The 225,205-nt window shown below is 35.1% G+C and overlaps 1 protein-coding gene across 2 annotated transcripts; it reads left to right on the top strand.

The window, feature by feature from the left end:
* The first annotated feature begins 17,426 nt into the window (after nucleotides 1-17,426).
* DIP2B (disco interacting protein 2 homolog B) lies at nucleotides 17,427-213,715 on the top strand. 2 transcript variants are annotated; one of them, XM_031937900.1, is made up of 38 exons: nucleotides 17,565-17,884; nucleotides 93,015-93,086; nucleotides 116,159-116,284; nucleotides 124,157-124,282; nucleotides 139,523-139,735; nucleotides 141,190-141,345; nucleotides 142,750-142,869; nucleotides 145,173-145,370; nucleotides 147,006-147,097; nucleotides 148,212-148,322; nucleotides 149,444-149,567; nucleotides 152,026-152,135; nucleotides 153,459-153,561; nucleotides 154,540-154,604; nucleotides 155,041-155,134; nucleotides 155,661-155,780; nucleotides 159,711-159,825; nucleotides 161,033-161,172; nucleotides 167,577-167,713; nucleotides 168,176-168,256; nucleotides 169,610-169,737; nucleotides 173,880-173,994; nucleotides 175,978-176,179; nucleotides 179,231-179,340; nucleotides 179,467-179,547; nucleotides 180,245-180,368; nucleotides 181,742-181,863; nucleotides 183,355-183,466; nucleotides 186,243-186,352; nucleotides 188,642-188,772; nucleotides 189,339-189,507; nucleotides 190,171-190,341; nucleotides 191,899-191,960; nucleotides 193,473-193,530; nucleotides 198,765-198,839; nucleotides 199,275-199,452; nucleotides 202,049-202,172; nucleotides 208,972-213,715. In XM_031937900.1, the coding sequence occupies exons 1-38, from the start codon at nucleotides 17,785-17,787 to the stop codon at nucleotides 209,222-209,224; spliced, it is 4,728 nt and encodes a 1,575-aa protein (XP_031793760.1). In that variant the 5' UTR covers nucleotides 17,565-17,784; the 3' UTR covers nucleotides 209,225-213,715. The 2 variants fall into 2 exon arrangements, with proteins under 2 accessions (XP_031793761.1, XP_031793760.1); XM_031937901.1 differs by lacking the exon at nucleotides 93,015-93,086 and having other exon boundaries at nucleotides 17,427-17,884; nucleotides 208,972-209,224.
* Nucleotides 213,716-225,205: the final 11,490 nt, after the last annotated feature.

Here is a 225,205-nt window from a genome sequence, read left to right as displayed (position 1 = left end):
ATCAGCATTTGGGTAACCAAGAGAACAAACCACGTATATAAGACGTAATAACAAGTAAATCCATGAAAATCATTATGACCATTTTTCTAATCTGCAAAAGGTGAATTTAGAGAATTTAATGCCAGGCTAATTAATGTCAAGGGAGTGTGGCATAATAGAGATGGGAATTGGAGTCACGACATGGATTTGAACAAATGAATTCGAAATTATAGAGTAAGGAATGCTGGTGGTACTATGTTAAATGTAATGGAATTTGAATCCCTTGAAGCCATTTAACACTTATGACCTTGGTGAAACTTGGCTTCGCTTTACATCATCTAAGGAAAATCAGAAAATAGGTGGAGTGAGACAGGTTACTTAACCTTCAATTCTAAATTTCCTCTGAGCCTCCCCAAATACGAGATTTTTCGATATGGAAATAGTTAATTTCAGGTGCATTTCTTTGGATAACTTGAACTAAATGCTATCAATATAGTGTGAAGTCACATAATGGCCAAGCTGAAATTTTGCCTATCTATAAAGTCCATTACTATTTCCTTTTAGTCTTTGTAAAGATTATGAGAACCTTCAAAAGAAAAGGGGGTGGGGGGAGGGCTTAGAGAGACTATTTTAATGACATCCACTGGATTTACTTTGCATTTGTGAACTTTAGGTTTCTTATGCAGCCACCAAAAGGGAACAACATTCTCTCCAGCTGGACACTACCCATTAGCACTTTGTTCATAAGATACCATTCAGACTTGTGTTTAGGATATTTACCTTGAAATTTTCTGGACAACTCAAATGTTGAGAGATAAAGGGAAAACCTCTAAGCAGTCATGGAACGAAGTGCTGGTGATAGAAAACAAAAATGGATCCTGACAAGAAAGGCACTTAAACACTAAATGGCAGGGAGAAGAGACCACATAAAGCATGTATGTAGGAATAATACAGCATAAATCACAACCCCAAATGCGAACATCTCATGCAGAATGTGCCATTCAAGCTGGATCTAAAGAGAAGAGGCCGCCAGTTAAAAAGTACAGTTATCTCATCCACATCTCTGGAACTAGGGGCAGTCTGGAAAAAACTTTGGCCCTCCATACCAGAGAAGTTGGAATTTTTTTAAATGAAATGTTTACAGGACCTTGTAAAATTTGGGTTAAGTATTTTTTTGTCATCAGCGTCTACAAAACTTCCCCCAAAAATTCCCATTTAATTTTTTTACGCCAATCCCACAATACATAAAAACTGATGGGGAAAATCATTGTGAAAAGGGATAACTGCTACTAAATATATAGAGTCCCTATAATTAGTGCTTGGAGTAAAGGATAGGTTTAGTAATATTTGGCAAAGTATGATTTTTTTTCTCCCATGTAGCACCAGAGTATCATTTTAAGGGTACCCATAAATAACATATCCCTTTCCTATCTTTTCATTTGCTTTTCTCTTGAACTTATCTCCTCTAGTATGCCCTAGGATTTATTAAATTTATGTTACAAATCTGTTATGACTCCTGTTTATAAAAACAAGCTTGCATTGGGAAAAAATCTGAATTTTGACTTCCAAATGGAATCAGTCTGCTCTTTTTGCTTCTTCCCACCTCATTAAAGCTATTGACCCCCCCCAAAAAAAAAAAACCAAAACTTTCTCAGAATCTACTGATGCCAGCAATCATACAAGTAAAAGCAGTTGCCAAAGGTGGAGAGTGAAGCAAGGCACAAGCAATGAGGAACAATTCATTTGGAAGGGAAAAAGCCAAGGCATATGCTACCAAATAGAAGAGCAGAAGAAACTACTTGAGCTCAAATTCTTGAAAGGAAAAAGAAATTGTCAGTTTTGGAGTCAATCCCTTTAAAAGGCAAATGTGAAGTGTAGGAATCAGTATGGTAAGCCCCTCACCATAAAACTCCAAACAGCTAAAAATTTCACTAAACATCCTATGGGGGAAAAAGTATCATTTGTCCTTTCTTGCTAAGTATAGAGAGAGGTCTGTGGCCTTTTAAGAACAGGTTCAGGACAGAAAAGTGTTGCAGGTGAAATATGAGGACTGCATTTGGACAACAGATCCTTGATAGCAAAAGATCCAGCTTCAAGTCCCAGGCTGATTACTCCAAAGTGACAATCTTGGGTAGGGAGATACAGAACCTGAAGGAGGTCAGAAGCCAGCAGCCTTCTAGCCCCAGAGCATCTGGTGCAACCTGCAGTGAAATAATGTGAGCCTAAAAGTTGGGTCACACTGAATCAAAATTACAAGTTTGCTGATGGGGGCTGAATCCAGCACTTGATCAAACCCAAAACCTGGTCAGGATTTTGCACAGCTCAGGTCAGAGGAACACTGTGGTCTTCAATTCACCTCTGCGATTTTGGAGACCCAAATTCAATAACCCCAAGAAAGAAACAAAACCTTCCCTCCAGAACTGTAGAGCGAAGCCATAATATCAATTCCTAAATAAAGAAGTAGGCTGGAAGAATAGGCAAATACCCTTATCATAAGCTACTGTGGAATCATGGAGCATGTATGCTCAAGACACAAGAGAATGACTCCAAATCTAATCATTCCAAGCAATACCTTAGGAAAGAAAAACTAGGTTGGAAAGAAACAACTAGAATTCCTGGAAGAGGTGAAGCAAGAATTTTTTTTTTAATTAATATTTTTACAAAAGTACTTGAAAATATAGGAAAAGAACAACGGAAGAAAGAATTAGGAAATTAAAAGTTCGATACAAGAGATACAAAACCTTGTCCATGCAACAAATGAAATTCAAAATTACACAGTAAGGGACTACAGATAAGGAAATGAATGCTGATACTACTATGTTAAATGTAATGTGTAATTACATATTACAAAAAATACAAAAGTATGTAATGGAGTCACCTTTTCCTAAACAAGCCTCATTTTCTGACTTGTTTTGAACATGGTAATGTTCATGTTGGTTGTTGACATTAATTTTTGTAAATAGCATATCCCTTTGAGTTTCCAGGTATTAGACGATACTATCCCTAATATTATAGAACTTAGAATTTTAAGAAGCCACAAACATCATTATTCCAACCACCTCTTTCTTCTATGACCCTATTTCAGGGGAGAAAAGGAGGGGATGTGCTGGGGGAATAATATAGAAAATATATTGTTCAATCCTAACTTACTACAAGTATAATGGATTATGTCATTCAACATCTCACTGCTACTTGAGTTTATTATGGAGTAATTTCCCATGGCACCATTCAGTACTTTTTTAATAGGAGGAAAATCATGCATGGGATCATTTTCAGGCTCTGTAGATTAGTAAAATCTTCCCAAAATTTATAGGCTCAGAGGACAAGGGAACTAACTCCTGGAAATTTAATGCTCTGCCCTGAAATTCTCTAGTCAGAAAGGGTTTGGAGAGGTGAGGAAGCTGCTTTATATTGTAGTCTGCATAGCTTTATTACCTTTTTGCCTCTCGTATCATTTGAAGATCATTCAAGGCATGGTAGTGTGATACTCTTTCATTGTAAATGTCATTTGTATCTTCACCCGCTGTAATTTTCAGAAGAAATCAAAGAAAATGACAAAATGCTTGGAGGGAATATGAAAAAATAGATAACTCTAATGCACTATTGGTGGAGTTATGAAAAGATATAAACATTCTGGAGAACAGTATGGAACTATGTCCAAAGGACTTTGCATACCTTTTAACCCAACAATACTTCTACTAAGTCAATATCTCAAAAGAAATCCAAGAAAGAGGAAGAAGACCCCCAAAACAACTAAAACTAAAAAAACTAAAGCTCCCTCCAGAAAACCTCCCCAAGAAACCTGCTTTCTCCCAGAGAGAACCATTATTATTTTAAAGAAGAGAAAAACACCAACACTAAATGATTTCTACAAACGAGTTTCAAAGCTTGGATTCTAATCTCAAAGCTATTGCTCTTTTCTAGGCATCATAGTTTAGCCTAGTTTTTTAAAAAGTAAGAAAGAAAAAGAAAACCTAATTTACAAGAGCATTGGACTGTTATAAACAGCAAGGTGTCATAGTGGAAAGGGTCCCCAACTCAGGAACACGAGTTTGAATCCAGCCTCAAATACTTTGTGTAACCTGGGCAAGTCACCTAATCTCTCAGGTGGTTTTCTCATTTATAAGATGGAGATAATACAGTGTGTATATGTATGTACATATATATAGCATATATGAATAGCTATTTGTGGATATATGATGTATAATGCATGTATATAGCTTTACCTATAGCTACACACATGCAATATATATACATTGAATGTACATGTATATATAGACAATGTAACAGCAAATAATTGAAAACTGAGGGGATACCCACCAATTGGGAAATGGCTAAACAAGTTGCAGTATATAATTGTGATGGAATCCTACTGCATTGTGTGAAATAACAAATAGAATGGTTTCAGAAAAGCAGATTGATTTATATGAAGTGATACAAAAAAAACAAAAACTAAGGGAATATTGCACACAGTAACAGCAATGTTGTAGTGATGATCAACTGAAAGACAGCTACTCTGATCAATAAATTATTCATGGCAATTTCAAAGAACTCATAATGAAAAATTTTACCCACCTTCAGAAAACTGATGGAATTTCAATGTAGAGTGAATTATGTGTATTTGTGTGTGTGTGTGTCACACACACACATAAAACTTTATTCTTGCTTTTTAAACAACATGGCTAATATAGAAATATATTTTATATGACTTCATATGTATAATGGGCGTCACATTTCTTGCCTTCTCAATATGTGAGGGAAAGGAATGGAGAAAGGGAGAGAATTTATAATTGAAAACAAAACAAAAAATTTAGAAAAACAAACCATCTCATGCTTTTCACTTGGCATGCAAAAGGGCTGCTCACACAGATATGAGAGTTTCTGACATCCTTTCCACAGAAGATGTCCATTTTTTACTCCTTAATTGAATGAAGGTTAGAGAATTCCATTTACTTTTTCCTTATTTTGAGGATACACCCAGAGCTCTCCTCACATTTCCTTTCCCGCTGCCAAAAGGATCAACACCTGATAAGTTTCTCTGAGCAGTTGAAACTAGCAATTTTTGCACCTAAGGCAAGAGACAGGAAAATCATCCTTAATAAAAGCATGAGAGGAGAGGGTGCAGAAGATAATTTCACCTCCCTGTTGCTTTGGGGAATCAGGGGTTTGAGTCCAGGAAGACTGAGGGAACCAGAATCATTGATAAGGAGCACCAGGCCCAGCTGTGCTGCTGAATCGTGCCCTGGATGAGAACCAGGCACACCTGGTGAAAGCAGAAGCAGTGGGGCAGGGATGCTCCTGACTAGGGGCACTTGCAGGAGAATGGAGCTCTTGGTTTGAGGTTCTGGGTCAAAGGGGAGAGCTAAAAGCCAGAGGAACCACCACAAATGCCACCACCATCATCCCAGAACTAGAAATGATTACAATACATTATTATTTAAAAAAAAAAAAAAAAAAAAAAAAGGAAAAAGAACCCACCAATAGAAAGTTACTTTGGGAATAGGGTAGATTGGGGTTCATTTTCAAAGGAGGATACTGAAATAAAAGGAGCATCTCTTATCCCAAAGAGTAATGGCAAATGGTTACTTATCCAAAAAGGATTTATAGAACTCAAAAAAGACTTTAAAAATAAAATGGGAGAGATTGAAAAGAAAGTCAAACCACCTCTATACAAAAAGATTCCAAATCTTAAAAGAGGAAAATGGCTCTGAAAATTAGAACTGGGCAAGGGCAAGGCAGTGAAGCTATAGGAGACCAAGAAATAAAAGAAAATGAAAAAATACAAGAGAATATGAGGTATCTCCCAAGAAAAACAAATCAGAAGAACAGATAAAGAAGAGAAAACAAGTATAATTGGTCTACCAAAAATTTATGACCAAAACAAAAAAAAAAACAACCCAACAACTTTGACACAATAATGCAGGAAATCATTAAAGAAAATTATCCCAAAGAGGAGAAAGTAGAAATAGAAAAAAATCTCTCAATTACCACCTCAAAGAGATCTTACAAGGAAAATGTATAGGAATATCATTACTAAATTTCTAAAACCCCAGATAAAAGAAAAAATTTTACAAGCAAGGATAATGCAACAAGAAAAAATAGCAATTCAAATATGCTGGAACTACAATTAGAATTGCGTAGGACCTATCAGTGGCTATAGTAAAAGACTCCAGGTTCTGGAATACTATACACTGACAATCAAAAGAACTAGAGTTGTGCATAGCATTTACACTCCTTCTGTTATTGTTTGCTTGCATTTTTGTTTTTCTTCCCAGGTTATTTTTACCTTCTTTCTAAATCTGATTTTTCTTTGCAGCAAGATAACTATATAAATAAATATGTATGCATATATTGTATTTAACATATACTTTAACATATTTAACATGTATGGGAGTATCTGCCATCTAGGGGAGGGAGTGGCGGGAAGGAGGGAAAAAGTTGGAACATAAGTTTTTGCAAGGATCAATGTTGAAAAATTACCCGTGCATGTCTTGTCAATAAAAAGCTATAAAAAAAAATTTTTCCCCAGAAAAATAAATAAATAAATGCAAAAGGAAAAAAAAGAAAAAGAAAAAGAACTGGAGTTGTGGCCAAAAATATCATATCTAGAAAGATTAATTATAATATTAAATTTTAAAAGTGGACATTTAATGAACTCAGATTTTCACAATTTTGTCTCAAACTTGAACTCAAGAGAAAATTTACTATATGAGCCAATCTGAAAGACTAATTTCAAGAAACTCAATTAGGACAACTGTTTTATATGTGAAAAGTAAACCATATGTCTAAGATTATCATTTAGTTATAGGGTAGTACAAAAGAAATATTGGGATAAAGCTAAGTATGATGTGATTCTAAAAAGCAAAACCATGTAAAAAAGGTAAAAACAGTAAGTATGCTATATGAATGAAATGCCAGAGGAATTAGATGGGGAAGAGAGCTGATAGTTCTGAAATCCTACTCTGATATGAGTTAAAGAAAGGAAAATACATATGTATCAGGATGTTATATATCCTGAGATATATATAGTTGAGTTAAAGAAGGGAAAATACATATGTATTAGGATCCCGATACATATGTATTTTCCCTTCTTTAATTCCATATATCCTCCAAAATCTACTAAGAGGTAATAGTGGGAGAAAATATCTGGGGTATAGACAAGTATGTAGATTAATAGGAATAAAATAAAGAGGGAGGAAAAGGGTTTCCAGGGTGGAGGGAAGCAGTGGGGAGGTCAAGTAATAGCAAGGCAAGTTTAGGAGTAGAACTAAAAAAGAGTTGGCAGAGGGATAGCTAGTTGGTGCAGTGGATAGAGCACTAGCTCTAAAGTCAGGAGGACCTGAATTCAAATGTGATCTCAGACATTTAATACTTCCTAGCTGTCTGACTCTGGGCAAGTCACTTAACCCCAATTTCCTCAGCCAAAAAAAAAAAAAAAAAAAAAGAAGAAGAAGAAGAAGAAGAAAAAAAAGAGTTGGCAGGGATAGTAAAGGAGATATATCTAAATACAATAACAATGATCAAGAATGTAATTTGTTAAGAAAAACAGATGGGAGTAGTTAATCATTGATCTTAAACTCAAACTTTAAAAAAAGATTCAATCAAGAAAGAAATCTACGTTATATGTCAGTCATTAATTTTTAGATGTATGTATATATACACATGTACATATATACACATATATATGTGAATGTGTGTTTGTGGGTATGTTATGTGAATATATGTATGTCTGTATGTATAAATATATCCATGTTTAACTGTAGCCTGTTTTGTGGGAGGTGGAGGGTAGGAAAGGGAGAAAAAAGAGTAAAATAAAAAGTGTATGGAAGAGAAGGAAAAAATCCTTCAAGGAAGCAAAGAAATGATGCGCAGTTATGAATACAAAGTTTTCTATTATATGTGCTTTCTTGAAATGGAAATTTACTGTTAGATATTTTGAATCTTCCATTATATTCTGCTGGACATATAACAGTTTTTTTTCTTTCTATGTTTCTTTCATTTTCTATTTTTTGTTTTTTTCTTATTTTGCATTTAAGGCTTAAATAAATTCTTTAAAACTGGGGAGGAGCCCATCAATTGGAGAATGGCTAAATAGGTTATGGTATATGAATGTTATGATATATCATTATTCTATAAGAAATGATCAGCAGGACGATTTCAGAGAGGCCTGGAAGCTTACATGAACTGATGCTAAGTGAAGTGAATAGAACCAGGAAATCATTGTACATGGCAATAAAAGATTATACAATGATCAATTCTGATGGACCTGGCTTTTTTCAACAAAGAGATAATTGAGGTCAGTTCCAATGATCTTGTGATAAATAAAGCCATCTACACCTAGAGAGAACTGTGGGAAATGAGTGTGGATCACAACAGAGCATTTTCACTCTTTTTTATTTTCTTTCTCATTTTTTTCCTTTTTGATCTGATTTTTCTTATTCAGCATGATAATTGTATAAATATGTATACATATATTAGACTTAATTATATTTTAACATGTTTAACATAAAAAAGGGGGGAGAATTATTCCTGCTATTTAGGCCTGTGCATAGTCATTTCAGGCATCAAAGGATATTAGGTATTAGTGATGATAGGAGATGTGATAGCCTTTACTATATAGTAAAGGACTATAACTCCCCTTTTCTCCCATCTTGCTATATCCACAATCAGATGAGACCCAGATCACCCATATTTCCTGTGTGTGTGTGTGTATTGTAGTATTAGTAATAGCACTAGTAGTAATTGTAGTTGTAGTTGTGAATGCAAGAAAAATCTGATCATTACTGAGCTGGTAAGGTAAGGGGTGGTGCACTGATACTTATCTGTCCCCTGGTGTTCATTATTTACCAAAAGCATGCATGTCCTCTTTTCTCTTTGGGGAGTCCTGAAAATCTTCTCCCCAGAAACAAAAGGTATAAACAACTTAGGGTTCACATATACCCTGTGCTTCTTCCCATCCTGTCCCATGATTAAGCACCAAGGTATCATTGTTTTGAGGTCCTCTGGTTCTATCCCACCACTTTCCCACTTATGCTGACTCTGAGCCTTCCTTGTATTGCAAGGTGAGAGGCTAGGCCATGATATAAAGGATGATGGACAGCTAAGGCCACCCAATCTCAAACCCAGTGCTTGTTGGTGGAACAATCAGTCAATCTACTGTCAATCAATAATTAGTGATATGCCTACTATGTGTCAGGTATTAGGGATACTAAGACAATAGGTACATAATGTAGATATGTTCTGTATACAAAAGATAAGTTGGTGGGAAACTAGGTGGGCTAGTGGAAACAGCACCAAACCTGTCATCAGAAGATCTGAAATCAAATATGACCTTAGATGATTACCAGCTGTGTGACCCTTGGCAAGTCACTTAATCCTGTTGGCCTCAGTTTCCTCATCTGTAAAATGAGGTGGAGAAGAAAAGTATGGTATTTTTGCCAAACCCCAAATAGGGTAACAAAGAGTCAAATATGACTGAAGTAACTAAGCAACAATAAACTTGGTGAGGAAGGTATTAGAAATGAATTGATCATGAAAATCTCATTTAGGATGTGGCATTTGGACTGAGTTCTGAAGGAAACCAAGTACTCTGAGAACAAGATGTGAGAAGGGAAGGTATTCCAGGTATGGGAAATAACCTATACAAATACAGAGATGGGAAATGGGATTGTGTGTGTGTGTGTGTGTGCATGTGTGTGAAACAGCATGGTTATACTGAAGAAGGATAGTGGTGTATAAGACTAAAAATCTAACAAAGATGATTTGTATTTGATCCTACAGATAATAGGGAACTAGTAGAGTTGATTGAACAGGGTAGTGACACTCACAGTTCTCCTTTAAAAACATCAGCTGTGTGGAAAAAAGGATTAGAGTGGGGAGAAAGATTAGAGGCAAGGAGATGAATTAAGACATTAAAAAAAAAAACAGAATATTAACAATTATACATCCAAATAGAATTAAGAACTCTTACTATTGTAAATGAAATTATTAGACCACTAACAAGCCACTAGCTATTAATTACAAGGTTAATGAATGATATGCCATTGGCTGGAATAGATTAGAATATGTAGAGCATGGGCTGAAGGACTTCAGGATGAGCTAGAGTCAAGACAAATTAAAGTCCTTGATCTTTAAGGGGAGAAGTGAAGGAGGCAGGCAAGCTGCCATGTGGCTTGTCAAAGATCTCTGATTCTTGAGTCCTGAGTCACCAGCCTCTCTCCTCTTCCTCCTGCTGCCAAGTGACTCTGGCCCCTCTTCTCTCCACCCTCCAATCCTTGCCCCTCATTATCTTAACACCAAACATTCAGCAAGCACCAGTGGTGAGAAGAGCCATTTATCCAAATATATGGTAATAAAGTCATTGTCTTGAATTGAATAGGTAATTAGCCTCAAGTTCTCAGTTGTCTGATTCAAGCATACCTTTTTGGAGTTTCAGCCCTCTATAAGAATACTACAATGAAACAGAAGATACAAAGGCTTCTTGTTCTAATAATACAATTTTTTGGTTCTCTGTAACTTACGATAACATTTATCATATTTTTGAGTCCTCGAGACTATGTTGTTACTTATTTAATATAATTTAATGCCACAAATGTATTTTCAACTTGTTTTTCTTTTCTGTTGGATAAACACTCTGTTCTGGATTTGTTATCTCAATGCAAGTTTTGTAATGAATTAAATTCATTAGAAGCTCCTTAGAAAGATATATACATCCCCCAGATTTTGCCTGTAAGTAGATATTCTCAACTAGTAAAGGAGATTCCAAATTGGTCAACAATCCTTCAGATAATTACTTGATAAATAATTAATAAGGGTTTCTAATAAATCTGATTCCCAAATGTAATTCAGTGCCTCTCTTTTACTTGCTTTCACAGAGGCCTTTACAAAAGTCCAGGGAAGAGTGAATTAGGATGGTTGTTACATGAGTAAAGGGGATAGATTTGAGAGATGTTTCAAAAGTAGACTTAACAAGACTTGATTGAGAATTGAATATATGGGTGAGAAAAAGTGAGCAGTCAAGGATTTAAGTTGTAAATCTGAGTAACTACAGTGATTGGTTATGTGGAATGAAGGAAAATGAGGAATTGAAAAGACTTTCGGGTATGAACTTTTCAAAAGAAAAAAGGGAAGTTTGCTTTTGGGGGGGTTTTCCCCACTTAATAGTATTTTATTTTTCCCAATTACATGTAAAGATAGTTTTCTACATTCATGTTTATAAGATTTCGAGTTCTAATTTTTTTTCTCCCTTCTCTCTCCTCTCTGCAAGACATCAATCTGATAAAGGTTACACGTGTACAGTCACATTAAACACATGTCCACTTTAGTCAAGTGAAAGAAGAATCAGAATAGAAGGAGAAAATCAAAAGAAAGGGGGGAAATGGGGAAAATATTAGGCTTCACATTTTCTAATTGATAAATGGTCAAAGGATATGAACAGACAATTTTCAGATGAAGAAACTAAAACCATTTCTAGTCATATGAAAATGTGCTCTAAATCACTAGAAATACAAATTAAAACAACTCTGAGGTTCCACTACACATCTTTCAGATGGGCTAAGATGACAGTAAAAGATAATGATTAATGTTGGAGGAGATGTGGGAAAACTGGGACACTAATACATTGTTGGCAGAGCTGTGAACTGATCCTATCATTCTGCAAAGCAATTTGGAGCTCTACCCAAAGTGCTATCAAACTGTACAAACCCTTTGATCCAGCAGGCTCTACTGGGTCTGTATCCCAAAGAGACATAAAAAAGGAAAAAGAATCTACATGTGTAAAAATATTTATGGCAGCTCTTTTTGTAGTGGCAAGGAACTGGAAACTGAGTGGATGCCCATCATTTGGAAAATGGCTGAATAAGCTATGGTATATGAATATTATGGAATATTATTGTTCTTTAAGAAATGATCAGTAGGATGATTTCATATTGTAAAATTCTGCTATTCACTTAAATTTTATGAGAGTTTATCCCATTCACATTCAGAATTATGATGACCAACTCTGTATTTCCCTCCCATCCTATTTTCTTCCTTGTATATACTTTTGTTCTCTCTTTCCACCCTATCCTTACTAGTGTTTTTCTTACCACCCCAACCGCTATTTTATCTTCTATCACCTTTCCCTCTTTTACCTTTTTCCCTAGTGTTTCTGCCCTCCCTTTTATCCTGTCTCTCCCTTTCCTTTCCCCTTTCTCCTTCTTTATAGAGATAGATAAATTTCTATACCCAACTGAATAATTAAGTTATTCTCTCTGGAGCCAAAACTGATGAGATCAAGCTTCAGCAATGCTTACCCCTTCCCTTCTTTCACTTGATTGTAATAAATCTTTTGCACCTCTTCATATGATCTCATTTATCCCATTATACATCCCCTTTCATCTTCTCCTGGTACAGACTTTTTCTACTTCTTAATGGCTTTTTCTTTGATAACATCACATCAGAGTCCATTTACAATTACACCCTTTGTCCATATGATACCCCCCTCTGTCTGCCTCAATGACAGAAATAATATGTATTTTCCCACCGTTTACCTTTCTGTGTTTTTATTTTTTTATTTGTAGATTAAATTTTTTTAATTTATAGATTAAATTTTTTGTTTAGTTCTGTTTTTTCAATAGAAATGATTGAAAGTCTCTTATTTCACTGAAGATCCATTGCCTTCCCTCAAAGATGATGCTGAATCTTGCTGGGTAGTTAAATCTTGGTTGTAATCGTAGATCCTTTGCCTTCCAGAAGATGGTATTTCAATCGCTCCAATCCTTTATTATAGAAGCTGCCAGATCCTGAGTAATCCTGCTCCTTGATATTTGAATTGTTTTTGTCTGGCAGTTTGCAGTATTTTTTCCTTGAAATTGTAGATCTGAGTTTTGCAACAATGTTCTTTGGGATTTTCCTTGTGGGATCTCTTTCTGAATGTGATAGATGGAGTCTTTCAATGAGTATTTTCCCCTGTGTTTTAGAATATCTGGACCATTTTCCTTTATGATCTCTTGAAGAATGCTAATCCAGGTTCTTTTTTGGTCATGGTCTTCAGGTAGTCCAATAATTTTTAAGTTTTCTCCTCTAGATCTATTTTCTAGGTCAGCTGTTTTCCCAATGAGATATTTCACATATTCTTCCATTTTTCATTCTTTTTAGTTTGTTTGATTGATTCCTGCTGGCTTATAGAGTTATTAGCTTTCATTTGTCCTGTTATAGTTTCTAATGTGTGATTTTCTTCAATTATTTTTTGTATCTCTTTTTTCCATTTAGTTAATTCTATTTTTGAAGGTGGGTGTTTTCTTCAGTATATATATATTTGACCTCAGACTTGTAATAGTTGTATGACCCTGGACAAGTCATCTAACCCTAATTGCCTAAAAAAGAATTGCTGTCATCTCAGCATCAGTTCATTTCAGTTCAGTTTATTGAACTAAAATATGTCAGCTCTTGGCCAGATGCTCTTTATATCCTCCACATAAGTGATTTTATACTTAAGGCTCCTATTATCTCCAAGATCCAAACTCCAAACTCTTATGTGTGTCATATAAAGTCCACTTCCATATTTTCAACTGTCTTTAGACATTTTAACTCATCTTTACCTCAACAGATCAAAAATTGACTGATCTTTGCTGATAAATACTTCCTTCTTCCAAATTTTCCTGTTACTCTAGAAAATATTACCATCCCAGTCTCCTAGGGATCATCCTTAACTCTTCTCTCTCTCTTCCTTCTTCCTTAACTCATCCAGTATTTTGGCAAAGCCTGTTGATTTATCCCCTGTAACATATCTTATATAGCTCTCCTCCTCTCTGAAATTGCCATCACTTTAGTGCAGGCCCTAACCATCTCACACTTGTACTACTCAATAGCAAGCTGGTGGATCTGCTCCCTTTATTCTTTTGTTGTTGTTGTTTTAAGTTTTTAACTTTTAAAATATATACATAGTTTTCAACATTTACCCTTGAAAAATCTTTTATTCCAAATTTTTTTCTCCCTCCCTTCCTTCCAACCCCTAGATAGCAAGTAATTCCATATATATTAAACATGTGCAGTTCTTCTATATACATTTCCACAATTATCATGCTATACAGAAAAAAATTAGATCAAAAAGGAAAAAATAAGAAAGAAACAAAATGCAAGCAAACAACAATGAAAAGAGTGAAAATACTATGTTATGATCCACATTCTATTCCCACAGTCCTGTGGGATGGCTCTCTTCATCATAAGACCATTGGAACTGGCCTGAATCACTAAACTGTTGGAAAGAATCATATTAATCAGAATTGGTTATCATGTAATATTGATGTTGCTGTGTACAATGATCTTCTGGTTCTGCTCATTTCACTCAGCATCAGTTCATGTAAGTCTCTCCAGGCCTCTCTGAAATCATCCTGCTGATCATGTCTTATAGAACAATAATATTCCATAACATTTGTATACCATAACTTATTCAGCCAGTCTCCAACTGATGGGCATCCATTTAATTTCCAGTTCCTTGCCACTACAAAAAGGGCTGCCACAAACATTTTTGCACATATGGATGAATCCTTTTCCCTTTTTTGTAATCTCTGGGATACAGGACCAGTTACTCTGGGATACAGATACAGTGCTCCCTTTATTCTTTCCCCATATCAGTCCATCCTCCATTCAGTGACCAGAGTGATTTTCCCAAAGAGCGGGTCTGAGTTACCCCCCATATTCAGTAAACTCCAGTAACTCCCTATAATCTCCTATCACCCAAACTCTTCATAACCTACAATCCCCCATCTTTCCAGTCTTCTTATACTTTATTTTCCTTTACATCTTTGCATTCAGTACACTGGAAAAGCTTCATCTTTTAACTCTGGGCATTTTGCTCTGACTGTTTAATGTGCTTAAAATGATTTCCTTCTTCATCTTTGCCTCCTGACTGCCTTTGTGTCCCACTTAAAATTTCAAATTTCTACAAAAAGCCTTGACCAACCCCCTCTTCATTCTAGTATCTCCCTTTTATTGATTTCTTTTTTATCCTATATGTAGATTATCTGTATGATTTGCTTTTTGTTTCCCTCACCAGATTATGAGCTCTTTGAGAACAGGTACAATCTTTTTTGCCTCTTTTTGTATCCCTCCAGTTTAGTACAGTGCCTTGACACATGGCAAGTAGTGAGTGGTTATTGTCCTAGGTAACTGGAGGGTAGTGTATTAATTGAAATGGTATTTTGGAAGAGGGTAGGTTTAGGGAAGAGGATGGATTTCTATTTTAATTACATTGAATTTGAGGGTCTGATGATTAGGACATCCAGGAGGAAATGTCTGGAAAGCAGTTAGAATCTAGCTCCTGGATTTCAGGGGAAAGATTAGAGGTAGATATGGTTAATTGTTGTCTTTTGTGCTTGAAGAGGACATGATTAAGTTGGAATCGAGGTTCAGTGTGTCCATCTGTGGCTGATCAGACCAATATGAGCTCAGAAGGCTCTACCATAGGGTTGAGCACAGATAGTCCAAATGAACCTTTAGAACAGAGGTGTTTCATATTTTGTGCACTTTGTGTACACATGAGTGATTACAATTCTGCTTTGCTCATAGAGTACAACGTCTTTCTTTAATACAGGCATCCATGATGGGCAGTCCTAAGCCAATGTCTTCCATGTCTCATTTCAGAGAAACATGTGAGTGCTTGCCCCATAGTAGGTCCTTAATAAGTGAGTATTGACTAACTACCAGCTTGTTCCAATCTACATTTCAAGCCTTATTATGTATAATTCTCCATTGTTCACTCTGCAGTTCAATTAGAATCTTTTTTTTTTTTTTTTTTTTTTTTTTTAAGCATCGTACATCATAACAGGTAAACTGGCCTATAGGGGACAGTTATTAAAACATTCAATGATTTAGCCTGACCGGTTCTGGTAATCTGAAGGAAAGCTTGGCTGAGCCTGGCTTTCTGCCATGTATGACTCACTGATGAGTCACATATTGCAGTATATAATGACAAAGAGTCTTCTCACTGGCTGCTGAGTGGGAAGAGCTGATGACTCGAGATGTACAAAAGGAAGCTATTGGGCTCTTCCAGACTCTCTCCTTTTCTGGCAATGAAGCATGTTTCATCTATATACCAAGAATTGGGTGGGGGAAGAGGTAATTGTTCTTTCTTCCTTCTGGGCTCTATATAGCAATAAACACATGGCTTTCTCTGTCTTTTGTGTTCCCAGTCTTAGGGGGAGTGAGTGTATCATGATAAATGTGTGTATAACCTTATTGAGACCTAAAGGTCCTAGGAGACTTGTAAATAAAGAGAGTGACTACCATCAGGAGAAGAGCCATGTTTGGAATTGATCAGATTGATCAGTAAAATGTAAAATGTCTGATGAACATGTTCTGATGGATTCTACTAGACTCTGAGAGGATTTTTAACAGTATTTATAAGCTGTTACTGTATCTTGTTCAGTTCATTCTATCATTACTTTTATGTTTAGCATTTGTTTCTGGGTGGGTATAATCTATTTGTTCCATATTTGATTTATGTTGGGAAACATGGGATGTTGGGATGTGAATTTTTTGAGGAGCTAAAGAATGTGAAAAAGAGGTGCCTAATTCTCCTAATTGGGAATGGCTTCCTAACCACTTGAACCTAATTAAAAGGTACGTTTGTATTCAGAAACAGGAGGGATGGATACCTTAAACCTGTCCAACTGATAAGAATAGATGGGAAAGTGTTCCTACTCCACCTTCTTTGTGCTGTCAGTGACTATCATGAAACCTAGTAACTAGCAATCAGGCTGGTAGATCATGCAGATTGCCCCAGAAAATAGGAAACAAAAGCTAATAGATACTACATGTACTCCTTATCAAATGAAATAACATGTAAAAGAGCCATGAAATATAAAAGTGATATATAAATGCTGTCTATTTATCCATTTAGCTATCTTAAAAAAATGAATGTTAAAAATTATTTTTATATGTAATTGGGAAAAAGTTATGTAATAAGCTTATTATTGTTATTTTAAATTAATTAACATTTTAAAATGAACTTGCTTTAATTTCTCTTTCTGGATCCAGTTGGAAGTGGGTAAAAAGAGACAATTGTTAAATTTTCAGGGTGATTTTTGGAAATTGTCAAACACTAGGAACTCGATTTATTATTTTTATTGGTTGCCTAGGCTTAAGAAAGTAAGGAAGAAAATGTTAGTGATGGAGATTAACCAATTGTAAAATATTTACCATTAAAACCCACCTAAAAGCCACCTAAACACATGTATAATGGGTATCCTATTGCTCGTCTTCTCAATAGTTGGAGCTCAAGAGAATGAGAGAATTTGGAACTCAGAATTTTTAAATGAATGTTTAAAATGTCTGAAGGGATGGAGAGAATTTAGAACTCAAAATTTAAAAATGAATGTTCAAAAAAACCAGAAGGAAACGCATCTAAAAACACGCCTGTATCTGTTTGTGTTTCAGAAGGTGAAAGCTTCAGAATTCCTGGATTAGATGGATAGGAACCCAACCTCATTCCCTTAAACGCTTCGTTCTAATAGCGGGAGGGAACATGGCTCCAAGAGGCGCCAGCAGGAGGCGCGGCGCTCTCGCAGCAGCTCTCCCCGCTCTGGGCGGGGCCTGAGCGCCCTTCTCTCCCCGTCGGGCTCACTCCGTCTCTCCCTTCCCACCCCTCCCTTCGCCGTCGCCGCCGCGGCCGGGTCACGTGACTTTCCGCGCATGGCGGCAGCGGTCGGAAGCTGCCTCGGGAGCTTGTAGCCCGGGGTGTGGGGTCTGGTGTGTCCCTGCGTCCCCCCTCACCCCTCGCCCGCCCCTTCTCTGTCCTCTCGCAGCCCGGCCGGCGGAGCGGGGATGGCGGAGCGAGGCCTGGAGCCGTCGCCGGCCGCCGTGGCGGCCTTGCCAGCCGAGGTGCGGGCGCAGCTGGCCGAGCTGGAGCTGGAGCTCTCCGAGGGTAAGAGTCCGGGGCCGGGCCGGGGGGGAGAGGAGGAGGAGGAGGAGGAGGGAGGAAGGAAGCCAGCCGGCCGGCCGCGGGAGGATGGGCTTTGGAGGAGGAAGGCACCTGTCTCAGCTCCCCCTTCAGCACCGGGAGCAAATTCGTCGCCCGGGCTGCCCCGGGAGGACTTCCTCCCGGGGATGATGCATTTTTGCTGTCGTTTCATTGTCTCCCCGAAGTGGCAGCAGGAGGAGGGCGAGGAGGAGGGCGAGGGGGAGAGGTTTCCTTCGGGCCGGGGCTTCCCCTTTTCTGCCCCCCACCTCCGGTTCGAGACAAAGCTGCTGCCCCCCCCCTCCCCTCCCGCTAGGGGCGAGGTAGGTAGGGCTGCTGGCAGCTTTCCCCGAACTCTTTGGAGTGAACCCCCGCCCTCTCCTCCCCGTTCTGAAATAGAATAATAACGAGCAAAAAAAGCCCCAGCCCGCGGCCAGCTGAGTAGTCCGCGGCCGTTCTCCTTGCTCTCTCCTCCGGACGCGTACAGGGTGCTGTCCGTCAGTCCGTCCCGTGACAGGACCGCGACAGGACGGGCTCCCTCCCTCCGGGTCCCTTCCTTTCCGGGGGGGGGGGGGGGGGTCCGGCCCCCCGGGGGGGGGGGGGGGGGGATTCAGTCTCCACTTGTGATGCTCCGAAAGACGGAGCCGCTGCTCAGGACACTTGAGCTTGTCACTCTTTCTGTGGACCCCTGCAGTAGGAGAGAAGCCTTGTGTCTAATTTGAGGGTAGAGAGGAGGCTGCGAAAAATCAACCACTGTTGTCCCCAAAATAAGTGCCTTGGATAACAATGAGAGAACACCGTGCTGTGTTGTCTGCATGTGATGCGGTTGTGATCATTTCCCTATAAAGTTCCTGTTTGTATCAGAGGCTGTCTCTGTAGGGACAAAACTCGCATTTTTTTTATTTACTGTGCACTTCATCGCTTCAGTGCTCCCATTTTGCTCTCTTTTGATGGACAGTCCTTAGAATCTGCATCTTTCAGGAACAAAAATGATGGACAATTGGAATTGATGAAGGTGGCAGATTCCCAAGTGAAGAGAGTCCAGGTTTTGGTTACTTTTGAAAGAATTGGATATAATGGAAAGCAGGAAAGGTAATATTGGTATCGAAGTCTACTTAAACATGGGGGGAGGGGGAAATCACCTATTATCTTTTAGTCTGCCCAGAAGAAAATGTCCCTTAGATATTTTTTAAAGCCCTGTGAAAAGTGTGACATTTGAATGAATTGAAAAAAATTAAACACAACAAAAACATTTAAGTACCTCTTCTCATAAGAGCTCTTGGCAAGGTACTTAAAGGGAGACACAAAGTGCCTTCCTCCTCTTATTCCTAGTTTATTCAATATACATCTTGTTTCTACATAGTTGTCTGCATTTCCTTCTCTCCCCCCCCCCCCATTTAGATTGTGAGTTCCTCCAGAACAGGATTTTTTTTTTTGGGGGGGGCTTCCTTTGTATCCCCAACACAACGTATTTCCTGGCACATAATAGCTGTTTAATAAATGCTTTTTTATTAAAATCCTGGAGAGGAATTTTGTTCACTTAATTTTAAAGTTATTCTTCTACATGTTTCACTGAAATTAATAGGGTATTTCTATGGAAAGCTTCATGTTTATGTTCTGACCTTGTCAGAAGCCCCCCAAATTTTTTGTACTCTTCTATGAGAATACTGAAAGCAGAATTTAATGTCCAAAGATAGTTTCTTTGACATAAATTTTCTCTGTGAAACATTATAAAAACAAATGGATTTATTTGGCTATCCATTCCGCACATGGAAAGTGTCGTTTTTCCCTACACAGTTTTGTTATAGAACCAAATAAGGTCTTACTACTTAAGGGCTATATATTTTGTTGGAGGGAGGGGGTTGCCTGACATCAAATGTGAAGATTACAACCCTTTATACCAAAGTATTTGTTTTCATGATTCACTGTGATTGAACAAGTTGAACGAGCCCTTTTGCTTCCCTTCTTTGTTTCGTAGAACCTTAAAATCTTCTGGTAAGACCTGCCAGAGATTGCATTAGGCCAATAGAGTCTTGGATATGTGTCATTTTCACTTTACAGTGAAGCATTGAAGCAGGGTTTAAGGATTTCAGCAATAACTGATTTCAGAGTTTGTGAAATTGACTTCATTTTTATAATATCTTAAAATAGAAAATCTTAGAGAATATGTATTCCAGCCCTCTTTACTTTTATAAACAAGACATTGAGTATTTTGAATCATTGAAATAGAAGGGTTCAAAAAACCTACATATGTTTTTGTACAGAAGGGAAATTCAAGATTCCTTTTATTGTATATCTACTTTGTGCTTTGTCTCATTCTCTGATTACTTGTTTACATTGGGTTTCTAGAGATAATTTTGAATAACTTCTTAGAAAACTCTCAAGTGATTATGCTCATGCCTCTCTTTTTCAAAAAGTGTTAATAGCTTACAAACTGTGAATTGTTAGGCTAAAGTATTTTTAATGACTTTAGCTACACAGTTTGCTTTCTTATGAGGCATGTTATGGGAGTAAGAAATGGTTAACTAGGTACTTTGACCTTTTTTTAAGCTTATTTCAGGCGAATAAATATTGTTTCTTTCTTTGTGTTTATATTCCTTATAGCAGTGGTTCTCAAACCTTTGTTCTCAGTATCTTCATGTTAAAAAACTATCAAGGATCTGTTCAAAAAGTTTTTGTTCACATGGGTTATTTTTAGAGCTATTTACTATATTAGAAATAAAAAATAATTTTGAATTTGTAGCCCCCAACAATTATTTGGACTACACTTTGAGGACCACTGCTTTATAGTATAGTGCCTGTCTGGCCCATAGTGGACTGTTAATAAATAGTTGCTGACTTATTGATTATTCCCTTAGGTAGCATTATGCCACAGTTATTCCAAATAGCATATCTTTTGGCTGGGGGGAACTATTCAGAAGATTTGTATTTTCTACAAATTCTAATAATTCTGTATTTTCTACAAATGTAAGTGTCAGTCACAGAAATTGAAGAAAAGGTAGTGTAGAAATGTGATTAAAAGAGCTCATCTCTAGTTTATCTTGCTTAAAATACCACTCATAGCGTGGAGATGGGGTTTGTTTCTGAGGAATGTGAATAGTTTAAAAAAAAACAAAAACCAAAAACACCACCCCAGTTAAATGTTGGTAGCATAATATTCTTGCTATTTTAATCATACTGTGGAGGACGAATTTTATTCCAATAAAATTTTCTCTAATGTGTTTTTCCAAATATCTTTTGATTATCAGAGGAGAGAAGGGGGACAGATAGAGCATTGGGCCAAGAGTCCAGAAGACTTGGTTCAAAACTGCTTCAGGAACTTAGTTATGTGACCCTGGGCAAGTCATTCAGCCTCTTTTTGTCTCAGTTTCCGAAACTGTAAAATGGGGATAGTGATACTATCTACCTTCTAGGATTGTTAAGAGGATGAAATAGAATAATAATTGTAAAGAATTTAGCCTGGCATGTTTTAGAATTGTTTATTACTTTCCCTTCCCTCTCAGTAATATTTCTTTGACATCATTACCCCACTGACTTCTCCAAGGCTAACCCCTATACAAGTACCCTTGATTTCTCCTCATTTCCCAGTTGAACTATTTGAATAACCTTTTAATTAGTTTTTCTTTCTAATGTTTTTCTTTTATCCCAACTTTCACACAGTCACAAAGTGACTTCGGTGTCTGATCACGTCTCTCTGCCTTTAAAATTCTTCAAAACATGGTCCCACCCCACCTTTGCAATCATATAAAATATAATACTACCCTTCATATGGTCTAAACAAATTGTTATTCTTCCTGTTTCTTCAATACAATACTTTGTCACTTGTTTTCATACTTTTTGTTGTGCTCTCTATCCAGAATCCCTCCTTAGAATTCATTGTGTCCTTCCAAACTCTGCTAGGATGAAACCTTTTATTGAAGCCTTGTACATAAGGAATATGTACCTGGCTGTCCTTCCTCATAAAAATTAACTTGGGCTTTTTTTGTATATATTTATTCCTGCCCATGGATATTGTTTCCCTGGCAGAGTTTATGCTTCTGGAGGCCAGAGAATATATATATATATAATTTTTTTTTTAAATTTTATCTCTAGCACCTAATACTGTGCCTGCCCTTTGTAGATACTTAATTGTTTCTTGATTAATTGTATCCTTTTTTTAGGATGTGCTATAGCCTATCTGAATTTCTTGTTGAATGGTATATACCATTACATTTTTCTGTAACTGATTTTTAATTTAGACTTTGGTCATAGCTTAAATCAACAGAATAGTTAAATATCAAGCATATGTCTCATTATTTGCTGCAAAGTGTGTAATCTGGTCATATGATATTTAGTTTGTTTTAAACAGCTGACTAACTAGATTTGATGATAGAAGTTTGACTTGCTTTCACACCAAAAGCAAAAGCTACTGTTGTGAAGCAGAGAGTTTAGAAATTGATGAGCTTTTCTTAGATGAAATAGCAAAAGGTGGAAATGAGATGAATACAAATGTTATCATTGGAAATCAGTTGAGAAATATGACATTGTTCTCTAGTTTTTGTGGCTCACTATAAGTGCCACTGTGGCATGAATTTTGGTTTGATTTTAGGTCTGACTTTTTATTTGGTTGTTTTCTCGGCCTTTTTTTTGGTCTGTTTTCACAGTCTATAGTAATAGTGTTCACATTATGTAGTACTCAGGATAAAATTGAATTTTCATTTGGTGTCAAAGTACTTCTTTATGAAGTACCTTCCAAATTAGTTGTTGACCATACATCAGGGGAGTTTACATTTTTATTTCTGATAAGATGTGAACTTAAGCTATTCACATACATGTCATTCCTAGTCTCTGAAAAGCCTATGTAACAAAATACTTTGGATCCAGGAGATAAATAAATAAACAATTTTTTGGGGGAAAAATACTTACATACTTTAATGGGTCTGTCATCTTCTTGATATGGATCTTTTCTCTACAAAGCTAGATGGCAAATCATTTATGCCTTCCTAGCCTATGGGATTTATAGCCATGTCTCCAAAATTCTTCCATAGAGGATTTTCTAAGTGCTTTGGATACTTCTTAATATTACACAAAATCCACAAACTACCAGGGACATTCATCTTTTCTTTCTTGCTCTTGTTATCTAAGAAGTTAATTTCCTTCTCCACTCGTATATCCTCTTTATATGTTTTTTATACTTAACTGAAAATTCTGTTGGTATTTTTTTGCCTTATTCTTCTTTGCACTACCCTTTGGGTTACCTGCAGTTCTGATTTTTTTGTGATTGTGTGTTCTGTGATGGGTGAGAAGTAAATGTGGAATTTAGATGTTTAAAAGATGTTCTTTGGAAGTAGGAAGCAGTATCTTGAGATCATTGAATAAAATATAAGTATATAGGGTGTCTACTTAATTACTGGTAGTTTTCTTAATAATAATAACTTACATTTATATAGTACTTTAAAAATTTTGAAGCACTATATGCGTCATTTGGATCTCACAACATCCTTGTAATGTAGATTCTCCAGGCTTGTCCCCATTTTACAGATGAAGGGAGACAAAGGTGAGTGACTTGTCAATACTCGCATATCTATTGAGTGTCTAAGGTAGCTTTTAAACCTCAATCTTCTAAAGTCCAAGTTTAAGATTGTGCCAAGCTTGCTTCACAACGAGTTTACTATTTTTTTATATTATGTCAATACCATTGTGATGTTTAAGCTATTTATATGTTTTCTCTTTAATACTGATCCATTTCCTTTTCTAATTATACTTCTGTACCCTTCTTTTGGGAAAATTATTATAGGTAATTTCCTGCAGTCTGCTTATAGTTTCTGAGGTGTGATATAAGGTAGGTAGTGATTTACTCATTGAGAAATTGAGAACATTGAGGTAGGAATATCATCCATAGTTTTCTAACAAGTAATTTGAAAGCAGAGTCTGATTCCCTGGTTCCCTTTTACAATACTCTATATAATTGTGATCAGGTTGGTTCTCTTTGTTGTTTTTTAGATTGGAGAGATCTAAATAGTTATTAATCTATCTTTGATAAACCATACTTTTTTGGAAGAACATCTTTAATGTAAGATTGAGTTAGATTTCCTTTGGTTAAGACTATGTCATTGACCTAATATCTAAAGGAAAACCATCGGATTATATTGTGTAATAGAAAGAAATGGAGCTCTATGATGAATTAAAATTGACCTAGTCTATAAGAACTGTGAAAATAAGGAAGTCAAGTTTATAGTAAGATGAGGAAATGGTTTGGAAGGAATCAGACCATGAGCAAGAGAAAAAAAAGATGTTAATTGAAAATGCCACATAGCCCTATCATGGCTATCAGATATATTCTCTTTTTTTTAGCTTTTTATTTTCAAAATATATGCATAAATAGTTGTCAGTATTCACCCTTGCAGAACCTTGTGTTTCAAATCTTTTCTCTCCTCTTTATCCCACTCCTTAGACAGCAAGTAATCCAATATATGTTAAAGATGTACAATTATTTTATACATATTTCCACAGTTGTCATGCTGCATAAGAAAAATTAGATCAAAAAGGAAAAAAAATGAATAAAAAAAGCAAACAAACAACAAAAAAGGTGAAAATACTATGCTGTGATCCACATTCATTTCCCACAGTCTTCTCTCTGGATGCAAATGGCTACCTCCATCACAAGTCTATTGGAATTGGCTCAGATATATTCTTATTATGTGACTATAATTGTGGGCAGGGTAATTGACAATTTTGTGGGCTGATTAGTGTATTGATTTTGTTGTGACATTTTCTTAAGACTGCTGGAAGACTTTTTTTTTTTTTTTTTTTTTTTTTTTAGAAAAGTTTTCCTTTTTATTTATTTATTTTTTTTTAGCTTGCCTTATTGTAATCTGTGGTGAGTGTTATGATATATAAACTACCTATGTAAAGTATAGAACATGTATACTCTTGCATTGATGTGGGTGTGTCCTTAAAATATATATATTTTTCTGATTATAGATGAAATATTGCATGGGTTCATTATCTTGCTGGGTATAATAATCATAATTTATTATAAAAAGTAAGACCTCATTTTGCCTTCATTTGCTCCTACTGGTTTTTAGTAACCTTGATACTTTTCCCATTTACACAATTACAGAAAGTTTGTGAATCTAAGCACAGTTGCATAATGGTCCAGAGCAAGAAAGTGTACCTGAATATATTTTTTGTAACATCTGGATATTCCTGATCCTGTAGATAAAGAATGAGAGTCTGAGTTAAGTATTATCACTTTGGGCCAGGAACAGTTTAGTTTAATTTTACAAAGATAATGGCTGGTAGACTTGGAACATATTAGAAAAAACACAACTATTCTGATGGGAGAAAAACAGTCCAAAGATGACAATGGGTAGGACACTAAAATGATAGAATCTTTCACAGAAAGGGATTCTCCCTTTTCGTGTTTGAATAGTCTTTTAGGACTTATATAGCAACATCCTTCCTTTTTCCTTTCTACTATACCATATTTCTATGATCTCTTCAATAACAGCTCAGAATTTATCTGGAGTAAATGCTTGGCCAGTGCCTAACTACTTGCCTAGTGTGAGGAATGTGGGATAAAGAAAAGTGAAAGGTGATAAAGTATAGGAAATCATCTGGTTTGTGGAAAAGTGCTGTAGAATGTTTTTCATAAATTCTGAAGAAATCATCATTACTCCTACTACTGTAATAAGATTTGCTATATAGTGGGGTAAGAGGGCCTACTTATGAGAACATATATTGTTGTCATTGACTACAGAAAAACATCTAGGTACATATTACATATTAAATTCAAATTTCAGGCTATAAATTGTAAGGTCCAATTTTCTTTTAAACAAATGTATCAGATTTTATGTTTCCAAATGTGTATTGCCCCCTTCAAATTAGCCATTTAGGCAAGTGAAGTACATTATCTCAATAATGATGCAGTTTGTCAAAACGTTTTTGAAACTCTTTCAGAGGTTCTTTAAGAATCTGCACTGTCTTTGTGAATATTTCAACATGCCAAATCTTTCTCCTTTGAAGGTGGATTTGATTTTTGAAAATGACTCAAAGTCATTCAGTGTCAAGTCTAGTGAAACAAGATAATAAAGGTGGATAATACTGGTTTTTCCTCAAAATGAAGTGTGACTAAAAAAAGAAGATTGAATATCTTTTATGACTCATATGCTAACTTCCAAGTCAGTTGCAAAAGAGGAATTCCAAAAATGTTCTGACTATTGAAAGATAATTCATTACATGACATGTAAAGCTCCCAGAATAATTATTTTGAAGTATAATATTGCTTTGAATATGTTTTAATTCTCAATATTTTATAGAAATGTCTGGTCCAGAATTTCCTTGAAATATTTGAGAAAAATAATTAGCTGATTACATGGTTGAAGGATTTACTCACTCCTTTGCTTTTATTGCATTCTCTTGCATTGCTCTTCTAAGTTGTAGTCTTCATTTGTTGAAGGTAGAGGTTGCCTATAACTAGTTTTTGGATCTTGTGAAATTTAATTACTTATACTTTTTTTGTCTCATTAACATGATTCCTAAAATGCTTCCTTTCCCTCATATAATCATAGCTATCTAAAACAAAGCTGACCTTTCCTGATTCAATATTGAATCTCCAATAAGCATTCAGTGAGTCACTAAACGTTTTAAAAATATATTCTATGATGGGTTGTGCCAAACACTAGGGATACAAAAAGAAGCAAAAGATAGTCCCTACCCTCAGGGAGTTTGCAATCCAATACAGGAGACTATATGGAAACATTTATATACAAAGTAAATTATATGTAGGACAAGTAAGAAATAACACTAGGTACCAGGATTAAGAAAGCTTCCAGTAGTAAAAGATGTGATTTTTGTTGTAGTCTCATGCAAAATCATAGGTTTTGATATATCTTGGGGGGAGCATAAAAAAGTAAATGGGAATTTGGGAGGAGTTTGGTAGAAGCCTACATTTAGGGCTTCAGAAGCCTAGCAGATAACACAGAAAAATATTTTATTCAGATTTTACAATTAGGTACTGTAAACACCCTAAAAAAGAAAAAGAAAAAATTAAGACTTTTCTATAGTACAAAGGAAGGGCCAAAAAAATTTATGTGGATTTTCCAAATCTCAGGGTCCTGCACTTCTAACTTCCCTCTCACATGTGGAAGGGATAACTGTTAACTCTACTATTTGTTTTGTCACTTAGTCATGGGCTGTTTCTTCTCTACCAACATGTACATAATTAATGAAGGAGGTAGAACAAATACTCATTCTCTTTGATAGTTAAGGAAATTGAAACCTTGAAAACAGTAAATATGTGGGTTTTGAGTGCAGGTCTTTTGACTTCAAATCTTTTGACTTTTTAGGCCATCATTCCATCTCTCTCCTCAGTATAAACTTTAACTGAGATTGGGACTTGTACTTGCAAAGAAATTAGCATAATGCTGAATATGTATTAGGTACTCTTTAAATAACTCTTGAATAGTAAGGGTCAGGTTGAGACTTTCATTTATAGTAACAACAATAATAAAAACATAAAAATATTGAAGCAAAAATGTGATTAGACACCTTACTTATTGTTTACTTCTATTACTTGATGGACATTAAGTGAAAGATATGACCCTTGTTGCAACATTTGATCTTTTATTTCCATCCCTTCAATGGGTTAATAATCTTATATTTAGGGAAAACATAGTTTAAAATGAAATCCTTGCTTTCAAGGAGGCCTTTAAGTGATACAGTAGATAGAGCATCAGATCTGGAATTAAGTGCTTGAGTTCAAATTTTACCTCAGATAAATTACAAACTATATGAAACTGGGGAAGTCACTTAACCTCATAGGGATAGGGATATATAATAGGGATAATAATAACACCTACTTCTTAAGATTGTTTTGAGAATCAAATGAAATAATAGTTGTAAAACACTTAGCAAAGTTCCTGGCTCACTGCAAGTGCTTATATATAGTCAGTTCTCATCATTCTTGGTTCTATAAAGTACTGTAACCACTGAATTAGCAAGCATTGAACCATTGCTGTTAGGAGAAATACAGGTTATGTTCCTGTGAGCCTACTTTTTAACACTTTCCTGAATAGCCTCATCTATAGATTGGAGAATTTCTTCCTCCTTTTTCTACATGTATCTTGTTTATTCATTATCTTTGAATTCATTATAACTCATGTCTGAAAGAATCTTATCAAACTTACCTATTTTTCCCATGAGTCAAACCTCAGTCTTCTTGAGCTGGGGAAAGCTAGCCAGTGCTTTAGCACTGACAAAATGTTTTGTTTTGTTTTGTTTTGTTTTTTGGTAGGTAAATGAATTTTATTAGGTCATATAGCCAGTAAGTTTCTGAGGTAAGAATTGAACCTGGACCTTTTAAATCATGAAACACTTTCATCACAATGCCATAGTGTTATTTGGGCTTCTCTTATATGATTGACTTTTGACAGGTTCAGCATCTCTTCTTCTTCTTTTTTTTTTTTAAATTATAACTTTTTATTGACAGAACCATGCCTGGGGAATTTTTTACAACATTATCCCTTGCACTCACTTCTGTTCAGACTTTTCCCCTCCCTCCCTCCACCCCATCCCCCAGATGGCAAGCAGTCCTATACATGTTAAATATATCACAGTATATCCTAGGTACAATATATGTGTGCAGAACCGGACAGTTCTCTTGTTTCACAGGAAGAATTGAATTCAGAAGGTAAAAATAACCTGGGAAGAAAAACAAAAATGCAAACAGTTTACACTCATTTCCCAGTGTTCTTTCTTTGGGTGTAGCTGCTTCTGTCCATCATTGATTAATTGAAACTGAGTTAGATCTTCTCTTTCTCGAAGATATCCACTTCTATCAGAATACATCCTCATACAGTATCGTTGTTGAAGTATATAATGATCTCCTGGTTCTGCTTATTTCACTCAGCATCAATTCATGTCAATCTCTCCAAGCCTCTCTGTATTCATCCTGCTGGTCATTTCTTACAGAACAATAATATTCCATAACATTCATATACCACAATTTATTCAGTTGTTCTCCAATTAATGGGCATCCATTCATTTTCCAGTTTCTAGCAGTGGCTGCTACAAACATTTTGGCATATACAGGTCCCTTTCCCTTCTTTAGTATCTCTTTGGAATATAAACCCAAAACTGTTGTTATTTTTGACAGGGAAATCACTCCCCCAAAACCAAAAAACCCCACAAAAATGCAATAAATGTGGCTTTGATAAATAGTCCACCAGAAAGACACTCACTCACTGTAGGAGGGATGAAAATTATAAGGTACCTCATAGGAATCAATGAAGAGGCTCAGAAGGAGGTGAAGCATCGTTTATGAGGGACAGGAAGGTCAATTTGACTGGACTGAAATATATGTAAAAGAGTGTATTATATAATGAGACTGGAAATGTTATTTGGAATCAGACTGGAAATGACTTTAAATACCATATAGAACAATTTGCATTTTATCTGTGAGATTACAGGCAACCATTGGTATTTATTTATTTATCAGAGGAGGATCTATGGTTTAGTGCTTTTGGATATACAAAAGGATGGCAGACCAGTTAAAAGGCTATTTGTACCTGCTCAGGTGAAAGGTTGAATGAACTAAAGTAAGATAACCAATGTGAGACATGTTTGTAAACAACAGTCTTTGGCTACTGAGTTGACATTTGGATGTAGGGAATGTTAGCAGTCAACTGTGACTCTGAAGTTATGAATTTTGGTGACTAGAAGGTTCTGGCCAGAAATACAGAATTTTAAAGGATGGTGAGTGTTTGGGAAAATAAAATTATTTCTTTTTCAGACATGTTAAGTTTCAGATGCCTATAGGACATTTGCCATTCAGTTATCATTTATTAATTCATTGGACATGTGCTAAACTCTGGGGATACAAAGAAAAGCAAGAGACAGCCTCTGCCCTTGAGGAGGACACAATCTAACACAGGAGACAAGCAAACAAATAAGTACAGACAGACAAGATCCACACTGGATAAATAGGAGGAGGGCACGACAATTGGGGGGATTGGGTAAGATTTCCTTAGGTAGGATTTGGAGGAAGCCAGACCACCCGGAAATGGAGATGAGGAAGGAGAAGTCTTCCAGACATATGGAAAAAGCCTTGAACTGAGAGATTAAATATGTTGTTTTAGAAATAGCTGGAGGCCAATGTCATTGGATGGAAGACTATGTAGTGGGGAATATGCTGAATGGGCTATGGACTTGACAGACTTGTGACAGGCTGATGCAGTGATCTAGGCCTGAAGTTGGTGGCAGTCTGAAGTTGGGAGAAAAAGAGTCTTGTGTGAGAGGTATTATGCTAATAAAATCCATAGGCCTTGGCAACAGATTGTATATAGGGGGTAAAAGAGAGTGAGGAGTGAAAGATGACCCCCAGGAATTAAGGGGAAAAAAAAATCAAATGAAGGTGGCCTAGCTGTACCTGATCTAAAACTATATCATAAAGCAGCAATCACCAAAACCATTTGGTATTGGCTAAGAAATAGATTAGTTGATCAGTGGAACAGGTTAGGTTCACAAGACAAAATAAGACAATAACTATAGCAATCTAGTGTTTGACAAACCCAAAGAGCCCAACTTTTAGAATAAGAATTTATTATTTGGCAAAAACTTCTGGCAAAACTGGAAATTAGTATGGCAGAAATTAGGTATGGACCCACACTTAACACCGTATACCAAGATAAGATCAAAATGGGTCCATGGTTTAGGCATAAAGAACGAGATTATAAATAAATTAGAGGAACATAGGATAGTTTACCTCTCAGACTTGTGGAAGAGGAAGGAATTTGTGACCAAAGATGAACTGGAGATCATTATTGATCACAAAATGGAAAATTTTGATTATATCAAATCAAAAAGCCTTTGTACAAACAAAATTAATGCAAACAAGATTAGAAGGGAAGCAAAAAACTGGGAAAACATTTTCACAGTTAAAGGTTCTAATAAAGCCCTCATTTCCAAAATATATAGAGAATTGACTCTAATTTATAAGAAATCAAGCCATTCTTCAATTGATAAATGGTCAAAAGATATGAACAATCAATTTTCAGATGATGAAATTGAAACTATTTCTACCCATATGAAAGGGTATTCCAAATCACTATTGATCAGAGAAATGCAAATTAAGACAACTCTGAGATACCACTACATACCTTTCAGTTGGCTAAGATGACAGGAAAAAATAATGATGAATGTTGAGAAAACTGGGACACTGATGCATTGTTGGTGGAGTTGTGAACGAATCCAACCATTCTGGAGAGCAATCTGGAATTATGCCCCAAAAGTTATCCAACTGTGTATACCCTTTGCTCCAGCAGTGCTACTACTGGGCTTATATGCCAAAGAGATACTAAAGAAGGAAAAGGGAAGGGACCTGTATGTGCCAAAATGTTTGTGGCAGCTTTGTTTGTAGTGACTAGAAACTGGAAAATGAATGGATGCCCATCAATTGGAGAATGGTTGGGTAAATTGTGGTATATGAATGTTATGGAATATTATTGTTCTGTAATAAATGACCAATAGGATGAATACAGAGAGGCCTGGAGAGACTTACATGAACTGATGCTAAGTGAAATGAGCCGAACTAGGAGATCTTTATATACTTCAACAATAATACTGTATGAGGATATATTCTGATGGAAGTGGATTTCTTCAACAAAGAGAAGATCTAACTCAGTTTCAATTGATCAATGATGGACAGAAGCAGCTACACCCAAAGAAAGAACACTGGGAAATGAGTGTAAACTGCATTTTTGTTTTTCTTCTCAGGTTATTTTTACCTTCTGAATCCAACTTTTCCTGTGAAACAAGAGAACTGTTCGGTTCTGCACACATATATTGTATTAATTTAATATGTATAGGACTGCTTGCCATCTGGGGGAAGGGGTGGAGAGAGGGAGGGGAAAAGTCAAAACAGAAGTGAGTGTAAGGGATGTTGGGTTTTTTTTGTTTGTTTGTTTTTTTAATTTAATAGCCTTTTATTTACAGGATATATACATGGGTAACTCTACAGCATTAACAATTGCCAAACCTCTTGTTCCAATTTTTCACCTCTTACCCTCCCACCCCCTCCCCTAGATGGCAGGATGACCAGTAGATGTTAAATATATTAAAATATAAATTAGATACACAATAAGTATACCTGACCAAAACGTTATTTTGCTGTACAAAAAGAATCAGACTCTGAAATATTGTACAATTAGCTTGTGAAGGAAATCAAAAATGCAGGTGTTCATAAATATAGGGATTGGGAATTCAGTGTAATGGTTTTTAGTCATCTCCCAGAGTTCTTTTTCTGGGCATAGCTAGTTCAGTTCATTACTGCTCCATTAGAAATGATTTGGTTGATCTCGTTGCTGAGGATGGCCTGGTCCATCAGAACTGGTCATCATATAGTATTGTTGTTGAAGTATATAATGATCTCCTGGTCCTGCTCATTTCACTCAGCATCAGTTCGTGTAAGTCTGTCCAGGCCTTTCTGAAATTATCCTGTTGGTCATTTCTTACAGAACAGTAATATTCCATAATATTCATATACCACAATTTATTCAGCCATTCTCCAACTGGTGGACATCCATTCAGTTTCCAGTTTTTAGCCACTACAAAAAGGGCTGCCACAAACATTCGTGCACATACAGGTCCCTTTCCCTTCTTTATAATCTCTTTGGGATATAATCCCAGTAGTAACACTGCTGGATCAAAGGGTATGCACAGTTTGATAACTTTTGGAGCATAACTCCAGATTGCTCTCCAGAATGGTTGGATTTGTTCACAACGCCACCAGCAATGCATCAGTGTCCCAGTTTTCCCGCATCCTTCCAACATTTGTCACTATCTTTTCCTGCCATCTTAGCCAATCTCACAGGTATCTGGTGGTATCTCAGAGTTGTCTTAATTTGCATTTCTCTGATCAATAGTGATTTGAAACACTCTTTCATATAAGTAGAAATAGTTTCAATTTCATCATCTGAAAATTGTCTGTTCATATCCTTTGACCATGTATCAATTGGAGAATGGCTCGATATCTTATAAATTAGAGTCAATTTTCTATATAGTTTGGAAATGAGGCCTTTATCAGAACCTTTAATTGTAAAAATGTTTTCCCAGTTTATTGCTTCTCTTCTAATCTTGGCAAAGATAGTTTTTAACAAAATTCACCTTTCCAAAACCTCATATTCCATATTTTGCTCCCTCCTTCCCACTCTCCCTTTCCCTAGACAGCAAACAGTCTATATAGGTTAAACATGTTTAATTCCTCTAAACATATTTCTACATTCATTTTACTGTGTGAAAATAATGAGATCAAAAGGGGACAAAAACATGAGAAAGAAAAATAAATCATGCAAATAAACATTAATAACAGCACCAAAATGTGAAAATACTGTGCTTTTAGGATGAATACACTGCAGTCACAAACCTTTTGTCAGCCATCCCCTACATCGACACCATCCTGGCAGAATGAATTTGAGGAGGTTTTTCAGTAGACAAAGCCACCCACATTCCACTTCATCCTCCCATTCATCATTATATTATCCATGCATATGTTCTGTCAATAAAAAGTTATAATTTAAAAAAAGAAAAGAAAATACTATGCTTTTTTCCACATTCAGCCTCCGTTCTCTCTCTGGTTACAGATGGCTCTTGTCATCACAAGTCTATTGGAATTGCCTTTAATCACTTTGTTATTGAGGAGCCAAGTCCATCACAGTTGTTCATCACATAATCTTCTTGTTACTGTGTACAATGTTCTTTTGGGTCTACTCACTTCACCTAGCATCAGTTCATGTACGTCTTTCCAGGCTTTTCTGAAATCATCCTGTTCACCCTTTCTTATTAAACAAGAATATTTCATTATATTCATATATCATAACTTATTTAGCCATTCCCCAATGGATGGGCATCTACTCAGTTTCCAATTCTTTGCTATTATAAAAGGGGCTGCTCCAAGCATTTTTGCACATGTGGGGCCTTTTCCCTTTTTTATGATCTCTTTGTGATATAGACTCAGTAGAGACAATGCTGGGTCAAAGAGTGCAGCACAGTTATATAACCCTTTGGGCCTAGTTCCAGATGATTGGATCAATTTACAACTCTACCAATCTAAGTATTGGTTTTTCCACATCCTTACTATTATCTATCCTTATCTTTTGCTGTTATCTTAGCTACTCTGAGAGGTGTGAAATGGTACCTCAGAGTTGTCTTTCTTTGCAAGTAGAGATTTACAATATTTTTCCTATGACTAGAAACGTTTTTAATTTATAGAAGCATTTTTTGAAGCAACAAAGGTAAGAGCTCTTTCATTAGGAAATGCCCAAGTGAATTGTGGTATTGGAAAGTCATAGAATATTATTGTCTTTTTAAGAAATACAAAATATAATCACTTAATATCGTGGAAAATTATATACTTATCCAAACTTTGAACTGATCAGACTAACTAGAATAATGTAAATGGAAGAAAATAACATATGTTATTTAGAGTTATCAATAGGTTGTGCTTTGACTAGAATCTAGAAGAGAGTAGAAGCAATAAATGAAAACCTTTTATTTTAGCCTAGTAGAGATGTTTGCTGAAACTTATATTATTGCTTTTTAAGAATTCTTATCTAATTAGCGAAAACTCACTTTGTTGTATGGATGTACTTAAGAAATGGAATGATGTAATGAAAAGAAACATAAATGAATGTTTTTAATTTAATATGGCTCTGACATCTAAAAGGTAGAATAAAACATGAATTTCTTACCATAGTTTTGTGATACATTTAATTTTAGAATTTAAGAATTTCATTTAAATAGGAAAATCTCCTACTTCTGAAATTTCATAAGTAGCTGTCATAATATGATGAAGACAAAAGTTACAATTTGTACTTTTGTTACATTGATTGAGCCTCAAAATACCTCATGATTCCTTCTGTTCTTTTATCCATTGGTGAATTCTTCCAGAACTTCATTAGTGTAAAAGGAAAATCTCCATTTTTTTCCTGAGGCAATTGAGTTTAAGTGATGTCAAGATTCACACAGCCTAGGAAGTGTTAGTGGCTTTTAGTCAAATTATGAACCCTCAGGTCCTCTAGTTCCTTAGATGTCTTGGTGAATCTTATCCAGACATCCATTAGCTGCCAAAGAGGGAATATCAGTCTTTTTTTTTTGAGGAATTTCATCTTAAGTGATACCCTCCATTCACTGAGTCCTTGAAGATGAAGGGATTCTCCACTTCCCTCTTCTCTCCTCCCTCCTTCTTTCCTCTCCTATTCCTTCCTAGCCTCCCAAAAATCCTCCTCTTCTTTCTTCCTCCTTCCTTCACTTCTTACTCACTTTCCTTCCTTCCTTTCTCCTCCCTCTCCCTCTCCCTTCTTCCCTCCCTTTCTCCCTCCTCCCTCATTCCTTCTCTCCCCTTCTCCCTCCCCCCTCTTTCCCTTCCTACCCTCCACTCCTCCCTTTCTCCCCTCCTCCCTTTTTCCCCTCCTTCCTCCCTTCCTACCTCCTTACCTTCCTCTCCCCCTCTCTCCCTCCCTCCCTCCCTCCCTTCTTCCCTATTGTATATTGTATCCTATTGTATCTAGAATATACTATAACATATTTAACAGGTATAAGACTGCTTGCCATCTAGGGGAGGGGATGGAGGGAGGGAAGGGAAAAGTCAGAACAGAAGTGAGTGCAAAGGATAATGTAAAAAATTACCCATGAATTTTAAATATTAAATTAATTTAAATTTAATTAAGTTGATTAAATATTAATAAATAAATAAGTAAATAAGAATTGGTCCTGTAACCAGGAGATCATTACTACCCCAACAACAATACTATATGATGATCAATTCTGCTGGACATGGCTCTCTTCAGCAATAAGATGAACCAAATCAGTTCCATTTGTTCAATAATGAATAGAACCAGCTATACCCAGTGAAAGAACTCTGGGAAATGAATGTGAACCACTACATAGCATTTTCAATCCCTCTGTTTTTGTCCGCTTGCATTTTTCGATTTCCTTCATGTAGTGTTTTTCTTTTTCTAAAATATGATCGGTCTCTGGGAGCAGGTTTCTTGGGGAGGTTTTCTGGAGGCAGCCTTAGTTTCAATTCAGAGTAATAATCACCTCATATACAGCCAGGAGTAAAAATCCAAACTTTTATTGTCTCTTCCAAAATAGCCCAGGGTTAGTTTTCTTAGAGGCCTATCTCCTTCCTTGGTTCCAAGAGCTCTTGCAACTTGTCTGCCAGCTTCAGCCTCCAGCTCTCTCTGAATCTTGGTTCTAATCCTTCGAATCCTTCATTCTGCCCGACTGCAGTCTCTAGCTTGTCAATCTCCTGAACTGACTGACTGACTGACTGAAGCTCTAAGAGCTTCTTATATATGATCTCTTAAAGGTGTGAACCCAAAGGTTGACTCCTGCTCTGAGAGAGTGGGATTGTCGGTTTCTGACTTGTGAATCTCCTGAACTTGTGAACTCCAGTGTGTGAGGTAATGTGAACTCTCAAAGGTGTGAGCTATAATGTGTGAATTCTCCCAAAGGTGTAAATCCTAAGCAGACAAGCATTGTTTCCATCAACTCTAATGAGTTAACAGCTTGTTTCCAAGTTCTGGCCCATAACACCTTCACAGGTTAATTGTACATTATTTCAAAGTCTGATTCTTCTTGTGCAGCAAAATAACTGTATGACTATACATATATTGTATTTAACATATATTTTAACATATTTAACATATTTTGGTCTATCTGCCATCTGGGGGAGGGGGTGGGGGAAGGAGGGGAAAAATTGGAACAAAAGGTTTTGCAATTGTCAGTGCTGAAAAATTATGCATGCATATATCTTGTAAATAAAAAGCTATTAAAAAAAAGACCAGGGAAGTTGTCAAAAAAAAAAAAATAAGAATTAGTTCTGTAATGTTGCCTTAAATTTCAGAGAATCTTAAAATAAGTTTTTATTACTGTCTTTTGTTTTTATATTACTATCACTTATGACAGTAATATCATAGATAAATTCTACTTTCGTTAAAAAAAAAAAGAAAATTTTCAGTAAAAACAACTGTTATAATGTTTGATTTCTATTCACCTGCTTCTGCATTTCTTTGCTGAAAGGAAGATCATAGGAAGCTCATAGGATCATAGACCTAGAATACAGAACTAAATCTAGGCTATCCTGTCTAATTCTTTTGTTTTGCAGATGTTCAGATTTGGAAATAAGGTTAAATTGTACAAAGTCATAGAGGGTGGATTTGAATGCTTGCAGTCTGACCCCAGAACCAGTTTTTTTATAGACAATATATACTGCCTCTCAAACAATATGCTTCATTATCTGGAGAATTATGATTTTTTTGAGGGCCAATTCATTATGTTCTCATTTAGATCTGGTGATTTGTTGCAATGAGCTAAAATACCACTCATGTGATACAGTTGAAGAAGGCATCAAGGATACATGATGATCAAATTAAACATCTCATGCCTGCTGTATTCTCATAATAAAGCTGCATTATGACTGGTGGGGTGGCAGTAGGCCAAATTATGCTATTCAGCCAGATCAAGGAAGCCACTGCCCTAGAATGCCTGTGATGTTGCTTTTCACTAACTGGGTATTCTTCCTATTTGTGCCTGCCTTCTACAAGCCTAGCTTAATTAACATATTTGCACTACAGTTCTTGCAGGGTGCCAGGATTGCACAGTGACAAGGACTTTTTAGAACCTTGAAAACAATTGTCACGATTCAGATGTGTGGGTTTTGGTTTAGTTAATATGAGGAATGATTGAAGCCCTTCCTGGTCCTTCTTTTTAAAAAATGAATCCATAAATAATTTAAAGCACCTAAGGGCCTCTGTGTTGATATATTTTAAGAGTTCATTATTAGGGGCTTGAAAAAGAACTGTGATAGTTTGAAATACTTGAGTCTTATTTTATATCTACATAATCTGAACTTTCATGGTTTGGAGGCATTTTCAATTTTAATTTGAACTTTATAAAAGAAGAAAAGCTTGAATTTCCCTTCTATTTATAGTCCCTTGCTAGTTGTTTTTCCTCCTGGAGGACTGGTATGTTCTCACAGAAATTTGAGGGAAATGAACAGAAAAGTATCTTCCTCTCAACTCTAATTCAGAGAGTTGTTGTTTAGCTATATCCAACTCTTAATGACCCCTTGTTTCACAGGGGGTTTTTTGGCAGAGGTTCAGGAGTGGATTGTCATTTCCTTCTCCAGTGATCACTAATCCATGTGCAAACAGAACTCTATTAAATGACTTGGCCAAGGTCACAGAACTGGGAAGTTTTTGAGGCTGGATATCAGCTCTGGTTCTCCTGACTTTGAATAGACTCAGAGTGGTACTCTATCCCTTGTTAAAGATTAAAATAAAAAGAAGAGGAAACAATTAAGGAAAACTTAGCCACATATCTGCCATATCTGTCATTTTATTTCACTTCCCACAACTATAGGTCTCCATCTCTGAAAAGAGTAGGGAAAGGGAGTGGACTGAAAATGTATTTTCAGCAGGAAGTATAGTCTTTCCCTTTTTGTTATTTTCTTTAATCCAGAACTATAATGGAATTAATATGAGGTAGGAATACTTAAGATAATTGAAGCCTAAAACAAATAAATACTTAATTTTATATATAAAGACATTACCCAGGGTGGATGACTGGATGGGATTGGAAAGCATGATATCTGTCTGGTCAGAAGTTCCGAGGCTGACTTGGACTAGTCCTTTAGTCTTTTAGTCCATATACCATCTTGCATTACTTGAAGTATACAGCATTTTAGAGTAAATCAGTAGAATAACCTACTAATATATATATGGGTCCTAGGTTTGCTAGAAAGCATATTTTTAGTGCCTATTAGCAATCAAAAATAAACAGGTTTTTAAAGCATTTATGTTCCTTTGTAATGTATTACACTATCAAAATTACTGTCCTTTTATATGGGGGGAGATATATAACTAAATCTAGTATAGATGTAGAAAGTGTGATGTAAATAAAAGTCAGATACGCTCTTATAAAGTCTTTATTTTTCAGTCTGATGATACATATTTTTGTGGATTTTATAAATACTGTCCAGATTTTAAAAATAAAGACTTTATAGAAAAAAAGTAGGGGACAAAACCTAACCTGTAATGGCTTTGCATCCCTTTATCTATCTTCTTAGCAAGTTGCTTCTAGGCTTGGAGAGGTTTAAGTGACTTGTCTGAAGTCACCTAGCCAGGTGTATTAGAAAGTAGAACTTGAACCCAGGGCTTCCTGGCTTCAAGTACATCTCTCTGTCATGTCATGCTGCCTTCACTCTGTGAAGATTTATATAGTAACTGTTCTTATTGTTGTCGTTCAGTCCAGTTGTTTTTGACTTTTTGTATCCCCATGGACCATTGCATGCCATACTATTCTTTCTATTTATGTCTTTGAAGTCTATCCAAGTTCATGTTTCTATGATGCTATCAATTCATCTCATCCTGTCATTCCCTTTTCCTTTTGCCTTCAGTCTTTCCCAACATTAGGGTTTTTTCGAATGAGTCCCATATTCTCATTACATGGTCAGAGTATTTAAGCTTCAACTTTAGTATTTGACCTTCCAGTGAATAGACTGAATTAATTTCTAAGTATTGACAGATATGACTTTTTTTTCCCTAACAAATTTATTTATTTTTAATACACATTGCTTTATAGAATCATGTTGGGAGAGAAAAATCTGAGCAAAAGGAAAAAAATCATGGGAGAGAAAAAACAACAGAAAAAAGAAGTGAACATAGCACGTGTTGATTTACATTCAGTCTCTTTAGTTCTTTTTCTGGATGCATATGGCATTTTCTGTCCAAAGTCTATTGAGATTACTTTGGATCAGTGAACCGCTGAGAAGAACCAAGCTTTTCATAGTTGATCATCACACATTCTTTGCTGTTATTGTGTACAATGTATTCCTGATTCTGCTTGTTTTGCTCAGCATCAGTTCATGTAAATCTTTCCAGGCCTTTCTAAAATCAGCTTGTTCTTCATTTTTTATAGAACAATAATATTCCATTACCTTCCTATATCACAACTTGTTCAGCCATTCCCCAATTGATGGGCATCTACTCATTCTCCAATTCTTTGCTACCACAAAAAGAGCTGCTGCAAACATTTTTGCACATGTGGGCCCTTTCTCCTCCTTTATGATTTCCTTGAGATACAGACCCAGAAATGGCACTGCTGGATCAAAGGGTATGCACATTTTGATAACCCTTTGGGTATAGTTCCAAATTGCTCTCTAGGATGGTTGGATCATTTCACAATTCCACCAACAATGCATTAGTGTCCCATTTTTCCCACATCCCCTCCAACATTTATCATTATCTTTTCCTGTCATCTTAGCCAAGACTTTCTTGCTTTCAGATGGACTTTCAAAAATCTTCTACAGCGCCATAATTCATAAGTCTCTAATTCTGTGGCACTCAGCTTTCCTTATAGTTCAACTCCCATAACCAATTACTGAAAAAACATAGTTTTGACTATATGGATATTCGTTGGCTCTTCCTTTTAATATGCTGTGCAGATTTGTCATAGCTTTCCTTCCAAGGAACAAGTAGTTTTTACTTTTATGATTTTAGTTGCCATTTGCAGTGATCTTTGAGTCTAAGAATATAAAATCTGCCACTGTTTCCATTTCTTCTCCCTCTCTTTGTCAGGAAATGATGGGACCAGTTGCCAAAATCTTAGTTTTTATTTTTTTTTCAATGTTAAGCTTGAAAGCTTCAAATAAGCTTTTAAAACATTTTTTTTATTATAGCTTTTTATTTACAAGATATATGCATGGGTAATTTTTCAGCACTGACAATTGCAAAACCTTTTGTTCCAACTTTTCTCCTCCTTCCCCCCACCCCTTCCCCCAGATGGCAGGTTGATCAATACATGTTAAATATGTTAAAGCATAAGTTAAATACAATATATGTATACATGTCCAAACAGTTATTTTGCTGTATAAAAAGAGTCGGACTTTGAAGTAGTGTACAATTAGCCTCTGAAGGAAATCAAAAATGCAGGTGGACAAAAATAAGAGGGATTGGGAATTCTATGTAATGGTTCATAGTCATCTCCCAGAGTTCTTTTGCTGGATGTAGCTGGTTCAATTCATTACTTCTCTATTGCAACTGATTTGGTTCATCTCATTGTTGAAGAGGGCTACATCCATCAGAATTGATCATCATATAGTATTGTTGTTGAAGTGTGTAATGATCTTCTGGTCCTGCTCATTTCACTCAGCATCAGTTCATGTAAGTCTTTCCAGGCCTTTCTGAATTCATCCTGCTGGTCATTTCTTACAGTATATTCCATAGTATTCATATACCACAATTAATTCAGCCATTCTCTAATTGATGGGCATCCACTCAGTTTCCAGTTTCTGGCCACTACAAAAAGGGCTGTCACAAACATTCATGCACATACAGGTCCCTTTCCCTTCTTTAAGATCTCTTTGGGATATAATCCCAGTAGAAATACTGCAGGGTCAAAGGGTATGCACAGTTGGATAACTTTTTGAGCATAGTTCCAAATTGCTCTCCAGAATGGCTGGATGTATTCACAATTCCACCAACAATGTATCAGTGTCCCAGTTTTCCCATATCCCCTCCAACATTCATCATTATCTTTCCCTGTCATTCTAGCCAATCTGACAGGTGTGTAGTGGTATCTCAGAGTTGTCTTAATTTGCATTTCTTTGATTAATAATGACTTGGAGCATCTTTTCATATGGCTAGAAATAGTTTCAATTTCTTGTCTGAGAATTGTCTGTTCATATCCTTTGACCATTTATCAATTAGAGAATGGCTTGATTTCTTATAAATTAGAGTCATTTCTTTATATATTTTGGAAATGAGGCCTTTATCAGAACTTTTGACTGTAAAAATGTTTTCCTAGTTTATTGCTTCTCTTCTAATCTTCTAATCTTGTCTGTATTGGTTTTATTTATACAAAACCTTTTCAGTTTGATGTAATCAAAATTTTCTGTGATCAGTAATGACCTCTAGTTCTTCTTTGGTCATAAATTCCTTCCTCTTCCACAGGTCTGAGAGGTAAGCTATCCTATGTTCTTCTAATTTATTTTATAATCTCATTCTTTATGCCTAGGTCATGAACCCATTTTGACCTTATCTTGGTATATGGTATTAAGTGTAGGTCAATGCCTAGTTTTTGCCATACTAATTTCTAATTCAAATAAGCTTTTATACTCTTTTCTTTCAACCTCATCAAGATGCCTCTTAATTTCTCTTTACTTTCTGCTGTCAGTGTGGTTTCATTGTATATCTGACATTGTTCATATTTATCCTGCCAACCTTAATTCTATTCTTTGAATTGTCCAGACTAGCGTTTTGCATGATTTATTCTGTATATATATTAACTAAATAAGATGATAATATATACCTATGTTGTACTCCTTTTCCAATTTTAAACCAGTTGTTCCATGTTCCACTTGAACTGTTGATTCTTAGCCTGAATACAGGATCCTTAGGGGAGAATTCTGTAGTTTCACCCAGAAACTACCATTACCAGTCACGCCTAATTCCCAGGCCTTCAAACTATCTGTGGCCACTGTCTCGCACAGTGGTTCTTTACTAATCTTACCTCAGTCAGTGGTCTTCAGAGATCTCTGGCCACCACCTCATTGAGCGGTGGTTCTCACGTTTAACAGGACAACTGCATGCAAGTTCAAGGTCTTTATTCCACGCATTCACATCCTGCCCTAGCTGACCTCCTGCTCACTCCTAGTGAATTCCTGATGAACTCCTATTAAACTCCACCTACTTCCTGGTCCCCACAGCTTAAATAGGGGTCTATTAGGTCACAAGCACAACCAATTAGAGAAGGAGATGCCTCCCATTGATGACGAGGCTCTCAGTGCAACCACAACTTCCACTCATGAGGTAGTCCGAGCTGGTCACAGAAAACCACATTCGGGGATCCCTGGCTTCAAGGCCTTTGCACTTCCTTTTGCGATGCGAGGCTCCTCCCCTGACCCTTACACAAGTAAGATGATCTAGTACGCCTATCTCTTTAAGAACTTGCTGCATTTTGTTGTCATCCACACGGTCAAAAGCTTTAGTATAATAAGTGAAGCAAAAGTATTTTTCTGAAACTCCTTTGTTTTCTCCATTATTATACAAATATAAAATCACTAACATTTGGGGTTGTGGTGTGTAACACATGGGGAAGATGAGGTAAAGAAATGAAAGATGGAATGGGGAAATAGGTAAGACAAGAGTTAGGTAAAAAGAATTAGAGAAGGGACAAGTCAGGAATGATGATAATGGCAGTGGAGAACTGGTTAAAACACTTAAAGCTGTAGCTGTTAACTTTAGCTTTTTACTTATTTCCCACTGAGGAAACTCCTAAGAGAAGGAGACCACACAGATCATATCTGCAGTCTCATAGGAGAGGAGATAAGAGAGAAATCTCTAATGAGAAGTACAGCTACTACTACTACCATCAGACAGACACATTGTAAACAGTGGTAGAAACAGGGAGGTAAGAAATCAACCAAAAGAATAATCTTTGCCTCTGACCACTTCCCTTATTCCCTCTTCACCTCTTCTCAACTTGTTTCTCTTCAGTGCTCTTTCCATTATCTGCTCATGGTAGCCCACTATCCCATTCCCCCTTTTCCCTCATTCCCTCTGAATAAAGAAAAAATGCACTGGTGTTACACAAATTTGAAGCAGAAACTAGAATTTGATAGAATAAAATGATAGTTGTCTTTTGTAGTTGACCTATAAATGTGTGAAGTTCATAGACATAAAAATACAAAGTTGTATCACATTAATTAGAATGTTGAATAAGGTTATATTATCTTCATAGTTGTCTTAATGTTTTCAGATAAGATATTTTCCTTCCATTTGTCTTGGTCCATTATTGCCATTTTTTGCTATTTGGTATTAAATAAATGCAACATAATTTGTAACCTTTTATAAATTTCCTCTAGCATCTATTTATACAACTAAATCTCCAACTTTCTTTTACCATGTATTGTTAGTAGAGCAGTGAAGTGGTCCAAGTGTCCTGATAACTCTTTGTTTACATACCTTGATTTGTCTTCCATATCAAGGCTAAACTATGAACTTTCTTGTTAGGCATTTAGAACCTTTCACAATTTGACTTTAGTCTTTTTTCAAAGTAATTTCATATTACTCTCCTTCATGAATTCTTCATTCTGTTTGCTCAAGCTTAAAGGGAATGGACCTTTTAGCCACTTTATTTAAATCCAAATTGCTTTCCAGGACGCATGTACCAATTCTTAACTCCAGCCACAAGGCATTAATTAGTGTACCTTTTATCTTTGAACACCCCCAACAGTGACTATTGTCTTTATATATACAAAGATTATATTTTCTCAATTAGCAATACAGCCAAATACTAATGATAAAATTACTGCCATGCTGGATTCTGTAAGTGCTTTAACATGAAAAAAAAAAATCCTCATACTTGAAAAAAGATATCTAGCATGTTGAATGGAGTCTTTGGGAAATGTAGGGAAGGATATAGATAGAAATTTCACAGGTTGAGAATTGGTTTAATACATGGAAGATATATAATATAAAACAGGAAAATTAAGGCAGTAGTAAGTCGTGAAAGACCTTGAATAGGAATTTTAAACTTTATTAATAATAATAGCTAGCATTTATGTAGGGCAGGTAGGCCATGCAGTGGATAAGATGCTGGACCTGAAATCTGGAAGAACTGAGGTCAAATTTGTTTTCCCACACTTAAGGAGCTACACGAGCTTGGGCAAATAAGTTAATTCTCTTTACCTCAGTTTCTTCATGTGTAAAAATGAGCCGAGAAGGAAATGTCAAAGCACTTCAGTATCTTTGTCAAGAAAAACTCAAAAGGATCACAAAAAGTCAGACAGGAATGAAATGCCTGAACAATAAAAACAAAAACTCTTTAAGTTTGGCTCTTTAAGGTTTGTTAAGTATTTTATAATTATGGTCTCATTTGATCCTTACAATAGTCCTAGGAAGTAAGTGATATGCAAAAGTTAGCTTTCCATAAAACTCCAGTTTTATAGATGAATAGAGACTGATTTGCCTGGGATCACACAGCCAGTACTTACTTGTCTGCAGCGTGATTAGAATTCACATCTTTCTTACTGTATATCCAACACACTAGAACTTAGCTACCTGGCTTCCAAAGGAATAGTGCACAGAAAAGTACATAACCAAGTCTGTAGATAAGGAAGATTTCAACATAGATGTGATTGAACGAGAAGGGACAGTAGGGGTAAAGATCTGTTGATGAGGTGGTAGCCTTGAGAATAAAGTTTCTCTTTATGGATGAATAAGCACTTTGGGGGAGTGGAATTGATAAAACTTGAAGCAATGTTAGTATTTAGTTGTGATTAGTATCTTTATAATCAGCCTAAAACAGGACATAAATTTTCATTACATAAAAATTGTGGGTGATGTTTTTGTTTTTTGTTTCTGAGCTACTTACAGACTGTACATGTTTGTGTTCTTTGTAGTAGTGTGTCTTGACTTCCTAGACTAATTGTAAATCACTACAATACTGGCAGATGAATTGAGATTTTTCTCGAAAAGTCTGAACCCTCAGACAAAAAACTTCTATTGGAATAGAACCCCATGCAATAAAAATAGCCAAAGGAATTGTATCTTGACTGGATAAGTCAAGAATCCCTTTTCTTTTCATAAATTGCCAGATTACTGAATATCTGTATATTGTTGATGGGAAAGAGAGATTTTTAAAATTGTTTTTGTTGTTTTGTTTTTGCATTGACAACAGTAATGACAATTGTTTTATGAGTTGAATGTCTTCATGATTTTAGAATTTAATTAAGGTAAGTTCTTAGTATAATAGTAATGTTGTTTTCATGATTCTACTTGAAAACAGTAAATTCTACCTGGGAAAGGCACTGGAGTACCTTGTTTCTCATTTAGTTATTAAAAGAAACTTCTTTTCCAACTTTTATAACCTCTCATCTGAAGAAACCTATCTGATTTATATATATATATATATATATATATATATATATATTTATCTTGAAGTTAATACTACTCATTCTATCCAAGAATATGTAACTATAGTAAGATTCTGCCTCTACCTTTCTATAATTGTTCTTAACAAGCCAAGGAGAGGGTGAAGAGGAACTTGCTGGGCCTCCAAACTGGAGCTGAGACTGTACTTTTTCTACTTTTACTAGCCTTGAAGATCCTATTGTTATAGCCTGGTTGATGACACTTACGATGTGTGAAGCAGGATAGACTTGGCCTTGATTTCTCATGGCATCTCTCTTGGCTTACATTGCTATCGAGTTCAGACATGTTATTTTCAGTCAAGTCAGCAGAAGATAATCAACATAGGGAGCCAAGTACAAAGAGTAGGAAGAAGCTGTTTTTAGCACTACTTTTATTTTCTACCTTCTTTGAGAAAGAAGATAACTTTAAATGTTAAAAGTATATATTCCTTTTTTGGAAATAGGAGAAAAATAACTTTTATATCTCTGACAGACTATAGTTGTCAGCTAAGGTGTCATTTCTAACTATGTGGTGACTAAATTCTTTTTCAAATATTTTATTCTTTTTCAGTCAGCATAATTCTGACTCCTTTCTCCATTTAAGAATGAAAGAAAAACAAATGTGTCACAAACATGTATAGTCAAGCAAAACAAATTTCTGTATTGACCATGTCCAGAAAGATAAAGGTAGGTGGTGTGTGTGTTAGGAGGTGGATGGCATGTTTCATCATGAGTTTTCTGAAATTTTGCCGATTATTACACTGATTGTCATATTTTCAAAGTTGTCTTTACAATATTGTTGTCACTTTAGAAATTATTCATCTGGTTCTTTTCACTTCACTTGAACAATCTTTCCTAGTGGTATATCTACCAACTGAAGAAGCTTGAGAGATCAAAGAATAGATTTGTAATTTTTTTGAGGGCAAAGAGAAGCATGTTTTTATCCCCTCTCCCCACTCCAGACAAGGAGAAATAAAGTTACATTTTATTCATTATCTTTCTTAGATCTTCTTATATTTTTCTTGACGTCTTCTAGAAAAATGAGTGGAGTATGAGCTGATTGAGTTTTTCTGGTTTTCTTAGGTTTTACAAAGTGGATTTGTGGTTCTTTTTCGTTTAATATTTCCTTTTTATTATATTGATAAAAATAAACGTTAATATTTCTTTATATAAAGGAGAACAGAAAAAGAATGTGTATTTTTAAATAATTTATGTTCTTTTCTTCCTTTTTTTTTGTACGTGTATATTGCTTTCATTCTCAATACAAGCACCCTTGCTCCAAATAAAGTCTCTCCCTTGTAACAGACATGTGTAGTCATGTAAAACAATTTTGTAATGTATAGGTCACATCTGGAAAGTTATGTCTCATTCTGAACACACAGTTCATTACCTTAACAGGTGGGGGAGCATGATTCATTATCAGTTTTTTAGAATTATAATTGGTCATTGCACTGATTAGAATTCTTAAGTCTTATGGGTGCTTTCCTATATAGTATGTGTATGTGTATATATATATATGTGTGTGTGTGTGTGTGTGTGTGTGTGTGTGTCATTCTTTGGGCTCTACTCATATTGCTCTTCATCAATTCATATAGGCTCTCCCCAGGAGTCTTTAAATTTGCTCCTCTTTTTTAAAAGCAAAATAATATTCTTATTATTTCAGTATACCATGATTTCATCGGCTATTTCCCAAAGTTATGATTATGCTTATGTGTCTTTTTCTCATTTTAAAAATAATTCCTTAGGGTAAAGCCTAGTGTTATTGTTGAATCAAAGTATACATGGTTTAATGATTCCAAATTACTTTTCCAGAATCATTTGACCAGCAGTATATTAAGTTGCCTGTCCTCTCACAACACCCAACTATTATCAGATATACTGATTTTGGTGGAAGCATAGAGTTATTTAATTTCTATTTTTATTAATTATTAGTGATTTGGAACATTTTTCATGTACTTGTTAACAGCTTTCTTTTCTTCTTTTAAGAATTGCCTGTTCAAATCTTTTGAAAATCTATCTATAAAGGATTGTTATTAGATCTTGAGACAAGAAGACAAGTTCAAATGTGACTTTAGATACTTATTAGCTGTGTAACCCTAGCAAGTCAATTAATCTTTCAGCCTCAGTTTTCTCTCATCTGTAAAATGGGAATAATATCATCTTCAAAATCACTCTCCCCCATCATGAAATCATATTTGTAAAGCACTTTAAAGAGCTATATAAATTCTAGCTGTGATCATTAGAGATGTTACACTCATTGCATACCTCCCAAATCAGAATAAAATGTAATTGGGACATGCTTAATAAAATAGATAAAAATACAAAGTAATTAATAATGTTAACTTATTGTTTTCTAAAGCAATATGCAACCAGCTTCCTTTTTATTTGAGTTTGACTCTTATGATGAGGATCATCATCATTATCTATATTTTTTTCCCCTTCTCCCAAGCAATTGAGTTTGTGGTTCACCCAGGTTCACACAGCTAAGAAGTATTAAATGTCTCCGCGTTTCCGCTGGCAGCCGGCATCTTCTCCGTACGCCTGATCCAGGACTGGTGTCCTATCCACAGCACCATGTAGCTCGCTCTATCATCTATATTTGAATCAATTCCTTATGTTTCTTGGATATCAAATCTTTATTAAAGAAACTTACTAAGATTTTCTCCATTTGTTTTCTGATTCAAACTGCATTATTTTGCACAATTTGCCAGTTTTAGGTAATCAGCTTTTCATTTTGTCTCGTGATTTTTTTTTTTCTGTCCTTTGTTTAGTCTATACTTGTAAAAGCTCATTTCTTTCTCTTCTCTAGTTTGGATGTGATGTGATCTCTTATAGATTATGTGTCCTTTTAGAACTTTTTGTACTATGGGATGAGACATTGTCATAAGCTCAATTTCTGCCAGGTTGTTTTCCTGTTTTCCTTGTACTAAGTATTTACCACATAGTTGGTGTCTTTGGGTTTTTTAAATAGTATCTATTTTGTTCAGTTGTTTATTGGTTTTGAGGACCTAATTAAAGGCAATTGGTAGTGTTGGGGATAGAGCATAGAGCTCTCAGTTTTTACCTTAGACATTTACTGTCTTTTCCTGGGCAAGTAACTCATCCTGTTTGCCTCAGTCTTCTAATCTGTAAAATGGAAATAACAATAGTACCTACCTTTCAGGAATGTTGTAAGGATTAAATGAGATAATATTTGTAAAAAAAATGCTTAGCACAATGCTTGGAAAATGGTAGGTGCCAAATAAATCTTTCTCCACTTTTAAAGTATCATTAGTACCCATGGTTTTGGTGATTACTACATGTAAAATAGATTGAAGTTTTATACTGCTAGACCCTCTTCTTACTCACTTTTAAAAAAATTTCCCACAAGATTCTTGACCTTTTGTTTTTCCAAATGGTTTTTATGAGTTTGGTTCTGTAAAGTAACTCTTTGGTAGTTTGATTGGTGTTACACTAAATGTATAGATTTTGGTTTAGGTTGAATTATTATTTTCATTGTTATGTTTGCCTAACTGTGAGAAATGAATCTTTCTCCAGTCATATATCTGATTTGATTTTTATAAAGAGGAGTTTTGTGTTGTTCTTTGTATTATGTATTCAGATAATTCCTGTATGTGGCTTTGGTAGGTAGACTCCCAGACATTTTATACATTCTGGGGTTATTTTCAATAGGATTTTTTCCCCCTTTCTTTTCCTGGTGTGTTTGCTGATAATATACAGAAAAGGTTATGATTTGTTTGGGCTTATTTTATATCCTAATTTGCTGATTTTAAAATTTATACTAGTTTACTTAAATTTTTTTTTTTATTTGAACCTTTAGGGTTTTCTAACTTCTTGTGACATTTGATCATTTTAGTTTTACTTTCCTTGGTCCCTTAATTTAATTCTTTTGTTTTATTATTATAGCTATGATTATAACTATCAAATAGTAGTAGTGTCATTGAATATCTTTCCTTTACCATTAATCTTATTGGAAAGACTTCTAGTTATAGATGCCACTTTTAGGAACTAATTGTATATTTCTGTGCCTTTAAATTTTTTTTAAAAAATAAAAGGGTATTTTATGTATATAAAAGGATTTTTCAGCATGTAATTATCTATAATCATGTGATCTTTATTGTTCTGGTTTTAATATTCTTTTTATACTTTTCTAATTACTGAAACGATTTTGCATTCTGATATAAATTCAAACTTCATAATGTATAAAATCTTTTATGTCTATAGCTTCTTTGCTAATATTTTTGCATTAATATTCATTAAAGATATTGGTGTGTAGTCTTCTTTCTTTTCATTATCTGCCCTTGGTTTAGGTATTAGTGATTTATGTCTCACAGAAAGATTTTGTTAGTATCCTATCTTTCCATATTTTTGAAATAATTTTTATAGTAATTTGTTTGATATGATATGATTCATTTGTAAATCCTTCTGGTTCTGGGATTTGGGAGGGAGGATTCCAATATGGCCATTCAATTTTCTTCTTTTGAGATTTGTTAATATTTAAATTATTTGTTTTATGTTTCAAGTGTTTTGCTTGTAAGCAATTTATTGAATCTGATTTCCCATGCATTCTGTTATGCTCCATGTTGTGGGTGAGTTCATATTTATGTTTATGACTATGATTATTGTATATTTTCCTCCATTATATCCTCTTAAGCTATTTTGTCTTTTTTTTTTTCTTTACAAGTAAGGTCAAAAAGAGAAGACATATGATCAGAATTACTAATCTATAAAGGATTTGATCTTCTCTCATTTTTTTGTCTTACCTTTCTTCAGCTATTCTAGAACCCAGTCATAGGTTCTTATACTTACTTTCACTATTTTTAATACTATGTTAAATCCACCATTTAGAAACTGAAGTTTATTTGGACTTCCACTAATACTCCTTTACTTTAATTTACCTTTTAAACTTCCCCTTTCCATGTCCCTGCCTGTTTCTATGCCTGATTTAATGCATTTCTACACTAAATGATGTGCACACTTTCAGTCTTTTCTTTTTCTGTTCAGATAAAATGCTTGTGAGATACTTATTTTACTCACCCTCTTTTCTACTTTTATATATTCCTTTTTGGGATACACCTCAGTTATGAGAAATAAATTCCTCATCCTTCTTAATTTCTTTTCTGATGTATTCTTTTTTATTCTTTTAAAACAAGCCATTCAAAACTACTTGCATTGCCTGTTTGATACATAAGGAGATACAAATACATACCTCCAAGACCATGTTGGTACTATGAGTCAGTACTGTCCCTGGAGTCAGAGGCCTGTGTTCATCTCACCTCTAATGCTTACATCCCATGTGTCCCTCATTAGACAGAAAACTTGTCCTCCTTGGGTCTCCATACTTATCTGTAAAACTAAGGGGATTGGACTAAATGATTCCTAAGGGCTTTTGTAGCTCTAGTTCCAGGATCCAGTGCCATTATTCTAAAATCCTTATTGCTCTGCATAAATGTGTGACTCGCTTAATTTTATACATTTTGGATTGTAGTGTGGTGGCAAAGAAAAGAAATTCCTCAAAAAATTTTGAGGTACGACAGTTGTTACCATTGACTTGCCAAGATTTCTGTCCCTGCTGCTTACTACCTGTTTGACCTTGGACAATTCTTATTAAAGGATCCAGGCCTCAGTTTTCTCATTTATAAAATCAAGAGGTTGAACCAGATCATCTCTAATTGGAATCAAATTTGTTTTGAGCTGGGGACTGTCATCAAGAAAGCCAGACTAGTTGCTATGTATGTGCAGTGCTAATGTTGGGTTGCAGGGCCAGACTCCCATTCTACTTTCCTTTTTGTCCAACCTTCCCCAGCTCCCCCTGCCCTTTCTTCCTGTTTTCCTTTGTTTGTTTGTAGAAATATTGTCCTACTTAGCATTCTATTTGTACACCCTTCCCAAACCCTCATGTACTCTGCCATTCAGTGACTCAGTCTTCCCTTCTCCTTGCCCTTTCTGTATTCTGTCTCCCAGTCCCAGGCATTTTTATTGCCTTTCTCCCTCCTGACTTTATTGGCTTTCTTCAATTCTTAACTAAATTGCCATCTTCTCCCAGAATCTTTCCTGGTCTCCCATAATGATAGTGCCATCTCTCTCTGTTATTTCAAATTTATCTCATCTATATCTTGATTATGCTTAGTTGTTTGCATGCAGTCTTCCCTATTAGGTGGCAAGCTGCCTATTCTCAGCCTGGAACACAGTAGGCACTTAGTAAATGCTAGTTGACTGACTGTTGAACTTAACATCAAATAGAAGTCATTGGGGTTTTCTGTTTCTGGGTTATTCTTGCCCAGCTGATGGGTTGTTCTCTTCTAATTCTCTGTTAATAATGTTGGATTTTGATTAGATTTTATGATCCTTAAGTGCTGATTGCAATTTTTAAAACAATTATTTGTTTACTTATCTGTTTGTTTATTTAATTATTTGTTTAGTTGTTTTTGCTGTGGCCGTTGGGGTTAAGTGACTTACCCAGGGTTATACAGATAGAAAGTATTAAGTGTCTGGGGGTCAGATTTGAACTCAGGTCCTCCTGACTTCAGGGATAGTGCTCTATCTACTTCATCACCTAGCTGCCCCTGCTGATTGCATTTTAATCTTCATTTAGGAGGTCCTGTGATTAATCTCCAAGTACCTGCCTACTGTGACCTTCTAGAATGTTCTCTGTCTTGTTCATGAGTATGTGCTATGCATAGCAATTGCTGTATTTCATGGCCAAATTTTGATCAGGAAGGAGGGAAGTTGACTCAAAGAGTAGGTGACTGACTCAGAGAGATGTAAATGATCTTGTTATAGTTGATGTGTAGCCACACCTAGAAACCTTAGCAAAACAGTACTTGTGTTTAATATGCTTCACTTGTCAAGTCCTGTTAAGATTTCACTCAGCCTTACTAGCTTTCCGGTTTGTTAGTAAAGTTAGTTCAATTAATGTAACCAGTATTTTTCAAGTACCTATGGACTGTGAAGCACTTTTCTAGGGGTGGCAATACAAAGATGAAAAAAAGTCACAGCTCTCAAGAACTTATTCTGCATCTAGTATGGGTATGATAGAAATTCTACAATTCAGTTTAGAAAATGATTCTTTTTGTGTGTGGTCTTGCCCCATTCCATTATAAATTTCTTGAGGGGAGGAACTATGTTTGTTTGATATTGGTGTCTTAATAAATGTTTATTGACTTTTGATTGTCTACAAGAAAATTCTAGAAAGTATCTTGAGAGATTGAAGAAGTAGAGGCATCTTGGCTATCTGGGAAGATAACTGAAGGCATTATCCAAGGATGACAGTGGGGAATAGTACCTGAGCTGGATCTTAAAAGAAGGAAAAGGGTTCAGGCAGTGGGATTTGGCTTAAATTTGTTCTTGGGAACATATACTTGGACAGTTAAAAGCTGTATTTAAGTATGTGATTACTGGATCACAGAAGTATACATCCCATTAGAATGGAAGCTCCCTTTGAGAAGGGATTGTTGCACTCTGTACAGTAGTCTAGCACAGTGCCTGGCACATACTAAGGGGCTTAATAAATACTTTTTGATTCATTATAGTAGACTCACTGACCAAGAGTGGAGACTATCAAGTCCAACCCCTGTCCCACAGCTGAGTAAGTGTAGAACAAGGGAAATCAAGTGACTGACCAGAGGGTACACTGGGAATAAGCATTAGAAAAAACAGGGTTTGGACCTGGTTTCTCTGACTGCACACCTGGTGTCCTTCCCATTGTACACTCATGCTCTCCCAACAGCCGCATTGCCCTCCTCTCTCCCTATTCTGCCATGAGTAGCTCATACAGAAAATGAGGCATGTTTGGGGTCTGAAAAAAGGATAGAATAACTGTTAGTTTTCTTTTTTGTTTATGTGTCCTATTTCCATCTCCACATTTCGACAGCAATTTAGTGTAGAGCTGTAGCATGGACCTTTGACTTAAGTGGTAGAGAGAACTCCCAGTTGAGGAAACTTCACTATGCAAGTCAGCACCTTCTCTGCAACTGACAGTCTTCAAGAGGCACTTGGAGTACTGAGAGGTCAAGTGACTTGTGTTTGTGGCTTAGTAATCATTTCTTGGAGAATTAGAATAAAAGTTCTAGAACATGTAAACTGTTTTAAGTTTCTCTGCAAAAGCAGAGGAAAGTAAAGTAGAAAACTAAGGTAGTAAAAATATGATATTTTGGAGAAGTTTGAAAGAAAAGGCTTTTGTTTGTAATAATAAAAACTATTTGTGATTTGCATTGAACTGAAAACAATCTAAATGCCCCAATGTTAATAAGTGGCAGAATTAAGTAATGTACAACAATGTAATGAAAAATTACATCATTAAAACTGATAAATATTTGTAATATAAAGAAATTTGGGGATTTACACAAAGGCCATAGGAAGCAAAGAAAGCAGAAGCCAAAGAATGAAATATATGCTCACTTTGAATTTATAAGTGAGAAGTGATATGAAGGGAATGGTAATTTATGAGCTGTTAGGGACATATAGTTAGAAAATAATTTTTTAAAAGTAACAATTATTTAATTTTATATTAAAATTAAAATTATTTTCAAAATTAAAAAATAAATAGCTTTCTATAATCTCTGGGAAGCTTAGGACCATTTCCTAGTTTTTATTGAAACTTTGTATGTAAAAATAGCTATTAGCTCATTACTGGTTTCAAAGGGTTAAAAAATGATGTACACAAGAATTGTATCATTTCACCTTTCTACTTTTTCTTAAAGTACTTAGGATTGGTTTATTTTTCTTATCTTATTTTATAGTTCTTGTTCCTTGCTACTCAGTCTCCTGTCAGAATTCAGCAGTTGTGTCTAGGTATTCTTTGTTCTGTCTAACCAGTTAGGCTGGTTTTTAAAAGGTGACCCCTTCCACCCCCTGAAAAGCAAGCTTCTCTGTTCTTCAAGTGTTTTGTATAGCTATAATTTTCTATATGAAAATGTAGTTGATAATTCATTGGAGATTATATAATGGAACAAGGTGGGTCCTTGAATACGATAGTTTTTGTGTTCTCTGTTGTTCTTCTTTCTTTTTTCCTAGAAATTTCCTTGTATATATTTTATATTTTTGTGTGTACATATTGTTTCCCCTCTCTTCTGTCCTCTTCTAACCCCAAAGTAAATGAAACCTTCTTAAAGTCAGTGTTTTCCACTATCTGGCGCACGTGATAGATGATTAATAACTATAATATAAATTCGTATTTTGGAATGCAATTTCTTTATCTCCTGCTAAGTTTTGTTGGTGATATACCAAAAGTTTAATCAAATTTGTGGATTTGTTTTATATCTTGCTGCTTAACTATAGTTGTTGTATTTGCCAAGTTTTGGTTGAATCTAAAGCGTTTTCTAAGTAAACCATCATATCATCTCTAAAAACCCCAATACTTTTGTTTCTTCGTGGTCTATGCTGGCATATAATTGAGTAGAATGGTTTCTAATAATCCCTTTCTTTTTCTTTTTCATTTTTTCCTTTATTGGCTACTTAGTTTTCTGTTTTTTATCTTCAGTTTAGCTAATACTTTGTCTATTTTGTAAAAAAATTTTAATGCCAACTACACAACTCTTAATTTTATTTATTGTTGCATTAGGGGTTTTTTTCCTTCAATTTTATCTTGAGTTTCAAACTTTCAACTTCTGTGACTTTTAAATTAGTGGGGGAGTTTTTTATAGTTGCATGAGCAGTTCATTTGTCTGTTCTTTCTCCTCTTCCTCAGATGATCATGTGGATTGTTTGGTTTTGGTTTTGGACATTTTGGTTTTTAATATGATTCTGTTGATTGTTTTCCTAATGTTGAAACATCCTGGCATCTCTAAACTCATAATGAATGATTCTTGGATAAATTATTGTAGTGTTTTTGTTAGGTTGTGGTTTAAAATTTTTGAGTCATTGTTCATTAATTATATTGGCCTGTATTTTGTTTTCCATGTTTTATCTTTCCCTACTTTAGGTATTAGGACTATTATTTGTCCCATAAAAGAATTGTGGTAGGATTTTTTCTCAGTTTTTGAAAATAATATATGAAATATGGATACTAACAATTCTTTAAAAGTTTAATTAAATATGTGCCTATATTGGATTTTACATATATTTTTTACCATGTTTAACATATATTTGATTACTTGTCATCTATGGGAGGGATTAGAGGGAAGGGGGAGGAATTGGAACACAAAGTTTTGCAAGGGTCAATGTTAAAAAATTATCCTTGCATATGTTTTGAAAATAAAAAGCTTCATGGCAGCTAGGTGGCACAGTGGATAGAGCACCAACCTTGAAGTCAGGAGGACCTGCGTTCAAATGTGGCCTCAGACCCGTAACGCTTCCTAGCTGTGTGACCCTGGGTAAGTCACTTAACCCCAATTGCCTCAGCAAAAAAAAAAGGGGGGGGGGGCGAAGAAAAGGAAAAAAGAAAAAGTTTCAACAAAAAATAAAACTGAATCCAAAAATTAAAAAAAAAAAATTGATAAATTCTTCTGTGGATCTATCAGAACTAGGCACTTAAAAAAAAAAAGATTAGGCTCTTGTGTGGTAAATTCTGGGAATACAAATATGTAAAAAAGACAATTTCTGCTCTCAGGGAATTTAAATTCTAATGGAAAAGACTTAACATAAAAGCTAAAAGGATTGGGAGATTGGGGGAAGAAGTTAACTTGTGTTTTGGCAAGAGGGAAAACCAAAGGAGTGTAGCTGATCTGGGAGCCCTTTTAAAATGGAGGTTCTAGGAGGAACTCTCTACCCTCCAGGAGAATTCCAGGTCTGAAATTCTCTCTTAGACTAAGAAGTTTCTGGGACATAATGGAGAAGTCCAGAGGAGGGCAACTCAGTGGGAACTGAAGAGGGTATATACCATTTCACCATTCCAGGTCTCCTGCCTGTTTTCCTTTCTCTTCAGGGTAAAGGAGAAATGCCATTCCATTACTCATGAGACTCCTGCATTTATGGTGAGGGGAGAATTTCTATCCAACTTCAAACACTTCTTTTCATCTATACCATGACCTCAGATCTTTCAGTTTTTCAGTTCTTTCTCAGGCAGTATCCTCTATACTAGCCACTCTCTCTCCTCTTTCCTCCATTTTGACCCCTTGGTGAACCAATTAAATTCTGTACTCTTCTTTTCTCTTGATTTCCTGGTCCCTTTTGGTAATTATATACTTTCAAGCCTAAACCTTGTTTACTCCTTTCCTATCACTTCCTTTTCTATCACTTTCTTTTTAAATCTGTATAGTCTGATTCTAACATCATCATTGAAATAAAACTTCAGAATTATCATTGATTCCTCCTGTGCCAATTTAATGACCTTTTCCTAATGGGTATTTTTTGACCTTTCTGCAACCTTTGACACTATCAGTCACCCTCCTTTTCCCTAGATTTTTGTGACTACTCTCTCTTGGTTTTCCTACTTTGAGAGCTCCTTAATTCAGGTATTCTACAAGGCCCTCTATCTACACTGTTTTACTTGAGATCAGTCCATCCAGCATCACCTCCAATGAATTCAGTGTTCTCTTCTCAAATCTTTTTATCTAGCCTTACCTCTTTGCTGATTTCCAGACTTGGATCAACAGCTGCCTATTTAAACATCTCTAAATAGATGTCCCATAGAGATCTTAAATCCAACATATCCCAAACTGAACTCATCATCTTTCCTCCCCAAATTTCCCCTCTTCCTATCCATTCTCTTAGTCACCTGGGCTCACAACCTACATGTTGTCCTTGACTACTCACTCTCATTCCCTGTATTGAATAAGTTATTAAGCCCTGTGATTTCTACCTTTGTTAACATCTTTCCTATATATCCCCTACTCTACTCTATCACTCCCACCATCCATGTGCAGGTTCTCATTAATGTCATTCCTGGACTATTAAAGTAACTTTCTGATTCATGTCCTTGCTTAATTAGACTATCTAAAAATGGAAAAGTCTTAAGAGAATAATAAATTCTGTCAGCAGTTTGTCACAGGTCTTTATTATAGGCCATATTCTTATCAAGATAATCTGAGGTCCCTTCTAGATCTAATAACATATGATTCAGTGAAACTTTTAAGTTTTCATTTTTGCAAAGAGGAGGGGGGGTTTCCTTGGCCAGTGACATTGTTTTCTAGACTCTGTAGATAGGAAGTGACCTAAGTTCTTTGTCTTTTATCTTAAGCATTGCTTTACCAGTTTTTAAGAGCTCTCGGCCTATATTACTTGAAGAAATGTGAAAGTACATTTCACTTGTTGCTTTCCTCATATTCACTTTTAGGTCTTTTTTCTAATTGTTAAGAAAACAGGTAAATAGTGGCAGTGTAGAGTAGACTTTATTTTAGACATATGTGGGATTTTCATGAAGTTTGAGGAAAAGACATCAAAACTGACTCAGTACAATCGCTGGTAAATTTGAAGAGTAGGATTTCTTTTAATCAGCCTTTTTTTTTCCTGATAGGTACTAGCAAGGTTCAAAGATCTGAACATAATTAGCTGCTCAAGAAAGAGTGCATTTAGTTGACCTTTGTGAGGCAGATTATAAGAACATTACTTTGCTTCCTTTAAATTTAGCCAAAGCTTATATGGCTTATGTTGTATCACATTATTTTTATTCTTTGTATTCCCTACTCTTCATACACATATACACACACAGTGTGTGTGTGGGGGAATCAACCTAAAATCCTCTCAATGAACAAATAGTGAGCCCACCTGTTTTCCTCCCTGCCTTGGAATAGATAATGAGTTGCTAGCAAAAGTTTATCTAAGCAGTGGGCCTTGTTTATTTTTAGTAGAAAAGATGGAGCCTGCGAGTAAGGGCTCTTTTCTCTTTGAATAATAATAGTTCTTGTCTCTGCTTACTTGCCTCCAGATTGGAGATGTAGGTTTGTCATTACCTTCAGTTCACTTTCAACCTTTTTAAGACATTTTTTTAACTGTGAGGTGGAGTCTTCAAATGAGGTTCTGCTTAAGCTTCAAATTGCAGATATGTATGGAATTAAATGAATTAAAACCACCATAAAATGTTGTAAATTTTTGTTTATCTTCTATCACTGTCTCCTTTACTTCATTTCTAATGAAAGAGGGCTCCTTTCCCTTTACTAAAGCCATTCTCTCTGCAGGTATCTTTAATTTCTCTCATCTTCAGATTGGACAATTGAAATAGTCTCCTAATTAATTAGTCTCTTCCTAGTCCAATTCATCCTTTCCTTGGTAGCCAAGAGATTTTCTTAAAATACCAGTCTGATTATTATTTATTATTAACTTTATTTAATAAACCTCAGTAGCTCCCTGTTACTTCTAGTATCAAATATAAACTCTTCGTTTTGCCTTTAGATTCTAAACAAACTTGACTCCATCCAACTTTCCTCTTAATTTTACTTGACCCTAAAGGTAAAAGTAGCATAGCTAGGATTTGAACCCAGGTTCTCTTGAGTACAAATCCAATATGCTTTCTATCAGAGCACAGCTCTTCCAAGCTTAACCCTTTCTTACCTTTCCACATTTCCGATCTTTGTTCCAGAGCTGCCACCTTTTTCTGACCTTCCAGCTACCCACTAGTCCCAACCTCCCCTCTCCCCAAAATTACCATATATGTTTTGCATATACTTATTTTATTTACTTATTATTTTTTATTTTTATTTACTTATTTTATATTTGCAAAATATTGTATTTTTTCAGGGATAATACTTTAATTCCTTGCAAAGCTACTTTGTTCCTCCCTTCTATTTTTTTCTTGATTTTTATTTTTTAAATTTTAATTTATTTTTTATTTTTCCAAATACACAAAAAGATAGTTTACAGTATTAATGTTTGCAAAAGCTTGTGTTCCAAAATTTTCTCCCTTTCTTCCCTTCTCCTCCCTCCCTAAGATAGTAGGCAATCCGAGATAGGCTAAATATGTGCAGCTTTTTAAAATGTATTTCCTAATAAGGAATGCCATGCTACATACACATACAAAATCAGATCAAAAGGGGGGGTCGGGGAAGAACATGAGAAAGGGGGGAAAAACAAGCAGATAAACAACAACAACAAAGGTGAAAATACAATTTTTTTGATCCAATTCAATCTCCTTGGTTCTCTCTCTGGATGCTGATGGTACTTTCCATTACAAGTATATTGGAATTGCCTTGAATAATCTCTTTGTTGAAAAGAGACACATCCATCACAGTTAATCATCACATAATCTTATTGTTACTGTATATAGTCACTGTTGGGTATTGTTCAAAATTGCTTCCTATAATGGCTATACCAATTCACAGCTCTACCAACACTTTACCAGCACCTTAATGTGAAAAGGGATTGTTTTTGACTTTGCGTCCCTAGAATTGAGTAGTGTGCTTGGCATACTATGTGTAGGCACTTAATAAATCCTTGTTGGTTAGTTGATTGACCAGTTCCCCCATTCCTCTCTCTTTTTTTATTTTGGATCTGTGATTTCACTGTTGGGATCTTCACAACTTGCAGTTTTAGAAAGTTACCTAAGGGTACTTTGATTTTAATAAGAACATTTTTCTTGTATTGCTATGTATGTATGTATGTATCCGAGTAGGTAAAAATAGCACACATTAATGAAGTTTGGAAGTATCAATTTCTTCCTGACTTTCTCTTTATGTCTGCAAGACCTACTTTAAATATTACACTCCCCATGAATCTTTCTCTGATTTCCACCTCCCTAAGCCCTGACATAATCATAGCACTTTGTTTATACCTCTCTAATTACTGGTCATGTTTTATAATTATCTCTCTTTTGGGAAGTAATTTATTTTGCTTCATATTTCCCAAATTTTAAGGATGGGTAAGGATAAGTAATAGATTACATACATATGGAAAAGTATTAAAAATAGTATGATGCAGCAGAAAAACCCTCCTTATATTTGATATCAGGAAACTTGGATTAAGTTCTGGGTTCTGATTCTTAATACCAATGTGGCCATAGACAGACAATTTAATGTTTCTCAAACTATTTCCTTATCTATTAAAAAAAAAAGGAATAATATACTATTTCATTAAGTTGTTTTAAGGGAAGTGCTTTATAAAGTGTTACATAAATACAAATTGTGGCCATTAGGTGAGTACTGACTAATAAATAAAAGGCAGGAAATTCAGATATTAATTTCCTTTTCAGACTTACCTTTTACTCTCCAAAGTTTTTGATTAACTCTCACAGTTTGCAAAGTTTTAGAATTTCTCCAATTATCTTGAATCTAGGAGCCCAGATGTTAATTTTTTTTTAAGCAAGCTAATTTTAATACTTATGAGTTTGAAAAATGTTATAGAGCATTTTGAGGAAAAGAAGAAAAAGTCACATGAAATTATATCATGTTACAATGAAACAATTATTTTGCTTCAGGTGATATATAACTTAATGGTTACTTAATCCTTTTCTCAAGTGGCAGAATTAGAGAAACTACAGAAATTTTCAGTATGAGAATGCAGCATACTGCATTCTGTCTCTTTTCTAGTAACAGAATCTTTCTCTGTCCTTTCCAGTGACTGAGTCTTGGCTTATTTCAAAAATAGCTTGGAACATGAAGGAGGATGTATGCCCTGGAACTGAAAGTACACATCCTTGTGTTTCTAGGAGGACATTAAAGCATTTAAAATGTTACTTAATTCTGTGCTGATGGAAACAAGAAGCTAGTTAAATGTATTTTTCTTAATTATTATCAAAAGGGTAGGTTGAGAACATTTTAATTTTTTATTGTATGCTAGAATAATTTTTCACCACAAAGCATCATTTAGAGCTGTGTGGATCGTATCTATGGGGGCATTATTTACTAAGATATAAAAAATAATTCTAAAACAGTTCTTCAATATGATGTTCTGTAGATAGAGAATATTGTCATTTTGAGTAGTCTGTAAAATGGGACAAGCATATATTTGCATTTGTGCATGTGTGTGTATGTATATGTAAAGACATATATTTACTTAAACAACTTATTCCTTTTTTAGAACACAATGTCCCTTCTTTGGCCTTGCATGTTCACTGGAAGAAAAAAGATTTTTGTAGTAAGTTGGTAGTGTTGGCAGGAGGAAGAGAATCTTATCTTTTATAATGGAGACAGACTATTGTTAAAGATTGTTCAATATGGCTATTTGATGCCATAACTCTTGTCTGAGATAACAAGGTATTTGCTTTTATTAAATCATGCTAGATGATTACAATTTTACTTTGTGAAAACACATAGCTTTTTACAAATAATTTTTAATTATTTTCCTACAAGTTACAATAACAGCTAACTTTATTAAAACTGTTGATCCATTTTAAATAATTGGTATTTTTCTTGGTGTAATAGTGATCCTGTGAAAGATACAGAGCTGTTATCCATAGGATATTTCTGTCATTTAATTTTGCTTTAGTTTTTATACTTTGAAATTTAAAAAAAGTTTCAAAAGCCTTTAACCAAATCATAGAAGTATGGTACTTTAAAACAGATTAATTATTGAAAATTTGTTTTGGGTAGTCTGACTCTTGCTACTAGTTATTAATTCAGAGATTCTTTTCAGTTAAGTTGAATGTAGGAAATCCTTACAGCTCTATAGATGTCATTAATTATTTTTTCTCCAATTGATAAACGTAAGATCCTTACTCAAACTGCTGGGCATTTTCAAGGAAGTATCAGAAAGCATTGAATATATTACAATCAGCATACATTTTCTTCAGTGCTGATTAAAAAGGAAAGCTTGTTTCTAGTTGTAGATGATAATTCTTTGGAAACAGATTCTTTACTTTAAAATATGTACTTTAAAAAATAATATCAAGAAATAATAATATCAATAATAATATCAGAAAATAATATCAAGTATTTTAGATATGGACTAGGCCATTAGAATTTACCTATCTCACTTCTTTGAGGATATTTTTTTCAGAATTAGTTTGTAAATTATAGAAAAAAATGTCAAGAAAATGTTTTTAAAATATTTCTTGACTTGAACACATACAGTCAAACACAGGCAGCCAGCATGCATCATTTATTTATTTATTTGTTTATGTATTCATTCATTCATTCATTTATTTATTTTAAAGATTTTTATTACAAAGTATATGCATGGGTAATTTTTCCAACATTGACCCTTGCCTTTTGTTCCAAAGTTTCCCCTCCTTCCCACCACTCCCTCCCTTATCTGGTGGGTAGTCCAATACATGTTAAATATGTTAAAAAACATGTTAGATCCAATATATGTATACATATTTATACAGTTATCTCGTTGCCCGAAAAATCAGATCAAGAAGGAAGAAAAAAAACTGAGAAAGAAAACAAAATATGCAAGCAAATAACAGAGAGTGAGAATGCTGTGCTGTGTTCCACACTTTGTTCCCATAGTTCTTTCTCTGGGTGTGGATGGCTCTTTTCACAACGGCACAAGTGGAACTGGTTTGAATCATCTCAATGTTAAAGAGAGCCACATCCATCAGAATTGATTGTCATATAGTCTTGTTGCCGTATATAATAATCTCCTGGTTCTGCTCATTTTACTTAGCATCAGTTCATGTAGGTCTCTCTCTAAGCCTCTCTGAAATCATCCTGCTGTTCATTTCTTACAGAACAGTAGCATTCCATAGCATTCATATACCATAATTTATTCAGAGATTCTCCAAGTAATGGGCATCCACTCAGTTTCCACTTTCTTGCCAGTACAAAGAGGGCTACCACAAACATTTTTGCACATGTCGGACCCTTTCCCTCCTTTAAGATCTCTTTGGGATGTAATCCCAGTAGAAATACTGCTGCATCAAAGAATATGCAGAGTTTGATAACTTTTTGAGCATAGTTCTAAACTGTTCTCCAGAATGTTTGGATTTGTTCACAGTTCCACCAACAACATACCAATGTCCCAGTTTTCCCACATCCCCTCCAACATTCGTCATTATCTTTTCCTGTCATCTTAGCCAATCAGACAGGTATGTAGTGGTATTTCAAGTTGTCTTAATTTGCATTTCTCTGATCAATAGTGATTTGGAACACCTTTTAATGTGGCAACAAATAGTTTTAATTTTTTCATCTGAAAATTGTCTGTTCATATCCTTTGACCAAATCAATTGGAGAATGGCTTGAACTATTATAAATTTGAGTCAATTCTCTATATATTTTTAGAAAGGAGGCCTTTATTAGATCTTTTGGATGTATTTAAAAAGCATCTTATCTCTTAGTTTTATTTATTAATTCAATATTTTTTTTAGTTTCAGTTTTATTGATCTCCTTTTATTTTTAGAATTTCAAGTTTGGTATTTGATTGGGAGTTTTTCATTTGTTCTTTTTTCTAGCTTTTTTAGTTGTAAGTCCAATTTATTGATCTTCTCTTTCTTTATTTTATGCAAGTAAACATCTAGCAACATAATATTTCCCCTTATTACCACTTTGGCTGCAGCCCACAAATTTTGGTATGTTGTTTCATTATTATCATTGTTTTGGATGAAATCATTGATTGTGTCTGATTTGCTGTTTCACCCATTCATTCTTTAGGATGAGACTATTTAGTTTCCCATTTCTTTTTGGTCTATTTTCCCCTGGCCCTTTATTGAATGTAATTTTTATTGCATCGTGATCTGAAAAAAAAAATGCATTTATTATATCTGTCTTTCTGTATTTGATTTTGAGGTTTTTATATCCTAATATATGGTCAATTTTTGTATAAGTTCCATGAACTGCTGAGAAAACAGTGTACTCCTTTCTGTCGCCATTTGATTTTCTCCAAAGGTCTATCCTATCTAATTTTTTTTTAGTATTCTACTTACCTCTTTAACTTCTTTCTTATTTATTTTGTGGTTTGATTTATCTAGTTTTGAGAGAGCAAGGTTGAGATCTCTTCCACTATTATAGTTTAATTAGAACAATTTTTGCTTTTGCTTGATCTGAGATCAGGATGGCTATCCCTGCTACTTTTACTTCACCTGAAGCATAATTGATTCTGCTCCATCCTTTTACATTTACTCTGTATGTATTGATCTACTTTAAATGTATTTCTTGTAAACAACATATTGTAGGATTCTGACTTTTAATCCAGTCTGCTATCTGCTTACATTTTATAGGAGAGTTCACCCCATTGACATTTACAGTTAAAACTGTTCTGTATTTCCTGCCATCTTTTTTACCCCAAATTATGCTTTTCTCTTTCCTTTTCTCCTTTCCCTCCTCCCCAGTATTTTACTTATGAGCACTACTTGCCTCAAGTAGTCCTCCTCCTTTAGAGACCCTCCCCCTTTCTTATACCTTTAGCAATGCCTTCTTATACCTTCTTACACCTTTCGCCAATGCTGCTGGAGATTCCTGTAGATTCCCTGCCACACGGAATCAGCACTCTGCACTGTTTGCTAGGCTTGTGCATGGTTGTCTCCCTCCTGTTTCTGATTGAAACAAACCTTTTCTGGCGATCTTTGAAATTATCTTCTGCTGATAATTTGTTGCACTCCCAATATTTGTGGGTTCTGCCTGTCAAGAACTAATTCAGAGGCTGAATTTTGTAATTAGTGTGAGGATTGTAGAGAAGATCAAAAAGAAATATGTCCTCTCTGCCATCTTGTCTCCTGGTCTCAGCTTGCATTTATTAAGCACTAGAGTCTATTCTGTACCAAATAATGAATTGTTCTAAGCATATTAGCATATGAAGAAAGTAAAAACCAGTCTCTTCCCAAACATGACAAATGTAGGCTATTATAGTCATAACCAGAGGAGATGTTTTTCTTTCATTCTCAAAGAGGACTAGGACTGCAGGAAGGTGATGCCATAATTTCCAGGTGAATTGAATATAAGTGAGGGAAGACTGTGCAAGGTCACTAACCTCACTTTCTTCTCTAGAGTCATCTGCATCCAGTGGCAAGATATAGATCAGGATGAGATGCAGGCCCCAGATTCAGTGGATTTTGCCTAAATATAAACACAATAGGTTTAAACTATCACCATAGTAGATGTCAAATTTTTATATCAATTATTCCTGCTGTTATTTTTTGGTGGTATATTTTGAATACATAAGTTTAGAACAGTTTTCTTGTGAACATCTCAAATAACTTTGCATTCTCACTAGATTTAGTTCTGTTTCTATTTGCAATATATATGACTTAAGTTAGGATACAGAATTGAGCAAAAAGATTTTGTGATATTGAATGTAGATAGTATAAATCAGTGATGTCAAACTTAATAGAAATGGGTCTCTGTGGGCTTCATGTACTTTTAATACCACGAATTAGCATTATCTGCATTGTATTTTTTTTTTAATTTATTTTGTCAAACTTTTCCCAGTTATGTTTTAAGTTGGTTTGGTTCTAAAGAGTTTAGCTAAGATATCTTGAGTGTAAATGCTACAGTGCTTTCATGTGGGTTGTTCAAATGAATTTCGGAGAAGAATCTTTTGATTTCATTTCTTGGATTTTAGTGGTTTCATAAGTTCTATCCAGAGGTAAATACTTTTAATTATGTTCAACATATCTAACACTATGTTTTTGTTTTTGTTACTATTATGTTTTTTACAGTCCAAAAATGTTTTTGTAAGTTCTTTACTTGTTATCAGTTTTAGCGAGAAAGTGCTATTTCCAGAATGCTTTGGATTGATGAGTCATGTGTTTTATTAATATGATTCCATTTTTGTTTGTTTGGGTTTGCTCTATTTTGTTTGAACTGGAAATGCAGCAGCCACTCATGTCTTGATCCCATAAATCTGCACAGAAGTTCTCACCTCTGTTTTTCTTATTTGGGTCTATTCACTCCTATTTGGGTCTATTCACTCCTATTTGGGCAGCCTTATCTTTTTCTTCTCCTCCACCTTCTTTACTAAGAGCTCACTATATTGGGAAAGGATTGAGTGTAGATGGTTAATCATCTTTTATCCTACTACAGATCAGAACTCTCAAATTCAAGGAAGCACTTGGACATCAACCTCCCCAAAAGCAAGAACTATTTATGATGGGCCACCATTCCCATCTTTTTCAGGTTTTTATATGGCTATTTTCTAAATTAGTTATGGTCTATTTTTGCATTTCCAGAAGCACACATTAAGACTAGTGTTGCATAAATACTAATTGTTACGTACCACTTTCAGGTAGCTTTCCCTGATCTTATCCCATCCCAATTTGATAATGACCTTTCCTGAAACCCTTGTATTTTCATATAGTGGCTTGTACCTGTCATATACTTTTCTGTATTTGTTGTATTATTGTTTTTCTCCCTTCATTTTAATATTAACATTTCTTTTTGTGGTTGGGAGATATTTGCTGTAGATGGGAATTGACTATTATAAAATCATGCGTGGATTGTACTTTTTCATTTATTTTGTGCTGAAAAGTTCTACTAAATCTATGGCAGTCTTAGATAACATATTCTTCATTTTTCTTTAAAAGCCAGTTTGGTGATGTGCATTGAAAAAAAAAAATCTGTTCTCTCTGAAAATAAAATCTCCCTGACTCATCCTATTTGTCTTCCCTAAATTCTTAGTGTATGTCATTTTTGATGAAATGGATTGTGTTGGTGACATGGTCTGTTTCCTATTACCATTACTGGTGAGATCACCATCCTTGAGTGACACACTCATTGTTGGCTGCTGGGAACAACCTTGGACATGAAGGAGAATAGTTAGAGCCTCACCTAAGCCTAGAGAGAAAAATCAAATAGGGGAAGTATTTTGTAAACTTGTTAACCCTGTTGGTTGTCTTTGTACATTCAAAGCTTCATCATAATCACATGGATCTGATCTATGAGGAGATAGAATGTATGAGTAAAGTTCTTTTCTAGTGAATGACTTAAGGCTGCTAAGTATCATAGAATCTCAAGGATAAAGAAAGGCATTTCAAGTCTTGTTCAGAATTGTGTATACTTTAGTTGTCCCAGACAGATATTCATTGTGTTACCTCCATGAAAAGAGATTGTCTAGTTTTTTTGTTTTTGTTTTTTTAATTTTAATAGCTTTTTATTTACAAATTATATGCATGGGTAATTTTACAGCATTGACAATTGCCAAACCTCTTGTTCCAATTTTTCCCCTCCTTCCCCCCACCCCCTCCCCTACATGGCAGGATGACCAACCAATACATGGTAAATATATTAAAGTATAAATTAAATAAAAAATAAATATACATGACTAAACCATTATTTTGCTGTACAAAAAGAATCGGACTTTGAAATAGTATACAATTAGCCTGTGAAGGAAATTAAAAATGCAGGAAGGCAAAAATATAGGGATTGGGAATTCAATGTAATGGTTCTTAGTCATCTTTCATAGTTCTTTCGCTGGGTGTAGCTGGTTCAGTTCATTACTGCTCCATTGGAACTGATTTAGTTCATCTCATTGCTGAAGATGGCCAGCTCCATCAGAATTGATCATTATATAGTATTGTTGTTGAAGTGTATAATGGTCTCCTGGCCCTGCTCATTTCACTCAGCATCAGTTTGTGTAAGTCTCTCCAGGCCTTTCTGAAATCATCCTGTTGGTCATTTCTTACAGAACAATAATATTCCATAATATTCATATACCACAATTTATTCAGCCATTCTCCAATTGATGGGCATCCATTCAGTTTCCAGTTTCTGGCCACTACAAAGAGGGCTGCCACAAACATTCGTGCACATACAGGTCCCTTTCCCTTCTTTATAATCTCTTTGGGATATAAGCCCAGTAGTAACACTGCTGGATCAAAGGGTATGCACAGTTTGATAACTTTTTGAGCATAGTTCCAAATTGCTCTCCAGAATGGTTGGATGTATTCACAATTCCGCCAACAATGTATTAATGTCCCTGTTTTCCCACATCCCCTCCAATATTCTGCATTATCTTTCCCTGTCATTCTAGCCAGTCTGATAGGTGTGTAGTAGTATCTCAGAGTTATCTTAATTTGCATTTCTCTGATTAATAATGACTTGGAGCATCTTTTCATGTCTAGAAATAATTTCAATTTCTTTGTCTGAGAATTGTCTGTTCATATCCTTCGACCATTTATCAATTAGAGAATGGCTTGATTTCTTATAAATTTCTTATTTTAATATATTAAACTGATTTCTTATAAATTAGAGTCAATTCTCTATATATTTTAGAAATGAGGCCTTTATCAGAACCTTTGACTGTAAAAATGTTTTCCCAGTTTATTGCTTCTCTTCTAATCTTGTCTGCATTAGTTTTGTTTGTACAAAAACTTTTCAATTTGATATAATCAAAATTTTCTATTTTGTGATCAGTAATGATCTCTAGTTCTTCTTTGGTCATAAATTCCATCCTCTTCCACAGGTCTGAGAAGTAAACTATCCTGTGTTCCTCTAATTTATTTATAGAGATTGTCTATTTTGACCTAGCAAAGTATTCCCATTTCTTTTAATTTTGTCTTCAATGGAATTAATGATCCCAAACTTCTTAATAAACCTTTGAATTTTTTTAATATTATCTTTGTCCTTCAGTTTCAAGCCATTTCTTATCTTGGTTAATTTATTCTAGTTCCCTTAATCTTTTCCTTAGAATAATTTTTCAGCCTTTTACCAATTTCTCCCTCTTTGTTAAATATTCTGTTTTCTTTTCTTTGACATTTGAGTGTGTCACAGAATTATTATGTATAGTATGTAATTCAGTTGTATGTCTTATGATTTGTGATATATTCCATGATTTATTTTCATAGACTGTAAGAGACAACATTTTTTGGCTAAGTTATTAATGACCTCTTAATTGCCACATCTGATGGCCTTTTCTTAATCCTCATTCATTAACCTTGTTAGTCACTTTCTCTTTGATACTCTCTCATTCTTAGGTTTTTGCAACACTACTTTCTCCTGGTTTTCCTTCTACTTATCTAAACATTTCTCCATCTCCTTTGTTAGATGTTTCTGGTGGTCTCTTCTTTTTCTAATATATGATGAAGAGAAACCGACACTTTTCAGATGAAGAAATCAAATCTATCCATAGTCATTTTAAAAAGTGCTCTAAATCCCTATTGGTTAGAAAAATGAAGATTAAAATAACTATGAGTCATAACCTCATATCTGTCAGATTCACCAAAAAGGCAGAAAAGGAAAAGAACACATGTTTAAGAGGAAATGGGGAAATGGAGACACTAGAGTTTGTGGAATTAAGAGTTAATTCTGGAGAGCAGTCTGGAGCTATTGGCCAAAGCCTATAAAACCTTGCATACCCTTTGTCCCAGCAATAACACTACTAATTCTGTTTAAGAGAGGGAGTTAGGGGACTATATGTACAAAAAATATTCATAGTAGCTTTTTTGGGGAGGTAGTGAAGAGTTGAAGTTCATCAAATGGGGAATGACTGAACAAGTATGATGTATGATTGTGATGGAATACTGTTATTCTGTAAGAAATGATAAACAGGATGCTTTCAGAAAAAACTTGGAAAGATTTACATGAACTAATGCAAAATGTAGTCAGTAAAAACTAGAACATTATACACAGTAACAGCAATATTCTATGCTGATCATTTGTGAGTGACTTAGCTAGCTATTTTTATCAATACAGGATCCCTAACAGTACCAAAGGAATTGTGATGAAAAATAATATCCATGTTATAGAGAAAAAATTGATGGAGTTTGACTGCAGATCAGAACATCCCTTTTAAAAAAATACAACTTTATTTTTATGGTTTTTTGGTCTCCCCCCCCCCCCACTACATTGACTTATATGAAAATATATTTTGTATGACTGCACATGTATAATTTCTTGCCTTCTCTTCTCAGGGAGAGAGAAAGAGAATTTGGAACTCGAAATTTTATTTTATTTTATTTTTTATTATTATAGCCTTTTATTTACAAAACATGCATGGATAATTTTTCAACATTGACTCTTGTAAAACCTGCTGTTCCAACTTTTTTCCTCCTCCCCTCCCCCTCATAGCAGGTAGTCCAATACATGTTAAATATGTTAAAGGATATGTTAAATACAGTATATGTATACATGTTTATACAGTTATCTTGCTGCACAAGAAAAATCAGGTCCAGAAAGAAAGTAAAAAAGCCTGAGAAGGGAAACAAAAATGCAAGCAAACAACAACAGAAAGAGAGGAAATGTTATGTTGTGGTCCACTTTCCCATAGTTCTCTTTGTGGGTGTAGCTGATTCTCTTAATTACTGAACGATTGGAACTGGTTTGAATCATCTCATTGTTGAAGAGAGCCATGTCCATCAGAATTGATCATCATATAATATTGTTGTTGAAGTGTATAATGATCTCCTGGTTCTACTCATTTTACTTAGCATCAGTTCATGTAAGTCTCTCCAGGCCTCTCTGAAATCATCCTGCTGGTCATTTCTTACACTATAACATTCATATACCATAATTTATTTAGCTATTCTCCAATTGATGGGCATCCATTCAATTTTCAGTTTCTAGCCGCTACAAATAGGGCTGCCATGTACATTTTTGCACATGTGGGTCCCTTTCCTTTCTTTAAGATCTCCTTGGGATATTAGCCCAGTAGTAACACTGCTGGATCAAAGGGTATGTAACAGTTTGACAACTTTTTGAGCATAGTTCTAAATTGTTCTCCAGAATGGTTGGATCTGGAACTCAGAATTTTAAAGAAATGAATATAAAAAAAATTTTTTATGTGTAATTGGAAAACGTTTTTGTTTTTTTGTTTTTCCCAGTTGGGAGCAGCCTAGCTAAAGGAGAATTCTTGTGAAAAGGAGCTGTGGCTTTCTGGAAGTCTAAAAATTCTGTATAACTCAGCAGTACCAAATGACATTTAAAAACTTGGGCTCCATTAATAGAATAATTGGCCATCAGATCATATCTGTAGTATTTTTCCATTTCTGAGTAACATATTTTGGGAAGTCATTTAGAAAGTATGAATTAATACACACACAAACTTTAAAGGTTTTCTTTAAGTCAGAACCTAATTGGAAATTTAGCTCATGCTTACATTTATATGTATTGTAGATCTATTTTGAGCTTTGAATATAATCATTTGAATTTTTTTGTTTTGTTTTATTTTACTGAGGTAATTGGGGTTAAGCAACTTGCCCAACGTCACAGCAGCCAGGAAATGTAGTGTCTGAGGTCAAATTCGAATTCAGGTCTGCCTTACTTCAAGACTGGTGCTCTATCCACTACACCAACTAGCTGCCCCTGTCATTTGCATTTTAACAAATGTTTCTCACAACAAGGAAATCATATAATGATTTCTTGAAAAATTTTAAATGATTCTTGTTTCCTTACTTTGGGTATGATGGTGCTTTTAAACAAAAAGCTCCTTATAAGCTTCAGCTATTTTCCTGAGACACTTAAAGGAAGTTTTTCTATTTGACAACAGTAGTTGTTACTGCTTTCCCTAAGAATTCTTCATTTATTCATTCAGCAAATGTTTGCTGAATATCTACTTTTTGCTAAATTACTTTTTCTTTGAAACTTAACTAGAAAATTTTCTTGATTGAAATGAGTGTCCTGCTTTTTTTTTTTTTTAAATCCCATCCTTTTCAGTTGTAGTTCATTGTGAGAACTGGATCTTTGAACTCAACTAAAAGTGTGGCTAATATAAAGAAAGCTTAAGATATGAAATTCCAAATTTCATTATAGACTGATATATTTAAAGATTGATTATGTATACTACAAAAGGATTAAGATTGTCCCTTGTATAGTATGTTGAAATGAAAGTTATTGAGTTCATTAATTAATGAACAAACTTGCAAAACTCCCCTGAAGTATTTGAAGATAAGAATGGCAACAGGAACAAATTCATTGCATAAAAGATACACGTGTACTTTGTTGCTTTTAATTTAGCATTCATTATGCTTGGTATATATGCAGACATTATACTTTGACAATAAGATGACCTTCAGTTAGCATTTATTATCAGATATCATCAAAAGCAGAAACAGATATGGATCTCGGTGTCAATCATCATTTCATATAAATAGGTTTTCTAATAGCAGGTATCTAAATGATTCCTAAACAGTTTTGAAGAAAGATGACGTATTCCTTTAGCCATACTGACAATTTTGAATAATTTTTACTTGGGTTCTTAGATCTAAGGTAACAGTAAAGTAAAAATTAAAAAATGTTAAATTTTCACTGTGAAAAGCTTCCATAGTAGTTATTCATTTGGCTGTCTCATTGGTAACTGAAATTTTTTATATGTAAAGTCAATCTGACTTTTAAGAAAGTATCTAAAGTGAATTGGGATCCTTGTTAATAAATATTTCTCAATTTTTGGAGTGGTTTGAGTTTTTGCTCTGAATTAGAGATTTTTCATTTAAAAGAGGATCTTAAAAGTCAACGTCTAATTTTCATTTTGGGGAGCTTAGAGAAGTTGAATTGCCAATGTTATACTATTTGTAACTGGTAGGATTAACCTAAGTCTTATGATTCCAAACCCAGCGCCATTTTTACCATATGGTGTTCTATAATTTCTTCCTCATTCTAGTTCTGTATTCCTTATTTCTCAATTTTCCTACAGATGATAATGGGAGGATAGATGTGAGAGGTCATTTAAGGTTATCTTAAACACTAGCCCCACTAGTAATTGCCCATTCTTAATTGCATTAAGAAAGTCATTCCTACTCTTTACTTAGGGTGCTTGGTGTTGGTCAAGTCTCTTACCTCTAAGTATTCTCTAGAGTAGTTGTTGTATTCGTTGATCTTACAGTCTAGAGACCATGACTTCCAATGTATAGTGAAATCTGCTTAGAGTTTACTCATTCTATTATTATGCCCCAGCAAGGGCATAAATTAGGAATAGCTGTTACTCTTTTAGCCAAAATCAGCAAATGAGTATGTACCTGTGTAACCTTATTAACTAGTGAAAAACCTTACCAACACTGAATTCACTATGTGCTAAGACAGTTAAATCACTAGTCTTGGCAATGAATCATTAGCCTTGGAGGTGAGTAGAGTTCTCTAGTGGTCTGCCCACTCCCCACTGCCCAAATCATGGAACTCTACTGAGATGCCCCACTTGGATCTTTTTTCTTTTCCCCTGTTAAAATAATATTCCTTTCCCCCCTCTCTTATTCATCATTCTTCCTCATGCCATTTGAATGAGACTCTTTACCTTGCAAGGTAGCAATTAACCAATATGATGAATTCATTTGATTACTATGTTAATTGCAAAAAACTATATAAAATACCTCAGGAACTTACTTCTAGTTCCTAAGTCACATATGTATGTTTTAGAAGTACCTTTTAGATAAAATGGTTTTGTTTTGTTTTTTTTCCTGTTTTTCCTCTTGTGTTATAATAACATCTGTAAATTATAATAGTGATTTGACCAGTACACATGATTATGGCATAACATATATCTGACATCAATCAGAGAATATATCCAGTCACACACACACACACACACACATATACATATACTCACTTATGCATACAACTATATATCAGCTTTTCTCAAAAGTTACACCTTAAAAATATTACATGACATGATTCTTCTCCTTTAAAGACAGCTAATCCTTTAAGCCAGTATCATTTTCTTTGTTTCCCTTGATTTAGTAGTCTTTGGATATAGCGGACTATCATCAGTTCTGGGTACAGCAGTTTAGGAAGGGATTGATAAGCTTGAGGTTATTCACAGAAGGGCAGCTCAGTTTAGGAAAGCTCTTGATTCTGTCTAAAGAGTACATTGAAAGAACTGGGAATATTTAGTTTAAAGAAGACATTATAACCGTTTCTAAAAACTTGAAAAGCTGTCATTTGGAAACTAAGCTAATCCTACAAAATTCAATCAACCTTGTTCCTGACACTTCATTAGTATCCTCTGCTTCTCTGAAAAGCAAAGCTAAATGTTCATTTAAGGGGGAGGCAATAGACAGATTTCCCATTTCCCATTCAGCTGAACTCATTTTAGACTTATTAGACTTTTCCACCATGTTTCTGCCCTTACTCTATTTTGCTTTTCAGCTTTCTTTACTGTGGTGTATTTCCCCATTGAGGGCAAGGACTATCTGGGTTTTTGTTGTTGTTGTTTGTTTGTTTTTATATTTCAGTATCCAGTCATTATTAGCACAGTGATTAGAGCAATGATTGCTTGGTTGATTATGTTGTACTTTGTTCCCTAAAAGAACCAAAATGGCATTGCAGAACAGTGTGCCTACTATTCTTTTTTTTTTCTTTTATTATTTTTTTAATAGCCTTTTATTTACAGGTTATATGCATGGGTAACTTTACAGCACTGACAATTGCTAAACCTCTTGTTCCAATTTTTCACCCCTTACCCCCCCACCCCCTCCCCTAGATGGCAGGATGACTAGTAGATGTTAAATACATTAAAATATAAATTAGATACACAATAAGTATACATGACCAAAACGTTATTTTGCTGTACAAAAAGAATCAGACTTTGAAATATTGTACAATTAGCTTGTGAAGGAAATAAAAAATGCAGGTGGGCATAAATATAGGGATTGGGAATTCAATGTAATGGTGTTTAGTCATCTCCCAGAGTTCTTTCTCTGGGCATAGCTGGTTCAGTTCATTACTGCTCCATTAGAAATGATTTGGTTGATCTCGTTGCTGAGGATGGCCTGATCCATCAGAACTGGTCATCATCTAGTATTGTTGTTGAAGTATATAATGATCTCCTGGTCCTGCTCATTTCACTCAGCATCAGTTCGTGTAAGTCTCTCCAGGCCTTTCTGAAATCATCCTGTTGGTCATTTCTTACAGAACAGTAATATTCCATAATTTTCATATACCACAATTTATTCAGCCATTCTCCAACTGATGGACATCCATTCAGTTTCCAGTTTCTAGCAACTACAAAAAGGGCTGCCACAAACATTCGTGCACATACAGGTCCCTTTCCCTTCTTTATAATCTCTTTGGGATATAATCCCAGTAGTAACTCTGCTGGATCAAAGGGTGCACAGTTTGATAACTTTTTGAGCATAGTTCCAAACTACTCTCCAAAATGGTTGGATTCGTTCACAACTCCACCAACAATGCATCAATGTCCCAGTTTTCCCACATCCCCTCCAACAATCATCATTATTTTTTCCTGTCATCTTAGCCAATCTGACAGGTGTGTAGTGGTATCTTAGAGTTGTCTTAATTTGCATTTCTCTGATTAATAATGACTTGGAGCATCTTTTCATATGACTAGAAATAGTTTCAATTTCTTCATCTGAGAATTGTCTGTTCATATCCTTTGACCATTTTTCAATTGGAGAATGGCTTGATTTTTTATAAATTAGGGTTAATTCTCTATATATTTTGGAAATGAGTGCCTACTATTCTTGATCAGAGCAATATGAGCTTGGAGTGCTTTGCCACAGTTTGGACACAAATAATCCATATGAACATTTGGGGTAGCTTTTCTAATTTTACACGTCTTACATTTCTTTTGGGTTTTTCTGTTTTGCTCATAGGGCATAGCACCTTCTCTGATGAAGGCACAGGACCAGCATCTCCCATGTCATATAATCAATTCTGAAAGTTCTTTAGAGAGAGCTTGAAAGTGTCTTTTTATTGCTTTTCCTGACTACCTTGTGAGTGTTTGCTCTGTGTGAGTTCTTCATAAAATTAATCTTTTTGGCAAATGTACATTTGGCACTCAAACAATATGCCCAATCCAATAGAGTTGTGCTCTCTGCAGTAGTTGTTCTATCCTCTATACCACCTAGCTGCCTTGTAAGTTAGTGAGAAGAACTGTATAGGTAACAGGCCATAATACTAGGGTTCTTCTTTTGGATCATTTTAATGGAGTTGAACTCACAGCCACAAGTCACCTTTCCTGTAACAGTCTCCTAGCCTGGACTCAATAACGGTAGATGCTAGTATCTGGTGCCTATTAGGAATGTGAATAATAATCATGACAAGAATCTGAAGTGAGGGACATCTAAATCAACTTGCCTTATCTGAAAGAATAAATGGGGATCATGATGATGTTAATTAAACCTATTTTATTCACATGTGATGGTCAGTGAAATAATGTATACTAAGTATTAGGTTATCTTTAGATAATAATAAAAAGGCATCAGCCTCCTACTAATTGGTCTCTCTATTTCCAGACTTCTTTTCTCCAATTCATACTCTATATGGCTATAAGACTTGCATTCTTATACACAAGTTCAATTGTGTCACTTTTTTCTATAAGGGACTCCTTATAGCTTACAAGATAAAAATATGAACTTTTCCTGGTATTTAAATATCTGCTTCTTTAAAATTAGGAAGGGAAGACTGATGGAAGAGGTCATTTTTCCTCCCTCTTATTTATATGTTCCAGATACATTTCTTACATTTTACATAGAACATCTTTGAAAGCACTAAAAATGACATTCAATTTGTTTGATTTTTAATACAATTTGATATGGTTTAAATTTGCATTCAAATATTATCAAGAAATAGGGCTTAGAAGGACTTGCCCTCAGTTTTGCTACACAGTTATAATATACCAAATATTTCTGCATAATTAACCATTCAGCTAATAAGCATTTATTAAAGGCATTATGCTAAACATTTGATTAGTAGCCGTCCCTACCTTCAGGGGATGCACAGCGTGATGGGAGACAATAGGCAAACAAATATGTACATATAAGCTATATATATCATAAATATGAAATAATAGAGAAAAGGCACTAGAATTAAGAGGGGTCAGGAAAGCCTCCTCATTTTTCTCTCTCAATGGTATAATAGTATCAGAAAGATAGTTTTTTCATTCATTTTTGTAAGATTTCGTGTTCTAAATTTTTTTCCCTCCCTTCCTTACCTTCCCCCTTCCTAAGACAGCAAGCAGTCTGATATAGGTTTTATATATATATATATAGTCCTTATAAACTTACTTCCAAATTTGTCATGTGCAAGAAAAATCAGACCCAAAGTGAAAAAACCACAAGAAAATAAAACCAAAAAGGTGAAAATACTAAGCTTTGATCCACATATGATCTCCATAGATTTCTGGATGCAGATGCCATTTCCATCCCAAGTCTATTGGAATTGCTTTGAATTGCATTGTTGAAAACAGCCAAGTTCATCAAAGCTGTTCATCACATAATCTTGTTCTTATTGTATACAACGTTCTTCTGGTTCTGCTTGCTTCACTCAGCATCAGTTCATGTATATCTGGAAAAGACTTTTTTTTTTTTTTTTTAATTAAAGCTCTCCACCTTTAAAACATAGGCATGGATAATTTTTCAACATTGATCCTTGCAAAACCTTGTGTTCCAAATTTTCTCCCCCTGTTCCCTTCCCCTAGATGGCAAGCAATCCAATATATGTTAAACATGTTAAAAATTATATATTAAATCCAATATATGCATATATATATTTATACAATTATCTTGCACAAAAAGAACAGATCAAAAAAGGAAAAAAATGAGAAAGAAAACAAAATGCAAGCAAACAACAACAAAAAGAGTAAAAATGCTGTGTTGTGATGCACACTCAACTCCCACAGTCCTCTCTCTGGGTATAGATGACTCTCTTCATCACAAGATTGTTAAAACTGGCCTCAATCATCTGATTGTTGAATGATCTGCTGTTCTGCTCACTTCACTTAGCTTCAGGTCATGTCAGTCTTTCCAGGCCTCTCTAAAATCATCCTGATGATCGTTTCTTACAGAACAACAATATTCCATAACACTAATATACCATAACTTATTCAGCCAATCTCAACTGATGGGCATCCAGTAAGTTGGAAAATACTTCTTATAGAAAATGAGATTTTCATTGGGACTATAAGAAAACCAAGAGGTAGAGATGAGGAAGGAAAACATTTTAGTCCTGGGATAGCCAGAGAAAAAACATTGAATGTCTTCATGGAACAATGAGACCATTATCACTGAATTAAATATAAATTGTAAGCAGACTAGAAAAGTGGTAGTAGTGAGATTATGACCTAAGTCATGAAGGCTTTGAATGCCAAACAGAAGATTTTATATTTAATTCTAGAAATCACAGGGAGCTGGTAGAGTTTGTTTGGATATGACATGGTTAGAACTGTTTTAAGGAAATCACTTTAATGGCTGAATTGGAGTTGGGAGAGATTTGAGGTAATCCGCCAACAGATTATTTAAGTATGGGATGATGAAGACTGGTATTGAAGTGGTAGGAGAACAGAGAAGAGGGCATATTTGAGAGATGTTGCAAAAGTGAAATCAATAGAGCTTGGCAACAGATTGGATACAGGATTGTGTACCATAAAATCTGCATCCTCCTTACATATATGATTGGAAACCATCTCTTTATTCAGGCCAGGGTTATACAGTCACTTCCTATTGCTCCTTTCAGTTCTGTAATCTACAAGGTACTTAAATTTAGCAAACACTTACTAAGTGCCTCTTTAATACAGAACACTGTGCTAAGCTTTAAGGAGATAGAAAATTTAGATAACATATAATTCCTGCTCTCATGGAGCTTACCTTCCAATAGGTGGTTACCATTGCTGTGGTTATAGTTGCCATGATTTAATTGAATAGTTTCATGGACCCAATTCATAACAATTTAATGCTGATTGGAGAAAAGTTTCTAGTGGAATACTCCAGAGAGCTGTGATTCACTCTCTGCAGAATGAACTTTTTATCAATGGCTTGTCTTTGATTGAATGCTTATCAAATTTGCAGGTGACATAAAGTTGAGGATAAATAATACTCTAATGTATTGGATTATGGTTAAAATTGAGCATTAGACAGAATCAAAAAAGATGACATTTAAGAACAGACATAAAATTCTTCATTTGAATTCAAAGAATCAACTTTACAATATAGAAGAGGCATGCTAGTTAGGCAATACATGAAAAAGGTTGGAGAATTTTAGTAAGTTTAAGTTCAGTGTTAGTCATTTAATATCAATGTGGCATGTAATGTCTAGAACAATAAAAAAAATTCCACTGAACTCTGTCCTTATTAGACCACATATAGAGCATTGTGTTTAATTCTAGAAGCCAAGGACATTAGAAAAACATCCTGAGAAGGATGGTAGAGGACATTGAAATAATTCCATATGAGGTTTGATGAAAGAACAGAAGAATTTTTGGTGGTGGTGGTGGTGGTGATGATGACCAGGGTGAACATCATGGTAGCTATCATATATGAAAAAGTGTTAAGTGTCTGAGGCCATATTTGAATTCAGGTCTTCCTGACTTAAGGGCTGGTGCTCTATCCATTATGCCACCTAGCTGCCCCTTTTAAACATATTTTTATATTAGTGCCAAAAAAAATATGATCAAAAGGGAGAAAAAAAAAACATGAGAAAGGAAAAAGGAAAAAAAAAAAAAAAAGCAAACACCAGAAAGGTGAAAATACTACACTTTGATCCACATTTAGTTTCCATGATTCTCTCTCTGCATGCAGAAGTCATCTTCCATCACGTCTATTGGAGTTGCCAATGGTCCTTTATTAAGTACATGTAGGAAGATACTGTGCACACAGTTGGGAATAAAAAGACAAATGTAATAGTCCTTGCCCTAAAAGAGCCTATGTTCTAATTAGTAAGATGACACCTAAAAGAGAGCTGAAAAGGAGGAGCAGTGTGGAAAAGAAAAAAGGTGGAATATAGTCTGGGGATTGTGAAATAGTTGTGGGCTAATCATAATTTGAAGGGCGCTTCCTCAAGTCGAGGTTCAGGGAGGAACTCATCAATTGGGAGAAGAAGCCAAAGTATTAGTATTAGTGCTTTCTGAGAATAAGACTACTTGAGTGAAGGTAAAGAGGTAATTTAGGAAGTCTTGGGCTATATGAGACAAAACACTAATACTCCTCAGATTTTGGTTCTCAGTTTCCCAATCTCACTCATAACAGTCAGGTAGCTTACTTGGCATAGATTGGAATAGCCATCTAGATTTTAATATATAGAAATACCTATTTTGAGAACATATTTGAAAGTAGAAAACTGTCTTTTTTTAGAGTGACTATGGCATCTTGCTACAGGCAGGTGAAGGGGAGTCAAAACATCATGGTGACCTCCCCATCCAACTGGTTTTCCATTAGGAACAGAAATAAAGGAATAATTGAGTCACTGTGAGGATCCCTGCCCAAGGGATAGTTAATGCAGAGAATTTCACCACCAGTGTTCTGTGTCTTGAATGACCCTCTTAAAGTCTGTCAGGATGGGTTCTCAGGCTCAGCTTGGATGGATAGAATTCAGCAACAAAATTCCATCAGGGATGCTGTTCCTCTTTTCTTCTGTTTATGCTTCTTCTGTCTGTCATTTGCTTGCCTGTTTTTTTTTTCTTTTCCTTTTCTCAAGTGGAATTTGTCAGAGACAAATAGTAGCACTGAAGTATCTCACCCTCAAGTGAAGTCTAAAACTTGGTAGCTCTTTCTCCTTTTTTGATGATCTCCAGAAAGATTGGGTACATTCATAATTTCAGTGCTTTAGTAAAATTTTAGTAAAAAGCATAATTAATGTGCTTTTTAAATGGTGTTTTAAATATTTGTGGAGCTTTTATCTAATTATTTCATTTTTGTCCATCTGACTAGGAATCCTCAGTTTAAATCATATCAAATAACATCCAGCATATCATGTATAAAGTTATGTTAACAGGTACTTTTTTTTGATAGTTTCATGTTTAATCACAGAATCTTCTAAATTACCCATCTAAAGGAAACTTTATTTAAATATTACTGATTTTTTTTTTTACTGCTTCAAATAGAACATGATTCTGTTTGTGTATGTAATTGAATTGCTGATTTGATTTTTTACTAGATGGATAAATACTTTTTCATATGAATCGGATTTTTAAAGATTTGTACTGAGTGGCATCTAATTTCTTTAAGAAGTTGTCTTTCTAGCTCTGGATTTGTTTAAACTTGTTTGGCCCAGAGTGAAATACTAAATTATCCACTGAACTAAGTAAATTTTTAGCTGTAACCATCACTGGAAATCATTCCAAGTCTAAGATTTAAGGGGGGAGGGGAATATTTTAAATGTCTGCTAAGTTCAAAACACTGTACTGTGATACAGATATGGGAAGTTAATATTTGACTATACCATCAGCCAGAAAGTCCTGAATACTAATCACAGAATGTTAATGAAGTATTAAGGAGGTAGCCACACCCATCGATCCCTTTCTGACTTTTTTTTTTTTTTTTTTTTTTTTTTTTTTTTTTTTTTGGTGAAATTAAAAGGAATAAATTTATGGGCACCATAAAGAGTAGATGAAGGGGGAGGGAAACTGTTCCCTTTACTGAAGTTGTGCTCCCTTTAAGAAACTATATTTCCTTTTGATCTGTAATCCCTTTGGAGTCTCAGCCCCTCCTGAGGAAGGCATATCCTCCCAGATAAGTTATCTTTCCGGGATGCCTGAGTCTTTGATTCAATTAGAAATCCTGGTCAAAAAGCACCCCTTTGAAATGTTGTTAATTTAAGATCTGGGCTGAAAACTGATAAGAATTTAAGCCTGAGAACCTTGGCTCCTGAAGTTCCAAGATTCCTTAAAGGGGGCAGTATCTGGACTTACTTGCAAAAAAAGCCCAAGTAATTTGTAGGACGCTTTTTGCCTGCTGAGAAAGCAGAAACCCTTCTCAGCACCAAATTCCACTTCCCCAATAGGACTCTGCCACTATAGAAGTTAGTTTCTTAGCAAACTGGTTTCTATCCAGCTGTAAACTTTCATTTTGCAACTAATAATTCGGGAATAAGTGAATTCTTTCACTTTAAAACTGTGGCCAATTAAAAGGGGATTTTTAACAACTGTTTTATTGCCACTAATCTCGCTACCACCAGCAATTGAGGACATTCAAACCTCATCATAGGAATTTAAGGAGTAGATCTGAACTAAGCAAGTCTGAGTTCAAATGCAGTCTCGGATACTTACTAGCATTGTGACCCTTGGCAAGTCACATAAATTCTCTCTGCCTCGGTTTCCTCAGTTATAAACTGGAAATAATACTTCTTAATCTAGCAAGATTATCATGAGGTTTAAATGAAGTAACATTTGTAAAACATTTAGCAAAGTATCTGACCACATTATCATGCTTCTTTAAATGTCTAACCTCTAAGGACAGATATCAGTTCTAAGCTAGGAGCCAGAAGTCTAACTAGAAGCAGATCCTTAAGAGAGAATTATCTCCTGTTCCTTCCCTTCCCCCAGCTATTTATCTCATAGAAAACACTGCATTTAGTACAGAGCAAAGACCATAGGCCGTATACAGACTCTGATAGAAGACATTTGAGAGCTTTAATAAAATTAAAAAAAAAAAAAAAAAAAAAAAGATGAAGATACTTGAAGTTAAACACAGCTTCAAGAAATGAAACCCCTAGTAGCTTTGAAGATAGTTGGTTATAGAAAGGAACAGACCTGTGTAACTGCAGAACAGAAAAGCTGCAGCTTCAGGAAGTTTGGTCACACTACCAAGAGAGCATGGATTTCCAGGCCTTACAGTACAGTATTGGAGTTGTGTGTTGTACCTTAACCACCATTGTACTCTGAACATTCTTATTATGGACACATTGTATATTGATGAGAGACTGTGCTCCAACTTACATAAGGACTATTTTGTACTTACTGTTTTTACTAAGACTCTTAGCAAAATCATTTACTTAGAATGACAAATTGTCGCTGTTAATGGAACTCCACCACCAAGGGCTAATGCTCTATAATATTAGAAGTGGGTACCCACCGTAAAACTCAAGAATACATAATTGCTGTCTGGAATCCCCAACTCATGAGTACAAGTTGGAGAATATATCTCAAAGAGGGTATTATGCAGCATCAAGTAAGAACTGATCCTTCCCCTTAAGGAACTTATATTTTATTAAAGGCAGTAAAACAAATACATAAATAATTATAATACTTAAAAGAATATATATATATATATATATATATATATATATATATATATATATATATATATAAAATACACACACATATATACACATACACACACACACACACAGACATATATATATATATATATATATATATATATATATATATACACACACTATAGAGAGAGCATCATAAATGGACCTTTGTTAGGAAGATCACTTTGTAAGCTGAGTGGAGATTAGATTTGGATGGGAAGACATTTGAGCAGGGAAATCAACCAGCTAGCTAATTATTATAAAAATCATCAAAAAACAAAAACAAAAACAAAAACCCCAAACTCAGATCTTTTCCTTGTCCCTTCCACATCCCCAACTCTATCACATGATAAACATTACCTGTCCACCACTAAAAGATTAAAGTAATACTTTACACAATCCATATGTATTCATTACAATTGGTTTATTGAAGAATAGGAATTAACAGAGAAGATGAATTACAGGAAACCAAATCTGAAGAGTGAGCACAAGAATACTACCAACACCACTTTGATAAATGTTTCCTTTTTGAGGAGCATGCTCCTTTGATTCTGTATAGTTTCTGTTTCTTCAGAACAGCTCTGTTCAGCAGAGATACAATTTGAGATTAGATTGCTCTTGCTTATTTGGAACTAGGCTCAAAAAGTTATCAAACTGTGCATATCCTTTGATCCAGCAGTGTTACTACTGGGCTTATATCCCAAAGAGATCATGTTTGTGGCAGCCCTCTTTGTAGTGGCCAGAAACTGGAAATTGAGTGGATGCCCATCAATTGGAGAATGGCTGAATAAATTGTGGCATATGAATATTATGGAATATTATTGTTCGGTAAGAAATGACCAACAGGATGATTTCAGAAAGGCCTGGAGAGACTTACACAAACTGATGCTGAGTGAAGCGATCAGGGCCAAGAGATCATTATATACTTCAACAACAACACTATATGATGACCAATTCTGATGGACCTGGACACCTTCAGCAACGAGATGAACCAAATCATTTCCAATGGAGCAGTAATGAACTGAACTAGCTACGCCCAGTGAAAGAATTCTGGGAGATGACTAAAAACTATTACATTGAATTCCCAATCCCTATATTTTTGCCCACCTGCATTTTTGATTTCCTTCACAGGCTAATTGTACAATATTTCAGAGTCTGATTCTTTTTGTACAGCAAAATAACGGTTTGGTCTTGTATACTTATTGTGTATCTAATTTATATTTTAATATATTTAATATCTACTGGTCATCCTGCCATCTAGGGGAGGGGGTGGGGGGAAGAAGGGAAAAAATTGTAAATGCTGAAAAGTTACCCATACATATAACCTGTAAATAGAAGTCTATTAATAAATAAATAAATAAATAAATAAATAAAGGATTGCTCTTGCTTATACAGAACAGAGAAGGTGCTCCACTTCTGATATCATACTTTATCTGTAAAGCCTCCACTCTTCAGAGAATTTTCAATGTTTGAGTTCTGATTGGCTAGGATATACTTATCTGGCTTTTGGCTAGTCTTTTCTGAACTTGTGGTTGGTCTTGGGGGCAATTTGTTTTGGGGACATATTAAAGATTCATTTACCTTACATACAGCTTTTTGCGAGGGGTAGGATAGAAGGAACTATTATGAACTGATTCTTATAATTATCCTAAAAATGATAGGTATTTCAAGGTGACTGGTATCTCAGGATGGATGGTCTCACCATCTTAGATGCTAATAAATATCTTTAAGGAAAAACTTTTACATTAGCTGCTGTTATCTTAGAGTTGAGAAGGAGGAGAATTTTTTTTATAGAATTTAGAAGAAAAGGGGGGGGAAACCACTGTAGTATTTGACAAGGAAATTTGAGGCCACAGAAGGTGTTTCAAGTAAAATGATTAACTTTTAATGTGCAATCCCCCCCCCAAAAAAAGGATCACAATAAATCATACTTAATACAAATATTTCTTTTATTCAGGAATTTCCCAAAATGAGAGATACACCTGCAGTCTAGATAGACAATAAGTAATAAAAATAACAATGCTGATAATAGTAATAATACCGACTTAACATTAGTTAGTCTTATTATAGATAGAAATTCATACCTTAGTATCACCTCAAACTTTGAGACTGGTCAGAACAAACAAAACAAGGCACTGGCTAATGAAAAAAAAAATCACTTGGAATAGATAACCTCTTTGTTAACTGTTTTAATCCTAGAAATGACCCCTTTTTTATTTGAATCTTTCAGACCCAGATAACCTAGATACTACTTTCTAACTTGTATTTTAGATATTTGTGTTTGTGTTTCATCCCTTATTGGACTATAGTGATGGAAAGATCTTATTTCATTTTTCATATCTCCATGACTTACAAGCCATTGATTTCATTCCAAACTCCCAAACTGTGTTTTTCTGTCTATTTTTTTTTTTTTACCATCTTTTCTTGGATCTTCCAGTTATCTAAGAGTGAATATGTTTTACCCTCTCTTTCCACATATTCCTTCAGTTGTCCAATCTTGTTTCTATTTCCACCACATTTTTTACATTCAGCTCATTATTGACACAGCGGCCACTACCTTAGTTGAAGCCCTTATCACATCTCATCTAAGTTCTTGCAATAGCCTTCTAATTGTGTTTCTACCTCAAATCTCCCCCATCTCCAGTCTATCCTTCATTCAGATATGAAACTGATTTTCCTTAAATGAAGGTCTAAGTGTCACTATCACTTTAGTAAGCTCCAGTTGCTCTAGTTTCAAATGTAAATTCTTCTTTTTGACTTTCACAACCTGACATCAACCTATTTTTTCAGAGTGTCTACATTGTTCCCTTTCCACACTCTTAGTCCAACCAAATCAGCCTTCTCCCGTATTACTCAAGTCTTCTTTAGATAAAGGATAATAGATAATTCTGTAGTACTGCATTCCCTTTTCACCTCTGCCTCATGGAATCTCTCAATTCCTTCAAGATACAGGCCAAATTCCACTTTCTACAAAAGACTTTCTTGATTTCCCCTCCCCCTCTTATTTTTATCACTTGGATTATACTTTAAGCCTTAACACATTGACAAAAAAAAGAAATTACACCCTGCTGGTTTAGCTTAGGAGAACCCATGATAATCCCTGTACTAAAATCAGACGTTAGAGTAGGACTTCTGTGTGAGAACTGTTTTTTTGTAAACTTCACTAAAGTCATGAATTAATGTTATGAGTACTTCAAGAAGAAAATAAGAAGGTACTGGATATGGCAGGTACCAGATATCATGTAATTGTCTCTATCTTAACAAACAGGAAATGACTAGTTACTGATGTGTGAGTCATTTTAGAATCAGTGCAATGAGACTGCAAACTAATTAAAACAAAAGTCAAAACCCACACTGAACCTAGAAGAAAGACTGATTTTAAAAAAAAAAAAAAAGATATAGGGGAATTATAACAGCCCTAGTCTGACTTACTAAAAAAAAAGGTATTAATGTGGAAAAGAAGAAAACTGATAAAGGAAAAGATGTTGATTCTCATTATTGCCATTTCCTACATAAAATTAAACATCGTTAAACAATCTATATAACAAGGAAAAGTAAACCCTTAATCTCTTTGCCAAGCAGAGAGATGTGACAGGATAGGGCAGCAAAGTCTGGAATATAAAAACTCATTTGCACAATATTATTGAGAATAATAGAAAATTAGGAATTGTATTTTCTCACAAAATTGCAGAATGTTAGAAATGAAAATGCAGAAAAAGATGGCTTTAGGCCCAGCTATGTCACATCATTTCAAGATTTCTTGGAAAATAAACTAGAAGAAAAACAAATAGACTGGAAAATGAAGCAGGTTTGCAAGTGTTTCTAAAATCTACTTTCATTGTTGTTAATAATAAAAACATTGTGTTTGTTTTTTGTACTTTAGTTACTTGTTGTGATATGTGGTAGTGAAAGTAGCCCCCTGAGATGATGGAAGTCAGGAATAAAAGGCCAGATGAGGTTTCCTTACTCTGAAGAACTCAGATATACTTCATATATTATTAAGCCTCAGGGAAGTAATTTTTAACTTAAAAATACTTTGCATTGTGTAGGTGGACATATGCTAATAGATATGTGACTCTCCTAAAGATTTCAAAATGCCTTATGGCGATTATAGGGACAATCTTAGTAGTAGTCATTAACTGTATGGCATGTATGTCTTAATAGGCAGAACTTAATATTCTAATGCTAGTTATTCTTATTACTCCAAGAGTATTGTTCTAGGTATTGTATATTGATGAAAAATGACCTATAATCCTTCCTCTCAATAAAGGGATATACAACACATACAGAAGTTATTATAATGCCAAGTACAAAATTCAGTACACAAAACAAGCAATACAAAGTGCTATATTTAGGGAATCATTATGATTATGGGTAAATCATTTCACTTTCTTGGATCTGTTTCCTTATCTTTAAAAATAAAGAGTAATACATTTCAAATCTATTCAAATCACCTGGCTCATTCCCCCAGTTTTGCCCACTAAGAAACTGAGGCACAGAGAAGTGAATTAACTTGTCTAGAGTCACAGGGTTTTAAAAGACATAAGACTTGAACTCAAAAGTTTTTGACTTAGATCCACTATACTTCCTACCATTCAATACTGAATGGTTGGACAATACTAGACTACATGCTTCTTTAAAACTGTTGATCAGAAACTTGTCCTTCCTTAGTCAAATGAAATTGATAGTAATTACAAGCCAAAAAGAGATTCTGGAACACACAAAACAATGAGCACCAGCTTTAGGAATGATTTTACTTGCCATGTTTACCAAGACATATTAACAGTAGCATATATTAAAAATCATTATGCCAAGCCTGTGTCCTTCTTGAAATAGTCCTAGAACATGTGATCAAGTTCAAAATGCTGCTTTGGAATTTATGAATGTGCATAGTGTAGGAGGATTCATTAGTTGCCAAGCTTCCTAAGTTATTAATAATTGCTTGCTGTTTTATACTTTCTTCCCCCTCCCCCCCCCAAAAAAAAATCAAAGTAGCATTTAGACTAAAGCCTTATACAAGCTTTGCTTGAACCATTTCTTTGGTCTGATATTAATGGAATCATAGCTTTAAATTGAAGTATTGATCTAAATTCTTTTGGTTTTTAGATAGGTAGAAATAGATATACACATGCATACACACACACACACACATACCACTTTAGGTACCATTTTATTTTAGTGAACATATGGATACATTTTCTTATTTTTGCTGAAATATCTCAGGCAAGAATAGTGAAGGGACACGTACTTGTATGCCCTTTTGAAATAAACAGAGAACCACACTATGCTGGTACCTATTCATGCAATATTCACCCTCTGCACAAGTCCTCCTGTTTTATTCCTTTCCATAAGTCACTTTGTATACTGTAACCCACATAAAGGCTTATAGCTTCAGTCAAATCTCTGCAGCCTTTCTTCTCCTATTTCTCAAAGAGAAGATATGAAATTTTACTGTTGTTGGCAGAGATTGATTTTGTAGTTACTTCCATGAATACATTGCACTCAATCTTTTTTTTTACTCCAAGCCTTGAATCATATAGTTTCTCTCACAGAAAAAAGTTCTTTTACCTGTTCTTCACATCATGAATCAATCATCTATCTATCTGTCCAGATCTTGGACTGTTAATATGTTGACACTTCACTCTTTCAGGTACATAAATCTTATTTTTACCAATAGTTACATCCCTATGGCAAAGACCTTATCTTGTCCCTCTTAATGTTTAGGCAAGTACTCTGTTGCTAAAGCTTAATATATACTATTAAAATGAAGCCAACACAGATTTCATTGAAACATTGAATTTTAATCCTTTGATTTGTCTCACTACTTTTATAAGGGGAGACTTCATAAAAAAAAAAAAAAAAAGGCTTGTGCTTCAAGCAAGAGATTTCTTTACATATAAGTCATCTTCTTCCTTTACTTTCTTTTCCAGTAACATCAGAGAGAGTGGAAAAGAAAATTCCTTATCCATAAGAACTTTTATTTCCCTATAGCGGAGATATAGTTTTGATAGCTTGAAAGCTGAAATTTACCAACCAAAATCCCTCTATTTTTTTATTTTATTTTATTTTTTTTAGAGCAGGGGTAGGAAATCTTTTTTTCTGCTAAGGACCATTTGGATATTTATAGCATCATTTGTGGGCCATTCAAAATTATCAACTTATAGAACTCAAGCAGTGGGAGGTTGCTGTATCTAGCTTTCATCTCATCATCACCCTGCATTGTCTTAGCAAATGAGAGTTGAATGTTTCCCACTCCTGATTTAGAGGAAGTGAAACATTTAATTTTGTTTGGTGACACTGAGGGGCAACCAAGAGGGGCTGCATAATATGCTCCTTTAGTGGTTATTGGCTGTTGTCCCTATTTATTTATAGTCTGTGTAACAACTGGATCATTGGACCTAAGGAGAGGGTGGGCATTTACCTTCTTCAATTTAGATGTCCTACCTCTTAGATCAATGGTTTACCATTGGGGATGGGGAGATACAGGGGCTGCCCTCCCAAAAGAGAAATCAGACTATTTTTCACATGTCAGTTTTTTATTCCACCTCTCTGGAGCCCTGAGGAAAATCATTTAAAGCTTAGATTTGCTGCATGGCTAGGGTCTCTCTAAAAGGTATATAAGTTACATTATAGCTAGGTATTTAGAAGCTATTTATTTCTTTCCCACAATAGAAATCCTCAAAACACAAAAGGCTCAAAGTGCATTGACAAAAGCTTTAAAATGATGTAATTATCAATGACTCACTAAAATATTTTCCTGAAAGTGAGATTTTAAATGTTCAACTTTCCCTTTTCACTTCACTGTCCATCCATCTCCCTCAAAATCTTTGTCTACTAGCAATCTAGGTCAGGGCTTGGGCTCTTCTTCCTGTCAGTGGTTATAGAAATGGTGCAAGGAGATAGTGTAGCTCACATCCAGTGACAAATTTAAAGAACTGCATTGTCTGTTCAACTCAAAAGTTTGCCTCCCATGCTGAAAATATTGGGTTCACTGTTTACCATTATCATTGATAATAACAACAATAATCTAATTTATATTTTAATGTATTTAACATCTAGTGGTCATCCTGCCATCTAGGGGAGGGGGTGGGGGGGGTAAGAGGTGAAAAATTGGAACAAGAGGTTTGGCAATTGTTAATGCTGTAAAGTTACCCATGCATATAACCTGTAAATAAAAGGTTATTAAATTAAAAAAAAAAGATAATAACAACAATACTAGCCAGCATTTATACAGTGCTTTAAGATTTATAAAACATTACACATTATCATTTAGCTCTCACAACAACCCTGTATAAGGTGGGTACCTTAACTTACCGAGGGTCACATAACTTCTCAGTGTCTGAGACAGGATTTGAACTCAAGTCCTAACACCAAGTGCAGTGATCTTATCCACTTTGTCACCAACAGCTTCTCTGTTTAATCACTTGCGCTCATGGAAAGAAGTACAAAGCAGAAAAGACCATCAAGTCCTTGAGATCCCTACTTTAAATCACCTACATAAGCACATGCTGTAGTAGCCTTGTATTAGCAGCCATCCTAGATTTGGAGGGCTGGGGAGCAATAAAGTGTCCTTTCCTACCTGAACAGGAAGTCCAGAAGAAAACTTCATGGAATCCCTACATGATCAATAGAGAAGAAGAGGAAACACTAGAGACTAGAGTCATTGTTGATCAAGGAAATGATTTGGCATGAGCTGTAGATTTATTTGTAAGCAATATTATTGAAAGACTAAAAAGAGGGCTTACTAGTTTCTATTTAAGGTCTTCTTATAGCAATGAATAGAACATGGACCCTGGAGTCAGAAAGACCTGAGTTTAAATCTGACCATAGACACTAGCTGTGTGATCCTGAGCAAATCCCTTAACCCCAATTGACTTCCCCCCAAAAAGAAAGAAATGCATATATATGTATGACATATTAACTATATGTAGTCCTCTATTACAGTCTCTCAGAAGTGAATTCTCTGAATGTAAGAACTATATCTTTTCTCAATATTATATGATTCTTAGCCTTCAAGGAAGTATTTAGGTATAGATATCCTGAAGATAGGAATCCCAAACTTGATAGGAAGATCAATCTAAGATTGCATGGAGGTAGTAATGGAAAACATCCTAAACTGTCTTACATGGGGGAAAATCTTGTTGGCAAGAAAACTAGAATATGAGGAAAACTTCAGTAAGTTTAGCTGAAGAAGAGTGTTAGTAGATAAATTCTGTGGAGATCTTATAGAAGGTTCTTAAATTCTAGGTAGAGGAGTTTGGATTGAATTTGATAGACAAGTAGTAAATTTATTTGGAAACGGTAAAATTGGAAGAATAAGAGAGAATTTCCTAACTGTATTTCCTAAATTATAGCTAGTGACTTCCTATCTTGTTAGAGAGCTGGGGGAAAAAGTACATTGAAAAGAATGAAACAATAACAAAGAATTTGAATAAAAGGGGGAGTGCTATAAGCTATCCTTCAAACTAGTTTTATCATAGAATCTGCAACTCTTGGGAGTTTTTCTTTTATTCTCCACATTTGTTTCAGGGAGAAACTTAAAACCATCAAAAGTGCAGCAAATGCTAGCTAGCTACATTGATCCCAAATGTTTTCTACTTTCTTTTATTCAGGTCTGATCTTAGTTATTGCCTTATTCAGTATGTATTTAAGATCTATATTGATATAGTAGCTGTATTGACATCCCTCTAGTTGTACATCATTAATATTTATCTTCAGTAAACTTCTTTCATATAGAGTAAAATGTCCCAGGGAAGGTTTAATAAAAATTAGTTTCTATTATATGTGCTATCTTTTTAAAATAGCAACTTGCAGAAGAATGACTTAGCATGTGAAATAGACAAAAATTGTTATTTTTATTGTTAAAAATCACTGAGTCAGAAAATGTTTTTGAGTATCTAATAAATGTTCATAACTGCTCATTAAAATAATAATAACAAGATTAATAATGAAAATAAAAACCATTATATCTGTAACTTTGTAAATGTATATATTTGTGATTTTAGTTACTTGAACATATATGTACATATATTCGTATATTTAATTATAAGCACTCATTTTTAATTAGATTAACAGGCAGATTGAATCACAATTTTTTTTTGTGGTAAATGTTTTGCTTTTCTAAAGTAGAACCTATAATTATACTCAGTTGAGTTGTATTTCATTGTGGGTAAACATTTTACTAACCAGTTGGTAGTGGTCATTTTACTAAATCTGAATTTTTTTTTTTTTTAATTTAACTAGCCCTCCTGTTTGAAGATATCCTAAGTAGCACAAAAACTAGGGCTGCTGAAAGATTTTTAGAATCTGTAGTAGGATCTGTAGCATATATGTGAGCCAAATTTGGTTTTAAGAAAAGTACTATTGTTAATTATTAGGAGGCAGACGTAAATCTGTGGGAAATTATAAATAACAAAATTCCTTAGTACAATGGCATGATTTTTTTCTTCTTTCTACATGCTAAAGTCTCATAGATGTAAGGATGACTCTCATGCTCTGTAATCAAGATTTTTTTTTAACAACCCATTTCTGTTTTCTTCTATTTTAGGAGATATTACCCAGAAAGGGTATGAGAAAAAAAGGTCAAAACTTCTGTCTCCTTACATCCCACAGATCCAAGGTAGGCATTATTCTAGTGAAAAATGCTTTGACTTTTTTTTTTTTAATTATTATTTTAATACAAAATAAGAATAACCTCTTGTCTTAATCTGTTCTCACACTGATTTATTCCCCACCAAACATTTATGGAACAACACAGGGCTAAGACAATGTTAAAGCATGAACTCAAAGACTCGGGCACATAGGCAGATATATGTGTATATGTGTGTTTGTGTAGTAAAAAACAGAACTTTCTAAAGAGCTCAGACAGAGGAGGATCCTAATTACAAAAAAAAAAAAAAAAAAAGGATGTTAGATACTTACCTTTTTTGACATTTATTTTTTTAAAACTGAAGGATTGGCTAATCATAAATACACAAAAAGATTTATTTTTTTTTTTCCTAATAGGGAACCTGTAAAGGACTTAACCATTTAGTTGAGTTCATCAGATATTTATTAAACTCTCACTTTGTGGTAGATACTTGGTGCTAAGCCTTGGGGGTTCATCAGTAGTTATCATCTCACCTCAGGAGAGAGTTGCTTGAAGCTAAAAAACAGTGACTTTACCCAGGATCTCACAGCTAGTAAGATGTGGGAGCTTGCAATCTGTCTTTACCATCTCCAAATAAGACTAGCTCCAAATATGTTCCTAAAATTACCCAGCAAAAAATAGTCCAGTATTTTCCTTAATAAATCTTTTTTCAGTGGTAATTACACTTGCCGTAAGGAATTTCATTCTTCTAACTACTTTTTTTATAATTAAAACACTTGTCTGTCTTCAGTAGACTTGGAGAGAATAGGCAGCTTATTTCCTCCAGGGTGTTCTTCTGAATTTAGATCTTTCCTCAGTTTTTTCCCCTAAAACAACATTTACTGAAGTAAAAACTTAATTTAAAAAAATTTTTTTAACCATTGCAACAAGGCACTTCTGTGCACTTAGAACAAATACATTATCAAAAATTTCTTATAGACAAATGATATATGATTTGATAATTAAGTGCTGATGATCATATGCTTTGAGTAGTTAGGTGGCACAGTAGAGAGCACTTTAAAAATAAACCCAAAACTTTATCCTTTATTTTAGACATCTGAATTTTTTTTAATATATCTTTCTTACATAAAGCTATTCCTTATAGCAAAAGGAACAAGAACCAGTTCAATAAAATTAGCTTCTTTACATATATACAGTCTTTAAACTCTGCAGAAGAGGGGCATATTTCTTCTCAGAACTCTGTTTTGGGAGAAAGTTTGGGCATTATGTTTCCTTAATATTCAGTTTCATTTCTTTTGCTGTTGTTTCCATTTATGTTGTCATGGTCAGTAGGTATATCATTATCCTAGGTTTTGCTTCATTTTCCATCGATTCATCCAAGTATTCTGCTTAGAATCCCATAATTTTAAGATCACATAGATAAATGGCAGAGTCTGAATTTGAACTTAGTTTTTCTGCTTCTAAATCCAAATCCATTTTTATGCCTGTACTGTGATACTGCTTTTGAATAGTTATAATTATTCAGAAATTTCCCCTTCCATTTTATCCAAATCCACCTCTCTACAACTTTCTCCCATTGCTTTGCCCTCTGGAGCTAAGGATAACAATTCTAATCCTTCTTCAAATGTGACAGTCATTCATTCCCTACCAAGTCTTCTGTTCTCCGAGTTTGCCACCTTTATTATCCTATTCTTCCATTCTCTTTCAGCTAATGCTCATATGATCTGATCTTAAGGCATTTCCATCTTGATGGAAAATCTCTCTTTTCCACTTATCAACATTCTTCCTAAAATGTTGTTTGAGCAGGAAAGATGTTGCTTCTCTTAGTAGAACCTTAACATAAGCATTAACTTTTTTGGTTACCATGCAGTTTGAGTCTTCTTGAATTTGTTTTCCCTCAAGATCATAGAGATAGAATTTGTATTCTGTTACATGCATGTTATTTAATTTTTCTTAACATTCTAATCTTCCAGCATCTTTTTTGGACTGCAATCAAGTGTGTTAATTCCCAGCTTATTCTCATTAGCAAATTTGATAAGGAAGCAATTAATACTTTTATCCAAGATCATGTCATTGATAAAAATATTAAAAAGTAACAAGCAGTGCAATGGACAGAGCATCAACCCTAAAGTCAGGAGGACCTGAGTTCAAATTTGGTCTCAGACGCTTAATACTTCCTAACTATATGACTCTGGGCAAGTCATTTAACCCTCAGCAAAAAAAAATACTTCATATTACTGATAATAAGGGAAATTAGTAACTGAGTTTCAAATTAGGACATTTACCTCTCCTGTAGTCCAGGATAGCCTCTGGATATCCTCTTGCAAATTTCCCAGACAGTTAAGCATTTCAGCAATTCCATTTTCTAGTTCTTTTAAACTATCAAGAGCAACTTGGTGCTCCCTTTTATTATTTTTTCATTTTTCTTGAGTGTTGACTTCTTAAAATCCATTTGTGTTCTGTCTTTTGCAGTCTAAAGATCAGTCTTGGATGGAGAATACAGACAACATACAGATTGAGCGCCTTTTTTGTAGCTATCATTGCTTCCCTTTTGTGTTTGTCCTCACTTTCCCCAGTATAGCTTTTAAAAATTCCTTTTTTTTTTTTTTTTTTGGTCCTAGTTTTTCCTGCTTAAATTCAGTTCTTTCTAAGCTTGAGCATAACTGATACTTTCAACATTGTGCGTGGTTTTGTGTTCATCCTCTGATATCTGTTTATTTTTTCATTTTCAGTACATGTCTTTTTAAAATGTGAATTGTTTGGTGTATTACCTATGTACCCATAGCAATCTTTTTGGACAGTGTCACTTTCTCCACCAGGTTTGTTTATTTACTTATCTTCAGAACCTTATTTTTGAGATTTTTATCAAAACACATGTCCACATTGACCTTGTTAAAAAAAAAAAATTGTCTTATTTTACATTCAGAGTTCTTCATCTCTCTGTCAGGAAGTGGATAACTTATTTCATTGTTAATTCTCTGGAATTCTAATTGGTTATTACACTGATAAAAGTTCGGTATAATAGTATTCTGTTACATTTATTTACCATAAAAGATTGGGAAGAAACAAAGAATACTGCATTTAGAAAATTGTGTCTGAGCTCTTCATGACACTATAAACCTTCTGTCCTCTATTATCTCTGGAAGTCTGCTCAAGTTCATGTTCATTGCTTCCATGACACTATCCATCTCATTCTCTGACATCCCCTTTTCCTTTTGACTCCAATCATTTTCAGTCACTTCCTAGAGAGTCAAAGTACCCTCAAATTTTGTTCCCTCATCTTATTAGCTGTGGAGTCTTGGGCAAATAATTTCACTTTTCTGGGTTTCAATTTCCTTTTCTATAAAATAAGGGTGTTGGGATCCTTACAAAGTGTTAAGTCATTAGAATTGATAGAGACAGTAATTATCTAATTTATCATCATTCAGTATGATTGATCTGATTCTACAAGGAGATGTTATGGGCCAGAACTTGAAACGAGGTACTAAGTGGAATTGAGGAGACAATGTTTAAATCTAGTTTAGAATTGATTTAATCCTACAACAAATAATGGTTTCCCAGTGATATAATGATTAGTGTGTACTCAGTGTACAGCAAGAAGCTCTCAGGGCCAGACACAGAAGCCCACTCTTGGAGGCAGAGACAGATTCATTCCATATTCCACCTTTGTGTTGGTTGGAGACATTTGGAGGGAGCTAGGGGTGTGGAAAGGAAAGCAAGCTGTACAACTTTTTACTATGCTCCTAGCTTCCTCTTTTGTTATCCCAAATTGTAAATGTAAAAGCTCAAGCAGCCTGATGGTATTTAGAAAGGGAGGGATTCTTGGGCCTCCTGAAATAAAGGAGTACTGGCTAACATAGTTAAAAGGCTATCTGCCTTTGAATTTCCATCAAAAATAGGAGCTGGAAGTCCACTATGTGAGTGGACGTACAAGATATAAATCTTACCTGGATGCTTTCTCACTTGCTCTTGAAGTTCCTTAAAGAACTGATATATATTAGAAGCTGCAAATTTTATTTGGGCTGTGGCAATTCTTTGTACCACACCTACTGAATAGACTAAATCAGATGTTATATTTATATCTCCTTGATAATAAGTAAGAGCTAGAATGATTGCATACAATTCGTTCTGCTGAATGGAATGAAAAGGAGTTCTGACAACTCTCTTTATGGTTAAATCATGAGAGTATATAACGCAAATATTTTGTTTGGATGCATCTGTAAAGATAGTTGGTCCTTTAAGAGGAACCTTAGAAACCTTTTCTTCAAAAATCCATTGCCAATTATGTAATAGGCTGGTTATCTTTAATGGAGACCCATGTGCAAAATTTGGAGCCATGGCCAATAAAATTTGCCACTCTGGGATGGTCTCGCAGAATACATTAATTTATGCGTTAGTATAAAATGTATATTTTGTCAAGTCTTATCCCAGACAATTGTACTGCTCCCTTAATAGCCTTTAATAAAATTTTAGCCACAAAAACTGGAAACTGAATGGATGTCCACCAGTTGGAGAATGGCTGAATAAATTGTGGTATATGAATATTATGGAATATTACTGTTCTGTAAGAAATGACCAACAGGATGATTTCAGAAAGGCCTGGAGAGACTTATACGAACTGATGCTGAGTGAAATGAGCAGGACCAGGAGATCATTATATACTTCAACAACAATACTATATGATGACCAGTTCTGATGGACCTGGCCATCCTCAGCAACGAGATCAACCAAATCATTTCTAATGGAGCAGTAATGAACTGAACTAGCTATACCCAGAAAAAGAACTCTGGGAGATGACTAAAAACCATTACATTGAATTCCCAATCCCTATATTTATGCACACCTGCATTTTTGATTTCCTTCACAAGCTAATTGTACAATATTTCAGAGTCTGATTCTTTTTGTACAGCAAAATAACGTTTTGGTCATGTATACTTATTGTGTATCTAATTTATATTTTAATATATTTAACATCTACTTGTCATCCTGCCATCTAAGGGAGGGGGTGGGGGGGTAAGAGGTGAAAAATTGGAACAAGAGGTTTGGCAATTGTTAATGCTGTAAAGTTACCCATGCATATATCCTGTAAATAAAAGGCTATTAAATAAAAAATAAATAAATAAATAAAATTTAAAAAAATAGGAAAAAAAAAAAATAAAATTTTAGCCACAATCACTGGGTAAAAGAGTAAGGCTTTGTTCCGGTTGTGCTGGGAGGTTCATCCACTCTATCACACTGTCTCCTTGATGAAGGACTGTTGTGGGTGCCTCTTTTGTAGCAAAAACTGATATTTCCAAGAGTTTTTGAGTAACTCTTTCAATCACATTGGATAAAGCCAGTTCAACTTCTCTCAAAGCCTCTTGCACTTCTTTAGTAAGCTGGTGTGGTGAATTTAAAGCAGTGTCTCCCCTTAAAATGTCATAGAGAAGTTGCAATTGATTGGGAGTTAAGCCTAGCACTGGACGTATTCATTGGATATCTCCTATTAATTTTTGGAAATCATTTAGGTTGTTCAACTTCTCTGTTCTTAAAGAAAGCTTTAAGCTGTAAGCACCTTAGGATATACTTCATATCCTAAATATTGCAAAGGAGCATGCCTTTGAAATTTTTCTGTAGTGATATGAAGTTTGTAGTTTCTTAGTGTTTCTATGATCTTTTGTAGACATACTTCTAACATTTGTTCCTCAGGTGCACACCCCAAAATATCATCCATATAATGTAACAATATTACTTTTGGAAATGCTTTTCTTACTGGAGTAAGAGCAGCAGCAACATACATTTGGCCCATAGTAGGGCTATTTTTCATTCCCTGTGGCAAAACTGTCCATTCATATCTTTTATAAGGCTCAGCTAAATTAATGCTGGGCACTGTAAAGGCAAATCTTTTCATATCCTCCTTATCTAGAGGGATAGAATAGAAACAATCCTTAATGTCTATAACCAAAGAAGCCATTCTCTAGGCAACTGAGCAGGAGATGGAAGTCCAGACTGAAGAGTTCCCATAGTTTCCATCTGTTCGTTTACTTTTCTTAAATCAGTCAAGGTCTTCCATTTTCCAGATTTCCTTTTTATAACAAATATTGGGGAATTCCAAGGACTTAGAGAAGGTTGTAAGTGTCCTTGGTCAAGTTGCTCTTGCACTATATCTACTAAGGCCTGAATTTTATCTCTTATTAAGGGCCACTGTTCTACCCACACTGGTGTATCAGTTTTCAACTGCATAGGAACTGGTGAGAGTGCTGGCAGGCCTTCAACAGCAGCCCTGCCTAAAATGCTGAAGTACTTAATTGTAATCCTATCTGCTGTAAAATGTCTCTTCCCCACAGATTGATGGGGATTTTTTCAACCACAAAAGGAGTAAAAACTCCTATTTCATTTTCAAATATCCATCTCATAAGGGCAGCACTAACTTCTGCTGCTATTGATCCTCCTACACCAGTCATGTAGGTGTCTGCCTTAATCTTTGACCAGTGACTAGGCCAGCTGGCACCTCTAACGAATGTACGATCTGCACCTGTGTCTACCAATCCTTCTAACGGTATTCCATTCACATAAATAGTGAGCATAGCTTGGTCAGCTATCACAGCTGCAGTCCAAAATATTCTTGGACTCTTCTGCTTGAAGTCAGAATCTGGGCAGCTATCATCAGATCGTCTATTAGGGGTATGTAACAGTACCCTACTTCTCCTGGTTGATAAATCACAGGTTGTCTACCTGTGTTAGTGACTGGGATATTAACTACAAATTCTCCAGTTTCCCACATCAGTGTATGGATGAACACTGTTTTATAAGCACTCTCAGGAGATGAAATGGTAAAGCCTACTACTGTGCCTGAAGGCAAAGGATCCATATGCCGGACAGGAACAGATTTCATCTCTCCAGGAGATATCTCAGTAGTCTCTACTGCATACAACTCTGTTTTTCCTAATTGCAATCCCTTTTCCCCCTTTGATTGCCTTTTGGCTGATTGATTGTATAATCTCTTTCTTCCATCTGATTGCCTTTTGGCTGATTGATCATGTCTTAATATTGAATTTCTGAACTGAACTTTTAGAAACTGTAAAGTACATATGTCCTTGATTCTCTATGGAAAAAGAATTGGATCCAGATGAGTGGAAATTAGTAGGAGAGCAACTAGGTGAATACTAAATTATAATCCAAACTCAATGGAGTGGAAATTAATAGGAGAGGATCTTTGTCAATTCTGCAATAAAAATGGACTGGACTCAATTTCCAAAGACACACTTAATACATATAATTTAATACAACTGGCTGTAAGAAATTATATAAGTGTTAGAATGAGGAAAAAGAAGAAAGAGCAGGAAGAGGAGGTGCCAGCTAAACTAGGTGAAAAGGAGGAAGAATCAGATAAGAATGGAGTTTAGTACAATTTTGAGTGTGATACTTCACAGCAGGAGAAATTTGGTCATTCCACATCTCATGACCCTCCCCCCTCAATTAATCCTTCATCAGTGGAGGAAGAAGGAAGAGGCAGAAACACAATCAGCATCTCCTGTGAAGCAGAATATGACAAGATTAGAAAAGGTATTGATTAAGGCAAAAAAATGAAGGAGAAGATATATCTGATTTTATAAATGCATACCCTGTGATCGAAGAGCTTGACTCTTAAGATCAAAAAGGGAGAAAATGCACTCCTTTTAATTTGGAAAAAATTAAGGATTTGAAAAAGGGATGCACTCTTTATGGGGCTACATTATCTTATGTGAAGATGTTACTAGATAATTTGTCTTATGAAATCTTAACCCTGAATGATTGGAAATCCATAGCTAGGACATGTTTAGAACCTGTACAAAATTTGTTGTTGCTTTTGGAGTTTCATGAATTATGTAGGATTCAAGCCCAACGCAATAGACAAATAGGAGCTATTATACAAATCGCTTTTGACCAACTAGCTATTGAAGGTCAGTATGGAGAGAATTCAGAACAAATTTATTATCCCTTAACAGTGTATGAGTAAATTTCTAAGGCTGCAATAAAAGCATGGAGTTCTCTCCCTGGACAGAAAGATGGATGTAAAGCCTTCACAAAAATAGAGCAAGGTCCCAATGAACCCTTTGCAGATTTTGTGGGACGTTTGCAAACACCTGTAGCAGGAACCATTGGAGATAATGCAGCTACAGAAATAATGACCAGACATCTGGCTAAGCAAAATGCCAATGAGGTTTGCAAAAGAATTATATGGGGACTAGACAAAGATGCTCCTTTAGAGGAGATCATAAGACACTGTGCTGTGGCACAGTGTGCCCACTGTGGTGGGCACAAAAGCTTATTATATCCAAATTATGATGAACATGGAAAGACAGGGTCCTTCTTGGCAAAGGAATTCTAGAGCAACGTGTCGATGTTTTCAGTGTGGAAAAGTTGGATATTTGAGAGCCCAATGCAGATACAGAGATAGCGTGAGAGGACAGGGTGAGAGAATAAAACCCAAAACCCCATGTCCCGAATGTAACTGAGGCTTCCACCGGGCCTCTGAATGTAGATTGACACAGAAAAATGAGAGGCAGGGCCCAGCCCCAAGATAGCAATCCAAAGATAGGTGGGGCATGATGGCAGCTGAGATTACACCCAGAGAGTCTTTAGAAGGTCAGGACTCTGATGTGATCAACCAACATTAAAACAATCAGGATTACAGTTGGGGAGAATACAGGTTTTTTTTAACCCAACAGGGTAGTATCCAGTACAATCAGCTCTAATGTGATTGCCAGATGATGATGAGAAATCCCAAAAGTGGTAAATAGAAGGGAGTTAGATAGGTTAACTGCCTGGGAGAGAGGGTTTGCTTGTATTTCCACAGATGGAGAAGGAATCAGATGCGTGCCAACGAGCCGTATTTGCCTTGTCCATCAGAGAGAAACAGAAAAAAAGAAAAACCTCAAAACAAAGGAGCAAATTTAAGAAACATCTGACTCTGAAAGAGCATGGCTGACAGTGAGACTGTTAAAGAACTTTAAAATCTTCAGGAATCATTGGATTCTCTAACACAAGATGAACAAAAACCAGCAGGAATCATTGGATTTCCTGAGATGAAAAATTGTTGATGAGACTATTGCAGTACTTCAAAGCTTACAGGAATTATTGGATTCCTGGCACATGAACTAATGGACAATGGATTCCTTTTGGACTATTTCTAGGACTTATGGACATGTATAAATTCTCATGTTGATTCATGTTATTTATTACATCACTACTAGCCTGTATTTATTGCTATGTGCTTATGTAATTATGTGTAATATCTCCCATATTGATGGATTTATGTATACCTGTTTCAAATGAGCTCCTTCAGAAACCCACTAATCTGATTTGATTTCCCATTTCCTTTAGTGTTTTCATCTCTCTTCCTGAGATGTCAGGGAGAGTGTGACCACCTTCTTTTTATGGTGTTTTCACTTGTTTTTTTGAGTAGTCAGGGAAGGCATGATCACCTTCTTTTTGGGGTTCTCACCTCCTTGAGAAGTCAGGGAGGTCATAACCACCTTTATGTTCTAAATCAAAAGAAAGTGGGAGATTTTGGAATCCTTACAAAGTGTTAAGTCATTAGAATTGATAGAGACAATAATTATTTAATTTAGCATGGTTCAGTATGATTGATCTGATCCTACAAGGAGATGTTATGGGCCAGAACTTGAAACAAGGTACTAAGTAGAATTGAGAAGACAGTGGTTAAATCTAGTTTAGCATTGATTTAATCCTACAACAAATAATGGTTTCTCAGTGATATAATGATTGGTGTGTACTCAGTGTACAGCATATAAGCAAGAAGCTCTCAGGGCCAGACACAGAAGCCCATTCTCTGAGACAGAGACAGATTCATTCCATATTCCACCTCTGTGCTGGCTGGAGACATTTGGAGGGATCTAGGGGCTGAAGCTCAAGACTGTGAAGGACACAATAAAGGACTGGATTTTAATTCCTGGCTGCGTTTGAAGTGATTATTACTTTGAAGTGAAACTAAGGCTGCCTCCAAAAACCTCCCCAAGAAACCTGCTCCCAGAAAGAATCATTATATATTATAAAAAAGAAGAGAACACCACATAAGGGTATTGAACTGGATGACTTCTGAGTCCCCTAGATTTATGATCTTATGATATCCTAACTCTTTTTCTGTGATTTAATTGAATTCTTCCAAAACATAAAATTCATTTTTAGCTTTTATCAAACACACATTTTATAGTTCCTTGTCAGAAGAAGGCAATAATGACTTCAAAAATTGTTATTTCTCTATCATTAAGATCCAAAGTATTAATCATAAGAAAAGATAGTTATGTTTGATAATACAACTACATTTCATTTAGGGAAGAGAGGAAGACTGTATGTAGCACTTATGTCCTTCATCTTCTAGTTCTCATTTAGGCATAATTGTGACACCTAGTGGATATAGAGGATACATAGAAAAACAAAAATGTTATTAGCAAATTAAAAACACCCAAATTGTTTTTTTTCTATTTTTTGTAATATGAAAGATCTTTACTCAAATATACTTCATTGTTTCTGATACTTAAGTTTATGATCTCCCAGAGAGAAATAAGTAAGAATAGTTTTATGAGACCATTAAAAAGACTTCTTTCTTTAAACATGTTTTTATTTCATATATTGAAAAGACGGCTTCTTAACTCAGATAAGAAAAAAATTGTTACACCAATTCTCTTTGATATAAGGGAAATGGCATAAATTCCAATACTGGAAACTGGGTGGCTGCCCATCAGTTGAGGAATGGCTGAATAAGTTATGGTATATTAATCTAATAGAATATTATTGCTCTGTAAGATATTATTGTTCTACAAGAAATGATCAGCAGGATGATTTCAGAAAGGCCTGGAGAAACTTACATGAATTGATGCTAAGTTAAGTGAGTTAGAACCAAGAGAACATTGTACACAGTAATAACAAGATTATGTGATGATCAACTGTGATGGACTTGGTTCTTTTCAATAATGAAGTGATTCAGGCCAATTCCAATAGACTTGTAATGGAGAGAGCCATCTGCACCCAGAGAGAGGACTGTGGGGACTAAATGTTGATCACAGCATAGTATTTTCACCTTTTATATTGTTTGTTTGGTTTTTTTTTCCTTTCTCATTTTTTTCCCTTTTTTATCTGATTTTTGTTGTGTAGCATGACAATTGTGGAAATATGTTCAGAAGAGTTGTTTAACCTGTATTGGGTAATTTGCTGTCTATGAGAAAATATTTGGAACACAAGGTTTTACAAGGGTGAATGTTGAAAACTATCTTTGCATATATTTTGTTTTTCTTTTCCTTTTTCTAGTAAATTTATTTATTTCATTATTTATGAGTCATGTTGGAGAGAAAAATCGGAGCAAAATGGAAAAACCATGGGAAAGACTTAAAAAATAACAACATAAAAAAAGAAGTAAATATAGCATGTGTTGATTTTCATACAATTTTCTGAGTTCTTTTTCTGAATGTAGGTGGTATTTTCTGTCCAAAATGTATTGGGATTGCTTGGATCATTGAGCCACTGAGAAGGACCAAGTCTAGTTGATCATCGCACATTTCTTGCTGTTATTGTGAACTACATATTCTTGATTCTGCTTGTTTTACTCAGCATCAGTTCATGTAAATCTTTCAAGGCCTTTCTAAAATCAGCTTATTCATCATTTTTTTTATAGAACAATATTCCATTACTTTAATATACCACAACTTGTTCAGTCATTCCCCAATTGATGGGCATTTACTCATTTTCCAATTCTTTGCTACTACAAAAAGAACTTATATAAACATTTTTACACATGTGGGTCCTTTTCCCTCTTTGGAGTATAGACCCAATAATGATACTGCTGGGTTAAAGGATATGTACGGTTTTATAGCCTTTTGGACATAATTTCAGATTGCTCTCCAGAATGGTTGGATCAGTTCATGATTCCACCAACACTGCATTAATGTCCCAATATTCCTACATCCTCTCCAACATTTATCATTATCTTTTCATGTCATCTTAGCCAATCTGAAAGTTATTTTAATTTGTATTTCTCTAATCAATAATGATTTTGAGCACTTTACACTATTGTGTAAAAAAAAAATCATTGAACATGAAGAAAACAAAAGATTGTGGGGAGATTGTGTGAACTGATTCAAAGTAAAGCAGTTTGGATCAGGATGTAAATGGAAAGAACAACATCAATAAAAAGAGAATGCTTTGAAATTTTAGTTCCTAGTCTCTCACCAAAAAAAGGAGTGTTTCTTTGCTCAAGTGTGAGACTATGTGTGTGTGGTGCAGTGGATAGAGTACCTAGACCTGAAGTCAGGAGGACCTGAGTTCAAAGTCAACTATAGATGACTTAAATTTTGTCATCTAAAAATTTTCTGTTCATTTTCTTGTACTATTTATCAATTTTGGAATGACTTGTATTCTTATAAATTTGACACAGTTCTTTATATATATTAGAAATGAGAACTTTATCAGAAACACTGGCCATAAAGATTTTTTCCCTGCTTTGTACTTCCTTTTTTATCTCGTTTCTGTTGGGTTTGTTTGTGCAAAACCTTTTTAATTTAATGTAATCAAATTTGTCCATTTTGCCTTTCATAATGTTCTCTAGTTCTTCTTTGGTCATAAATTCCTCCCTTCTCTAAAGATCTGATAAGTAAATTATCCCTTGCTCTCCTAATTTGTATATGGTATCATCCTTTTTGTGCAAATCACATACCCATTTTGACCTTGTTTTGGTATTGGGTGTGAGATGTAGGTCTGTCTTTGCATGTGTTTTGAAAATGATTATTTTTTTTTAAATTCCATAGTGAATTATGTGGCCAAAAGATATAAACAGTTTTCAAAAGAATTGTGAACTGTTAACCATTTGAAAGATTTCTCCTTTTTTTAATAATGAAAAATACTCATCAGAAACATCTTTCAACTTTCACTTGAACTACTCTGCAAATCGACAAAGATGACAAAGTGACCAACACTGACGTGTTGGAAATGTTTTGGAATAATGGTACACCAATGCACCACTCTGAAAAGCAATTTGGAATTGGGCCACAAAAGCTAGCAAAATGCCTTTATTCATTGGCCTAAGGAAGCTATTCATAGGCACATATATCTCGAAGAAATTTTTTAAAAGTCCTACATGAAATAAAATATTTATTACATGACTTTTTGTGGTAACAAAGACCTGGAAACAAAGTAGGTCACTATATATGGGGAATGGCTAAGTAAGTTGTGCTAAATGAATGTAATGGTATTATATTGTGTAAAAAAAAATTCATTGAACATGAAGAAAACAAAAGATTGTGGGGAGATTTGTGTGAACTGATTCAAAGTAAAGCAGTTTGGAGCAGGATGTAAATGGAAAGAACCACATCAACAAAGAGAGAATGCTTTGAAATTTTAGTGCCTAGTCTCTCACCAAAAAAAGGAATGCTTCTTTGCTCAAGTGTGAGACTATGTGTATGTGGTGCAGTGGATAGAGTACCTAGTCCTGAAGTCAGGAGGACCTGAGTTCAAATTTGACCTCAAATACTTCATACTCCCTAGCTGTGTGACCTTATGCAAGTCACTTAACCTCAGTTGTCTCGGAAAAAAATACTGTATCTGTTAGACTTGGTTGATCCTTTGAACTTTCTCTCTCTCTCTCTCTCTCTCTCTCTCTCTCTCTCTCTCTCTCTCTCTTATTATTATTATTTTTAAGAGCGTGTCTGGGAGGAGACTGAGAGCCAAATAATTTAAGAACTTAAAATAATGTAAAAACAAAATATATTTTTAAAAATTTAAGTTTGAAAAAGAGAGAAAGGTTTAAAAAACTGCTTCTCTTCAATCCACTACACTTGACAGCAACTTTTAAAATTATCCTATTTCTGTGCTACCATTCATTTCTAAACTACCCCATCTCCATCTCCAAGAAATGATCCCTCTACCTCCCACCCCACTGTGACCTTTAATGTTGCAGGCAAGATCCCCTTAGATTATTATACCTCCATCTGCTCCTAACCCTCCTGGGGTCTCATAGAACACAACATTACCATCTGCCATAAGATTGGGCCTGTTGCATTGTGTGGGTCCTTTCTAGAGAATTTATGAAAGACTGAGGAAAATGTCTTAGTATGAAAAGGCATGGAGTGGGTTGAATATGACTGAGTTGGAGAATTATCCTGGCTAATAATAGTAGCTTATATTTTTATATTGCATTTTAAAGCTTGTAAAACTCTTTTGTTCACAGTAATACCGTGAGGTAGATAATCTAGGTAATATTGTTCTCATTTTAAACAAGAAAAAATTTTGGCTCACATCATGCAGTTCACAGTTTCCAAGATGAGAATCAAACCTAGGTCTTTTTATTCCAACCACAACATTCTTTCTCCCTTTCCATACTGGCTTTCCTACATTCCTATACTGCTTAGTAGTTCAATCCTTAGATTGAAATCTTTGCTCCAAAAGAACAATTCTTTTCATGACAGGGGACGTGGCAGGCAGATCTGTCAGGTATAGTAGTGGCTGATTTTCAGTCATTCATTTTGTTTATTGTTTCAGTTGTGTCCAATTCTTTATGACTCCATTTGGTGTTTTCTTGGCAAAAATACTGAAGTGGTTTATCATTTCCTTCTCCAGCTCGTGTTACAGACAGAAAACTGAGGTAAACAGGGTTAAGTGACTTGCCCAGGGTCACACGACTAATAAGTAATTATCTGAGGCCAAATTTCATCTCAGATCTTCCTAACTCCAGGTCTGGTATTCTTCCCACTGTGCCACCTGGCTGCTTATCAACTTTCTGGGAAAGACCAGGAACAGAGCAGGACCGATACTTGCCAGAGCCTGGGACAACAGGGGTTGCCAGGCAGCTTACAATAGCTTCATTGTATTCTCTGCTTTGGTCTCCCATTGCTCCTCCAATGACCTAAGCAGCAGGGCCCATTTGTAGTCCTGTCCCATTGCTTACAGCTTTGTATCTGTGACTTTTTAAAGCATTTTATTTTGTTCTTTAGTTATAATTACCTTACTTTTGGCTCACTTAGCTACAGTTTATTGCTGTCCTACTTGTTATCCATTCTTTATTTATTACTAGTCTAAATTTTCATGTTTATGAGCATCACTTAAGTCTACTGTTTTTTGCCTTTTTTTATAATCCTAACACTTAGAACAATGCCTGACAAGTCCTAGTTCAAATCTTGCCTTAAATACTATGTGTTCCCAAGTAAGAAGCTTAGTTTCCTCAACTGTAAAATGGGGATGAAGACATCTACCTCACAGAGTTGTTGAGAGGTTAAAGTGAGTTAATGCTTTTAAAGTGTGTAGTATAGTTCCTGGCACATAGTAATTGCTTGATCCATGCTTATTTCCTTCCTTGGCAGCAAAAGCTAGTAAAATTACCAAAGAAATTTGATGTGACTGGTGCTATAGGAGGTTAGGAAATTTTAATTATTGCTTTGTAGACTCACTTTCTTTCTTAAGTTTGGTGTTAAGTTCATGTCATGGCATCCCATTGTGTGTTTTAAAATTCTTTTGGTTAGTTGATATTCCATTAGAGCATAGACTTGGTTATGGAAGAAGAAATCTTAGAGAGTAACTGGTACAACCTCATTATTGTATAGTAAAGGTTCAGAGGTGAAATGATTACCTATAGTTTGGTCACATAGTTAAATACATGGCAGAGATGGAATTTGAATTCTGGTCGGGCTTTAAATGTAATGTTCATTCCATTAGATTGTACTGGATCATAGTTCATTGCTTCCTTTTCTTTCCTGTATTTTTAAAGTAATCTTTATCTTTGATTCTTTGTGGGCCTTATTAGCTCTCTTATATTCATTCATTATCTTTCAAATATATATCTTAAAACATACTTGAAAAAGAAGAAAAACAAAATTTTTAGCAAATATGCATGGTCAAGCAAAATAATATCATCTCTGACCACATCCAAAATTATATGTTATTTTGCATCACGATAACAAACATTTTTTCCTAGCTTTTTTTTCTAGGCTTTTTCTCATACTTTGTTACCTGAAATTTAGTAGTTTAAACAATGAGCTCTTTTCCTTCCTTGAATAGGCACACTGTACCAGTTTCTTAAGTAACATCAGTAACACTGTTATCTTTGGGAACCCCAGATTTAAAACTTTACAGTAATTTTTATACTTATCTCCTTTATTTTCTCTTTACTTTGTCCTTCAAGTCCAGTTTAGCAAGAATTCTGATTCTTCCTGGTATTTTTATGTTCTGCTCTTCCTTTTCAGTTTCATAGTGGAGGGGTTCTCATCATTTTATATTTGAAGTATAGGTCCTGCCTAATCCTCCTGTTTCTAGTCTCCTTTTTCCTATATTTTAATTTGTGTCACATTTAACAGCTAAAATGTTCTTCTTCATACTCTGTATTAATCGTGATATCTTTTAGCATTGAAATTCAATAATAATTTATTTCATGTCTTCGTTTAAAAACTAACAGTGCCTTATTATAATAAAATCTCAACTCCTTACTCTATAACATTGTGATCTTTCCCTTAGTATCTGACCTTTTATTGCAAAATCTTGTTATCTCTTTTTCTAGTTATTTAATAACCTCCCTTGAAGAAACAAGTGGATAAAAAGAACAGTCCTGAGTCAAAATGACTTGGACTGAAATCCCACCACAGTACACATTGTACTGGCCCTGTAAGATACTGAATAGGTATTGACTTGGTAAAGGGAATTTCCTCATAGGGAAAATGCCCATGCCAATGAAAAACGCAGGTCTAGTCCCCAAAACCCTTTCCTTTGTTAGTCTAATCCATGTAAGCTTGTGAGCCTGCCTTTGTGTTTTTGCACATGTCATTCAATCCACTTAAACATTCCTGTACTATCTGTTCCTCTATTTTCCCATCCCTAATAATATTTAGTTCACTTAAAATATTCAGTTCAGCTGAAATAAAATTATCATTGTTATAAATAGAAGATATTTTCAAATTAATTGTTGCAATGAATAGGCTTTTGTGATAGTCCTCAAACATAAGGACTTCTAGGATTCCCTCCTAGTTCAGTTCCCCTGTTGACTCTTACTTTTTACAACTAAGTTCACAGTGCCCTAATTCTCCAGCGTAAGTGTGACTATCAGTAGGTTTAGATCTTATGCAGGTTCCCAGTTTATGTCCAAGGAAAGGCCAGTAGGTTGCCAGAGATTTTTGGGGAGAAGCAACTCCTTAATGAGTTTAAGTGCTGAAAATAACATGTAAAACAGTCGGAATCAGTTGATTGCCAAGTTTTATTGCAAGCAGTAGGGGAAAGGGGAAAGAGAAAGAGAGGACAAAGGTTTCTGATATACAACTCGGGCATACATACTAACCTAAGTATGTAAACTCACATAAGAGCAGTGCTTGTGTTGGAGAGCACAGAGACACAGGCCATTCAATAGGATGGGGTGGGGAAGAGAGAGATACTCCAGCAAGAGGTCTCACTGAAGGGATGGGAATATTCCAAAGTACCCCTCTGAGACTCGGGTACTTATGCTCTGATTTTGGATGGCCCTATTTTACATGGCTAAATTGCATATCAGGGCAAAATGTTATTTTGGGGGTTATCATCAGAGAGAAAAAAAGATGCTGGTGGTAGACAAAAGGAAAGGGCATTGCCTGCAGTAACCTCTTAAGTGATCTCCTGTCTCCATTCTCTTCCATTTCCTTTCATTTTCCACATAACTTCTTAACACATGCTCATTCCATTGGCTCACTCTCTCCTCTGTGATAAAATACGAACCTCCTCCCCCCAGTTTGTTCCTAAAACCTTTTACAATCTATCTCTACCCTACTTTTTTCTAGTTTATTGCATATTATTACTCTTGTTCATCATTCTACAATCCAGCCAGACTAACCTCCTTACAGTAATTACTGCCTGTAATATTCCATCTTCCAACTAAGCCTTTGCACAGTTTTCTCCCTTCTCTATGCCTAAAATATACTTTTCCTTAGTACCACCCCCTCTAACATTCTGTTCCTCAACATTTCTCTTCTCAGGCACTTTGCCCAGAAATTTCTGTGTATGTGTTTTTACTTAAATTTTCTGTCTTCATGCTATTTCCCTCTGGGATATAGGAAGGAATGGTATAATTTTTTTTCTTTGTATCTTCATTAGCACCTGATACATAGGAAGGACCTGGTTCTATGGTGAATAGTTGAACTCTTGGCTTATGTCATGTGAATCAGTTTTCCCACCAGATGACTTTATAGTTTTATATTTGATAATCTTAGAAAGTATTGAGGACATATCTACATTTGTAGATATGTCCTATGTAGATATATTCTCATACTCATACTTTCACTCATACTTTCTTCTCTTAATTTCACTTCCTAATCTATCACTGTATTGGACCCCCATCTTATCTTCATTTATCCCCTTCTCACCAAACTTGTTTCTCTTTCCTGTATATTCATTATCTTCCCACATCTGTTCTCATTACTTCTATTTTTAAAAGCCAAGATGAAAAGCATAAGTGAGTAGGAGAGATGAACTTTTTTTCCCCCTGAGGCAATTGCAGTTAAGTGACTTGCCTAGGGTCACACAGCCAGGTTTGAGTGTCTGAGACCAGGTTTGAACTTTGGTGTTCTATCCACTACACCAACTAGCTGCCCCGAAATGAACATTTTTTTAAATTAGCTTATTTTTTTCCAAATACATGCAAAGATAGTTAAGATCAAAAGGGGGAAAAAACACGAGAGGAAAAAAAAAACTAGCAAACAACAGCAACAAAAAATGAAAATACCATGCCTTGAGCCTCATTCAGTCTTCATAGTTCCATCTCTAGAGGCAATTGGCTCTTTCCATCACAAGTTTTTTGAAATTGCCTTGAATCACTTCATTGTTGAAAAGAGCCAAGTCCATCACAGTTGATCATATAATCTTGTTGTTGCTATGTACAGTGTTTTCTTGGTTCTGTGGACTTCATTCAACATCAATTCATGTAAGTCTTTGCAGACTTTTCTGAAATCAGCTTGCTGATCATTTCTTATAGAACAAGGATATTTCATTACATTCATATACCATAACTTATTCAGCCATTCACTAACTAGTGGGCATCCACTCAATTTCCAGTTCCTTGCCACTACAAAAAGATCTGCTATAAGAAGTAGCTAGATGGTGCAGTGGATAGAGCCCTGAAGTCAGGAGGACCTGAGTTCAAATTTGCTCTCAGACACTTAACACTTCCTAACTGTGTGACCCTGGGCAAGTCACTTAACCCTTAAGTGCCTCAGCCAAAAAAAAAAAAAAAAGACCTATCAACATATTTTTACATGTGGGTCCTTTTCCCTCTTTTATGATCTCTTTGGGATACAGCCCCAGCAGAGACATTGCTGGGTCAAAGGATATGCCCAGTTTTATTGTCCTTTGGGCAGAAGAAATGAACATTTTCTAATAACCTTAACAATCTAATTTTTTTAAAAATCACTTCAAGCAGAGTGGTTTTGATCTGTCTTTGTGTACTCATCATTGACCCCTTAGGCTGCTGTTTTGTGTTGGGTTTTGGACTGAGCTTTGATTTTGCTGTTAAAAGCTCCAGTGAGAAATTTCCTATATCAGTGTAGAGTAGGACTTTCTCTAAGCTGAAAGAGTTGCCACGGGTATTTATAATAGTCACAGAGCCACAAAGTTTCAGAAATGCCTTCTTGACTAAGAAGCCAGCTCTTTGCTCTGCTTTGCTGCATCTCAAGGCTGTGACTACTGAAGGTAATTAGAGTTTTCTTTTAGTGTCATAGAAACTGCTAATTAGTAAAAGAATCAGTGCTAGATAATTCTGTAGACATATTCATTAACATGCTGTGGTGGAAAGTTCATGCTGAAGTCATAAATAGCAATGAACTTCCAACTACATCCAATGTCTGAATGAATTGACTGTAAGCCAAACACTTTTTCCTTCTTTGTGTCTGTATAAGAAAAGCTGTTTGTGTGTGTGTGTGTGTGTTTTAATTTCCTTCCTGAACGCAAAATGTGATTGTAAAAATAACTCCTTGTTTTTGTTCTCTATTTTTAAATCCCTCAGAATATGCTTTTTAAAGTGATTGTTTCTTTAGTAGATGGTTGAAGCCTTACATGCCTCTATGGGCTTAGAAACTTAGAAAAATGGAGGTGTGTTTACTCTTGAATAAAGGCCTGAGGTGCTCTTCTATCAGTAAAGAGCTTGAACAAGTAAATAAACTTTGTCACTTTTATTTGATATTTCTGAGACCCTGGTGGGCAGATTTACTTCCTGATTTTTGAGTGTTTTGATGTTTTTTTTTTGTTGTTGTTGTTGTTGTTTAAGATATGAGATGTTAGTATGCCAGTCATTTTACATAAAATACAGTTCCTATCCCCACTGTTTGTAACTTATTCAGACAGACAAGACACATGAAAAGATAACAATATGTGATGGTAAATGTTGCCAAATGAGAAGTGTAGTTAAATACCTCAGGAACTTAGAGAAGGAAAACACCCGTTATTTGAAATGGTCCAGGTAGGTTTCATAGAATAGAAAATTTAAACTGCATTTTGAAGGATGTGCATAAACTTAAAGAAGTCTGTCTCCTATCATGCTTTTGTTTCATTTTAATGGATCAAAGTGAATTTGAACTTTTTTTTTCCCCTTCAATTTAATCTAAGTCCCTAATTATTTTCAAATGTACTTGCTCACCATTATACTAAAATAGTTCTTTCCATTCTCAGTAACAATCCTCTTATGGCTAAATCCAGTGGCCTTTTTTCTGTCCTCATTCTCCCTTATTTACTTCTGTAACATTAGACTCTGACCACCTCATTGATATCTACTTTCCCTTAGTTTTTGTGATCCACCTAAATAGTCTTCATGTTTCTTTTGTTGGATTTTTATCCTTTTCTTGTCCTATAAAAGTAAATGTTCCCAAAGATTCTGGAACTGGCCCTCTTCTCTTTCTATCCCTCTTTTTTTTTTTTTTTTTCCTATACTGTATCTCTCTCATAGATCTCATTTACTCCCCCAATTTCACTTTGTCATTTCTTTGGGGATAACACCTAACTCTCTGCTCTCATTCCAGACTCTTCCTCAGAATTCTTTTGTCCTATATAGTTAACTTCCTATTTGTTTACCTTCAAATAAAATGTCCAGCAGCACTTCAAATTCAGGCTGTGTAGATCTCCCCAATCAAACAAAATACATCAAATCTTCCCCTGACTTCCCTTTGCCTATTAATAGCATGATCCTCCTAATTTATTCCAACTGGGATAACCTTAAGGTTCTCTTTTACTCTTCCTTCTCACTACCCACATAAAATCACTTGCCAAGCCATATTGATTCTACCTTAGATAAATCTCTAACCTTTCCTTTTTTATGGAGTTATAGTTCAGACACTTCTTACCTTTTGCTTAAATGACCAGCTTCATCTCTTTTTTTTCTCTAATCCATCTTTCTGCTGCCAAGAGGTCACTCATTTATTAAAAAATTTTCAGCATCTCAATAGCCTGTCAAATAATTATAAAGTCCTGATCCTGGTATTTAAGGCCTGTTACATTCTAGTAATGATCTACTTTTCCACCCTTATTCTACTGCACTGCAGATATACTCTTGGGGATGTTTAGTGGTTTAGTTTGACTCTTATGTCCCTTTCTTAGCCTATCCTCTCCTTTTTCTCTACCCTATCCTACAGTCTACCATCCCTGAATTGAACTTCCTCTTACCTCTGTCTCTGATGTAATCCCTTCTTTTGCTCCTCAGCCTTTCCTTGTACAGGTAAAAATGATCTCTCCCTCGTTAAACTTCTCATACCATATGGGTCTCATTTGCATTTGTCATGCTTTCCTTTGATCAATTATTGTATAAGGTTAATTTCCCCCATTAGATAATAAATTCTTTGAGATAGGATTTGTGGTACATGTTTATGTCTCCAGTGTTTTTCACAAATGAACGAGCATATATTTGTTAAGTATCTACTATGTGCCAGGCATTATGTACTGGACGTTGGGGATAGAAATACAAAAACAGTACTTGCCATCAAGTTTATATCCTAACAGGGTGATAAAACACAAATTCAAGAGTGGCACCCTGTAGATGTTCTGGTGCCAAAATGTAATGTTTTTAGTTCGGTTGGTTTTCTGGAGGTCTTGGAGCAAGCAGCCTTCTTTTCAGTCAGAGTATTCATCACGAGAATAGCCAGCTGTCAAAAGTCCAAAAGTCTTTATTATGTCTTTCAAAGTCTTGTCTCCTTTCCTGGGACCCAGTTAGCTTTCTTAGAGGCCTTCTGGAGTCTTTCAGTGGAGAAGTGAAGGAGAGCCTGCCATCAGAGTGCTGTGAGATGGGATGAATGAATATGCTCTACACTGAGCATAAACCAATCATTATATCACTAGGAAATCATTATTTGTTGTAAGATTAAATCAATCATACTGAACTTAGAGAACATGCCAAACTAGATAACCATTGTCCTTATCAGTTCCACTTAGTACCTTGTAAGAATTCAAGTTCAGAGTTCTGGCCCATAACAGGACCCAAATTTTGGTCTGTAAAAAAAATTGTGATTAGAATAGTAGTATGGCAAATTGTCACAATCTTGCTAGTAACAATGGTTTAATTATGTTCCCAGAGCAGGATATGGAAAGATGGTTAAGGCATTGGGAAATGAAACGAGGAGGACTTGCAGAAATTATGGAAATATACTTGACCATGTTTATTTGTAGATTTTTGGATAAAGAAATCTCATCAGCACTTTTTATATGTTTGAATGGAGTTGTTGATTGAAGAAAAACTTTGTCCTATTCTAGAGACAATCAGAAATGGAGTAATTTGCATTTTCATATAGGTAGTGACTTAGGAGTTTTTAAGCTTGATAAAGCTTATTATTTATCATTGATAAATAATAGCATTTTGGCATTTATTTTCTCTGTATTAAGAAAGGTTTAAAACTTTAAACCAATATCAGCAAAGGAACAGATTATTGTGGCAGAAGTAGGAAATATTCTTTATTTCATTTTTTTTAATCTTAAAAGTCACATCTTTTGGATAGCATAGCTGATTAAAAGATTTTCCTTTTTTGTTTGTTTTTATTGTTTTTTTTTCTCCCCCCTTTTCCTATACAGTGACATCTTTTGACCATATTTACTTTGGTAATTTTCTTTGTTTATATATGAAATGTCTTCCACACTTTTTTCCCCCTTAGGAATTGATTCCACAGTTCAAAAGGAACACAAAAACCAGAGCACTCCATCTGCAGCACCCACCTCAACTCCTTCCAAGTACCACCGAGGTCGATCTGGGGGAGCTAGAGATGAAAGATATCGATCAGGTAAAGAATGAACAAGATTGTTGGTTGAATGTCCTTGCTGGAATAAGTATAGACTAAATAACCTAACAGCTTCTAATTTTCAATAATTTGGTCCCTAAAACCTACACATCTTAACCAATGTATAATTATGCATTTTGCACATTCAGTCCCATGAGATCATCTGTGCAAATTCTTAAAATAATATATATTAGCCACTCATCTGCAGTGTAGAATCATGGTCTACAAAGTGAGGCCAGTGATCTGACACTAAGGTGTATGTGATTATCTAATCAGAAAATGGGAAGACATTGAACCCCCCCCCCCATCACAAATATCACCAATCATGAAGTTTGTCTACAACACAATCACTGACTAGTGGTTGTTATTCCCCACTCCCACTTTTCCCTGTACTGTATAAACTCCCACCCTCCCCCATTCTTAACCAAACAATGGAATTTGAGAATACATATATCATAATTGCTACCTGAATACCTCTAGTAGAAGCTGATTCAGTAGAATTCAGGAATAATTGGAAAAACCTCTTTTCTCTTGGAGGGCAGTAATAGCTCCTCCTTTTTCATTTTGGGTGTGACAGAAGAAAAGGTATATATGAGTCTTCATTGTAGTTATCATTAATTACATTGTATTTTCTTTCAAGTCCATACCTTTTCCAAATTTTCCCTATAAGTGTGAAAGAAATCACCATCCTTCCGATCACCCAGCTTCATAGCCGTGAAGTCATTGTTGACCCTTCATTCTCCCTCATTCCACAAAATTGAACAGTTGATAAAGTTTATTCCTTTTACTTCTAGAACACTTCTTGCATCAATCCTTTTCTCATTATCTGCATAGCCACCAGCTGAGTTCAAATTGTTATTATTTTAAATAATTATTATCATTGCATAGTTATCATTGATGTAGTGTCTGCTGTGTGTTAGGCACTGTATACAACACTATCTTATTTCATGTTCATATAATTCTGAAAGGTAGGTGCTGTTATTATCCCCATTTTCCAGATGAGGAAACTAAGGGAACATAAGCTGCTTTTAAACTCAGCTCTTCCAACTCCAAGCTCAGCACTCTATCCTCTGTTCTACCTGGCTTATTTTTACTTGTAGCCTCCTTATTGATATTCTAGTCCATGTTTTACCCTTCTCCAATCCGTCCTTCACCCAGCTGCCAAAGCAGTGTTTCTAAACCCCAAGTGTTACCATTTCACTTTCTTACTCAATAAATTCCTGTGACTGCCTTTTGACTATTGACTCCAGAGTCAAATATTATTTTGTCTTTATCTCTCTTTTTAAATTTCTATTTAATATTTACTACTATAGTCCTACATGTATGAAATTTATAAGGTATATGTTGGGGGTATACACTTAGGGTGTATGATCACAAAGGATTGGGGACCACTGTCTTAGAAAATTATTCTTAGGGATGCTCTTAGATTTGGTTTCTTGATCAAGATCAGACATCAGTATATCACAGGTAGGACTGGAACCCATAATCTTCTCAACAACATCACACTACTTTCTTTGCTTCTTTTTGCCTCTTCCCCATAATGTTATCTCTTTCTATCCTCCATTTTCAGAAAGTTTAAATACCCAGCCCATCTCTGTTTTCCCTCCATATTAACAAATTTTTGATCTCAGGAATCATAACAATGTATTTGTAACTTCTGAGGAACCCATTTAACCTTGACTTCTTAAATCATAGTCACCCATTCAACCACTCATGTAACAGAATGAAAAGAGAGTGGTAAAGCTGGGAAGTGAGGTATATTGTACACAGCTGGATGCTTTCCACTAGAAAAAGAATTCATTCACCTTGCATTTGTTTTGTTTTGTTTTGTTTTTAGCATGTGTAGCCAAATTGGAAACACAGGAGTTGGAGGATTGTTTTTCCTAATTTTCATTATACTATTTTGGAGCATACAATCTTGGAATCCCTGCGATCCAATCCTACCTGTGATATATAGATATCTGACCTTGGTCAAGAAACCAAATCTAAAACCACTTCTCCAAAAGTAGATACCATCAGCCAATAAGTCAATCAGTAAACATTTATTAAATGCCTGTTACAATGCCAAACACTGTGCTAAATGCTGAAGATGGGGGGAAAGATATATATCTGTATATATAGAGGGGGGCGAGGATGATCAGGAGAGAAAAGACACTGGAATTAAGAGACTGAAAAAGGCTTCCTGAAGAAGATGAAGGGTAAAGACAGTGAATGAACAGTTTCAGACATGTTGGATTTTAAGGTTACTACTGAAATCCAGTCTGAGATTTCTTATAGGAAGTTGAAATTGCAAGACAGAAGGTCAACAGACATAGGTTTGAAAATCAGCATCAAATTGAAATTTGAGCTTATGAGATTACCAAGTAAAGTAGCCTAGTGGGAGAAAAGAAAGAGGCAGTTAGTGGGGCATGACCTGGATGGAGATCCAGCAGGAGACTGAGAGGGTAGAGGGGAGAGATTAGATGAGTGGGAGAACCAAGGAGAATAGTGTCGCAAAACTCTAGAGAGAAGAGAATAGAAGAGGGTGATCAGTGATGTCAGAGACTTAAGGGAAATCAAGAAAAATGAGAATTGAGAAAAGATCAATAGATTTTTTCCCCCCCATAATTATAACTTTTTATTGACAGAACCCATGCCTGGATAATTTTTTTACAACATTATCCCTTGCATTTACTTCTGTTCCGACTTTTCCCCTCCCTCCCTCCACCCCCTCCCCCAGATGGCAAGCAGTCCTATACATGTTAAATAGGTCACAATATATCCTAAATACAATATATGTGTGCAGAACCGAACAGTAAAGATCAATAGATTTAACAAGATAGAGATCATTAGTAACTTTGAAGAAAAAGTTTAAATGATGAGGTTGAAAGCCAGCCTGTAGAATCAAGAAGAGAGTAAGAAAAAAATAAAGTGGAAACATTGATGGTCAACTCTCACAAATGTTCCACTTTCATGATTATGAACTCTAAAATTCTTTTATCACAACCTGTTGTTATTTCACTTATTCCTCTGACTTGCAACTCCAAATCCTATTCTTCACCCTCACCATGTCCTTCAGTTCTTTGATTCCTGAGTTTTTTCACAGGCCAGTCGACTCTGTACTGGCCACACTTTCTTCCTTTCTCCATCTTGATCCTTTTATGAATCAGTTAGTCCTGCTCTGCCCAACTTGAGTCTCTTCCCCTTCTTCCCGTTTCACTAATATTATCTTGCAAATATTTAGACTTGGATCACTCCCATTGTCAGCTTCCTTTATTACAGTACAAATACAGCTGACCAAAAGTTATAAAACTGAGTCTGCTACAAATTTGTGGCAAGATCCAAGGATATGACCATTTTGGTATGTGGCTGAGCTGGAGTGGAATAGGTGCTATGAAGTGAGTAAACTGAGGAGCTAGGATGTAAAGGTGTTTGAGGGAGTATCAGTATGTTGGTTGTATGAGAGTGAGAATAACACTGAGTCAAGCATTAAGCTCACTGAGAAAATGTCCTGAGAGTGGTTGGTGGATGGCAATGATCACAATTTTCATTGGGTGTGGTAGATAAGAATTGAGCAAGCCTCCAAAGATTTTTGAGTGAAAATTATCAAACTGCATACCCTTTGATCCAGCACTAGGGCTTATATCCCAAAGAGATCTTAAAGAAGGGAAAGGGACCTGTATATGCAAGAATGTTTGTGGCAGCCCTCTTTGTAGTGGCCAAAACTGGAAACTGAATGGATGCCCATCAATTGGAGAATGGCTGAATAAATTGTGTTATATGAAGGTTATAGAATATTATTATTCTGTAAGAAATGACCAGCAGTAGGATTTCAGAAAGGCCTGCAGAGGCTTACATGAACTGATGATGAATGAAATGAGCAGGACCAGGAGATCATTATATATTTCAACAACAATACTATATGATTATCAATTCTGATGGAATTTCTGATAGAAATCTCTCTTCAACAAGGAGATGAACCAAATCAATTCCATTTGTTCAATAATGAATAGAACCAGCTATTCCCAGCGAAAAAACTTGGGAAATGAGTGTGAACCACTACATAGCATTTCCAATCTCTCTGTTTTTGTCCATTTGCATTTTTTATTTCCTTCACAGGTTAATTGTACATTATTTCAAAGTCCAATTCTTCTTGTGCAGCAAAATAACTATGGATAGGCATACATATATTGTATTTAACATATGCTTTAACATTTAAAAAAAAAAAAAGGGTTTTTGAGTGATGGTCAGAGAGGAAGAACCTGGAAGTGGCAATAAGAATCAAGGACTATTTTAATTTCTTCACCTCAATCAGGCAGTTGAGGGAAATGAATAAAAGTACAGGTAATGTTGTAAAAGGTTGCCAGGGAGGCTCTCCTCAGGAGGAAGCCATGCCTCAGAGCCAGAAGATGAAAGGATAAAGAAAGGGAGAACACAGCCAGGATGGTGGAGAAAAGACAGAGACTTGTCTAAGCTCTCTCCAAAATCCCTCCAAAAAATTTCAAATAATGCCTCAAAACAAGTTCTGGAGTGGCAGAACTCCCAAAAGGATAGGATGAATCGATTTTCTAGGCCAATACAACTTAAAAGATTGGCAAGAAAGATCTGTTACATAAGAGCAATAAATCAGCATAGCACAGGCAGTCCTCCAGAAAATCTGCAGGAAGTGGGGGTGGGGGGAAGGTACTGAATTAGTGGTGGCAATGGTAGTTTCTGGATCTTTCAGCCTGCAGACAATAAGGACATCAGCTAATTGGTCATAAGGAGATTACATGTGTCCTTTTGTTGGCACCAGTGGAGGGATTATGTAACATTGCTCTTGCTTTGATCTAGGTCTCAGATCAAGGGCAAGGAGGAGGACCACTAGGAAACCAGAGCTTGAAGCTACTGAGGAGCTAGAATCCTGGGCATAGTTTCAAGGCAGAAATGATTAGAATACAAGCTAAGAGAGTTGTAAACATACATCTCTAAATCATGTAATTTTAGAACAAAAACTTAAAGAGCCCCAGATTTACTTCTGAAAACAGCAACACAAAAAGATCTGAAGTTTGGGACAGTAAGTCCTCTACTCTGGAAGCAGAACTCCATTTTAGCGTGGAATTAAAAGTCAAAGAAGAAGCTGGAAAAATAAGCAAACAGCAGAAAAAGATCTTGACTGTAGAATGTTACTATGGTGACAGAGAAAATCAAAACATAAACTCAGAAGAAGACAAGCCTCAAAAGAAAAATGTAAATTGGTCTCAGACCATGGAAGTGCTCAAAAGGGATTTTAAGAAATCGGATAAGAGAGGCAGAGGAAAAATTGGGAAGAGGAATAAGAATGATGCAAGACAATAGTTAAAAAAAAAAAAAGAGTCCCAGCTTTTTAGAGGAAGTGCAGAAAAGTAATGAAGAAAACAACATCTTAAAGAAAGAATAGGCCAAAATGATAAAAGAGAAACAAAAATCCAATGAAAAAAAGAATGTCTTAAATAAAACAGAATTAGCCACATGGAAAGAAAAGACACAAAAATTCATTTAAAATGTAGAATTGACCAGATGGAAAAGGAAGTTCAAAAAAAGATTATTGAAGAAAATTATTCATTAAAAATTAAAATTGGACAAGTGTTAGCTAAAGACTTTAGGAGACATCAAGAAGTAACAAAGCAAAATCAAAGAAAAAATAGTTGAAAATATGAAGTATCTCATTGGGAACATAATGGATCTGGATCTGGAAATGGACCTGGAAAACAGATCAAGGAGAGATAATTTAAGGATTAGTGCACTATCTAAAAGCCCTAATCAAAAAGACATCTTTTAAGAAATTATCAAGGAATTGCTTGCTCCAATATTCTAGAATCAGAGGATAAAATAGAAATTGAAAGTATCTACCAATCACTTCCTGAGAGAACTCCCAAAATGAAAACTCCCAGGAATTTTATAGCCAAATTCCAGTGTTCCCAAGTCAAAGAGAACTCCCAAAATGAAAACTCCCAGGAATTTTATAGCCAAATTCCAGTGTTCCCAAGTCAAGAAGAAAATATTGCAGACAGCCAAAAAGAAACAATTCAAATTTGTGAACTATAGTTAGGACAACACAAAATTTAGCAAATTTTACGTTAAAGGATCAGAGAGTTTGGATTATAATATTCTAGAGATAGAAGGAGCCAGGTTTACAACCAAGAATCACCTACTCAGCATAACTGCATATAATCCTTCAGGGGAAAAACTGGAAATTCAGTGAAAGAGAACTTTTGAGTGTTTGTGATAAAAAGACCAGAATTGAATAGAAAATTTGACTTTCAAATATAAGAATCGAGAGAATCATAAAAAGGTAAAAAGGAAAGAAAAATTAAAAATTCACTAAGATAAAACTGTTTATATTCCTCTATGGGAAAATAATATTTCTAACACCTAAGAACTTTGTCATTACGGCAGTTAAAAGTATATACATATATTGAGGGCATGGGTATGAGTTAATTATGATGGAATAATTATCTAAAAAATAAAATTAAAGGATGAGAAAGAATAATGCATTGAGAGAAGGAGAACGAGAGAATAGGATAAATTATCTGACTAAAAAGTCATGGAAGAACATTTACAATGGAGGTGAAGAAGGGGAATGCAAGTGGGGAAAACTTGTAAGCTTTACTTTTATTGAAATTCGTTCAAAGAGAGAATAGCATACACCCTCAGTTAAATAAAGAAATCTATCTTGCCATAGAAGAAAGGAGGAAAAGGGTGCTGATAGAAAGGATGGCAGATTGGGAAAGGTAAAAGTTAGAAACAAAACACTTTTGAGAATGGACAGAGAGAAAGAAAAAAGAGGGGGAAGATAGGAAGAAAGGAATTATATAGTAATCATAACTGAAAAAAATTATGGCAAATTTCTTTGATAACATTTCTCAAGCATATAGAAAACTAATATGTAGAATATAAATATAAGGCTAAGTCAAATTTATAGAAATAAGAACCATTCCTCAAATGATAAATGCTCAAAGGATATGAATAGGCAGTTTTCAGATGAAATAATCAAAACTATATTCATGAAAAAAAATGCTCTAAATCATTGTTGATTAGAAAAATGCAAATTAATATAACTCTGAAGTAACACTCCACACCTATTAGATAAGCTAATTTGACAGATAAAGATAATGACAAATGTTGGAAGAGATATGGGAAAATCGAGACATTAATGAATCATTATTGAAGTTGTCTAGTAATTCGATCAATGTAGAACAATTTGGAACCATTTCCAAACGACCATAAAACCATGCATACCCTTTGTCTGAGAAATACTGTTACTAGATCTATATCCCAAAGAGATTGAAAAAACAAAATGGAAAAGGGCTTATGTGTACCATAATATTTATAGGAGCTCTTTTATGTGGCAAAGAATTGGAAAGTTAGGGAACATCCATCAATTGCGACATAGAATAAATTGTAGTATTTGTGGTGGAATACTATTGTGCTATAAGAAATGATGAATAGGATGCTCTCAGAAACATCTAGAAAGACATTCATCAACTGATGCAAAGTGAAATGAGCAGAACCAGTAGATTATTGTATATAGCAATAGAAAAGTCTTGGTTATGTTCGTAATTCAGTTATCCAGAAGACAGTTCTGAAAGACTTGTCATGAAAAAATATTATCCATCTTCAGAGAGAACTGATCGTCTAGATACAGATCAAAACACACTTTTTCTTACTTTTTTTTTTCCCTTGGTTGGTTTATCTTTTTTTTTTTTTTTTTTTTGTCTGTGTTAGTACTTTGGGCAGTACCTTACCAAATAAGGTTGTTGTGTAGAAAGACATGTCTAAACCTTAATGAATTCTATAAATATTCTCTTTATATAATTATCATTTTTAATATCTCTCAAAAAGGTAAAAAAGTGTAAAATATCATTAATTTTTCAGATATTCATACAGAAGCTGTACAAGCAGCATTAGCCAAGCATAAAGAACAGAAAATGGCTCTGCCAATGCCAACTAAAAGACGATCCACATTTGTCCAGTCTCCTGCAGACGCTTGCACGCCTCCAGGTATGTGTGCCAGTCTGAACTTGTTCTGGGGAGGTTACTATTTCAGTATATCTTAAAGAAACTGTCTTGTCATTGTCATGCTAAGATGGCAGCTGTCCTGCTCTCTACAGCAGCAGTAATTAAGACATTCTTTGGCTTGTGACTTCTCCAATGTCAACAAATTTGGGTCCTCTAAGTGATGGAAACATTCTGTTCGGTTTTGTATCCTAGTTATTTAATGCATTTTTTGTCAGCAATGAAAATAGTACTAGCATAATCAAATTATAAGCATAGACTTAAGACATAGGACCTTTAAAAAAAAACCTATGGATACGTCGAAATTTTAATAAAGATTTAAAATGCAGCCTTTCAAAAACTATGTGTGCGTATGTATGTATATATGTACACACACACACACACACACACAAAATATGTATAATTATTCATCTTTCTCAGATGCTTTATCATCTTGACATTGTTATGTCAAGGAGGTTTAAGTTTAATTTTGTTGCCTAGGTTGGATTCTTCACATCCTGACATTAAATAATCTGGCAAGGCTCCAGTTGAGTTGGCAGCAGATTTAAAAATCCATTTTTTAAAAATGGGTCCATAAGGGCAACAAAAACTAGTAGCTTCATATAAACCTGTTAGTTTGATGTAAATAGGAGATTTTAAAGTATTGGTTAATTGTTGAAGAAGCACTAAGCCCTTTCAAGATATAGCAGGTAACAATTCCTGGCTATCTCTATTGCATTAATTCTTCCAGAATTTTTAAAGCCTTTTCTTTTGCACAGTCTCTGTTAAATGTAGCCTTCTGAAGTCAAGATTAGTAATTCTATCCCAAAGTCTCACAATTATGCATACTAAATTTGTTCATACTTGGTTGTTCAATTTTCTTATACAAGTCAAGTGCCTGTCTCCCTAGAAGTTTACATTATTGTTAATGTCAGTTTTAGTTTTAATCTAAACTGTTGACCCTGTTTTTGTTTTTTTTTGTTAGTAGAAACTTTATTGTAATCAATTCATATTCATAATAGTTTAATTGTTTAGCTTCTTAGCATTGATATAAATCGGTATGAACAATTTTCTTTTAAGTATTTGGTAACTTGCTAGAATATTGGTATAGGCAAATGGGACCATTAACTATGTGTGTTTTTCTTTCTTCACATGTGTGGTGTCACTATGTTTGAGACAGAAATAGCTCTGTGGCTTCAAGTGTTTCTGCAAAAGCTAATATAGGATACCTCTGGTAGTCTATTTCAGTAAAATACTTTGTCTCTATCATAGTGCTTACAATGAAACCTACTCGGGGAAAATCTTGAATAATTTTCATATATTATTTGTACTGGTTGAAACTGCCATTAACAAAGGGGTTTTTCATTTGGGTAGTTATCAATCTTTGGCAAAGATTGTGCTGAATTATATATAAAGGCAATGGGTCAGGGTAGGGGTGTAAGACATTGGTCTCAAAATAAAGTTCCCCATAGTTAAAGAAATCTGGTTTCAGAGAAAATAGCCTAAGATTATGGCTATAGGGTTAGATGTATAAGGAAATTCAGTGAATATAGAATCAGGAGAAATAACAACAACAACAAAAAAAATCTTTATTTGTAATAGCAGCAATTGAATAGTAAATTAGAAATTGCTTTAATAACCTATCCTGACTGTTGTCTTATGAGACTGTAGATATTTACTTTCAGCATAAGGTCCTTGATTTCTAAATAATTTCCAAGATCTTTCCTCTGCCTTTGAAAGTTATAACTTTAATGTATTTAAATATAGTGTTTAAGTAACTAGAAAGAACACATAGCCAGATCTCCTAAATTGGCAAGAAAACACGTTCCTCTCTCATAGATTCCTAAACATTCATTTACAACTCAAAATCAAGGCATGTAGATAAGGGGACATCCCAGGACAAAAGCAGGTAAATCTAGATTTCATTTCTTCACTGTCAGATTAAGGCAGTCTTTGTGAGATTGCTAAAGTATCTTTAGAACTCCTGCAGATAAGCAAATCCCTTGATGCCTGTTGGAGTGCTGAGTTTAAGTCCAAAAGATTGATATCTTTAATCAGTTATTAGAAGCAAATAAAAGTTGCCTTTAGTGACTGCTCCTATTTAGTCTATTCAATCCATTCGAGTAATTGTATAATTACAGTGACATTGCTAAATGTAGAATAGTTTCACGCAAATTTAATAGGCAAATAGCTTCAAAAATCTCTTCCTGTTTGTGAATATAAACAGAACACTCTCTGATAGAAATGATTCAGTTTCCTAACCTTAATTTCTTTTCTTACTCTGAATTCTTGTGTATATATTTTGAAGGGAAAGAAACATTTCTGCATAGATTTGGGGAACAACTTTCTTTGTTTTTGTATCTGTTTACTTTGTGACATTGGCCTCTGTGTTGGTCCTCACACAAAATGCATCATCTTCCAACTACAAGCATTTTCACTGGCTTTCCCATGCCTAATTTTTCTCATCTCCATCTCCTAACTTCCCTGATTCTCTTCAAGTCCCAGCTAAAGTTTTATTTTCTGTAGGAAACCTTTCCTGATCTCCCTTAAGCCTTCTTTCTGCTAATTATCTCCAATTTATCCATATATATATATATATATATATATATATATATATATATATATCTTGCTTGTACATAATTGTCCATAGCCTGTGGTCTTCTGTATTAGATTGAGAGCTCCTTGAAAGCAGAGATCCTTTTTGGCCTTCCTTTTTTGCCTTTTTTTTGTTTTAGCACAGTGCTACTGCTATGAACAGTGCCTTGCTCATAGTAAATGTTTAATAAATGCTGAGAAGAAATGTGGAAAAAGTCTTTTTTTTTTTTAAACCTTAATTCTGTTCATAATTTTTAAATATATGGTAAATAATTTACAACCAAGATCATTTTTCTTTTGTCCAAAGGTCAATTTAAATATCAATCTAATACAGTTATCTCAAGATTTATTTGATGTGCAGGTTAATTTATATCTCATTCATTGAAACATTTAAACAATCTAATTTGGTAGAAAGCTACATAATTCTCTGTGTCTTTGGTCTTGTTCAAATTCTAGAAAACTTGAATTATTGCCATATTGAGGGTTTTTTTTGTGTGCATGTGCTGAACTAATTTATTAGTATCACAAGGCAATTGTTTCAGCTCCTCTTGTAAGAGTTTTTTGTGTTACTATATTGCTCATTTATAAGACTTAGCATTGACAGAAATTTCATTTGAAATCTAGGCTTTTTTACATTCTCTGTTAGTTTTCTGCAATGTCCTATGTTATATTATGATGACATTCTTTTTTTTTTTTTAATAGCCTTTTATTTACAGGTTATATGTATGGGTAACTTTACAGCATTAACAATTGTCAAACCTCTTGTTCCAATTTTTCACCTCTTACCCGCCACCCCCTCCCCCAGATGGCAGGATGACCAGTAGATATTAATTATATTAAAATATAAGTTAGATACACAATAAGTATACATGACCAAACCATTATTTTGCTGTACAAAAAGAATCAGACTCTGAAATATTGTACAGTTAGCTTGTGAAGGAAATCAAAAATGCAGGTGGGCATAAATATAGGGATTGGGAGTTCAATGTAATGGTTTTTAGTCATCTCCCAGAGTTCTTTCTCTGGGCATAGCTGGTTCAGTTCATTACTGCTCCATTGGAAATGATTTGGTTGATCTCCTTGCTGAGGATGGCCAGGTCCATCAGAACTGGTCATCATATAGTATTGTTGTTGAAGTATATAATGATCTCCTGGTCCTGCTCATTTCACTCAGCATTAGTTCGTGTAAGTCTCTCCAGGCCTTTCTGAAATCATCCTGTTGGTCATTTCTTACAGAACAATAATATTCTATAATATTCATATACCACAATTTATCCAGCCATTCTCCAACTGATGGGCATCCATTCAGTTTCCAGTTTCTAGCCACTACAAAGAGGGCTGCCACAAACATTCGTGCACATACAGGTCCCTTTCCCTTCTTTATGATCTCTTTGGGATATAAGCCCAGTAGTAACACTGCTGGATCAAAGGGTATGCACAGTTTGATAACTTTTTGAGCATAGTTCCAAACTACTCTCCAAAATGGTTGGATTCGTTCACAACTCCACCAACAATGCATCAATGTCCCAGTTTTCCCGCATCCCCTCCAGCAATCATCATTATTTTTTCCTATCATCTTAGCCAATCTGACAGGTGTGTAATGGTATCTTAGAGTTGTCTTAATTTGCATTTCTCTGATTAATAATGACTTGGAGAATCTTTTCATATGACTAGAAATAGTTTATGATGATATTCTAATACCCAAAGGAGTAGCATCTCCCACTCTCCAAATAGATTACTTTTCCCCAAAAATATATTCTGCCTTTTCATATTGATTCACCTTTAGAATAAGCAGCTAAATTCCTGAGGGAAACTTAAATTTAGTTTTCTGTCTCATTCAAGCCCTTAAGAGTCATACTTTCATAGGTTAACCATAGTTACTTATCTAGTATGTGATGATGGACAAATGGGAAGTTTAATTTTTAAACTTGGAAGTGAAAAAGTAAGCAAAGTTGAAATGCTCAGTAACAATCTGTTCCCTCTCTATTCATAAGGTAGTTTGTTGTCATCTTCAGGAAATTTTCTTTATCCAAAGTGCTCGATTTTATGTATAGTGTAATTTTGGATGTCAGTCAAAGCAAGTTGAATAGTCATGGTTCATTAACTTTAGCTTCACAGATCACATTGGCATGGATAGATATAGCATAAACTTCAGTACTGTGGAATTTGAAGGAAACAGTTTAAATGATAGAACTTTTAAAATGCCATTTTTTACAGATGTGTGCATAAATACAAATTAATTGCTGTTGATAGTATATTCTGCCATCTCTGTCTTGACGAATAGTTATGTTATTTAAGAGGAGAGGGCAGATGAATTACATAGTGGATAGAGTACTGGGCTTGGAATCAGGAAGACTCATCCCCATGTGGCCTCAGATTGTGATATTGGGCAAGTCATTTAATCTCGTTAGGCTCAGTTCTTCATAAAATGAATCAAAGAAGGAAATGGTAAACCAAATGACTTAACAATAACAACAAAAATTTAAGAAAGGAATCTCTATTTTATTTATATATATATATATATATTATGTTTATAGTATGGGTAATATTTCATGATACTATCAACTGTATGAAATTGGCCTCTCACCTGTAGGTACCCAGAAGCCAAACAAAGTAGGCTAGAGACAAGGAAGATCAAAAATCAAAGAGAATTTAATTCTAAAGTGAGGCAAATAGCTTGTGAGCAAGAACACAGAGGCTGGAGCCTTACCCCTATTGGGTGTGACCCAAGGCAATATAGGAAGATCTCCAGCACTTATACCTATGGCTATGAGGTGAGCTGTAACCCTGACAATGAGGGTTAACAGCAACAAGTTTGATTCATAATAGGACTTCATGACCAAAAACAATTCTGGGATTTTGCTGTGGCTGAGGTCATCCAGAGAGTGAGTGCAAAGGATTGTTGTTATGCCAAGATCTTAACAATACCTAGCCTAAGGCCAAAAGGGAACTAAAGCAGGATGGGATAAATGTTGAATATTCATTATATAAATTTTTTTATCCTTTTGGTTTAACTTATCAGTTCATAAAATTAAAAATGTATTAACAAGTCAAGTCAATACGGTTAATATTGAACATTAGCCCATTAGTCATTTTTTGAGCATTTGGTATAATTTAGGATGATAGATTTAAAACTGAAAGGAAATTTTAAAACAATCTGTCCAATACTCTTATTTTATTCATACCTATAAGTAAATTTTGCGCTTTTTCTCCTCCATTCTTGTTTAGAGTAGTAAATCCTTTTTTTTTTGTTGTTGTTTCTGGTGGATAGCACAAAGATTAACCTGATTAAAGCATAATATCATAAAATCTGAACTTCAGAAGTTACATTTTATTTTTAAAAAGTTTTATTACATTCACAGATGCATAAACATGGAAAGCAATATAATGTTTGTGTTACGTAAAGATTGAAACCTTTCTTTGGATGATAGTTAAAAATACAGGAATTATTATTTATATAAACATATGAAATGTCATCCTTAACTCTTTTCAAGGCTCAGTTAAGGTGTCACTGAATCATTCCTTTAGTTGACGTTCCCTTAGTTGTCAGAATTTTTTCATATTATCTTACATTTATTTATTTTTAGTTCCTTGAGGGCTGGAGCTGTTCTTGGCTTTATTTCCCCGATGCTTTACCTATAGTAGATGCTTATTAAATGTTTATTGAGTTGAATTAAATACACTTGAGCCCTCTAAGAGTTGCAGTGCTTCAAAAAATTTTTCTAAGAAACTATTACAGCTGTTTTTCCCCCCCCTCTGAAATACAAACAAAAAGCCCTCTAAAAGTCCTTCATATAATATAGTCCCTTCTAACCTTTTTGGTCTTTTTAAACCTTGTTCTCTTCTTCCTCACTTTATGGTTCAGTATCACTGTTCCTCAAATAAGAAGCTGTATTTCCTGCCCCATGTATTTTCATTGGCTGTTTTGTATACCTGGAATTCTCTTCCTCTTCATTTTTATCTATGGGGGTTCCTGGCCTTGTCAGCTTAAAATCCTATCTTCTTTCTTTAAGAGTAAATGCCCATCAATTGGGGAATGGCTGAACAAATTGTGGTAGGTAATGGAATATTAACTGGTGTATAAAAAATTATGAACAAGCTGATTATAGAAAGAACTGGAAAGATTTACATGAACTGATGCTTAATGAAACAAGCAGAACCAAGAATACAATGTACACAATAATAGCAAGAATGTGCAGTGATCATCTATGAAAAGCTTGGATCGGCTCAGCAGTTCAGTGATACAAAGCAATCCCAATAGACTTTGGACAGAAAATGCCATCTGTATCCAGAAAAAAATCTAAGGAAACTTAATGTAAATTAGTACATTCTATCTTCACTTCTTTTTTCTGTTTTTTTTTTTTTTCTCTCCCATGGTTTTTCCCTTTTGTTCTGATTTTTCTCTGCCAACATGATTCATAAAGCAATATGTATTAAAAATAAATAAAATTACTACAGTCTATAAGAGGACTTTCCTGGTTTCCCTAATTGTAGCTTTTTGAGATGACCTCTCATCTTCTCTGTATGTATTTTGTCTGTACTTAATGATTTACATATTGTTTACCAATTGGAATGTGAGTATGTTGCAGGTAAGGATTGGGTTTTGCTTTCCTTTGTTTCCCCTATATATATAGTGATCCCTTAAGAAACGCTCTCTTCTTCCCTGCTTCAGCCTCTCAGAATCTCTAGTTTCCTTCAAAACTCAGCTCAGATGTTATATTTAATGTTCCAGAGGCATTTATTCTATTTTTATTTTATTATTACAAATCTCCTTAGTTTGTAAATGAGGAAATAGAGGTTCAAGAGAAATAAAGCAGGTTGCTCCTGGTGTCAGTCCCTAATAATGAGTTTATGTATGAAATCTTCACCTACCTTTCAGACATCAACTAGGTGTCCAACAATTGTCTTAAACTCAACATGTTCAATACAGAACTCATTGCTTTGAACTCATTACTTTTCTCTTAATACCTCCTCCCCCTACCAGTCATTAGCAACACACACACACACACACACACACACACACACACACACACACCCTCATCCTTTCACCCTCTACTGTTGAGGGCAACACCACCCTCCTGTCGCTTAGTCTCACAGTGTAGCAGGCATCCTGGCTACTTCACTTCTCACCTCTCATATGCAGACTGTCAGGTTCATCATTTTGGTGACGCAGCCAACATTGTAGTGCAGGTCCTAATCACCTCATATCTGCTTCCTGCAGCAGTCTTCTGGTATGGGTCTGCCTCCCTCCAATCTCTCCCCAGAGCATTCTATTTAGGCCACCAAAGGAATTTTTCCAAAGTACAAGTCTAACTGTTGCCTTCCCCCCCCCCCCCCCCCCCCAGTTAACTTCAGTCAACTTCAGTGGTTCACTCTTACCTTCAAAATCCTTAATTACCTAGCTTCTTCCTACTTTTCCAAGCCTTGGTACTTGCTTCCCACCATACGTTGTTGTTGTTGTTTGCCCTTCATTTTTGAAGAGGACTGATGATGGTCATGGGTTATATCTTGAGTTTTGCATGAATTGGATTTAAATGAGGCAGAATTGTTCCAACTCATCAATCAGCCTCACTCTTCCTAAATCATTGGAAGTCAAATGGCAGGCCAGAAGTCAAGATTACTAGTGATGACCCAGAGTTTAGTGACTGCCCCTGGTGTCCTTCATGTCTGCCCAAGTTCTGGATGTTCCACAATGCCTCTTGAAAGCCTTTATCACTTTTGGAAAAAAATTGTTCTCATCTGCCTTCTCTGCTGGGTACATACATGCTTGGGGTAGACATCCTCCTAACTCTCCACCAGGTTTAAAGCCTGTCACTTTCGTTCAACATACCCTTCCAGCCAATGACACTGTTCTCTCTGCTATTTCACAGAAAAAATACTCCATCTCATGGCCCCAGGTATTTTCTCTGGCATCCTTCATTCTTAGCTTCCTTTAAATCACAACTAAAATCCCTTCTTTTATAAGAAGCTTTTCCCAGCCCCTCTTAATTCCAGTGCTTTCTCTCTATTGAATATTTTCTTTTTCCCCCCCCCAGTTGTACATGGTTTGTTTATTACATATTTGTTTGTTTGTAAAATTGTGAACTCCTGTGAGCAGGGACTGCCTTTTGTTCTTTGTATTTCCAATGATTAGCCCAATACCTTAGTATTGTATATATAGTATAGTATATCATAGTAGATCCTTAATAATTGTTTATTGACCAACTAATTTTAGAACTGAGGCTATCTCACTTAATTAAATATTCTTTTCATTTCATTCACTGTAGAATCAGTGTTTGCAATTTACTTTGCTAATTTGTGCAAATTCATGCTAATTCATCCATGTTTATATGGTCACAGTTCTTATTTTATAAAATAACTTGCCAAATGGCTAAAACGTGTATCAACTGATTGCTAACCTTTTGTTGGTGATTGTCTCGAAATCAAAACTGAGAGAGAAAAACTCTTTTTACGTTCTCGGAAAACTTATTCAGAAGTTTTAAGTCACTAAAAATTCTCTAAAGGCAACTTAGTTAAACTAACTTCTAACTAATTCTCTAAAGAATTTTCTAAAGAAAAACTAATTGTTTAAAGACAACTTGGTTAAAATAACAAGCCAAATTACATAATTGACCCCAAAAAAGACATCAGTTAATTATTTGGAAATCATATTTTGATTTTAAATATGTTTAAAAAATGTAAAAAGATAGTTTTCAAATCCAGTGGAAGTCATTGAATCTAAAAATATAATAAAGAAAAGAAGGGAAGGAAAAAGAAAGGATTATGGTTTTGAAGGCCATAAAGTCATGAGCAGATCTGGGGTGGAGGGGAGGAGAGAAATTGAAAAATGATTTTTAAAATATTATTAGCATAATGGATTAATTTAGCAAATACAGAGAGACTTTTGGGGGAAGAGAAAGTTAGTTCTCCCCTTTGGAAACATAAAGGTGCCAGTGACAGACTTAATGGTTAAATAATTAGAAAAAAGTCCAGTGGAACAGAATTCCATTTTGTCTTTAAAAATCTCTCTATCAAATATATATTTTTTAAGTTATAAAATTTAAATTATGGTGTTCAAAAACAAAAACAGTGAATGAATGTGACAACAAAGACTGAATGAAGATCAAAAAGGTCAAAGTCTAGGCAACTATTTTGGATCAGACACAATAAAATTATTATTTAACTTTAGACCTACACTGGATAATCATTTTCCTAAAACTGTTTACTTCTTTAACCACTCCCTCTAAAGATTCTTCTTTTCATCCTTGTCCAGGGATTCTTTCAAAGGTGACTGAAAGTGTTTTTAACATATATTTCAGCATAATTGGTTTATTTTGCAATCCTCAGCATTTTATTTTATGCATTTAAAAATATAAATCTGAGATATCCATAGATTTCACCAGACTGCCAGAACGATCCAAGACACAAATAAGTTTAACCCCAGTTCTAATCAAAGCTGAATGCTTCTTTTAATTGAATTATTCAAAGACTTCTTCTTTCTCTTAATCTGTTCATCACTTTTTTAAAAAAAAAGTTATTTTTTTTTTATAAATAAATAAGCTTTTTATTTACAAAACATATGCCTGGGTAATTTTTCAACACTGACCCTTGGAAAGCCTTCTGTTCCAAATTATCTCCTCTTTATTCCCACCCTCTCCCCTAGATGGCAGGTAGTCCAAAACATGTTAAATATGTTAAAATATATGTATACATATTTATATAGCTATCTTGCTGCACAAGAAAAATCATTTCAAGAAGAAGGGGGAAAAAACTTGGAAAGAAAACAAAATGCAAGCAAACAAATGCTATGCTGTGGACCACACTCAGTTCCCATGGTCCTCTTTCTGAGTGTAGTTGGCTCTCTTCATCATTGAACAATTAGAATTGGTTTGATTCATCTCATTGTTGATCTGTTCATTACTTTAACCCTGTCTAAGCTTAAATGTATTGAGTGTTCTGCTCTTAATCTTCTGAAGTCATCAGAAGACTATTAAGATTAGAGGGAGGCTAAAACAGGTGTGGGTAGTCCAATTTGGGATTTAATAGAAACATTGTAGTACAGGTTTTTTGGCCATAGTCTGATTACCTTAACCATATGTTGCACAATAGTTATTCTGAATCTATATGCCAACTTTAACACCTGAGTTTTTTGAATTAAGTTTTTGATCTCCCAAGAACCAATCTCCTGCCTTCAAAGTTTGCCATAGTGCAGTGAATTCATTCAAATTCACTTCTAAGGCTTGCTCAGTATTTCACATATCCTGTAAGCAATTGTTTTACTGGGTCCTGTAACTCACATCAGATGGTAAATTTTAGCAGTGTTAAAGTTAAGATGAAAAGCATTTAAATAAATAAACATTATGGTCTAAATAATTGGGGGGGGGGGGCTGAAACTCTTTCTCTTTCTCTCTCTGACTTTGAGGATGAGCCATGGGGTAAAGCACTTGAAAGGCTCCGTGGGGGAGAAATTCTTCTTGAACCTGCCCCAGGGAACCAAGATGGGTCTAGTTGAGTCCAGAGCTAGAGAATTCCAACCCTATTGAAAGACTCATTCAATTCTATTCAATTCCAGCTCAAGCCCACTCAGCTCCACATCAAGAGCAAACCCTAGCTTTTAGCCAAGGCTTCTATTATAAGAAGAGCCAATTTTAAGCTCAGTCCTTTCAGAGGACCTAATAAGCCATGCCAGCTTACAGCAGCAACCTCTGCCCACTGAAATAATATTCTCTTTCAGCATTACCCTCTCTTTATCTTCCGCAATAAGACTTTCTTTAACAGTACTTTATACCTCTCTGTTGGGATTTTTCTACTAGAAACTTTACTTATCTGTCAGACCTTGTCACTAAGGAATTCAGTCTTTCTATTCATACATAGCAGAGGCTGACTTCCCAATGCTAATAATAAACTTCTTTTTATCAGCGTAGCTTTTCGGGTTTGTAAATTCCTTTACAAAGGATCTCTGTGCCACCAGAAGGGGGTACCCACAACTCCTTACTTTGTGCTGAATCTTAAGAGAATTTAGGGGAGCCAAACCTCTTCATTTTTTCCTTGAATCCTGAACTTGCCACTAACCTCATCATTTAACTCCCTCACCACCAGAAACCCTAATCTCATCATAAATTTCCCAGAATTATTAGATTTATAATTAAACACATTATACTTTTAATTATCTTCCAAATATCCTTAGGAGTTGTGAACTAATAGTGTTTGCAATTAATGTTTTTTTTTTTTTTTTTTTTTTAGTTTAAATAAAAAGACAGATGGGTATATTAATAAATTAATGTTCTTGGGGTGTATGGCAGACTTGTATTTTTTCCTCAATGGTTAGATTCAGGGGCACCAGGCAGTTCCGCTCTTGAAAAAACTTAGAAGAATCCAAAAAATTCCTTATCTATCTAAATAGATAGATAGATATTATATAGATTAAGAAAGTCTTTCAGAGCAGGTGGTCCATATCTATATAAGAAAAAACCTATAATTTATATTTTAAGCACAAATCTGCCAATGACAACTTTATTATTTAAATAATTCTAAGGAGGTCTTAAAAAGAAAAATCCAAATTCATCTTTTTTTTCTTTTTTTTTTTTTTTTTCAAATTCATCTTAGCTTCAAAAATTTCTCCACCTAAGATTTTTTTGAGTTAGACAAATATGATCAAGGTCAAAACTGGCAGGGACAAAGTTTAGCATTCATCATACAGAATAGTAGTTCATTAGCTTTTGGCCTTTTCTAAATTATCCAGTCTTTTTTTATACTCTGCCTCCAAGAATTAATTTTTTTAAAATCCTGGTCAAAAGTGAAGATGTTTCTATTATTTTAATTATTCAACGTTTTCCCCCCCTTTACTTTGACAATGTAATGTTCAACTATTTTTAGTTGTGTCTGACTCTTTGTGACCCATTTTTGGGGTTTTCATGGCAGATATGCTAGAGTGGTTTGCTCTTTTTCAGTTCATTTTTACAGGTGAGGAAACTGAGGCAAATAGGGTTAATTGACTTGACCAGACTTAACACAGAGTTAGTAAGTATCTGAGGCCAAATTTTAATTCAGGAAGATGAGGGAGATGTGACTCACCTGAACTCTGCACTTTGGTGCCACCTACCTGCCACTCTGACTTATCATTGCCCTAATTCAGTCAAGGCTTTAGACTAAATAGTTTCCTAATATTATTTTTTAAAATATTGCCTAAAGAGAGTAAAGTGTGTTTTCAAAAAAGGGGAAGAGGATGTCATAATACTTCCATACCTTTTCATAAAATGTTTCCAAATGGGATTTTAAATTGGTTACTTAGAATCTTGAAGATTGAGGATGAAAAGGTGGACTACTACTACCTTCTCCCTTTTTTCCTGCTAATTTCTAATTACTAGCCCTTTTCTTCTACTCTAATCAGTATATTCAAAACAAGATTCTCATTCTTTAACTTCCTTCTTTGATTTTTGCTTTCATCTTGTAGAATTAAACTTATATTTGATCAGCAGAAGAAAAAGCCTAAAATAGTTGTTAGAAAGACTAACTCCTCTTAATCCTAGTGCTTTCTTTCTGTTGTTTCTATATAACTTGCTTTGCATATATGTGTATATATTCTATATATAATTTTCTTCTTTTATATTTTGTTTCCTTTATTATATTGTAAGCTTCTTGAGGGTAAGAACTATCTTTTTGAAGAAGGGACCCTGAAACTCTCTAAAACTCCTTGAAGGAGAGATTCTTCTTGGGCCCTGCATCTGTGGGACCCTGCCCGAGGGAGACAAGATAAAACAGCTTCATTCTGTTATCTAGGTGGGTTCAGTCCTAAGTTGGAGAATTCCAACCCTATTCAATTCTAAGATTTTTTCTCAATTCCAGCTCAAGTTGAAATCCAGCTTGTAGATAAAAAGAGCCAACTTGGAATTCCACCCACTAGCCCCATGGAGCAGGCTTTGCTTGTAGCCAAAGCTCCTATTATAAAAACATCTTAAACCCTCTCTTTGCAGAGGTCCTAACATGTCATGCCATGCTATGCCAAGGAAACCTCTGCCCACTGGAATAATATTCTCATCCAGCGCTACCCTCTTTTTATCTTCCTCACCTATTTCCCTAATGAGACTCTCTGTCAGGATTTTCCCGCCAATAATAAACCTCTTTTTTCAGTCTAGCTTTTTTGGGTTCATAAATTCCTTTACAAAGAATCTCTGTGTCTCCAGAAAGAAGGGTTCCCAAAACTCCTTATCCATGTGCTGAATCCCAAGGGATTGTAGGGAAGCCAAACCTCTCCATTTGTTCCTTGAACCCCAAACCTGCCACTAGACCTCATCATTTAACTCCCTGACTACCAGGAACCCTAATCTCATTTAGATTCCCTGAATCTAATTTCATCATTTGGTTCCCTGACAACCCTAAATCTAGACCTCATCATATTTTGATTCTCAGAACTCCAAAAACCTAAACTTCATCATTTTGCTCTTTTTGTATCTTTAGTGCTTAGCACAGTGCCTTGCCTGTAGTAAGCACTCAATGAGTATTCATTGATTGGTTTCTTCTGCTATCAAAACCAGAGCGAGTGCCTTAATTATTATTCTTCCCACCTCAGTTTTCCAGGATTCTCTAAAGCAAATTTAAGAAAAGAAATCTGTAATATCAGCTTGTAAAGATTTAGTAATTTTTGTATATTTTTGTGCCTCTTAGTTATTAGCTGATTCCTCCTTCCTCACATTAGTTGTATTTATTTGTCTTATATTTTATATCTCCAGCCTGCTGAAATGTTAAGTCTACTATAGGCAGGAACTATTTTTTGGTTTTTTGGGTTTTTTTATTTTTTTGGTTTAGGTTTTTTCTTTGACTCTTTATCTCTTAGCATAGTGCCTTGGGCATATTCAACAAAGTGCTTTTTGTTTTAATTCTTCAGTGAATCTCCTTAGTGGATTTATTAACTAAGCTATTAGGAAAGAGGGAAGGGAAGAGAATTTGTAGAGCACCTACTGTTTGCTAATCACTGTGATCAAATTTAATCTTTACCACAAGGCTACAAATAGGTAGGTATTATTATCCCTATTTTAAAGTTGAAGAAGCAAGGGCCAACAGAGATTAAGTACTTTGGTCAGGGTCATATAGCTAGTATTTGAAGTCAAATTTGGTCTCAGACCTTCTTGCCTCCCAACACTTCAGCCACTGTTAAACCTAGCTGTCTAAGCAAAAACTACATTTTACATTTCCACAATTGCCCAGGGGATTCATTATTAATGTCTTTTTATTGTAACTTGAAAGATCCCCTTATAAACAATTTTTAAACCTGCTTCTCCTGTTGAACAGGAAGTTTTTCCTATGTAGAAATTGAAAGAAATTCATGAGTACTAAAATATTTGAAAATTTTAATAAGTTCAGGATTTCTAGCATTGTATATTAAGCCCCAAACTAAAATCAGGGTTACTGGAGATTCAAATATTAAATGGTTTGATTGGCTTGGTTTGTTGTTGTAGTTTCTAATAGGAATAACAATTAGTTTCAGAGATATTTTACTTCACTTTTGTTCCCATTGGCTCTATGCATCTTTATTAACATTACAGTGAATTTATGTCTTCTCAAAAGGCAGAGTGTTTTGTCCATTTAGAATCCAATATTTGAACTACAAGAGAGGACCAAGAGGTCTGTGTTATAGGCAGGATGGAGAACTTCTTTCTGATTTACTTCATACAGACACATCTTCTGCCTCTGAGGATGAGGGTTCTCTGAGACGACAAGCTGCTCTCTCTGCTGCCTTGCAACAGAGCTTACAGAATGCTGAGTCCTGGATCAACCGTTCAATTCAGGGATCATCTACTTCTTCATCAGCATCTTCTACACTATCCCATGGAGAGGTCAAAGGAACCACTGTGTCACTAGCTGATGTATTTGCCAGTACTCGAATAGGTAGGAGCTGAATCTCCCCTAGAAATCAATTATATTCTCTTTGGTTAATTTTGACTCTCTGTATCCAGAGGTTGGTTTATGGTTTAAGTTTGATTCTTTGATTTTTCAAAGTGATATAAACATACACAATCAGATAAAGGTTAACAACTAATGAAGAAAGGGAAGAAGTATTCACAGAACAGTTACAATGGCTACCATCTGGGTTATTGGTCCATATTATTGTTCACCTGAAGCCATAGCTATTTCCATAGCAACATTCAAGCTGTGAGAGACAATGCCTGTCTTAATATATATATATATATATAGTGGGTTCACTTAAGATTATGAAAATTTGTAGTGGCCCAGATTCTTTTAATTGTTTATAATTTTTTAAACAAACAAAAAATCAAATGAGAAAACTTTTTTTGGAGTATAGCAAGAAAGCCTTTATTCCTATCCATGGGATTGGCATTCATTGTTCTTGCTGCTATGATGTTGCTACACATTGGAGTATTTAGGCTAAATGTTCTGTGTAAGTTGCTAAGTACTGCTGATTGCTACCGTATAAAATAAGTTTTTGTTTGGCTCTGTTTTAATGTTGTGTGTTATGTGTGTATGTGTAAAATATATCCATTTATGAAATATATCTTGTTTTTTTTTCCTTTTTTTTGCTTAGTCTGATACAAATTGATGTATAATTCATGTTAGCATTAGTCTATGATTACTTCTCTTTCCTCTTCTGCTGTTGATTGTATTTTGATTTTTTTTGTCACACTGGTGCTTTTCTGTTTTTCTATTCATTTGTGAGTCTTTGAGTTCTGAACTAAAAATTTGTGAAACTTTCCTCTCAGTATTATAATTTTTAAAGAATTACATCATGGTTATAGTCAATCAAGATACACTGTCTCCAAATATCCACTCTTAGAACTACTAGAATCTTTCATTTCATTTCTTGCATCACCTACTCTAGTCCCCTCTATCTCTCAACATATATGAATGAATAGTAGAAGTTTCATAGTACTGTCACAATTCTTTGTGTTCTTCTACACTTTTTGTTTGTTTGGGGTTTTTTTGATGAGGGAATTGGAGTTAGGTGACTTGTTCAGGGTCACACAGCTAATAAGTATTAAGTATCTGAGGCTGGATTTGAATTCAGGTCCTCCTGACTCCAGAGCTGGTACTTTATTCACTGAGCCATCTAGTTGTCCCACCTCCTATAGGCTTAACTGCCACCTGCTTCCTGATTGGGGAGCAAAAGTGTAGTAGCTGAGTCAGGTTTTTTGAAAAATCATTGTTTGCATATAATTTGATCACCTGGTAATGGATTTCAAATAAATAGTTTTTTAACAGTGCCAAATCTTATTTGTGTAGTTTTCTTTACTGTCATATCCAACTGATAGCTGGATATGACCATATTTAAGTCTGTTTTTTACTGACAGTGTTTTGTTTTATACATTTTTTTCTCCCTTCTCTAGAGAATTTTTCTGCTCCCCCTGATGTCACCACAACTACCTCCTCTTCTTCATCTTCCTCCTCGATTCGCCCAGCAAATATTGACCTGCCCCCCTCGGGGATAGTAAAAGGCATGCATAAAGGGTCTAATCGTTCCAGCCTTATGGATACAGCTGATGGTATGGCTGCTTTTGGTGGACATCTTTAACCAGACAAAAGAGAAAAATTGAACTAGTTTATTTCATTTTATATTAGTGCCTCATTTACAGTGAAAGTAATTGCAGTTTTCTTTCCAAGTTGCTAGCACTATCTTGTAACTGTGTGGATATCTGTTTATAAATATTTAGTATTTCCTATGAGATTTTTTAAAAACTTTATTTATTTTGTTACAGGTTTTTATTGACAAAACATATGCATGGGTAATTTTTCAACATTGATTCTTGCAAAAACTTCTATTCCAATTTTTTCCCTCCTTCCTTCTACCTCTCCTAGATGGCAGGTAGTCCCATACATGTTAAATATGTTAAAAGTATATGTTAAATATACTTTATACATACTAAATATGTACACATATTTATACAGTTGTCTTGCTACACAAGAAAAAATGGACTTAGAAAGAAGGTAAAAATAACCTGGGAAGAAAAATTAAAATGCAAGCAAACAATAACAGAGAGTATAAATGCTGTTGTGGTCCACACTCATTTCCCAGTGTTCTTTCATTGGGTGTAGCTGGTTCTATTTATTACTGATCAATTGGAACTGATTTGGATCCTCTCATTGTTAAAGATAACCACTTCTATCAGAATTGACCTGTGAGATATTTTGAACAAAAAGTGACTGTGAGGAACAATAATAGAGTTCTTGAATCCTTTTTTGTTTGTTTTGTTTTGGTCACCCTTTTGCCTCCTGATGATGCTTGTGGGCCCCTTCTCAGAATAATGTTTATGAGTGCACAAAATAAAATACATAGGATTTTAAAAGAAATCAGTTACACTGAAGAACATTCTACAGACAGAAAGACTTCAATCTGTACTATCTAGTGGCAGATATAATAACTATAGTAATTTTAAAGTAATTTCTACTTATGATTGTAAACATTATTTAGGGATCACTAGTTGTAATATGATATGAAAATATCACAATTTCTTCTGCTGACAAAGTTAAAGATGCTGTTAAGGGTACTGTAGTTTGTTGCTTATATTTATCAATGAATTTTAACATTTCAGTTAGAGGTTAGTCAAAATAAAGATGTAATTTTTTTTTCCCATCAAAAGTCACAGACCACTGAAAGTCTATCCAGGGAGTTCTTAGGCATCTGCAGATCTCAGATTTAGAACCCCCAAGATAAAACTTGAGAGAAAAAAAATATTGGAATGATGTGCTAATTACTACTTTTATTTTTTGTTATGATCATAAAAACTAATGTGTACATATTTGTAGGTAATTAATGCCACCAAAATCAATTCAGACTTTGGAAGACATTCATATCATGAAAAATAGAAGTTCCTATGATGAGAAATGAATTTTAAATCATTATATTCCATGAATTTCACAATTTAACTTAATAGTTTTCTTTCTTGTAGGTGTCCCTGTCAATAGCAGAGTCTCTACAAAAATTCAACAACTTCTGAATACTCTGAAACGACCCAAAAGGCCTCCCTTAAAGGAATATTTTGTAGATGATTCTGAAGAAATTGTAGAAGGTACTAATATATCTGCTGGACACAAAGTATGAGCTTGCTTTTTAAACAAAGGGTATCAGATCTGTTTCAAGATCTAATGATCTCCATTGAGTGTAAGCAGTTAGTGGGAGCTGGAGTATGAAGGACATCAGGAAAGATTTCATATAGAAGGTATTACTTGAACTGAATCTTGAAATAAGAGATCTAGAAGGTAGAGATGAGAAGAAGATACATTCCGTCATTCACTGAGGAATGGCCAATGCAAATACACAGAGATAAATGTATATATATCTTGTATTCTAAAAAGGAATTAACTTGAGGACACTGAATTAACACACAGTATATAGCTAGGTATTTCATGTGACATCAAATTTGGGGGAGTATTTGAAATATAACCTTAAATATATAATCTGCCTTTGAAAACCTATTATGTGCCAGACACATTGTTAGGTGCTCAGGAGCACAGAGAAATACAGTTTCTTACCTCGGAGAGCTTTGACTCAAATGAAATGAGATCTAATTAATTAAAAAGATAACTAATAAAACCAGCAGTTACTAGTAACAGTCAAAAATGTTTAAGTGCTGTTGTGGTTCTGGATAGGAAAATTCCTTTTTGGGATTGATTGTTCAGGACTTCAGAAAAAGTAGTAGAATGATCATTAACTATTTATTATATGTCACCATCAACAAATTTTTATTAACAGCTTGCTGTATTCAGATTTTTCTGAAACCATCTCCTTCCTCATTTAATAGCACAATTAGTATTACTTCACATTTATACACCTTCACTTGTTCAGCCATTTTCCAGTTATAGGCATCCTTTTAGTTTTCAATTCTTTTCCACCACAAAAAGAATATAAATATTTTTTTATCTAAGGATCCACCAGTTTTGATCTCTTTAGGGATAAAAGTTGTCATGCAATTGCTTGGTCAAAGAGCATAGCCACTTTAACTACACTTTGGGCATAGTTTCATATTGCTTTCCTGAATAGTTAAACTAATTTACAGCTTCACTTTTAGTGTAATAATGTACTCATTTTTTCATTGCCTTTGTCATTTTCCTTTCTTATCATCTTAATCAATTTGATGGATGTGAGGTGTACCTCAGGATTATTTTAACTTGTATTTTTCTAATTATTCGCTATTTAGAGCATTTTTTTTTTTGAGTGGCTATTGATAGGTTGGATTTCTTTCTCTGAAAATTAGATATTCATAGTCTTTGACAATTTATGCATTGATTTACAATCATAAAATTAATATACATAGAACTGAGGAATAGTCTTTTTCCTGTAAATTTGATTCAAATTCCACATATGCTTAAAAATGAGATCTTTATCAGAGAAACTTGGAAAGATTTTTTCCTTAATTTCTTCTCATTTTGGCACTATTAGTTTTGTTTGTGCAGAAAGTTTTTAATTTTATGTGATCAAAATTAACCATTTTACTTATTTTGAACTCTTTGTTCACTATGATATCTTACTGCTCTTTATTGTTGACAAAGTTTTGAACAAACTTTTCCAGACCAACTATTTATCCTCCATGCTTGAAATTTATTGCCTCCTCACCTCCATCTTCTAGAATCCCTGGCTTCAAGATTCGGCTCAAGTTCCATCTTTTATCTGAAACATTTCTTGATTTCTCCCCCTAAATACCCACTTCTGCTAATGTCCTTTCTCACTGAACTTTCCTGAATTTATTACATATTTATTCTATATATACTTAACATATACATGTTGTTTTGCTTAGTAAAGTTTTAGGTCCTTGAGAACAGGGAAAATAGGGTTTGTGCCCTAAACAACTATATCCCCTAAATAGCTGCTCAGCACATGGTAGGAGCCTCGTATATGATATATAGCTGTTTATAATAACTTATTTCTTCCATGATGAGTCATCTAAAATAGATTGAAAAGTTTTCTTCACAGAGAAATGAACAAATAAATTAGACCTACTTTGAATATTAGTATCTATAGCTATAGTGCTTTGCTTACCCAATGGACACTTATTTAAATATTTAAGATGAATTGAACTCAACTCTAAAGTAAATTTAAAACTAAGTTAAGGTGAACAGTGAGTTTATCTCCAGAAGTAGTGAGTTAATTTCACTTGAAAATCTTCAAATGAGAGCTAGATGATCACTTAATCATGTCTTGCCTTTGCTATACCAGTTCAAGTATTAATTGAATTGGCTATTCTCTCAAGTCCCTTCTAATTCAGCAGTTTTATAAGAAGGGAAAAAATAAGTTGCAAATAACTTAAAGTCCATGAGTATTTTGATTCTTTCATATCTCCTTTTAATTAAATACAATTTCCTTTTATATATACAGTACCTCAGCCAGACCCAAACCAGCCTAAACCAGAAGGACGTCAGATGACTCCTGTGAAGGGAGAGCCATTAGGAGTTATCTGTAACTGGCCTCCTGCTCTAGAATCAGCACTACAACGATGGGGGACCACGCAGGCCAAATGCCCTTGTCTGACTGCACTTGATGTTACAGGGAAGCCAGTTTATACGCTAACATATGGTGAGTTTAAGAAATTTCAATTCCTAGCTGTTCTCCTACTTCTGGGATATTATAAGATACATGAGCTTGTGGCTAAAAAAAAAAAAAAAAGATAGTCTTTTCCAGAATTATGTATGGTAGGAGCTTTGCAGACAAAAATAACAATTTTTTAAGCATGATATTGAATAATTACTAACTTCAGTATTTCAGCAGCCCTTTTAAATTAGATAATTGGCTCATCAGTGCTAAATATATTGTCAAGCATTTCTGTTTTCCATAGTAATGGTTGAAGGTCTGCCAATATTTTAATATTCTGAAGAAAGGTTTGGTAGCAGGGAAATAGAGAGACTTCCTAATAGTTGATGTTCTGAATATGAGGAAGAATATTTAAATATAGAAATGCAACACTAATAATATTCTAGTAAAATAGATAGTTAATTTGTAGGAATTTATAAATTTGTAGGCTTTTATTCATTTATTTTTACTACAAGTGATATGTATCTAAAACCCCAAATAAACATTATTTGCAGTAGGGAAAAAATAGAAGCTTTCAAGAAATTCAGGAACAAAATTTCCCCTCTATTGTTTGATATAGTTTTAAAAATCTGGTGATGTCAGTAAGACCAGATTAAGGATTTAACGGCATCAACTTTGGTAAAGAAATTCTCTAATTGATGCTAACATGATAACTTACTTTAAAAACTGCAAAAAATCATCAAAGCAGTTGATAGCTTTAGTAAAGTAAAAGGATATATTGTCAGTGCACAAAAATCAACAGTGTTTCTATACAGTAATAATAAAAGCCAGGATATAATCAAGAGATAATCCTAGTCAGAATAGCCATAAAATATTTAAAATTATCTCAAATCAGTCTGTCAAAACCCTTGAGTTTATAAAAATGCAATTACAAAGCACTCTAAAGAATAAATTTTTTTTCAGCAGTCATTTTTAGTTATTCTTTTCCACCACTGTTGCAGTGATTCCTCCATTGTAACAAAGAAAGAAAAAGACAGTTACATAAAATCTACCAGCCTGTGCACTGTCCTTTATTTTTTGTTACAAGGGGTATTTCTTACAATGTGGGATTTGGGAAGGATATATTTGAAAATGAATGTGATATAAAAATAAAATGTTTCAATAAAATTAGCATTTTAAGAAATAAGACATTTCTTTTTCAATGCACTATTTGTGGACATACCAAAGAAGCTTTAAAATGATCCTTTACCTTTTAAATAGGACCGTCTTATGAGACAGATGAAATATGCACATCGGAAATAATAGATACCAATAATAACAGTAATCATGAAGATGACCTTACAATATTGATTAATTTACACATTGATTTCTTGTCAGAAACTTTGGTGCCAGTGGAATATGGATTCCATGAAGAAAGGGACCTTTTTGTTTTTGTCCTTAAACAAAGATTATGATGATTGCATCTAGAATAATGAGTGGGAAATAATAGTCAGACTGAAAACATTTTTATTTGATGAAATTGAACCACATTGGACTTTGTTTTATTGTTCTTTCCCTAGCTTATTTAGTGTCTCCATAGGAGCACTTCCATTGCTTTTTTTGGTGTGGAAATCACGTTGCTTAGGCAGCAGATGGATTTGATCTATGTAATCTATTGAAAAACTGTCTTTTTCTTTCTAGGAAAATTATGGAGCAGAAGCCTCAAGTTGGCCTACACATTGCTTAATAAATTGGGGACAAAAAATGAACCAGTATTAAAACCTGGAGATAGGGTAATTTTTAAAATTTAAAATTTAATTTTTTTTCTTATTTCTTTAAGATAAGAGGAATGGTGAGGTCATTGAAGTGACAATGATATTTTTAAAGAATATAAATAAAGTATTTTTTTAGAAAAGACAATTATGTTGAGCTTTCTGTCACTACTTATTAAAATCATGAAAATTGTTTGCATCCATTCTTTTCCTAGGCATAATACTGCATTGTAATTTTAGTGTTCTTGGATTGAAGGGAAATGTTGAACTTTTATTTTGACCAATTTTTTGCTTCATGTTTCCATCTCTTTACTTGTTAATCAGTTAAGTTATAAGCTGCCAAAACAACAAAAAAAAGACTTTAGGTCTTTCACAGCCTATTGACCTTCAAACAGAACTTTGAGACTTAGAGTAGCAGAAATAATGATTGGACTACCATTTTGTTTTGTTTTATTTTCATTAATACCCAAAAACCTTTGTCAGTTTTTATTTCCCTCCTTTATATGTTACTTTTAAAGAGGAGCCAAATTAAAAAATCTTTCATATACCTTTGAAATACAGATGTCTTTTTTTTTAGTTTAGATATTTATTAAATTTGAGGTGGCTTGGAAAAAGACTTATTTTTAAAGTATGTTAATTTCTTGTCAGCTAAATACCAGTTTCGCTTCATGTAGCATTTTGAGATTATACAACTTTTTGTCAAGCTTCCATTGAGAACATAAGATTTTTTTTTACTTTAGTGGAATACAGAGTCATCTATGAGTTCCCAGAATGTGTGTGTGGTTTTTTTTTCAGTGAGTCATTCCTACTGTACATTTTATAAAATTGTTGTGTGCCTTTAATAGTAACTAGTATTAATGCTTAATACTAAGAATAGTCCCAAAATTTATCCTATTTGGGGAACAGGCTCAGAAAATTACAACTTCATTACTGTTCATCAAAACTGGCATTTATCCATAGGAAGGCCAAGATATATCTTTAGAATAATTTGCTGTTTTATTTTTGTTATTTTAATTTACTCCAGAGTAAACAGCTTGCATATTTATATTTGAATCTTTGCATTATAAGCAGTTTGACACTGACATTGAGAAATATCTTTGTATCTCTTTTAATTGAATGTCATCATGAATTTTAGGTTGCCCTGGTCTACCCCAACAATGATCCTGTCATGTTCATGGTGGCTTTTTATGGATGTCTCCTAGCAGAAGTTATCCCTGTACCTATAGAAGTGCCACTTACTAGAAAGGTAACATTGACAGAATCAAAAGACATGATGGTGGGATAGGACATTATCATTTATTTTGGATAGTGTATCTCAATTACACTGAGAGTAAGGTACTTACTTTCTGACAGTTTTCCTGAAAATTGATACAAGTTGTAGAAACATACATTTTCCATATGTACACAGGATCATAGATGTAGAGCTGTGGGAGAACTTTGAGAGAATTTCCCATCTCCTCTTTTTTTACAACTGAATGTTCTAAGACTTAGGGAATAATTTAGGAGATTTATCTTGAGTTATACAAGAGTGAGTTGTAGGGGCAGCTAGGTGGCTATAGTGGATAGAGCACCAGCCCTGAAGTCAGGAGGACCTGAGTTTAAATCTGGTCTCAGACACTTAGGTCCACTTCCTATCTGTGTGACCCTGAGCAAGCCACTTAACCCCAATTGCCAGAGGAGGGGCAGGGAGGATGAGTTGTAGAAGAAAGATTTAAACCCAAGTCTTCTGATTGCAAATGAAGCTTAATGAAAGAGTGCAATTGTTTTCCTGTACCTCCATGTCACAAAATTAACATGAAACATAATTAACTTTTTTCAGTAATACTACTATTACTACTACTAATAATGATGATATTAATAATAACTCATATTTGTATAGCATTTAAGCTTTGCAAAAAGCACTTTCTATAAGTCCCATCAGGCAGTTGCTATTTGACTTACATCTTTCTATCCCAAATAATTAGCATAGTTCTAACCATTTAGCATTGTGTATTGATTGTTTAATTAATGGGACACTGGGAAACTAGTCCTTTTGAGAGCAGTTCTATTTATTTATCTCAGAGCAAAATGAAAGAGCATCATTTTTGATCCATAAAAAAGTGGGAAATTGGGTGGGGGGGAGGTTACAATTAATTTTCAGCTGTATGTAACACCTTGGTATAAGGTTTAATTTGTTATCCAGAAGATAATATTTTTCAGTTCTATGTAAGAAGATTGTTACTACTTAAATTCCAAGCTATCAACAAATTATTAGCACACAATTAACACACAAGTGACACAGAATTACCATGGATTAGATTTTTGGTAAGTGTAAAATCAGTTTTTTTTACTACTTTGATCCTAAGGCTGGATTATTCCCTTTCACAGGATGCTGGAGGACAGCAGATTGGCTTCTTACTTGGAAGTTGTGGTGTTACCTTGGCTCTCACCAGTGAGGTTTGTCTGAAGGGGCTTCCAAAAACTCAGAATGGAGAAATTGTACAGTTTAAAGGTTAGTGGAAAACTCACTTGGGTTCAGAAAGTCAGTTTCACAGTTATAAGATAGAGAAGACAGAATTAGCTATGTGTGTCTGAAAAGATTTGGAGTTTTTAGTGAAGAAGTGATTATGGTACCAAAAAGTTAATGTTAACATCTCAGGCAGCATAGAGAAAGGAATAATGTTCCAAACTAGAAAAGTACCACATCTGGAGAATTTTATTCATCTTGGGAAACTTTAGTCTAAGGAAGAAGGACATTGGTATGTGAAGAGAGATTACCCAGAGTAAGTCAGATCTTGCCATATAAAAATTGATTAAACAAAGTAAAGATGTAGCCTAGGGAAGAAATGGTAATAACTATTTTAAAGTTTTTGATAGGAGGCTAGCATGTGAAATAGTGATTTAAGTTCTCTTATTTGTCAGAGAAGACAAAACCATGAACAACTGGAACAAGTTTCAGAGGCATAATTTGGCCTGGAATCTCTCAGTTCTATCTCACTCTTCCTGTACTCACAAAATTCCCACCTTAATTGAGGCCTAATTTACCTCCTTCCTAGATTACTGCATTTGGTCTCCCCTTTGGTAAACCTGCCACAAAACTCTTACCATTTTATTCCATCCTCTACTAATTTTCCCTAACTGCAGATTTGAAGGTGAGCCTTTCCTATTGAACCAATGCCAGTGGCTTTCTAATGCCTATAGGACAAAATTTTTATCTTTAACTCCAACTCATAAGAATCCCTCTCTTTTTGTATGACCCAGCTTAAACACCATTTTCTACATGAAACCTCTCGTGAGCCCTGCAACTACCAAGACCCTTCCTCCCTCCAAAACTACCTTGTATTTAGCTGCTTTGTATGTTTAATTTATATTATACTCTATGTCCATTAGAATATGAGCTCCTTATGAATAGGTACTGTTTCATGCTTTGCACTTGTATCACTAATATAGCATCTGGCACTGGTAGGTACATATTTATTATTGATTGATTGATTGATCCAAGCTATCCAGAAGTTGAATTGACAATAATGGGAGGTAGTGGGTTTCCCTTTCCTGTAAGTCTCCCAGCAAAGGCTGGATGACCGATTATGTAGTATATTGTAGGAAGAATTTTTAGTCATGTTGTTATGTATAGGTTAGACCAGGTCGCCCTCCCACCTCCTCTGTTCTGTAATAATAGGTGTTAGCTATAAGTTAAAAGGTATTAAAAAGTAACAAAATTCAGCTAAAACACAAAAAAAGTGTTGGTTTTAAATTCTAAAGTTAATACATACCCTTCGTTAAAACAGCAAACTACAGAAAATGGGGCATTCAGTGTACAGTCAGTTGCAATAGCTATTATTAGATAATGTAGTTTAACTAAATTTTGTGGTTAGGTATGGGATGAGAGTGGTGGGTTTATTGGAAATTGAGTGTTATTGTCAATACAGAATGTATCATAAGAATTAGTTTAGACAAAATAAGTTTTTTAGGCATCTGAAATAGCTATGACCTTCCACCAATATGTTTCATTTGTGTAAGTGATCACCCTGTATACTTGAGTTAAATATCTTATATCATGACAAAATGTTAATCCTCGGATGTGAAATGCCAAATGAAAATAGCAGAAGAAAATTGTTTGAAATTGTGGAGGGGGCAGCTACTTGAAAAGAAAAAAGTTTTATCCAACTTTACTGTAGTCCTTGGTATTCCCCTTACTTCATCCATCTTCCTAACATACTAGTGTATAGTAAAAATTCCCAATCTAGAATTATCTTTTTTCAACTTTAAAAATTCTGGTGTTTGTATTGTCTGACTTTGACAAATATGTTTTCTTCATAATAAGTTAGCATTCTTTTTTTTAAGTTCTTCTAACTGTGAATAATTGGGTGAATCCAGCTTTAGGAAGCCTCTTGTCAGTTGAAGAAGCCTATCAGAAGCACATATGTGTGACCAAGGCTGTCGCATAATAAAAGCAAATCAAAATTATTGCTTATTTCAAATAATTCACATGTGAAGTCTAAACCACCCATTGTTGAACACTCTTTTGCAGTCAGTAAAGGGTTAAGAGCTTAAATCAACAAGAAAAACTAGAAAATACTTGCTAAAAGAGAGAAGTAAGTACATATCCTGAACTAAGGAATCGGGGTTCTTGGCTCTATTCTTGTTTGTTGGATGAACTTTTCTAGGACTTGAAAATGTTGGACCATTTATAAAATTGTATTCTGTGATAAAAGGTATGACACTGTACTGTTAGGAACCATTTCATAAAATGATAAACAAGTGGAGAAAAAGGAATGATTTCATGTCAATAAAACTGGCAAAATTAGTTCTTTATTAAATTGTATTGTTTTACAACTAAGAATCTGAATTTCATTTAAAATTAAATAAAATTTAAAATAAAGGAATCTGAATTTGCAAAGATCCATTTGAGCATAAACTCTTTCCCTAACAATTAAAACCACTAATTGCTTTCTTTGAACTTGATTTAGGTTGGCCCCGGCTTAAGTGGGTGGTGACAGATTCCAAGTACCTTTCTAAATCACCTAAAGATTGGCAGCCACACATCTCACCAGCCAGCATTGAACCTGCCTACATAGAGGTAAATTCTGAGATAGGCTTGGAAATTTCGATAAACTTTCTGCTATGATGATAAATAAACATCTCAAAAAAACCTCATTTTATAGGAGTTTTCATATTAGAAGAAACAGCTTACCACTTCTATGTCAGATTTCCATATAATTGAAAATACTTTCTAATGGTACAACTGTTGAAGTGTTTCTTCCTACCTTCCTTTCTACTGATAGAAACCCATAAGTCTTGGGGTTGAAGGATGTGGAATTTATACTGGAGCTGGAGAGATAGTAACAAATAACATCAGGCATCCAGCCTACAATGGACTTCAAAAAAATAGATAAGGATATATGAAGGAAAGAATAAATGATTCTGCCATTTTTGCTTTGCCAGAGAGCTATGAAGAAGTGAACAAAAGAAGGAAAAGCCACATAGGGTAAAGGAAAGAGCAGTTTTGGGACTCAGAACATCCGAGTTCAAATTCTACCCTGACTACTCCCTACTTTTTTTGACTGTGGTCACTTAACTTCTTCAGATCTTGGTTTTCTCATCTGTATCAATGAGGGTCAAGGGAAGGGTGATTGAATGCAGTAGGTTACTGGGCTCCTCCCAAGTAGTTAGCACAGTGCCTGATACATAATAGGCACTTAATAAATGCTTGTCAACTGACTGACAACTTTGAATTGTAAAATTTTAAACTATATTAAACTGCAAACTAATATAAAAAAAAAGCAAATGGGATAAGCAGCAATTAACTGGATTCTTAGGTGATGTGTTGTCAGAGTTTAATGTGGAAAGTCAGGCAGTAGACATTTATTAAGTACCTACTGTGTGCCAATCATTGTACTAAGCTCTGGGGACACAAGACATAGGGACACAAGGGACATAGTTTCTGCCCTTAGAGAGCTTCCAATCTAATGGAGGACACAATAGGCTAGTGACTAAAGACAAAAAAGGTATAGATAGGGCCCATTGGAGATAACTGGCTGTGTCACCTGAAGCACTTCCCTCACTTCTCTGAACTTTGGACTCTTCATCTGTCAACTAAGAGCACTGGACTAGATCTTATCTAAGATTCTGACGGGTAATAATACAACAATAATCCATAGTTATCTTGTTTTCCAAAATAGTATATTTCATTTCCATATGGATATTCACATGGAACTGAAACATCTAGGGTCCATTGTGGGGAATCTTTCAGGGCCTGCGTAGCACTTGGCCTTTTTTTAAGTCAATAACTTAAAGAAGGAAGAAACTTACTTTATTTATCAAAAATAAACTCCTATGGAGTTTTACAAACTTTGGGGTTAGAAATCACTCTTTAATTATGCCTCTTTTTTTTCCCCCTCAGTATAAGACAAGCAAGGAAGGGAGTGTCATGGGAGTCACAGTGTCCCGGATTGCCATGCTGTCTCACTGCCAGGCTTTGTCACAGGCCTGCAACTATTCTGAAGGTCAGCTCACATTCCAAAGCTACCCTCATTGTATTACTTTCAGATATACTAACATTGTCACCAAAGTCAATTGATAAACCCCTTGTTGTTTGTTTACATTTAGAATAAAAATATTCATAGTTTGAACAGCTTTACTCTTATACCCATTCTTGCTTTGATTCCCACGGGTTGGTCTTTCTGGCTTTATTATAATTTAAGGGATAAACCTAATTCTGGGTAAACCAAATAAGGATGATTTTGAGAGATTTAATGAAATAATTAAAAAAAAAAAAAAAAAAGGTTTTAGCTTAATTTTTCTTCTGGCTGCATAACAACATAAACTTCATCTGACCCTCAGTCAGAAATACTTGTAAATTTGGCAGGAGAGTCACAGAACTTTAGCTCAAACAAAATATGAGAGATTTAGCAATATGTAGGTGCAGGTTTTTGTTGTCATCATTTTTGTCATGTACCATGTGGTGATTTGCCCCTTGAACTATTTCTTAAAAGGCATCTATCTTCTAACAGATTGTGTGAAGTACATAATGTGCTGCAATTAGTGAACATTAGTAACATATTACCCAGTTATCACAGGTTAACTTGAAGCCCTTTGACAGTTTATAAATAAATTAATAGATCCCCAAACCTGAAACTATGAAATAGATGCAGTCAAAGCACTTTCAGGTAAGAAATTGTACAAATTGAGGCAAGTGATAGTATATTGCAGGGATCCTCAAACTACGGCCCATGGGCCAGATGCGGCAGCTGAAGACATTTATCCCCCTTACCCAGGGCTATGAAGTTTCTTTATTTAAAGGCCCACAAAACAAAGGTTTTGTTTTTACTATAGTCCGGCCCTCCAACAGTCTGAGGGACGGTGAACTGGCCCCCTATTTAAAAAGTTTGAGGACCCTTGGATTGCTACTTTAGCTACTTAATGATTTTTCACTTTGAAGATATCATTGACTATCAAGCTTGTTTTCATTTTTCCTTTTATAGGGGAAACCATAGTAAATGTATTAGATATCAAAAAGGATGCGGGGCTGTGGCATGGCATATTTGCGGTAAGCTCTTCTGACTAATAAACCTACTGTGTAAATTGAGTAACAAAATTTGTAAAAAAACAATTGATTATTTGAAATGCTCCTTTTAGCTAACTATTGTTTTTTAGTTTATTCAGATATAAAATATAAATGTTAATCAAAATAAAAAGGAATGTATTGCTAAGCAAGTAATAAATTACTTGCTTATTATATCCTTTATATAAGAGTACATATGAGATAGAAATAAAAAGCCCATCTGCTTTGATGGCTCTTTTCCTAAAAGATACCGTGAACACCATATGTAGACCTTTCAGAGACTTACCTCATCTCTTTTCCTACTATTGGTGGTTATTCATAGTTACATTTGGAATTTGTCTACTTTTGTCATTTTGTGGTATGCTACATCTTATGTTTGGCATTATAATGATGTTACTTTGTATTTTTTGTTGCTTTTCAGAATGTAATGAATAAGATGCACACAGTTAGTGTTCCCTACTCAGTGATGAAGACTTGTCCCCTATCTTGGGTTCAGCGAGTACATACTCATAAAGGTAGTCACAGACACCTTCTAAAGTTAATAGGCACTGGCCATTTTGACTACAGTTTCGGTGGGTGGAGAGAGATGGGATATTGTCTTAGTAATATGTAGTTCTCAGAGCATGGCAGTTTGGCTAGAACATAAAGGTTTAATTGCCGTAGATTTGAATAAATTATTTACTTAATCTTCCTCAGCATCCTTGTTCATAAATTGAGATGAATACACCTTAATTTAAGTGCTTTCAAAGAAATATTGAACTGAAAAAAGTTGTATTGATAGTAATATTGGAATACTGGGATTAGAATAGAGGTTATAGTTGACACCATCTCCTTATAAGCAATCAGTCTCCTGAATGTAGTACCCTACAAATTTGTGAGCACAAGGGACAGTTTTCTTAAAGAGTGTTTTACAAAAAACATTTGAATTTTCATTAATTGTATGCTACAATCCCTAAAATAGAAGTTGATTTCATCAGAGTAACAAATGACTGAATTTAAATTTTTTTTTTTTATGCTAACTTTTCTCTTTTGAATTTACAGCCAAAGTGGCTTTAGTAAAATGTCGAGATTTACACTGGGCAATGATGGCACATCGGGACCAAAGAGATGTGAGTTTGAGTTCTCTCCGCATGCTAATTGTGACTGATGGAGCTAATCCTTGTGAGTATTTATATGGTGTGCCTCTTAGAATCTACTTTCTTCTGACTTATTTTATTTTCCTTTCATAAAGTACAGCTGTTCATTTCTATGCAATGTATTCTTACATGAAATAAAAACCAACTAGTGCTCTGTCAATCAAGTTATCTTTTTATTGCCGTATAATCTGTGTGTACAGTACATGGATATTCTTGACTGAAAAAAATCAAGATAATTTTGTCTTGGAATAATTATATCTACTATATCAGGACTTTTCTAATCCCTCGCTTATAAATATTAAATCTTAATAGGATTCTTATTGCCAATTTGATATAAACAAACTCATCAATAAACAGGTTATAGCAATCAAATGTATGATTAATGTTTAATAATAAAAAACTAAAAAAGTACCAGTAAAGTACAATACTAAGCTATTACATGCAAAGTAAATGTGTTTTATTTTGTGGTTTTAAAATTTTAATTTAATTTAATTTTCCATCCCAAATTTCCTGCCTCCCCCACCCATAGTCATTTATTTATGACCATTTCTGATTTTCAAGAAATAATCCTCTTGGGTGAAGTTTCTTTTTCATTTTTTATTAATATTTTTTGTTTTTACATGATTTTCTAGTCCTTTCCCTAGCTAGTATTCATTATTTTTAAAGTTATTATTATTACAGCTTTTTATTTACAAAGCATATGCATGGGTAATTTTTCAACATTGATCCTTGCAAAACCTTTTGTTCCAAATTTTCTCCTCCTTCCCCCCCACTCTCTTCCCTACCTGGCAAGTAGTCCAATCCATGTTAAAATAACATTAAATCATACACACACACACACACACACACACACACACACACACACATATTTATACTGTTATTTTGCTACACCAGAAAAATCAGATCTAGAAAGAAAGAAAAACAAAAATGCAAGCAAACATTAACAGTGAAAATACTTATGTTATGGTCCACTTGAGGGAAGTTTCATACCTCTTATCAAGCTGATAAATTTTTTTCATATCTTTCTTCCAAGGCTCTCATTTGGCAGTTTTTTTTCTTTAAAAAAAAAAACTCTAAAAAAACAGGCTTTACCTGTGAATGTTTTCAAGTCATTCTTTTCTAAGTTTGAGTCTTGATCTTCCCTGTTACCACAGAAGCTCTTTATGATCAGGTTCTTTTTTTTTCCTTGGTTCATTCTTCCAGCTTCCTTCTTGATTTTGTACTTTGTATTAGTGCCAGGCTTTGCCCACTTTTTTTTTTTTTTTTTTAATTTAATAGCCTTTTATTTACAGGATATATACATGGGTAACTTTACAGCATTAACAATTGCCAAACCTCTTGTTCCAATTTTTCACCTCTTACCCCCCCACCCCCTCCCCTAGATGCTTTGCCCACTTTTATAAGGGAAGGCTAACCTGAGCTCCTATCCTTTTATGTTCTTTTCCTGATTTCACAGCTCATCCTGGGAACCTCTTAAGTTTTCACTGTTCCCAAAGGGGTATGGTCCAGGGAAAGGTCTGTTCACTGCCCTCCAAGTCAGAGCTCTACAAATCCCTGACTCAGGTTTGGGTCTGTTAGCTTCTGTGTGATTGAGTTTCATTAGATGGCTGATAGACTCGGGTCTAATTAGCCTTAAGAGAGGTTTTCCAGATTTAAAATAATTGAACTACTGACTTTCTTTTAGTCCAGGCCCGTTCCCTTGTTTATTCCACCGTAGGTTTATGTGCTGGATAACAACTGAGTTGCTGCTTTATTTTCAGCCTTAGAATCATGTAGCTATGTTTCTAGAACTTGTTCCTTCTTCATTACATGGCTAGGATCCATGCTCACTTGTGATTACTGCTCTCCACTCTGGCTCTGGAACCCAAAACTTGATAATGTACAAAAGAGCTGTCAGATAACATTCATTCCATTCTTTCTGCCCAGTGTTTCCTTCCCTGGTCCTTTTTCTATCTCTCTGCACTATAATGTTCTCTATTGGTACCATCATGCATGCTCCTGGCCAACTCCTTTCTCCAGCGTCTGAAGATATCTGTCTCTCCCTCCTTTTTTTCTCTGTCTGTCTCTCTCCCCCTCTTTATGATCCTTTTACCCCCTCTCTTTCCTTCTCTTTTCTTTCCTCTTCTCCCTTTTCTTCTTCCTCTCCCTCTGCTTTTCCATGTCTTCCTTTTTTCCTTCTCCAAAATTTCTGGCTTTCCATGATCAGATATCAGATTGGTACATTTTCTACTCTGTTGTGAAGAAGCTCTGGGTAAGCTAGACAAAAAATGCTTCTCACTCCACCATCTTACCTTCTACAATTGAGTTATTTTAGGAAGCTTTGTTAAACTGCTGGGGTGTCTCCTCTCAGTGTAACTTGCTGCTACACTTGCCCCATCCTCAACATTCCTCCTCAGTGAGTCTTTTCTAGGTCTTTATGATCAGTGTAGAAAACACCCCAGTACTTTTATAAACTGCCCTGAAGAGTTACTGCTTGCAGCCTAGTTACTTAGGACTTGGGCATTGTGAAGAATGAGATGGCTGGATTGATGAAACTTTAGCAGATGCATTCAGCTTAATCACTGATGATCTCCATTTGTGGAGATACCTGTATTCAATGAGATGCTAATGGCCCTGGTGCCGAGGTATGATGGCACAGTTAAAACATTTGCTTCACCCAGGACCATGCAACTGCTGGCATTTCCAAAACTGTCATTCTTTTGGGTGTTTAGAAGGGGGAAGAAAGATAAAGTAAACCAGGTATAAAGAATAGATCATGTACTTCAAGAATAGGCATCTCCTTAAACATGATCCAAGATGATGATGGAAATTCACAATTCTCATTTACCCCATACACCTTCAGCTCCTGAAGGCATCCAAGGTATCTCAGAAGAGAATTCTTCAGGTGTCCACAGTCTATATAAGATGAAGGCCAATGGAGTTTTAAAAGTGCCAGCCATTAATGTGAATAGTTCTGTTTCTAAGAGCAAGTTTGCCCACTTGTATGGCTGGCTCTCATCAGTTCTTCATTGATGTCTTCAGAGACACAACAGATAGGATGATCTTGAGTTATGTGACTATAGTGGCTAAAAACAGTAATGTGAGCAAAAACTGCTGTATTCATTCAGACCATTTGGGGCTTTGGGCATGCAAGAATCTTCATCACAGAGATAGATACCAACAGTGAATTTGTAGGTGTCTATCGAGGGCTGTGAGATGATCACCATGTAGGAGGCCTACAAAGAGAGAAGCATCTTTGTCACACCTTAAAATCATATTTGGCAGGTACTTTAAGCAATGAAAGCAGTGCCATTGGCTATAAAGTCAAACCCTTAGATATGGAAAAATATAGTGACTGAGCAATAATTCAATGGAGAAGATTCTAACTTTATCTGGAGCAACTCTTTTAGTAACCAGATGCTGGCCCAGTTTGAGCTACGTCTAGACTCACGGAAAAAATATTTTGTAAAAGTCCATTTCTGCTCAAGAAACTAGATGAAGCAGTGAGTAAAAGCTGCCTTCATTAGCTGAATGTGAAGCTGACAGAAGCTGGGAGTACTTGGGCTTGTGTAAGGAGGGCCCCTACAAATCTAACCTACTACAGATACTGAGATCCTGCTAGTCCAAAGACCAGTGTCTAATAACATTCTCCTGCCTGCTCAGCCCTTTAAAAATAGGTTAAAATATAAATAAACTCTACTGACACAACCAGGCTTTGTCTATAGTATTTATAGGTTGAATGATAAAAATGAGATTTTTTTTTTTTTGAAATTTATTTGTCTAGGTTGGCAGCAATATAATTGTACCTTATAGACCAATAAAATAGTTTTAAGAAAATGTATGTGCATTTAGAGTCCTTTGGAAGTAAAAATATCCTGTATTTGTTTCCTCAGTTTCTCATTAGAATATTTTTTAAAATTGCAATAGTGAAATTCACCATTATCAGGTTTAAATTTGATCTGTTCTATTTGCTTAGGGTCTGTATCATCCTGTGATGCTTTCCTGAGTCTGTTTCAGAGTCATGGTCTAAAACCTGAGGCCATCTGTCCTTGTGCCACATCTCCTGAAGCTATGACTGTAGCAATTCGCAGGTACTGTTCAGTTCATCAAACGCAGAACAAAAAATTGTATGTTTCAACTAGGAAGGAATACCTAATACTTGCCTGATAGAATGGCATGCCCATGGATACTTAACTAATACTTTTTGTTAAGAGAAGTATTTTACTAGCCCAAGAGATTAAAGGTTAGTAATGATGGTATTTATATTTATATTGTTACCTGAGAAAAGGGGTTTCATTTATTTTCTTACTGTTGTCATTACTATTAATCTAAACATGCATGCTTAATCTAGTCTCCTGTTAAAGTAAGACTTTTTTTCATATTATTTTTATCTTTTTTTTTTTTTAAGTTAGATAGTATTGTGGACTTAAAATGAGCTTTCTTGATTATAGCAGATATCAGAAAACTACATCATAAAAGTCTCCTTTTTTGCTATGTCTATGCTACTAGCATAGGCCCTTTTTTACTATTCTCTTGAACTTTTTCCATAGCTTCCTAACACATTTTTTGTGTTACTACTGTTTTCCCCCTCTAAACCATCCTCACTAATACCAGGTTAATTTTCCAGATGTTGCTCCTCTGCTGAAAAATTCTTCAGTGACTCTATATTCCCTGCCCACTATTGTTCAAATGTCTCTACTTGGCATTCAAGACTTTTTACTATCTGATGCTATCTCATCTTTCAGGCCTTACTTTATTCTCATGTTCCTATCAAAACTAGAGTGTTTCTATCCCCTCCATATTTCCATTTCCATTCATTTACTCACACTGTTCTCTGTGACTGAAGTGTGCTTTCTTCCTACCCCTTTTATTTATTTAATTCCTACTTACTCTTTAAAGCCCAACTACAATGATAGCTTCTCTATGAAATCTCTCATTTTTCCACTTTCATCAATCAGTAATAAATTTTCCCCCTTGAACCTTATATTCTCAATAATGTGCCTGTTATAGTTATCTGTGTGTATTATATATATATAAACTTTGTTTCTCCCCAATTCCAAGGCTTCATACGTTGCTTTGCATATAGTAAGCATCTAAAAAATAATTATTGAGTTGAAATTAAGAGCATTTTTCTACACTGATGAAAACTTACCCATTCTTCTGATCATTCTATGATGTGATTCTATGACTGTGGTACTTTAAAAATATGTTGGGTTTTCTGATGTGCTTTAATCAGAAAGAATTACTACCATAATTAAAAATATTAGACTCCAAATCAGTTTGGTTTTTTCTTCTTAGACCTGGAGTTCCAGGAGCCCCTTTGCCAGGACGAGCTATTCTCTCAATGAATGGCTTAAGTTATGGGGTAATCCGTGTCAATACTGAAGACAAAAATTCAGCTCTTACAGTGCAAGATGTGGGACATGTGATGCCTGGAGGTGAGTCACAGGAAGTGTCATCTAAGTTTGTTTGTTTTTTTTTTTTTTTTTTTTTTTTTTTTAAGTGTATGTTCCTGGAACTTGTGGGATCTGATAAATTAGGAGACAAGTAGCTAGGAATCCTGTATCAGGATTAGGACATTTTTATGTCAAGTGGTGTATATAGCTCCTGTTAGGGCTCATTCTCAATTAGTCATCACTGGAAAATATTAATTAGATTATGAACAAAGTTTTCCAATGGAAGGAAGTGCTCATTGTAGGGGGTTAATATGGTTTTCATTGTCCAGAAATGCCTATCCAGCATAGGTGAGATATTACAGTAATTAATACACTACAGTAATGAATTTGTCATTCTACCTACAACTACTACTACCAAAACCAACAATCCCACATAAATTACCCAAGGAAAGCAAAGCAGCTTCTCAAATCAGGAAATGACATAGAGAAAATTACTGATTCATGTATAAAATGAGTGTGACTAATTTTACACCTAGCAGTTTTGAATATAGTGTAATATTAAGTGGAAAAAGCACTACATTGGAGTCCTGAGACCTAGGTTCAAATTCCATCTTTGCTACTCAGCTTCCTTTGTCACTTTCACTAGTTACTTTTCTTCTTTGGGTCTACAAATTTCATCTGGACTAAATTGAAGGTTTTAAAATCTTTTTTTTGTGTTAAGGACTCCTTTGACAGTTGAGTGAAATCTTTAATTCTACTGTCAAAATAATCTCCTGAAATGAATTAAAATAAGGTACATAGAATTGCAAAGGAAAGTACTTATATTGAAGTATATCCTATTGTAATGTTCTGGCTAGCTTTCTGAAAGGCCTTGGCCTTAGTCTCAGCAGAATAATTACTACAAAAATAGTCAGAAATAAAGTCCAAAGTCTTTATTGTCTCCTTCAGTCTCCCAATTTGTGCCATCAGTCTCAGTCATTCAGCCAGTCTAGTCTCTCCTCTCATCTCCGTCTCTGACTTCTGTCTGACTCTGACCTCTTAAATATTCTATCACAATTACATCAATTCATCATACTGAGTATAAGCCAATCATTATATCACTAGGGAACCATTATCTCATCCATTCCACTGAGTTAATATCTTGTTATAAGATTAAATCAATCATACTGAGTCTTAAGTATACCTTTTCAGAGTTCCTGCCCTCCACATCTCCCAAAATGTTTTAGAACACAGGAGGTCACACCCTCCCTGACTTTTCAGGGAAGTAAGAACCCAAAAAAGGTGATCACACCTTCCCTGACTTTTCAGAAAAGGGGATAAAAACACCAAAAAGGAGGTGATCATACCCTCCCTGACAGCTCAGGAAGGGAGATGAAAACACCAAAGGGAAATGGGGGGTCAAACAGGTTTCCTCTGGGCTGAAATTGAAACAGGTATATATAAATCTATTAGCATGGGAAATATTACAGAAGCACATAGCAAAATAGCATAGCCTAGTAGTAATGGCTCTCCCCACAGCTGGCGCAGGTTCAGTGTGGTGTAACAAACATGAATTATATATGCAAGTAGTGATATAACAAACAATATGAATCAACATGAGGAATTATATATGTCCATAAGTCCTAGAAGGAAGGTATATAGATAACAACTACACTTGCGCCTCCTTCAGCAGCCAAGAGATAGTCCAAAACCAATCTATTGTCCATTACTTCATATTTCAGGGAATCCAATGATTCGTGCAAGTTTTAAAGTCCTGCAACAGTTTCATCATTTGTTAGGGAATCCAGTGATTCCTGTAGATTTTGGAGTCCTGCAACAGTTTTATTATGTCTCAGGGAATTCAATGATTCCTGAGAGTTTTGAAGTCCTACAATAGTCATATCATCAATTTTTGATGTTCATGAGTGAACTGCCATAACTGCCATGGTCTTTAAAGTGGTAGGCACAATCAGCAATAGAATCACCCGATGTTTCTTGAGTCTTATTCATTTCAAGGGTCTTCTCCGTCTCTCTCTGATGGACAAGACAAATATGGCTCATTGGCACCCATCTGATTCCTTCTCTATCTGTAGATATACAAGCAAACCCTCTCCTCCAAGTAGCTAACCTGTCTGGTCCCTTCCATTCACCACTTTCTAGATCTCTCCACATCACCTGGCAATTATATTGGAGCAGCTTGCAATGGACATTGCCCTTCTGGTGGGTTATAAAACCTGTATTCTCCTCAATTGTAATCCCTTTCTCCCATCAGATTGCTTCTTGACTGATTGATCATGTCTGAGTACTGAACTTCTAAAGATTCTCTGGGTGTAACATCAGCTGCCATCATCCCCCAAGTGTTTTTTTGCCTGGGCCCCTGCAGCTGGGCCCTGCTTCCCGTTTCCCTGAGTCAATGGAAGCCTCTTTTGCATTTTGCATTTTGAACATATGGTTTTAGATCTTGTTCTTACACTATGTCTTCCATGCCAACATTGAGCTTTCAGATGCCCAGTTTACCACATTGAAAGCATTGGCAAGTCTCTCTGGAAGTCCCTTGCCAAAAGGGACCCTGTCTTCCCATATTCAGATCTGGAGAAGTCTGCATCATAGCCTGGGTATAAAAGGTATTTGTGCCTACTGTGGAACAGTGTCTTATGATGTCCTCTAAAGTAGCATCCTTGGGTAGTCTTAGTATAATTCTTCTACAAACCTCATTAGCATTTTCCTTAGTAATTGTCTTATCATAATTCCTGTACTGGCATTTTTATCAATAGTTCATATGACAGCTGTCTGCAGATGTCCTACAAAATCAGCAAAGAGTTCATTTGGACCTTGTGCTATTTTTGTGAAGGTTTCCCCTCTATCTTGTCTTCCTGAGAAGGTGTCTTTTGGTGTTCTTTTTCCAAAACACAGCCAGGTGATAAAAGTTCAGATCTTTTATTGTGTCCTTCAACATAGCCTGGTTAGCTCAGAGGCCTATATTTCCACTTGGGTCTAAGAGCTCCGCCCAAATGTCTCCAAATCCAAAGGTTTGTCCTTCCGACTCCAGCCAGCACCAAGGTAGAAGATACAAGAAATCTCTCTTTTGCCTCGAAGATAGGGCTTGTGGGCTTCCTCCCAGAGTGCTCCTCTTAGACCCCAGTCAATGTTCCCAAGAAAACTCTCTCCAGCTCTAAGAGCTTCCTGTATATATATGATCTCCCAAAGGTTAACTCCTCCTTCTGGAGAGAGAGGGATTCTGAGTTATCTCCCCAGAATGCTCTCTGGCCTTAAGAACCTCAAGGGAAGTGTGAATTTGGATATCTCATACTAGGCCCTGAAATCTCCTAAACGTGTGAGCTCCATTGAGTACTTGGATACTTATGAGCTCTCTAAAGGTGTGAACACAAGCATCGTTTCTATCAGTTGTACTTAGTACCTTGTTTCAAGTTCTGGCTCAAAATATCTCCTTCTAAGATCAAATCAATCATATTGAACCATACCAAATTAGATAATTATTGTCTCTATCAACTCTAATGGCTTAACAGTTTGTAAAGATTCCAACAGGTGTCCCATCTTTAATATTAAAGCAGCAGCAGCAGCAGCAATTTGCTCATATTCTGGTATAGGGTAATTAATCTGAGCTAAAGTGTCTGCATAAAGACCTAAACCTGTTAATTGATCAGAAGTGACTGGTATATTAACTCCAGGTTGCCTATTTCATTGGGTTGTGTTCTACAGAGTTCATTATATTCAGAAAGCCACAACAAGTTTTGTGCAGGTTGTAAACATGTCCTTGCTATAGATTTCCAATCATTAGGGGATAAAACTTCAAAAGCCAATTTCTCTAATATCATTTTAGCATAAGATAATGTAGACCCATAAAGAGTGCAAGCCTTACTACTGGACTTACACCCCAAAGAGATACTAAAGAAGGGAAAGGGACTTGTATGTGCAAGAATGTTCGTGGCAGCCCTGTTTGTAGTGGTTAAAAACTGGAAAATGAATGAATGCCTATCAATTGGAGAATGGTTGGGTAAATTGTGGTATATGAATGTTATGGAATATTATTGTTCTGTAAGAAATGACCAGCAGGATAAATACAGAGAGGCGTGAAGAGACTTACATGAACTGATGCTAAGTGAAATGAGCAGAACCAGGAGATCATTATATATTTCAACAATGATACTGTATGAGGATGTATTCTGATGGAAGTGGATTTCTTTGACAAAGAGAAGATCTAACTCAGTTCCAATTGATCAATGATGGACAGAAGCAGCTACACCCAAAGAAAGAACACTGGGAAATGAATGTAAAATGTTTGCATTTTTGTTTTTTTTCCCGGGTTATTTTTACCTTCTGAATCCAATTCTTTCTGTGCAACAACAGAACTGTTCGGTTCTGCACACATATATTGTACCTAGGATATACTGTGACATATTTAACATGTATAGGACTGCTTGCTATCTAGGGGAGGGGGTAGAGGGAGGGAAGGAAAAGTTGGAACAGAAATGAGTGCAAGGGATAATGTAAAAAATTTCCCAGGCATGGGTTCTGTCAATAAAAAGTTATAAGTATGAATAAATAAATAAAGTTTAACATATTAGAGGGGGGGGGAAAGTGTAAGCCTTTTTCAGATCTTTGATAATTTCTAGATTAAACGGAATGTATTTTTTTTTCTTGATCTGAAGAGTCAAACTCTTCAATCACAGGATATACTTCTATTTTTAAATCAGATATATCATGTCCTTCATTTTTAGCTTTAATTAGTGCCCTTTGTAATTGTGTCATAGGGGGTGGACAAAGTGCTGCATGGGTGGTGCTGATTGAGAAGCACCACACTCCTTAATTTCATCAGCACTGTATTTAACTCCTTTCTTGTCCAATTTTTCATGCTTTTCAGCTGCTTTGTCAGTACTTATGGGATTCTTTAAAGCCAATTGGATTATATTGTACATATAGAATGTTTCCTTAGGAATTGAATCAGGACCATTATCAATTCAATTGTAATATTCAATTAATTATTCTCCCACTAATCTGGCTCTAATTTTTCTTCCTTGGAGAATCAAGAGACAAGTACTCTAATATTTCTCAGAGTCCAATGATTTGCTACCAAGTTACAATCACACCTTGGTTTTTTATTAGCTTAATTATGCCTTCTACACATTTCCTTTGGAGTGGGGAAGGTTCTTTTCTAAGCATTTGTCCTATTTCCGCTGAAACACTAGTTTAGCCCTTACCAAAGTTTCCTGCTTGTCTGTTTTTGTACTCACCTTATTTCTGGGTCACAGGGACTTCTCCATTGAATTCACAGTTGTGTTGGTCAAACTGCTGACTGTAAATCTTTATGCCTACGTTCGGGTGCCAAAATGTAATAATGTTCTGGCTAGCTTTCTGGAGGGCTTTGGGGACCAGCATTGGTCTCAGCAGAATAATCACCACAAGAATAATCGGGAATAAAGGTCCAGAGTCTTTATTGTCTCCTTCAGTCTCCTAGTCTGTGCCAGTAGTCTCAGTCAGTCAGCCAGTCTACAGTGTCTTATCTCTTCCAGTCAGCCAGTCAGCCAGTCAGCTGAATGGAGAATATTTCATTCCTCATGTTTTCTTTTATATCCTGCACATCTCAGTCTCTGACTTTTGTCTGACTCTGATCTCTTAAATACTCAATTACAATTACATCAATTCATCATACTGAGTATAAGCCAATCATATCACTAGGGAATCATTATCTCATCAATTCCACTGAGTTAATATCTTGCTGTAAGATTAAATCAATCATACATAAGTATACCTTTTTAGAGTTCCTGCCCTCTATAGCCTATAAAGAAGAAAATTGTAATCATATGATTGAGCATTTAAGTCTAATAACTGTTGTTATTTCAAAGTAATGATGAATATGAGCAATCTTTTGAGTTCTCTCATAACAATGTAATATTTAAATATCTGTGAGTTCTACTGATGAAAAAGTCATAGTACTGCTAATACTATTTTTGTTTGTTGATTACATTTATTATTTTAAAAAATGCCAATTTTCATGTAGAAGTTACTGGAAATAAAGATGGAGTTTTTTCTTATCCAAGTTTATAAACATCATAAAATATATCTACAGATCTTTTGGATAAGTATTAACTGTCTAGATATCAAAGATAGGGAACATCTGCAAGCCATATAAGTCTTAAGAAATCAAAAGTAACCATTGCAGGTAATAATGTGTTAAAAGCTAGATACAACAACTTGCCACTGCTTGAGTTCTGTAAGTTGATAATTTTGTATGGCCTGCAAATGATGTTATAAATTTCTAAATGACCCTGGGCAGAAAAAAGGACTCTCCCCTCTTCTGGATGGCTTCAGAAGTTTCTTTTAGCTCTCAATTTATGACTGTGATCTCATGAAAGAGAATGGGTTGATTTCAACTATGCCAACATTCCCATGGATGGTTTAAACCATTTGGTGATACATGCTCATGAACCATATTTTCCATGCATTAGGGATGATGTGCATTGTAAAACCAGATGGACCCCCCCACCTCTGCAAAACAGATGAAATTGGAGAAATTTGCGTCAGCTCTAGAACAGGAGGCATGATGTACTTTGGACTTGCTGGTGTGACTAAAAACACATTTGAGGTATCTATCTTATCTTATATTTTACCTTCTAGTTACTTCCTAATTTTGTAAGAACAAGATTCTCACACAGTAGTTCTCCCTGTTTTTGGAAGATTCAATTGTAGATGACATGAAACTGTCACTTTTGGAGTGATGAAAATTTTTCAATTCTCCAATATGGATTTTGTTCAGGTAGTTACATATGCCTAATTTTGATTGCTAAATAAGCAAATGAATAGATGTATGGTAGAAAAATAGTATTTTTAAAAATGTAATTAAAAGGAAGAAAAGTACTTCCTTGAATTTATACATTGAAATTTCCAACTTTTTTTCTTCTATAATGTTACTTTGTTTAAGACCTGAGAGTGATTTTTAAAAACAAACAAACTGTCTAACTAAAACATGTAATGTATTAGTGACTTTGATCAAATAAAATATTTTTTAAATTATGTTACTTTAAATTATTTGACTTTTTCCTTTTAGGTGATTCCAACTAATGCTGCAGGGTCTCCTATTGGAGAAGTGCCCTTTGTCCGATCAGGATTGCTTGGATTTGTTGGGCCAGTAAGTAATACTTCATTTTTCGTGTTTTCTTTATATTCAAGATGAAATACTGAGCAATCAGATTTTTATTATTTCAGTAGTTTGGTAGGACTGTGAAACATGATTTATAAATTAAAATAGTTTCAATAAAAATTATAACCTATTTTATGAAGTAGGTGGTATTGATTTGGCTGCCCAGTTTATTTGGCTCCATAAAATAAGATATTTCTAATTTTCAGAGTTATCATTATGCAATTATACTTCTCAAATTTGTTTTGATGAACACATTTTAATTTATAGGAATGTAGTAAAAAATTACTTTTAAAAAGGATTCAGGCCAGTTCCAATGATCTCATGATGATGAGAACCATCTACACCCAGAGAGAGATCTGTGGGAACTGAGTGTGAATCACAACATAGCATTTTCACTTCTTTTATTATTGTTTACTTGAATTTTATTTTCTTTCTCATTTTTTTCCTTTTTGATCTGATTTTTCTTGTGCAGCAAGATAATTGTTTAAATATGTATGCCTGTACTGGATTTACATATATTTTTACATGTTTAACATTTTGGATTATTTGCCATTTAGGGGAGAAAGAGTAGGGGGAAGGGAGAGGAAATTGGAACACAAGGTTTTGCAAGGGTCAATGGTGAAAAATATCCTTGCATATATTTTGAAAATAAAAAGCTTCAATAATAAATAAATAAATAAAGGAAGTACTACCATGGTAATGTAGTTACCATGGTCCTTTATAACCAGGATTGAAGTATATTTGAGAAATTCAAGAAAGCTGACAATGAAAAGAAATGTTGGCTAGACTACCTTGTAAGCAACTTTTTGGGGCTTCTAACAAGAATGAAATGCCTTGCTTCTCTTCACCTTGATTGACCTACACAAAACACCAGCATGTGATGTTTCCATTTGCCTTGACCCTACAGATTGATGCCTGAATAACATATGAATAAGTATCTCATGGTTTCTTTTTACACAAATGTAAGTTTGTCCTTGAAAAAACCAAGAAACCAGATTCCACTTGAGAATGTTTATTCTTCCTGATTCCTTTCTTATATAAATGTAATATGTAAATCAGTAAATCAGTAAGTGTGTTACTTGAATAATTTAGAATAAAAATAGGCTAACATTTAGTTCTGGATCAGGAAAATAAGTTGTACAACTAACTAATGTGAAAGAATGAGATCACTTATTGTGCTTTTGTATTTTTAAGGTTTTAGCCTAATATTCTACTTAAGAAACAAATAGGAGAGAATTCCTTCTGTCTGGAGCAGGCAATTTTAAGTCAAGTAGATATATTGAGACAGATATATGTTCCCTCAAGTCAGATATCCATTGGCTGATATGTTTTATTTTTCAGGGTAGTCTTGTATTCGTGGTCGGAAAAATGGATGGGTTGCAGATAGTTAGTGGCCGAAGACATAATGCTGATGACATTGTTGCAACTGGATTGGCAGTTGAATCAATAAAAACTGTCTATAGGGGCAGGTGAGTAGTAGAAAATTTAAATATGCTTAAAGCATTAGATGAGGGCTAAGAATTCTTGATAGAGTGATTATACTCGAGTTTTTACAGCAAGTTACCTTTGTGACACAGAGCATGTTTAAAAGTACTGAATTTCCTGTTCCCAAGTGAAGTCAAGTGAGCCAGGCTTTATGTGTTTACCATGTACTAGGCACTGAGCTAAATGCCAGAAATATAAAGAAAGGCAAAAAAACAGTTCCTGCTTTCAGGAAATGGAATTTCACTTCCTGATTTCACATTTTATACAAATAACTATCTACCTACAAGATATGTTCAGTCGTTTTCAGTAGTGTTCAATTCTTCATGACTCCATTTGGGGTTTTCTTGGCAAAGATACTAGAATGGTTCGTCATTTCCTTCTTCAGGTCATTTTACAGATAAGGAAACTGAGGCAAATAGAGTAAAGTGTCTTGTCGAGGGTCATACAGCTAGTGAGTGTCTATAAGGCCAGATTTGAATTCAGAAAAATCAGTCTTCTTGTCTCCAGGCCTGGTGCTTTATCCACTATGCCATCAGGATAAATTGGAGGTACATCAGAGAACAGACTCTAGGTTTTAGGTAGACCAGGAAAGGTTTCTTTTTTTAAAAAAATTTTATTTTTCTCCCAGTTACATTTTCTCAAAACCATAAAAATACTGGTTTATTAGTCATGTCTACCTAGAACTTTGACTGTCAGATTGCTTAGATTCTTGGTTTGTTATTGTTATTTTTAAAAAAGTATTATATTGACTTGGATTATAATAGCTTTATATTACCTGTTTTTTCACCCATGGTTGTTCTTATTGTCACATACCTGGCCTTTAAAAAAAAATTGTTTTTGAACTCTGAAGCAGTTTATTTTAGACACATTTATTAAGCTCCTCTACATTCAAGATGCTACTCTAAGAACTATGTTGGAAGTCTAGGGAGGTGTTTTAGGGGAGAGGAAAGATTTGTACTTTAAAATGTAGCGCTTTAAAAAAAACATGAGGAAGAAAAGAATACAAGAAAGGTTTCATGGAGGAAATAGCACCTTTAAGTTTAGCTTTGAGTTGCTAACCATTATTATTGAAGGAAATGAAAGACTCTGAAAGGCAGGGATGAGAAGAGAATATCCACACCTTCTATAGATGTACAGAAAGTAGCCTATTGAGTTCAGGAAACATTAGTCCAGTTTATCTGAAATACAGAGTCCCAGGAAGTAAGAAGTAGAGAGTAATGGAAAGGGGATGTAGGAGCTGGATTGTAGAGAGCTTCAAATACTAGCTTAAGCTTCTGTTTTTGTTTTGCATGATTTATCAAATTGTTTGCCTTCTCAAAATCTAGAGGAAGAGAGAATGACCATCAGTGTGTAAGGTTGCCAAAAGACCATGGAAGAGAAGACCTGAGAAAAGGCTATTGGGTTTTACAAGACATCACAGATATTCATTAGGGACCATGCATTCTTTCTGGGTGCTTTCCTCTATTGTCTTCCATCACCCTCTCAGGTGCTCTTTTCTTCATTCTTTCCACACACCAGATGTGGAGTTTTCCAGTCTCCCACTTCAGTCCAGTCCAAAAAACATTTATTAAGCACCTACTGTGTTCCAAGTATTATACCAGGGACAAGGAATGCAAGGACCAAAATGAAAGTGAGAGGCAGCAGAACAGAGTATGGCCCAAGGACTGGCCTTGGGGGAAGCTGACCCTAAATCAGCTGCACTTTCCATCCCATATTCCCAGTGTTCTCTTGGGCTGGTCACTTCACTGCCTTACTGTCCTCATTTCTCCAGAGAGGCCATTGGACTAAGAAACCTTTCAGCTCTAAATTTGGAATCCTGTCCTTCAGTGAAACAGCTCCTGCCCTTAAAGAATTAATATTTTTTGAGAGAAAACAATATATGCATTAAAACTTGAATATAGATAAGTAACTTTCAGAATTCTATGTGGAGCCATTGCCCTTCCTTTCTCCAAAACAATGGTAAGTGATTTGAAGATCAGTCCCGAAGGAGAGGTGGAAGGCTAGGAAGTAGGATGAGAACATGGTATTAGGTGGTGAGTTCTTGGCCCTGCCTAATAGTCCTGGCAGTGAATAGTGAAGTACTGGAATCTGGCTGATTACAGAATGGAGCTCAAAACTGGCTTTAGATACTTACTAGTAAGGTGATCCTTGGTCAAGTTATTTAATTCTGTTTGCCTCGGTTCCTCATCTGTAAAATGAATTGAGAAGGAGATGGCAAATCATTCTAGCATCTTTACCAAGAAAACCCCAAATAGAGTCACGCAGAGTTAGTTGCAACTGAAAAACAACATGGCTTCAAGAATCATCACCTTTGTGCAAGAAACATTGTGCAGATGATTTACAAATCTTTATCTCTAATCCAGACTGGAAACTGTTAGAAGGCATTTAACTAATGAACTCTGAGCACAGATTGGAACATACTTTTCTTATTTTATTTTTCTTGGGAGAGAGAGAGAGAGAGAGAGAGAGAGAGAGAGAGAGAGAGAGTGTGTGTGTGTGTGTGTGTGTGTGTGTGTGTGTGTGTGTTTTCTTTTGTAACATGGCTAATAGTTTTGCTTGGATGACTTTGTGTGTATAATTGTTACTGCTTGCCTTCTTAAGGAGTCAGGGAGAAACAAAAGGGAGGGGGAAAGTTTGGAACTCAGAATTTTTTAAAATGAAGGTTAAAAATACTTCACATGTAATTGAGAAATATTGGCTATGACCTAGTCTAACTTTCTTGGTTTTATAAAGCAGAATTGTAAGAGTTCATCCCACTTATTCAGCTGCCTGCTTGATATCTCAACTTGAATTTTCAGCTGTCATTTTACATTCAGTGTGTTGAAAGCTGAACTTGTTTTCCTTCCAAACTATCCCCTCCACCCACTTTCTCTTCGTTTTGATGGCACCACCATTAGTCATAGATCTGTAGTTGAAAAAGACCTTAGAAGACATCCAATCCAATTCTTGACTCTATCCTTCTTTTCACATCTAACTTGTTGCCAAGTCATATCAATTCTTACTATACAATTCCTCTCAAATCTACCTCCTTCTTTTCATGTCTACTACTTATATTCTAGTTCTATTCTCTATTGCCTGTACTGGAACAAAAACAATCTGCTAACTGGTGCCCTACTGCTAGAACTCTCCCCTCTCCCTTTTACTTTACTACACTAGGAATCATTCTAATGTACAAAACTGTCCATGTCATTTCCTTGCTTAAAGAGTGATTTCCCGTGGCCTGTAAAGCAGGGGTTCTTAAATTTTTTGTGGTTGTGTACCCCTTTGTCTGGTGAAACATGTATACCCTTTCTCAGAATAAACATTTTAAGTAACTGAAGGAAATGCTAAGAAATTAGAGGTTAGAGAACTTAAAATGTCATTTTTTTTTTTTTTCCCATCTATGTTCATACATCCCTTGGTTAAGAACCTGTGGTATAAAGTAAACTTTTCCCCCTGGGATTTAAGGCTTCCTATAATCTGACTCCACCTATCTTTCTAAGATCCTGCTTTGATATACTTCACATTCCAGGGCTAGGTCCAGCCTCCATATTTTCTGTCTCCCATTCATAGAACAGTCTCCTCACATTTCTGAAAAATTTCAAGGCCCAGCTTCATTACCCTTCTCTCTCTGAAGTCTTCCCTAATCTCCTCATTTATAGTAGTTTCCTTTCTCAGATATTTTATACCGTACTGTTTGTTAGTTATGATTTTTTTTGTTTCTTTTATGACTTCTATTATATTGTAATTTTCTCAAGGACTGTTTTATCTCTTCTTTGTATCATCAGATCCTACTGTGGATGAGTGGCACTTACTATTAATCTTCCTTGCATTGATGTCCTCTTTCTCTATAATAGCAATAGCCCACATTAATTATTTGTGGTCACAGATCTTTCTTTATATACTTATAAAAGTAAGCCCCTGGCAATTCTGTGAATTAATCAGTGTAAGTCCTAGTCTTATTTTATATATGACAGAAATTGAGACACCAATACTTGCTCAAGGTCACTCATCTAGCAAGGACATAACTGGAACTCCAGCTGCACTCTTGTGGTTTAGTGCTTTTCCCATGGCTCCATGCGTCATTTCATTTCAATAGGGCTTGAATACACATTTCAACATTGTATTTATGATCTCTCCCTTTCAGGATTGCGGTCTTCTCTGTGTCTGTGTTTTATGACGAGCGCATTGTAGTGGTAGCAGAGCAGCGTCCTGATGCTTCAGAGGAAGATAGCTTCCAGTGGATGAGCCGAGTGCTACAGGTAAATCATCCTCTCAGATTTGGGTGGTTAGGATCAGTCAGTTTTATTGCTAGAGAGAGAATAGTCATTACTTAGACTTGATAAGGATGTTAGCATTCATCTCACCTGCAAATTGTGGCCTCCACCTTGTTCTTTACAGCAGTCATCCACATATATTTGAGTACTGCTGGCAAAGGTTAGAGGACTGAGAGGTACCATTCATTTTGTTCTAGTAGTGAATCACCAAGACCCTTCTACTTGACTGCCACCTAGTAATTGTATTCCTGTTTTGTAGGTCATTCATGTCTTTTTCTTATATAAGTTTGAGTTAAAGAATTTCAATCTTCTTTATTTGTTTTTCCACCCATAAAATTGGTGATCATTATATTAGTTACATATTTTCAATTTATAGTTTTCAATGAGCCACTAGCTATTTATTGAACAATAACTAGGTGGCTAGAACTGTGATAGAGCTTTGGTAGGTTCTAGGAAAGAATGGTTCCAACCCTTAAGGAGCGGAAAACTAGTCTAGTTGTATGAACTAGAAAGTAGCACTAGACAATGTAAACAGTGTAAATGGAGAATGTTCAGGGAAGGGATAGATCATTGGCTATCAGAAAATATTTCATAGAGGAGGCAGTATTTGTATTATGCTTTAAAGAATGAGTAGCATTTGGACATAGCGAGGCAACATTTATATCTGACATAGAAAGATGTATTGCATGGTAAAAACTTGGTGAAAACTTGCCTTGATTTCCTTGCCTTCCCTCCCCTTCCCAAGTCTGCTGCTATAGCTTTTTATTCAAGTCCCTTGTTTTCCCAGCTGTTAAAGCTCTCTCCTCATACTTATTTGCCTTTTTACATGCTTCCTAAGGGAATAGTTTCATTTTTTGTCTTTCAGTCTGTAGAGCTTTGCACATAGTAGGTACTTAATGTGTACTGAACTGAATGATCCCTTTGCCTACCAATTTATGAGGCATTACAAAGTGTTATTCCTTACCTCAAACCATTCCTATGATTCAAGAGCTCTGAAATACAAAAACACATGATATATGGAAGAGCCAGGCAAATTGTGTGGATATAGGAATTTGCCCAAGGCAAAGTCTACAAATTAGATCCGCTTGCATCTTTCCCTGGGATATTATGAATCTTCACTATAACACACACAACTTGACTTGCCACAAAATATAAATAAAAAAGATGTTATTAGAAATGTGCATTTATAAAGCAGTCAATAAGCATTTTAAAGAACCTACTGTGTACCAGGCACTGTACTAGGCACTGGGGATAAAAAAACCAAACAAACAAAAAAATAAATCTTTCAGGAGTTTATATGATATCGGGAGAGACAACATGTACACACATAAGTTTATACAGAAAAAACACAAATGCAAGGTAGGTAAGATAAAGCAACAGGCAGAAAGAATAATTTAATTCAAAAGCATATATTTAGGCCCTATTATTTTAAGGTAAAAAATACTTCTCATCATTCTCTTTTAGTGTCATGACGTAGTGCCTACATTACTTTATAAGATGGCTTTTTCTTCTGCTCATTAACCTATTCTCCTTTAAGGATGCATCTCTCATCATCCTTAAGCTTATATGCAATTGCTATGACAAAACTAGTTTGCTTAAATTTAGCTAGCCTGGGGAGTGATAGTCTGCCTTAGTTTACCAAATGAAAGATTAAGACAGCTTGGTCCAGTTTTCAGCTCAGCCACAGACTCATAGGAACTTATTTAGGAAATTAACTACCTTCTGTATCTTCATTCAGACTGCTTTTTCATTGTTTTTTGCTTTTCAACTCTGCCTCAGACTTAACTGGAAGGAACACTATGTTCTTTCTGTGTATTATCATGTTAATTTCCTGATGATAAACTAAAACTATAATAGGGAGAGAGGAAGAGGCCCTGGGCAGTAAGGGTATTAAAATAAAATACAGTAGAAGGATCTGATCTTGCATATAATAAAATTAATTAATAATTTTTCTTTGTGTTTGTCTAGGCAATTGACAGCATTCATCAAGTGGGGGTATACTGTCTAGCTCTAGTTCCAGCCAATACTTTGCCAAAAACTCCACTTGGAGGAATCCATATATCTCAGACAAAACAGCACTTTCTGGAGGGATCTCTGCATCCTTGTAATATTCTTATGTGCCCACATACATGTGTCACCAATTTGCCAAAACCCCGGCAAAAACAACCAGGTAATGTGTTAACTCCAAGGGCCTAAATTATAACTTAAAGGAAAAAAGGTGATTCAAGCCTGCTTTAGTTGCCATAATTTAGATTCTTTCATTTCCCTTTTTTTTTTTTTTTAAGGTGACAAGATTTATGCAAAAGCCATAACACAATGAATGGATAACAAAGCACCAACAAAAGCTCCTTTCTTGAGGTTTATCATTATCTATCCCTGCTATTCACCTCTCTGTAATGTAACTCTTCATACATCATTGTGGGATCTGAAAGCAGGATTGTAGTTGATGCAGTAACCAGAATCCTACATCCAGACTAAGTAGAAACAAAACCCCAAGCAAGAAGGACAATCTTGAAGGGAAGAACTGGCTACTAGGAAATCTTTCTCCCCGCGATTATTGCTCACTCCTTTCCATATTTAAGGAACTTTGTTTTAAACCAATGGGGGATATCACACCTAACCAAAACTGTCTGTAGTCTAAACATGAGTTGAACTCAAATCACCATAAAGCTTTAAGAAGAAGTTAATGGATTCAGAAGTTTATTTTTAGGGCAAACTTGGATTAAGGAATAAAGGATTTTCTGGTTCTTGGAACCTGGCAATTTGAAGATCACTAGATCATTAGAATTTAGACTAGGTTCTACAGAGGATCATAAATCCAGAGTTGGAAGGAACTTTAAAGATCATTTTGAATCTAGGCCTGAGCTGATTGACCTTTTTTTAGTCAATCTTCTCAGAATAATGGATTTTTTTGTTTAATTCATGATCGAAGAATTAGAGATTAGTCTCATCTAAGGCAACAGGCTCCTTAAATCTGTCTTTGGACCCGAGGTTAAAAACCCCTAGTCCAAACTAATCTCTTCATTTTACCCATGAAGAATCCAGACCTTATAAAAGTTCAGTGACCTGTTCGTACTAGGGTTCAAATCCAGGTCATAGGATTCCACATTTATACTGTACTATGTTGCCTTTGTAGCTTCAAATTTTATTAATAATTTGTTTTCTTTGTGAACTTAAGTATTTTTTATTTGCTGCTAATAGCACGAAAGACCCCCATGTTTGTACCTTACTGAGAAACAGTCACATGTTTGAGAAAAAAAGACCTTCAAAACAGTCTAGATTAAGTTCTTCATTTACTGATGAGAAAACTGATGAAAAAAGCTGAAGGAACTCACTAGTGTCTCAAAACTAAAACCAGGTCCTCAAAGTCATCAGCCTAATGAATATGCTTGCACTACACAATACCTCTTCCCAGCCCATAAGTGTGTTTTTCATAGTAAAATATTTCAAGAATATACTTTTTAAAAAAGAAAGAAAGAAAAAGAATTTACTCTAACCTTTTGTCTTTCAGTGGCTACTGCTTGAATTTGTAGGCAGATGATAGTATCTAATTGTGATAAAATTATAAAATATATTGCTAAAAAATTGTAAAGTACAGCAATAAATTATTGAAAGTTCTTTCTACTACCTCTCAGTCTTTCTGGGAAATAGTGGCAGATTTATTTATCTATTAAGACATTTATATAAAGTAGATTCTTCTCTGTAGTAATATAAATTGTAGTTATTCAGTGATTGAAGATTAGGTGCATACTTACATTTTTAATTATCAACATTTACTGGATACCTACTGCCTACCTAATTAGGAAATACATGATATTTACTAGGTGCCAGGATTGATATTCAGAAAGGTAGGATAAAGAAGCTGATGGAAGGATTCATGGATCAAAATTATGTACATAGTGTACGTGCACCATGTACGCATAGTGTGCGCGTGTATGTGTAATGCTACTCACATTTAAACATAATGACAAAATTTACTATCCTGCTTAAGTAGATACACACAGTTTACACGCCAAATCCCATTACATTGAAGTTGAAATCATATATACTTTTTAAATGAAGGATTCTGTTTGGAGAAGCTATCACCATATTCTCCTGGATGCTCAAAGTAATAGTATTTTGAATCCTGTATTAAATCTGCATCATTCTTTTTCCTCTATTTATATGCCATTCAAACTAGTTAATCCTAAAGTTGTATGCCAAGATCTCAGAGTGCAAGGGGATGAATAGATAAGTAGAAATGAAGTAGTTTGCAAACTATGCCAGGCGCAGAGACAATGATGAAGGTGTAGAAGGGGAGATGGACAAAGTTATCAAAACTGGGTGAGAACATGGAGAAATGGACACCATGCTATGGTCAGGTTCTCATTTGCCAGGAACAGATGGATGGAGGAGTTGTGCTGAGCTGGTGAGAATGAGGCATAAATACAATACTGTTGGTAACGTAGTTATTCTACTAATATCACCTCCCAAGAAATGTATGATGAACAAACACAAAACACACACACACAAAAGTACATTGAAATGCATGCTTAATTTACCTAAAAATCATTAATTCCCTCTCTGTACAATTACTCAAATTATCACCTCCCAAGAAATGTATGATGAACAAACACACACACACAAAAGTACATTGAAATGCATGCTTAATTTATTTAAAAATCATTAGTGCCCTCTCTGTACAATTACTCAATTACATGACTCAATCAATAGATGTCATCTATTAAGTTTTATAAAGTCCAGGGAGGCTGGCAATTCACCTTGGAATCACAACAAACATAGATTTGAAAAGCAAAGCAACTCTTGATGCAATTGCTGTGCAATCCCAAGTAATTTACTTACATGTCTCTCTAAAGCTCATCTTTCTTCTCTATTAAAGAAAGGTGATGATACCAGTGATTACCTATCCCCACAATTATTGTGATTATCAACTGAGATAATAAATGTGAAGTCCTTTGTAAACTTTACAGCATTACTTAAATACCCATTATTATTATTATTATTATTCCTCCAGATCTGGATCCCTAGGTTTAGTATCCTTATAATTTTGTCCTCTGATTGATGCAAAATAAATTAGTATTTGATATGAACTAGTTATAGTTTTGTTTGGAAATGCTTTCAGAGAGAGAGAGAGCCAAGATGGTGGAATAAAGGCAGAAAATGCTTTCAGACCCGTACAATTTGAGATTAATTTCTAAGGTGATTTCATCTTTGTTTATAGTTGTAGGTCCTGCCTCTGTGATGGTTGGGAATCTAGTTGCTGGAAAACGAATTGCACAAGCTGCAGGGAGAGACCTTGGGCAAATTGAAGAGAATGATTTGGTGAGAAAGGTAAGTGTTCTAGATATGACTTTTGCCACAGTAGATAGTCTTATGGTAGAAATTGGAGTTGTAAAACAGGAGGTAATTTAGGATTCACAGGTTGTTGACCTTGTTTTCTCATTTTTATGCTTACAGCACCAGTTCCTGGCAGAGGTATTGCAGTGGAGAGCCCAAGCCACTCCTGATCATATACTCTTCCTCCTGTTGAATGCCAAGGTAGCTGAAAATTCCACTGAATTTTGTGCTATATTATTCTGCATACCTTTGATAGATTTTTCATTCTTTCAGTAAAGTACCCTGTATGTAAACTCTAAACAAAAAATCTGCTTTTTTACTTATAACAAATAAGGATGATTTTTCAAAATTATTAGAGGATTAAATTGTTATTTGCCAGCAAAATTTATTCTACTGCCTGTTCTTAGAAGACACGGTTCTTAAGATCTTTAATAGAAGTATGCAACAGCACATATAATCCAAAATTTTTTTATTTTGGAGTTTGGCTTGCATTGTATATAAACTTTTGAAAATCTGGAATCATATCTTTCTAATTATGTTTGATTTAAGTTAACATAAAATTAATTAATATGTATTTTCTAAACTTCCAACAAAAAGAATAAAGAAAAGAAACACAAAACTAAGTACTGAATGGCAAAGAGAATTTGAACTGGGATTCGGAATTTGATATGGATAATCTACAAAGGCATAATATCCATTTAGATTGAGAATTGGCTATATTGGGGTGTGTTGTTTGTTTTTTAGCGAGGCAGTTAGGGTTAAATGACTTGCCCAGAGTCACACAGCTAATAACTGTCAAGCTCCTGATTCTAGGCCTGATTCTCTATTCACTACACCACTTAGGTGCCCTTGCATTGTTTTTTCTGCTTTCATTCTTTCACTTTGCTTCTGTTTAAAGGGAACTACTGTGTGCACAGCCAGTTGCCTTCAGCTTCATAAGAGAGCAGAGAGAATTGCAGGGATTCTTTATGATAAGGGACACTTAAATGCAGGAGACAACGTGGTGCTTCTTTATCCACCTGGTAAGGTTTTGGACAAGAATCATTATTCTTTAATCCCAAGCTTCCATTTAACCTCAAAATCATTGAAGGATCTGCATGTCTACTCTGCAAGTTCAGGAATAAGGAATATTTCATTTGTCATTTCTAACTCACTAATCTCTAAAATTACCATGACTCAAAAATGTTGTAGAAATTATATGTTTGAATTTTTATGGTGTGATTAAACTGTAAATTGTTTCCATATTGCTATTTTCGATTCTTCTGTGGTTTTTCTCCATACTACTCTAGCAACCTCTTCTTCATAGTAAAAGAAAGTTAGAATTATTTGATGACAATTTGTGTATGCATAGTGGCAAGATTACTAGTTGAAATATTTAGATTGTTCTGTTATTCTTTGCATTGTGCTTTATTCCTGTCTCTTTCCCAGTTTCTTTCCTTAATGCTTTATACTCCATTCCCTTTATATTCCTCTTGTCATTATTGTAGAATCTTAGAGTAAGAGAAGACTTGTAGAGATCATCTAGCCAGCCCCTACCTAATTTAGAATCCCTTTTACAGATATTATCCAGCCTTTATTTGAATATTTCCAGAGAACACTTCCTCAGTAGGAAAGCAGCCCATTCTGTTTGGATTACCATAATTATTTAAAAGTTCTTCTTTATATTAAACTAAAATTTATCTTCTTATAACTAAGAATTTATCCTTCCTAGTAATTGACCTTTATTCTGCCTCTTGAAATTATACAGAGTAGATTTATTGAATCTTTTTCATGAGAACCCTTAAATGTTGGAATATAGCATAAACCCCACTTCTTTTCCTTCTACTAACTAAACATCCCCTATTCCTCCCTTCATTGCCCTGAGGACCTAACTTCCACCCATTTCATTATCCTCCTTCTCCTTTTCCTCTGTTCCTCTTAATGTTTAGTATCTAGTCCTGAAAACAATACTCCTAATGTTATCTGACCCAGAATGAATACATAGGACTTTCATCTCCCCTAATTGAAACATTTGAATTTAAGTTCTTAGGTCTTTTTTACATGAACTGCTGTTAAATTGTGATTCCCCTATCTCGTATTTGTGCAGTTGATTTTGTAGGGCCTAAGCATGGGTCTTTACATTATTTCCATTAAATTATATAATTGAGCTTTTTTTGAACCTCAATTTTTCCCCCATAAAAATGTACTGACTAACTTTCTTGGTCTCTCTCTTTTTTTTTCTTTGATCTTTTCACCTCTTTGTGAACTTCCTTGCTAACATCACTGTTTAATTTTACCTGAAATATCCATTTGGCATATAATTTGATGAACAGAACAAATATCTGTTGTGGAGAGTTCTAATACTTGGCATGTTATATGATATTCTGTGACAATGTCCCCTCCTGTTGCCTTGCAGGCATTGAGTTAATTGCTGCGTTCTATGGCTGTTTATATGCTGGGTGCATTCCTGTGACAGTTCGACCTCCTCATGCTCAGAATCTTACTGCCACCCTACCCACTGTCCGCATGATTGTTGATGTAAGCGCTAAGTGTAATCAAGCTAGTTGTTGTTTTGATCACCATCCCGTCTGGGTTCAGACAATTGAATGATTCTCAGGGGTTTTCCAAATTGGTTTTCACTTTAAAACGATTAGTGTTCGTTTAAGAATAGCATGAAAACTCACTTTAATTTTTGCTAGATCTCTTTACTTTAATCTTGCCTCTCAACTTTTATACAATATCTGAAGATATAAAAGAGCATTCTATTGCAATGATGATTAGTGAGTTAGAGAATATAAATGTTTGTGGTGCCCATTGAAGAAATGTGTAATTTTTATTACTTAAAAACCCACAAAACTTCTCTTACTCTTTTCCACATAATCTCTTCATTCTGCCATATCCTGACTTATTCTTGATTTTGTTACTTTAGAATATAATCTGGCATGATATTAAAAGAAGCTCAACAGTGATGCCCCAATATAATTGTAATCTATTGCCATGGTATGAACAAAATTGTTTTTTAATCATACATTGGGTCCCAATGACATAAATTGCTCCAAGAATATATGGTATCCAAGTGTCACAAGATCCAAGATAAATATGTTTGGTTGCATTGAATCCACTTATACTTTAGAGCACTGGGCAATTTCCTGGTCATTGTGTTAAGTTTTCATTTTAAATGTATATAATGTTTTTCTGAGAATGACTTATGTCCATAGGATCGAGGATGTTTAGTGTAGATTTCCTTAAGTCCTAAGAGGTATATTCTGCAAAAACTTCGTCACAGTCTGGATAGTGGAGTTCAAGGATCTGAAAATGAAAATTCTGCTTTTCAAATATATCAGGCAGTGTAGTATGGTAAAAAGAGCTCAAAACTCAAAAGTTAGGAGTTTTGATTCAAATCCCACCTTCAAGTACTTCACCTATCTCTCTTTAGTTTTTCTACCTGTAAAATCAAGCACTAACATCTGTAGGATATACTTCACAGTATTGTTGTGGGAATTATATGAGGAAAATCAACTGATGGAAAGTATTATGCAAATATCAAGTGCTATATAAGTAGAAGTTATTATTGTTGTTACATGTCACTATGTAGGAGAAAATGTAAGATTACAGAAATAAATTTTGGTCCAAGTTTAGAAATAAATAACACCTTCCTTTTATATGCTTCAAGAAGAAAAAAATGTAAGAGAGATTTTTTTCATATTTATTTTTTTTAATATATTATTAAAAATAAATTCACATTTTTTCATACCTGTTTCACTGACTGGACTTTAAAAGGACTAGATTCAAGTTCCAACTTTCCCACTAACTTGCTTTGTTATTTTAAGAAAGTCATATTATTTCTCTGTGCCTCAATTTTCTCATATTTGTAAAATGAGAAACGAGAAATTTTGCCCAGATATTTGAGGTCCCCATTCTAGGAGGAAAACTGATGCAATCCAGAGTACTTGCCTAGGAAGGAATATGTTTGATGTTACTACTGCTTACGTTTTTTTTTTTCCTTCTTTTCTCCTATCTGTTTCCTAGGTCAGTAAAGCAGCCTGCATTCTCACAACTCAGACCCTTATGAGGTTGCTGAAGTCTAGAGAGGCAGCAGCAGCTGTAGATGTGAAAACATGGCCAACCATCATTGACACAGGTGAAAGCGTCATCATGATTTCAGACTTCCAAGCACAGTTCTTAGGTTCTTTGTTCTAGAGTTGTTGAGAAAGTAGTATTTGTATTAACCCATGCTACCTAAGAAACTCCAAAGGATTATGTTAAATTATACATAAATTATACTTATTTTCATAGTACTTGAATTGGAGCACGTTTTATTTATATAGACCCAAAATTAAATATTCACTAGACAAATTAATGTGCTCTAAATTGCAGTGCAAAGAAAGTCCAAGAAATTATAATGATCCAATTCCAAAGATGCTTTAATATCAAATTCTAAAAGTAAATTAAAATGAAAAAAATTCTGTGAACACATGTTATAACTCACTAATATCACTGTCCAACAATTGTTGTATTTATTTTGGGCAGAGCAGGATGATGTTCAAGTGATTATAAAGTATTAAAAAGATCTCTTCTTTGCCTTTTGATGTAGTATAACAGAAAAATCACTTGGTTGAACTTTGTAAGATCTGATTTGTAGTCCTGATTCTGTGACTCACTGACCATGTAAACCTTGGGCAAATCATTTAACTTCCTTTGACCTCAGTTTCCTTTATCTGTAAAAAGACAATAATAAAAAGTCAAAGGAAAATAAACTCCAGATTGATATTCTAGGGATACTATTTCTTTTTTTATTATTTAATTTTATTTTAAAAATTATTCTAGCTTTTTATTTACAAGATATATGCATGGGTAATTTTTCTGCATTGACAGTTACAAAACCTTTTGTTCCAATTTTTCCCCTCCTTCTCCCCACCCCCTCCCCCAGATGGCAGGTAGACCAATACATGTTAGATGTGTTAAAATATGTTAAATACAATATACGTATACATGTCCATACAGTTATTTTGCTGCACAAGAAGAATCGGACTTTGAAATAGTGTACAATTAACCTGTGAAGGAAATTAAAAATGCAGAAGAACAAAAATAGAGGGATTGGGAATTCTATGTAGTGGTTCACTCTCATTTCCCAGAGTTCTTTCGCTGAGTAGAGCTGGTTCAATTCATTACTGTTCAATTGGAACTGATTTGTTTCATCTCATTGTTGAAGAGGGCCATGTCCATCAGAATTGATCATCATATAGTATTGTTGTTGAAGTATATAAGGATCTCCTGGTCCTGCTCATTTCACTCCATATCAGTTCATATAAGTCTTTCCAGGCCTTTCTGAAATCATCCTGCTGGTCATTTCTTACAGAACAATAATATTCATATACCACAATTTGTTCAGCCATTCTCCAATTCCACTCATTTTCCAGTTTCTGGCCACTACAAAGAGACCTGCCACAAACATACTTGCACATATAGCTCCCTTTCCCTTCTTTACAGGGATACTATTTTGTAGCATAAAATGAAATATGTCAATATTCTAAAGTTTATAGACCATGTTCAAATGTCAAGTGGTAGTCAAATTATTCATTTTTTTGTCCATACCTGTGATTTGAGGTATTTCATTACTGATGTAAATTTGCAGTTCTGCAAGTTTATGTTACACAGCACTCAAACTCTGATTCTCTTCATTCTAAGGCTAGCTCTCTCTCTTATACTACACTGCCTCTCTATGGTTATTCCCAAAATTACTGTTTTCATGAATAAATTGCAAGATAGACCATGTGTGTGTGTGTGTATTCTGTAAGACTGTATAGTACAAGTGCATGAGTACATGTATACATCTTTATATTAACACACTTAAACATTGAATGCTCATGCCATATGGTTGGATTGCTATGAGGCCAATGCTACAAATTGATCTATGATTGATATCTGTGATTTAAAGAGATTTCTAGGAATTGATAAGATTATGGGAATGCCCTATGCAGTGGCACAGATCAGGAACCAGAAAGTTGTTTTGGAGGGCTTTAGTTAAGCAAGTCTTTGCTCTTCAGGACATTGGGTCCTTAGAGTAAGGTAGTCTAAAATCAAGGATAAAGTACTCCAAAACTGGAGCTCAATTTCACTGCCTTTTTAAATCATTAAGCGCATGTATCTAAATTTAGTCTTCATTAAGGAAGCAGAAGGAGCCATTCTAGGCTGTTGCATTTCATGAATGAGGAAAGAGAAAACAAAAGATGTCCAACTTCCTTTCTGTCCTTTGGTTCATTGGAAACTTTGATTGTATGAACCTCATTAAAGTACTTATAAATCTTTCAGTCAATTCATCATAGTTTTAATGTCTAGAATGTCAGTTTGGAGCTATAAATAACCATCTTTCTGAATCCAGGTTGACATTCAGAGTTCCACATTTCACTTTTTAATTAAATTCTATCAAATATGCATAAAATTGTTTGTTTCTCTTCAACTTAGTGGTACTGTCATCACAAAAGCATTTCCACATGTGACAGAATGGCCTCCTGGTTGATTACTTAAATGAAAAAGCCAAAGTTTACTTAGTAGAGCACAGAAGCTAAACTTGGAACAATTTTTATGAAACTATTTGAAATCACTCAACTAATTATGAAACATTTATTAGGCTCCTACTGTCTTCTATACATTATACTAAACATGAGAGTTACAAAGACAGAAAAGAAATAATCTCTACCTTCAGGGAGTTTTCATTCCTACCAGGGGAGTATATATTTGTATGCAAATATGCACATTAAAAAATTACTCATTAGGAAACTGAGCATTTTGGTGAGCAGAGGTAGGAAGGGAGTATATACCAAGCATAGAGGACAGCCTGTTCAAAGACAGAGACAAAAATATGGGCAGTAAATTGCATGTTCTAACACTTCTGACTGTGGATTATTTCTTTGCAGATGATTTGCCCAGAAAGCGGTTACCTCAGCTGTATAAACCTCCCACCCCAGAGATGCTAGCATACCTTGATTTTAGTGTTTCCACAACTGGCATGCTTACAGGAGTGAAGGTACAGTGATGAGTCATGTCCCAGTGCTTTTTGATGTCAGTAATAACAAACTGTTCTGTTTGGGTAGTAAGAGTACCATTAGAGGAGCAAAAGTGAAAATCATAGAAAGGCTAATTTAGGTTTGATAGCAAGCAAAATTAATACTAAGTGGAACTGCCCCAAAGTGGAATAGGCTGCTAGGGATAGTGTTCCCTCTTTGAAGGTCTTCATACAAAAACGGGATGACCACTTGTCAGATTATGATAGGAGAGGTTTCTTTTGGTACTAGATGGCCACAGAGGTATTTTCCAACTCTGAAATTCTCTGTTGAAATTGAACTTATGAATATATAAAAACCTGCTCTGGCTTTCCTTCATTCCCAATTTTGACCCTGTAATGAACCACTTTAATTTTACACTGTTGTTCCCTTGACCTATTTCCAAATCCAGTGGAATTTCCAACACCATCCACTTGGTTAAATGTGTTAACTGTGTTTACTATAAATGTATGTTAATCTCATGAATTTTTCAGGATTATAAGGCCATTATTTTATTTTTCCCCTGACTGATTCTTCCCTTCCCCACAACTAGTTGCAAGCCCTTTCTCTCCTTAAACTTCTCATATACCATTCCCTTTCCCTTCTCCCTCAGCAGAAGACTTCTCGTTATATTTAAATCATGTACTATGAGCTTCATCTTTTTCACAGATCTTATCATATATATAGTCTTTTGTTATCATCCCCCCATTTTCTCCTTTATTTCAGCCTTGAGGAAGAAGTAACTTTTTACTTGGGCAACTCTTCTACTGTTACTAATGTTTCCATGACCTGTTGTCTCTTCTGGCAGACAAATTATTTTCTTAGTCATCCCTATTTTAATTTTTTATCTCTCCCTCTATTCCTTCCCTGCTACTTAGAAAGAGGCTCAGGACTCACCTATCTTAAAAAAAAAAATTCAGTAGAACTTATTCTCTCAAGCAGTTATCTTTGTTCTATCTCTTTCATATCAAACTCCTTGAAAAAGGTGTCTATGCTCTACCTTCATTGATTTTACTTCTGCTCTTAACCTGTGCAGTGACTTCCAATTTCATCTTTTAATGGAAACTTATGTCACCCAGGGTTTCATTGATCTCTTGATTGCCAAATCCAAAAGCTTTTTTCATAGTATGGAGGTGATCTTAGGTTCTGAAAAGCTATATAATATGATGCAAGCTTGGATAATTGTTCCAAAGCTACAGAGGCTTGCAATGTAGGCCTAACTAGGTTTGAATAAGTTGGCCGCTTAGGCTATCAGTTTTTTTGATCACAACAACTTGCTGAGGCAAGAGGAAGCTATAATCTTTTTTTTTTTTAAAGTAGTATTTTATTTTTCCAGTTACAAGTAAAAATGATTTTTCAACAATCATTTTTTTAAGATTTTGAGTTCTAAATGTTTTTTCCTTTTCCCTCCCCAAGACAGTGGACAATTTGATATATTTTATTCATGTACAATCATTTTAAATATATTATCATATTAGGCATATTGTGAAAGAAAAATCAGAACAAAAGAGAAAAACCTCGAAAACAAAAAAGCAAACAAAAAAAAGGTGGAAATAATATACTTCAATCTGTATTTAGATTCCATGGTTCTTTCAGGATGCAGATGGTTATTTTCTTCCCTAAGTCTATTGGAATTGTCTTAGATTAATCTGTATTGCTCAGAAGAGTTAAGTCTATCATAGTAATCCTCACATAATCTTGTTATTGTGTACAATGTTCTCCTGGTTCTGCTCATTTCACTTAGCATTAGTTCGTGTAAGACTTTCCAGTCTTTTCTGAAATCAACCTGTTCATTATTTCTTATAGAACTATAATATTCCATTACAATGTAATCTGCTTTAATAAAGAAAGTATCTAAGCTAATGCGATCCCAGGTATAGGTTGGTTTTTTTGTTTGTTTTTGTTTTTGTGGAGACAGGGTTTAGGGAAGTATTGAAGTTAGTCAGATAATGAGAATAAAGGGGCTATCATTCCAACTCTTATATAATTGACTTGAAATGAGAATTTTTTCTATTTATACCAAGAGGATCATTTTCTTTTAAACTTCTTCATAGCATTGGTCATTAAACTAGAGTATGTATTATAACTAGAGAATCAGAACAATTCTTTGAAGTTGGGAGGGAGAATCTCATTTTTATGCTTTGAGATGTTTGCAAAAATTAAAAGTCATGTGCAGCCAGCTCTGGACTTCCCCTCTTCAGTATTCCTGCCATACCTATTATTTCACCCTTGGAGTCACCACTCTGCCTTCATCTCTGCTTTATCTTTTGCAGATGTCCCACTCTGCTGTAAATGCTCTTTGTAGAGCCATCAAACTCCAGTGTGAGCTATACTCCTCTCGGCAGATTGCCATCTGCCTTGACCCCTACTGTGGCCTTGGCTTTGCACTCTGGTGTCTCTGCAGGTAAAGGTTTCAAACTGAGAAACTGTCAGAAGTAGAATGGTAGCCTGGGTTATTTACCTTAGCTAGTAATCTTTATATTCTGTGATTTTAATCATATTTTTAAGTTTCTGATATTTATTTGCTAAATGCATCACTTATATTGATTTGGTCTTCATTCCTTTTTTCCATTAAGTTGCCTTCATAAGTAAGATTGTTTGAAGGAAATGTCCTATTATTATTCTCTTCCTCTCTTACCCAATAATCCCTTCTTAAAATTAATACCAAGTTGGAGGTGATACAAATAAATTAGAACATTCCCAGATGATCAGAACATGCCCCCTCTCAAACATGTTGTTGCATCTGGGAACATGGTCAGATGAAATAATAGTGGGTAGGTAGAAGAGAAGCCTCCCTTTTCTTGTCAGAGAGCTGCCTGTGTTATAGATAAATGCCATCTTCTCACAGGTGCACATTTCCTGGGGGTGTTGGCTCTTGAATGGTTGCCAACCTGGGCTCAATTCTTTTGTATCATGGTATATAGGATACTGTCATGATCTCAACAATCTTCTTAATCCTTTCTGTTGCAGTGTATATTCAGGTCACCAGTCAGTTTTAATTCCTCCCATGGAGCTTGAAAACAACCTTTTCCTTTGGCTTTCTACTGTAAACCAGTACAAAATCAGGGACACTTTTTGTTCCTACTCAGTAATGGAGCTGTGCACCAAAGGGCTTGGGAACCAAGTGGAAGTCTTAAAGGTAAGTGATTTTGCAATCTAACATAAAAATTCATGTAAAGAAGTGACCAAAGAGATGGATCTATAAGAATTTAAAGAAACATTGTATTTTTAAAGGTCAAAGGGAGGAGGGATGACCAAAGTTGTCATTCTCTCAGTTTTAATTATAGAGATGGCCCTGAAAAATCTAATTCCTGTGTGCCAGCCACAAAACACTGGCACATCTTTTCTACTTTTCTGGCAAGTCCATTAAACAAATTCTTGATGAACTCTAAGGCAGCTGTTTCTCAGTTCCCATCTTTGACAATGACAGTTGAGAAAATCAGTAGAAAACTAGATAGAAATGACACCGTATGTAAAGATAAAAGAATCGTGTCTTTAAGTGAAACTTGAGATCTTGAATGCAAGAATCAAAGACTATACCCTATTTTAATAGATTGGTTTTTGTATTTTCAAATAGTGTGTCTAATTGATAGGGGAAAATTCAAGAAGTGAAAGCAGTATAAACAAAAGAACTTCAGGAAAACATTTTAAAAGGGAGAAAAATAATGAAATGTTAACTTTTAGACTTGTTTGTGGTGAGAAATTGGAGTCCTTTAACTCTGTACCTAGCTAGAAAGAAAGCATAGCTAATCATTCATTTTTTTTAATGGTCCTATGTGTTATTGATCAAACATTTTTACAGGCAAGAGGCATAAATCTGTCCTGTGTCCGGACCTGTGTGGTTGTTGCCGAGGAGCGGCCTCGTGTCACCCTCCAGCATTCCTTCTCCAAGCTTTTTAAAGATATTGGCCTCTCTCCACGGGCTGTCAGCACGACATTTGGATCAAGAGTCAATGTGGCGATCTGTTTACAGGTGACCTTCTAAAAAATTTTTTCATTTGAAATCCTAGTTTATTTTGAAACCAGTAAAGGAGTTAATGCTCCATACTTGTTCAATAGTATATTTTAGAACTTCTTGAGCTTGATTTCTTTCTTGTCCTCTTTTGTGTTGCTTCCACACTGTACCATCAAGATTTTTTTTTTTTAAGGGTACCTGCCTTTTCCCAGATGTATGCTGACTTTACCTTTTTACTTCTAAACCTGGGAATAGAAGGGAGGTTGCTGAAATTGAGACTGATTTCAAACAGTTTCATAGAATAAAGAATGATTCAGAGAATTAAAGAGGATACTAAGTTGCTTAGTCTTTAAATTAGTTTTATAAATATTTCCCAGTTCTTACGCCAGAATCCTCAACAAGTGAGATTATCTTCTGTGGATTATTAACTTGGACTATGGTCAGCAATTCAGTGTGATTTCCACTGACATTTTCATGGGTCTCCTTTCTTCATCATCCTGGGACCATGTTGGCTAGTATAGTAGACACCCCTACCTCTCCCCAGCAGCTCTAAGCCCAAGGCAGAAAGATGCTTAACTTACTTCCTATTCTGAAAATTGTTGTAGCACTTACAAATAAAAGAGGAAATAGAATTCAGGAATCTCACCCCATTGTCTTAAGACTCACTTCCTTAAGGGACCCTTATGTGAAAAATGTTTGTGTCGGCCCTTTTTGTAGTGGCTAGAAACTGGAAATTGAATGGATGCCCATCAATTGGAGAATGGCTGGGTAAATGGTGGTATATGAATGTTATGGAATATTACTGTTCTGTAAGAAATGACCAGCAGGATGAATACAGAGAGGCTTGGAGAGACTTACATGAACATAAGTAAAATGAGCAGAACCAGGAGATCTTTATACACTTACTCTATGAGGATCACTTCTGATAGAAGTGGCTCTCTTCAACAATGAGAGGATCCAAATCAGTTCCAATTGATCAGCAACACCCAGCAAAAGAACACCAGGAAATGACTATGGACCACAGCATAGCATTTACACTCTTTCTGTTTGCTTGCATTTTTGTTTTTCTTCCCAGGTTATTTTTACCTTCTTTCTAAATCCGATTTTTCTTGTGTAGCAAGACAACTATATAAATATGTATACATATACTATATTATATTTAACATGTACTTTAACATTTATGGGACTACCTGCCATCTAGGGGAGGCGAAAAATTGGAACAGAAGTTTTTGCAAGGGTCAATGTTGAAAAATTACCCATGCATATGTTTTGTCAATAAAAAGCTATAATAAAAATAAATAAATAAAATTATCACTCTGAAAAAAAAACTCACTTTCTTGCACAGCTTTATAGTCCTGAAATAATGAACACTACTATGAAGTGTGAATCTGCATAAGCCTCAACAAGTTGCAGAAAAATAGGAGGAAGACAGATAATTTTCAAAGTGAGGTGTATGTTTTTAACTATATGCTTGAAATCTGTAGTTTTTTAACTTTAAAATGATTAAATAGAAAAAATACACATTGATGTCTATTTTCTAATAAATAACATATTGGAATTTTTTCTTCTCTTTAGGGAACCTCAGGGCCTGATCCAACTACTGTGTATGTAGATCTGAAATCGCTAAGACATGACAGGTATAGTAATTTCAGATTTATATTATAAAGGCCTCCCTTTTGCAATTGGAATGTATCAGTGAAGCTAACTTTTTTTTCCTTACAAAAGAAAAAGTGTTTTATATTCTACTTGGTAAAGGATGACACTTTTTTTTTTTTATTAACACTTGGTGGACTTACAGCAACAGAAAGTTTTTTATACTGTGTTGATGAACTATATTTCTGAATCAGAGAAATCACAAGATTTCAAGCTGAAAGAGACTTTGAAGGGCATGTAGCCCAAGCCCCTCATTTTACACTTGAGGAGAAGTGAATTACCAAACCCCAAGTGATGAAGAGTAGCACCAGCATCAATTCCCAATTTGTGCATTAGGTTGTACTGGGAATTAAGCAGAAATTAATTGAAAACAAGAAACAAGTTTCTTCTATTTGAGGGATTACATTCCAAAAACAGAAATCTGAAGAAAAGAGTAGAAGAAACACTAGGCTAGGGAGTCCAGAGACCTGATTTGGATTCCTGGCTCTACCACCTAATAGTTATATTGCCATAGACAAGTCATTTAAAAGACCTTATATTATAAGCAACTAAAAGTTTATTAAATAATACAATCCTATTATAATACTTGAGGTTTCACTGACTGAAGTCACATGGGTGGAGAGGAGGAGAACGAATGAAAAGAAAAAGCCAAAGATTCCTGATGGGGATTTAGAAGGAAGAGTGAAAAAAAAATTTAATACTGATGAGGTGCAAATGATGAGGTATGAGAATTGAGGAAAAGAGACCTCCTAAAAGCAACAGGATCCCCTTGACCCAGTGGCAGGCTTTGCGAAAGAATTTGCAAACCCCAGTAAATACAGGCACGAGGTTTGTGGCAAAGAATGGGTTTTATTTGCACTAAGAAGCCAGCTTGCTAGGAAGACTCGCTTCTTAATGGGCAAGGAATATAGCAAAGGTGGGTTACACTGAGAAGAAAATATCTTTAACAGTGGGCAAGGTCCTGTTCGGATGTCTGCAAATTATATTGGGTATATCTTGGCCTGGGGGCTGGGGAACAGTTTGAGCCACTCAATAGAGGACTATTGACTGTAAAATCTCCAATTGAATGAGATTACTTACCTGGAAGTTGCCCTTATGGACAGAAGGATGTGCCCCTCCAGAGGAGAGCTTTGAGACCCCCGGTCACCCTTTTCTCACAGATTAAAGGGGACACAGTTTCAAGGCCCTCCCAAAGGTTGAAGGGGACAAAATTTACAGCAGTACCTTATGCATTGAAAATAATTAAATTAAATATAAATAGTTATCAAGCAAGAAGAAAATTGATAAATAGGAAGAATTATCAGTGATCTAGGCTTGCCTTCACAGTGGCAGTAAGTATCTTATATTTAGGATATTGATTAGGTAAAACAAACTAGTAGTTTTATAATCTAATGAAATTTTGAATTTATTTTTTCAAGGTATATATAGGATATATATGTGTATATCTACAAAAAGAGATAAAGAACATTTTCCTGACCGTGTGTTTTCCTTCATAGAGTTCGTCTTGTGGAGCGGGGAGCTCCCCAGAGCCTACTTCTCTCAGAATCTGGAAAGGTAATTTGGTAGTTACCTTAATACTTTTACCTAAACAAGATGGTGTGGCTTAAAGAATTCTTGGGTCATATAATCCATTTATTTCTCCACACCAAAGACAACAGGATAGTTGATACACAACTAATTGATATACAGAAACTTATCCTCATTGCCAATACTTTGAAAATTTTCCATGAGCTCTTTTTTCTTTTTTTTTGGCTAGAGTTGCAAACAAGAAACATCATCAACCAGTTTGGACTTCTTTCCATTTCCTTAGCCTGCTTTCTTATAGAGAAACTGATGAACAGAAACTAGTTGCATATACAAGAAAGATATACTATAAACCCTTGAATCAAATAAGTTTTGTGTTTTTTTCTCCTATGTTCAACTAATCATAGAATTTGAAAGGTGGGATGGACCTCAACAAGCATTTCATCCAGCAATATCTGAAAATAATTCCCAGTCTACCATATTTTGTGAGGGATTACCACCTTGAAGACCCTCCTATATAAGACAAATTGGTCCCTTTTGAGGCAGCACATTACAGTTTTGGAAGCTCTGATTGTTAGGAAGTTTTATTTTGTGTTAAGCCAGCAACTATTTGCAGAATAAGTTTAATCCCTTTTCCATATTTCAGCTCTTCAGATAATTAAAAACATCTATCACAACCTCCTCAGCTTTCCTTTCTCCAGTTCTTTTTAGTTATCTTCATATGGTTGGAAATATTTTCCTGATAGTTGAACAGAGTAATGAAGTGAGTGAATAAATGATATAAGAACCTTTCACAAAATACAGTTTTGGGTAGGTTAATGTTGATCTTGTGTGTCAAGTAGTAATACTTAGTATTTATTTAGTGCTTATTGCAACCTTGGCATAGTTCTAAGATTGTTCTTCAGTACAGTCTGTAATCAGTAAATGTTTTTTAAATGCTTACTATGTACTAGGCACTGTACTAAGGGCTCAGTTCACTATATCTAAGGAAGATCCAAACAAAAAAGTAAAGATTTTGTAATTATTAAATTAGCTGATGGTAATAAATTAAGTAGATTGCTAATAATCTAGACCCCAAGTCAGGAACCCTCTCCTGAAGGGTTTGTGGCTCTAAGCACAATCTCTTTGCATAGTTGTCTAAAAATAGTATTAGAAATGCAATTGTGAAAGCATTGTATCTGAGACCTAATGGGAGGACTCCTTAGAGTGATTGACTTTCTAATGAAAATTTCCTGAACTTTGCTCTAAAAGATAGGATAAATATAGGCACTGCATCTATGATTTTATTGATACAGGGAACTCTGTATCAATAAAACTCCTTCTAATAATGTAGCTCATTGCCTTCTTTGCAGTTTTATAGTTGGAGATTGACTTAGAGCACCAGGAGGTTGAATAGCTTGCATATGATCACACAGGCCTTACTTGTCAGAGGTAGGACTTGGAAGTCAGGTGTTCCTGACATTGGAGACTACTGTTTAGTTACTCCGTTATGCCACCTGTTCTCAAAGATAAGAATAAAATTTTACATGACTTTTGGAAAACAAGAAAATAGTCCTACCAAAGAAGATTGAAATTCAGGAAGTAAGTATGGAAGAATGTACCTGAGAACAGCAAAGCAAAAGTTAGAAAATAGGCTGAACACTGACTCCATAAATATTCTTCAAAGGAAAAAGGCTGAGTTCATAGATAATGCAAATTTAATATAAATCAACAATGTATCTCACTGATGTGAAACAGAATGACCATCATAATTTGGGGATTTTTCTATATTTATATTAATATGATCTTTGCTTGCATAATTATATTTTGTTCTAGTTGCCGGGGTTTTATAAAGAAATAGAAAAAGCAAAGGGATCAAATAATAGGTTTCATGAAATTTTTTCTTGTCAAAAACATAATAATCAAATTGGATGAGGAAAGATATAAAGATAAATTATACCCCAAAATAACATATATTTAAGTGCTAAATTAGTATTAAAGAGAGTAATTACATGCTAGGTAAATTTAAAGCAGAGAGAGCACACATATGAACTTGATCAGGGTGTCTGGGATTTGTGTTAGGCCTTAAAATAAAGGAGAATTTAGGTACAGATTAAGGAATAAGGTAAACAAAGTCATGAACTCAAGAATACATATGGCAGAAAGAAGAAAACAAATCACCCACTTTTGCTACACCAGTAAGTTTATATGGTTCTTAATCTTTTTTGTGTATCCTGGTTCCTTTTGTCAGTCTGGTGAAGCCTATAAAGTCCCCGGAACAGTTTTTCTAAATGCATGGAATAAGATTACCAAGGGAACCAATTATATTGAAATACCATTATAAAATTTTTTTTAAAAAAATTCACATACCTGAGATTAAGAACTCCTGGAGTAGAAGAATCATTTAAGATAAGGTTAGTCACATAACCTGAAACTAGAGTAAAGAAAGAATATATATTTTATTCCACTTATTGATCGATAATAAACACTTGTTAATTGATTGTACATGTGAGAAGAATTTAACAGTTTCATCTGACAATGATGTTTTAGTATAAAATGAATTGGTTAAGAAACTACGGCCTGAAAATTTTTTAAATCTGAATTAGAATGTGAAGCAGTCCTAATGGAAATGAAGAAATAGATGTAAAAGGTATGGATCAACCAAGAGATGGACCAGAGCATTCTGATCAAAAGGACAAATACGTAAACAAAGAGATGGATGATGAGCAATAAAAATTAGCTGACTGAAGCAACAGACCTAATAGGCCTTGCAGTTAGATATGGTAGCATTGATTCTAAAGGACCTGGACTTGATTCAGTAGTTTTTTGAGTAAGCCTGGCATAGTGAAAGATGTGTTAGAAAGATTAGTCTGGCTGCATTAAGGCAGGATGGAATGGCAGAGGAGAAGGTTTGGGACCCAAAAACAATTGAATGATAGTTCCTAGTGTTACCTAGACATTGAAAAAGAAGGGGAGAAATAATTTGGTGACAGAATGTGAAGAGTAAAGGCAATTTTTCCTCTTACAGTTCACAATGACTGTTATCCACTGAATCTCCCCCATGTCTAATCACCCTCCCTCCTTTCTCCTAGAGTTAAATACCTGACTCACTATCTATCTAGTCCTCTTCTCGCCTAAAGCCTGCCCTTATACTGCCACTATACGTTCATGTGGATACTCCTTCAAACACTTTAACAATTTGCTTCCTCAGATCTCATGAACTATACCTCTACTCTACCTCTGCCATGTAACCCTTGATCTCACCATTTCCCAAAAGTCTTTTATTTCCATAATCATAAAACTGATACTCCTTTATCTGAAATAACCTGTTATCATTCCATCCTTCCATATTTCTCACTCCTGCTAAACCTATATTCTTTGCTTTCATTGTGACTTCTAATTACCCTCAACCCCTCCGTATTTTCTCAGGCCATTACTCCAAATGGTACTTTGTTCTTGAATTCCTTGCCAAACATTAACCATCTGAGTTCTCTGTTGTTATTTGTGTGCTGCTGAACAGAATTAAAGAAGTCACTGAACCAGATTGATTAGATATACCACAGATTTATTAGCTAACTGGGCACTCATTGCAGGAAGGCAATCCATTTATTCTAACCTAAAAATAACATGAGAGTGATCTCTGCAGACTGTTTGATATAGATATAACAGTTCGATGAGTGAATAGTATTATCCTTTAAAGTACAGAAATGAATTGTACTTTTTGTAGAAAATTTGTTGTTCTGCAGTAATGTCCAGTATGTTCAATTCTTCATGACCTCATTTGGGGTTTTCTTGACAAAGATACTGGATGGTCTGCCATTTTCTTTTTTAGCTCATTTTACATATGAGAAAACTGATGCAAATGGAATTAAGTGACTTGCCCAGAGTCACACAGCTAGTGTCTGAGGCCAGATTTGAACTCAGGAAGATTGTAGAGGGCTGAAACTCCAAAAAGGTATGCTTGAATCAGACAACCAAGCACTTAAGACTAATTACCTATTTGATATTAAACAGTGACTCTGTTAGCATATGTTTGGATAAATGGCTCTTCTCACTATTGGTGCTTGCTAAATGTTTGGTGTTAAGATAATCATAGGCAAGGATTGGAGGGGGAGGGAGATAGGCAGAGTCACTTTGCAGCAGGAAGAGGAGGAGAGAGGTTGGTGACTCTGGACTCAAGAATCCAGGATACATCTTTGGCAAGCCTCGTGTCAGTTTGCCTGCCTCCTTCACTTCTCCCCCTAACGACCAAGGACTTTAATTTATCCTGACTCTGGCTGACCCCGAAGCCCTCTAGGGAGCTAGCCCATACTTGACAGAAGATGAGCATGCTTATCCATTGTACCACTCAGCTCTCTCATTTCATAGAAAATGAAACATACCCAAAGACTAAAATATCTAGCTAAAGGACCATCTGAAAATGGTGAAATTTATAAGAGTGAACTTAAAAAACACTATCTTTTATTTTGTTGCAGTAGAATGTATTGATATCTTATGTTGCTTGAAACAGATGAACTGTCCAGGATTTATTATAAGGGAATTTCATTATAATATTTGCTCTGCCAAAATATAACTTATTACTGCAAGGGTCCTAGTATGGTATCCCATACATAGGAGGTACTCAGTAAATGGATGATTGAATTCATTATTGTGATACCAATTAGGAGGGTTATTATTCTACAGATTATTACATTTTCCTCCCAAGAAATACTGTGCACTACTCTTGTCCAAGTTTTAGATGACTGTACATTTCTCTACTCCCAGTTTTATAAACATTTTCTGAACTCTTTTTTTTTTTTTTTTTTTGCTGAGGCAGTTGGCTTAAGTGACTTGCTCAGGGTCACACAGCCAGGAAGTGTTAAGTGTCTGAGGCTGGATTTGGCTTCAGGACTGGTGTTCTATCCACTGCACCACCTAACTGCCCCCCAAAATTTTCTAAGATAAAATGGAGACATGTTGAAAATAAACCTTTTGAATCCTCATGCAGTTGGCTGCCCTTTTGAAAACCTTCCTGATTGTAAATCATTCACTCCTTCCTCTTTCCAATGATATTACAGTTCTTCCTTTCACAAGGCTTCTCATAAGTACTTCATAGTTGATAGGTCCAGACCAGGTAGTTTGGCTCAGTTGCTTCATGTATGTTTATGCCTCACCAGAGGGGTGCACACAGTTGCCACTGTGACAATCTGCACCATAGGATCTTTTGTAGTGAGTGAATGTCCCTTCATTGATTCAGTCCTTGAGTAATATCACAATGAATCCAATCTTTGTCCATTGTTTCTTAGATCCTGCCTGGGGTCAAGGTGGTCATTGTTAATCCAGAGACCAAAGGGCCTGTTGGAGATTCTCATCTTGGAGAGGTATGTATAGATTCACAGTTTGATTTGGAAAGAGAGCTAAGAAATCAAATTCTTGATCCTAGGATCCAGTGAAACTATAGTCTGAATTAGTCTCCAGTTTGTAGTAAGGTCCTGGCCTATCCCTGTGTTCAGGTAACTTATTTTTAGGGTCCTTTGGTGGGTACTGACTTGTTAAAGATTACAGCACTAGGTGATGGTGCATTTCCCCCACGTTCTCTTCCTCCAAAACAGACTAGCCCACAGTAATATAGCCTAGTGGGAAGAAGGTAGGCTGGATGTGGAGAAGCTTGAGTTTGAGTCTTGGTTTTGCTGCTTACAACTTGCAAGTTCTATACACAAAGAAAAGCCAGTTGATGGAACTAGGGGGTTTTTAAATCCTCTATTTGAATTATTAGGATTGTGGGAAACTGACTTATATATCTCTGTGTATTATAGGTCTGGGTGAATAGCCCTCACACAGCCAGTGGCTACTACACCATCTATGATAATGAAACTCTCCAAGCTGACCATTTCAACACTCGGCTCAGTTTTGGGGATGCTGCTCAGACGCTCTGGGCTAGGACTGGATATCTTGGCTTTGTTCGCCGAACTGAGCTTACAGCTGCCACTGGAGGTAGGCCTGAAATGCTGTTTTGTGTCAAGAAATGTAGTACTTCTTTAACTGATTGTTGAACATGTAAAGTAAGTGATATTATTTTATAAAATAGTATTGTGCCCTTAAGAGAGAGAGTGATCAGGGGGAAAAAAAAAAAAAGAAGAGTGTCCAGAGAGCAAAAGGTCATAGTCTGAATCATAGTCCCATATTTTTGAGGAGGAGGGTAAGGATATTTGTGTCCAGGGATAGACCCACAGCTAACAACACCTGGTCCCTAAAAGAATTTGGTGAATGTTCCTGTGTTCCTGGATCTATCATGAGGCTGCAACATTCAGTCCACTAAAGAACTTGACTTTTAGCTCCTCCTCTTCATGCTGGTTGTGAGAGGAACAGTGATAATTCAAATCCCTTGCAAGTGAAACTCATTTCTGTAGTGCTGCCAGTCCACCTGAAAGAATTTCTTAAGTGTAGGCTATGTGCATCTGCTTTTACATTGTAAAGGAGGTCTGGGAATGTCAATGACATAGTCTATTCCCAGCTTCAAGAAACCCATTGTTCGGGCAGGAAGGTGGTGCAATGGGTGGAGCACTGGCCCAGAGTCAGGACAACCTGGGTTCAAATCCAGTCTCAGACGCTTGATAGTTATTGATTGTGTGACTCTGGGCAAATCACTTAACCCTGGACCACCTCACTGAAAAGAAACTCATTGTTCTTTAATTCTGTCTTGTCAGTATCCCACGAGCAAGGGGACTTGTCATACTTGAGTCTTGTAGTGATGTTTGCTTCCAGCTGTGAATTAAACAAGAGGGCCATTAAGGGCTTTCCTGCCTTCCAAATCCTGTAATTCTGGGTATAGATGGCAGTTTTCTTACATAGTGTGGCATGATATATTGGGGTCTTACTGCCATCATAACTATACTCAAGTCATCTTTTAATGCTGTGGACTATGCTAGCTAGCCCTTCTATGATTGTCATTAAAAAAAGTCAACTTTCAAAACCCTAATGTTGACCACATTACTTATAATCCCTAAATCTTCATGTGGTTTCATTGCTCACCAGAAAAGAGCCATAGGATTGTAGATTTAGAGCTGGAAGCGACTTTAGAGATCATTTAACCTAATTCCCTTATTTTATATAGAAGAGAAGTAGATAGCTAGCTACTAAGTAGCAGAGGTCTGATTTGAATCCAAGTCCTCTGACTGCAAATTCCTCTACTCTTTCCAGTGTATCACACTGCCTCTAATTGATCCTGAACCTCAATTGCATTTCATTGGATGATTCATCCTGTTAGACTTTTTTAATCATCTGCCTCCTTATAGAACTAATTTCCGTTTTTCTTTCATTCCTGTTTTTAGCTAGTAGCCTCCATTCTTAGACCCACCTATTCATCTGCCCAACAGACTTCATTATTTGATTCAAGGATGTTCTTGTCCTTCTAAGGATCCTTTTCTCTAGGCTGGATATCTTCAGATACTAGTCCTCAAAAGTCAGGTTCTCAAGACTCTTCTCCATATTGCTTGCCCTTCACTCCTAAATATTCTCCATCTTAACAATGCCCTTCTTGAGATATAGCATCTAAAACTACTGAATATAATTCTCCAAATGTAATCTGATTCAAAAAGAATATAACAGGACTACTACTTTGAAAATCTTTCTCAGCTTTCTGAGATGTATTATGTTATTGTTTACTCATTGAGCATATAGTACACTAAAATTCTCATTTTATTTTCAGACAGACTTTTCTAATTACACTTCATCTATCTTGTATGTACAGAGTTCATTTCTTGAATCTAAGTTTAAGATTTTACATTTATTTCTATTGAATTTTGCTTAAATTCAGTTCAGTGCTCTACTTACCAAAATATTTTTGTATATTGGCATAGTTTTTTTCTGTATAAATCTTTTTAAAAAAATTTTTTATTAGAACTTTTTTCTTTACAAAACATATGCGTGGTAATTTTTCAACACTGACCCTTGCAAAACCTTTTGTTCCAAATTTTCCCCTTTTCCTCCCATCCCTTCCCCTAGATGGCAGGTATTCCAATACATGTTAAAATATATTTAAATCCAATGTATGTATACATATCCATAGTTATCTTGTTGAACAAAAAAAAAAATCGGATCTAGAAAGGAAAAAAACCTGAAAAGGAAAACAAAAATGCAAGCAAACAACAACAGAAAGAGTGAAAATGCTATATTGTGGTCCATATTCAGTTCCCACAGTCTTCTCCCTGGGTGTAGATGGCTCTCTTCATTACTGAACAATTGGTACTGGTCTGAATCAATTCATTGTTGAAGAGAGCCACCTCCATCAGAATTGATCATTGTATAGTCTTGTTGCCATGTACAATGATCTCCTGGTTCTGCTTGTTTCACTTAGTATCACTTCATGTAAGTCTCTCCAAGTAAGTCTTTCCAACCCTCTCTGAAATCATCCTGAGGTATCATTTTGTATAGATCTTTTTTGGCAATGTAATGGGTTTGTGTTGTTCAGACTCAAATTCAGGATCATTGTGGGCGAGAATCTTATATGTAATTTTTACCCTTCAATCTAGATGTCTTAGAGAAGCTTGGACAGGCTAATAATGCATCTCTTCTGTTTCTCATCTTTTAGAGCGTCATGATGCACTGTATGTAGTGGGAGCCCTGGATGAAACTCTAGAGCTGAGAGGATTACGGTACCATCCAACTGACATAGAGACCTCAGTCTCTCGGACACACCGGAGCATTGCTGAATGGTAAATTTCCCTAAGAAGAGAATGGTTATTAACACCCAGTAATTAAATATTCATTGCTTGTAAAACTCTCCAATTAACAAGAAGAAAGAATAAACCCTTAATATCTACCTATCTTCAGAAAATGCTCAGATTTGAGAGAAATACAGCACCCATATATGCTGTACAAATTCAGTTCAGTTGGACAAGGCAGGTCATCTATCTGTTTTATTCCTCCTGGCTTTCTTAACTTTCCTTTGTCTATCAGCTTATCTGTCAAAATGAGATCGCCTTAGGAATCTCTGCTATGTGTAACATTTTGCAACCAAAAAGCTTATTTTAAAGGGATCTATAGTGTGCATGAACTAAGACTGGGAAAGAAGAACTTGTAGTTAGCATTCAGCAACACCCTCACACTTTCTATTCTTCCAGCTACCAGAAAAGGAAATCCAACTTTACAATATTCAGTTTGCACTTAACCTGTAGCTGGGGGGAAAAGAGGGGCAGGAAGGAGAAGAGCTTATCCACTAAGATTAAAAAAGGAAATTTAACTTTTAAAAAGAGTTTTATAATCCTATTATTATTTAATTTCTACAAAAATAATAGTACTCTAAAATATCTGCTACTAAATAACAAAGTCTTGTCAATCTTTCTATTCACTAAATCTATAGGTAAACCAGACTTAAGAGAATATCTGTGTTAATCTGGTTTATTTGTTAGGGTTAGTTCTTCCTAAAGAAGGAGCTTAATCCTACAATCAAACTAAAAATAAACCAAAGTAATAAATAATAACTGACTTAAAGGGCATTCCTTTTCACCTGAAGAGACCTATTGATCCTGAAAGTTAACAGGAACTATGAGTGTGATCAGAGGGAATCAGATTGACCTACTCCATGCAGGAACAATAGCAAAATTGAGTTTTTTATGGTTTTAGAACTGGAAGTGGAGGGAATTAGTTGGTCTATGAAGATGATAGGGAAGAGAAAAGAATGAAGTAAATCCTGGTGGCTAGGGTGTCCTGAAAAAGAGAGTGAGTGATACAGGATTAATCATTATCAGTCATAGAGTACAGCCCAGGAAAGAAGTTTCTCTATGGCAGAGGTTCTTCATCAGGGATTCTTAAACTTAAAAAATACAAATATATATATATATATATATATATATATATATATATATATATATATATATATATATATATATATATATATATATATATATATATATATATATATATATATATATATATATATATATATATATATATATGTATGTATGTATATTTGATTTAAGGAAGGAGTTCATAAGCTTAATCAGAATGCCAAGGGAAACTTTTTTTTTTTTGCCTGAGGCATTTGGAGTTAAGTGACTTGCCCAGGGTCACACAGCCAGGAAGTGTTAAGTGTCTGAGACCAGGTTTGAATTCAGGTCCTCCTGACTTCAGGGCTGTTGTTCTATCCACTGTGCCACCTAGCTGTGCCAGAACCCTTGTTCTTATAGGATACAGTTATTGATAGAATAAGAGACATGAACAGATCTACATCTCAGGAAAATTATTTTTGCAATAATGTGGAAGAGAAATTGGAGAGGAGGTCCAGGATGGAATATTAGGGTACTTTTCGAAACTGAGAGGAAAATATTCAAATGGGTAGGAGAATCAACGGAAGGTAAGGGAAGAAAGATACAGAATTATCTTTTGAGGGGATGGTAAAGATGAAAGAAAGTTTGAAAACATTAAGGAAAGGAGTAGTAGATCATGATAGATTGACAATAAGAGGAGTAATTGAGGGCAAAATCTTTTAGAAAAGATGAAATAGGATAAGATGATAGACACATTTAGTGAAAGGGTTGACTTTGACAGGGAGAAGAGCCATATCTGTATAAGATATTACTAGAATAAAGGATATGGATGAGTGGTGATTTCAAAGGCTTTTCAGATGAAGAGGCTGAAAGAGTTTATGTTGAGTCACTTCAGTATTTTTAATAAAGCAAGAAATCTCAGTAGTTGAAAGGGTGGAAGGGATGGAAAGCTTAAAGTGAGAAGACAAAATCTGGAACAAAGGCTGTATATTTAGTGAGATAGAGACTGTGAGCAAGATATATCTCCATGACAATTTCCTGACAGATTAGTTAGAGGCTAATTATTTCTCTAGCATGTACATTATGAGAGTTGTAAATAGACATATTCCTTCGAATAATGAAAGTAAAAGAGTTGAGAGTGAGCCACTATTGTCATCCTAGAAAAATAAAGACAGAATAAATGTTGCTTTTCAATTGTATCCAACTCTTCATGAGCCCTTCTGGGGTTTTCTCAGCAAAGGTACTGGATTGGTTTTCCATTTCCTTTTCCAGCTCACTTTACAGATAAGGAACTGAAGCAGACAGTGTTAAGTGACTTACCTAGGATCTACACAGCTAATATGTTTTTGAGGGTAAATTTGAATCTAGGACCAGAGCTCTAACCATTGCATCACTAGTTGTCCCTTCAGTCCTTAACACCACCATTATAAAAGAGTCCCAGTGTTTATTTTTAAAAGAAAAGCTTCATTGCAGATTCCCCAAAGTCAGCCAACATAGGAGATTGATAGAAATTTCATTATGTACATTCGACAAATGACAATGTTTAAATTAGATGCCAAACTAAACGTTATAATAACTGTTCCTCTCTTGTTGGGGTCCCTTGTCTCATGTCTCTCTTTAGACAACAAGTAGATCAAGTAGAGTAGGAGTTGTTCAGTAGTTGACATGTGAACATGTTAATTCAAAAGGCTTAGCAAAATTGCCTAACAGATCAATTAAATCCTATTAATTTAGTCAATTCTAATTTTTGGAGCAAATCCTTTATTCTCTCCTCAGCTAGATTGAACCAATGGAAACCAGACAAGAATTGCATTTCCAGTTCTTTTGACCTTAGCACTATTACTAACAATGATAAGAGTTGGCATTTGTATAGCACTTTAAGATTGGCTAGGCAGTTTACCTTTATGATCTCATTTGGAGATCATAATGATCAAATGAAGCATTTGAGCTTTATTGCACTCCTGTGAGATAGGAACTGTTTTACAGATAAAGAAACTAAGATTCCCTAGTCATCTAATTGGTGTCCTACATAGCATATGAACCCAGCTATTTCTGATTCCAAATACACCCCCCTTTCCTTAATACTCTATTGTTTCTATCTAGAGGTAATAGAAGAAAAAGGAGTTTTGAGATTCCCATTAACCAGGGTTAGCTTAAAAAGAGAGAATTTTTTTCTTTTTTAAAGAAAAAGTTTTTAAACACCAACAATCCTGTACATTTCAAAGAGCAGAGAAAGAGGATGACATATCTCATTTTACAATTTCATTACAGCTTATTTTTTTTAAATGCATATTCAATAGCACATTAATCCATTGTCCATGTTGTTCTCTAAAACTCCTGATTTCATTGACTGTTTTTTCTATCATCAAAGTCAATTCCAAATGTTCAATTGTTAATTCTGATTTGTAATGAAGTTTCACATATTTCATCTCTGAAAATGTCTTTTCATACAATTAGATACTGCCAAATACCACTATTAATCCTTGAGCATATGATTTTAGTTGAGCATTTTCATCATACAGAAAGCATTTGTAAAGTTCAACTATATTCTTCTCTTGATATTTTTGCCTTTTAGCATTTCATTATATTGCAGATAATCAATTGCAATTAAAGATTAGATGGAAGTTCCCAGAGTTATATGGATTTTGAAATATGGAAATATCTTTTACACTTGCATCAAGATCCAAAAAGTGCTGCTGGAGTTAATAGTTTGAGCTCTGAAGATTTTTTTGTTGCAAATTTATGCAGGAATATAGATCTCACTTCATATTTTAGCTTTTACTATCTTGTCATTACTTATTCAAATAATGTTTGATCCCTTTGGTCTTTCCTTGGCAAAGATACTAGAGGAACTTGCCGTTTCCTTCATTTTGCATATGAGGAAATTGAGGCAAACAGAGTTAAGTAATTTTGCCCAAGGTCAAGTACCTAATAAGTATCTGAAGCTGCATTTAAACTCAGGAAGAAGAATCTTCCTGACTCCAAGCCCAGCATTCTGTCCAATGCTGCCAGTTAGCTGCCCTTTCAAAGCAAGAGTAGCTGTCATCTGACTTTGTTGAAAGAAAGTTTTGCATATAAATGCTCTTTTAAGTGTGATTTTAGGTTGAATTCATTTAAAAAAAAAAAATTACCAAATCTGTAGTGAAAGCTAATTTCCAAATCAACTTGATCGTAGTGGTTGAGGATGGTTCTTTTGTTTCAAAAAAAATGTCAGTCTCATCTTCGAGTTGAAAAAAATCTCTCTTGTTTAAACATAATGGGTATGTACTCGTAATAAAAACAAAATCTCAGCACAGAACAGGATGATACATATAACCACATCACAACAATTTGTAATGCACCAAAAAGCTTATAAGTAAAGCTTATGAGAATTTCTTGGGGTTTTTTTGCAACCACTCAACTCAAGCCAATTTAGGGGAACCTCTATTCACAGTATATAAATAAATGAATGTGGCTTATGTTCCAATAAAATTTTATTTATGGACTCTAAAATTTGAATTTCATATAACTTTCACATCACCAAATATTCTTTTAGGTTTTTTTTAACCATTGAAGTTTGCAAATTTAAAAATGTAAAAATGCATTTTTAGCTCATTGATTGTAAAAAAAAAATTGGCAGCAGACCATATTTGGCCCATGGGCTATAGTTTGCTGACCTCTTTTCTAGTCTATCACAGTCTATCACAAGAGATAAGGATCAGGCCTCCTTGGTCTTCAGGAATAAAGGTTAGTCTTTGCACTGATTGGTGTCTTTATAGGCTTGTGGTCTGGATAAAAATTGTTTCCCTGGTTCAGTTTACCTCACCCAGCAAAACTTGTTTATGTATCTCCAGGTTTCTTTGAATCTGTCATCCCTTTTGTCATTACTTATAACACAATAATTTATTACATCTATATACTACTTACATGTTCAGCTACTCCCCAGTTGATAGTTACTCACTTTTGTTGTTTTTCTAGTTCTTTAATTCAACAAAAAGTGTTGCTGTGAATGTTGTTGTGCTCATAGGTTCTTTCCTTCTTTCTTTGACTTCTTTGTGATACAGACTTAGTAATATTGTCAGTTGGGTCAGAGTATATACAAAGTTGATAGTTTGGGGAATAGTTCCAAATTCCAAGCTAGAATATTAAGGGAGATAAGATGGATTAGGAAACTCTGATAAAGAGGTGATAGCTTTTCTCACCAAAGCTACCCTGATTTTTCTTGAAGGGAATTTCATCTTGAAGGGGATGTCCTCAAAGCATCCCCTTTTTAAAATCTTCAATATCTACTGGTTTAATTATTTCTTTCCTTTGTCTTCAAATATATACTTCTTTTCCATTGTTTTATACAAAATAAAAATCTTTGCTAGACCTTACTATTGCCTCATGCTATCCCTAACCCCTTTTTCCCAGCCACATTCCTAGAAGAAATCGTCTACACTAATTGCCTCCACTTGTTTTCTCTGCAATTTTTAAACCCTCTGCAGTTTGATTTCATCCTCATCATTCAACTAAATATGTTCCCTTCAAAATTACCAATGATATCTTAACTGCTAGATCTGAGGGTCAGGTTTTCTTGACTTCTTTTATATTTGAGACTGTTGACCATCTAGGGTAGGAGGGTTTTGTGTGTGTGTGTGTGTGTGTGTGTGTGTGTGTGTAGATAGATAGATACATAGATAAAAGTAGATAAGTATATGTTGAGTCTTGATGACTTCATCAGCTGTCATGTATCTAATTATCCCTATGCTGATAGTCCCAGATCTATATATGTAGTCATAGTCTCATCTCTGAATTCTACTTCCATATCATGAAGTATTGGATATTTAAAACTAAATATCCCACAGATATATTGTATTTTATTTTATGTGTTCAACAAATCACTTCTAAATTTACTTGTTTCTCTCAAAGACACCACTATCCTACCAGTACTACAACCAACTTGTACGAAAACTCCACATATAACTGCTAATGTAGTTCAGCACTTCTTTACCTCTTAACTTAACATATCTTCCATTGGTCTTCAGTTTTAACATCTCTCTAGTCTATCTTCCAAAGAGCTGCTGAGTAATTTCCTAAATGCATAATTCTGATCGGTTCTCTCCCCTACTCATTAAGTTTCAGGCTATATTCTTACTTTGTAGATCAAATATACCCCATTCTTTTGTCTCCCATGGTAGTACTGACCTATCTTTCTAGTTACATACAACCCTTTTTACACTACAATCCAAAAAGAATGACCTTTTTATCACGCCTTAAGCACAGCACTTCATCTCAATCCTTTTGAATTGATTGTCCCCCTTGCCTAGAATGTGCTTTTTTCCTTCCACCTCTTGGAGTCCCTAGTTTCCTTCAAGTTTCAGCTAAAGTATCACTTAAGTTCTCTCCTGATCCCCCTCAGTGCTAGCACTTTCCCTCAAAATAATTTCCATGATGGCAAGGACAAATTCATTGTCATCTTTGTATTTCCAGCACCTGCTTAGTGCATAAGAGATCCTTAATAAATGCTAGTTGATTGTTTGAGCTGAGTGGATATATTTCAATATTTCAGTACTACTTCAGGCTCTTCTAGAATTAAAGTTTTTATATAGAGAGCTTTGTTGTTAGTTAAGAAATATGATGACTATTAAAATATTACAGATTGATATTAAAACGTAAGTATAAGGATGTATTTAGAAATTGTCCCTGTCACTGCTTCCTTTTGTGATCCTAAGTTTATTATCATGTTATCAATGCCTATATTAATTAAGTGTCATTGAAATTGCAGTGCTGTGTTTACATGGACCAACTTACTTGTGGTGGTTGTGGAACTCTGTGGCTGTGAGCAAGAAGCCCTGGATCTGGTCCCTTTGGTGACTAATGTGGTCTTGGAAGAACATTACCTCATTGTTGGAGTTGTGGTTGTGGTGGACCCAGGAGTCATCCCAATCAATTCTAGAGGAGAGAAGCAGCGGATGCACCTCCGGGACAGCTTTCTGGCAGATCAGTTAGATCCTATCTATGTGGCTTATAACATGTGATTATGCATTATGGGTATGTAGCCAGTTCATCAGAATCATGAAAGCCAAAGGCCTGGGACTGGGTTACTATTGCCATCTTTTAAAAAAAAAAAATAAGGCTAAAAACAAATACTAACACTTGCTATAAAATAATTTGAGGTGGATACTTTATTTCCTTTTTCTTATTGTATGGAATTCTACAATCATGTGACAAACAGGAAAGGGAAATTCATTGGTAGCAAATGAAAAAAAAGTTAATAGTTTTACTTGGGTGTGACCTTTAACATTGAGGATGTAAGCAGCACGTTACTAAAGCCTTTGCTAAATGGGTGTTACATTTTTTTCATCTGTTGTACATACTTGTATTTTTATCTAATGCTATTTTAGAATTTTGCAAAGGGATTTATTAACATAAAGGAAATAGTCCGAGTTCCACAGTTCTCCATCATATATTGTATTTTGCAATTATACTGTAGCTAGTGCTTTGGGGCTTTGTTAACATGGGGTTGTACAGAATACTCACAGTCATGCCATGAGCAAATTGGATGACTCATTAAATCTAAGGATAATGTCATCATATATATACACACATGCACATGTCTAAAATTTAAAGGGTTTTGCCTATATTTTTAAACTGTAAATAATAGTATGCATAATTCAGCACACACACAAAAAAGGCTTGTATAACTACAGCCACCAAAGTAGAAACATTTAGAATTATAATTTTAAGATTCTTAACATTTTATTGGTTAGATAACTAACCAATTAGTTAAGTTGTATGCAGGTTTCCATTGCACTTACTGTGACTTGGCTGGCTGGCTGGCATGTTTTATAAGATTAAGCTGCCTGTGTTTGTATTTAAAGCCCATTTCCCTTTACAATGAACTTGTTTTAAACATTAATACAATTAATATCTGCAAGTTGACCAATTAAAAGTCTCACTTTACAAAACAAAAACTACTCAAAGCACCAAGTAAAAAAATCAGAATTACCTTATCCTGGGGAGACACTGCTCCCTACTATCCCCAGTTTTGAAATTGCATTTTTGAATTTAATTGTCAAAAACTTCCTAATGTAAGTGAATTTCCTCTTTCCCAGTCATCTTGCTCCTTTATAGTCAAACTTCTATCTACAATTTCTGCATACAGTTTCTCTTTAAAAACCAGAAAAATCCTTCTGATTGTCCACTCCATGGGAGCAAGGGGTGGAGAAGGGAGGCAGAGTTTTATCACGTGGAAACGATGCATATGTCGTTGGGAGAGGGAAGGAGCTGAGAAGGGAGTGAGACAAGTGGCCAGTGCATTCCAAAAAGTTCAGTGTTGGTCAACTCCTTTCAATGGGATCATAGCCAGCCTTAGAAAAATACTCACAAGAAAACCCTGTTTTATGCAAAACACACTGTTTTGGACTAACTGTGGTGCCCAGGCCTAGCAGACTAAAAGACAGAGCCAAAATTGTCTCTGGCTCAGTTTCCTTTTTTGGTCTGATCCTTCATGTATTCAAACATAGTTGGATTCTATTTTTTTTTTTTTCTTACAGAAATATTTTTTAAAATTAAGAGAAAAAAAAAAGAACCACCAAACCCTCAAAGTAAATAAGACTTTAGAATGGTTCTCCTGGATCCATCTAGTCTATTGTGTAAATACTTACTCTATTTTAATAATGCACATTATTTACCCCAGTGTAACATCATGTAAACTAAATATGTTTTTAAACAATTTTTAAGACTTGTATTTACCCTGAAAATAAGGTTTATAAATGCAGAGACAGACCCTTCTCTATAGCAGTGCTATCAAGTGCTGTGTAAACAGTCCTGTGACTTGAAGCCACTTTATTACTACCCTTTTCATTGTCCTCATTTCTTTTCATTCTCCAGCAAGGGCGGGCCCGAAAACATTTTTCACTTGTGCATCTGTTTGTTTGTTTGTTTTTTAATATTTTAAGTAAATTAATTTGTGATGTGAGAGGGTCTGGCATGTGTAGGAAAAGCACACCCATCAAGACAAATATAAAACCTCTGTGCTTCCAGATAAATGGTTTAGTTTTGAGGTACAATAGCTTGCTAATTGCTCTCACACCACACACACACACACACACACACACACACACACACACCCCTTTCATTCTGGACAAAGCAAAGGTCCATAGAAACTATTTTAAAAGAACTGCCTTTCTCTGTAGTCTTCCCAATTCTTAAGATAAATATATAAAGTAATATAAATTGTAAATCATACCTGCAAAAATTAGAAAGGAGACATATAGACTACCATTTATGAGAAGAATACAGGCAGCTCTGTGCTCTTTGAAGGCTGATTATCCAGGTTGTTAAATAGATTTTGCATTTCTTCAGGTCTCTAGCTTCTCTTTAACAATCCTGCTCCCACTTTTGTGGCCATTTCACTGCTTTTGATCAATGTCTGCAGTATTCTGTGATTATCCCTTCTAGTCATAGACTTTAAAAATCACATAGCTGGAAGGGACCTGGGAAATCAGCTGCTCCAACTCTTGCTCATTAGATGAATCCTATGTACATCATCTGCATCGAGGGATCATCCAACCTCTACCTGAGACCTCCAGCAATGAGGAACTCACTACCTCATGAGGCAGCCTGTTCCATTTTTGTACAGTTCTAATTTTTAGAGAAGTCTTCCATAGATTGAACCAACATCTGCCTCCTTGTAGCTTTCTGGGGCTTCCTTCTCTAGCTAAACCCTTTGGGTATAGGAATCCCAAGACTTTGTTAAAAGAGGGTTCTTCTGGAGCCAAGCAGAATAAGTCTGATCTCTTACATCCCTTCTGATACTTGAAAACAGCTATCATGAGATTCAATTCAACTCATGTTTATGTTAACAAAGCTACTGTGTACAGAGCACTTTGTGTCTCTCTAAATCTTCTCTTTTTCAGGCTAAGTGTCCCTATTTCTTTTAACCATTTTTTTAGATGACTTGATTTCAACTTGTACCATTCAATTACTCATCTTTGGATATAGTACAGTTTATTAAATCCCTACTAAAAGTTGGTATAACTAAGAGTTTACAAGAAAACTTTCTTCTTATGATATACTCCTACTATTACACTAAGGATAATATCCCATGGTGTCACTTGACTGTGTAATGGGACTTGCTTATAAAGCTTTTTTGTGTTTACATGCCCTTTGGCAGTCTGATGAAACCCATGGACCCTTTCTCAGAATCTTGTTTATAAATGCATAAAATAAAAAATACATAAGATTACAAAGAAAAAATAACTATGGAAACATAGTTATCAAAATGCATTTTTCAAGTTTCTGGACCTTAGATTAAAAATTACTGCTTTAAAAGCTACGGCAATTCATTTTCATCTAAGAGATTTGTGTGTATACACACATGCTTGCACATGTGCATCATGTATGCACATGTACATGCATATGTGTACATATTTGCTTTTTTAAAGTCATCTACTACACATAGCCTTAGCAGATCTCTAGGACACACTGCCTGTGTTCCTCTGCAAAAAATTGTATATGGGAATGGAGAAGAAAATTTGTATTTTCATTCACTAAATGAATGAATTTTCATCTCAGTGCAAAGAGATCCATTCATCAAATTGAGACCCTTATTGTTTAAACCACAAAATAAGGCAATAAAGGCAGCTTCTTTGGAATAGTGCCTGGAGATGAAGAACATTTACAGGGAGCTAAATATGGTTAGTGTCTATATTTTTATATGAGTTCTAAAGCTCTGGAGTTCAGTGTCCCATATAGCATGATTGGCTTTCTTTAATGATGCTTCTTGTCATGGAATGGACCATTTTCTCCCTAGTATAAGTCTTTCCTTCTATTAGATCCTTAGAAAGTTGCTTTGCTTTTGGTTATCAGGGATCATAGCTTTCCTACTAGTTGCCACTTTAAGATAGCCCTTGGGGAAATTTGGCACAATGCTTGGCTCAGACAAAGAACCCAAGACCCTAGCAATTGTGTTATGTTATTTGCCCCAGGCATGGTGCTGGATCTCTTGGCCAAATAAACCACTTTCCTTAGGAACCCAGGAATCTTTCAAACTAAACCAAGAAGGAGGTCATGCTCACCTAGCTCTCGAGCTCCAGAATGATCTATGCCTTAGCATTGTTTTTGTTGTCTCCTGTAATGTACTGGTGGTAAGAGAAATTGGAGCATGAAGCTACAATACTCTTAAAAACATGAATCTCTTCCTTTATCATTTTTTGTGTTCTTCCTAATTTAGTTTAATGTAGATGGGCCATGTTATTTGTCCAGAGGATGAGATTGTAAAAATATGAGAATAATTTTTTTAGTTCTAAATGCAGCTTTTGTTTACTTTCTGTCAAATATTTACCAGTGTCAAATTCAAACTATAATAACTATGTAATTATGTATAAAGGTTTTTTTTTTATTTATTTGAAATTAGACTAGGTATACATTTTTTAAATTTAACATCTGGCTGGACAGTGTTCTATTAATTCATTGAATGTGTTTCCTTTGTCTTGTGTTAATAAATATTGATGCCTGTTTCTGTACTTAATCACTTCACTGGGTGGGAGGGTTGTGGGCATAAAGTTTTCATTATATTGACCCTCAAGTGGCAACAAAACCTCTCAGCCATTTCTTGAAGTTATCAAGTAACACAAGAAATTATAATGATGATGTGCCTTTTATTTATATAGTGACAGTCTACAAGTACCAACATTTATTTATACCTTAACAACATTCCTGAGGCAGAGATGGTATCAGTATTATTATCATTCCCATTTTACTGTGGAAATTTACATTAGATTACTGAAGTGATTTATCCAAGATCATTGGTAACAGAACTAGGGTCTGAACCAAGAACCAAGGTCTTCTGATTATAACCATGTGGTTTTAGAGCATATAGCATATAGCTATATATACTGAGCATATAGATTTTAACTTGGCTAAAAGATGAATGGACCAAGAAAGCAAAATAAAAGATCATTACTATTTTGAAATCAAATAACCTCATGCTAGCTCATTAAAGGGAAATATTTTTTTATAATTAAAAAAAATATATTTTTGACATTCTTTGTAAATTTTGAGTTCAGATTCTATCTACTACAAGGGCAAAAAACATATCAATTTCAAATGTCCATTATAAAAAACAATATGTTGTCAATTATACATAAATAAATAATATAAAACATTTCCATATTGGCTATGTTACAAAAAAAACAAGAAAAATAAAGTGAGGAAAGTGATAATTCAATGATTGAACATGTATAACCTATATCAAATTGCTTACTGTCTCAAGAACAGAGGAAGGTGAGGAATGAAGAAAATTTGGAGCTCAAAATTTGTTTAAAATGAATGTTAAAGTTTGTCTTTACATGAGGCAAGTATTTTTTTAAGAAAGATTTATACTTTACAGTCAGTTCATCAGTTTTCTCTCTGGAGGCAGATAACATTTTTCATTATTAATTTTTCAGAATTGTCTTGAATTATTGTGTTGATCAGAGCAGCTAGGTCATTCACAATTGATCATTATGATATTGCTATTACTACATACAATGATCTGGTTCTGTGCACTTCACTTTGCATCAGTTCACACAGGTGTTCACGTGTTATGCTTTTTTCTGAAATCATTCACCTCAGCACAATACTATTCCATCAAATCATGCACCACAATTTGTTTAGCCATTGCCCAATTGATGGACATTCTTTTCAATTTCTAATTCTTTGTCATTGCAAAAACATCTACTACAAATAATTTTGTACATATATAGGTCCTTTTTCTTTTATCTCTTTGGTATACAGACCTGGTATTTCAATTGTTTGGTCAAAGAGTATGTAATTTTGTAGCTTTTATAGTTCCAAATTTCCTTCACAATGGTTGAACCAGTTCATAAATCTACCAACAATTCATTAGTGTGCCTATTTTCCCACATAGAACAACATCTGATGATGTTACTTTCCCACTCACAGGAACACACTTAATTTTATCTTAATTTTCTGATAGCATGTGCAGGATTTCAGTTTCCCTAAACAGCTTGTTTTGCCTCTTTCTTGGTTCCAAAAAGGAAAGTCATGATGGGAGCCATAGAATCCATCCTTTTCCTTCTATCCATCAAAATAAAAAATTTATTTCTATCCTGTGAGTATAATAAAGATATACCATTTCTAATTTTGGCTTTGGAAAATTCAACCTTTATAAGTCTTTCTCAGTCTGTAAAATCAGCATATTCCTTTGAAAGAGGGCAAATTTGGTCCTGTTTTTTTTCCCCCCTCAGAGGCAATTGGAGTTAAGTGACTTGCCCAGGGTCACACAGGAAGTGTTAAGTGGCAGATCAAATTTGAACTCAGGTCCTCCTGATTTCAGAGCTAGTGCTCTATCCACTGTGCCATCTAGTTGCACACTTGCACCCCCTTCACTCCCCACCCTATTTTTAAAACATCAAAGTACCCAATTAAGATGTTTCAAGAGCTAATTTGGAGGTGGGGGTTGCTTATACTCCCTATCTTTGTGGTGCTAACTTCATTTGTGCTTCTATAAGAGGGTGCTGAGTCAGGCAAAAATCTCTAATATTTTTTAACATTAATGGTTTGATGGAGAAAGAGATTAAATCTGTGACAAAAGTGGTTTAGTTTTAACCCATTTACAGATAAGTTGAGTTGGCTTATCAATAATGAATTTGCCTAGTTTTTCCTTTTGTGTAATTGGTAAGTACAACATAGAAACCAGCTATTTTGGTCTTTTTGTTTTTAGAAAATTCTGCTTGTTTACCTTTTCTTTCAGTCAATTCAATTCAGCAAATACTATGACCAAAGATAAAAAAAAGTTTCTTGCTTTGTTTTGGTTCTGATTGTAAACGTCTATCACAGTAATTAGCACCTAACAGATGCTTATATTATTGTTGAAGAGAATTGGTGCTAAATTAACAGACACATATGGAAATTGTAAACTAATTAGAATGTTGGAAAGAAGGAATTTTAATTATTTGCCTTTTAGGTGTTCTTCAGATAATTCATGACCTCTTGGTCATGAATACCAAGCTATAAGGAACACTTTATTTTTTTTTTAATAGCCTTTTATTTACAGGTTATATGCATGGGTAACTTTACAGCATTAACAATTGCCAAACCTCTTGTTCCAATTTTTCACCTCTCACTCCCCCCACCCCCTCCCCAGATGGCAGGATGACCAGTAGATGTTAAATATATTAAAATATAAATTAGATACACAATAAGTATACATGACCAAACCGTTATTTTGCTGTACGAAAAGAATCAAACTCTGAAATATTATACAATTAGCTTGTGAAGGAAATCAAAAATGCAGGTGGGCATAAATATAGGGATTGGGAATTCAATGTAATGGTTTTTAGTCATCTCCCAGAGTTCTTTTTCTGGGCATAGCTGGTTCAGTTCATTACTGCTCCATTGGAAATGATTTGGTTGATCTCGTTGCTGAGGATGGACAGGTCCATCAGAACTGGTCATCATATAGTATTGTTGTTGAAGTATATAATGATCTCCTGGTCCTGCTCATTTCACTCAGCATCAGTTCGTGTAAGTCTCTCCAGGCCTTTCTGAAATCATCCTGTTGGTCATTTCTTACAGAACAATAATATTCCATAATATTCATATACTACAATTTATTCAGCCATTCTCCAACTGATGGGCATCCATTCAGTTTCCAGTTTCTGGCCACTACAAAAGCTGCCACAAACATTCGTGCACATACAGGTCCCTTTCCCTTCTTTATAATCTCTTTGGGATTAGTAGTAGCACTGCTGGATCAAAGGGTATGCACAGTTTGATAACTTTTTGAGCATAGTTTATAAGGAACACTTTAAAACTTTATTATTAAGATGACAGGAAAAAATAATGATGAGTGTTGGAGGGGATGTGGGAAAACTGGGACACTGATACATTGTTGGTGGAGCTGTGAACGAATCCAACCATTCTAGAGAGCAATATGGAATTATGCCCAAAAAGTTATCAAACTGTGCATACCCTTTGACCCAGCAGTGTTTCTACTGGGCTTACCCCAAGGAGATACTAAAGAAGGGAAAGGGACCTGTATGTGCCAAAATGTTTGTGGCAGCTCTGTTTGTAGTGGCTAGAAGCTGGAAACAGTGGCTGCCCATCAATTGGAGAATGGTTGGGTAAATTGTGGTATATGAATGTTATGGAATATTATTGTTCTGTAAGAAATGACCAGCAAGATGAATACAGAGAAGCTTGGAGAGAATTACATGAACTGATGCTAAATGAAATGAGCAGAACCAAGAGATCATTATATACGTCAACAACGATACTGTATGAAGATGTAATTTGATGGAAGTGGATTTCTTTGACAAAGATAAGATCTAACTCAGTTTCAACTGATCAATGATGGACAGAAGCAGCTACACCCAAAGGAAAAAAAAAAAAAAAACACTGGGAAATGAATGTAAACTGTTTGCATTTTTGTTTTTCTTCCCGGGTTATTTCTACCTTCTGAATCCAATTCTCCCTGTGCAACAAGAAAACTGTTTGGATCTGCACACATACATTGTATCTAGGATATACTAGGACATATTCAACATATATAGGACTGCTTGCCATCTAGGGGAGGGGGTGGAGGGTGGGAGGGAAAAATAGGAACAGAAGTGAGTGCAAGGGATGTTGTAAAAAAAAATTTACCCTGGCATGGATTCTGTCAATAAAAAGTTACTATAATAAAAAAATAAAAATTAAAAATAAATAAAAAATAAATAAAAACTTTATTATTATAGTAGTGACAGTAGCACCAGCAACTTATCAGATATTGGATAGACATAATTGCAACCAATTTCCTTTAGATTTGTACATAACCAAAATGTAGATTTTACTTGTTAGAAAAATGCTTAGGGAGTTCAGAAATTAATGAACTAAACAACTCATCTATCATCTACCATGTACAGTAAAGTACTGTGCTGGAAATAAAAAGCTTAAAAAAAAAAAAAACCCAGCAACTCCTGTCCTGGTGGGAAGATGAGGTGGGGCTACAGATTAGATTAAATAAAGCATTTATTACTTGGCTTGCTTGGTTATGTGCAGTGGGAATACTAATATACAGCATAAACAGACATGAAAGTTGTTGGGGGAGGTTTAAGAAAATGGTAGTCCAGGGAAGTCACAGGGTTTCCCAAAAGTCTTAACAGTTTTAAAATATAATAACTTCAGAAGTATAAATGATACAGAATTGCCCCCCAAAATGAGTTTATTGAAATTTACACTATTTTGCAAAATGTTTTAAATACATAAACCTCAGGAGTTATAAATGCAATCCAGTCACTGAGCTAATGAAAGGTCTTGTAAAGTTTAAAAATGTCTGATTAGAGTAATGCATATATAGTACAAGAAGATTATGTTGAATTTTAATGAGAAACATTTCTGAATGTTTGAAATTTTTCAAATATTTCTACATTGATATAATTCTGAAGTTAAGCAAATTCAAATTAACAATTAGTAGTCCATCTAGGTTGCCCACATAGAGTGTATGAAGGCAATAATATGAGATATAATTAGAAAGATAGGCTGAAATGATGTTTTTAAATGCCACACTGAGTCAATTAGCATTTATTATTCGGAATACAAAGGACAAAAAAGTTCACAACCTAATCAGGAAGACTATATACAAACAACTATATACCAGCAAGACAGAGTGCAGTGGTGTTGAATAGAAATGGATTTTGGTGAGCTGTATGTTGAAAATTAACATTATCCATGTTACATTCTTATTTAATGTGTTAAACATTTCCGAATTATATTTTAATCTCTAGTTCAGGCCTCGCTAGGGAGAAACAACACCAAGATTAAGGAGGTCTGGGAAAGGCTTCTTGAAGAAAGTGAATCTATCTATAGCTGATTGATGGAAACTGGGAAAAACAGGAAACAGATGAAGGGAGAAAGAATTCCAGGCATAGCACAACCAGTAAAAACATTGGGAGTTAGGAGAGGGAATGTGTGAAACAGGCAGGAGAGCACTACTTTCAGATTATCAAGTATGTGAAGGAAAGGAAAGGGTAAGTCTGGAAAGTATGAAGGGGCCAAGGCTTTGAAATGCAAACAGAAGATTTTATATTTGATCCTAGAAGAAATAGGGCATCATTGGAGTTTATTGAATAGGAGGAAGACATGATCAGACTTGCATTTTAAAGTTTATGTGACAGCTGAATGAAGGACAAAGTAGGGAGAAATTTAAGACAGATCAAATAGGGGGTTGATGAGTGCTTGCAAGAGAGTAGTTCTTTGTATTTTATTCTAGAGGCAATAAGCTACTTGGCTGTGTGCATTGGGAATACCAACACAGCAAAAAACGGACATGAAAGTTATTAGAGGAGATAAAAAAAAGTAGTCCAGGAAAGTCATGGGGTATCCTAAAAGTCTTAATACATTTTTAAACTTTAATAACTTTAGAAATAAAAATTATACAAAATTACTCTCAAAATCAGTTTATTTAAATTTACACTATTTTATAAATTTTTTTTTAAGTTTAAATTAACAAACCAGACAGGGAGGATTCCTTGTCATTATGCTTTGTGTATTTAGTAGATCTCAGAACTCTGGATCAATAAAGGAGGCCTTCTTCCATTTAAGAGAAAAAAAGACTTTTGATCTTTCATCTAAATTGGTCAGATCTATGTTTTAGGAAGATTATGACATTATTATTAACATTAAGGAATAAAAATACAACAACTGCCTCCAATCATGACACATACCTTCTTTTTTCTTCTAACATCATTAACAACATTACATTATTATTAAGTAAAAGGTGATGAGTGACATTTGTAAAATAGATAAGCATCTTACTAAGAATTCTGAAGACTCACAAATGAAGCCAAGAAAAGATTTTTATTCACAGTCTTGAAAGAACAATTGTCCCAAATAGACACACATCTTAAAGCACCAACTCATAATTTTTTGTACCCTATCCTGAAACACAAGTTCCTCCCCTGATTCCTTATTGGCTAGGTACTGCAGAGGTTACAGCCTATCTGGAGTACCTAATTCCCCAAACTGTATGTGAGTCCCTACACCTGATTACATCTCCCATTGGCAGTCACTTTATTTGGTCTTAGTTCCCCATAACCAAATGCATGTTTTGTGTCATATAGACATTTACAAATGGGTTATCACATAAACGGTCCTCCCTCCCATTCTGATGCAGTTGCAACATTTCCAACTATATGAAAATGGGTCAATTTTCAACCAAATTGAAATGGGTTTTCAATCCCTTAATTTTCTGCTAATTCTTCTAACAAAACATCAGGCCTTGTAAGGCTTTTGTAATGGTCTTATCTAGAGCTGTATTATTGGGAAAGTACAACTATTTCCAATCATGACACACCCTTCCTTTTTCTGCTACTAGCATGTCCAAATCCATTCATTCTATTTCCCCATTGCCATTGTGCTAGTAGCATCTAACTGTCCTGTTCTTCACTGCGTCTTTGATGTAATTTATAAACTTGTTGATTGTAATATATATAGTTGATCCTATCCAGATTTTTGTTAGCGGTTGCCCACCAAAATAGGGATGGCTCAAATCCAGAGGCTACCTGATTCCTAGTTTTAAATTGGGCAGGTTCTTTTTTCTGGGACCCCATATATCAGCTAGATAAATTCTTTCATCAAATGTCCCCTGTGACAAACTCCTCTTATTACTTTGGATATTGGTTGTTTCATTCTCATCTTCTTTTTCAAATGCCAAGGTAAAAGGAATAGCAATTGAACCAATGCACAGGTGTCTGCCTAATTCCCAGGCAAAGTTAGTTGGAAAGTGCCTCCTCCACAATACCACCAAAGGTCTGCTTGAGGAATGTTCATCCCTGAGAAATTGCTAGAGCTATCCCCAGTGACATCCCAACTTTGAATGCATGATAACAAATTTGGGAATCCTTCAACCTGCCATGAGAGACAAGCTGAGCAATTTCCCAAACCAGCTGGTATTCTTTTTCTTTACAGAAGGGAACAGAAAGGGCAGAGCACTGCAATTCTTCCCTGGGGTATTTCCTTGAAACCATAGAACCATGTACTTGAATTGACTCATGTTCTTTCCTGCCCAAGGAGAACATATTGTACTATCTGGGCAGGAAGGCAACGGGTGGCACAAGTATAGCAGTTGCTTTTGGATTGTTTTTTTGTTTCTTCCAGGTATTTTAAGGAAGTTGAATTTAAGTGACTTGCCCATCATCACACAGCTAGTGTCGAGTGTCTAAGGCTGCTTTTGAACTCGGATCTTCCTGGTTCTACAGTTAGTGCCCCATCCACTGTACCCTCTAGCTGCCCTACACCCATTAATTTTATAGTACACATTACTCGTTCTATCCAGGAATTGGTGTCTCCATATCCTATTTCTATCTCTATTGTTTGCCTTAAGTTTTTGATAATTTGCACATCTGTTCCTTCACTGGAAGTGTCATAGTTACGTTGGGGTTCTCTTTCACCTGTAATTTAAGAACCATGATTCCAAATCTTCCTAAAGGATTTTTTCCTGTTTGTTACACATATTCCCCAATCATATGTTTGACTTGCTCTTTGATCTGCATTCTGAATATTCAGGATTATAAATTTGCACTTTAACTCTTTGACACTTGGGCTTGATTCCTCCTTTAAACTTACTCAGTTTTGAAATAAACTCTGGTTTTTAAAAACTAAAGGTCCATCCCTTATAGACTGTAGCAAATCAAACATCATTCCAAAGTGGACAGCAAACTCATAAAATCCTCATCAGGGCACAAATACATAACAAATAGTTATGATAACTACTTAATTGTCTGACTAATCAATTCTCCACATTCTGTAATCTGACAGGCCAAACTGAATTGTTTGTGGGATAGCTTCTTTGATGATGTTATCCCAGATCTTAACCAGATGTCCCCTGTCCTTAGTCCCAAATACTACTGGAAGGGAAGAGCACTAATACTCTATACCAATAGTTAACTCTACCCCCTTACATACACATGATCAATAAACTCCTTACTGGGGGCCCACTCAGACACTAATTAGTTTGGAGCTAATTCATTAATCAATTCCAGTTTCCTCAAACAAATTGGGCCCCAAATCCTTTGGGGTATGGGTAATAATCTCATTTTCTAAAACTGCTGGGAATGAGCATAGAGCTAAGTCATCTTACAGGAGCCCAATTGAGAGGGTTGGTGATCTTGAGGGCCAGGAGCTAGTCAAAGCAGCAAACAGTGAGTTCTGAGCTAGATCCATGAAACTGGTTAATATAGTGTCTAGTACTGATCATTTGAAGGTAAATTGACCAAAGCCCAAAAGAAACAAGCAGGGGGTGAAAACCTTTGTACTACAGGAAACACAGTACAAACATATTATTCCCACATTATGAATAAACTTTAAAAAATTGATTTTTCCCATTTGTGCAATACAAAAAATCCATAAGTTATATCTCTTTAAGAAAACTGATTGCACTAAAATTCTCTTCTCCAAACTACACTGAATATATATCTCAGATTTAGTTTCAATAATTAATAAAATAACAGCAGGGTCCACAAACAGCCATATTACCTGTTCTTACATCATTTTGGAACCTTGAAAGACCTTATTTCATATGAGTATATCTTTCTAGTAAGATATTTGTAGGTATAGATACAGAAATATAAAGTAGCAAGGAGGTAACAAGGCCAAATATTCATTTATCCAATGATTATACATGTTCATATTGAAAACAGCAATCTTATATACTTGCATGGTGTTCATGGTCTATTGCCTACTTGCTCTGAATATAAAAATTTTTTTATATTCAGAAAAAGCAGGGGTATGATCATCTTACCAAGAACTCTGCAGACTCACTAATAAAGTCAGGAAAAGATTTTTATTTACAATCTTGCAAGAATGGATATACCAAACAATAAAATGGTTGAAAACACTTTTATACCCAAAGGATCTGATAGAGGCCTCATTTCTAAAATATATAGAGAATTGGTTCAAATTTATAATAGTTAAAGACATTTTCCAAATGGTCAAAGGATATGAACAGACAATTTTCAGAAGAAGAAATTAAAACTACATGTAGTTTACATGTAGTTTTACATGAAAAGGTACTCCAAATCACTATTGATCAGAGAAATGCAAATTAAGACAACTCTGAGATACCACTATACACCTGTCAGATTGGCTAAGACAGGAAAAGATAATGATGAATGTTGGAAGGGATGTGGGAAAACTAGGGCACTGAAACATTGTTGGTGGAACTGTGAACAAATCCAACCATTCTGGAGAGCACTTTGGAACTATGCTCAAAAAGTTATCAAATTGTGTACATCCTTTGACCCAGCAGTGTTTGTACTGGGATTATATCCCAAAGAGATCCTAAAGGAGAGAAAGGGAGCCACAGGTGCAGAAATGTTTGTGGCAGCCCTTTTTGTAGTGGCAAGAAATTGGAAACTGAATGGATGCCCATCAATTGGAGAATGGCTGAATAAATTATGGTATATGCACTACACACCTGTGAGATTGGCTAAGATGACAGGAAAAGATAATGATAAATATTGGAGGGTATGTGGGAAAACTGGGACACTGATGCATTGTTAATGGAGTTGTGAACAGATCCAAGCATTCTGGAGAGCAATTTGGAACTATGCTCAAAAAGTTATCAAACTGTGCATACCCTTTGATCCAGCAGTGTTACTACTGGGCTTATATCCCAAAGAGACATTAAAGAAGGGAAAAGGACCTGTATGTGCACGAATGTTTGTGGCAGCCCTCTATAGTGGCTAGAAACTGGAAAATAGCTGAATAAATTGTGGTATATGAATATTATGGAATATTATTGTTCTGTAAGAAATGACCAACAGGATGATCTCAGAAAGGCCTGGAGAGACTTACACGAACTGATGCTGAGTGAAATGAGCAGGACCAGGAGACCATTATATACTTCAACAACAATACTAAATATGAATGTTATGGAATTATGTTATGTTATTTCAACAATAATACTCCATGATGATCAATTCTGATGGATGTGGCCATCTTCAACAGTGAGAGGATCCAAATCAGTTACAATTGATCTGTAATGAACAGAACGAGCTACACCCAGAGAAAGAACACTGGGAAATGAGTGTGGACCACAACATAGCATTTCCACTTTCTGTTATTGTTTGCTTGCATTTTTGTTTTTTCGTCCCAGGTTATTTTTACCTTTCTAAATCCGATTCTTCTTGTGCAACAAGAGTGCTGTATAAATATGTATACATATATTGTATTTAACATATACTGTAACATATTTAACATGTATGGGACTACCTGCCATCTAGGGGAGGGGATAGAGGGAAGGAAAGGAAAAGTTGAAACAGAAGTTTTTGCAAAGATCAATGTTGAAAAATTACTCATGTACATGTTTTGTATATAAAAATCTATAATAAAAAAATAAATAAAGAGAGCCATCTACACCCAGAGAGAGAACCGTGGGAAAAGAGTATGAACACAACATAGCATTCTCACTCTTTCTGTTGTTATTTGCTTCATTTTGTTTTCTTTCTCAGTTTTTCTTTTTCTTCCTTTTTGATCTGATTTTTCTTATGCAGCAAAATATAAATATGTAAATATATATTGGATTTAACATGGATTTCAACATATTTAACATCTATTGGACTACCTGTCAGCTAGGGGAGGAGGTGGGGAGAAGGTGGGGAAAATTTGGAAGGTTTTGCAAGGGTCAGTGTTGGATAAGTTACCCATGTATATCCTTTGTAAATTAATTAATTAATTTTTTTTTTTTAAAAGAATGGATATCCCAAATAGGGACATACCTTAAAGCACCAAAGCATCACTTTTTATACCTCTCTCAAAATGCAATTCCTTCATTGCCTGGGTACTCCAAAAGTTACAACCTATCCAGAACATCTAATTCCCCCATGTGAATGTGAGTCCCCACCCCAATTACATTTCCCATTGACATTTACCTTCTTTGGTGGTAGATCCCTATAACCAGTTGCATGTTCTCTGTCACATAGCTGTTTAGAAATGAGTTATTACATATGGATTCTCCCTCCCTCATCTCCATT

The sequence above is a fragment of the Sarcophilus harrisii genome, chromosome 5 (assembly GCF_902635505.1).
Source record: "Sarcophilus harrisii chromosome 5, mSarHar1.11, whole genome shotgun sequence".
Taxonomy (NCBI): Eukaryota; Metazoa; Chordata; class Mammalia; order Dasyuromorphia; family Dasyuridae; genus Sarcophilus; species Sarcophilus harrisii.
This window is presented reverse-complemented; position numbering and strand designations above follow the sequence as displayed.

Excerpts from the sequence above, each read along its gene's own strand:
- DIP2B (XM_031937900.1), top strand. The coding sequence starts at position 17,785 with ATGGCGGAGCGAGGCCTGGAGCCGTCGCCGGCCGCCGTGGCGGCCTTG. Across the intron at positions 17,885-93,014 it reads GGAGCTGGAGCTCTCCGAGG|GAGATATTACCCAGAAAGGG; the intron begins GTAAGAGTCCGG and ends CTTCTATTTTAG. Across the intron at positions 179,548-180,244 it reads TCCTCCTGTTGAATGCCAAG|GGAACTACTGTGTGCACAGC; the intron begins GTAGCTGAAAAT and ends TTCTGTTTAAAG.